The sequence below is a fragment of the Gorilla gorilla genome, chromosome 20 (assembly GCF_029281585.2).
Source record: "Gorilla gorilla gorilla isolate KB3781 chromosome 20, NHGRI_mGorGor1-v2.1_pri, whole genome shotgun sequence".
Taxonomy (NCBI): Eukaryota; Metazoa; Chordata; class Mammalia; order Primates; family Hominidae; genus Gorilla; species Gorilla gorilla.
The window spans coordinates 55828197-56116554 of NC_073244.2; the positions used below are offsets into that span (position 1 = coordinate 55828197).

Consider the following 288358-nt stretch of genomic DNA (forward strand, 5'->3'; position numbering starts at 1 on the left):
TGTAATTTGTAAAAATCAAATCAGTGTACTTGGAATATCCATCACCTGAAATATGTGTCCTTTCTTTATGCTAGCACCATTCTAATTCTTCTCTTCTAGCCATTTTGAAATATACAATAGATTACTGTAAACTATAGTCACCCTACTAATCTGCTGCTAGGTCTTATTTCTTCTATCAAACCATATTTTTGTGCCCATTAATCAACTTCTCTTCATCCCTCCTCCCTAGTACCCTTGTCAGCCTCTGGCAACCAACAATCTACTCTCTATCTTCATGAGATCCACTTTTTTTAGCTTCCATATATAATTGAGAATATGTTATTTGTCTTTCTGTGTTTGGCCTATTTCATTTAATATAATTACTCCTGGTTCCATCCATGTTGCTGCAAATGATGGTATTTCATTCTTTTTTATGGTGGAAGAATATTCCATTGTGCATATATACAATTCATCCATTAATGGGCAGTTAGGTTGATTTCATATTTTGCCTATTGTCCATAGTGCTGCAATAAACATGAGATTGCAGGTGTCTTTTTGATATATTTTCTTTCTTTGAATATATACCCAGTACTGGAACTGCTGGACTGTATGGTAGTTCTATTTTTAGTTTTTAAAGAAACCTCCATACTATTCTCCATAGTGATTGTACCAACTTACATCCCCACCAACAGTGTACAAGCATTCCCCTTTTGCCACACCCTCACCATCATCCATTATTGCCTGTATTTTTGATAAAAGTAATTTTAACTGGAGTGAGATGAGATCTCACTGTGGTTTTGATTTGGATTTCCCTGATGATTAGTGATATTGATCATTTTTTTCCTTATACCTGTTGGTCACTTGTATGTCTTCTTTTGAAAACATCTATTCAGATCTGTTGCCCATTAAAAATCTGATTATTTGGCTTTTTTGCTATTGAGTTGTTTGAGCTCCTTATATATTCTGGGTCTTAATCCCTGGTCAGATGGTCAGTTTGCAAATATTTTCTCCCATTCTGTGGGTTGTCTCTTCACTTTTTAAATTGTTTCCCTTGCTCTGCAGAAGATTCTTAGCTTGATGTAATCCAATTTGTTAATTTTCACTTTGGCTGCCTGTGCTTTTGAGGTCCTACTGAAATCTTTGCCCATATCAATGTTGTGAATCATTTCCCCAATGTTTTCTTCTATTAATAGTAGTTTTATAGTTTTAGGTCTTATATTTAAGTCTTTAATCAATTTTGATCTGATTTTTGTGAAGGTGAGATAAGGGTCTAGCTTCATTCTTTTGCATATATTCAGTTTTCCCTGTACTATTAATTGAAGAGACTGACCTTTCTTCCATTGTATGTTCTTGGTGCCTTTGTCAAAGATGAGTTAACTATAAATGCATGGATTTATACTTGAGCTCTCTATTCTTTTCCATTGGTCTATGTGTCTGTTTTTATGCCAGTACTATGCTGTTTCAGTTGCTATTGTTTTGTAGTATATTTTGAAGTCAGATAGTGTGCTACCTCCAGCTTTCTTACTTTTGCTCAGAGTTGCCTTTGGCTATATGGCATCTTCTGTGCTTCCATATAAATGTTAGAATTGTTTTTGTCTATTTCAGTGAAGAATGTCATTAGTATTTTCTTTTTTAAAATTAAATTAAATTAAATTAAATTTATCATTATTATTTTTCTTGAGACGGAGTCTTGCTCTGTTTCCCAGGCTACAGTGCAGTGGCGCAATCTTGGCTCACTGCAAGCTCTCCCTCCCAGGTTCACGCTATTCTCCTGCCTCAGCCTCCCATGTAGCTGGGACTACAGGTGCCCACCACCATGCCCGGCTAATTTTTTGCATTTTTTAGTAGAGACAGGGTTTCACCATGTTAGCCAGGATGGTCTCGATCTCCTGACCTCATGATTGGTCCGCCTTGGCCTCCCAAAGTGCTGGGATTACAGGCATGAGCCACTATGCCCGGCCTGTCATTAGTATTTTCATAGGAATTTCATTGAATCCATAAATTGCATTGAGTAATATTGTCATTTTGACAATATTAATTATTCCAATCCATGAGCATGGGCTATCTTTCTATTTTTTGTGTCCTTTTCAATTTCTTTCATCAGTGTTTTAGAGTTTTCCTTGGATAGTTCTTTCACTACTTTGGTTAAACTCACTCCTAGGTATTGTATATTCTTTGTAGCTATTGTAAACGGGATTGCTTTCTTGATTTCAGATTGTTCACTGTTGGCATATATAAATAATACTGATTTTTTATGTTTATTTTGTATCCTGCAACATTACTCAATTTTCTTATCAGTTCTAATGGTTTTCTGATAGTCTTTAGTATTTTCCATGTATAATAACATGTCGTCTGTGAACAAGACTAATTTGACTTCTTCCTTTCCAGTTTGGATGCCCTTTAATTTCTCTGGGAACTGGAGTGCTAAAGTTTTCTCAGTGTTCCTCCCACCTAATTGTTCTATGCAGGATTTCCAGTACTATATTGAATAAAGGTGGTGAGATTAGGCATCCTTGTCTTTTTCAAGATCTTAGAGGAAAGGCCTTCAATTCTTCCCTGTCAGCACAATGTTAGCTGTGGGCTTGTCATATACAACTTTTATTATTCTGAGGTATGTTCCTTCTACACCCAGTTTGATGAGGATTTTTATCATAAAGGGATGTTAAATTATATTGAATGTTTATTTTTAGCATCTATCGAAATAATCAGATGGTTTTTCTTCTTGGTTCTGTTAGTGTGACGTATCACACTTATCAGTTTGCATATACTGGATCATCCTTGCATCCTTGGGATGAATCCCATTTGATCATGGTGAATGATCTTTTTAATATGTTGGTGAATGATCTTTTTAATATGTTGCTGAATTCAGTTTGCTAGTATTTTGTTGAGAATTTTTGCATCTATGTTCACCAGTGATAATGTCCTGCAGTTTTTTTTTCCATTGTGTCCTTTTCTGGTTTTGGTATCAGGATACTGTTGGCCCCATAGAATAAATTTGGAATTATTCCCTTCTCTTCAATTTTTGTGAAGAGTTTGAGTAGAATTGGTATTAGTTCTCTAAATGTTTGGTAGAATTTAGCAGTGAAACCATTAGGTCATGAGTTTTTCCTTGATAGGCGACTTTTTATTATGGCTTCAATTTCATTATTTGTTACTGGTTTATTGAGGTTTTCTATTTCTTCATAGTTCAACTGTGGTCGATTGTCCAGAAATTTATTCATTACTTCTAGGTTTTTATTCATTTCTTCTAGGTTTTCCAAAGTGTATCATTGTTCATCACAGTCTCTAATGATTCTTATTTCTAATGATTCTTATTTCTGTGGTCTCAGTTGTTAAGTCTCCTTTTTCATTTCTGATGTTATTTACTTGGATCTTCTTTCTTTCTTGGTTAGTTTAGCCAAAGGTTTGATGATTTCTGTTTATCTTTTTAAAATCCCAACTTTTCTTTCATTTATCTTCTGTATTCTTCTTTCATTCTCAATTTTATTTATTTCTGCTCTGATCTTTATTTATTTTCTTCTACTAATTTTGGATTTGGTTTGTTCTTACTTTTTTAGTTCCTTGAGGTGCATCATTGGGTTGTTATTTGAACTCTTTTTACCTTTTCGATATATGTTTGTTGCTATAAACCTCTAAGTTTTGCTTTGGCTGTATCCCATAGATTTTGGCATGTTGTATTTCTATTTTCATTGTTTCAAAAAATGTTTAAATTTCCTTCTTAATTTCTTCATTGCCCCACTGGTCATTCAGGAGCATGCTGTTTAATTTCCATGTTGTTTGTGAAGCTTCCAATGTCCTTTTTGTTATTGATTTCTAGTTTAATTATACTGTGGTCAGAAAAGATACTGAATATAATCTCTTCTTTTTTTTTTAATTTGTTGAGATTTGTTTTGTGGCCTAAGATATAGTCTATTCTGGACAATGTTCCATGTACTGATGAAAAGAATATCTATTCTGCAGCAATTGGGTGAAATGATCTGTAAATGTCAGTTATGTCTATTAGGTCTAGTGTGTGACCTAACTTCAATGTTTCTTTGTTGATTTTCTGTCTGGATGATCTGTCCATTGCTGACAGTGGGATGTCAAAGTCTCCTACTATTATTATTTTGCCATATATCTCTTCTTTTCGATCTATTAATGTTTGCTTTATAAACTTGGGAGTTCTGGTGTTGAATGCATAGATATTTATAATGGTTATATCATCTTGCTGAATTGACCCATTAATCATTTTATAGTGACCTTATTTGTCTTTTTTACAGTCTTTGATTTGTAGTCTATTGTATCTTATACAAGTATAGCTACTCCTGCTCTTTTTTCATTGCCTGTTGCAAGCTATGTCTTTTTCCACCCCTTCACTTTTAGACTATGTGTATCTTTACAGGTGAAGTGGGTTTCTTGCAGGCAGCATATAGTTGGGTCTTGTTTCCTATCCATTCAGCCACTTTATGTCTTTTAATCAGAGGATGAGTCAATTTACGTTGAGTGTTATTATTGATTAGTAAGGACTTACTACTGCCATTTGTTGCTTGTTTTCTAGTTGTTTTGTAACTCCTCCCTTTCTTTCTTCCTTTCTTACTGTCTTCTTTTTTTGCTTAAATATTTAAGAGTCTTCATTTTTCTGTCTTCCTTTGTGGTTAAGTGACAGTATGTTTTAATTTGTTGCTTTTTACTTTTAGTGAATCTATTATAGGTTTTTGTAATGTGGTTACCATAAAGCTTACAAAATACATTTTATAGACATAACAGGTTATTTTAAAGAGATGACAACTTATCTTAGATTACAAATAATAGAAACAAAGAAAAATGAAAAGAAGAAACACTTCTACACTTAACTCCCATCCGTCCCACCTTTTGATTTTTGGTTGTCTCAATGTACATATTTTTATATTACCTATTTCTTAACAAATTGCTCTTGCTATTATTCTTTTTGATAGATTTCTTTTGGGCTACATACTAGTTATGAGTGGATTGCACATCACAATTACAATACTATTCTTGGTTTGTCTGTGTACTTAACTTTACCACTGGGTTTTACAGTTTCAAAAGCTTTCATTTTGCACATTAGTAGCTTTTTCTTTCACATTGGAAACTCCCTTGAACCTTTCTTAGAAGTCTGTTGTGGTAAATTCTCTCATCTTTTGTTTATCTTGGAAAGACTTTATCTCTCCTTCATATTTGAAGGATAACTTTGCTAGATACAGTATTCTTGGATGATAGTTTTTTTTTTTTTTAATTTCAGCACTTTGAAAATGTCTCTGCACTTCCTCCTGGCCTATATGGCTTCTGTTAAGAAGTCTTTTGCCAGATGAATTGGAGCTCCTTTATATGTCATTTGCTTGTTTTTTTTTTTTTTTTTTGCTGCTTTTATAATTCTTTCTCCTTGACCTATGAGAGTTTATTATACGCTTTGGGGTAGTCTTAGTTGGGTCAAATCTGTTTGCTGTTCTATGATTTCCCTGTACCTGGATATTCATCTCTTTCTTAAATTTTGGAAAGTTTTCTGTTATTTTGTTGAATATACTTTCTACTCCTTGCTCTTGCTCAACTCCCTCCTGAACATCAGTAATTCTTAGTTTTGGTCATTTGAGGTATTTTCTATCTCCTTCAGTCAATATTTGCTCTTTTTCTTTCTCTGTTCTCTTCTGACTGTGTATTCACAAATAGCCTGTCTTGGAGCTCACTGATTCTTTCTTCTGCTTGATACATTCTGCTGTTGAGAGCCTCTAATGGATATTCCAGTGCAGCAAACATATTTCTCAGTTCTAAGATTTCTGTTTGATTTTAAAAAATTATTTTATTCTCTGTTCAGGTTCTCTGATACATTTCTGAATTGCTTTTCTGTGTTATCTTGGAGATCACTGAGTTTCCTTAAAACAGCTCTTATGAAGGCTTGGTCAGAGAGTTCACATATCGTCTTCCTGTTAGGATCAGTCACTGGTTCCTTGCTTTGTCCATTTGTGGGACGCCATGGCTCCCTGTTTGCTGTTGTTGCTTATGGATGTGTGTCTATCTTTGCATCGAGTGATTATACATTCCACTCTTCTCTGTCTGGCTGGTTTTGTTTTTCATTGGATATGGCTCCCTAGAGATTCTTTATATTTTACCTGTTGATTTTCTCCTTTCCTGTTAGGTTACTGACTCCTTTTTGGTACTAGATGGCATATTAACTCCAGGTTTGCCTCAGTTCTAGTAAATAATCATAGTGCCACCCATCCCAAAAGGGGTAGGTCCCATAGGGGATATCCTAGTTGTAAGAAAGCTGGCTAGTGGTTCATGATTGGGGACCTACAGTATAGTGATGCTGAACAGCCACTCTGATTGTTGTCTCCTTTGGCTGAGTTGCAGAGTAGAGTTTCCATGACGGGGACAGTATTCCCACCTCCCTCCTCTGTCTCCGGCTGTCCTCAGGGATATTTCTCTCTTCAGTTACTCCTGATGCTTTCTGTGGGTTGAGTCAGGGACAAGTCTCCTGCCAGAGAACCCAAGATGGTGAGGAGGCTGGTTGTCCACCTTGATTAACTTTTTCCAGTATAGAAACTGTGAGACAGGAAAGTTTTCCACAGTCTTGGCGCCAGGCAGATTAGGGGGAAAGGCACTGTGGATAGGAAAGTCCACTTCTCTTACCATCTGCTCAGTTTTTTTCACTTATTTGTGTCCTCAGGAACTGTCTCCTTCTATTTGAGTTCTGGGATATTGCTGGTGATAATCTTGGTGCTGTATATTTGTCTTTAGTTTTCTACTGAAAGGAGTGAAGTCAGCTTGCTTCCACATTGCTATTTTTGGAACCAGAATTTAATTTCTACTACTGATTTATGAGTTGTACTTTAAAAAATTCTTAAATGGTTACTCTAGGCTTAAAATATATTCCTGTATTTTTTCACAGTCTATCTTCAAATCATATTGTGCCAATTCATGTATAGAGTACAACCATATACCTCTAATTTCTGCTAGTATATTTCTAATTTCTGTCTTCCCTGTTTTGCAGTGTTCTTACGAAACATCTTCCTTTTGTATGTCCTCTAAATTCATAAAACCTCATTCCTAATTTTGCTTTACTGAATTATATTTTGGAGTAATAAAAATAAAAATTATTTTACACTTAAAATGATTGAAATAACTATTTTCATAGTTATGTCTTTTGGTAGATCCAAGTCTATTTCTGGTATGCTAAATATCTCTTACAGTGCAGGTCTGCTAACAGTGAATTCTATCAGCTTCTGTTCATCTGAAAATGTCTTTATTTTGCATACCTTCTGAAAGATTTTTTCCACCAGGCTTAGATTTTTGATTGATCATTTTTTTTATTGTTGTTTCTAAATGTTAAAGATGTAACTCCATTGTCTTTTGCTTGCATGGTTTGTGATGATAAGTCTGATGTTTTTCTCACTCTGCTTCTTATATGTAATGTGTCCCTTTCCTCTGTCTGCCATTAGTATTTTCTTTGCACTGTCCATCCATTTTTAGCTATTGGCCAATAATACCTCTAGTTTTGTTCTTTTTTTAAAAAAATACTGCTTTGGTATTCTGACGTTCTTGAATCTGGGTGAAGTCTTATTATTTTTGGAAAATTCTCAGCCATTATCTCTTTAAATATCTTTTCTTCCCATTCTCTCCTCCGACCCTGGGTTTCCAAGTATGCAAATATTAGATTCTGCAATGTTGTCCTATTTGTATTGTTTTCTTCACACTTTTTGTGTTTTAGTTTGCATGATTTCTATTGACCTACATTCAAGTTCTGACACTTTTCTCAACTATGTTGAGCCTACTCATAAGTCCTTCAAAAGCGTTCTGATAAAAGTAAAAGCAGTAGCATAAATTTTCTTTTCCTAGCACTTCCCATTTGACTATCAAATTTTACTGAAATCCCTATCTGCTCATGCATATTATCTGCCCTTTCACTGGAGTCTTTAGCACATCAATCAGTTATGTAAAATTCCCTAATAGTTCCAAAATATGGTTATCTATAAGTGTGGTTTTATTGATTGGTCTGCTATCTATTGGCAGAAGATTGTTCTCAACTTTTGATCTTGTGTTTTTAAAATAAAATGCCAGATAACATACACAAAACAGCAGAGACTGAAGACAACATTATTTTTTGCCTAAAACTGGGCACACATGTTCTGCTAGGATGTCAGGGTGGAGTGCTGAATTAATCTGGTCAGGAATTAAGCTGGAATTGGGTTTTGTTGTTGCAATATTTATCTTAGTTGTACCATGGCTTCAAATTTCTCTAGTGTTACCTTGTGCTTAGGGTGGGAACTGGAGTGCTAAAGTTTTCTCAATGTTCCTGTTGCCCCATCCTCAGCTTTTGGCCATCCCTTGGCACCAGGGCCACAGAAGGATTCTCCATGTTCTTCCCTTTTCTCACGGTAGCCTGCTGTTGCTTCTCACTAGGAATAGGCTAGGGGACCAGCGGTGTCCTTTGTTGTCTTGGTTAGTCTCAGTTGTTAGTGGGAATTGGAGTGTCAGAGATTCTATGCATTTTGGGGAGCCAGAACCACACAGGACTAAAATGGTACAGAATATCTCTTCCTTCGGCTGTGAATAAGAAAGCAGGTGATGCTGCTATATTGTGAACAACATGAAGACAAGAATTCACAAGAAAAGAGAGGTGAGAGAATTAAAAGAAAGCAATATAAAATCCCCCTACCTTACCCAGACCCTAGTCTTACACTATCTGTATCTTTTCATTTATATGAACTAAGAAACAGTTTTGGTTTAGGCAACTCTAAATTTTCTGTTACTTAGAACTAAAAGCATTCCAATTGATAAAACCACCATGAGCTCTCCCCTGTAAGTGATGATATCAAAGACATGCTTTAGAAGCCCTGGATTTCTGATGATACTGTGCAACTTGAACCAGCACCTCGAAAGCCAAGTTATGCCAGTGCTTTGGTCACCATATTCATCCAGCAAGGGGAAATCTGATGGAAAAGCCGTGAGCATCAATTTATAAAACTGGATTGCACTAGGACATCCTAGGCAACATGGATTTTGAGACCTAAGGAAATTTCACAGAAATATAAAGTTACTGGACACCTAATTTATCTGTATTCTCAAAAATCCAGGAAATTTTAAAAACTAACTTCAGGGGGTTTATTCTTTACTGTTGTTGGTCATAATGTCATACAGTGAAATCAAGCAATCATATCATGAGTTCTTAAGTATAAGAGATAATATATCAATAGCTGTTTACTGCTTTGGTGTAATTGGTAAATGTCCATTATAAATATTTTTAAATAAAGCACAAAAAAACTAAGCCAAAAATTTCTTTCCAGAGAAAACTACTGTGGATATAATAATGAGTAATCTTTCACACATTATCTATAAGCATATATTTGAACATACATGTACACAGGCTTAAATTAGCTGGCTATTATGAACATACAGTCCAGGTTTTTACTAAACAATATGCATGATCCATTCTTGTCATTTTAGAGCTAAATCATACTTTCTGTAGATCCATAGTATAGAACATACAGAAACTTACCCAAATTCATATTGATGGACATTTACTTCCAGCTTAAAACATTACTATCATTTTAAAATCCTTCCTTACTGCTAAAATTGCTTAATTATAAATTACTGTTCTATGATTTCCAGATCGGTATGCACATTTTACATTCCGATATATATGGGGGGCTTGATAAGTATTTTGATACATATAGAACGACAAGCTTGTATTTTTCACTTTCACCAACAAAATGCATCATTCTTGAAGACAGACACTAGCAAGTAAATGGCAACCCTATCCTACTAGTCAATACATTGATAAATATGCTTAGAAAAATTCAAGATTTTCCCCCTTTTTTTGTGTGTGAGTGGGAGAAGTATGGGAATGGAAAACTTGACAAAATTAAAATCTTTCAAACTTGACCCTGCTTAAGGAGGTGTGGATTGGACAAAGGCTACAACATTTAGAAATCAGTCAGATCAAATGGACTTTTAGAGAAATATGGAGAATAAAAAAACCCAAGTATTGTGATTTTGACATTTATTAAAAAGTATTTGTCATCAGTAACCATTTTGGATACTTGCATATATTACAGTAAAACTATGCCTTAATTCACAGGGCAGGAGTAGAAAATCAATTACGTAAAATACAGTGTTCCATTTTTGCAACATTAACCAGAAACATTATCAGTTTGTACTGATATTTAAAGTGCATACATGTGTACATATACACACACACAAAGCTAAACTTCAGCAGATGGTATAATGTATAGAGATCAAACGTTAAGAAATGCAGCACATCTCTGCTCAAGATGGAACAAAGGGTGGGAACTAACCCCAATAGGGTTACAACCAAATTAACGTTATTTCAGATCATCATAATGCTTATCGTTCTACATTTCAAATATTTACTTGAAATGATTTTATTAAGATTACTTGCAGGATTTCTCCTCCAAATACATTTTAAGTTTTAAAAAATGCCTTAAAAATTTCAAACCTTTTACCTTTACATACTTTTAGTTATTTAGCAAAAAGTACTGAGCACCTACATTGCGTTATGAAATGTCCTAGTTTTGTAGACTAGCAATGAACAAAGTCCCTTCTCTTACCAAGCTTACATTCTAGAGAACATGGATTTAGGCATGCTCATCACTGTACTTTTATTAAATTCCTGACCATACTCATATTTTATAAGCCTTAGCTCCTGTGCAATGACTGATGTTAAAGTTCTAACAAAATCCCTCGTGAAATCCCTCTCATTAAATGTCTCTGTTGTGTGGTATCCTGGCCATTATGAATGTTGAAGTTGGGCAGAAACATTACATTTTAATTTTTAAAAATTCTTTTTCTACTGAAAGAACTCTAGTGACTGGAAAATTTCAGCTCCCATTTGAGGACTTCAAAACAAAACAGAATCTTCATTTCTGTGTAGATTCTCTGATGAAGGGTAGTCCTTACCATAGTCTTCGCTTTTATAGAATTTATCACTACTGTGGACTCTTTGATGAATGAGAAGACCTGAGCTCCAACGGAAACCCTTACCACATGCATCACATTTATATGGTTTCTCTCCTGTGTGGACTCTCTGGTGAGCCTGAAGATTTGATCTCTGACTGAAGCCCTTTCCACATACCTCACATTTGTATGGTTTCTCTCCTGTGTGGACTCTGTGATGGGCTTGAAGACTTGAATACCCACTGAAACCCTTACCACACTGTTCACATTTATAGGGTCTCCCTTCCGCATGAACCCTTTGGTGTGCTTGAAGGCGTGAACTCTCACTGAAACCCTTTGTACACACCTCACATTTGTATGGTTTCCCTCCTGTGTGAACCCTCCGATGTGCTTCAAGGCGCGAACTCTGACTAAAGCCCTTCCCACACATCTCACACTTATACGGTTTCACTCTAGTGTGGACTCTCTGATGACCTTGAAGATATGCTCTCTGACTGAAGCCCTTTCCACATACCTCACATATATATGGTCTTTCTCCAGAATGGACACTCTGATGACTCTGAAGGTATGATCTCTGACTGAAACTCTTACCACACTCATCACATTGGTATGGCTTCTCTCCCGTGTGGACCCTCTGATGGGCCAAAAGTGTTGAGGCCTTACTGAAGCCTTTACCACATTCTTCACATTTATAGGGTTTTTCTCCTGTGTGAACCCTCTGATGAATTTGAAGATTAAAGCTCCAACTGAACCCCTTCCCACACTCCTCACATTTGAATGGTTTTTCTCCAGTGTGGACTCTCTGATGGCCTTGAAGGTGTGAACTCCGACTGAAGCCCTTCCCACACTCCTCACACTTGTATGGTTTTTCTCCAGTGTGAACTCTCTGATGGCCTTGAAGGTATGAATTTCGACTGAACCCCTTCCCACATTCCTCACATTTATAAGGTTTTTCTCCAGTGTGGACTCTCTGATGGGCTTGAAGATATGAACTCCGACTGAATCCCTTATCACATTCCTCGCATTTATAAGGTTTCTCTCCTGTGTGGACTCTCTGATGAACATTCAGAACTGATCTATGATTGAAACCTTTGCCACATATATTGCATTTGTATGGCTTCTGTCCAGTGTGGACTCTCTGATGATCTTTAAGTTTTGAGCTCCAGTTGAAGCCATTCCCACACTCCTTATGCGGTTTCTCTCCAATGTGAATTTTTGGATGACCTTGAAGATATAAATTATGGCTGAAGCTGTTACTACACACATAGCGTTTATATGGTTGTTCCTTAGTGTGGACTATCTGAAGGTCCTGAAAATGTGAGGCCAGACTGAAGCCATTACCACACTCCTCAGAATTATATGAATTCTCTTCCATATGAACCCTATGCTGAATGTCAAGATTTGAACTACAAATGAAACTCTTTCCATACTCTATATCTGTGTATAGTTTCTCTTCAGCGTGGATTTTTTGATGGACTTGGAGACATGAACTCTGATTAAAGACATTCTCATTTTCCTCATATTCATGGGGTTCATCCCTAGTATGGACCCTAAAAATACTATTAAGGTCTAAGCTATGACTGAAGGCTTTCTCATAAATGTTGTGCCTATAGGACATCTCACCTGTGTGGATAAGTTCATAAGTGTTAAGAGGGGAACAGTGATTGAAGTTCTCACCATATTCACCACATTTGCATGGTTTCTCCTCTGTATGCCCTCTCTGATAGGATTTCAGATGTGAATTCTCAATATCATCTTCTCTCTCAATATTTTGATGAATATGAAGAAGTGAACTATAACTACAGCCCTTTCCACATGAACTGTATGTATAGGGCTTCCCTTCCAAGTGGAACTGCTGATGAACTTCAGAGCTGGAGTCATTACTGAAGGCTTTTCTATACCCAGTACATGGATAGGGCTTCTCCTCTGTTTGAATTGACTCCTGATTAAGTAATGATACCTTCATGATATCTTCTCCACAGTCATGGCAGCTGTAGTTTTCTTTTCTGTGTACTTCCAGTTTATCATTGTGATGTGAGAGCCAACTGACACTGTCACACTTACAGAAATTATTTTTCATGGAAATTTGCTGACATGTACACTGATAATTATGTGACTCTTTCAGATACATTTTCCTCCAAGAATGATGTGCCCTCCAAGATGGATACTCTTGACTTTTTATATAATTGGAGCCATTCCCTATATGAGTCAATATATAGTTCTCATCTTCAGAAATCTGAACTGGTACTCCTGCCCAAACCTGGCCGAGGGAATTACCTTGTTCTTGCAACTGAGAATTCTTCCCTTGAAAAACTTTCAGGAAATCTTGACACCTGATTAACCCACCTGCACTTTGTTGCCAGGTCTGACGGGAGGAAAGCTCTTTGGGGGAAAGGTAGCTTACTGTTACTTCCTGAATACTCTCCATCTTTTGTTGATTCTTCCTTCCTATAAGGATAAAGAGAATTCAGATGTGCACGAGTGAATGCTTTATTCAAGAGATTTGAAGATTTTACACTTAGGTCATAACATGAAACTTGAAAGAACCAGAGGAAAATTCATGCCACTATTTCTAAGAATACTTAGAAAATATTTCTTCTTTGGCTATACCAGTTACAGGTTGAGTATTCTCAATCCAAAAATCTGAAATGTGAAATGCTCCAAAATCCAAAACTTTTTTAACGTTCTACATGATGTTCAAAGGAAATACTCATTGGAGCATTTCAGATTTCTGATTAGGGATGCTCAACTGGTAAGTATAATGCAAATACTCTAAAATCTGAAAACATTTGAAATACAAAACACTTCTGGTCCCAAGCATTTTGGAGAAGGGATATTCAACCTACATACAAATAGCATCTACATAATTCAGGATATCCGATGCCTCAAAATCAGGACTTTGCAGCGCGACCTGGACATCGAACATGATGGCTGTGTTCAAAAGGCTTAGTAAAACCATAAACATGGCTGGGCATGGTGGCTCATGCCTGTAACCCTAGCACTTTGGGAGGCCAAGTCGGGTGGATCACCTGAAGTCAGGAGTTTGACACCAGCCTGGCCAACATGGTGAAATCCCATCTCTACTAAAAGTACAAAAATTAGCCAGGCGTGGTGGTGCACACCTGTAGTCCCAGTTACTGAGGAGGCTGAGGCAGGAGAATAACTTGAACCCATGAGGCGGAGGTTGCAGTGAGCTAAGATCATGCCACTGCACTCCAGCCTAAGCAACAGAATGAGATCCTGTCTCAAACGAAACAAAACAACACAACTATAAACATGTTATCATGGATTAATCATGGGTTTCCAGGAGATCTGAAGGGGAAAACAGGATGTTCTTAAATCTGAAAAAATATAGTTGCAAATGGACAAACGCCTTTTGTCCTAATAAGTTTTTCTTTTTTGTCTGGCACATAAACATGATAATGTTGTTCATTTGTAAGGGTACTGTGTGTGTTAAATGATATGCTGAAGAAGGTAAACACAGACCTTTATGTTTGAGGCATCACATATCTTGTCACTAATGAGCTATTTATCCTCATGAGAATAATAAGCTCTTCTGAGTCCCTGTAGGCCATTACAGATTTTAACTCTTTTCAAAAGATATTTCACAATTATCAATGGCCATGGTGTAGGTCAAAATGTGAAAGACTGTGACTGAATTCAACTAAAAAAATCAGAAAAAAATTATGGCACCTGTAGGTGTCCTCTGAGGTGCTCATTAGCCATGAACAGAACTCAATGAATACTGACTTTTGCTTGTGCCATTTTACTGGAAAATTATGTTAATGTTTAGGAAATTTGAGGCACCAGAAAGGGTTGAAGACAGGATATTTGGGTAGAAATAGTTACCTAGTTATTAAAGCTCAGATTATAAGCAGACAGCAGATCTTCATATACTAGTGACAAATATCCTCCCTAAGGACAACTGGTTAAACAGGGTTGAATTAATAACATGCATTCTTCTAACACTTAGAAGTAGATTAAGTCTCTATAATATCCAGAAGAAAAGCAGTAAAAGGGATGTTTTTTCATGAATATTACCCTCAAACATAATTCTGCCTTATTTCTTTGTGTTTGTCTGCCTCTCCACACTGGAATGTATTATCCATGAAAACAAACACTGTTTTGTGCACTGCATTCCTTTCACTGCCAAGTGAACAGTAGTTGCTCAATAAACATTGATGAATAAATCATAGTTTGAGTTGCTCTCACTCATAGAACTAAAAGAGCATGTAATGTAGCTTTTTAAATGGGAAAGGAACTGGTGATGGTGGCAACTTTGCTGGAAAGCTGAAAGGCTATAGGAGACGTAGGGTGACAATTCAGAGTGATACTGCTGATGAGAAAAGCAAAGGTCACAAGAATCTTCTGTGGATGAAATAAAAATGTAAGATCAAAAAGACCCATAGGCAGGGCCTGTGGATTGAGTCTTTCTCATTTTTAAAGTAACTTTTTAAATGGTATAACTGTGAGCCAGGCATGGTGACGCAATCCTGTAGACCCAGCTACTCAGAAAGCTGAGGCAGGAGAAATGCTTGAGCCCAGGCATCTGAGGATGCAGTGACCTATTAATATAATCACACCTGTGAATAGCCACTGCAAATCCAGCCTGGGCAGCATGGCAAGACTCTGTCTCAAAAAAACCCAAAATGGTGTAATTTTTCTTGAACAAAATCTTACCCGTAAGCCCTACCCTATCCCAACTTTAAAAAAAGGGAAAAAGAAAAGGCCACACTGATGAATCTGTGTCACTAGGCTCTGGGGCAGCACACTGATTGTGGGATAACACTTCAAGGTATATCAGTAGGTATGCACCTTGGTACTTTAAAAGCACATTTACTGATGTCTTTGCCTTCTCAAAAGTGAAGCTTTCAGTTATTATAATGATATTTTATCATATAATGATGAAATGAAGGGATATATTATAGGAGGCATATCAGATAAAGTATATAGCTTATATGTGAGAAGTTTGAGCTTCCAGCTAGGGTTAATCATAATCCTTGTAGTTTTGTTTTACTATTATAAAAAACACTCAATATACATCCATAAAGATACAGTTTAATATGTCCTGTCTTTTGGGACTGATGTAGTGGCTTGAGAACATGAAAGCAGCTTGTTAGTCAAAACCCAATTTCTTACAAAGCAACTGTTTCAATGCAAATTAGTACATAATTCATGATATAAAAATCTCTCAAATATATGAGATTAAAGTTTCTCTCTGAGCAGTGGGTTTTGCAATGTTAAGGACATAGAGGGAGAAAAAAAATAAAAGGTCATTTCACTTTGTTTCACACTCTTCTAAAAAAGACCACACATGTAACAACATTAATTTCCTTTAGTCAATGGTACAGACCGAAACACCTTGTTACTTTATTTAAATAACTCAACATTTAAGTTCTATTTCAATATCAATTGTAGAATGGTAATAAGAAATTGTGTTAAGTTTATAAATGAACTTTATTTGATGGAGAAAATAAGCATGACAAAAGATGCCGAAGACATCATTTGAGGTAAGAAGGTTGAGAATTTATTACATCTTCATAGCAATCCTGCTTTAGCACTTAGAGGTTGAGAAAGTCAATGATTCAAGCAACCCAAATTGATCAATTCAATAACAAAGGTGCTATATTTGTCATAAAGACAAGTAATTCCTTTGAATTTAATAGTTAGCTATAATGAACTCAGAGAAAAAAAATCTTTGTTTATGTCTTCTTCTTCTTCTTCTTTAATAAAAGCTAAGTGAGAACATCAGCTCAGGTAACCCAGGCTGAGATCACCTTCCATTCTTACTTTGCTTTTAGATAGAGACAACACAAGGTATAGTGGTAACAATGTTTTGATCACAAATATTTAAGCTGCTGTGCTGACTCCTTTCTTAACCACTGATATGGTTTCGCTCTGCATCCCCACCCAAATCTCATGTTGAATTGTAATTCCCAATGTTGGAGTTGAGGCCTGGTGCGAGGTGATTGGATCATGGGGGTGCTTTCTAATGGTTTAGCACCATGCCCCAAGTGCTGTCTCGTGATAGAGTTCTCAAGAGATCTGGTTGTTTGAAAGCATGTAGCACTTCCTGCCCTCTTTCTCTTCCTCTTTCTCTGCCATGTAAACATGCCTCCTTCCCCTTCACCGTCCACCATAATTATAAGTTTCCTGACGCCTCCCCAGCCATGCTTCCTGTATAGCCTATGGAACCGTGAGTCAATTAAACCTCTTTTCTTTATAAATTACCCGGTCTCAGGTAGTTCTTTACAGCAATGGGAGAATGGATGAATAAAGAAAATTGGTACCAGAAAAGTGGGGCATTGCTATAAAGATACCTGAAAATGTGGAAGTGACTTTGGAAACAGGTAATGGGCAGAGGTTGTAATAATTTGGAGGGTTCAGAAGAAGATAGGAAGATGAGGGAAAGTTTGGAACCTCCTACAGAATTGTTACATGGTTTTGAACAAAATACGGATAGTGATATGGACAGTGAAGTCCAGGCTGAGGTGGTCTCAGATGGAGATGAGGAAGTTATTGGGGACTGGAACTGGTGATATATTTAGATATATTTAGGTTTGTAAATGCATTTATACATTTTCCCAACATTGGTGCTATGCTTTAGCAAAGAGACTGGCAGCATTATGCCTCTGCTCCAAAGATCTGTGGAACTTTGAACTTGATAGGGATGATTTAGGTTATCTGGTGGAATAAATTTCTAAGCAGCAAAGCATTCAGGATGTGGTCTGGCTGCTTCTAACAGCATATGCTCATATTTATGGGCAAAGAGATTATCTGAAACTGGAACTTATATTTAAAAAAGAAGCAGAGCATAAAAATTTGAAAAATTTGTAGCCTGATCATGTGGTAGAAAAGAAAAACCAATTTTCTGGGGAGAAATTCAAGGCTGCAGAAATTTGCCTAAGTAAAGAGGAGCTGAATGTTAATAGCCAAGACAATGGGGAAAATGCCTCCAGGGCATTTCAGAGCCAGTGTTGGCAGTCCCTCTGACCATAGGCCTGAAGTCCTAGGAGGGAAAAATAGTTCTGTGGCTCAGGCCCAGGGCCCTGCTGTTTTCTACAGCTGAAGGACACGGCACCCTGCATTGTAGCTGCTCCAGTTCCAGCCATGGCTAAAAGGGGCCAAGGTATAGCTCAGGCCATTGCTTCAGAGGGTGCAAACCCCAAGCCTTGGCAGCTTCCACGTGCTGTTGGGCCTGTGGGTGTGCAGAGGGCAAGAGCTGAGGCTTGGGAACCTCTGCCCAGATTTCAGAGGATTTATAGAAACACCTGGATGTCCAGGCAGAAGTCTGCTGCAGGGGTAGAGCCCTCATGGAGAACCTCTACTAGGTCAATGGAGAAGGGAAATGTGGGGTTGGAGCCCCCAGAGTCCCCACTGAGGCACTGCCTAGTGGAGCTGTGAGAAGAGGGCCACCGTCCTCCAGACCCCAGACCCACCAACAGCTTGCACCATGTGCCTGGAAAAGATGCAGGCACTCAATGCCAGCTCATGAAAATAGCCAAGTGGGCTATACCCTGCAGGGCCACAGAGGCAGAGATGCCCAAGGCCTTGGGAGCTCATCCCTTGCATCAGCATGGCCTGGATGTGAGACATGGAGTCAAAGGAGATTATTTTTTAACTTTGAGATTTAATGACTGCCCTGCTGGGTTTCAGACTGGCATGGGGCCTGTAGCCCCTTTGTTTTGCCTGATTTCTCCCTTTCAGAATGGGGGCATTTACCCAAAGGCTGTAGCCCCATTGTATCTTGGAAGTAACTAGTTTGTTTATTAGAATATTATGCATCCATTAAAAAAACAAGAGTTATAATCTTAGACTGGGAGGGATTTCCCCAAGGTAACGACAAAGAAGAAAAATTAACATATTAAAAATAAGAATGTACATAACAAATTTTTACATTAATATGAGGTATATGATCATGTTAGTATAGCTAAAAAAATTAAGGTATTTTAAAAGGTGACATTATGTTCCAGCTGACAGTATCAGGAAGGTAGACTGGCACAGCATGGCCTCGGCCTGTTTTTGTACAACCCAGGAGCCAAGAACGCTTTCTACATTTTTAAAGTGGTGTAAGAAAAACAAAGACTGTGACAAAGAGCACATGTGGCCAGGAAAATCTAAAGTATTTACTACTGGGACCTTTAGGGAAAAAGTTTAACTCCTACTCTCAAGGGTACCATGTAGGACCCTGAATCTTAACCAAGATGGAAACAAACCATTATAGAAGTGAGTTAATTTGTTTTGAATTTTCTGTTGACTCTTTCTTCTTATCCAGCAGCATCCTTAGCTACACAGTTGCGATGGTGGCTTTTGATGTCAGTCTTGAGGACTCAAGAAACTATCAAAATGTTTGGATTCACATAAATGTCCAACTTGAAAATTCTACTTTAAGACTGTGGCTATGTCAAGAGATTGTTTGGGTGTGAGAGTATGGGACAGAATGGGAGGATAAGAAGCTGGACATATGAATACAAGGGTGTCTCACTTGAAAATGCTGCATGAGGAAGACCAGTTATAATGTTGGCATTGGTCATTTTTGATACTTACTTTAGCTGATTGGCTATTCTTATCTTTTAGGATTAATGGCTACCCATCTATGAATACCCAAGTACAGCTAAGCAGTTAAAACAGGCATCCATCAGATGAGAAACAGTATTCTAGAATACCCTTCAATTACACAGATTTATTCTACACCTATTAGCTGCCTCAGGGTGAATTGAAGAGAGCAAAGATCATGCATCTATTACCCAATTCATTCAGAGAGAAAAGCAAGTCAAGGAAATTGACACAGAAGCATAATTGAGAGGTCTGAGGGGGCAATCATGGGGCAGTGCCTCTGAAACAGACTGAATGAGCAAAAACAAACAATGGTAGGTGAATATGGAAAGTGAGAAGAGGTTGAGGGGACAGATACCTTAGGACCTAATAGACCACTTTAAACTTACTATGTGTGAAATGGGGAGCCACAGGAAAGTTTAAACAGAGAAGTGATGTGTTCTGACTCATGTTCTAGAAGGGGCTCCCTGGCTGCTGTGTTCCTGCAGCACAGTTCTCACCTGAACATCCATCTCTTGGGGTTTCTGTCTCCACCATCAAAAGCTTTTCTTCTCTCTCCAGCTGGGATATTAGGTCTGGCTTGAAGGGCTGATGTGCTGTAAAGAAGGAAAGGAGAGCAAAAGTTTTTAAGTTTGATGACATTCAATTGGTCAAAACTAGACAAAAAGGTATACACAGACAAGTGTGACTCTCTCCCACATCCCTTCCACCCTGTTACCTTCCACTCACTATAAGAAACTAACTTCATGATTTTCTTTTTTTTTGAAATAGGCTCTCACTTTTCTGCCTGTGCCAGCATGCAGTGGCATGATCACGGCTCACTACAACTGCAGCCTCAACCTCCTGGGCTCAAGCAATCCTCCTACCTGGGCCTCCAGAGTAGCTGGGACCATGGGTGTGCATCATTATGCCCAGCTAAATTTTTTGTAGAGACAGGGTCTCCCTGCGTTGCCCAGGCTGGTCTTGAACTCCTGGGTTCAAGCAATCCTCTTGCCTTGGCCTCTCAAAGTGCTGAGATTACAGGTGTGAGCCACCACGCCTGGCCATTATTTTGATTAAACCTTCCTTCTTGTGTTTCTTCTTATAAAAATAAGTATATATATAAAATATATATATTTTATAAGCTAATACCACATGGCTTATATATATATAAAATATATATATTATATATATAATATATATAATATATAAAAAATATATATTTTATATATAATATATATAAAAGATATATAATATATATATAATATATATAAAATATATATTTTATATGTATAATATATAATATATATTATATATAATATATATATTTTATATATGTATAAAAAATATATATTGTATATGTATAAAATATATATATTGTATATGTATAATATATATATATTTTGTATATGTATAAAATATATATACATTTTGTATATGTATAAATATATATACATTTTGTATATGTATAAAATATATATTATTATGTCTGTACCCACACACTGTCTATTTACTTATTTTACCTTATTTCTTACATGAATTGTAGTATACTATTAATATTCTTTTGGACATGGCTATTTTTAGGGAAAATCCCTAGAAATGGGTTGCTGGGGAAGGGTAAATACCTAGCTTTGTTAGATATTGTCAACTTCCCCTCCCTAAGGGTTGTATCATTTTGCATTCTTCCTTTCAATGCATGAATGTTCTTCATTCCCCACAGCTTTGCCAAAAAACGTATAGTGTTACGTTTTTGAATTTTTGCCAATTTCATGGGTGAGAAATGGCATTTCAGTATAATTGTAATGAACATTTCTTTTGAAATAAACTGAACATCTATTCATATGTATACATATTTCTATGTGTATATACATACACATACACACACACACAGACACACACACACACACACACACACACACACACACCCTACACACCCTAGCTCTATCTCCTGAGACAAAGAAACATAGATCATAGATACTACAGTGACCATACCTAGCATCCAGACTTCGGCATTAAATACCATTCCCCAGTAAAAAAAAAAAAAAAAAAAAAAAGGATAATTCCAGAGCCAAGGCAAAGTAAAGATGAGCACAAAATATTGTGCTCTGCCAATAAAGTAAGAAAGTGCTCAAAAAAAAAAAAAATTGGGGACATGTTACAAGGTCACAGGAGCCAGCTTAAAGAGGCCAAACTTGGGACAATTTTATTATCTACAAAATTACAGTACTAAACTATAAACCTTTAAAAAATTTCACAAATCCCTACAAATAACATTGAATTGATGCTTGAGAAGTGGGGGGCTCTTGTTGACTGCAAGTTTATGCCAGGTGCTGACTGCTAAATGTGAAGGAGGTAAAGTTAGAAAAGTCATCATTTTCTAACTGTCATGGTAAGGACCAGATAAGGCAAGATCATCAGCAGGTGCTTAATCTACAGGAAAATACTTGTGTTACCCTACGATTACAAATGGGGAAAAAAAGCAGTAATTATATAGTGGGGAAACCGCATAACATCATGACTGGGTAATCAAAGTTAACACCACCTTTGAGGGACAGATGACTTCATGTGCCTCCAGATGTGATTCCCTCAAAAGTGCACACTCTACCTACATAGTGTTCCTGCTGCATGGATCATCTGAATCTAATTTTGTGGAATCATTAGAATGTTCTATTAAAAATAAGGGAAGAGGTGATAGTGTTCTTCAAAAATGTTACTGTCATAAAAGGAAAAGAAATTCTGTGGAAATGTTCTAAATTAAAGAAGGCTAAAGAGACAGAACAACTATACTAGACTCTAGATCCTGTTTTGGAGGGAGAAAAATATGCTTTAAAGAATAAAATTAGGCTGGTCGCGGTGACTCTTGCCTGTAATCCCAGCACTTTGGGAGGCTGAGGCAGGTGGATCACCTGAGGCCAGGAGTTTGAGACCAGCGTGGCCAACATGGTGAAACCTCATCTCTAATAAAAATATAAAAATTAGCTGGGTGTGGTGGTAGTTGCCTGTAATCTCAGCTACAGGTGGCTGAGGCACGAGAATCACTTGAATCTGGGAGGCAGAGGATTCAGTGAGCTGAGATTGCACCACTGCACTCCAGCCTGGGCAACAGAGTGAGACTCTGTCTCAAAAGAAAAAATATATATATAAAATTGGCTTTATGGATAAAATTACAGCATAAACGATAGATAAGATAAAAACATTATATCTGTCCTGAGAATAGGTAAGAGAATATTCCTCTTTTTATAAAACAGACTGTGCAGTAAAGGAAAGAATTAGTCTTGTTTAAAGAGAGATCTGGATTTTGCCTTTGGCTTCTGGAGAAGGTAATCGCTAAGTCCCTGGAATATCCTGCCCGATTAGAGTGTCTTTCGTTTACCCAGAAGCCTTGGGCCACACACCAGATAGTTAAACAATGTGATTTATAGTGGGGGCTTTGAGCCATGTGGTATTAGCTTAACCTCTGGAGAAACTGGAATCTAAGAGCAGCCACCCAGGTGGTCAATCATATCTAGGTAACTAAGCTCCAGTAAAAACTCTGGACACCAAGGCTCAAATGAGCCTCTCTGGCTGGCAATGCTCCTTATGTACTGTCACACTTCACTGCTGGGAATTCAGTGCTGTCCACAACTCCACGGAAGATGACAAGTGGAAGCTGACATCTGGAACACTCCTGGACTCTGCCTCCTGGGCCTCTTCCCTAGGCTGACTTTAATCTGATTCCTTTCCCCGTAATGAATCATTAACTGTGAAGACAACTGCTTTCAGTGAGTTCTGTGAGTCCTTCTAGTGAATTATTGAGCCTGAGTGTGGGGCTCAGTACTCTTGGGTCTTGGGGACTCCTAATCTTGCAATTGGTATCAGAGGTGAGAGTGAACTTGGGGACTCCTGAACTCTGTATATACACTGAAGTATTTAGAGAAAAACGGCCATGGTATATTAACTTACCCTCAAGTCGTTCAGAAAAAGATATTATGACTATATATATTTTTTCATATACATACATAAGTATGTATGGAGAGGGAAAGAACATGAACATAAATGATAGAGCAAATAGGGTAAAATGTTATTAGAGGTGAATCCAGGTAGAATCTTGGCAAATCTATATGGGTGTTCTTGTCCTTTTGTAAGTTTTCTGTGAGTTTAAAGTTATTTACCAATATATTGTTTTAAAAAAAAAAACCCTCTAAAAAGTCAAGTTCATCAACAGTTACTGGTGCCCTGAAAAATAAACTTACTAACCTGGAACAACTTACTAAACTGTTTGATGGCAAATCAATGAAGTAGGACCATATTTACTATTCCAAGGATAGACTGGACAAAACCATCAGAAACATCTTGTCTGTGTTGCACAGGGATTATTAGGACTCTCGGGCACCTAATCTCAGAGAATAATTTCAGGGGCTTCAGAGTTTCTAACAATTGAGCACACAAAGACACCCCAGGAGGCTGCCATTGAGTAACTAAGGGCACCTATCCTCACCTACTAAGAGCAGGTTCCTGAAGTTCTCCAGCATCACATCTCGGTACAGCTTCCTCTGGACAGAGTCCAGCAGCCCCAGCTCCTCCTCAGTGAAGACCACAGCAACGTCCTTGAATGTCACCATCTCCTACAATGCCAAACACATGCACACTAAGTTTACAGAAGAAGGGCAGTGCTGAGAAGGCGTAAAGGACTGGAAGCTGTTCTGGAGTCTGGGCAACTTGAGTCAAATTTACATAGTTCTCTTCTGTTTGCCTTCTGTAATGCTAATACCATTCACCAAAAGGGCTGCAAGAAAAGAAATCCTTGCACTTTGAAATTACTTCCTTTTGTTAGCACTTGTAAGTAAGCCTCTGGAACTCGGTTGCACCCTAGGTTACCAATATTTTAAGTTGTATTAATAATGTCATTTGCTCCACAAAAGCTTTAGTTCTAACAGTGACTGATGCTACCTGTTTCTCCTCATTTACACACACACACATCACTTATTTAATTTGTCAAATTTACAGGGTATCAGTCATCCTTACTGCTCAAATATGTAGCTCATCCTCTGTGCTCATCTGGAGACTGTTGCAGTCATGGGCACAGCTCTGGAGCCTGACTGCCTGTGTCTGGATCTGGGTGCTCTGCCCAATGCTAGCTCTATGATCTTGGACAAGTTTCCTATCTTCTCATTTGTATGGTGAAACTTATACCATAGAGTCCTAGTAATAAAATGAGTGACCACATGTAAAGCATTGAAAAACAGCACCTGGCACACAGTAAGTACCCAACAAATGTTAGCTACATTATTAATATTTTCATCATATCTTCTATCCCATTTCTGGGCTGCAAAGTAATTCAGAGAACTAATGGTCTAGAATATAATGATTTGATCCAACTAATGCACACTTAGTTTGAGGTTACCTATACGAACAATGTTGCAAAAACAATCTTTTGCATTGATGTTAACCTCTGGAATTCTGCTGATTATCTCCTCAAAATAAATACCAAAAAGTAACAATGGCAATGCTGAAGAATAATGGCCTTTAAAGTTCTGAAATCATAATGGCAGGTGTTTTCCCAAAACAGACTTTTGCCTTCCATCTTAGCCTTCTTCCAAGAAAGTATAAATCCTAGTCAACACTGGATATGAACGCTTTTTTAAAAAATCTTTCATAATCTCACAAGTAAATTTGGGAAGTAAAAACCAGTTATAAAAAAAATTCTCACAAACTTATTGGTAATAAAGTTCATTCTCTTTGCACACGTTTGTTGTTCATCTCTATTTCTTGTTTTGTAATAATAATTCATTTGGGGGACACTGAGGTCTTTTCTTCCATGGACATTGTAAATATTTTTCATTCCACTTTGCTGTCTTGTAACTTTTTGCTGTAGGGTAATTTTAAATTTTTAAATGAACAACTGTTGAGTCCCATATTTCTTCTGGCTGCAGTTCTGAGCATAACAGCTTCAGCTCTGAATGCAGAACTCTGCTTTGGTTTGCTTTGCTTTTTTGTAAGTCTTTCCAAGCAAGTGATATGCCTGAAACTCTTGGCCCAGAAAGCAAAGGCTTTAGAGTTGGCCCAATGCCTATCTTCCTGTATGAACATGAACCTCTTATCTTCAAGGTAACAGTGCAAATGACTCTACAGTTCCCCTCCAACAGTCATCTGGGGCCATGAATAGTGTGACAGATGCAAAGTGCCTATATATCCTATGGTATGACTAAAAACTTTGAACTAAGTACCTGTATTACTCTAATAAAATTAATACATGAATAATGAAACACACACAGACATACAAACATATATAGATAAACACATAGCTATAGGTACTAAGAAGAATCTAGCTCTTCTTATATAAGAATCTAGCTCTTCTTGTACAAAAACATCTATTTTTCCCCCAACCTTAGCTTCAATATAATCTCGTTAGACAAAATCATATTTTATGTATTCCACCTGAGACATCACTTAGGAGAAAATATTTTTAGTTTTGAGTCTCTAGAACATTATGGACAAATAATATCAAAATTCTCTCACACTGGTTTTTGAGTCAAGATTATTTGTAGGAAAACTGATACTGCAATGTAAAACTGCAAGAATCCTCAGGAACGTAAAAGCTTGTGAGTTGGAAATAATTTAAAGAAAAAGGCCGGGCACGGTGGCTCACGCCTGTAATCCCAGCACTTTGGGAGGCTGAGGCGCGTGGATCACGAGGTCAGGAGTTCAAGACCAGCCTGGCCAAGATGGTGAAACCCTGTCTCTACTAAAAATACAAAAAAATAGCTTGGTGTGGTGGCAGGCGCCTGTAATCCCAGCTACTCGGGAGGCTGAGGCAGAGAATTGCTGGAATCCAGGAGGTGGAGGTTGCAGTGAGCCGAGATCATGCCACTGCATTCCAGCCTGGGCAACAGAGTGAGACTCCATCTCACAAAAAAAAGAAAAAGAAAAAGAAAAGGGGGAGAGGGATAACAACAGTTTACGTCAATAATATTAGATGATAAAAATTAACTGCTAAAAATTAAGCAGATAAAAATTCAAAATTGTTATGTATTAATGCAAGAACAGTTATATTTTAAAAAATGACCATGGACAAAAACAGATTTGTAAGCAGGGTAATAAGGTGTAGGATTTTAAAATTTCTATTCTTTTTTGTACTGTTATTTATGAAATAAATAATAAAACACATTTACAACTAAAAGGAAATTTTAGAAAAGGACAAAAACAAAAAGCGAGAGCCTGATACATAAATGATACTAAATGCCTGTTGTCATTCTTTACCCTTGGCAAAGAAGGGGGAAAAAGATATGTCCACTCACTGCAAAATGAGGTCACATGTAAAACGGCATAAATGAAAACCAGCTCACCTGGAATTTGGTCATTTTTCTCTTTCTTTTTCTAGAGAAAGGCAGAGACCTGAGAAGGCAGAACAGGGTAATACGAAAGAAGCCATGATTAAAAGGGAAACGTATCTTTGTGCAAATTAGAAAAAGGTGTCCCTTCCCCCAGCAGATGTGGCCACACACCTGCGTTAAGGAGCAGGTAGCATGGGTTGGATTCTAGCTACCACTTGGCTCTCCTGGCAGGGTGCCCGCATGCACGGAGCAACCTGCACAGCTGTACCCAGTAGCCTCACATGCCTTACAGCTCCCAGCATGCTCATTCTGATTCTGGGAGAGGTGGGAAAGGAGAGGTAGTGGCATGTCATGTACTGGTTAAAAGTGGACTCTGGGGACAAAATGTCTACGTTCAAAACCTGGTGCTACTATATACTTGCTGAGTAACCATGGTTAAATTCATGAACCTTTCTAATGTTTCAGTTCTGTCATCTGCAAAATCCAGACCACACAGTGCCAACAATATATGATTGTTATTAGGATTATCTGTGTGCATAGAGGAAACCTATTATAACTATACCAGGGATCTCTACTTCCTTGCAACTATAGAGATGCAGATAGCATTCTGTATCACAAAATTGCCCTGGCGAATGTATTTTGTAAGACATCTGGACAGCAGAGATTACTGCTCTGTCCCGGGAAAGTCACCCTTAACTTCGGAATGTCTGTAGCTCTGGCTTCTTACTTTTGTTGCCACAGTATATACTATATACATCGAGACCACCCTTATGAAAAATACAGTGGCCAGTAAATATTCTTCCTGAGCTCAGGGGAAGTTCAGTGGTACATCCCTCTTCCCACAGGGTACAACAAAAGACTAATGAAACCTGTGAGACTACTACATTTCTCATCTTAAACAAAAATGTGATCCTCTGCCTAGATATGACAAAATCTCATTGGTGATGAGAACACCTAGCCTGCAGGGTTGTTTGTGGGGCTGCATGTGCTCCTCTGTGAAAAGCAGCTCAGTGCTTGACCCTGGGGAGGACTGGACACCAGGAGTTTAATTTCATGGTTCTTCCTCAGGGTTTGTTACTTTACTTACTATTCTCAGGCAACTTTAAGGCTATCTGTGGAAGAGAAAGAACTGAAAAAAATAAAAAAGGAACTGAACATGAACTGTGGGTAAGGCAGAGCTTTCTAGCACCACCTCAAAGAGAGGTGCACTACTCCAGTAGGCACCTGCTCCCTCCTCCTCCACCTGGCCTCTGCTGTCGAATCCACAGGATGTAAGCACAACTACCAAGGACAAGTATGAACTTGGCTGCGTAATCAGCAGTAAAAGAGCTGAGTTGTCTTTCACTCATCCAATATTTATGGATTGCCTTCTAAAAGGGATACAGTGCCCAGATAGATGCCAGGGTAGAGGGTGCACGGAGTCCTTTGAGAGAGCATGGAAGGGCCCTCAAACCCATACATGATGACGGAGGATGGATGAGGATGGAGAAAATGAGGGCTTATCTTAGTGTTGGAAGGTGACTGACCTATATTTGCCACTCAAAGAGAAAGGAGTCATCAGACTATTGAAACAGAATGAGAGTTAGTGGGTATCTAGGGCAAGAGAGGAGGCAGAAAATGTGGTAAGAAGACCAACTCATATGCTTTAGAGGAACTCCCTCACTTAATCCCACAACCACCCAAGAAGTTGGGACAATTTGTAACTCTTTTGACAGTTGAGAATACTGAGGCATTAATATTTTAAGCTGCTTTGTCATTTTAGCTAGCAGAATGGCCAGGACTATTAGTCCGGGGTCTGTGTTCTCAATTACTAGGACAGTGGCTCTTAAGCTGCCAGCTCACCGGTATCAATAGGGAGCTTTAAAAAAAACCAATGCCCAGACCCAAGTCCAGGCTCTATAAATGAGGATCTGTGGAAGAAGAGTTTTTATGAAATCCCCCAGATGACTACAGTGTGCAGAGAGGATTACAAACCACAGACTAGGACATACGTAGAGGCAGTTTGCAGGATAAGCCCATGCAATTAACCACTAGGCCATTTGGCCTCTCAAGAAAATTGTCAGAGAACACTCAAGCCAGGAACAGAGAAGAGCCTGGGAGCCAGGCCTCTTGATTCCCAGATCCCCATTTCTCTCTTTTAAAAGATGCTCTTGGAGCTGTCACTAAGAGGAAGGAGCAGTAACATGCGCTGTGGGTGTCTGCAGTCACGTACTCCGTGTGAGGACAGCCTTCCAGTTTAGACCTCTCTGATCACCTTTATCAAGCAGGGGGTCACTAATCAGCCAAGGGACTCTGAGAATTCAAAAGAAAAGGGAATTCCTGTTAAATATGAAATCACACAGTGGTCATCCTATAGACTATTGTTGCTTCTTCATGTTTGATAGAATTAAAGCCTGATTATGTTCCTTTCTTGGTTAAAACACGTGCATAGCTGCCTTTGGGATAAAGTCTAGATTCTTAGCAAGCCACACAGGAATCTTTCATGTCTGTCTGCTCATTTTCTCTGCAAATCTTCTCTCCCCTTTGATCTCCAGCCGTGTCAATCACTTGATCTCATAAAAGAGTCTCCAGGCCCTTGCATGTGCCACCCCTCCTGCACTCCTTTCTCTTTTCACTTAGAGCAGGGGTTGGAAAGCTTTCATAAAAAGGAAAGATAGTGAGTATTTCAGGCTTTGTGGGTCACATGCTGTCTCTGTCCAATATTGTTCTTTCTTTTCACAACCCTTCAAATGTAAAAATCATTCTTAGCTGAAGAAGAGACACACAAAAACAAGCCACAGGCAATTTGCCCACTCCCATCACAGATCCTCTTAGCTTTTAACACTGAGCTTGTATGTGCCCCGCTCTATGATACCTTTAAGAAGGTTTCGCTGAAGCCTTATTAGCTCCTAAAATCCATTTTGCCAGCCTAGTGAAAGCAGAGTGCTTTGGCCAAGAGCCCAGGCTACAGAATCAAGCTGCCAAGCTTCAATCCTGACTCTACCACTTACTGGCAGCATAAACTGACACACGTTAATTAACCTCTCAATGCCTCTGTTCTTCATCTGTAAAATGGAGATAAACGTTGGGTTGTTATGTTATGTTATGTGAGTTCAATGCATCATAATATTAGAAAGTCAGTGTGAGTGGTAATAAAATCTGATCAATGTTAGCCATTGTTACTACCATCCTCATTATCACTATGAAATAAATCTAGAAGCTGCTAATTAGCTCTGGTTTGTTTCGAAGTATGTTTATTTTAGGTCAGTAATTAACCATAGGTGTACATCACCCTTTCAACATTCTGAAAAATCTATTGGCTTCAGCATCCCACCAAAACTGATCAGAGATAAGGGACAGGGAATATTCACATCTTTTATTCTCCCACATCTATTTTCAGAAAATTTGAATATACTCTCACTGAGTTGAAGGTCCCCATTCCTGCTGCCTGCTGGAAAGCTGCACCAACCACAGAGAGTTACCAAATAATTCCTCTCTGCCAATCCCTACGTTTGGTAATAAGCAAATGGAGAATTTGACACAGTTCCCGCTGCACAGAAATCTGTAGCCAAATGGGAAAGACAGATCAGAAATAAGCAGCAGAAGCAACTGCGAGCTCAAAGACAGGTCAACAGAAACAATCAAACCTGAAGCACATGAAAACAATGTGCATTCTGTTGTTGATAGAGTGCTCTACAAATGTCAATGAGGTCAAGATGTTAATAGTATTATTCAGCTCTTTTGAATCCTTACTGGTTTTCAGTCTTCTTGTTCTACTGATTACTGATAAAAGAGTGTTGAGATTTCTACATAGAACTGTGGGTTTCTCTATTTTTTATTTTAATTATATCAGTTTTTCTTCATGTAACTGTTGTCTTGTGGGTACACTTTTAGGGTTGTTATGTCTACTCGAGGAACTGACCCTTGGCATGGTGTCCCTCAGCATCCCTGGCCTTGGTCTGAAGTCTACTTTGATATTAATATAGCCACTCCGTAGTACAGCTCCTTTTCTCTTTTTCACTTTCAAACTATTTATGTCCTTGTATTTAAATGGAGTTATTTTAGATCACATATACTTGTTCTTGCTTTTTATCCAATCTTACAATATATTTTAATTGATGTATTCAGGCCATTAGCATTTCCTATAATTATTGATATAGCTGGATTTCTGTCTACCATTTTATTATCTTTTTTCCTGTTTGTCCTCCCTGATTTTGTCCCTCTATTACCCCTTTTTCTGCCTTCTTTTGGGTTGATTTTTTTTTTTTTTTTTTTTTTACCATTCCATTCATTGTATCTATTAGCTTTTGGCTATATGTCCTTTTTTTTTTTTTTTTCCAGTGGTTGCTCTAGGGTTGTAATATACATATCTAATCTTTCACGGTGTATTTAGCATTACTGTTTTACTACTTTTGTAAAATGCAGATGCCTTACCAACAAATAGTTCCCTTTATCTCCCCACTTTGTTTCATTTGTATATACTACTCTATATACACAAAAACCTCTAGCCAAGAAAGTTATAATTTTTATTTAAACAGTCATGCATATTTTAAAGAGTAGAAAAACAGTATTTTATATTTGCCAAAAAACTTACTATTTCTGGTGCTCTTTCATCATTTCTGAAGTTCCTAGTTTCCATTTAATATCATTTCTATTCAGCCTAAAGAACTTCCTTTAGTGCTCCTTTTAGCACAGATGTGGCATTTTTTCATTTCATTCCTGAAGGACATTTTCACTGGATATAGAATTTTGTACCGACAACTCCTTTAAGAATATTAAAGATGTTTTTCCAATGTTTTCTGGCCTCCACGGCTTCCCATGAGAAATCCACATATATCTGAATCATTGTTCTACCAGATATATAATATGTCATTTTCTCTAGCTGTATTCAAGAATTTTTGTTTATTTTTAATTTTCAGAAGTTTGATTATGATGTATCCAGAAGTGATTTTCTCTGAGTTTATCGTATTTGGTATTCAACGAGTTTCTGGAATCTGTAAATTTATGTCTCTCACCAAATTTGGGCAATTTTCAGCTAGTACTTCCAAACAAACATTTCTCTCCTCTCCTCCTGAGACTCCAAAGACAGGAATATTAGACTTCTGATATTGTCCCACAGGTTCCGAAGGCTCTGCTCATTTATTTTTCAATTTTTTTTCTCTCTGTTGCTCAAATTGCATTTTTATACTAACCTATCTTCAAGTTCACTGATTCTTTTTTCTGTCATCTCCAGTCTGCTACTGAGCCCATCGAATAATTTTTTTTACTTCAGATGTTATCTTTTTCATAAAACAAATCTTAATTTCCTAAGAATTCAAATCAAAGTATTTTCCCTAACTATAACAGATTTAAAGTAGAAATGAACAAGAAAAAATATCTGGGCAATCTCCAAATGTTTGGAAATTAAGCAGCATACTTCTAAGCAACCAATGAAATTAGTCACAAAAGAGATTAGATGCAGTGAAGTGGAAATACTTTTTAGAAACTAAATTAGAGCATATTTTAAATGGAATCAAGACTTAAATGCAACATATCAAAATGTAAGAGATGCAGCTAAAGCAGATATTATAGGGAAATGTATAGCAACGATGCATATATTAGAAAAGAGGTCTTAAAGGCAAACAGAGAAAAAGGACGTAGTAAACCTAAGACAGAAATCAATGAAATTAAAAACACAAAAACACTAGACAAAATCAAGCCTATCAAAATATGGCTGGGCCAAATCCAGCCCACTGCTTGTTTCTGTACAGGATGTAAGCTAAGAATGGTTTTTACTTTTTAATGGTTGAAAAAAATCCTGAAAAGATTATTTTGTGATGTGACAATGACATGAAACTCAAATTTCAGTGTCCATAAAGTTTTACTGTAACACAGCCATGCTCATTTGTTTACGTACGGCCTATGGCTGCTTTGGCATTACAGCAGCAGTGCTATGTAGTTATAACAGAGTTCATAGGTGGCACTCTCATTTCTTCATATTGTTGCTAAGCATAATTTAAACCACTGTGACTCAGCATTAGGTTAACTCAATTGGGTTAAATGCTGTTAATTGAACAGCATTTCAAGTAACATATGTATTGCTGTACCGCAACATTTTAATTTTTGTATTACTAATACACACTCTTCAAGCCAAACACAAGAAAAAAAAAACAGAAAAACAGACTTTGTTACACTTTGGAGGCACAATGGAGGTGAAATATTTTGTGAATGAATTAGATGGCAAAGCTTATCATGCTTATTGTGCTTCCTATGCAGTGACAATGTATCTATGCTAAAATAATCAAACCTATGTCAACACTGTCACACTAAGCACTCATCACAATATTCTCAATTCACAACAAATGGTCAGAAAAATTAGAAAATTTTAAATAAAATGTCTCATCAGAGTAGAATTTCTTCACAAAAAAAATAATGAAAATGAGGTAGCAACTACAGTACATTTTGATATTCAGATATTCAGCTTCTATTTCTGCCCCAAGCAAGGAAAGTAATTTACCAGTGATGAGTTAATTAAATCATGTTTGATTGTAGAAGGCAAAGAAATGTGTCCAGATAAAATAAATTTGTTTATGATTAGTAGACTTTGGGCAAGACCAACTGCTCTAAGAGTTGAGGACAATGGGAACAACATTATGGTCCATTAAAATACAAGGGAAATGATTCTGATAAATTTATTTGGCTCTTGATTTCACAGATGTTACTAATGTTGCTCAGATATTGTGTATTCAAGGAATCAATGCCAAGTTTGAGTGGTTGAATAGTTAGCCTCTAGGAACAGTCGATATGGAACAACCACAGGTGAAAATATTACCAAAGAAGGTACAAATACTAATTCAGTAAACCTGAGGCAGTACAATCTGCTAAGAAGTGTTAAAATTGATAGTGGTAAAAGATATGTTGGAGCAGAAAAAGGCAGAGGTTGGATTTATAAAAACATGTATTTAAAGCCTATGGTTACTCATTGTATTATTCATCAGCAGGTACTTTGCAGAGAATATTTTAATCTATCATGTGCTATTGAACCACTAGTGGCAACAGTGAACTTCATTCAAACTCAAAGATTTAACCATCATCAGTTTCATGAATTTCGTGAGAAATAGAAAAATTCTGACTTGCCCTACCACATGAGAGTTCAATGTCTGAGCAGCAATGAAGTTTTATTGTGATTTTTTTTAAATCTCAGGGCTGAGACTGAAATATTTCTGAATAAGAACTTCCCTCAAGCATTACTATTGATATAATACTGAATGACATTGGAAATTAGCTTTAGCTGCAGACTTGATAATGCTTCTTAATGAATTCGACCTAAAATTAAAAGGCAAAACAGTACTTATTTGTGAAGCTTATAGTGTAGGAAAGTTATTTCAAAGACAATTAATGTCTGAATCACAGGTAATGCTAAGCCACTTTACAAATTTCCAGTGCTGTCAAAAGTTAAAACAAGTAATATCTCAATTCCCACATAAATTTGTAGTATATATGTTATCTGAGCCCAAACTTCAGAATCGTAGCAGTGTTTTCAGACCTTGATGCAAGCGCAAAGGACCTTTCTGCATTTCAAAGTCCATTTCATTGTACACTGCATAATTCTCCTAACCTTCCATTGAAAGTGATTATTCTGAAATGTAGTGACATACTAAAAGGTAAATATCAAGAGTCTACAATAATTCTTTAAATGTCTTCTGTATTAGTTTCTATTGCTGCTATAATAAATTACCACAAACTTGGTGGCTTAAAATAATGCAATTTATTCTTTATTAGTTATGGAGATCAGAAGTCTAAAATCAGTTTCCTTGGGTTAAAGTCAAGGTGTCAGCAGGGCTGGTTGCTTCTCATAGGAATCCATTTCCTTGCCTTTTCTAACTTCTAGAGGCTGCTGGAATTCCTTGGCTTATGGCTGCAGCACTCCAATTTCCGCTTCTGTTATCATGTCACTTTCTTCTAACTTTGATCCTTCTGCTTTTCTCTTATAAGAATCCTTGTAATTACACTGGGCCCAACCAGATAATCCAGGATAATCTACACATCTTAAACTCCCTAATTTAATCACACCAGTAAATCTCTCATACCATGTGAAGTAACATTCATAAGCTCTGGGAATTAGGATATGGACATCTTTAGGGAGCCACTATTCAGTTTACCACATCTTTCAACTCATTAATATTCACAATTAAAATCATTTGCTTATGGATTAGTATCAGTATTTCATAGGACCTATTTGTTTAAAAAATTTCTTTTCAAAGATAAAATACACAAAATCTCATTACAAATCAGCATTAACAGATGAACATTTACAGTCAATTTTGATGACAAGGAATAGCAACCTTGAACTTCAATTAAGTTGTACTCAATCATTATATCTTAAATTTTGTCAATTAAAGTTTCCTCTCATTATATAAATACCTAAATAATAGTACTGATATTTCTAGTTAACTGGAAAAACTAAAATATTTACAATCTGGGCCTAAAAAATATAGGTTTGCTGGCTCCTGGACAAAATTAATTCAACCCACAGGCAGTTCTTTGCAAAGATTAGTAAAAATTAAACTCCTGATGAAGAACAAAAGAGAAAAGACACAAATTACCAAAATCAAGAATGAAAGAAGGGATATCACTACAGACTTAACAGGCATTAGAAATATAAATGAATTAACATTAATGAATTCAAAGTGATAGATGAAATGGTTTAATTCCTTCAAAGACACAAAACATAAAATACTGATGTGAGAAATCAAAGAGAAAAATGAAAAAAATCACTCAAAATTCTACATACTGCATTGATTTGTTCATGTGATGTTATGGAAAAGGCAATGGGGTTGGGGAGTGAACCAGGGGTTTCCTGGGGTTAAGAGTTGGGGAAGAGTTTGACTACAAAAAGGTACCACAAGGGGATGTTTCTGGGCGATGGAACTGTTGTGAATCTTGATTGTGGTGGTGAAGTCTACATGACAATGCAATTGTCAAAACTCAGAAATGTACACCAAAAAGAATAAATTTCTACTATAAGTAGATAAGTTAAAAAATAAATGTTAAAAAATTAAATAAGGCTGTTCTACAGGTACTTGTCAAACTTTTAAGTGCACAGCAATCACCAGCTCCAGTAAAAGTAAAGCAGAAAAAGCATTTGACAAAATACAACATCCACTCATGACAGAACTTTTGCAGACTAAAAATATAATGGAACTTATAAAAATGCTTTCCCCTATGATCAGGAACAAGGCAGAGATGTGTACTCTTGACATAACTATTCAACACTGTACTGAAAATCAGCCAGTGTAGTGAGGCAAGGAAAAGAAATAAAAAGCATACAGATTAGAAAGGAAGAAATAAAACTGACCCTATTAATATACAACATGTGTCTCTATGGAAGATCCCAAGGAATCTACCAAAAAACAAAAATTTCTAGTGAGTATAGCAAAGTCAGAGAATACAAGGTCAATGCACAAAAATCAGGTGTATTTCTATACACTAACAATGTACAACTGGAAACCAAAATTTTAAAACAATATGATTTAAAATAGCTCTAGAAGAATAAATTATATATTATACTTGGGCATATGTCTAAACAAAACATGTATAGATCTGTATGCAGAAAATCATGAAACACTAATGCAAGAAATTAAAGAACACTTAAATGAAGGGACATGTTATATCAATGAACTGGAAAACTCAATGTGATAAAGACGGATCTACTGATTTTACATAATGTCAATGAAAATACCAGCTGAATTTTTGGTAGATATAAATAAGCTGATTCTAAAATGCATATGGAAAGGCAAAGGAACCAGAATAGCTAAAAGCAATTTTGGAAAAAAAGAATAAATTTGGAAGAATCAAACTATCCAGTCTCAAGATTCTCCCTCTCCCTCTCCCTCTCCCTCTCCCTCTCCCTCTCCCTCTCCCTCTCCCTCTCCCTCTCCCTCTCCCTCTCCCTCTCCCTCTCCCTCTCCCTCTCCCTCTCCCTCTCCCTCTCCCTCTCCCTCTCCCTCTCCCTCTCCCTCTCCCTCTCCCTCTCCCTCTCCCTCTCCCTCTCCCTCTCCCTCTCCCTCTCCCTCTCCCTCTCCCTCTCCCTCTCCGTCTCCCCTTTCCACGGTCTCCCTCTGATGCCCAGCCGAGGCTGGACGGTACTGCTGCAGTCTCAGCACGCCTGACTGGTTTTCGTATTTTTTTGGTGGAGACGGGGTTTCGCTGTGTTGGCCGGGCTGGTCTCCAGCTCCTAACTGCGAGTGATCTGCCAGCCTCGGCCTCCCGAGGTGCCGGGATTGCAGATGGAGTCTCGTTAACTCAGTGCTCAATGGCGCCCAGGCTGGAGTGCAGTGGCGTGATCCCGGCCCGCTACAACCACCTCCCAGCCGCCTGCCTTGGCCTCCCAAAGTGCCGAGATTGCAGCCTCTGCCCGGCCGCGACCCCGTCTGGGAAGTGAGGAGCGTCTCTGCCTGGCCGCCCATCGTCTGGGATGTGAGGAGCCCCTCTGCCTGGCTGCCCAGTCTGGAAAGTGAGGAGCGTCTCTGCCCGGCCGCCATCCCATCTAGGAAGTGAGGAGCGCCTCTTCCCGGCCGCCATCACATCCTGGAAGTGAGGAGCGTCTCTGCCCGGCCGCCCATCGTCTGAGATGTGGGGAGCACCTCTGCCCTGCCGCCCCCTCCGGGATGTGAGGAGCGTCTCTGCCCGGCCGCCCCGTCTGAGAAGTGAGGAGACCCTCTGCCTGGCAACCGCCCCGTCTGAGAAGTGAGGAGCCCCTCCGCCCGGCAGCCACCCCGTCTGGGAAGTGAGGAGCGTCTCCGCCCGGCAGCCACCTCATCCGGGAGGGAGGTGGGGAGGGTCAGCCCCCCCGCCCGGCCAGCCGCCCCATCCGGGAGGGAGGTGGGGGGGTCAGCGCCCCGCCAGGCCAGCCGCCCCGTCCGGGAGGTGAGGGGCGCCTCTGCCGGCCGCCCCTACTGGGAAGTGAGGAGCCCCTCTGCCCGGCCAGCCGCCCCGTCCGGGAGGGAGGTGGGGGGGTCAGCCCCCCAGCCCGGCCGGCCGCCCCGTCTGGGAGGGAGGTGGGGGGGTCAGCCCCCCACCCGACCAGCCGACCCGTCGGGGAAGTGAGGGGCGCCTCTGCCCGGCCGCCCCCACTGGGAAGTGAGGAGCCCCTCTGCCCGGCCAGCCGCCCCGTCCAGGAGGGAGGTGGGGGGGTCAGCCCCCCGCCTGGCCAGCCGCCCCGTCCGGGAGGTGAGGGGCGCCTCTGCCCGGCCACCACCCCGTCTGGGAGGTGTACCCAACAGCTCATTGAGAACAGGCCATGATGACAATGGCGGTTTTGTGGAGTGGAAAGGGGGGAAAGGTGAGGAAAAGATTGAGAAATCAGATGGTTGCCGTGTCTGTGTAGAAAGAGGTAGACATGGGAGACTTTTCATTTTGTTCTGTACTAAGAAAAATTCTTCTGCCTTGGGATCCTGTTGATGTGTGACCTTACCCCCAACCCTGTGATCTCTGAAACATGTGCTGTATCCACTCAGGGTTGAATGGATTAAGGGCGGTGCAAGATGTGCTTTGTTAAACAGATGCTTGAAGGCAGCATGCTCGTTAAGAGCCATCACCACTCCCTAATCTCAAGTACCCAGGGACACAAACACTGCGGAAGGCCTCAGGGTCCTCTGCCTAGGAAAACCAGAGAACTTTGTTCACTTGTTTATCTGCTGACCTTCCCTCCACTATTGTCCTGTGGCCCTGCCAAATCCCCCTCTGCGAGAAACACCCAAGAATGATCAATAAAAAATAAAAATAAAAATAAAAATAAAAAAGGAATTTGAAAAAAAAAAAAAAAAGATTTACTATCAAGCCACAGTAAATATGATATCTTGGTACTGGTGAAGAGATACACACATAGATCAATTTAGCAGAACATGGTACAGAAATAAACCCAAACAAGTGGTGTTGGGATGGTTGGTCATTCATATGTAAAGAAATAAACCCCAACTTAACCATCACATATTATAAAAAAAGTTAACTCAAAATGGATCACAGATTTAAGTGTAAAACCATAAAACTTCTAGAACAAGAGAAAATCTTCACGACCTGGGGCTAGGCAGACTTCTTAGATATGACATCAAAAGCACAATCCAAAAAAGATAACATTGATAAATTAGATATAATTAAAATTAGAAATTTTGTTCTGCAAAAGACACTATTAAGAGAATGAAAAGACAAGCTACAGTCTGAGAAGGAATATTTGCAAATCACACATCCAACAAAGGACTTATATCCAGAATATATAAATAGCTCTCAAGAATCAACAATAGGAAAAATATAACCCAATGTAAAACTGGGCAAAGCATGCATACAGACACTTCCGCAAAGAAGATATAAGGATGGCAAAGAAACAATAACAAAAACAGAAATATCTGCTGAACACCATTAGCCATTAGGGAAATGTAAATTAAAGTCACAATGCTTAGAATGGCTAAAATAAAAAAAAATAAGGAAAATACTAAGTGCTGATGAAGATGTAAATAAACTGGAACTTTCTACATCATTAATGAGAATGCAAAATGGTACAGATACTACAGTTTGGCATCTTATAAAGTTAAACATACATTTCCCATATGATCCAGTAACCCCACTCCTGGCTTCGTACCCTACAGAAATAAGCACAAAAAAACTGTACATGAATGTTTATATCAGCTCTATTCATAAATGCCAAAAAGTGGAGGAAAAAGTCTATCAACCAGTGAATAGATAAACTGTGATACATCCATAAAGTGGATACTTCTGTTAACCAGAAGTAAACAGAAATGAAGTATTGATACGTATAACAACTTTGATGAATGTCAAGAGCAATTTGCTGAGTAAAAGAATCCGGTCTCAAATGTTAACATATAGCATCAGTTCATTTATATGACATTCTCAAAAAGACAAAACTATAGAGTTTTAGTGGTTATGGTAGTTGCCAGTGGTTACAGGTATGGTGAGGGGTAATTATGAGGGAAGACATGAGGGGAGTTTCTGGGGTGATGGAACTGTTCTTTTTCTGACTACGGTAGTCGTTATACAAACTATGCCTGTGTTGTAATAGAATTGCATACCAAAAATAACAAAATAGTCAATGTCACTGTAGAAACATTTTTTAAAAACCTGTTTTAAAAACCTGGAAACACAACCTCAGTTATAAGGCATGGTCTATAAATGTTTTACCATTTCTAACAATTTGTTTCTTAGGAATTTTTTTTAGATTATCAAAACATAACCAATCATTGCTCTTCAACTCTTCAATACTCTGAAATAGTTGGTGGATTATATAACCTACCAATATTAAGTGAGATTAAGGAATATATCCAGGGGTTATTTCTATTCTATTTTGATACCTAATTCCAATTCTACACTGCAAATCCTTGATGCCAGCTGTCTGTTGAGTAGCTACTCTAACCATAAACCCTTAACAACCTTGTACGATGTGCTGGGCACATGGAGAAAAATATGACATGGTCCCAGAAATAGAAGAACTTTCAGTGTATGGATTTAGATAAAGAGAAATAAGAAACAGAGCTATAAGACTTAGGCAAGGCAAACTCTATACTGGAACACAAAATTCATCACCATCCTTCTCCAAGGTACAACTCTCTTGCGTCCCCTAGCTTCCTCAAGTAAGGACCATTCTGTAAGCTTCAACGAATGAAAACCTTAGAGTAGCTGCTGGCATTTCCCTTTCAAAGTCTTGGATATAAGCAATTTATGATCATCAACGTTTGGCAATTATGACAATCAATCAAACGATATTATACTAAGTCGATGTTAGAGATTTGCTTTAAAATACTGAAACAAAAAAAAGGGACAGGGAGTTGATACAAGACTGGCAAATGTTAACAAAGGTTGAAGCTGGGTGACGCTTCCACAGAATTATTTTAGTCATATTACATTTGGCTATGCTTACAAATTTCCATAGTAAAAACTTAAGGGAAAAATAAAAGCTATGAAGCCTATTTGGTTAAACATGGGTAAAAATCCAAAAAGAAGTCTACTGGAAGAGGAAAACATTGAAATATTAATATTGTTACTGTTATATCTTGTGGTTAGCATAATTAATTTTTTTCTTTTACACTTTCTATACTTTCCTAATCTTTTACAATATGCAATAATTTATATAATCAGAATATGAACCATAAATACTTCAAATAAAATTAAATTACAGATAACTAAAAAAAATCAAAAATTCAAAGCTCATTAACCTCGCTCTCACGGTCCTCTAGAAAAATCCAAATATGTCTTCTGAAGCTGATACTAAACACATCAAGAACTAAGGCAATGGATGGAAACTATTTGAATTCAAATCCCAGCTCAGGCTCTTACCACCTGGGTGACCTAAAGATAAACCACCTATGCTCTATGTCTGTTTGCTTATCTTTAAAATGGGAATGGTGGTACCCAACCCAGCCTCAAAGGGCTCTTGTGAGGATTAAAGATGTTAATTCATATCAAACTCTTAGAATGATCGGCACTGAATGTTTAAATACTATCTTTATTACTCATGCCCAAGTACTCCCTCATCCGTTTCTGCATTTATTGAACAAATATCAGCGCATCTTCAAGCAGAATTTGCCAGTGAATGATGGAAATATCGTCTTCCCTGGAAAGAAAGGATGATAAGTACTACTCAGGTGAGACTCCGCTGCCAAGTGCCAAAGGGTCATTCCCTCCTTCTCCCTGCAGCCTTTTTCAAGAAGTCAAGGCTAAAGAAGGAAAGAAGGATGGGGGAAATCAGAACTCCTGCATGAATTACAATGGACTACCCAGACAGCCCGGAGTGATCCTCTCCTAGAGAAAAATCTCTCAGTGATCAGAAAAGGGCCAGGGATACTCTGCAGCTGGAGCTCTGACCCCATCCTGGGTTCACAGAAGCTTTCAGGGAACTGAGTCCTTCTCAGAAAATTAAAAAGTGCTAATAACAAGAGACCCATCTTCTACCACCTGTCAGGCTCTGTTCCAAGTCTTTTTATTTAACTCTCAAAAGAACTCCATTAGATAGGTACTAGTACCATTTTAAAGAAAAAGAAACATAGGCAGAGAGATTAAGATACTCGCCTGTTATTATACTGCTAGGAAGTGGCAGAGCTGGCTGATGGTCAGGGGAAAGGGCTAGGGGATTACAGAACCCAGGAGATCCCCAGTCCCTGCGATGTAGGATCTTGGACCCCCGGCGCTAAGTGGGGATGCGCCAGCTGCCCCACACTGGAGAAGGCTCATTCAAAGATAACACAAATCCCGCCCTTCGCCGCAAGTGGATTATTCTCCCCTAGAGCTACTGCCCGGTTGCTACTGGACCCCAACAAAACGAACATCAGTATGGACGGAAGGAGCAGGACGCAGGGCAGGGAGCGCTCACCTTTCTGGGAGGAACGAAGGCCGCGGCCTAGCGTACCTGGGGCGGAAGTGGCTCTGCCTACCGAGACCTCCTGGACTACGCTTCCCAGAATTCCCGACGGGATCAGGGAGACGGCCTCAGCCTCCTAGAGCGGAAGTTACCCGACTACACGGGGCTCCCAAACTACATTTCCCAGAATTCCTAGAAAAACTCTCCACTTATCTGCCTGCCTAGGGCGCAAGTGCCGGGTGCCAAGCTGAGAGCCTGGATGATATTTCACATGTGCCGGTCCCAAAGGAATTCCTTAACTCCCGCTTCCTGGAACCGAAATGCTTCCAAAGACAGAGAGCTCATATATATATTTCTCTGTTTTCCCCAGCGGACCGTGCATGAAAGGCGCCTTTCCTGGCGCGTGTGTCTCTGACCCTGTGGATCTTCTGGACAATTCCCGGAATTTCTTGCAGGGTAGCACTTTCCCTTAAATCGTCTCTTTCTCGTTTGGATAGTCAGTATTTGTATAGTCACTATTCTCTTTTGGTTAGCCATCCAATTTTATACTGCTAGTCCAGTTCTACTGCCTTCCCCCTAGAGTTTGAATTTATTTTTCTTCAAACGCGACACAAACCCAAATAAACTCAACCACAGCGGACTTTACCTACCTACCTACCTACCTACTTACCAAGAAAATATCCCATAAAGGAGAGAACAGAGAAGCTTGCAATACAGGAAGAAAAAAAAAAAGAATTACAGAATGGAAGCGATGTGTGCGCTAAAAATGCAGGTACTTAAAAGAAAATTGGGCTGATATGTACTGGACACCGAATTTAAGGAATACAGGATCTCAACCTTTCTTTGACTCGATTACCTTTTTATTCCATTTTGGTGTGGACGCGTCTGAAACTGATAGTGCTGCTGCTACCTACCATAATGTGTTTGTTGCAAGATCCACAAGAACGTGATGCCAAGAATCCACAAAAAACAGATGCAACCGTTGATGAGGCCATAAGCAGAAACAGTAAATGGTTCCCACGTTTCCTCTGCTTTAACTACTGACGATGAAATGCAAGTCATAAGGCAAATAGAAGGGCTGTACTGATACAGACAAAATGTTATTATTATGGGAAGGGATAAGTCCCTTGTAAAACCTCGAAATTTTTTTCTTCTTTGAGAAAAATCTATCACCTATTTTCACCCTGCTCTTGATATAGCAAATATTGTAAGTTGTCTTATGGAGGACAGGATGATTCAGGGAGGATGGTGAATGGGTTAACTCAATCCAGAAAAGGAGGAGAAAAATAAAAAGACATAACGACCAATCTGTGAAAACGCTCACGGAGTCAGGAGATCGAGACCATCCTGGCTAACATGGTGAAACCCCGTCTCTACAAAAAATACAAAAAATTAGCCGGGCGTGGTGGCGGGCACCTGTAGTCCCAGCTACTTGGGAGGCTGAGGCAGGAGAATGGCGTGAACCCGGGAGGCGGAGCTTGCAGTGAGCCGAGATCGCACCACTGCACTCCAGCCTGGGCGACAGAGCGAGACTCCGTCTCAAAAAAAAAAAAAAAAAAAAAAGACACTATTAAGAGATGAGACTATTTGATTCTTTATTTAACAACTCCTTTCCAGGGAAATGTTTCTGAAAATACATACGGTTTACATATTAAAGAGGATCAATCTGATAATAGGTGATTTTTTTTATAAAATGAAAGGAAATTTTAAAAATAAAAGGGACAGAATAATACTTTGTGTACTTCCACTTCCGGTAATAATAAAATGAGTGATTTGGAACCAACATCTGGCAGAGGAAAGGTGAGCAAACTTTTTAAATGTCAAAAGGCATCAAAAGACAAGATAATGGAGAAATGGTGGGCCAAAATTCAGAAACACCTGGGAGAGTCATGCATTTGGGGCTACTTTTCTCCTGGGGATGATGGTCTAGTTTAGGATCTGAAAAGCCTAGAAGCTCTGCAGCACTTTTGACACCTATATGAAGCTGGGGGAACAAAAGATTCTAGCAAAAACTAAAATGCGCATGTTTTCAAGTGCACATAAGATTTGCACAAATTAGTAAAATGATATGGGATTTCAAAATACTGAAATACTAAATATGCTTTTGAATACAATGAAATTTGGCTAGAAATCAATAAAAATACAACTAAATGATTCATGTGTGCATTTAATAAATATTGTCTCATCTCCAAACCCACCATTCTTCACTCTGCTTTACGGGGCTGGAATGGGGGAATCTGCAGCCAATCTTTCCCGACCTCCACACCCCCAATCTGGTTCTGTGTTCGGCAATTATTAGCAGAAGCGTATAGGGGTGGTGGGGGCAGGGAGACATACTATATCCTGTGCCTGCCAGCCAGCAGTACTTTTTCTTGTAGCAACTGCCTAATTTTCAGTTTTTCTAACACTTGAATAACCTATTTCATCATGGCTCTTTGTAAACATTATTAAACAACTTCCCAAAGACTGATCCTTAGATGTCTAAGTCCTAAAACTGCAGGGCCCTGCTTCTGAGCTCAGAGACAGCAGAACCAGCCCAACACTGACCTCTCCTCAGAGGTCTGAGTTTCAGGTGAGCATGACTTTCCTCCAAGCTTCTAAGTTTTAGTAATTCCTGTCTCTTCACTTTGTTTCCTCAGACCTCAGGTGGTTGCTGCTTGCTGCAGTTGCTACTTCCTGCAGTTGCTGCTTCCATCATCTATTAGAGTTCTTTTTTTTTTTTTTTTTGACAGAGTCTCGCTCTGTTCCCCGGGCTGAAGTGCAGTGGTGCCATCTTGGCTCACTGCAACCTCTGCCTCTCGGCTTCAAGCAATTCTCCTGCCTCAGCCTCCCGAGTAGCTGGGATTACAGGCATGTGCCACCACGCCCAGCTAATTTTTGTATTATCAGTACAGACGGGGTTTCACCACATTGGCCAGGCTGGTGTTGAACTCCTGACCTCATGATCCACCCGCCTCAGCCTCCCAAAGTGCTGGCATTACAGGCGTGAGCCACTGCATGTGGCCTACAGTTCTTTTTCTGCTCTTTCAGAAATCTAGCTACCAACTCTACAATATGCTAATTTTTCTTTTCAAATAATTGGTAAGGTTTCTATCTTCTCAGTGGACCCTAAATTATAAACTTGTTTAGAAATTAATCAAACCACTTTTAAGTAATCCATAGATAAAAGAGTGTGGCATTGAAATCTGGTGTCATCAGTGAATTCTACCAAATATTTAAAGAAGAAACCATGTTCATCTCAAAATTATTCCTGAGAATAACAAAATAGGAAACACTTTCCAACTAACTTTATGAGGCCACTATAATAACACTGACAAAATTTGTGAGAGGCTTCATTAGAATGGAAAATGACAGGTCTGGCCGGGCACGGTGGCTCATGCCTGTAATCCCAGCACTTTGGGGGGCTAAGGCAAGCAGATCACGAGATCAGGAGATCCAGACCATTCTGGCTAACACAGTGAAACCCCGTTTCTACTAAAAAAAAAAAAAAAAAAGCCAGGCATGGTGGCACGTGCCTGTATTCCCAGTTATTTGGGAGGCTGAGGTGGGAGAATCGCTTGAACCTGGGAGGTGGAGATTGCAGTGAGCTGAGATCGTGCCACTGCACTCCAGCCTGGGTGACAGAGGAGACTCCATCTCAAGAAAAAAAAAAGAAAAGAAAAAGAAAATGAGAGGTCTATCTCGTCATAAATATACTTTCAAAAATGCTAAACAAAATGTTGCCAATGATATATAAAAGGGCAACCTAGGTATCAGAAAGAGAAAAAAAGTTTGATTAAATTAATCACCCATTTATCATAAGAAAATTTAGGCAACTAAGCAATAGTAAAGATCTACAAAAATGGCAACAAATATCAAAAGGAATAGTGAAATATTGAAAACATTTCCTCTATGATGGGGAACAAAATAATGATGTCCACCCCAACCATTTCTACTAAATACCACATTTGCTCCTTTATCCTGCAATCTTGCCAACTAATCTAATTAATTTTAATATTTTATGTGTAGATCTTTTGAATTTTATATGCATGCTCATGTTGACTTCAGATCTGCAACAAATGTGGCACCGCAGCACCATGGGAACAGGGAACATATTCAATACATGTTGCTGTTAAATTGAGTATTGTGAAATAAAACTGAAATTGACCTATACCTCCCACTATATGCAACAATCTAAGGCTGGTGGATTGTAGAGCCCGATTTGAAAAGCATTTCTTATGACACTTAAATCTACTCAGTGTATAAACCTATAAGAAATGTGTACCAAAATACACATACAAGAATGTTCATAGCAGGATCATTCATCACAATGACATGCCGAGAATACTCCAGATGTCTATCGATGATAGTATGGATAAATATTTTTGTTACTTACACAAGGTAAAAGCAAGGACATTGAACAAACTTTAGCTGTACATGCAATACCATGATGACTCCCATAAATATGTTGAGCAAAATAACTAGACAAACCCAGTAGATGCAGTGTGATTCCACTTGTACGAAGTTCATTAGACATGCAAAATTCATCAGTAGGATGATTTTGGACACTTAAATAGTAAAAATATGAAGAAAAGCAAGGGAATCTTAAAACTTAGGGTAGTGGTTTCTTTTTATGGGGAAGAAAGCATCATGATGCTGTGAGAGTGGGGTGTTTGCAATTCTACCATGCTTCAATTTTTGTTGTGGGTGGTGATTATACAGCTGTTCATTTTATGTTCATACTTTCACATGTATATTTATGATTTGGACACTTTTCTGAATGTGAGTGATATTTCAATCTGTAAAAATCAATGATATATGACCAACAAACTGTGGTGCATCAATACAATAGAGTATTATTCAGCCATAAAAAGAAATGAGATATGAAGTTATGAAAACACATGGAATAACTTTAAATTCATATTGTTAATGGAAAGAAGCCAGTCTGTCAAAGCTACATACTGTAATTCAACTATATGATAATCTGGAAAAGGCAAAACTAAAGGTCAGTAAAGTGATCAGTGGTTGTTAGAGGTTCAGGGAGATTAATTGATAGAGCACAGGGTATTTTTATTTATTTTTTATTTTTATTTTTTATTTTTTTTTTGAGATGGAGTCCCGCCCTGTTGCCAGGCTGGAGTGCAGTGGCACAATCCCGGCTCACTGCAACCTCTGCCTCCCGGGTTCAAGCGATTCTCCTGCCTCAGCCTCCCGAGTAGCTGGGATTACAGGCGTGCGCCACTACGCCCAGCTAATTTTTGTACTTTTAATAGAGACGGGGTTTCATCATGTTGGCCAGGATGGTCTTGATGTCTTGACCTTGTGATCCGCCCGCCTTGGCCTCCCAAAGTGCTGGGATTACAGGCGTTAGCCACCGCGTCCGGCCGGTATTTTTAAGCAGTGACACTATTCTGTGTGATACAGTATGGTTGATATAGGACGTTATGCTTTGTCAAAACCCATGGAATGTACAACACAAAGAGTAAGCCCTAATGTAAACCACAGACTTTATTAATAATGTATCGAAATTGGTTCATTAGTTGTAATAAATATGCCACACACATGGAAGATGCAAACAATAGGAGAAACTGGGCAGGGGAAAGGAGAGTATATGGGAAATATTAATACTTTCTCAGTGATTTTTCTGTAACCCTAAAACTGCTCTTAAAATAAAGTCTATTTTAAAAAATCAATGATATGTTTCAAAGGAAACTGAATATATGGCATAGAACTTTTTCAGAACTTAGAGGGAAGGGCTAAAAATAATGAGAAACTCTATAATGAATATGAACATACTGATCAGGTGTATCTTACAAGCTAATGAGAAAAAATGAGGATTAGAGAAGGAAGCAGATTGTAATAAATAAATCATTAAGAAAGAATAAACAATTTATCCACATGGGCAAAATCACATATTGGAAGGAGGAGAAGAAGATGGAGGAGAAGGGGGAGGAAGGTGAGGGTGTGTAGGACGAGGAGAAGTAGGAGGAGGAAGAGTAAGAGAAAAAGGAGGAAGAGACTCGTAGAGATGCACTTGCAGACATTGAGAAATTTTTTAATGGCAAGGCTGAAGACTAAAGAATTGAGTCAATTTCAAAGGAATGAAAAAATAAGCTTTGCATTTTAATTATTGTCTGCAACATTAAAAGTAGTAATAAAATATAAAAATAATCTATGGGATTTTTGAGATGAAAAGATTGATCCTTCTATGGTCAGAGAATGTTTTGTTCATGTGCACTATTCTTGGCATATAAGATTCAGTTGTGAATCACTTCTAAATTCTTTCCGGAAAATATTCTTCAAGACATATTACAGGCCTTTGACAACAACACAGATAAAGCATCCACAGACCGTCTTCCCAGTTTATTTACATAGAAATGCTGGATAAAATGTGAATGTGAAAATATCATTTATTTGAATAGGAGAATGTTTGAGGGCACACATATTAAAAAGAAAAAGAAAAAAACAAACAGATATTATTTATTTGTTCCATTATATCCCCCACTACCCACTCTCATTTTCTCCCCTGCCGCATCAGTAACCAGGTCGATCTGTTTAATGTGTGCCTGTTGTTGGTATGTCTTTTTGGCAACATGTGTGGAATTTTGGATGCATATATATATATCTTGTGTTATAAAACTCTGTTAAAAATTTTCACTCAAAACTGTTTTTCTCAATATTTTACTAAAAAAATTTTTTTTGAAGACAGGGTCTTACCTTGTCACCTAGGCTAGAGTGCAGTGGTATGATCACAGTTCACTGCAGCCTTGACCAACTGGGCTCAAGCCATCTTCCCACCTCAGCCTCCAAAGTAGCTGGGACTATAGTTGTGCCCAATCACACATGGCTAATTTTTTTTTTTTTGCAAAGATGGGGTCCCACGATGTTGCCCAGGCTGGTCTCAAACTCCTGGCCTCAAGTGATCCTCCCACCTTGGCCTCCTAAAGTGCTGGCATTGTAGGCATGAGCCACCGTGCCTAGCCCTGAAATTTTATAACATAAAGAAGAGTTGGAAGAATTATACAGTAGTCACCGATATATTCTCAGCTTAGATACTAAAATTAGCAACATTTATGTCTTAGCCATCTATCTAGCTATCTTATTACTTATCCATCAGAACATTAACATTACATTACCCCACAAATTCCCTCATGACACTTCCCAGTCAGTCTCTAACCCCTTCCCCCAGTGGCAACCACTGTTCTACTTTTTCACCATAAATTTTACTAATTTTAGAATATGAAATATATGGAACCATACGGTAAGAACTCTTCTGTATTACAATTCTTTGAGTATAGTGTTTTTCAGATCCATCCATGTTGATGCACATATTAGTCATTTGATCCTGAAGTGATGTTCTATTGTATGAATGTAAGTCTTTGGAAACTTGCTTACATTTTAATTGTTTAAATATTTTTATGAATAAAGATCCTGCAGCATACTTATAAAAGTCTTTTTGCGGGCATATGCTTCCTTTTCTCTGGAATAAATATCTATGATTAGAATTGCTTGATGTGTTTAACTGCTTAAGAAACCACCAGATCATCTCCCAAAAGATTAATTTTACACTGTCTCCCAAAATATATGCAATTTCTGATTGTTTTGAATCCTAATAAGCATTTGCTGTTATTAGTATTTTTTTTTTTTGAGATGGAGTTTCACTCTTGTCATGCAGGCTGGAGTGCGGTGGCATGATCTTCGTTCACTGCAACCTCTGCCTCCTGGGTTCAAGCGATCCTCCTGCCTCAGCCTCCCGAGTAGCTGGGATTACAGGCACCTGCCACCATGCCTGGCTAATTTTTGTATTTTTAGTAGAGATGGGGTTTCTCCATGTTGGCCAGGCTGGTCTCGAACTTTTGACCTTGGATGATCTGCCCACCTTGGCCTCCTAAAGTACTGGGATTACAGGTGTGAGCCACCGCGCCTGGCCTGTTATCAGTATTTTTAATATCTGCCATTCTGGTGATCTTGTAGTTGTATCTCTCTGCAGTTTTCAGTTGCTTTTTCGTGATGACCAATAATGTCACACTTCTCCATGGGCTATATTAACAATTTGTATGTCTTCCTTTGTAAAGTAACTGTTCAAATTATAATTGAGATGTTGGGCTCTTTAATATTGTATTGTACAAGTCATTATATATTCTGGGTGTCAGTCAGTCTGAAATTTGGGCAGAGTTTAATGTAGAATAAGGGGCAATTCTTTGCTTGACATCTTTTTCCCTGGATTTCTTCCCTCACTTTCCAGGTCCTGTGGTCACCTCAATCTCTGTCATCTAGATCTTCAAGCTAGTGGATACTACAGAAGCATCCACAGATTCAATGAAACAGGGATCAAAAATATTCAGAAAAAAAACCATACAAATTAGCAACACAATAATAAAAATAACACAAATAAAAAACCCAATACAGTATAACAACTATTTACATGGCATTTTTATTGTACAGGGATGGAAATAATTTGAATTATACAGGGTGATATGAAAAGGTTAGATGAGAATACTATGGCCATTTTACATAACAGACTTGAGCATCCGCGGATTTTGATTTCCATAAGGGTCCCTGAACCAATTCCCCAAGGACACCAAGGGACTACTGTATTCAGGATTTTTTCACCTAGTGCATGAAGGATATTCATCTGTAGTTTTCTTTCCTTATAATTTCTTTGTCTTGTTTGGTATTATCAGATTAATGCTGGCCTCATGAGACAAGCTGGGGGTGGGTGGGTGTTCCCTTCTCTTTTCGTTTCTGGGTTTATTTAAAATTCACATCTTTACTCTTTAAATGTTTAGTAGAATCCACCAATGAATTAATCTCAATATTGGTTTTTTTATTGTTGTTGTTAGAAGGCTTTATCTGTTTAATCAGTTTTGAAATATATATCAGGCCGGGCAGGTGCAGTGTCTCAAGCCTGTAATCCCAGCACTTTGGGAGGCCAAGGTGGGTAGAGCGCTTGAGCCCAGGAGTTCAAGACCAGCCCAGGCAACTTGGTAAAAACCCACCTCTACAAAAGATACAAAAAATTAGCTGCTCATTGTGGTGTGAACCTCTAGTTCCAGCTACTCAGGAGGCTGAGGTGAGGTGGATCAACTGAACCTGGGAGTTCGAGGCTGCGGTGAGCTGTGATCATGCCTCTGCACTCCAGCCTGTGTGACACAGCAAGACCCTCTCTCAAAAAAAAATTATATATATATATATATATGTGTGTGTGTGTGTAAAAATTGTATACACACACACATACATACACTCAACTATCTAGGTTATCCTAGATATTTCTTTTTGAGTGAACTTTGGTAGTTTGTGCCTTTCAAGTAATATTCCATGTCATGTAAATTGATGAATTTATGGACAAAGAGTTGTTTGTAATGTTCCCTTATAATCCTTTTAATATCTGCAAAATCTGTAATAACGTTCCCTCCCTCCTGATTTTTGTTTTCTTCTTTTTCCCCATTGGTGAGTCAGTTGAAAGGTTTATAAACTATATTGATCTTCTCAAAGAATAAGGTTATGATTTTATTGATTTTTAAAGATTGTTTTTCTGTTTCCAATTTCATTGACCTATGTAGCTGCCACAAAACTTCACTCTATCCTCTCCAGGACCCAGTTGGGCTCAAGAATTAAATTAACATAACACAGATTAACAGGAGAAAAGCATGCAAATTTATTTAATACAAGTTTTACATGTGACCAGAGCCTTCATTACAAAATGAAGCTCCAAAGAAACAGTCAGTTATGTATACACTGTAGCGAACAAAGAATAGTAAGTTGTTAAGAAGCAATTAGGCCAGGCCTGGTGGCTCTTGCTTGTAATCCCAGCACTTTGGGAGACAGAAGCAGGAGGATAGCTTGTAGCCAGGAGTTTGAGACCATCCTGGGCAACAGAGTAAGACTGCATCTCTACAAAATAAAAATAAATTTAAATTTTTTTCTTTTTTAAAAAAGAAGCAACTAAATCATGCGGAGAGGCTTGAAAGATGTTATTTTAAGGTGGTCTGTACAGAATTCTTTTGGGCTTGACTTCTCATTTTGAGGAAAAGTATATTGCTCCTTTTTTTCCAGTATAAGGAGGGGATCTTCTTTCCTCCTTCCCACCCTCCCTCCTTCCTTCCTACCTCTTCCCACAGATGTGCTAGCAGAATGTGCTAATTAGTAAATATCTTCTGCCCTGAGAAGAGAGATGACACGGCAAGAAGAAGGATGGTAAGTCACACTCAGTTAAGGTTCTGCTGCTAGGAGCCAAAGAGTCATTCTTTCCTCATTCCTGTGACCATCTGCGAGAAATCAGAACTGTGTCTCCCTCCTGCACGAATCACAGAGGACATCCCCATACAATAGCCTGGAGTGATTCCCGCCCCACTCCCCCCACCCCCACTTTTTAAAAAAGGGAATCCAGGAATCGTCCTGCTTCCTGTAGGGATCAGAAAGAAGGGGCAAAATAGCACTGCAGGTGGAACTCTGATTTCTTCCCAGGCTCATAGAAGTTTTCAGGTAACTGGGGCTTCTCGGGAAATTAAAAAAAAAAATTAATAAAATGAACCACACTTACCACCTTTTACTTGTGACTATCTCATTTAATTCTCCACTCAACTGCATCAGTTTGGTACTAGTATTCCCCTCATGTTACATAAAAGGAATGCTAGGCACATACAGTTTGAATTACTTCCCAATTTCACACCCCTAGAAGGTGGCAGAACTGCCTGGTCAGTGCTGGAGTAGGAACAGAGCGCACAAAATACAAGAGATCCTCAACCCGCCAAGACCAAATGCTGCAAACTTGACAAAGGCTCACTCACCTGGGGCCCAACCCCATCTTCCACTGCTAGCAGCGGATGCTCTTCTTGAAGACAAGGAGGGCAGCCGCCAGGCTAAACGAAACATTGCTGTCTCAGGCCTCACTCAACTTCCTGAAAGGAATGATGACCTCACTTTCATGGAGCGGAAGTGACTGTAGTTACCCACAATTCCTGGATTATAACCCCAGAATTCCCAATGAGATAATCGTCACAGCCACGCCCTCCTGTAGCGGAAGCCCGGCCGCCTACACAGAGCTCCAAGGTTACTGCTTCCAGAATCCTCGCAAAGAATTGGCAATGTCGTTGCCTTTCTCTGGCGGAAGGCTGGCTACTACCCTTTGAATTTGGAATGTATGTCACACAGTTCTAGAGCAGAATGCAAACTCAGCACTGTCCTCTTTGAACCAAAATGTCTCCAAAAACAGGATTCTAATTTATACTTAATATTTCCCCCAGAAGCCCAATCATTAAAGCCACCTTTCCAGGAACAGAAGTGTTTTTGACGCTGTGAATCCTTTGGACCAGTTTCCAGAATCCTCTTCAGGTAGCGCTTCTCACCAGCGTTTCCCTTTTTATTTTAGATAACTAGGTTCAGTCCGAATCATTCTATCTCACTGGTCAAGCTCAGCCTTCTTTTTCCTTATTCTCATTTTTTTTCTTTCACATGTGACAAAACAAATGTATTTGAACGCCCCTCCCACCCTGTCCCCCACCCAAATCCCTTTAGTAGAGAACACAGTTTGAAATGAAAAGGAGGCATAGATTATAAAGGGGAAGATATGTGTAAGCAAAAAATGCAGAACTTAGAAACTGGGCACGAATGTAAGGAATACAAGATCTCAAACCTACTTTGACTGGATTTTCTACTTTATTCCATGTGTGTTGGATGCATCTAGAACTCTTGGCAGTGTTATCTGATATATGCTATTCATTCCGTGATACAAGAACCACAAGAAGGTCATGCAAAGTTTATTAAAGTATAAAGCAGAAGCAGCAGAAGCTTTTGGGTGTTCCTTGACTTTAATTGCTCATGGTAAAACGTGGCTCATGAGGCGAATGAAAGGAGGTGTGTTCGTGTGGAGGAATTATTATAATATGAAAAGAGATAAATATATAAAAATTTGAAATTTCTTTTTGTTCAAGTTCAAGCATCACATCACCCACTTCCACCCTATTCTTATCATAAATACAATAATAACTGAAGAATATGAAAACCAGTGAGACCATATTTCGTTCAAGTGAGTCGATTGACAGTTGGACGCAAATCCAGAAAATCCAACAAATAAAAATACACGAAGGTTCTGCTTACCACTTTTCTTCTGGACAAGAACTAAACATTTTCATACCTTTATGTTATGAAAAATTTCAAACATTGATAGAAATAAAGAGTGAAGTATTCCACTGCCTCATCACCCAGATTCAGCAATTTTCAACATGTGCCACACTTCCTTTATCTATCAATATTGTCTTTCTGCCCTTTTTGTTATTGTAATTTTAAAACAAAATCATGACACTGTATTATTTTCCCCCCTAAACATTCCCATGCATACTTCAAAGAATTACCTTTTCTAATATAACAAAAATACAACTGTCACACTGAAGAAAGTTAATAATTCCTTAATATTATTTTATACCCTAAAAAACAAAACTTCAGAATTTCCAGTCATCTCAAAAATGTCCATCCTTTGCATGGGATCGTTTTGTCTCTTGAGTCTCTTTCAATCTGGAAGAGTATCCCCCCTTTGATCCACTTTAAATTCATGCTTTTGGCCTATACAAGACATCAGGTCAGTTGTCAAGTAAGATGTCCCACATTCTGGATTTTTAAAAATGTTTCATTATGCTGTCAGTTAACATTTTCTTGAATATCTTCTGCGGCTCTGGTAAACTACAATTTAGATTTAGAGAGCAGATGAGATTAAGGTTCATCGTTTTCGGCAAGAATACTTCTCCATAGGTAGGTTTATTTTGGCCTTGTTCAGTAGCATCACCTTCTCCTTAGTGCAGATCACAGCACATTCTTGAATATTACTGTTTCCTACAGCACCTAAGATACTACACCTCAATCATGCACACAAATGTCCATTAGAAGAAGAACAAGGTTAAAAGAGTTTGAGGGAAAGGGTGAAGACTTTAGGAATCAAAATTTTTTCTCTTTCAGTTGCTAATCTCATCCTATTAAGCATCCATAGTCTTGCAAAGTGTGAAAGAAAAATAAATCTTCGGACCCCCAAATCACTAAGCCAGAGGGAAAAGTCAAGCTGGGAACTGTGTCAGGCAAACTTCCCATTTTATTACTTAATAAGATAGCTATAAAGAAGAAAAAGCTACATACCTCCTTCACAATTTGTCCACAGGGGCCTGTTTGTGGGCCTGAACATCTTTATCCAAAAGCATTTCTGTTGAATTTCACCCTGGTAATGTAAATTGATAGCTTATCTTCACAGGTGTGGGATAAAGGACAGACAGAACTCAAAGTCATTCCTCTGTTCACCTGAAACAAATGCATATCTGATTGCTTCCTCTTCCCTATTGTTTATGCAGTAATGCAGATTCACTAAGCAACATTAAGACCTAAGTCACTATTCGTCTACCCACCTCTCACTTGTGAGTTTTGTATTCAGTAAAAGGCTAATCAGAGCCTCAAAATAATGCCACTGTTTGTCTCTTATCTACCTATGATATAGAAGCTCCCACTCCCATTCGAGATTGTCCTGCCTTTCTGGACTTAAGCAATGTATAACTTACACATACTGTTTGATGCCTGATTTCTCCCTAAAATGTATAAAATCAAGCTGTGCCCTGACCACTTTGGGCACATGTTGTCAGGACCTCCTAAGGCTGTGTCACAGGTGTGTACTTAACCTTGGCAAACTAAATGTTCTAAATTCATTGAGACCTGTCTCACATACTTTTGGGTTCACAAAAGTATGCTTTAGTGAACACCCATGTCCGTTTGTTCTTGATCTTTAAATGAGTGTTACCATAATATAAATTCCTTGAATGGAGACCCTTGAATCTAAGAGTATGCACAGGGCATAGAGTCATATTACCAACCCTATCCCAAAACAAGTGATCTGATTGACTGAGCCAATAGTATTTGAGAGCCTTTTCCCCCCAAAATAGATGCCATGAATTGAAATATTCCCTTTCATGGCATGTTTAAAATACTTCTACCATTGCACATACTGACTTATCAAAGTTATCTGGTCTCTGATCTCTGTACCTCTAAAGCAATGCTTCCCAGCCAAGGTCACATACACTGAGAAAGTGTCTCACAAATAACTTTTAAGTGATAACTGATACCAAATCTGATGTTATTTAAAAACAAAAACAGAGGCAAGTCAATATTCCTCACATAATAGCATCACTGGTGCCTGAACTGAAGTTCACTCTCTAGAGTAGGAGACCAAAAGATGATTTTAAAGCTGCTGGGCCAGGTAATATACTTAACCTGTAGCCTTTGGGACATATGCTATTGACTGGCTCACAGAGCATCCATTCATAATCCCTTTGCCCCTGCATGTCTCTTCTATAAAATTATGGGGGGAAATCAAAATACTTTCTTAATGTTCCTTAAGTCTATGGTTGTCATGGGACAATATTTTGAAACAATTAGATGTAAGTGTCAGTCTTCTGTTTATACTAGAAAGAAGAGAAAATATTTGGTTGGTATTGAGGATATGAGATGAACAAGGGATATTGAAAATGCAGTAGGATCAATGAATTGTAGAAATTGATGAAGTCAATATGACAGGAAACCATAGGAAGATCTGGCAAGAGAATATGTAGAGCAGACTGTAATGCCTTAAATGGAGACTATGGAGGGATTGCAGCTATTGCTAATTTAAGGCCTATAGTATGACCATGGAAATGAATACCCCAAGTAGGATAGACAAAAAAGATGACCAGAGGCATGGAAGTCAGTATATATCTCTTAAATTGTAAAACATTTCATATATACATAAAACTATGAGAATAATTTTTAAACACATCCCAGATGCCCAGGTTTAACAAGTGCACATTCACTCAATAGAATACAACACAATCATTAAAGATGAACGTTATGAAGAACGTGGGAAACAGCAAAATTAACTTATGGTATATTACTAACTGAAATACTAATTTAAAATTTACACATTATTTAATAAAAAGCACATCTCTACATAAGTATAAAATAAACCACAATGAAAATGTTACATGAGGGTGGTGCTAGTAGGATTATAGGTAAGTCCTAACTTAGTTCTGAACTTACTTGTAATGAGGTCCTGCCACTTAAAAAAAAAAAAAAGTTCCAGACACTTTTAAAAAGTCATATTTATTGAAGTGCAATGTACATACATTATAAAGTCTACTATTTTTAAGTGTATAGTTCAATGAGTTTTAACAAATATGTACAGACATGTAACTACCAACACAATCAAGTTGCAGAATATTTCCAACGCTTCAAAAACTTCCCAAGGAAGCGGCAATGCTGATTGGTGGGTCCAACAGAAGGGCTACGGGAGTACAGGACCCAAGAAACCGTCAAACCCAATGATGCAAGACCCTGCCTCATTCCCCAACCTGGGACTCGGGAACCTCCCCTAACACTGGAAAGCTCTACTGAGTCGAGGGAAACGCAAACATTTCCAACCCTAATCCTCCACCGGCTGCCACTTTTCCTCCTCAAGACAGAGGGCCTTGACCATCTTTGGTCCCTCACCCAGGCTGAGGAGGCGCAGAAGGGTCTCTAAGGCTCAAGTCTTGCATCCAGCATGATCTCCGCAACTTTCCCTGTAGCGGAAGTTCCTGCGACTCACTTCCCAGAGTCAGGAGTCACACCAGAGGGCCACACCCTGTAGTCCCGAAGAGGAAGTGTTGTCGACTATATGAAACGTCTGACCCACACTTCCCAGAATGTTTAAGCAGAACGACGACAAGGAGTCCACCAGCCTGGGCGAAAATACTTCCGACTACAGTTCCCAGAATACCCAGCACGCTAGTGCTTCCGCCTTCCTACAGCTCATTCTGTTAGTTAAGTGCGTTCAAACTGAAGGTCACTTCTGTGGCGCGATTAGTGCTTGGACTTTTTATTTTTGTAATTTTTTTTTCCTCAAGAAAAAACGAGTATGTGGAAATATAAAGAAAGTATGACTATTTGGGGATAAAAGCAAAGGCTTTAGTATGAAAAGAAACACACTTTAGCGGAAAAGTGATGAGTATGAGAAAAAACAAGATTCTAAAAGGGAGTTGGGCTGTCCACTGGACAGAACCTTAAGGAATATGGAATCTCCAGACGTGGTTTAACTCCGTTGCCTCTTTATATGTGCCTGTAGTCATCTAGACCTCTGCTTATGCTATCTGGCATGGACAATTTATTTCAAGATGACAAGAATCCACAAGGAATTCCAAGGACAAATCAGTCTTGAAATCAAGCACAGAAAGAGCAAGTTGTATCTGAAAAATGAAGGAAGCTGTACTGGCAGGAAATTTAGAAAATATGATATGGAAAATGGCTCCTTTCTTGAAATTTTTTGAGTTCAAATCAGGCTTGGAATTGGCTATTCCTCTGTTGCCCGTTGACCTCATATATTTAACATGAACGTATCTTTTCTACAAATCAGTTTAAGCCATGTGAATTTATGGTTATTCAGGAAGAGGTGGGTAGGTTGAGATGGGAGACGGACTCCAGATAACTATAACAAGTCAAACTACAGGAAGTATGTACTTACCACTTTCCTTCTGGGCAGGAAAAAGTTTTTTTAATGAAACTTTCGATATTAACACAAAAAGGCGGAGCTTGCAGTGAGCTGAGATCGCGCCACTGCACTCCAGCCTGGGCGACAGAGGAGACTCCGTCTCAAAAATAATAATAATAAAAAATTAAAAAAAAGAAAAAAGGAAATGATAACATGAAACACCAAATGCACCTACCCTAAATTCAACACTTCCCAACATTTTGCCACACAGGCAATATCTATGACTATTGAATTTTGTTACTGAAATATTTTAAAGCAGATCTCTGGCCTTATCCCTTCCCAATACTATCTGTATCACTTAAAAATAATGATGTTTTAACAAAACCACAAAACCGTTACCTTATGAGATAAAATTAACAAATCTTAGTATTATCTAATATGCATGCCAATTTGAATCTGTTTTTTGGGGGAAAAAATGCTTTTACAGCTGGTTTATTCCAGTCATTATCCGAACAGTTTGATCCATTGTATTTGATTGTTATCTCACCAGAAAGTCATTTACTCTAAAACTATGCCCCCACCCCGACCCTCCCACACACAGCACCACCACCACCATTTTTTATTTCCTTGAACTGTTGGGGAAATAAAAATGTCAAATTAGGTGTCTAAATTCTGGATTTGTCTAAAGGCTTCCCTATATTTTCTCCTCTGCTCTTTTAAATGTTCTGTAAAGTAGAAATTTGATGTAAAGTCTAGATTAAATGCAAGTTATTGGTTTTTGCAATACTTCATAGAAGAGACTGGAAATATTTGAAACAGGAACCATATTCTCTTCAACTAAAGTCAATGCAAATCCTCAGCAAGTTTCCCTCTGAAGAGAAAGACAAAAATAAATAACAGCAAATATGCAAAAAGAGACAGATTAAAATATGGAAACCATCATAACAAATCAGATTCTAGACTTGAGTACAATGGCTCATACCTGTAATCTCCAGCACTTTGGGAGGCTGAGGTGGGAGGATTGCTTGAGTCAAGGAGTTTGAGACCAGCCTGGGCAATATTGTGAGACCTTGTCTCTGCAAAAAATCCATTAAGGTAAGCTAGGTATTTGAGACCACTTTTATCTCAAAAAAAGTTTGAGGTGGAGTTTGCCAATTCCTTAAGGTAAAAACCTGAGAAGATGATAGTTGGAGTCTAGGACCTGCCAAAGGTGGGGTGGATAACCATGGTTTAAAAAATCACTTGGGCGCAGTGGCTCACGCCTGTAATCCCAGCACTTTGGGAGGCCAAGGTGGGCGGATCATGAGGTCAGGAGATTGAGACCATGCTGGCTAACACAGTGAAACCCTGTCTCTACTAAAAATACAAAAATTAGCCGGGTGTGGTGGCGCACACCTGTAGTCCCAGCTACTCAGGAGGCTGAGGCAGGAGAATCACTTCAACCCGGGAAGCAGAGGTTGCAGTGAGCCGAGATGGTACCATTGCACTCCAGCCTAGGCTACAGAGGGAGACTCTGTCTCAAAAAAAAAAAAAAAAATCACTTGGGTTTTGTGAATGGAACACCAAAGGGCCGCATCCTAGGAATAAAGCTGAATGGGAAGTAGGCCCAACCTGGCAGTTATTCAAACCCAAATCCAAGTCAACTCAATCCCTGACCCTGTATTGCTTGTAAATCCGGCAAAAATAAATAAAATCCTCTGTAGAGATCCTAAGCATCCAATTATTTTTTAAACTTTTTATTTTAAAATAATCACAGATTTATATGAAATTGCAAAGATAGTAGAAAGAGGTCCCATGTACCCTTCACCCAGTTTCACCCAGTGATTATACTGTCCTTAATTAAAATACAACATTGAAACCAGGGAATTATATTGACACCATGAATATGTGTAGTTGTATGTTATCACTGGTAGATTTATATAGCTACTACCACAATCAAGATAAATAAGTATTCCATCACTGCAAAGCCCTCCTTCTTGCTACATCTTGATAGTCACACCCAGTCCCCTCCCTTCCACCATTCCTGATATCTGGAAGCAACTAATCTGCTTTCCATTTCTATAATTTGGTAATTTCAAGAATGTTATACAACTAGAACCATAAAATAGATTCACGTTTTTCACTTAGCATAATTATCTTAAGATCCATCTAAGTTGTGTATCAATAGTCCATTCCTTTTTATTGCTGAGTAGTATTCCACGGTATGGATGTACCACAGTTTGTTTAACATTTACCTATTAAGGAACATTTTAGTTGTTTCCACTTTTTTTCCATTATGAATAAAGCTACTATGAACATTCATGTACAGGTTTGTGTGCATTTGTTTGTGTATGTAAGTTTTCATTTCTCTGGAGAATATGTCCAGGAGTGAAGTTATGGGGTTGTAAGGTAAGGATAGGTTTAATTTTTTAAGGAACTGCCAAACTGTTTTCTGGAGTGGCTCTACTACTTTACATTCCCAACAGAAATTTATGAGACTTCGAGTCTCTTTACATCCTTGCCAGAGTTTGACATTGTTGCTATTTTTTATTTTAGCTGTTCTAATAGATGTGTAGTGATATTTCATTGTGGTCTTGATTTATATTTCCCTAATGACTAATGATGTTGATTATCTTTGCATGTGCTTCTTTGTCATATGTATATCTTTTTCATTGAAGTGTTTGTTTAAATCTTTTAGCTTAAAAAATTGGATTGTTTTCTTATCGAGTTTTGAGAGTTCTTTATATGTTCTCTATACAAGACTTTTGCATATACATGATTTGCAAATAGTCTATCACTCCCTAGCTGGTCTTTTCATATCTGTGTAAGAGTTATGATTTTATTTTTTGAAAATTTTTTTTTTAACAGTTTTGGGGGTCCCACAGAGATGCCAAATAGATTCATGTAACGAATCCAGGTAATGTTTGTCACCAGAAAATTACACCTCAGTGATGGTCTTAAGCCCAGTTGCATTGTTTCTTGGCTTCCAGAGGTAAATACAAAGTGACAATAGAAATTTGTTGATCCTCTGTTTTTCTCATTTTAATTTTCTTCTAATTTTGTGTTTCATTTTTGTTTTGTTTTGTGTTCACTTATAGCTGATAAATTTTCACCATCACTGGCAACAATAATTAGGAATTTTTTATGATCTTGTTTTTAAAGTGACTATCAGTGCTGCTCCCAAGGTTCTCAAGTTTTTAAGAAACTGTCCTTGTCAAAAGGCTTATAGTCTTAGACAAATTTATATGGACACATTTCTTCAGCTGCTGCAAAATATGATTCAACTAACTCATCATCAGTAAATAACTTTTCTTGCTTGACTAACAGATTAGCCACTCTAAAACTTACTTTGGTTATAGCCTCATTTTCATTCGCTGTTTTTTAAAAGTAATTTGGCTTTGATAAGATATTCCATTTTGGCCATAATTATCTGTGATTTGGAAATATTGGGAAAAGTTTCTAATCTGGCAGTATTAATGTTATTATTTTTCTTCTTGTACAGCTATCTGTCACTGCAAAACAAACACAATAGTCAGCCGTCTGATTCTATAACAAAATAATCTACACTTTACTATACCTTAAAAGCATAACATTCAAAATTTGATTTTCTCTTCTTGTTTTGACATGATGGATATGCAAAATAAATGAAATATCAAGTAGAGTGATACATATGGCACTCAAAAATCTGTTAACTTGTAATAACTGTGTTACTGAGGTTTATGATACACTGAGTAGCAGTATGAAGTGATGAGAGCATTATATATGGTCTCTATCATAAGTACTCAACTGTACCGATATAACATGAAAACAGCCATAGACAATATGTAAACAAATAAGCATGACTGTGTTTCAACCAAAATTTATGAATGCTGAAATTTGAATTTTACGTACTTACCATATGTCATAAAATATTCTTCTTTTGATTTTTTTGACTATTTAAAAATGTAGGCTGGGTGCGGTGGCTCACACCTGTAATCCCAGCACTTTGGGAGGCCAAGGAGGGCAGAATGCTTGAGCTCAGGAGTTTGAGACCAGCCTGGGCAACATGGTAAAACCCCATCTCTACAAAAATGCAAAAATTAGCTGGACATGGTGGTGCATGCTTATAGCCCCAGCTACTCAGGAAGTTAAGGTAAGAGGATTCTTTGATCCCAGGAGGTTGATGCTGCAGTGAGCCAAGATAATGCCACTGCACTCCAGCCTGGGCGATGGAGTGAGACCCTGTCTCAATAAAAAATGTAAAAGCCATTATTACTTCATGGGGCATACAAAAAACAGTCAATACACCATATTTAGCCATTAGGCCAGAATTTCCCAGCGACTGGCTTACTCTGTCTTACCCAGAACCAGAATTCCAAATTGATCTATAAAGTCAACACAATATCAATCAAATTTACAGCAGGCTTTTTGCAGAAACTAATATTAAGATTTACGTTGAAATGCAAAAAACAACTAACTAAAAAAACTAGAATAGTCAAAATTGTTTTGAAAAGGAAGAACATCATTAGAGGAATAACAGTATCAGATTTTAAAACTTACTCTAAAGCTCCAGTAGTCAAGACATAGTAATGGCTTAACAATATTTATATAAATCAGTGGAACAGAGTGATTCCAGAAAATAGAGCCAAGTATATACGATCAGTTTATTTTCAGTGCAGCCACAAAGATAATTCAATGGGGGAAAGTTGTTTAAAAAAATAGCACCAGAACAACTGGACATCTATTTGAAAATTATGAACCTCAACACTTACCTCACATCATACACAAAAAGAACTCAAAATAGGTAACAGACCTAAATGAAAACCTAAAATTACAAATGTTATACAAGAAAACATAGGAGAAAATTTTCAAAACCTTGGGATAGGCAAAAAAAGATTTCATAGGTAGGCCAAAAAGAGCACAAAATCTAATTTAAAAAGATAAACCAGAACTTCATCAAATTAACTTACTCTCTTAAAGACATTATTAACAAAATGAAGAGGCAAGCCAAGACTAGGAAAAAATATTCATAATGTATCTATCTGAGACAGGATTGGTATCTAGGCTATATTAAGAAATCTTACAACTCATCATTTTTTATGGCTGCATAGTATTCCATGGTGTATATGTGCCACATTTTCTTAACCCAGTTTATCATTGTTGGACATTTGGGTTGGTTCCAAGTCTTTGCTATTGTGAATAGTGCTGCAATAAACATACGTGTGCATGTGTCTTTATAGCAGCATGATTTATAATCCGTTGGGTATATACCCAGTAGCCATAAAAAATGATGAGTTCATGTCCTTTGTAGGGACATGGATGAAGCTGGAAACCATCATTCTCAGCAAACCATCGCAAGGACAAAAAACCAAACACCGCATGTTCTCACTCATAGGTGGGAATTGAACAATGAGAACACATGGACACAGGAAGGGGAACATCACACACCGGGGCCTGTTGTGGGGTGGGGGGAGGGGGGAGGGGGGAGGGATAGCATTAGGAGATATACCTAATGTTAAATGATGAGTTACTGGGTGCAGCACACCAACGTGGCACATGTATACATATGTAACCAACCTGCACGTTGTGCACATGTACCCTAAAACTTAAAGTATAATTTAAAAAAAGAGAAATCTTACAACTCAACAGTAAGGAACCAAACCAACAAAAAACAAGCAAAACTTTCAAAAGTTCTTTTCCAAAGAAGATATAAAATGACCAATCAGCACATGATAAAATGACTGATAACCACCTCATTACTTATCAGGGAAATGCTAATTAAACCACAATGAGATAACACTACAAATAATCCCAATGACTAAAAATCCCGTGTTGGTTAGCATGTAGAACAAGTGATCTTGCATTCACTGCTAATGGAAGTATAAAGTGGTATAGTCATTTTTAGAAATGGTAAAGTTAAACATACACTTAGCATATTCACTGTTACTTGCCTTGTACCAAAAGTATAATTCTTAAAGCTGTGAGATAGTGGTTTGAGAATAAACAAAAATGGGCCGGGTATGGTGGTGGCTCACGCCTGTAATCCCAGCACTTTGGGAGGCCGAGCTGGGTGGATCATGAGGTCAGGAGACCATCTTGGCCAACATGATGAAACCCGATCTCTGCTAAAAATACAAAAACTAGCTGGGCATGGTGGCAGGTGCCTGTAATCCCAGCTACTCAGGAGGCTGAGGCAGGAGAATCACTTGAACCTGGGAGGCGGAGGTTGCAGTGAGCCAAGATCGTGCCACTGCATTCCAGCCTGATGACAGAACAAGACTCTATCTCAAAAAAAAAAAATGGTCAGAGATTTCAGTAATAAACATAAAAGATAGGAGACTCCAGGAATGGATATACCTAGTGTAGTATAAATGTGACCTTTAAGATCAGTAAATAAAAAAAGGGACTCATCAATAAATGTTGAAAGCCTTGACTATCCAATTGGAAAAAATTAAAATTAGATTTGTGCCTGACACCATTTAAAACATAGTCTTCATGTTTTGAAAATAATTAGTGCCTGGGAGTATGGGAAAGTTTTCTTTTAAAAAATCATTATACAAAAATTTCATAAACACATTGAAATTTTAACCACATAAATTTTTTTAGCTAAGTTGCCCAGTCTAGAGTGCAGTGGCTATTCACAGGCATGATTGTAGCACCCAATAGCCTCAAACTCCTGCCCTCAAGAGATCCTTCTGCCTCCCCAGTAGCTGGGACTACAGGTATGTGACAGGTATGTGCCACCACACACAGCCCAACCACATAAAGATTTTAAGTGAACAATAAAGTACCTCATTCTTTATGCTAATAGACAAGGACAGGCAATTCTTCATAAAGATAACATACACTTAGCCTATGACAGCAATTCCACTCCTAGGTACTTACCCAAGAGAAATCAAAGCATATGTCTGCAAAAGGCTAATACAAGAATATTCTTAGTAGCTTTATTCAAAATTTCCGAAACCTGGAAACAAATGTTCACCAGCATAAGAATGAGCAAACTGTGGTAATTTCCTGATTACTCTGAACATAAAAAGAAGACTGATAAGTATAATAATATAAATGAACTTAAAAACATTATGTTAAATGGTGGCAGCTTCTATAGAAAACAGAATGGCAGATCGTGAAAAAATTGAAAATACAATTACCATATGATCCAGCAATTCCACTTCTGGGTATGTGTCCAAAAGAATTGAAAGCAAGGTCTTGAAGAGATATTTGTACTCCTATGTTCATAACAGCATTATTCACAATAGCCAAAAAGTGGAAGAAACCCAAGTGTACAAAGGAAGAAAATTCTGACACATTCGACAACACAAATAAACCTTAAGGATATTATGGTAAGTTAAATAAGCCAGTCACAAAAAGACAAATACTGGGCTGGTCATGGTGGCTCACGCCTGTAATCCCAGCACTTTTGGGGGGTCGAGGCGGGCGGATCACAAGGTCAGGAGATCGAGACCATCCTGGCTAACATGGTGAAACCCTGTCTCTACTAAAAATACAAAAAATTAGCCGGGCGTGGCGGCGTGCGCCTGTAGTCCCAGCTACTCGGGAGGCTGAGGCAGGAGGATGGCATAAACCCTGGAGGCAGAGCTTGCAGTGAGCCGAGATCTCACCACTGCACTCCAGCCTGGGTGACAGAGCGAGACTCTGTCTCAAAAAAAAAAAAAAAAGAAAAAAGAAAAAAAAAAGACAAATAGTGTATGATTCCATTTACGTGACTCAGAGAAGTCAAATGCATAGAGACACAAAGTATAGTGGTTGCCAGTGGCTGGGAGGAGGGGAAAATTGAGAGTTGCTGTTGAATGGGATAGAGTTGAATGGGATAGAGTTTTAGTTTTGCAAGATAAAATGAGTTTTGGAGACTGGTTTTACAACAATGTAAATGTACTTAACACTACTGAGCTATACACTTAAAAATGGTTAAGATGGTAAATTTCACGTTATGTATATTTCACCAGAAAAAAATTGTAAAAAGCCAAAAGCATTCCAGGTAGCTCTAGTTTGCATCTAAGATTAAGAGACATTTATTTCCATCAAAAACCAAGGATCTGAAAGTAACCAATTTACAAGCTCACAAGTTAGCCTGACAGTCTCACAGATGCTGGCACAAGACAAGAGACTCCTGGCTCTGAGACAAAGGACTTTATTAGTCACAACCACAGCAGTAGCCAGAGTGTCATCCTTTGCAATGGTTTTTGCCACTCTAATCCCATAGAGTGATGTGAAAGGCCAGGTGCTGCTTGCATACCTAGCGGGCTGCGTTGTAGGAATAGAACCCTAAGCTTAGGAAACCTGAATCTTTTATGATAGGCAGTGGGAACAAAACCGCTGCTCTTCACCCCAGAGGGAGACACTGTCTTCACTGGAGTGGTCCATAAACAAATTTGCTGCTCCAGAGGAAGACACTATATTTTTGTTCCCTAACACACACCTTTGAAAAGACAGTGGGGAACAAAGGTGACCAGTGTCTCTACTCAAAGACATGCAGGAAAAGAGAAGTAGATACTTAAGTAACCATAGTGTCTGCAGAAAAATAAAAGAAAAAAAATAAGAGAAGTAGATACAGAGAATGAGTGGGGAATGAGGAATAATAACTAATGTTACATTCTACTTCAAAGCCAGTTGACTTCAGAAGAAAAAGGCCAATTCTGGGGTTACATCTCCTTTGTGAGTGGTATGCTAATAAATGTTTAATAAAGGCTCTCCAGAAAGAAACATATGTACATTATATAAATTTACTATAAATTTTACTAATATAGAATGTTTTTAGAACACAATTTATAAACAATAATAAAATATGCAATACTCTATTTATTATAAATTACAAATTTGGAAAACCATGTTGAATGAAAAAAAAGCCAAATGCAAGAGTATATTACAGTATGATTTCATTTATATAAAGTTCAAGAATAGGCAAAACCAACATACGGTGATAGAAACCAAAGCAGTGATTATATCCTTTTTTGGAAAGAAATGAAGGGAAAGGGGCACAAGGGAACTTTTTGGGGTAAAGAAAATGTTTAACATGTTGAATGGGCATTATTTACAAGGATATGTACATTTGTTAAAACTTAAATGTAGTTAGAGTCTGCACTTTATGTAAATTATACCTGAAAAAAAAGACAAGACAGATCAGACATCTTCGGTAGCTGTTATTATGCTTCTATGGGCAGTCTAGTGGAGGCATAGCCACTGGTCACAGTCTGCCAGCTGCATGCTATTTGTATTTATTGCCTGTAGTTGTATGAAGAACTAGTGTTAAGTAGTGTTAAGTAGTAGTTATCAGTATAACTGATAACCCAGCATCAGTTATTAAAATGACTATTATTTCTCCAACATATTTCAAGGCTAATAAACTAACTCACTGTATACATGTGGATCTGTTTCTGGACTCCCAGTTCTTTTCCATTGATCTATTTTTTCTCTCCTGAGCGAATACTACACTGCATTAATTATAGAAAATTTATAATAAATGTTGATCTCTGGTAGTGTAAGTCCACCAGTGTTGCTCTTCATCAAATTTTATCATCACACATAAGGGACTTTTTTTTTTTTTGAGACAGAGTCTTGCACTGTCGCCTGGGCTGGAGTGCAGTGGTGCGATCTTGGCTCATTACAACAACCACCTCCTGTGCTCAAGCGATTCTCCTGCCTCAGCCTCCTGAGTAGCTGGGATTACAGGTGCCTGCCACTATGCCCAGCTAATTTTTTGTATTTTTAGTAGAGACGGGGTTTCACTATGTTGGCCAGGCTGGTCTCAAACTCCTGATCTTGTGATTCACCCACCTTGGCCTCCCAAAGTGCTGGGATTAGGACTAAGTTTTATAGGGAAAACATGTAAGCTAAGGGTCTGGAAGAGAAGGCACAGGACCACAATTTCTCACACCACTTGAAGAAGCACCAGGGCCTGGGTGAAGCAGGAAATAGACCACACCTCACCGCTATGTTTTTATCCTTCTTAAAAAGCAGTTGTGAAGGCATCCATGTTGGTGAGGGAACAAATTGACTATGCAGGTAATCTGGACTACTTAACTAAAGCAGACAATCTGGCTTTAGCTGTCAGATCAAATGACTAATTGATCTGACAAATTGACTAAAGCAGACAATCTGGCTTTAGTTGTCAGAGCTTCACAGAAGTTGCATGAGAAAGCCAGGTTCTAACACCTCCCATCAGAAAGAGAAACCACTGGGAAGTTGAGCTCGTGTAAAGCCCTTCCCACTGAAGAATGTGGGAGTCTGAGGCCCCAGATAGCTCCTCACCTAGGCATCCCAAAGGGAACTCCCAGAATTACCTTTGGACAATTCTGGTCATTGCACACAATTGTTATTGTGAATGAAACATGTTGGCTACATTTTATAAAAGACTCTTACATAGTAATGCTATGAATTTTCACGTGCCAATTTCGTGTGAAACCAATTTGTTGACCCGATAATTTTAAAACAGCCTTCAATTGGTCAAATTTTACAGGCGGATTTGAATTTTATAAGTAAATAACATTATTCTCTAGCATAAAAATAGTACCTTCCTTTTCCTTCCAATGATTATGTCTCGACATTTTTTATCTTGTCTTAATCCCACCCCATGAATCTGGGCCAGTGTTGTGACTTGCTTTAATCATTAGAATGTGGTGAAAGTATCATTGAGCCTGTTCCCTGATGAGGCCTTAAGAGATCACAGCTTTTGCCCTTGAAACCCTGGCACTATGGGATCAACCCTCGATTGGTCTTCCGGAGGGTGAGAGACCATGATGACAGAGAGAACTTCGTTGTCTCATCTATGACCATCATATAACAGCCAGGCCCAGATGAGCCATCAGCTGACTGCAGATGCATGTACAAAGCCCAGTTAAGATAATCTAGCATGTCCCACACCAGAACTGCCCAGCTGAGCCCAACTGAACTTGCCAGCTCACATGTCATGAGCTAAATAAATTTGTATTTAGAGCTACTCAGTTCTTGTGTGTGTTATGAGGCAGAAGCTGATAAGCATATTTAGGATAAATTATACATGAGCAGAGTCTGTTACACTTTTATCAAATCATTGGATTTGACATGCTCATATTTATTCAGGATCTCTGCATCTTCATTTGTAAATGAGATTGGCTCCCACTGACTGGGAGCTAGACTAATTTCTGCTTTTTCCATGCTACTTTGCTACAAGAGGAAAAGCAAACAATTTTATGAAGTAGGGAGACATTCCTGTTAGCATCATATATTTAAAAAGCTTAATGTGATATGCAAGGGCCACGCCCGGCCAACCTGGAGGATTGCCTGGGACACCTCCACCAAGGCTGAGCGCTGATTCTGTCATGAGGGAATGTTGCACCCATTCTAAACCCCAAAAGCTTCCTGGGATAATGTGTATCCTGGATTTTTTTCCTCTAACCTACTGTTTGCAAGTAGGAGGACTGGACTATGTGGTGGACATGGACAATAATATGTGGACATTTTTATAGGTCTAGATCATTGTTGATGGAGCCATGTTATTCCATTATATGGGATGCCCTAATTTACTCAATCTCTTACACATGAACCTTCAGGTTGTTTACAGTCTTCTCATTGCAAAATTCTTAGAACATATTTCTTTCTGAAACCATATTTTCCCACTCATGTAATTACATCCTAAAAATACATTCTGAGAAGCAGGATCATTGGCTCAAAGACAATGCACATTGTACATCTGATACATATGGACAAGATCCTCTCCAGCAACTTTGTACCTGTTTTTCTTTCCCCCACCAACTTATGTAAGAACACTCATTTCCTCATTTCTACTGACACAGAATTTTTAAAATATTTCACTATTATCCACCTGATCAGTAAGAAAATGACACTTCAGGGATGGTTTTATTTGCACTTGAATGGCTGTTCTGTTTACAAACTATAACTAGCAGGAAACTGTAATGCAAGAAAAACTAGGAATAAACCATGATCCAAATGAAGAAACCTATAAGTCAATTAAAACAAAAAAGGACATTGTTTTTGAAGAAAAAAAAAGACGTTGTGGGATGAGTGCAGTGGCCCAAACCTGTAATCCCTGCACTTTGGGAAGCTGAAGTAGGAGGATCGCTTGAAACCAGAAGTTTGAGACTAACCTGGGCAACAAAGCAAGACCCCATCTCTAAAAGTAAAATTTTTAAAGAAAACATTAGCTGAACATGGTGATGTATGTCTGTAGTCCCAGCTACTCAGGAGGCTGAGGCAGGAGGATCACTTGAGCCCAGGAGTTCAAGGCTTCAGCGAGCAATGATCAGGCCACTGCACTCCAGCCACCTGGGTGACACAGCAAGACCCTGTTTCCAAAAAAAAAAAAAAAAAAAAAAAGCAAAGAGATCTCCTCTCGAATTCATCTATTATCCCCAATTAAATGACAAATTTGGGGGGAAACTGACAGAAAGAGCATCCTTTAAAAACCCATTATTATACAGGTCTGCTGAGAAGAAGACTGCATCAGTCTGCAATGAACACTGTTGGTTTTTTACATGTTGTTGCTCACTTTAGTAAATGTTGGTTTTATTCAATTAATTTTATTAAGACTAACCACAGAACACCTATTCTAGTTAATTTTTAATCACATTTAAGGTGTGAGCTGACAAACCTATTCAGCATCCCACATTATAGAGTTTCTCTATTATATGAGATTTCTTACGTCTGTGGGTTATACTTTTCAGTAAAGTTTTACCACAGCTATATCATCTGGAACATTTCTCTTTGGTGTACACACCAATGAATGAAGGTTATCACTGAAGAAGTCCCATCCATACCATTTTAGATGGTTGCACTGCCACATCAAGCCTTAAGATTTAAAAGTTTTGAACTCTGAATTATAATGTTACTTCTGTATGTGGACTCCAATGACAGTGAAACATATTGCTATAAAATCCCTCCATGCTAGTCAGGATAGCCTAGGCAATGCTGCAGTAACAAATAAACCACCAAAAATCTCAGTGGTGAGACACAATGAATTTGTATTTCTTACTCTAAAAAGAAATCCAACACAGATGAAATAGTGACCTTCTATCAACCCAGTCTGGAATAAGCAGCCTCCAAGGTCACCTTGGCAGGGATAGAGAAACCTGAGGATGTTTGTAAAGGCTAGACCTGAAAGTGGCTTATATCACTTTTGTTCACACTCCATTGGCTAGAACTCAATCACATGAGCACACTCTTAACTGCAAGGGTTACTGGGAAATATACTTCTTATTTGCAAGGAAATGGAACCAGTGTGATAAACACAGCACTGCCTCCGCCACACCCTTCAAATGCCACTTCTATGAAGCTTCTTGCCTGTGTAGAGAATCTCATGGAAAACCTGGGTACTAACGTTCTTTCATAGTAAGAGCATGGGTTTCATTTTTGAGCACACTTTTGAATGTTCTTCATACAGAGAGTATTTTTCTGCGGGGGACTAAAAAAAAATCTAAAGATGTTGGCTGAACTGAAGACCTTACCATAATCATCCCAATTAGAATCTCCTTCCTGGACACACCCTTTAATGGAAATTTGACCACTAACTACAACCACTACCACAAACCACCCATTTGTCAAGAGTAACCTCTTTGCCATTGTAGCATACAGCAGTTGATGGGAGCTTCACAGAAGTTCTTGAAATCCACAGTCCTTGCCTGGCACACTCCACTGCTGCAGGCTGACATTATCGATGGCAGCGTCCCTGTCTTTTGCTCCCCCAGCCCTCCCAAAGGCTGAGTTAGTCTCTATCATCTGGAATACAGTGTGGCTTCTGTTTTACTAATTGAACCCTGACTTACTAAGTTTATAATGTTTCCCTCTGCTCATGTAGTCTTTGATGAGTCAGAAGGTCCTTTCCACGCTCACAATGTGTGTACTTTGTCTCATCTATATGCACTGTCTGATGGGCAAGGAGGTATGAATTACGACTGAAGCCCTTACCACATGCCTTACACTTATAGGGCCTCTCTCCTGTGTGGACTCTGAGATGAACATGAAGATCTGAATTCCGACTGAAGCCTTTACCACACTCATCACATTTATGTGGTTTCTCTCTGGTGTGATCTCTTTGATGTAAGTGAAAATATGAACTGTAACTGAAGCACTTTCCACACACTTCACATTTATATGGTTTTTCTCCAGTGTGAACTCTCTGATGAGTGTGAAGAACAGAGCTATACGCAAAATCCTTTCCACACACATTGCATTTGTATGGTTTCTCCCCTGTGTGGACTCTCTGGTGAATGTGAAGGTGTGTACTTTGGCTGAAGCCCTTTCCACACTCACCACACCTATATGGTTTCTCCCCTGTGTGAAACCTCCAGTGGACTTGAAGAACGGAGCTTGAACTAAAGCACTTGCCACACTCACTGCATTTGTAGGGCTTCTCTCCAGTGTGGACTCTCTGATGGACAAGAAGGTTGGAGCTCTGATCAAAGCCCTTCCCACACTCTTCACATTTATAGGGCTTTTCCCCTGTGTGTACTCCCTGATGAATACAAAGAAGTGACCTAAATCCAAACCCTTTCCCACATGCATCACATTTGTAGGGCATCTTCCCTGTGTGGACTCGATGATGGTTGTAAAGGGAAGAGCTGCGCCTGAAGCCCTTGCCACATTCTTTACATTTGTAGGGTTTGTCTCCCGAGGGGACTTTCTGATATCTGGGAAGGTCTGAGCTCTGTTTGCAGCCCATAGGCCATTCGTGGAATCCATAGGGAGTCTCACCTGAGTGGATTTTACAGTGAACAATAAGATCTTGGCTCTGACTAAAGTTCTTTCCATACTGGTCACATTTATAAGATTTTTCTCCTAGGTGAGTGCTGTGATGGACATGAGGATCTGTATCATCTGCAAAGGACACCCCACAGTTATTACATGGGAAAGGCTGTGGTAATACATGGGCCGCATTACGTTGTTCAACCGTTGATTTCATACCCAAGTTTTTCCCACAGTTGGGATGTCTACCAGGGTCCTCTCCTTTATATTCTTGGGACTCATGATGATCACATGAGGTCCAACTGAGGCTGTCATCATGCTGAGCACGTCTGTACAATTTCTCTTCCATGTAAATTCCCTTATATCTTCCCTGAGACTTCTGGGGCTCGGTCATTATGTTGGCTTTCCTCCACGATTCTGGGGTAAGAACCTGTGTCAGGCTTTGCCATGCTGTGATATCTTGATTTTTGATAATGGCATTTACTACATAGTTTTCATTTTCAGAAATCTGAAGAGAAATGCCTGCCCACTCTTCACTGAGGGAAACATCTTCTAAATGTGGGGAACACTCTTCTTGAAGGTTCATGATATAATCCTGACTCACAGTTAAATCCCGGATCCTTTGTTTCCAAATCTGCCAGCAATGAAGCACTTCTTGCGAAAGGTAACTTAACCCCTTTGCCTGAAGATTCAAAATGTTGTTTTTAATCCCGTCTCCTAGGAGAAGAAAGAGAATTTGGCTAAGAGAACAAGTCAATCATCCGTCCAGAGGTTTTGAGAAAATGAAATATGATGGGGTGGGAAGTTGTCCCTGGGTTCTATTGACATGTGAAACAATTAGAGCCACATAATTCTAACCTGTAAGCTGCCAATTAGAAATCAAGTGTTGTAGGGAAATTAAAATAAATCTTGGCCAGGTGCAGTGGCTCATGCCTGTAATAGCAACACTTTGAGAGGCTGAGGTGGGAGGATCACTCAAGCCCAGGAGATCAAGACCAGGCTGGGCAATATAATGAGATTCCCATCTCTACAAAAAAATTAAAAGTTGGCTCAGTTTTGCCTATGATCCCAGCTACTTGGAAATCTGAGGTTGGAGGATTGCTTAATCCTGGGAGGCACAGGTTGCAGTGAGCCAAGACTGTGCCACTGCATTCCAGCCTGGGTGACACAGCAAGACCTTTCCACCCCCACACCGCAAAAACGAATAAAAGGAAATCTTAGGAAAATTTTATGAAGGAAGAAATTCACCTCCTTGCTATAAGAGTAGTTGATAAAAAGCCTTTAATAATCTTACTACAAAAGGTATGGGAAAGGCTCCCATTTTATGTAGTGTGTCTGTATATAAATAATACATATTGATGGAGTGTTTTTTATATGTTGGGCAGAGTAAGGGACACAAAGGGTCACAAGAGGTTTCAGAAACAAGCAAGTTCTATCTCCTGATAGCTTCCCTTCCTTCACATCACTGTCATATGGAGGACTATCATGTATGTTTGTGTACAACCTGCACAACTGTACATGATGAGCCTTAAGGGGATGGGGATAAAAAGGCAATGGGGATTGAAATGGGGTAAACATTGTGAAATATGGTCCTGGCATTGTGTGGGGATGCGTATGTAAACCTCTGAGACAAGCTTTAAGAGACATCCTTTTTATTTTCCCCGAGGTTCTTTGTCTTCATGAAAAGATAGGGACCACTCAGATCCCACAATCCATTTCCTTAAGTTCTGCCCTTTTAAGTTATTGCAGAATCTCAAACAGCCATGACTATAAGAATGGGGAACAGATACTGTGGCACTGTCAATGGCCTGGCACCCAGGGAAGCAAGACTGTAGTATATAAAAAACAGGGGGCTGAGGCAGAAGAGGATGATCATATTCTTGGGATCCTAAGATGGGTTTCAAAATGGCATGAATATCATGGTCAAGTCCCACTGGATACTGCTTCTGGTTCAAGGTCCTTTCTGCATTGTTTTATTGAAAGTGACTTTAGTTTATAAGATAGTATCAGGGAAAGGGAGACCATGAGCTGCCCCGAATGGGCTTTAAGCAGTGGTTTCCCAATTGTTTTGATTGTAACCCACAGTAAAATCAGCATTATGACTCAGTAGGAATAGGCACGAACATCAACAGAGACTGCTCACTAAAACAAGTTTTATCAGCTGATACTTACATACAATGTGCAATACACTTTGATAAATTCTTTTGTTTTCTGTTCTATTAATCTATTTTTTTTCTTTCTTTCTTTCTTTATTATTATTATACTTTAAGATTTAGGGTACATGTGCACAATGTGCAGGTTAGTTACATATGTAAACATGTGCCATGCTGGTGTGCTGCACCCACTAACACGTCATCTGGCATTGCTAGTTATGACACAGTAATTTGATTTCAGGACTCACCAAGAGGGTTTTATCCTGCAGTTTGAGAAACAACTGCAGGGATATGCAGATTTATGCAAAAGGTCCTGTGTCTACAGTTTACACTTTGGTTTCAAGAGGTTATTTATTAAAAACACAGGACCTACGGCCAAATTAGGATGGCTCAAATCCTAGTTCTTCTTATAAGCTGTGTGATCGTGGGCAAGTTATTAATTCTGTGACTCAGTTGTTTCATCCATTGATATGGTTTGGCTGTGTCCCTACACAAGTCTCTTCTTGAATTGTAACTCCCATAATTCCCACGTGTCGTGTCCCATAATTCCCACATGTCAGAGCCCCCACACAGAGTCCCTACTAGGGACTGCCTATTGGAGCTGTGAGAAGAGGGCCACTGTCCTTCAGACCCCAGAATGCTAGATTCACTGACAGCTTGCACTGGGTGCCCAGAAAAGCCACAAACACTCAACACCAGCCCATGAAAGCAGCCAGAAGGGAGGCTATACTCTGCAGAGCCACAGGGGTGGAGCTGCCCAAGACCATGGAAACCCACCTCTTACATCAGTGTGATCAGCATGCAAGACATAGAGTCAAAGGAGATCACTTTTGACTTTTAAGATTTGACTGCCCTGTTGGATTTCAGACTTGCATGGGGCCTGTAGCCCCTTTGTTTCGGCCAATTTCTCCCATTTGGAACAGCTGTATTTACACAATGCCTGTACCTGCACTGTATCTAGGAAGTAAATAACTTGTTTTTGATTTTACAGGCTCATAGATGGAAGAGACTTGGCTTGTCTCCGATGAGACAATGGACTGTGGACTTTTGAATTAATGCTGAAATGAGTTAAGACTTTGTGGGACTGTTGGGAGGCATCATTGGCTTTGAAATGTAAGGACATATGATTTGGGAGGGGCCAGTGGTGGGATAATATGGTCTGGCTGTGTCCCCACCCAAATCTCATCTTTAATTGTAACTCCCAAAATTCCCATGTGTCATGGGAGGAACCTGGTAGGGGGTGACTGAATTATGGGGGCGGGTCTTTCCTGTGTTTTCTCATGATAGTGAATGAGTCTCATGAGATCTGATGGTTTTAAAAAGGGGAGTTTCCAGCTGGGCACGGTGGCTTGCACCTGTAATCCCAGCACTTTGGGAGGCTGAGGCGGGTGGATCACGAGGTCAAGAGATTGAGACCATCTTGGCCGACATGGTGAAATCCCGTCTCTACTAATAATACAAAGATTAGCTGGGTGTGGTGGTGCATGCCTGTAGTCCCAGCAACTTGGGAGGCTGAGGCAGGAGAATTGCTTGAACTTGGGAGGTGGAGGTTGCAGTGAGCCAAGATAGCACCACTGCACTCCAGCCTGGCTACAGAGCCAGACTCCATCTCAAAAAAAAAAAAAAAAAAAAAGATTTCCCTGCACAAGCTCTCTTCTCTTGTCTGCCACCATGTGAGACATGGCTTTCACCTTCCACCATGATTGTGAGGCCTCCCCAGGCACGTGGAACTGTAAGTCCAGTACACCTCTATCTTTTGTAAATTGCCCAGTCTTGGGTATGTCTTTATCAGCAGTGTGAAAACAGAGTAATACATCCATAAAAGGGGGATAATAACAGTAACTATCTGTATTAGTCCATTCTCACGTTGCTAATGAAGATATACCCAAGACTGGGTAATTTATAAAGGAAAGAGGTTTAATTGACTCATAGTTCCATGTGGCTGGGGAGGCCTCACAATCATGGCAGAAGGTGAAGAAAGAGCAAAGGGACATCCTACATGGTGGCAGGCAAAGAGAAAGCCTGTGCAGGAGAACACCCATTTATAAAACCATCAGATCTCATGAGACTTATTCACTCTCATGAGAACAGCATGAGAAAGACCCCTGCCCCATGATTCAGTTACCTCCTACCAGGCCCCTCCCACAACATGTGGGAATTATAGGAGCTACAATTCAAGATGAGACTTGGGTAGGGACATAGCCAAACCAAATCTGTATCTCATAAACTAAACTTAGGTAACGTATAACTGTATATGAACCTCTGAGAAATGAAAAGGAGGTTAGATATTTATCAAAAAGTAATCAAATAAGCCAACACTTAGATTACACTTACTACATACCAGTAAGTGTTGGCTATTGTAACTGCCAACCAAACCACAGTTCTCCCTTGGTTCCTTTAACACCGGTTTATCCAAAACATTGGATAAACATTGGTTTTTTTCTCCAGAAGCAACCAATAGATCAAGGTCCTTGGTGATGTGTGAATTTTATCAGTCTCATTCTGAGAAATATGAGGAAAGAATGAGAGCCTAAATGTGTGAGTAGGGGAGGGAGGGCTTACTTCCTGCACTGAATGCCCACAGGCCAGGGGTATGAGATTTGGGGAGAGCTCCCTCACAAACCCATCACAAGGGGCCAGATCTGTAAAAGCTCATTAACTGTAGGTTTCTAACCTGCACATGCATCTCTTAGGAGTTTTCTTTCCAGTGGCCAAAGTTTCTCTTTGTGGTCTAACTGGAATATTCTATCTGGTTTGAAATGATGATTTGAGGAAACAGGTCCAGTGGTCTGATGCTTAGTTACTCACTCACTGACATGAGGTTCCTGAAGTTTTCCAGCATCACATCTTGGTACAGGTTTATCTGGGCTTTATCCAATAGTGCCAGCTCTTCCTTGGTGAAGACAACAGCCACGTCCTTGAATATCACCCTTTCCTAAAACATCAACCACATGCCACGTCAATCATCCACACAAATGACTGGTCTTAGTCTGTTTGGGCTGCCTTCATAAAACACCACAGTCTGATTAGATTAAACAAAATAAACTTATTTCTTCCTGTCCTGGAGGTTGGAAAGTCTAAGATCAAGTACCACCAAGATAGGTTTCATTCAGGTTTCTTCTCTTGGCTTGCAGACAGCTCTGCTCTCACTGTGTCCTTACATGGCAGAGGGAGAATGAGAGCAAGCTCTGTTGAGGCTCTCATAAGGACACTAATCCTATTGGATCAGGGATTCCCAAAGGACACTATTAATCAAATTATAAAATATGGCCCAGGAAATAGGCACAGATAAATCTATACTAAGGTGTTGTGCTGATACACAAGTCTAGTAGCATTTCATGAGTTCATTTCTCATCACACACCAAGATTTAGTATGTTCACTTTTTCATGGCAGATTAATCTATTTGTATTATGTTAAAAGGAACTAAGAAGACAGGGGAACTAAAAGCATTGGCTCCTAGATTCAAAAAACACAAAAGAGAAAAGGGAGATTATTAGGATAATTAAGAACACTTGGATATCAACTAGGTATTAAAAAATAGTGGTATCAATGTGAAATTTCTTGAGTATGTTAGCAGTAATGTGGAAATGTAGGAAAATGCTCTTATTCTTAGGAGATACAAGCTGAAATATTTAGGGATGAATTATAGTAATGCCTGTAATTTATCCCCAACTGGGTCAATCAAATAAAATATAGATATGTGTGTGTATATACGTATATTATACATATGTTTGTGGGTGATTGTTAACAATTGGTGAATCTAGGTGAAGATTACACATTATGCTATTCTTTCGTTTTCCTGATAAATTGAAATTTCTCAAAATAAAAGGATGCAGGTAATCATCTGGTATTAATAATCATCTCCTCATGTGTCTTTTGGCTGCACAAATGTCTTCTTTTGAGAAGTGTCTGTTCATATCCTTCAACTACTTTTTGATGGGGTTGTTTGTTTTTTTCTTGTAAATTTGTTTGAGTTCATTGTAGATTCTGGATATTAGCCCTTTGTCAGATGAGTAGATTGCAAACATTTTCTCCCATTCTGTAGGTTGCCTGTTCACTCTGATGGTAGTTTCTTTTGCTGTGCAGAAGCTCTTTAGTTTAATTAGATCCCATTTGTCAATTTTGGCTTTTGTTGCATCATCACTGGCCATCAGAGAAATGCAAATCAAAACCACAATGAGACACCATCTCACACCAGTTAGAATGGCAATCATTAAAAAGTCAGGAAACAACAGGTGCTGGAGAGGATGTGGAGAAATAGGGACACTTTTACACTGTTGGTGGGACTGTAAACTAGTTCAACCATTGTGGAAGTCAGTGTGGCGATTCCTCAGGGATCTAGAACTAGAAATACCATTTGACCCAGCCATCCCATTACTGGGTATATACCCAAAGAATTATAAATCATGCTGCTATAAATACACATGCACACATATGTTTATTGCGGCACTATTCACAATAGCAAAGACTTGGAACCAAGCCAAATGTCCAACAATGATAGACTGGATTAAGAAAATGTGGCATATACACACCATGGAATACTATGCAGCCATAAAAAATGATGAGTTCATGTCCTTTGTAGGGACATAGATGAAACTGGAAACCATCATTCTCAGCAAACTATCGCAAGGATAAAAAACCAAACACCACATGTTCTCACTCATAGGTGGGAAGTGAACAATGAGAACATATGGACACAGGAAGGGGAACATCACACACCAGGGCCTGTTGTGGGGTGGGGGGAGGGGGGAGGGATAGCATTATGAGATATACCTAATGTTAAATGACGAGTTAATGGGTGCAGCACACCAACATGGCACATGTATACATACGTAATTAACCTGCAGGTTGTGCACATGTACCCTAAAACTTAAAATATAATTAAAAAAAAAAGAAGTACTGAAATAACCTATTGGGTATTATGCTGATTACCTGGGGGACAAAATTTTACACCAAACCCCCGCAACACACAATTTACCCACGTAACAAACCTGCACATGTAACCCTTGAATCTAAAATAAAAGTTGGAAAGAAGAAAAGAAAATTTAAAAAAATTTAAAAAACCATCTCCTCATCAAGAAACCAATTTTTACATAAAATATTTCTATGGCTGCATATATCACACTGCTCAGAGTTAAGTATTTATAGATATGTTCTCTCAATAGACTCTGCATCTCTAAATAAAGCAGAGGTTTCAAACAAAAATTGTAAGCAGTTACAAAGGACTTCACAAGAATATGTTACTAACAATTGTCCAATTACCAAATTCCGACAATGATTAAAAACAAAATCTAGGGAGTCAGCACGGTTGTCCTAATAGCACCACTCTCTCAGTAACACTACTGTATGCCTTCTTCTGTGGGAGGCAACAAAATTGAATTGGAGATAATCATTCAGGAAATACAGATACACTGAAGCCTACTTGGGGTGTTCCAGTGTAGGCAGAAGGGGTTAGAAATAGAGGTTCACCCAGCCTACTCCCCATTCTCCCTTCTCTGCCTCAGCTATAGAGCCTGGGAAAACAAAACACTCATTTCTCCACCACCCTTGTAGCTGGATGGATCCCTTGTAGGAATCCTAGGCAGCAATTGTCATAGGATGCAGATACAAGGACAGCCCCAAAATATTAAGAAACCAAATTTATAAAAGAATAAACACATGCAAAAATCTTTAAATCTTTTCCTCTATGAAGTATTCTTGTATAACCATCTATGAAGTATTCTTGTAAAACCTTGAACCTGAATCTATTCAAGCATCTGGTGCTTCCACTTACAAGAAATACTGTGGATGGAGTAACACATTGAAAGACACCAAAGGAAGCAAACAAATGCATTCCAAATGTAGGAAAGAACACAGGACACCAAACTTGGTTTCTGCAACAAGTCAATAGCAGGAGAGAATAAAGTAGAGGGGCAGATTTCTCTAGATTAAAAGAGATTATGAGATACAACAACTAACTGTATGATAGTATAGACCTTGTTAAGATCCCATTTGAACAAACCAACTGTTAAAAAATTTTTTGAGATAATCAGGGAAATTTGATTATTGTCTGGGTATTAGATAATACCAAATAATTATTGATTATCTCATTAGTCCATTTTTAAGGAAATATATACTGAAATACACAGAGAGTGTGGTAAATTAGATTGCTGTTTAGAAATATCCTCTTCCATGCTCTCCAATCCCACTAAAGGCCCAGAGTGTGTTTCCTTACCCCTTTAGTTTTGACTCGGCAGTGTAACTTGTTCTGGCTACCAAAATGAAGCAGAAGTGATAATGTACCAGTTCTAAACCTGGGCCTTGACAGATCTCAAGTGTCCACTTGCTCTCTTGTCCCTCTGTCTTCACTATGAGGACGCACCCAAGCTAACCAAAACCAGCAGAGTGCTACCAAATATCCATGGCATTGGCTTTAGGTCCAGGCCAAAACCATTGAGGACACTGTTACAGGAGGCTGGAAAAATGGTGACCTGGGTGATGCAGTGGTGAACATTTGGTGAACTGTTGCTGTAATTTAGAAGATAGAAAATGTACCTAATGAATCTTGGACTTGGGCGAGATGGTTTCCAGGCAGCAGGATAAAAGTGTGAGCTCATTCATTTTAGTTGCATATATAATAAGGTACTATACAAAAGTGATATGCTCAGATAAAAACCAATACCATGTGAAATAACATGCCCTTTCAAATACTTTGGGAAAGAAAAAAACTGAAAAAGAGATTAAGCAAATCTCTTTGGCAAAAAGTTAATTGTTGAAACTGCATGATGGGTACTGCAAATGGAGGATCATAATACCATTTGCTCTTTTTGTGTATTTTCATAATTAATTTTTTTCATGATTAAAAGAAAATCCTTCCTCCACACTGTGATGGTCTTTCTAATGTGTCAACTTGGCTAAGCCACAGTCCTCAGTTATTGAATCAAACACTAATCTAGGTATTGCTATGAAGATAATTTGTAGATGTGATTAAAGTCCATAATCAGTTGACTTTAAGGGAGATTATTCTAACTAATCTGAGTATGTCTGATTCAATAAACTGAAAGGTCTTATGAGCAGAACTGAGGCTTCCCTGGGAGGGGGAGAAATTCCACCCACAGACAGTAGCTTCAGTCTGTGTCCAAGAGTTCCAGCCCACCCTTCCTGAGGGGCTGCCCTGTGGATTTTGGACTTGCCTAGTTAGCCCCCATAATCATATAAGTCAATTCCTTACAATAAATCTCTTAATATATATCTCTTACTGGTTCTGCCTTGCTGGTTGAACTCTGACCAATACATATCCATTCAAATCTTGCTACTTATTGAATGAGACCAGTCACATTTAGAGTATGGTCATGTATATGCTGCCCATGCACTCGGATGCTGCGGCAACGCCAAATTTCTATAAAAGTTTCTGAACGTACTCTTGATTCTTTTTCCCTCACTGGGCAGTGATAAGCAGTTCATGGACTGGTACTGATACATGAACTACACTTAGAGTAGCACCAAAGTAGACATCTTGAAATCTGTGAGTTTGTTTCTTCACTTCTATAAAGGGAGTCAAACCACCTGCCTCACAAAGTCATTATGAGCAGATAAAGTACCTAATACATAGTAGTCACTCAAAAAATGCTGACCTCCTTTCAGAAAACGGAAGTGTCTGGTTCCTCAGAATGAACAGTATATTTAAAGAGAAAGAAACCCTTAACTTACCTGGAACTTAATCATACCGTCTTCCTTTTGGAAAGGGCAGGATTCTGGAAAAGCAGAACTGCAAAGAAGAAATAATCCATGAGATCATGGGTTCAACAAGTTGTGAATGAACATTGGTTCCTTCCTTATCTGTACAAGTTTCTCACAATTTCTCCTCTCCCTAGATATCGTCTCTTCTTGCTCTGAACAGACTGAACTCCCACCTCCTCAAGACTTCCCTAGATTTGACCCCAGTCCCTCAATCTCAGACCACTGTGTAACTCCTATCTCTCTCCTCAAGCTTTTGGGTCAAAACCTGCACATTCTTTTCCTTTTCTGAGACTTGTGAATGAACTGACATAGTCTACATCTCAATTATGCTAGAAAAGAGGCTCCAGAATTGCTGAGTAAGGGAGCAATCTCAGGGCTGGGCACAGCGGCTCACGCCTGTAATCCCAGCACTTTGGGAACCTGAGACGGGTGGATCACTTGAGGCCAGGAGTTCGAGACCAGCCTGGACAACATGGTGAAACCCTGTCTCTACTAAAAATACAAAATTAGCTGGGTGTGGTGGCGGATGCCTGTTATCCCAGCTACTCAGGAGGCTGAGGCAGGACAATCACTTGGGAGGCAGAGGCTGCAGTGAGCTGTGATTGCACCACTGCACTCCAGTCTGGGCAACAGAGACAGACTTTGTCTCAAAACAGAAAAAAAAAAAAAAAACAGAGGGAAAAAAAAGAGAGAGCAATCTCAGGATGACAGGGACCTTCTGCTATTTCCACTTTCGCATGCAAGACTTGATCTTGTATGGCCAAGCCTGTGGTCTAAAGAACTTGCGGTTAGCCAAGATATACAAATTAAATCCCAATTTTTATTATTATGTTAATCAATATTACAAATTTTTAAACATCTACACCTTGACTCTTGGCTTCCTAAACTATCTCTCCAGCACCCATTCTATCCCCTGCTTTTGCAAGTATTGATGACACACCTATGACATATAAGACACATTCTCTGCTCTGGAAATGCTCATGGTATACTGAACTACACATGTTCTCAGACTGCAGGTAGACCAAAGTAGGTAGACAGAGGCCTTCTAAGCTTGCCACTTCATATACACTAAAGCCCCTTCCTGTTCTGCTTATATCAGTGGATTCCCTTGCCAGTTAGCTTCCAGTTGGGTTCAGCCAATGGGGAAAGCCAGCAAGAGATCCAGGGAAAGGACAAGAGTGAAGTCAGAATATTTATTACCCCAGGTTTTTCCCTAGAGGTTGCTGTGGAATGGCTATGTTCCATATCCATTAACCAAAGGTCATGGCCTCCATCAGGCAGCTGTCATCCCATAAATCTTTCTTCAGGTTTTAGCGACTGCCTCCTCCCTTAGCCCTTCAGTCCTAAAGTCAGTAAGTTACCCTGCTATCACTAGCTCTGAAATATTGCAGTATCCTTTGTTGATTACCACAGCCTGCCTACAACTTTATAGACTGTCCCTTTATTAAGCTCTTCTCAAAGTACCCAATTCGAGTGTTCTGTTTATTTTTTATTGGGATTCCATCTGATAAACCCTGTAAACACAACTGCCTCTGGCCTTCGTGGAGAAACTTACTGTATCAAATTGCCACTGTAGGCACTGTGGAAACTCTGAAGATTAAAAAACAAAAGCCCAAAGCCGCGTTTCTGCCTTCTCAGATAGTGCTTCTCACACCATCTGTGATAAAGGACTAGTTTTTAAATTATTATTACTGTTACTTTCAGTCTGTCACAGACTGATATTTTGGTAAGCTACAGTAACAAGAAATTACCGGAAAAAGGAAATTAAGAAGGTATGCAAATTAAAGCCCAATTGTTATTATTATGTTAATCAATAAGACAAAATTTTAAACATCTACACTCAAGTTCTCAAATTATCTGGTCACAGACCAATATCATTTATTGGCACTGGTCTGTGGGCTACCCTTTGAATTGCAGCTCACAGGGTTATAGAATCAGGTTAATAGAATATGAAATGTCTTTTTGGTAAATCCTTGGACTCTTTTTCTCTCCTTTCCTACCTTTAGGAGACATCATTAATCACTTCTTATTTTGGGCTCCAACAAAGGCCAAGATAAGGAGTGTTCAACTCATTAGTACAGCATGAATTACATCGTTTTACAATAGTTAAAACCTACCAAGAAAACACTCCTCCTTTCCCCTGTCAAAAAACTACAAATCCTAAAAAAAAAAAAAAAAAAAAAATAACCAAGCTGTAGTCTTTTATCCACTGTACCTGGTAAGGATCTTATCATTTAACAAGCACTCAATCAATGTTTCTCAATATTAACAAATGCACAAATAGAATTGGCTTGGATATTATACATTAGATGCACGTGCAAAGACATAAACTCACCCTCTACTTCCAGTACCTGTTCTCACTGAAGAGCCAATAATGGGACAGGTTTATTTTGAAGCACACATCTACACACATGCACTCACACATATATGGTTGGGGGTTTGGTTTCCTGAATTTCTGGCTTCAGACACTACCTGCCTGTATCAAGTCAGGGCCGTGGCACGAACCAGATGGCACATTGAAATTTGAGGGGAGTTTAATAAACAGACAGCTTACAATGGTGTTGGCTCGGGGTAAGGAAATCACACTGGATAAGGCTCTATCCTGGGAAGTGACAGGGAGGTGCCATTATAACACCTGGGCCTTAAGAGGTAAGGGGAGGGAGCAGTCCCTGGAGCCTGGAACTAAGAGGACTGTGTGGCCAGGGCCACCCAAACAATGACCTGTTGTTTAGAAGGGCAGCTAATCTGTGACAATCCTGCAGAGAGAGAACTGGAGGACAAGATACTCCAACTCACACTTCTTCCTCTCTCCAAACTTTCCTGTTGAGACTTCCCACTGGCCAAAGACAAGCAAGGCCAGAAGGCAATGGCGGCCTTTCAGGGCAGACAGCAGGGTGGAAAAGGTGGGGAGCCAAAGATATGGGACACATGACACCTCAAGACTCTCGTTTTTTCCCTATCTGCCAAAGTCCACACAGCTCTCTCACACAAATGCCTTTCTCATCCCTCACCCTGACAACTACTCTGATATGAGGAATGCATCAGGAATGAGACCAGATGCCAATATCAACCTCTTCAGGGAATGAAGACCTAGAGGAAAAGTGCAGCTGAATCTGGAACTGCAATTGCCCAGAAACACGATCAGAAATGTAATAAATGCTGCTATTACACCTAAAATAATTAACACTAAATCTCTAACTTTATCAAATATACAGAGTGTTCAAACTTCAAATTTGTTGAGTGTAATTTAACAACTTATATTTGCTAATGTGCTTTATAATACTCAAAGTCCCTACTCCCTGGCTCACAGCATGTGAGGTGAGAATGGAGTTAATAATCTGGGGCAGTTCTTTTCTTTTCTTTTTTCTTTGAGACAGAGTCTGGCTCTGTCGCCCAGGCTGGAGTGCAGTGGCGTGATCTCAGCTCACTGCAAGCTCCGCCTCCCGGGTTCACGCCATTCTCCTGCCTCAGCCTCCCGAGTAGCTGGGACTACAGGCGCCTGCCACCGCGCTCGGCTAATTTTTTGTAATTGTTTTTTGTAGTAGAGACGGGGTTTCACCGTGTTAGCCAGGATGGTCTCGATCTCCTGACCTCGTGATCCGCCCACTTTGGCCTCCCAAAGTGCTGGGATTACAGGCGTGAGGCACCGCGCCAGGCCTGGGACAGTTCTTTTCAAAATGTATTCGGTGACATTAAACTCCAGAGTTATTACAGTATTACAGTCTGAGTTGTTTCTTTATTGCCAAAAGCCAGAACCTCTGCCTTGAAGTCATAAATGCCCCAATGGAGTCAGAGCTGCCAAAATCCAGAGTTCAGACCCAAGACAACTCCCCATCCAAGAACCTAGGGGTGCTGAGCCAGAATCGCCCCCACCAAACTGAGCGAGAACAGCCCAAGCCATCCTCTATATCCAGAGACAAGCTGCTTAAGCAAATCCCTCATCCCATTCAGGGACGCACAGTCCAGCCATTACTCCAAAACCCTGAGCCAGCGCCCCTCTGCCCTCATCCAGAGATGCACATCCCAAGACTGACCCTAAGCTTCGACCCGAGGAGGCACAGCGCAAGTCGCTGTCACGAAACGTGAAGATGCACTGTTTTGTCAAACCCAGGGCTGCTCCCCAAACCGAGCCCACGCTCTTCCCACCCTATCCCGGGTAGGTCGGGCCGCTGAACTTCCCTAGTCTACCCCACCTACGAGGGCTTATCATTGGTTACCAGTCCCCTCTTCCACTCCTCCTACTTCAGTCCACAGGGACGGGTCACAGCTGCACATCCTACACCCCTACTCCTGGCTACGCCTCCAAGAAGGGCGCGGTCCAGATGGGACTCACCCCAGCGTCCCAAACAATGTCGCCCGCAGCGTGCGTCCGGTACCACGGCGCATGCGCAAGGAGGCCTATGGCCTACAATCCCCAGAAAGCCCCGCGCGCAGCAGTGGCCATTCGCAAGGCTACCCTGGTGAAGGTAGCCTTTGACTTCCGTGCATTTGGAAATCCTTTGACTTCCGTGCATTCGTCTAAAATAACGACAATCATAATAACGATAAAATAACGAAATGTTAAATAAATCACTATCAACGATGAAAAGAAGTTTCAATATTTTACTACTTGGAAATGGGCACTTTACCATTTTAGTGAAGACTTTTATAGGTTCTTATTTTATAGGCATGCCTTTTAACGTTAAAACCACGAAACTTTTCAATTAAAATTCACTTAAATATTTCCCTCCCCGCCCCCCACCATGTTTTATTTCTGTTGATGAAGACTCTGGATAATCTACACTTGCGATATAACATAGCCCTGTAATTTATTTCCTAGTCTCAGAAGAAGCAGAAGGAATTAACAACTATTGTCTGAATCCTTAACAGGGGAATTGCAGGAGTACTGAGAGTGTCCTAAAAGAGACACATTACAACATAACAAGAAAACGCGGGAAGTTTTCAGATTCTTTTTGAAAATTTGCCCTTGTTGAGATTTAGGCTTTATTTTACTTCATGTTATTGCATTTAAGATTTAAGATTTCTATTAAAGAAAAATTTGGGTACCCTAAATGGGGTAAGAAAATTGAATAAGAATTCCATTAGAAGCCCACAGTTTTAGCCTGGAGGAAAGCCCTGATAACGTGTGAGAACAATCTGTCTCCTAGGAAAGGTCACCTGGTCCTGCTGGCAGAGGCTCTGTTTGGAATATCTGGCTGGCATTCCCTTTTCCACGCACCCTCAAGCTGTAGGGGTGGTGAGGCGGTTCCAGTCCTAGACTAGATAGAGAAGTGAAGACCCCCACCTCTACGCAATGGGCAGGAAATGGTTGAATAATATCCAACTATAGCTTGACATCGCAGCTTAGGGCACATAAAGGGACAGTGCAATTCTTTTGGCTAATCTCTGTCTTTTGATGTTTACATGTTTGATGTTCTTATATATTGCTCTAAGTTGAAGGATTACTTGATTTAATTTGACATACTTGAATTTTAAAAAACGAGTTCAGGAACATTTTTATTTTTGACCTAATACAAGGTTAATTTTTGTGACATCTGTGTCTGTTGGAAAACAATGTGTCTTCTCTATCAGATGGATATGCATACATTTATATTTTCCCCAGACTTGCTAACTGTGCTATTTAAATTTCCTACATGCTTGTTTGTGCTTACTTAGATTTTTTCATTATGCATCTGTCAATGATTGAAAAGTGCATGTCAAAAAGGTTCCCAGCCTGGGCGTGGTGGCTCAAGCCTGTAATCCCAGTACTTTGGGAGGCCGAGGTGGGCAGATCACGCGGTGAGGAGTTCAAGACCAGCCTGGCCAAGGTGGTGAAACCCCATCGCTACTAAAAATACAAAACTTAGCCAGGCATGGTGGCAAGCACATGTAGTCCCAGCTACTTGGGAGGCTGAGGCAAGAGAATCACTTGAACCCAGGAGGTGGAGGTTGCAGTGAGCCAAGATCATGCCACTGCACTCCAGCCTGGGCGACAGGGCAAGACTCTGTCTCCAAAAAAAAAAAAAAAAAAGAAAAAAGTGAAAGAAAAAAAAGCCTATAATGGTAAATTTGTCATTTTCCTCTCTATAGCATTTACTTTATTTATTTATTTATTTATTTATTTCCTTTATTTTTTTTTTTTTGAGACTGAGTCTTGCTCTGTTGCCCAGGCTGGAGTGCAGTGGCGCCATCTCAACTCACTGCAAGCTCTGCCTCCCAGGTTCACGCCATTCTCCTGCTTCAGCCTCCCGAGTAGCTGGGACTACAGGTGCCCGCCACCAGGCCCGGCTAATGTTTTTGTATTTTTAGTAGAGACAGGGTTTCACCGTGTTAGCCAGGATGGTCTCCATCTCCTGACCTTGTGATCTGCCCGCCTCGGCTTCCCAAGTGCTGGGATTACAGGCGTGAGCCACCATGCCCAGCCTGCTTCGTTTTTCAAAAGTCATGTTACTGGGTATACAAATGGCTTTACTTTTTAAAAGTCGTGTTGTTAGGTATGGAAGTGTTGTATTCCTTATCTGAAATACTTGGGACCAGAAGTGTTTCAGATATTTTATTTTTTTCAGATTTTGCAATATTTGCATATACGTAATGAGATATCTTGAGGATGAGACCCAAGTCTAAATGCAAAATTCATTTGTGTTTCATATAAACCTTATACACGTAGCCTGAAATTAATTTTATAGAATTATTTTGAATAATTTTGTTCACAAGGTTTGTATACAATGTTTGTGTGCATTGAACCATCAGAAGCAAAGATTGCCTTCGTCAGATGACCAAAGAAAAATCAATTAATGAAAAGAACAGAAAGAAAGCAAATATTTCAGGTGTGGAATTTTCCACTTGTGGTGTCATGTTCACATTCCAAAAGTTTTAGATTGTGAAATATTTTGGATTTTAAAATTTAGTGATGCTGACCCTGTGTAAGTTTCATAATGGTCATATCTTCTTGATGGGCCAAAAATTTCATTAACATTTTAAGTATTTTGTATTTTCACCTTGAGTTTACTTTTCAGTGAAGACTGTACCTGCTTTCTTTTCATTAGATTTCATCTAGTATTTATTCTTTCACTTTGTCTTAAAATTAGTATATTTCTTTACCTTATTATTTATATACTCTTTATTATTATAGTTATTTTTAAATGTTACTTTTACCTAATCTAAGAGCTTGTCTTTAGTCTGAAAATACACACTTAAATAGGTGTGTTAGGAACAAAAGAGAAAGCTCTTGTATAATTGATCTAGGAGCTGCTCATACTTCCCAACTATAGAACAGTGAATCTGGCCTGTAATCCTAGTTGCTCAAGCAGCTGAGGTGGGAGGATGGCTTGAGCCTGGAAGGTTCAGGGTGCAGTGGGCTATGATGGTGCTACTGTACTCCAGCTTGGGTGACAGCATGAGATCTTATGTCTGAAAAAATAGAACAGTGACCCTCAAACAGGAATGAAATAGCCTCCCTAAGACTTTTTGAATTGTGTGAGTGATCTTTGCTTGCTCCAGTGACTGGGGTATGTGTTTAGTATGCAGAGGTAAGGAATGCTAAACATATTGCACTTGTAAATTAATTCTCTCAACAAAGAAGTCATCCATTCAAAATACCCAACAGTAACCCCTTGAAAATCACTGCTCTAAAGGAAAGAAAATGAACAACAATAACCTCAATCAAATAAAAGGAGGGAAAGGAACAATCAAATCAGTAAAGACAAAGTCAAACTGCTGCTGTTTGCTGATGATATGATCATATACCTAGAAAACCCTAAAGACTCCTTCAAAAAGCTTCTAGAACTCATAAATGAATTCAGCAAAGTTTCAGGATACAAAATTAATGTACACAAATCATAGCTCTGTTGTACACCAACAGCAACCAAGCTAAGAATGAAATCAAGAACTCAACCCCTTTTACAACAGCTGCAATAAAAAATACATAGGAATATTTCTAACCAAGGAGGTGAAAGACCTCTACAAGGAAAACTACAAAACACTGTTGAAAGAAATCATAGATGACACAAACAAATGGAAACACATCCCATGTTTATGAATGGGTAAATCAATATTGTAAAAATGACCATACTGCCAAAAGCTGTTTACAAATTCAATGCAAGTTCCATCAAAATACCACCATCATTCTTTCCAGAACTAGAAAAGACAATTCTAAAATTCATATGGAACCAAAGAAGAGCCCGCAGAGCCAAAGCAAGACTAAGTAAAAAGAACAAGTCTGGAGGCATCACATTACCTGACTTCAAACTATACTATAAGGTTGTAGCCACCCAAACAGCATGGTACTGGTATAAAAATAGGTACAAAGACCAATGGAACAGAATAGAGAACCCAGAAATAAATCCAAATACTTACAGCCAACTGATATTTGAAAAAACAAACAAAAACATAAAGTGAGGAAAAGACCTCCTATTCAGGCTGGGCGCGGTGGCTCACGCCTGTAATCCCAGCACTTTGGGAGGCCAAGGCGGGCGGATCACAAGATCAGGAGAGCGAGACCATCCTGGCTAAGGCGGTGAAACCCCGTCTCCACTAAAAATACAAAAAATTAGCCTGGCGCTGTGGCGGGGGCCTGTAGTCCTGGCTACTCAGGAGGCTGAGGCAGGAGAATGGTGTGAACCTGGGAGGCGGAGCCTGCAGTGAGCCGAGATCGCACCACTGCCCTCCAGCCTGGGTGACCCAGCGAGACTCTGTCTCAAAAAACAACAACAACAACAACAACAACAACAACAAAAACCGTATTCAACAAATGGTGCTGGGATAATTGGCAAGCCACATGTAGAAGAATGTGACTGGATCCTCATCTCTCACCTTATGCAAAAGTCAACTCAAGATGGATCAAAAACTTAAAACTTGAAACCATAAAAATTCCAGAAAATAACATCAGAAAAACCCTTCAAAACATTAGCTTAGGCAAAGACTTGATGACCAAGAACCTAAAAGCAAATTCAATAGAAAAAATGATAAATAGGTGGGACTTAATTTAACTAAAAAGTTTCTGCACAGCAAAAGAAACACTGAGCAGAATAAACAGACAACCCACAAAGGGGGAGAAAATCTTCACAATCTATACATCTGAAAATGGATGAATATTCAGAATCTTCAAGGAACTCAAACAAATTAGCAAGAAAAATACAAAGAATCCCAACAAAAAATGGGCTAAGGACATGAATAGACAATCCTTAAAAGAAGATATACAAATAGCCAACAAACATATGAAAAAATGCTCAACATCACGAATGATCAGGGAAGTGCAAATCAGAAACACAATGCAATACCACCTTACAGCTGCAAGAATGGCCATAATAAAAGATTTAAAAAATAATAGATGTTGGTGGGGCTGTGGTGAAAAGGGAACACTTTTACACTGCTGGTGGGAATGTAAACTAGTGCACCCACTATGGAAAACAGTGTGGCAATTCCTTAAAGAACTAAAAGTAGAACTACCATTTGATTCAACAATTCCACTACTGGGTATCTACCCAGAGGAAAAGAAGTCATTATATGAAAAAGATAGTTGCACACACATGTTTATAGCAACATAATAAGATGCTTTATAAATATAAGTGATGAAATTCCTCTATTAAAAGTTTATTAGAGTTCATCAGCATTGATATCATCTCTCCAAATTAAAAAAAAAGTTTTCTTTTGTTGTTTGTTTTGTTTTTTGTTTGTTTGTTTTGATGCATGGTCTTGCTCTGTTGCATATATATATATGTATATATGAATGCTATTCCGCAATAAAGAGGAACAAATTAATGCCATTCATAGCAACTTGGATGGAATTGGAGACCATTATTCTTAGTGAAATATCTCAGGAATAGAAAACCAAATATTGTTTGTTCTCACTCATAAGTGGGAGCTAAGCTATGAGGATGCAAAGGCATAAGAATGACACAATGGACTTCAGGGATGGAGGGGAGGGAAGGATGCGAGAGGGGTGAAGGACGAAAGACTACAAATTGGGTGCAGTGTATACTGCTCAGGTGATGGGTGCACCAAAATCTCACACATCACCGCCAAAGAACTTACTCGTGTAACCAAATGCGACCTGTTTCTCAAAATCCTATTAAAATAAAAATAAATCAAAAAATTAAAAGCCATTGCAAATAAAGACAAAATCAGATGTTTTATAAATATAAGTGATAAAATTCCTCTATTAAAAGTTTATTAGAGTTCATCAGTGTTGATATTATCTTTCCAAATTAAAAAATGTTTTGTTTGTTGTTTGTTTTGGTTTTTGTTTGTTTGTATTGATGCATGGTCTTGCTCTGTTGCTTACTGCAGCCTCAACTTCCTGGGCATGAGTAATCCTCCCACCTCAGTGTCCCAAGTAAGTGGAACTACAGGTGTGCACCATCATGCCTAACTGATTTTTTAAAATTTTCTTATAGAGATAGAGTCTCACTGTGCTGCCTAGGCTGGTCTGAAACATGTGTGTTCAAACAATCCTCCCAGCTTGGACAGAAAAAATGTTGGAATTACAGGCACAAGCCATCATGTCTGGACAGAATTTTTTTTTTTTTTTTTTTTTCTTTGAGACGGAGCCTCTTGCTCTTTTGCCCAGGCTGGAGTGCAATGGTGCGATCTTGGCTCACTGCAAGCTCTGCCTCCCGGGTTCACGCCATTCTCCTGCCTCAGCCTCCCCAGTAGCTGGGACTACATGTGCCCACCTCCACGCCCGGCTAATTTTTTTGTATTTTTAGTAGAGACGGGTTTTCACCATGTTAGCCAGGATGGTCTCAATCTCCCAACCTCGTGATCCAACCGCCTTGGCCTCCCAAAGTGCTGGGATTACAGGCGTGAGCCACTGTGCGCGGTGTAACAATTTTTTTAATTAAAAATTAAATAATTAAAAAGTGGGTGAAAGACATAACAAGGCAGTGAAATGAAAAATGACGAAAAGGCATCAACTATGACCACCTTGTTATCACAAAAATGAAAACCAACATCATTTTTACGTATCAAGTTCACAAAGATTAAACATAAATCCCTTGATCCTCAATAGTGTGAAAAAATGGACACGTTTACATTTTAGGCTGACAGAAAAAAACAAAAACAGTTTTTCCTCTGCTCTCACATCACAACAATCAACACAGAAGATTTCTGTGACGACATGTCTAGGGATTTCTCTTGGTCAGTCAAGCACACAATCCATTCTGCTGTGGACAGCAGCTGGGTGTCTTCTAATTCATTTATGACACTATCTACCTGGACATAGCATTAGATTCCACAAGGCTCAGTTCCGCAAGACTGGCCTCCTACTCTAATAACAATGGCAAGCCATACGTTGTTTTACCTGTGCTTTCACCAACTAGCTATAAATCAGGTTTCCACCGCTCCCTATTTTAGTTGCATTAATTTCCTTGAACAGCTCACAGCACGCAGGGAAACACTTACATTTACAACTTTACTAGAGCGGATATTGCAAAAAATCCAGAAAAAAAGATTCATGGGTTCTGGCAGGGGGAAGGGGCGCACTACTTTCCAGGAAGTTTTACCCAGAAGCTCTCGAAACCCAGTCCTTTTGAGTTTCTATGAAGGCTTCACTCTATAGGCATGATAGGTTAAGCCATACGCTATTGGTGATCAACTCAACCTTCAGGCACTCAACCCTCCTGGAAACTGGGGTTCAGGCACTGCCATTCTCAGTCTGAGTAATAGAATTTACATAAACAGAATTTTACAACAGATTAGCATAACTGAAAACTGAATTAGATGATTGAATTATCTGGAGCCACACCTTGATATTCCTAATCCAATCACCCTCATCCAATGAATGCTCCACCCTACTGGCCCCGAAGTATCTAGCTGGTTCCAGAGCAGAAGAATGTTTATACGACGCATATCTCCCCTTTTTCTCAAAAGTCGTTTCGCTTACACGGGTAATTCTTAAACTGCCATGCATCAGGGTCAGGGGGAGGGCTTGTTACAACACAGATCTGTGGATCTCCGGGGTTTGAGGGTTGCAAGGATGCTGCTGGTGTCAAAACCACAATGTGAGAACCACAGAACCACTAGATGGTTTTCAGTGTTTCAGTGCATTTAATTCATAATATATTTCACCAAGAAAACTTGTAAGTTCTTAGATTGTCCCAAATGTGGCGCATGAAATCAAATCAGGAGAACAGTTTCCTACGCGGTATAGCCTGGGAAAGTTGGGGGTGACTGACGGAAAGGAGAAGTGAAGCTCCGCCCTTTCCGCTGCTAGGCTGCGGCCGCCCGAGGCTATTTAAACCCACCCTGGCGGGCCTGTACTCAGATCTTCGCAGAGCGGAGCAGCGGCCGGAGCGTTTTGCGGGCTCTGCGTGGACTTGGAGCTTACAGCGTCTTGCGACTTGGAAGAGGATTCAGAGGACAGGACTGAACACTTGGGTAAGTGAATCTCTGTCTGTCTGTCTGTCTGTCTGTCTCATTGGTTGGTTTATTTCCATTTTCTTAAGGAGCACATACCTCACACCACACACACACACACACACACAGACACAGACACACACACACACACACACACACACACACACACACACACACTCCTTCATTCTGCGGGTTAGGAAATTGGTAGGGGTCCCTGGGAGCTGCAGGTTTCCTAATCATGTCTGCACCTAAGAACAGTAGGGTCTTGTCTGGCTCTTCTTATGAACGGTCCCCCAGCCCGGACTCCCCAAGATCCATGCTAGCCTCACCCAGCTTCTCCCTCTCCCCTCTCAGAAACTCAGACTTAAGAGGAAGCTCCTCACCAGGGATCCGGGGCTACCATTCACCATCCCCTAGGGCTTCACCACACTCACCTCTGTCATCACCAGAATCCCACAAGCTCCCATTTCCCTTTCCTCACCGTGATGGGCAATCAATGAAGCCATTGGGCTCTCCCGTGTCCTCCTCTGGGGATCCTTTAGAATCACCACGTTCACCAATAATATACCACATGTTCTTACTGCCATCACCCAGCAGCTCACCCCCGGCTCTCTGGGAATCTCCTGTGCCTCCCAGCTACTCTCCAAACAACCCCGGATTTCAGCTGGAGTCAGCCCCTGACACCCAGGAATCACCACAAACTCACGAGCCTCACGGTGCTCCTCCCCTGTGTCTTTCATCTCTTCACCCCCAGGCCTCAGGGACTCTCCTGTGTCTCCCAGTTACTCTCCAGCCATCCCCAGGTTTCTGCGGGGGTCAGCCTCATGCACCCAGGAGTCCCCCAGAGACTCACAGGTCTCGGGAGATTATGAGCGGTCCCCCAGCCCTGACTCCTCAAGATTCATGCCTGCCTCACACAGCTTCTCCCTCTCCCCTCCCAGAAACTCAGACCCAAAGGGCAGCTCCTCACCAGGGATGTGGAAGTACTCTACATCATCCCGCAGGGCTTCACCACTCTCACATCCACCATCAACAGAATTTCACAACTTTACATTTCCCTTTCCTGACCAAGCAGGACAATCACTGATGTCATTGTGCTCTCCCGTGTCCTCCTCTGGAGATTCTTCACAGTCACCTCGTTCATCAGTAATATACCATATGTTCTTACTGCCATCATCCAGCAGCTCACCCCCAGCCATCCATGACTCTCCTGTCTGTCCCAGCTACTCTCCAACTACGCCCAGATTTCAGCGGGAGTCGGTCTCCCACACCCCAGAAACACCTACAAACTCACAGGCCTCAGTGAGATCCTCGCCAGTCTCTCTCATGTCTTCACCCCCAGCCCTTACGGACCCTCCTGTCTGTCCCAGCTACTCTCCAACCACGCCCACGTTTCAGCGGGGGTCATTTTCAGGAACCCAGGGATCACCACCAAGCTCACCACTTTCACTGAGTTGCTCCCCAGTCTCTAGCACGTCTTTATCCCCAAGCCTCAGGGACTCTCCTGTGTGTCCCAGCTACTCTCCAACCACGCCCACATTTCAGCGGGAGTCAGTTCCAGGCACCCAGAAATCACCACCAAACTCACCAGTTTCACTCACTCTCCAGTCTCTCTCATGTCTTCACCAGCCCTCAGGGACTCTCCTGTCTGTCCCAGCTACTCTCCAACCATGCCCAGATTTCAGCTGGAGTCAGTTCCAGGCACCCCGGAGTCACCACCAAACTCACCAATTTCATTCAATTACTCCCCAGTCTCCCTCATGTCTTCACCAGCCCTCAGGGAATCTCCTGTGTGCCCCAGCTACTCTCCAACCACGCCCACATTTCAGCGGGAGTCAGTTCCAGGCACCCAGAAATCAACACCAAACTCACCAGTTTCCCTCAATTACTCTCCAGTCTCTCTCACGTCTTCACCAGCCCTCAGGGACTCTCCTGTGTGTCCCAGCTACTCTCCAACCACGCCCAGATTTCAGCTGGAGTCAGTTCCAGGCACCCCGGAGTCACCACCAAACTCACCAATTTCATTCAATTACTCCCCAGTCTCCCTCATGTCTTCACCAGCCCTCAGGGAATCTCCTGTGTGCCCCAGCTACTCTCCAACCACGCCCACATTTCAGTGGGAGTCAGTTCCAGGCACCCCGGAGTCACCACCAAACTCACCAGTTTCACTGAGTTACTCCCCGATCTCTCTCATGTCTTCACCCCCAGCCCTCAGGGACTCTTCTGTGTGTCCCAGCTACTCTCCAGCCACGCCCAGATTTCAGCGGGAGTCAGCCTCCTACACTCAGGAATCACCTACAGACCCACAGACCTCACTGAGATCCTCCCTGGTCTCTCTCAGCTCTTTGCCCTCAGCCCACAGGGACTGGTGTCTCTTTCAGCTACTCTCAAAACTTCTCTAGATTCCAGCTGGAGTCAGTTCCAGGCACCCAGGACACACCAGCAAACTCACCAGTTTCACTCAGTTACTCCCCAGTCTCGCTCATGTTTTCACCCCCAGCCCTCAGGGACTCTTCTGTCTCTCTCAGCTACTCTCCAACCATCTCCAGATTTCAGCTGGAGTCAGCTTCCCACACCCAGAAATCACCTACAAACTCACGGACCTTACTGCAACCCTCCCCCATTTCTTTCACCTCTTCACCCCCAGCCTTCAGGGACTCTCCTGTGTCTCCCAGCTTCTCTCCGGCCTTCCCCGGATTTCTGCCGCGGTCAGCCCCAGGCACCAAGGAGAACCCTAGACACTCACAGGCCTCATGAGACTATTTCCCTATGACCTGTATCTATACAGGGATGGCTCCCACGTATCCCTCAGTGACCCCAAACCCATCTCCACTTACACTCAGACACTCCCAGGGCCTGACCGCTACTCCCCGTTACTGTCCTTCAGTTCGAAGCCCTGGCCAATCTACTCGCCAACATGACGCAGTTACCTGGCCATTTCTCCACATTTCTGGTGAGGGCCCCACACCCAGCCGCAGAAAAGCCCCTCCTGCATTCCGTCCTCACACACAGGCCTGTCCATCTGCTTGCTACTGTCACACTCTTGCCAGCAGAAGAGGCCCCTCTAATGGCCGATATCACCACCCAGGCTATCCTCACCCCACCGCTGTGCAGCGGGACCCTCCTGCTGGCCCACGTGGCTACCAGAGCCCATGCTGACACGAACCTCCAGCATGTCGGCGTCCCTGCGGGCGACACTACCGGTGACATGGCCAGCATGACCCTCCTCCCTGGCAGTGACACTGTTGATGTGAGCCCCAGTTTCAGATCTGTCATTTGTAAATAGGACCATTTTCCCTTTTCTCTCTTTCTTCCATTCACAGGGCTTTTCATTCTCTCTGTTTCTGCCTCCGTTTCAGATATTTACTCACCTTTTTCTCTTTCACTATGTCTGCCGTGGTGTCGATGAGAGTGCGCCACATAAGATTCCCCCATTAAAAGTCATGAATTGAGTGGCTTTTAGTATACTTGTGGTTGTGCACGTTCAATTTTAATTCGCAATCCATTTGAGAGCATTTTATCACCCCCAACCAGAGAAAAACCCTGTAAACGTGAGTCACTCCTCATTCTGTCTGAAACCCTCTCCCTGACCCTCAACCCTAGGTAACAACTACATAGAGCGCTCAACCCTATCTCCTTAGATTTCCATATTGTGGACATTTCCTATCAACAGAATTATACCATATGTGAGCTTTTATGACTGACTTTACACTTAGAACAATATTTTCAAGGTTCATCCACATTGTAGCATTACCCACAGTGGGAAACCATTTTTTTTTGTTGTTGTTTTAGTAACACCAGGTGTTTTCTCCTTCCTTCTTTCCTTCCTTCCTTCCTTCCTTCCTCCCTTCCTCCTACTTCTCTCTTACTCTTTCTGCCGTCTCTCTTTCATATGCCTTGGGTGCATCCTACATTCTGTGTTTTTTTGGGAAATCCTCGACAGTTGCAGGAAAATTGTGTGATTGTTATTATTTACTGGTATCTCTCTTTCATGGTTCTCGATCAATTGTAAACATCTACTGGTTTCTCCCAAGTCACTAAGTATATTTTAATGAGGTACACCTGTTTTTCTTTATACAGCTATTTCTGGAGTATAGGGTCACATACTGATAAACCCAGTGTAACCCAAAAACGCATCTAATACCCCAATAAACCCATCATAAAGTTGAAAAATCATAAATCAAACCATCATAAGTCACGGTTTGTCCGTGGATATGGGCTTCATCAATTCCATTGTATTCAATAATGCTCTGCACCATTAACAATGGCAGACTGATAGGGAGTGGATACTGATAGCATTTTAAAAATCAGTTATTAGAGGGATACTTTAGCCTGACTGAATAACTGATCTAATTGTATTAGTACGGTGAATAATTATATGAAATGTTTTGAGACAGTGTAGTACATTTGTGAATGAAATTTTGTGGCTTTTTTCCACTTAGTAGGAACCTTTGTGTGTAGAAAACTTAGAAGATTGCTTTCTGCTGTAGAGTCTGGCATTCATTGTAGATTAAAGCTTATTTTTCTGTGAATCAACCATATTCAATAAAATACTATTCTTTAAAAAAATAAAAAAACACTGGTGATGTGAAGTCATTATCCTCAGCAAACTAATCCAGGAACAGAAAACCAAACACCACATTCTCACCTATAATGGGAGCTGAAAAATGAGAACACATGGACACAGGAAGGGGAACAACACACACTGGGGCCTTTCGGGAAGCAGAGCGTTAAGAAAAACAGCTAATGCATGCTGGGCTTAATCCCTAGGTGATGGGTTGACAGGTGCAGCAAACCACCACGGCACACATTTACCTTTGTAACAAATCTGCACATCTTGCACATATACCCCAGAACTTAGAAACAAAACGAAACAAATCAAAAGGAAAAAACAACAACAAAACGCTAGTGGCAAAATAAAGTTTCAAACTGAGAAAGTGACAGACCACTTTTTGGTTCAAATCATGTTTCTCAACCCAGGTGCCATAAGGTCAGGATAAAGAATTTGATTACGTATTGTAAATAAGACATACAGCAAATGACTAGAAAAATTATTCTCAACATATATGTCCCCTCTAATTCAATGATGACGCTATCTACCGGGACATAGCATTAGATTCCACAGGGCTCAGTCCCGCAAGACTGGCCTCCCCCTCTAATAACAATGGGAAGCACTATGTTTTTTTTTACCTGGGCTTCTCACCAAATAGCTATAAATCAGGTTTCCACCACTCCCTGTTGTAGTTGCATTAATTTGCTGGAAGAGCTCACAGACCGCAGGGAAACACTTACATTTACCGTATGTAAATGTAAGTATGATAGCGTAAATGTAAGTATGATAGCGTAAATGTAAGTATGATAGCGTATGATAGCGGATATTGCAAAAAATTTAGAAAACAGATTTTGGGCCTGGCATGTGGGGAGGGGCGCGCTGCCTTCCAGGAAGTGTTATCCAGAAGCTCTCTAAACCCAGTCCTTTTGGGTTTTTACGGTGACCTCATGCTATAGGCATGATGGGTGAAACCATAGGCTATTGGTGATCAACTCAACCTGAGGCTCTCAACCCTCCCTGGAAATTGGGGTTGAGGCATTGCCATTCTCAGTCTGAGTAAAAGAATTTACACAAACGGAATTTTAAAACAGATTAGCATAACTGAAAACCTAATTAGACGATTGAATTATCTGGAGCCACATCTTGATATTCCTAAGCCAAGCACCCTCATCCAACGAATGCTCCACCCAACTGGCTCCCAAGTCTCTACGTGGTTACACAGCAAAAGAATGTTTCTACGACGCATATCTCCCCTTTTTCTTCAAAGTCTTTTCGCTTACACGGGTAATTCTTAAACTGCCATGCATCAGGGTCAGGGGGAGGGCTTGTTACAACACAGATCTGTGGATCTCCGGGGTTTGAGGGTTGCAAGGATGCTGCTGGTGTCAAAACCACAATGTGAGAACCACAAAACCACTAGATGGTTTTCAGTGTTTCAGTGCATTTAATTCATCATATATTTGGCCAAAAAAACTCGTAAGTTCTTAGATTGTCCCAAATGTGGCGCATGAAATCAAATCAGGAGAACAGTTTCCTACGCGGTGTAACCTGGGAAAGTTGGGGGTGACTGATGGAAAGGAGGAGTGAAGCTCTGCCCTTTCCGCTGCTAGGCTGAGCCCGCCCGAGGCTATTTAAACCCACCCTGGCTGGCCTGTACTCAGATCTTCGTAGAGCGGAGCAGCGGCCGGAGCGTTTTGCGGGCTCTGCGTGGACTTGGAGCTTACAGCGTCTTGCGACTTGGAAGCGGATTCAGAGGACAGGACGGAACACTTGGGTAAGTGAATCTCTGTCTGTCTGTCTTTCTGTCTCATTGGTTGGTTTATTTCCATTTTCTTAAGGAACCCATACCTCACACCACACACACACACACACACACACACACAAACACACACCCACTCCTTCTTTCTGCAAGTTAGAAAATTGGTAGGCGTCCCTGGGAGCTACAGTTTTCCTAATCATGTGTGCACTTAAGAACAGTAGGGTCTTGTCTGGCTCTTCTTATGAACCGTCCCCCAGCCCGGACTCCCCAAGATCCATGCTAGCCTCACCCAGCTTCTCCCTCTCCCTTCTCAAAAACTCAGACTTAAGAGGAAGCTCCTCACCAGGGATCCGGGGCTACCATTCACCATCCCCTAGGGCTTCACCACACTCACCTCTGTCATCACCAGAATCCCATAAGCTCCCATTTCCCTTTCCTCACCGTGATGGGCAATCAATGAAGCCATTGGGCTCTCCCGTGTCCTCCTCTGGGCATTCTTTAGAATCACCATGTTCATCAATAATATACCACATGTTCTTACTGCCATCACCCAGCAGCTCACCCCCAGCTCTCGGGGACTCTTCTGTGTCTCCCAGCTCCTCCCCAGACAAACCAGATTTCTGACCCAGTCAGCCTGCCGCACCCACGAAGCCAGGAGACACTTACAGACCTCACAGGCATCCTCCCCTATGTCTCCCATCTCATCACCCCCAGCCCCATGCTCTTAACACTGAACTATCTATGTCTCATATATACAGCAGCAAAACAAAACCAGAGAAAGTGGAAAGCAGATAATACAGAAAAAACAGAGGTGAATGAAATGAAAAATATAATTTTCTGGGAATATATAGAGAATGCAAATATATTTAACAAGCAGTATAAATGCTAAATAAAACTACAACCTCAGAAGAAACCTTAGGTTAATCCCCAAATAGGGAATCTATTCTGAATGCTCTAAGAGGGAAATAACACCAACCTTCAATGAGGTGATTATTACAATAAACTTTTCCAGAGAGCAGAACGTGCTAGGAGCTTCTTATTATATTACTACCACAAATCCTAGTATAATTTTGATAACCAAATTATACCATAATAGAACAACAACAACTACAACAACAACAACAACAAATAAAGCCAGAAAACTAAAGGAAAATGTTTCAACGAATAGAACTGCAAAATTTTATGAAAAGCAGCAAACAAAATCCAGCAATATATTAAAATTTTTACAGTACAACAGTAATGCATGGAAATTAATCATTACTATATTTAGCAATATAAATCATCATATTAAGAAATATTACTTTCTAAAACATATCACCATGAAAATAAATGTCAATCAACAGTTTGAAAGTAATTTTCTTGTTAATATATATAACAGGAAAAAAGATCAAAACCTAGAAAAAATACACAAAAAGAGTTCATAGATAAGATGAATACCTAAACAGAAAGAAACAAGGAGTAAATAGCAAGGGAAATACAAAGGAATAAGCTTATAAGAGAATGAAGAGTCAGGGAGATGTGGCTCACACCCGTGATCCCATCACTTTGGTAGGCCAAGGCAGGAGAATCGCTTGAGCCCAGGATTTTGAGACAAGCCTGGGCAACATAGTGAGACCTCGACTCCACAAAAAAATTAAAAGAAAATTATCAGGTGCAGTGGTGCACACCTGTAGTTGCAGCTACTCAAGAGGCTGAGGATCTCTTGAGGCTCTGATCCAACCATAGCACTAAAGCCTGGGTGACAGGCTGAGATCCTTTCTCAAAAAAAAAAAAGAAAAAAAAAAAAAGAGGATGGCCAATATCTCCTACCTGGAAAAATTCACATAATGTAATGCCATAATTGTTCACCTGATGGAAAAAAATAAAAGGATTAATAAGAGCCAGGTTTTTTTGTTTGTTTTTCTTTTCACATGGAGTCTTGCTCTTTCACCCAGGCTGGAGTGCAGTGGCTTCCGCCTCAGCCTCCTGAGTAGCTGGGACTACAGGCGCCCACGACCACGCCCGGCTAATTTTTCTACTTTCAGTAGAGACGGGGCTTCACAATGTTGGCCAGGATGGTCTCGATCTCTTGATCTCGTGATTCACCCGCCTCAGCCTCCCAAAGTGCTGGGATTACAGGTGTGAGCCATTGCGCCTGGCCTAAAAATTTTTTTTAATTAAAAATTAAATAACTAAAAAATGGGTGAAAGACATTACAAGGCAGTGAAAAGAAAAATGACAAAAACACATCAACTATGACCACCTTGACTGTTAGCAATAAAATGAAAACCAACATCCTTTTTATATATCAAGTTGACAAAGATTAAACATTTTTATTATAAATCATGTGATCCTAAATAGTGTGAGAAAATAGACCCTTTTACATTTTAGGCTCAGCGAAAAAAACAAAAACTGTTTTTCCTCTGCTCTCACATCACAACAATCAACACAGAAGATTCCTGTGACAACATGTCTGGGGATTTCTCTCGGTCAGTCAAGCACACAATCCATTCTGCTGTGGACACCAGCTGGGTGTCTTCTAATTCAATGATGACACTATCTACCTGGCCATAGCATTAGATTCCACAGGGCTCAGTTCTGCAAGACTCGCCTCCCACTGTAATAACAATGGCAAGTCCTGTGTTGTTTTACCTGTGCTTCTGACCAACTGGGTATAAATCAGGTTTCCACCACTCCCTGTTTCAGTTGAATTAATTTGCTAGAACAGCTCACACCACACAGGGAAACACTTACATTTACCATTTTATTATAGAGGATATTGCAAAAAATTCAGAAAAAAAGATTCATGGGGCCTGGCATGGGGGGAGGGGTGCACAACCTTCCAGGAAGTTTTATCCAGAAGCCCTATAAACCCAGTCCTTTTTTGTTTTTATGGAGGCTTCATTACATAGGCATGATGGGTTAAACCATTGGCTATTGGTGATCAACTCAACCTCAGGCTCTCAACCCTCCCTGGAAATTGGGGTTGAGGCATTGCCATTCTTGGTCTGAGTAACAGAATTTACATAAACGGAATTTTAAAACAGATTAGCATAACTGAAAACTTAATTAGATGGTCTAATTATCTGGAGCCACACTTTGATATTCCTAACCTCACCACCCTCATCCTATGAATGCTCCACCCACCTGGCCCCAAAGTCTCTACATGGTTCCAGAGCAGAAGAATGTTTATACAATGCATATCTCCACTTTTTCTTAAAAGTCTTTTTGCTTACATGGGTAATTCTTAAACTGCCATACATCAGGGTCAGGGGGAAGGCTTGATAGAACCTAGATTTGTGGATCTCCGGGGCTTGAGGGTTGCAAGGATGCTGCTGGTCTCAAAACCACAACGTGAGAACCACAGCACTAGATAGTTTTCAGTGCATTTAATTAATAATATATTTGGCCAACAAAATTTCTAATTTCTTAGATTGTCCCAAATGCGTCACATGACATCAAATCAGAAGAGCAGTTTCCTAGGAGATGGAGCCTGGAAAAGTTGGGGGAGACACATGAAAGGAGGAGTGAAGCTCCGCCCTTTCTGCTGCCAGGCTGCACCTGAGGCTATTTAAACCCACCCTGGCGGGCCTGTGCCCAGATCTTCCCAGAGCAGAGCAGTGGCTGCAGTGTCACTGCAATGGCCACCACTGCCAGAATGGTGTTACATCAATCTATTCAAAAGGCTCATTTTGTTAATGATTGGCAAGCTAATTCCACCCAAATGTGGAATTCTCAACAAGGCATTGATCAAAAATTGGCTAATCAAATTAATTATTTAAGACAGTCTGTCATTTGGCTTGGAGATTGGGTAGTGAGTCTCAAACATCGAATGCAAATGCAGTGTGATTTGAACACTTCAGATTTCCGTATCACTCCATGTTCCTATAATGAGACTGATCATTCATGGTAAATGGTCAAAGGACACCTTCTGGGTAGGGAAGATAATTTATCATTTAATTTAAGATAAATTAAAGAAACAAATTTTTGAAGCTTCTCAAGCTCACATATCCATTGTGCCTGGAGCTGAGGTGTTAGATCAGGTGGCAGAAAATCTTTATGGATTAAACCCCATGACTTGGATTAAGTCTATTGGGGGCTCCTCTGCAGTAAATTTTGGAAATGTTTCTCTGTTTCATCAGCTTGTCTTTAGTGTGTGGAACCAGTCAAAGAATCCTGAGTCAAAATTGAGAGAACGAACAAGCCTTCATCGCGATGGCACATTTATATATTAAAAAAAATGGGAGAGATGTTGCGGGAAGTCAGGGACTCCGAACGTTGGGACAGGCTGAAGCCATGGCGGAAGAACGTAAATTGTGAATATTTCATGGACGTTTACCACTTCCCCAATCAATACTCCTGTTTTTTCCTATGCCTGTCTTTAATCTCTTAATCCTGTCATCTTCGTAAACTGAGGATGAATGTCGCCTCTGGACCCTGTGATGATTGCATTATCTGCACAAATGGTTTAAACAATATGAAATCTGGGCACCTTGAAAAAAGAACAGGATAACAGTGATGTTCAGGGGATAAGGGAGATAACCATTAGATCTGGCTGCCTGAGAGCCAGGCAGAACACAGCCATATTTCTCCTCTTTCAAAAGCAAATAGGAGAAATATTGCTGAATTCTTTTTCTCAGCAAGGAACAGCCCTGAGAAAGGGAATGCATTCCTAGGGGTAGGCCTCTGAAATGGCCGCTCTGGGGACGTCTGTCTTTTATGGTTGCAGATAAGGGATGAAATAAGCCCTGGTCTCCCGTAGCACTCCCAGGCCTATTAGGATGAGGAAATTCCCACCTAATAAATTTTGGTCAGACCGGTTGTCTGCTCTCAAACCATGTCTCCTGATAAATGTTATCAATGACAGTGCATGCCCAAAACTTCATTAGCAATTTTAATTTTGCCCCAGTCCTGTGATCTCGCCCTGCCTCCATTTGCATTGTGATATTTTATTACCTTGTGAAGTATGTGATCTCTGCGACCCACACCCTATTCGTACACTACCTCCACTTTTGAAAATCACTAATAAAAACTTGCTGGTTTTGCGGCTTGGAGGTGCATCACGGAACCTGCCAACATGTGATGTCTCCCCCAGACACCCAGCTTTAAAAATTTCTCTCTTTGTACTCTTTCCCTTTATTTCTCAGACCGGCCAACACTTAGGGAAAATAGAAAAGGACTCTTGTTGAATCATCGTGGGCGGGTTCCCCCAGTGCATAGGTATACATGTGCCATGGTGATTTGCTGTATGCATCAACCCATCATCTACATGTGCCATGGTGATTTGCTGTATGCATCAACCCATCATCTACATGTGCCATGGTGATTTGCTGTACACATCAACCCATCATCTACATTAGGTATTTCTCCTAATGCTATCCCTCCCCTTGCCCTCTACCCACCAACAGGCCCCGGTGTGTGATGTTCCCTTCCCAGTGCCCATATGTTCTCATTGTTCAACTCCCACTTATGAGTGAGAATATGCGGTGTTTGGTTTTCTGTTCCTGTGTTAGTTTTCTGAGATTGATGGTTTCCAGCTTCATCCATGTCCCTGCAAAGGACATGAACTCATTCTTTTTTATGGCGGCATAGTATTCCATGGTGTATATGTGCCATATTTTCTTTATCCAGTCTAGGATTAATGGGCATCTGGGTTGGTTCCAAGTCTTTGCTATTATGAATAGTGCTGCAATAAACATACACGTGCATTCATCTTTATAGTAGAATGATTTATAATCCTTTGGGTATGTACCCAGTAATGGGATTGCTGGGTCAAATGGTATTTCTGGTTCTAGATCCTTGAGGAATTGCCACACTGTCTTCCACAATGGTTCAACTAATTGACACTCCCACCAACAGTGTAAAAGCATTACTATTTTTCCACATTCTCTCCAGCATCTGTTGTTTCCTGACTTTTTAATGATCACCATTCTAACTGGCATCAGAATGTATCTCATCGTGGTTTTGATTTACATTTCTCTAATGACCCAGGATGATGGGCTTTCTTTCATATGTTTGTTGGCTGCATAAATGTCTTCTTTTGAGAAGTGTTTGTTCATATCCTTTGCCCACTTTTTGATGGGGTTGTTTTTTGCCTGTAAGTTTGTTTAAGTTCCTTGTCGATTCTGGATATTAGACCCTTGTCAGATGGGTAGCTTGCAAAAATTTTCTTCCATTCTGTAGGTTGCCAGATCACTCTGATGATAGTTTCTTCTGCTGTGCAGAAGCTCTTTAATTTGATTAGATCCCACTTGTTAATTTTGGCTTTTGTTGCAATTGCTATTGGTGTTTTAGTCATGAAGTCTTTGCCCATGCCTATGTCCTGAATGGCATGGCCTAGGTTTATTTCTAGGGTTTTTATGGTTTTGGGTTTTACATTTAAGTCTTTAATCAATCTTGAGTTAATTTTTGTATAAGGTGTAATGAAGGGGTTCAGTTTCTATTTTCTGCACATGTCTAGCCAGTTTTCCCAGCACCATTAAATAGGGAATCCTTTCCCCATTGCTTTTTTTGTCAGGTTTATCAAGATCAGATGGTGTAGATGTGTGGTGTTATTTCTGAGGTCTCTGTTCTGTATCATTGGTCTATATATCTGTTTTGGTACCAGTACCATGCTGTTTTGGTTACTGTAGCCTTGTAGTATAGTTTGAAGTCAGGTAGCCTGATGCCTCCTCTAGCTTTGTTCTTTTTGCTTAGGATTGTCTTGGCTACACAGGCTCTTTTTTGATTCTATATGAAATTTAAAGTAGTTTTTTCTAATTCTGCAAAGAAAGTCAGTGGTACCTTGATGGGAATAGCATTGAATCTATAAATTACTGTGGGCAGTATGGTGGCCATTCTCTTGATATTGATTCTTCCTATCCATGAGCATGGAGTGTTTTTCCATTTGTTTGTGTGCTCTCTTATTTCCTTGGGCAGTTGTTTGTAGTTCTCCTTGAAGAAGTCCTTCACATCCCTTGTAAGTTGTATTCCTAGGTATTTTATTCTCTTTCTAGCAATTGTGAATGGGAGTTCACTCATGATTTGGCTGTTTGTCTATTGTTGGTGGATAGGAATGCTTGTGAATTTTGCATGTTGATTTTGTATCCTGAGACTTTGCTGAAGTTGCTTATCAGCTTAAGGAGTTTTTGGGCTGAGATGATGGGGTTTCCTACATATACAATTATGTCATATGCAAACAGAAACAATTAGACTTCCTCTCTTCCTATTTGAATATGCTTTATTTCTTTCTCTTGCCTGATTGCCCCAGCCAGAACTTCCAATACTATGTTGAATAGGAGTGGTGAGAGAGAACATCCTTGTCTTGTGCTGGTTTTCAAAGGGAATGCTTCCAGATTTTGCCCATTTCATATGATATTGGCTATGGGTTTGTCATAAATATCTCATTATTTTCAGATATGTTCCATCAATACCTGGTTTATTGAGATTTTTTTTAGCATGAAGGGATATTGAATTTTATCTAAGGCCTTTCTGCATCTATTGAGATAATCATGTGGTTTTTGTCATTGGTTCTGTTTATGTTATGGATTATGATTATTGATTTGCGTATGTTGAACCAGCCTTGCATCCCAGGGATGAAGCCAACTTGATCGTGGTTGATAAGCTTTTTGATGTGCTGCTGAATTTGGTTTGCCAGTATTTTATGGAGAATTTCCACATTGATGTTCATCAGGGATATTGGCCTGAAATTTTCTTTTTTTGTTGTATCTCTGCCAGGTTTTGGTTTGAGGGTGATGCTGGCCTCATAACATGGGTTATGGAGGAATCCCTCTTTTTCTATTGTTTATAATAGTTTCAGAAGGAATGGTACCAGCTCCTCTTTGTAGAATTCGGTAGAATTCGGCTGTAAATCCATCTGGTCCTGGGCTATTTTGGTGGGAGACTATTAATTACTGCCTTAATTTCAGAAATTGTTATTGGTCTACTCAGGGATTCGACTTCTTCCTGGTTTAGTCTTGGGAGGATTTATGTGTCCAGGAATTTTTCCATTTCTTCTAGATTTTCTATTTATTTGTGTAGAGGTATTTATAGTATTCTCTGATGGTAATTTGTATTTCTGTGGGATCAGTGGTGATATCCTGTTTATAATTTTTCATTGTGTCTATTTGATTCTTCTCTCTTTTCTTCTTCATTAGTGTAGCTAGTTGTCCATGTAATTTTGTTAATCTTTTGAAAAAACCAGGTCCTGGATTCATCGATTTTTTTGAAGGATATTTCATGTCTCTATCTCCTTCAGTTCTGCTCTGATCTTAGTTATTTCTTGCCTTCTGCTAGCTTTTGAATTTGTTTGCTGTTGCTTCTCTAGTTCTTTTAATTGTGATGTTAAGGTGTTGATAGGAAGGCTGGGCACCTTCCTATCAGGTAGATGGTCTAGAGCTCCAGACAGCACCAACTCCTCCTCATGGCCTCTTTCTCCTCCTACAACTCTTCATTCTCAAGCCTCGGCCCTTTCCCAAGATAGGAAGGACAAGACCATGTTTCAGGTTGGTTGTTTTCTCTTGTGAAATACCACCTCAGGCATCAGAAAGCAAACATACCTCCCCCGTTGGTAAAAGGAAAAAGAGTGAAAAATGTATTGGGTGAATACATTACATTTCTATGTGAGGCAGAGTGTGTGATTCTGTTTTAGAGATGAAGAAAGGAATGGTGGATCTCAGACTTAAACCCAGGTCAGTACGACTTCATGATCTGCCTTTCTGCTCTGCTTGCTGCCTGCCTATGATAGCTTCATGCAAGGGCCCATGCCCAGATTATGCAGAGAGATGACTCTTAATGGTTGCACTCTTAGTGGTTAAAATAGGGTCTGACATAGTATCTATTGACTGGCCAAATGTCAGTAGTAGCCATTCGAGAGGCTGAATGTGATATGTAGTCACTCCTGATGGCCAAATTGCACAATCCCATGTTACGCTGTGACTCTGGGTTTCAGTGCAACAGGCTTAGGTGTTTTCAGTATTCTTAGCAACGCATCTGGATGCAAGAGATTGCTCAAGTCATTTTAAAGGCATAGTGTTACTTCACAAAGCCCTTATAATACTTGAGATATGTGCATTCAGGCTGACGACTGTCCTGAAGTACAGTTGCAACTTGTTTAGATCCACAAATGCTTCCGGGATATTGGTATCCTTTATATCTGAACCCACCTTACCAAACGGCCACATCAACTTGTTGGTAGGATACAATGTTACTATCAGCATGAAGCTTATATTCTGACCAGACCCATCTCCCCTACCAACCCACTCCAGTTAGAGACAACTTGCTTAATATCTGTCTCTATGTACTACCAGATTTTATTTCCAATGTTGTCCCCACAGACGGGCTGCTTTTACAACTCTGCAAATCCCCTTAAACTTGTATTAACCTTTCTACCATATAGCACTAAAAAAAATGACACCAGAGAGTAACACCTCATTTTATCTCATAGAAAGCACTGAATTCCTACCCCTACAGTAACCCATTGCACAACAGTTGCAGCTTTCTCTCCTTAACTGTCTGTATACCTTACTGGCACTGAAATCCTAGCAGCTGGTTGGCACCTGAGTAAACTTTAGGCAACCCAGTGAGACCTCAAGGACTGCAGACCCCAAAGTAGAAAAGAGACAGCACAAGTGCACAAGGCAGACCCACTGTTGGCATGTCCACCCCATCCACATTAGTCTCCCATGATTACATAGGTGGTGTGGTTTTAAGATGTGACCCCTCCCCTTAAGTGTAGCCTAGACTTAGTACTCATGAATATAGCAGAAGTGATGGTGACTTAAGAGACTGGGTCATAAAAGGCACCCTGGCTTCTGGCTTGCTCTCTCCTTTCTGATTACTTACTTGGGGGGATGTCAGTTGCTACATGATGAAGGCCTTTAGCCCTGGGAGGCCCACGAGGTGAGAAACTGAGACCTCTATTAACAGCCAGCAAGGAACTGAAGGCTCCTGCCTGAAGTGATCTTGGGAGCAGACCTTGTAGGCCCCAGTCCAGCATTCAGATGACTGCAGCCCCTGCCAACATTTGACAGCTGCCTCCAGAACATTGGGGGAGATACTGCCCAGAATTTGAGGAGTCTGCTGACAACCTCTGGGAATACAGAATGAGTTAAACTTTTCAGCCACAAACTTTGAGGTCTGAGGGGTGTCTGCATTTGTTCTGTTGGCCATAAAACCCTACATCCCGAGTGACCCTGCTGCAGTTCCATAAATTACTTTTCATCCCTACCCCTTGCCCCCTTCTGAAACCTTATTTCCCATGGTAAATACTTTGGTTATCTAGATATAAAGTGCCTGTTCCCCACCTCTTGACATGTCTTCTCTCTTTGGCAGCTCCAGGCAGCAGAAGGCTCAGACCAGAGCAGACCCAGGTCTCCTGAGTCACCAAGACAGAGAGGTTATCCTGGAGGAACACGTGATGGTGTGCTGCCCTCTACAAAACCAGGCTTGTGGGCTCACTAGTCCAAGAAGGTAGGACTGAAAAATGGAAACACCATGGCTCCTAATTATCTAGACTGCCTCATCTCCTACCAGCCAGCAAAAATGATGTAGTCTCTGAGAGTATTTACATCACTCATTTGTATGCCTTATCTTTGGTACAGGGAATTGGGTGAACAGGAGAAAAAGCCAAAAAAGTTATAGAGGTTACAACATGAATCTTTAATCATAAGGGATTGTTCCATCAGGCTAATTTGTAAAAAATAGCTCTACTGTTATTATAAAACTGAAAGATACTTTGTTACAAAGTAAAATACATAAAAGTACAACATGTGTATTATACATTCAGAATCCCACCACTAGAGATAAGTAGTTATATGTCCTCTCCCACATCTTTTTTTCTCTGTTGCTCTAAACATACACACAGAAAAACATACTAACAAAATGGGGTCATGCTATAATTGTTGTTCTAAAACTCTCCTGGTTCACTAAATACTTCGTGAGCAACCTTCATTGTCATTATCTGCGTGCCTGAAGATTTCTAGTGGCTTTCCATTGCATACATATGGCTGAACTTATCTAAAAAATTTCCTACCAATGGAAACTGGAATATTAACATTTGCTATTTTAAAAATGTTTTTAAAAAACTCCACCTTCTGCATGCGTTTTTGCCCAAGTGGGCAACTATCTCCCAAGTATCAATTACTACATATCTACTGCCACTTCAAAGGTTATAGAAATTGAATTGATACGTTAACGAATTCTTTTGAAAACAACGCACGGATTTTCTCTCTCACCAATAAGTACATAAGACTTATTACGTACATTTTTGCACTGCTATAAAGAACTACCTGAGACTAGGTAATTTGCAAAGGAAAGAGGTTTAACTCACTCACGGTTCCACATGGCTGGGGAGGCCTCCGAAAACTTAGTCATGGCAGAACGCAAAAGAGAAATAAGGACCATCTTCACAAGGGGACAGGAGAGAGACAGCGAGGAAGGGCTACACCTTAAAACCATCAGCTCTCATGAGAACTCACTATCATGAGAACAGCAAGGGAGATATCTGCCCTCGTGATCCAATCATCTCCCACCAAGGCCCTCCTCTGACACATGGGGATTAAAATTGAGATGAGATTTGGGTGAGGAACAGAGCCAAACCATATCAGACTGTTTCTACAACCCCCCCCCCCCACCCACCCACTGATGGGGGATTTGATGACTCTATTTTAATACTGCTAACCTGCAGGGTGAAATGGCATTTGTGATTTTTAAGATACCTAATATTTGATATGTTAAACTATGAAATGAACTCGAGCAAAACCATTATATTCATGAGAGCAATAAAACAAATTCCTAGAAATATGTTTAAGATGACTCAGAACCTATTTTTAACCATCTCTAAGAAATATTACTGAGGGACCATATGAAATACTATCAGTGGTAAAAAAAAAAAAAAGTCATTTTTTTTAAAGTGAAAAAATCAGCATTTCAAAGATGCCACATTCTTTCAAAATTAACCTATAAATTCAATGCAATGCCAATTAATAAATTTATTTAATTAATAATTCAATGCAATGCCAATCAGATTTTGCTTTTTGAACCTGGAAAGACGACATATTTCTGTAGTGTACTACAACTCCTCTGAGAGCTGTAAAGCTTACCTGCAAGATAAAACAGTCATAAAAACATGATAAAAATGTGAGACACACACATCACCCAGATCTGCCAAGAGAACTTTGTTCCTGGTCTTCTCAGAGTGACTTGTTTCAATAAATGTTAATGTTATCTTTTTGTTTTTATAAAGCAATCTTTAAAAAGGTATGTACCAAACTGGTTTTAGAAAGGTGGAAACTTGTTTCTACACTGTCCCATTGGTAGCTATCAACCCACACAAAGAATCTATGTCCATAATTAGCACCTTGGAAACATTCTCACCACTTGTACATTGTAAAAGCTCCCTCCCAGGCAGATTCTCATGAAAGTGAGGATTATTACTGAAACCACGGCTGCACTGTTTCTTTAAAGCCTACTCCACTGCACAACAGACTCTTAAAGACTGAAGTTTGTAACTGAAGTGCTAACCTATTTATCACACGTCCAGGTGTTCCCTTCCTATGCAGAATAGGAAATGTAAAATCATCAGTTTCTCCTATAGCCCTCCTACATGTCACTTTCCTATGGTTTTTCTCCTGTGTTGGCTCTCAGATGGATAGAAAGCTCTGAGTCCCAGATGGAATCCTCTATGTACATCTACTTATAAGGGTAATGCACTAATGCACTCTTTGGTGGTTCCGCAGACCTGAGGTATAACTGAAGCCTTTCCCACACACACCACACGTATACGGCTTCTCTCCAGTGTGGACTCTCTGATGAACATGAAGACAGGAGCTGCGGCCAAAGCCCTTCCCACACTCCTCACATTTATAGGGTTTCTCACCAGTGTGGACCCTCTGATGACCTTGAAGATGTGAGCTCTGACTATAGCCCTTCCCACACACGTGGCATCTGTATGGCTTCTCGCCAGTATGCACTCTCTTATGACTAAGGAGACCTGAGCCATATCTGAAACCCTTCCCACATTCATAACAAGTGTAGGGTTTCTCTCCTGTGTGCAGCCTCTGGTGGGTGCGAAGATTAGAGCCATAACTGAATCCCTTGCCACACTGATCACACGTATAGGGCTTTTTTCCCGTGTGGACTCGCTGATGTTTGTGAAGGCTTGATATGCACCTAAAGCCCTTTCCACACTCTTGGCATCTGTAAGGTTTCTCGCCTGTGTGGACTCTCTGGTGAATGAGAAGCCCTGAGCTGTAACTGAAGCCTTTGCCACACTCAGCACATTTATAGGGTTTCTCTCCAGTGTGGACCCTCTGATGGATAAGGAGGTCAGAGCTGTAGATGAAACCCTTCCCACACACATCACACACATAGGGCCTCTCTCCCGTGTGGACCCTCTGGTGGCTGTGGAGGTCCGAATTCCGCCGGAAGCCCTTCCCACACTCATTGCATTTATAGGGTTTCTCTCCTGTGTGGACCCTCTGATGGATGTGGAGGTCGGAGCTCCGGCCAAAGCTCTTCCCGCACTCACATTTGTAGGGTTTCTCTCCCGTGTGCAGTCTCTGATGCATGAGAAGCCCTGAGCTGTAACTGAAACTCTTACCACACACATTGCATTTGTACAGATGCTGCCCCATGTGAACTCTCTGGTGAGCTTGAAGGTACGAGTTGTGACTGAAACCTTTGCCACACTTGTCACACTGGTAGGGCCTCTCACCGGTGTGTGTCTTCTGATGACTGCTGAGGTGGGAGCTGCAGCTGAATCCCTTTCCACACTCGCCACAGCTGTAGGGCTTTTCTCCAGGGTGAATGTGCTGGTGTTTGTGCAGTGCAGACTTGGCACAGAAGCCTTTGCCACACTCGCTGCAGGTGTAGGGCTTCTCCCCTGTGTGCAGCCTCTGATGGACTTGAAGCACTGAGCTGTAACTGAAGCCCTTCCCACACTCGCTGCATTTATATGGTTTCTCTCCAGTGTGGACCCTCTGATGGACAAGCAGGTTTGAACTTCGACCAAATGCCTTCCCACACTCCTCACATTTATAGGGTCTCCTTCCTGTGTGCACCCCTTGATGAATAAGAAGAACCGATTTATACCTGAACCCCTTTCCACAGACATCACATCTATAGGGCATGTCTCCCACAGGCGCTCTGGGGTGGCTGTGTATGTGCGTGTTCTGTCCGACGCCCCGACCACGCTCAAGACTCTTAACAGATTTCTCTCCTGTGGGAATTCTTTGATGTCTGTTAAGATAGGCACTGTGCCTCAAGCCCTTACGAAACTCATGATATTGATAGGGTTTCTCTTTCAAAGGTACTCTTGGATGGGGGGGAAGGTCTGAATCGTCCCTGAAGCCATTTCCATATTCGTTACTTTTCAAGCCATTCTCTCCAGGGTTAATGTGATGAAGTACAGAGTTTTTAATGCAGTCTTTTCTGCATTTATTGCAACCACACAGCTTGTCTATTTCAGGGAATCTGTGATCAACACGACAAGATATCCAGCAAAAGCTGTAATCATCCCAGTTACATTTATATACTGTGTCTTCTGTGTCGAGATTTTTACATCTTTCTTGAACATCCCCTAAATGGTTCACAAACGCTTTTGCCCAAGATCCTTGAATGGGGATTGGTCTTATAGCTCTCCAGGCTGGAAACTGTTGATTTTCTAGACCGATAAGCCCATCCCCTTGTAGACTGTCCAGGAAATTCTCAATTGGAAAACACGGCGTAGATGCTCCTTCCCACCCTTGATGGGGAGCAGCATCTTCTGAGAACTGGAAGTCTTTTCCTTGCAGATTTACTCTACAGTCTTGGCTCCCAGGTAATTCACCTGCCACCTCTTCCCAGATTTTGCACGAGGAGAGCTCTTTGTGTGAAAAGAACCTTAATTCTTCATCTTGAATATACTCCATATCCTTTCCATTCTTGTCTCCTATGAGGTTAAAGACAATTCAGAGATGAGAACTAGTAAAAGACTGGCTCAGGGACATCAGACTTTCAGACTTGAACTAATAATAGCCTAGAGAAAAATTAAGCTTTATGTATCATAACTATGAGAGCACTTATGTTTATGACAAGAGGAGGCTCCTATTAATAAGTTTTGAAGCTAAATACTAGTATGATCCTATTAGTACCAAACTATGTCTCATCATAGAATTGCCAGGCAAAAAAAGAATTTCGGAACAGATTTTTATAGAGAAAGTTCACTTCTTTGCTTAATAATGCTGTTATAACTAATAATATCTGACACTATTGTAACACTTCCTATCTGCCAATGATGTACACATATTAACTGACTTAAACCTCAGAATAATACTGAAGTAGAAACCATTATATTACCTTCATTTTCCAATGATGAAACCAAGTCAGAGAGAGAGTAGGTAACCTAGCACACTATTCCACCATACTGTGAGGCAGTGGTGGAGCTGGCATTTAAATGCAGGAGGCCCACATGGCCTTCTCCCTGCACTGTGTCTCAGGGGTGACTGTACTTCTGGGTATTTGTGAGCCATACTTCAGGAGGGTGCCAAATTTTCCAAAGTGCACCACCTGTGTCATCTTGTGTGAGCAGACTCAATAGGAATCCAGAAAATACTGTTAAGGCAGGAAGACACACAAATATTTGACTTATGACTATTATTATGCCTTGAGAACCTTTGGATCCCAGGCTGCAAAGGATCAAACTGTCATATTTACCATAGTTCTGGATGATTTTAAAAATTTGTCCATGTTTTCTGATATTCTTTATTGCCTATTTTTATCTTTCAAGGCTTGGGTCACAAGAACCTGTTTATAACCAGGGACTAGTACAATACTAGAAGAAAGTGAGAAATTCATCTGAGGACTCTCAATATTCTGGGACAGTCTCTGCCACTGGCTTGCCTTCTACTGCCTGGCTGTTTCTATTAGAGGGACGGAAGTCCAGAGGTCCCTTGCTCATTCTGGGTATGATATTCTGTGAAAGGCATAGAGAAACCATGAGAAGGTAGGAACTGAACGGAAGAAATGAAGTTGCAGAATAATCATCTACAATGCTGCCAACAGTACCCACAGGCAAGACAAGGGGTGAGGAATGGGACCTCCTGTGGGCAAGCTCACTCCTCTCTGCCCAGCAAGGCTCTTGTCTCCAAGACCTCTAGGCCTCATGGTTCTCACCTGGAGATGCTTTTCTTGGAGTTTCTCCATCTGTTACCCCAGTCTTCAAAAATTCCTATGTTGAAATCCTAAATCCCAACGTGATACCATTAGGAGGTGGTGGGTCTTCCGGAGGTAATTAAGTCATGGAGGTGGAACCCCCAGGAAAGAAATTAGTGTCCTTAGAAAACAGACGCCCAGAGAGCTCTTCTCTGCTACGTGAGGACACAAAAGGAAGTCAGCTATCTGCACCCTGACAGAGGGCCCTCACCAGAACCCAACCATGCTGGCACCCTGATCTCGGACTGTGCCTTCCAGAAATAAACTTCTGTTGTTTATATGCCACTCAGTCTGGCTATTTTTTACAGCAGCTGAAACTAAGAGTTCTATAAAAATAGGATTTAACCTGTGTAAAAAAGCCAAAAATATCTTCTCTCCAGGAACAAGAACACTCCAAGAAGTTCAGTTCCAATTACCCAGAGGATTCCTCTCACCCACTGAGAGCAGGTTCCTGAAATTCTCCTGCATCACATCTTGGTACAGCTGCCTCTGGGTAGAGTCCAGCAGCTCTAGCTCCTCCTCAGTGAAGACCACAGCCACGTCCTTGAAGCTCAATGGCTCCTAAAATGAAAAACCATTAACACAAACATCTACTAGATGAAGACAAACTGGTGTCCACAGAGCAGGTTTATAGAAATAAAAAAATTTAAAAATCTGATTAAGAAAATGTGGCACATATACACCATGGAATACTATGCAGCCATAAAAAATGATGAGTTCATGTCCTGTGTAGAGACATGGATGAAGCTGGAAACCATCATTCTCAGCAAACTATCACAAGGACAAAAAACCAAACTCCGCATGTTCTCACTCATAGGTGGGAATTGAACAATGAGAACACATGGACACAGGAAGGGGAACATCACACACCAGGGACTGTTGTGGGGTGGGGAGAGGGGGGAGGGATAGCATTAGGAGATATACCTAATGCTAAATGACGAGGTAATGGGTGCAGCACACCAACACGGCACATGTATACATATGTAACTAACCTGCACGTTGTGCACATGTACCCTAAAACTTAAAGTATAATAATAATAAAATTAAATAAATAAATAAAAATCTAAACAATAAAGATAAACTGCATATCTCTAAAAAAGAAGACAAGATAGCAGGAAGTTGTTCAGCCTGGTGTGTCAACTCCAGTTTATTAATGTTTGGTGCCAGTAATTTCAATTCTAACCAACTGAACTACCCCAGATATGCAGCATCAAGCAAGAAACACATCATATCCTGTGCTCACTTGGGGCACTTTTTTTTTTTTGGACACAGGGTCTCTTACTTTGTGACTCAGGATGGCATGCACTGGTGCAATCATAGCTCACTGCAGCCTCAGTCTCCAGGGTTCAAGCAATCCCCATGCCTCACTCAGCCTCCCAAGTAGCTAGGACTACAGGCACGCACCACCACATCCAGCTAATTTTTATTATTTTGTAGGGATGGGACCTTGCTATGCTGCTCTGGCTGGTCTCAAATTCATGGCTTCAAGTGATTCTACCATCTTAGCCTCACAAAGTGTTGGGATTAACAGGGGTGAGCCACTGATATTTGGATATTTGCCCACTGATATAGTTTGGGTATTTGTCCCTGACCAAATCTCATGTTGAACTGTAATCCCCAGTACTAGGAAGTGGGGGTGGGAGGTGTTTGGATCATGGGGTCAGATCCCTCATGACTTGGTGCTGTCTTCATGATAGTGAGTTCTTGTCATTTAAAATTGTATGGCACCTCTACCCCCGCCCCCCAACTCTCCCGCCACACTTCTTGATTTAGGCACATAAAGTTCCTGCTCTCCCTTCACCTTCCATTATGACTGTAAGCTTTCTGAGGCCTCCTTAGAAGCCCAGCAAATGCCAGCGCAATGCTTCCTGTTTAGCCTGCAGAACTGTCAGCCAATTAAACCTCTTTTCTTTATAAATCACCCAGTCTCGGGTTTTTGTTTTGGTTTTTTTGTTTGTTTGTTTGCTTGTTTTTGAGACAGAGTCTTGCTCTGTTGCCCAGGCTGGAGTGCAGTGGTGCAACCTTGACTCACTGCAACCTTTGCTTCCAGGGTTCAAGTGATTCTTCTGTCTCAGCCTCCTGAGTAGCTGGGACTACAGGCATGTGCCACCACGCCCAGCTAATTTTTTGTATTTTTAATAGAGACAGGGTTTCACTATGTTAGCCAGGATGGTCTCGATCTCCTGAACACGCGAACTGCCTGGGTATTTCTTTGTAGCAATGCCAGAATGGCCTAACACATCCAGCCCACTGTGAGCACTTCTTCGGGAAATTTCTCTGAACTGGATCAGGTGAATCACCTGTCTGCACATTTTATAATCTGACTCTGAGTTGTAGATTGCCAAATTTTTCTCCAAGAAGGCTGTTACAATTTACAGTTCCAACAGTGCCTAGTTTACTGTGTCCATGCCTGCATGTACCCTGAAATCATTCTCTCTGCCAGAATGATGGTTCTTTCCCAATCATTCACTACCCTTCCATCACCAGGTGGGCAAATCCTGCTCTTTGCTACCACAGCCCCTCTTCCCTTCCACACTCTTTTTAAGGGACTTCCATGTCAACAACTGACAGAAATCAGCTAATTTATGTCATGCAACCATCTCCTCAACCAGGTGAGACCTCAAAAGTAGCATTTTGAACCAAGGAATTTCAAACTATGCTGTGTCCCCTTCAGCTACGAATGGTGGCCTGTGTTTTTAAAGCTAATTGTTCCAGTTCAGTGAGAATAAATGGCAGTCATGTATTCTGCAATACAGTGATCATCAAAATATTACTGTAATATCATTGCTGTCTTCACTTGGACAGTGGCAAGCTTTCTTGAGAACTGCATATGAGGGCTCTCAGAATTATACTTTGCCTTCAGCATGTCCCTGGAGTACCTGCGACAAGGTATTGCAAGTTAAGAATGAGATGACTGCTTTCACTTGACTTTTTTATTTAAGTCATGCATATATTTTTGATACGAAGGAATGGTAGCTATAGAAAGTTTTGTGCATATTACATGGTTTGTCTCTGTCCCCACCCAAATATCATCTTAAATTGTAGCTCCCATAATTCCCATGTGTTATGGGAGGGACCTGATGGGAGGAAATTGAATCATGTGGGGTGGGTCTTTCCCATGCTGTTCTCATGATGGTGAGTAAGTCTCACGAGATCTGATGGCTTTATAAACAGGAATTCCCCTCCACAGCCTCTCTTGCCTGCCGCCATGTAAGACATCCCTTGCTCTTCCACCATGAGTGTGAGGCCTCCCCAACCATGCGGAACTGTGACTCAAGCCTCTTTCCTTTATAAATTACCCAGTCTCGAGTATGTCTTTATTAGTAGCATGAGAACAGACTAATACAGAATGCATACCATATTACTTTTTCAAGAAATATTCAGTACCTATAAAATAATGTTAGGCACCAGGAATTAGAGAGATGAGCCAAAAAGCTAGAGTTTCATGGCGCTAGTATTGGCAGTTCCTAAAACCAGATCCAGGTCGTATGATTGGCCATGAGGACTCACAGGACCTGATATACAGTGACACTCATGGCTAAGACTTACTACGGTGAAAGAAAATAAAACACAATCATCAAGGGGAAAAGACGCATGGGGTGAACTTGGAAAGAAACCAGGTGCAAGCTTCCAAGAGTCCTTTCCTACTGAAGTCACACAGATATGCTTAATTCCTCCAAAAATAAATTGCAACAAGGCCTGTGAAATGCTGTCTATCAGAGAAGCTCAGCGGAGACTCGCTGCCCAGGGTTTTCATTGGGGGCTGGACACATAGGTACCTCCTGACTTCCTGACTAGCACATACCGAAGTTTCAGACTTCCAGAAAAGCAGGTTTTCAGTAGAAACCATATTGTTTGCAGACAGTCCAGGTACTGTATGCCATTCTTATCAGAAGCAATGTTTACAGAGGCAAATGCTTTGTTTGAGAAAGTAAAACTGGATCTAAATTCTGAGGCATAAATAGAAATTAACTGAGGGAAAACAGAGGGAGAAAATTCCACACAGTGGGAACAGTTGGTGAAAACCCTTAAGTGGTAAGAAGCACAGCACATGTATCTTAGCCTCAGGCAATGCCGCTGTGAAGTAGGCGGCAGCCAGATCACTCAGGGCCTCTTAGGCTACATTGATGATTTTGGTCTTTCCCAAAAGCAGGAAACAAATAAACACTGAAGGGTAGTTTACAGTGGGTAGTGATAAGATTAGGTGAGCTGTCTTAAAATTATGAACCCGACACAGCATGGAAAAACATAGGAATGGATCAAGTATAGATACAAGGAGACCACATTGGAGGCCACTGCAATATTTACAGGGAGACATGTTAGCCCGGACTCGGACATGGGAGGATTACTTCAGCCTAGGAGTTTTAGATCAGCCTGGGCAACATGGCAAGACCCCATATCTACAAAAAATAGAAAAATTAGTGGGATGTGGTAGTGTGCACCTGTAGTCCCAGCTGTTCGGGAGGCTGAGGTGGAAGCCTGGGGGTTCAAGGCTGCAGTGAGCTGAGAACGTACCACTGCATTCCAGCCTGGGTGACAGAGAGAACCCTGTCTCAAACAACAACAACTACAAAAACCAATACCAACCCAAAAACTACCATTAAAAAAGGGCACCATTACTAAGTTCTAGCCAAACTTTAATTCCAACACCATTTTTAAATCAAATTTCTAAATTTCAAAAGTAGGTGTTTAAGCCAGGCACAGTGGCTCCTGCCTGTCATCCCAGCACTTTGTGAGGCCAAGATGGGAGGATCACTTGATTCCAGGAGTTTGAGACCAGCCTTGGCAACATAGGGAGAACTACATCTCTAAAAAAAATAAAATAAGCTAGGTGTGATGGCGCACCTGTAGTCCCAGCTACTTGAGGTGAAAGAATCACTTGAGCCTGGGAGGTCAATGCTGCAGTGAGCTGTGGTTGCACCACTGCACTCCAGCCTGGGTGACACAGCGAGACTGTGTCTTAAAAAAAAAAAGTTGGTATTCAATGCAGATGTACAAGTAACTCGGTGAACCAGAGTACAGAATGCAGGAGCAGTCAGGTCCATGTGAAATATCAATCAATTGCTGTATTTCCTTCTGTCTTTGTATTTGATATGTATACATACATATATGTGTGTGTATATAAATATATTTTATATGTTTACATGTACAAACATAAATATATATATATTTACACACACACAAATGAGGGTGGTATTTTGGTTGACTCAAAAAAGAATGACTGATGTAAAAATAACATTTTCATAACTGGCTATCCATCTTGAAGAAATGAACTTAAATGTCAACCTTATGTCATTTATGAAAATAAATTACAGTTATACTAGAGATAAAACATTTTTTCAGACCTTGCTGATGAGAAAAACATTTTTAATATAAATATTAAAGAGCCATTTAGGTGACTTTTTGATTAATCTGAGAATGGATAAGGTCTTTTGAAACTACATGAAACCAAATTTTCAAAAAGGAACTAATAAATCATTTAACTATATAAGAACCTTAAACTTCTTTAGAGTCACCATTAAGAAAGTAAAAATTAAGAAGACATACATGCAGCCAACAAGCATATTTAAAAATGTTCAACATGACTACAGAAATGAAAATCAAAACCACGAGATACCACCTCACCCCAGTCAGAATGGCTATTATTAAGAAGTCAAAAAGCAACAAACACCGGCAAGGTTGTGGAGAAAAAAGAACACTTATACACTGCTGGTGGAAATATAAATTAGTTTAGACATTATACAAAGCAGTGTGGTGATTCCTAAAAGAACTTAAAACAGAACTACTATTCAACCCAGCAATCCCATTATTGGGTATATACCCAAAGGAATATAAATTATTCTACCATAAAGACACATGCACACACATGTTCACTGCAGCACTACTGACAATAGAAAAGACATGAAATCAAACTAAATGCCGATCAACAGTAAACTAGATAAATAAAATGTGGAACATATACACCGTGGAATACTATACAGCCATAAAATTGAATGAGATCATATCCTCTGCAGCAACATGGAAGGAGCTGGAGGCCATTATCCTAAGCAAAGTAATGCAGGAACAGAAAATCAAATACTGCATGTTCTCACTTATAAGTGGGAGGTAAATGATGAGAACGCTTAGACACACAGGGGGAACAACAGACACAGAGGCCTACTTGAGAGTGGATAGTGGGAGGAGGGAGAGGATCAGGAAAAATAAATAATGGGCATTAGGCTTATTACCTGGGTGACAAAATAATCTGTACAACAAACCCCCATGCCATGCAATTCACCTATATAACAAACCTGCCTATGTACCCGGAACCTAAAATTTTTTAAAAAGTAAAGATTGAGAGAAAATAATTATAACACTTTTGATAAGTGTTTAGAAGGGCTTCTAAAAACATGGTAAAAATGAATTAATGAGAAAATAGGCAAAAGTATTTCCTAAGCAATTTACTGATGAGAAAATACAAATATAGCCAATATACATATGAAAAAGTGCTTATCATGTTTACAATGTAGGAAACTGCAAAATAAAATGGGGCATCTTTGCCACATATCCTCCATCAGATGAGCAAAAATATTTAGTACTAATCATTCTTGGGATTGAATGTGTGCAGAACAGCAAAAACTGCTATGATTTCTTCTCAAATACTGTGGCAATAATATATTAACAGTTTACAACGAAGTGTGTGACGCTGTGAAATAGATATTTGGTCTCTGTGGCATACAACTCCAAAAGCCCTTAGAAACTCCACCGTGATGTCTTTTTCTATGCTAATGGGTTGACTAGTAGCTGGCAGCTGGCAGGTAGCTTCAGGATGGGGCTGCTTACTGGAAAGAACAAGGAAGGATTAGAGGATTAGACTTATAGTACTTCCCCCTCCCCCAGCCTCCAGTGAGGGGAGAGGAGCTGAGGGTGAAGTTGATCACTGGTGCCTACCTAATGAAACTTTCATAAAAACCTAAGAGGACCAGGTTCAGAGAAATTCTGGGAAGGTGACATGCCCAGAGAGGGCATAGAAGCTCCAAGCCCCTTCCCCCATACCTTTGCCCCATGCATCTCTTCATCTGTATCCTTTTGTGATATCCTTTATAATAAACCAGTAAACATAAGTGTTTCCCTGAGTTCTGTGAGCTGCTCTAGCAAATTAATCAAACCCAAAGAGTGGGTTGTGGGAACCCCAACTTGCAGCTGGTTGGTCACAAGTTCTGGAAGCCTAAACTTGCAACTGGTGGGAGGGAGGAGCAGTCTCTTGTGGGACAGAACCCTCAACCTGTGGGATCTGACACTACCTCCGGGCAGACAGTGTCAGAATTGAACTGAAGGGCACCCAGCAAAACTGCCACAAAACTGATTGCTTACTTGAGGAGAAACCCACACACATTTGGTCACAGAAGTCTTCTGCCTGTGATTATTGTTGCTGAGTGTCAGAATACAAAAAGCACTTAGAGTTTCAGTAGCTTTTTCCACACTAAGTATACCCCTTTGGGCCAGCAATATTCAGACATTTACATCATAGAATTTAAAGATTAAAGAACAGGATGCAAAAATCACATGTGTTTGTACTGTTTGTCGTGCTAAAACTGGTAGTAATCAGAACTGAATATCTTATGGTAGTAAAATACACACTACATGGAAAGCATACATGTTTCCATTTCCTTTTTTTTGAGATGGAGTCTCACTCTGTCACCCAGGCTGGAGTGCAGTGGCATGATCTCAGCTCACTGCAACCTCCGCCTCCCGGGTTCAAGCGATTCTTCTGCCTTAGCCTCCCGAGTATCTGAGATTACAGGTGTGCGCCACCATGCCTGGCTAATTTTTTTTATTTTTGGTAGAGACAGGGTTTCACCATGTTGGCCAGGGTGGTCTTGAACTTCTGGCCTCAGGTGATCTGCCCGCCTTGGCCTCCCAAAGTGCTGGGATTAGAGGTGTGAGCCACCATGCCCAGCCCCATTTCCTTTTTAAAAAGAAGGTAACATATATTTTCACATGACAAAGGTATTGATGGATTCACACCTCTTTGTTAATGTTGGGCATATTAGCGAGGACAGAATTTCAATTGGGGGAACCTAATTTATTTCATTATAGACCTTGGTATGGTCTGCCTTCTACTAAATCTTTATTTTAAAAGTTATAATGAAATATATATAAACTAGTATTATTAACATGGCTGAGCTACAGAGGTTTAATACTATGAGTGAGTATGGCAGACAACCCAAAAACATCTCCATGGGAGTTCCACAGAGTCTCACAGTTGTAAACTGCACAGACCATCTTAACACACAGGACTCAAAAAGCTACACCCACTCAATTTTTGTGTAGGGGGGAACTTGCTAGAAAAAGAATTAATCAGAAATTTTTTAAGTGTAAAAAAAATCGCTGCTAGGATTGGAAGAAAAAAACAACTTAGAGATTAGCTAAACAGATGAATGAACATCCAAGAAGAAAGAACTGTAAAACAGGACAGGATTCTGGAACGCAGTGGAAAATGGCAAAAAGAAAGAAGAAAGAAAAGAAAAAGAAAAAGAAAAGGAAGAAGGAAGGAGAGAAAGAGAAAGAGAAAATAAAGTGAAAGAATAGGAAGGACAGATCCAGAAGTTACACCATTTATCCAGTAGGCATTCCAGGAAGACCAACTGGATTAAATAATAGTAATAATTGACATCAGGCACAAACAGAATTAATGCCCGAGAGAACAGAGCAAGGAAAATAAAGTGTGATCCATGAAAATGCCACACACCCAAGCATAAACACAACAGATGCTTCTGGAAAAAAATGACAAGAATGAATTTAGCTCACCAGAAGGTGAATGGAGAAGCCACAATACAAAGTCCTACACAAGACTTAATGCAAGAAGAAAATGACACAACCTGTACTGAGTCCAGAAAGTGTGAATGAAGAATTTTAAGCCCTGGCAACTTGCAATTTGAACATAAAACCAACATTCTTTTTTTTTTTTTTTTTGAGACAGGGTCTCGCTTTTTCACCCAGGCTGGAGTAGAGTGGCATGATCTTGGTTCACTGCAGCCTTGATTTCCCTGGGCTCAAGCAGTCCTCCCACTTTAACCCCCAAGTAGCTGGGACTATAGGAATGCACCACCACACCCAGCTAATTTTTTAGTATTTTTGTAGAGACAAGATTTTACCATGTTGCCCAGGCTGGTCTCGAACTCCTGAGCTCAAGTGATCCGCATGCCTCAGCCTCCCAAAGTGCTAAGATTACGAGCCACTGCACCTGGCCCACAACATTCTTAAACTTGGAAAAATGCAGAGGATACTACAGCCAAGTCTTTGGCGTGGGGGAACAAAAAGACTGCATCCAAAGTCTTTGTAGATGAAATTGAGGCAACCAACAAATAAATTCAAGTAAGAAAGTTGTGGTAAAAGGAGAGGCGGTGAACAATGACTTAAATACACAGAAGTGAGTCTCAACTGGGGGAACTGATGGTGACGAATCAGAAGATAACAATGACAATAACAATATAATAACAATCAGAAGATGGTAGGAAGTAAAAACTTGCTAATTGCTTCAACTTTCACAGCAGGAAGTAATCAATAATATGTAAAATTAAGGTACACAGTAAAAGAAGTGAATCAAATCTTCAAAATTCTTTCACAATCTCTTTTCATAAAAAGAAAGGTTTAGAAAATAATGTTTCATGTGTTGAAAAAACATATTTAAAATTCTGCAATGGCTATGATTTTTTTCAGTTTAAAAGAAAATTAAGAAATATGTATATACTAAAGGATAGCCTATTTCCATATCCCTATATTTTCATTTACTTTATATCACTTGATAGCAGCTTAGAATCTAGATAAAAGAACGAATGAAACTACAATTCACTAATTCAGTAGATGAACATGGAATCCTTATCACTATATGTATTTGTATGTATATATATGTGTGTGTGTGTGCATATATATGTATATATATTTGTATATATGTGTGTGTATATATATGTGTATATACACATTTGGCTGTTATGAATGATGCTGCAATTATCATTCTTTGCACATTTATTCTGACTTAGAAAAAATTCTTAGAGTGGGAAATGCTCGACCAGAATAAGGAGAACTTCTAGAAAGGCTGAAATACTCCTGCAGCTGTGTGGATGTACCCATTTCTCCACATCCCAGCTAACAGTGGATGTTGACCTTTCAAATCTTTGGCTGTCTGCTAGAATAATAATCATAAATCTTATTTCAATGTGTATCATTTTGATTAATAGAGGCTTATAGTCTTTTCATATGATTAGTGGGCATTAGTTTTTCTCTGCTCCCTTCCTGAACAAGAATGCTCAGGTCTTTATGCATAACCCTCTTCTGAAAATAAGGATATTAAAATTTTGTCATAGATGAAACTTTTCTAATATGTTTTTTTTTTTTTAACTTTGTGCATGGTATACTTTTTGGTAGGGTCTACTACATGGAGAACATTACATCTATAAATGAATAACGTTCCACAGAGGAGAACAACCCAGGCAGCGATGATTCAGTATTTGGAGAGTCAGCTCTCTGCTAATCTAGGCTTGGGCCTCTGCATGAAGCTACTGCGGTGGCAGGAAGGCATAGCGGAAAGGTAGATTATTGAATCCGATTGACCTGAGTTCAAATCCTGGATGCCCCATTTATTTCTTCATCTCTAAAACAGAATCATACTATCTGTCTCACATCACTATTTTGTGGATAAATGCAACGAGAAATGTATTCACCCAATACATTTTTCGCTCTTTTTCCTTTTACCGAGAAGGGACGCATGTTTTCTCTCTGATGCCTAAGGTGGTATTTCAGGAGAGAAAAGAAAACAACCCACCTGAGACATGATCTTCTCCTCCCTATCTTGGGAAATGGCTGAGGCTTGAGAATGAAGAGCTGTAGGAGGAGAAAGAGGCCATGAGGAGGAGTTGGTGCTGCCTGGAGCTCTAGATCATCTACCTGGTAGGAAGGTGTCCAGCTTTACAGACTGGTTTCTTCTCACTTGAGGAAATTCCTCAACACCCAACTTTTTCTCCTCCACACTCAGTTTGGATTCTCCCTCCACCCACCCCCTCTATTAACTGTCACCTCTTTTCTCATGCCTTGAGGTCAAAGTCTCCATGGTCTCTTCTGCTAGGTTTTCTGCGAGCAGCAGCAATTGTATTTATTCTCTGGTTTTCCTAAGCTGGAGACGCAGAAGATCCAGGCCTTCTTCATTCCGGAGACTCTCCAAGCTCTGACAAGTTCCTTTCTCCACCTTTACTGTCCAGAGCGTGACTGCTTCCCATGGTCAGCGGACCTGTAGGTTCAGGAGGGAACTTTACTTAGTCCTTTCTTCTGGGCCCCAAGGCTGTGGTTCACATCCTCTGGATACTACTCATTCAGTAGTTTACAGGACATTTACTGAGTACTTGTTAGGTTTAGTCCCCTACTCTGAAGGGGCTCATAGTCCACAAAGCCAAGAGTGTTGCAGATGGGTAAGGACAGTCACAGAAGAGTCTGTGAGGAGGGTCCTGCAGCTAAATTCTCAGTAAGGCACAGGGCCCCTCAGAAGGGCAGAGAGACCCCACAAATATATGGGACCTGTGACCTGTGAAGAAACACCTGGAGAGGAAAAGCTTTATTAACGCAACACTGTTTGACTTGCAAAAAATAAAATACAATAAATCCCCATACTTACGGATTATAGAAATCAGGATAAAGATTAGAGCCATCTTTAAGTCAGCGTTTTTAACTTTTTTTGTGCCATGGCCCCCCTTCACTAATCTGATGATACCTAAAGACCCCTACCGAGAATAAAGTTTTAAATGCATAAAATGAAATGCAAAGAATTATACAGAAATACAACCTTCAAAACTATTAAAACTCTGCATGGCTCACTGTGCAAGTATAGTGCCACTTTATTAATACATTCAATATAAACAATAAATTTAACTACAATTTCAAAAGAGTAATGAGCATAAACAATACTCTGAAATATTTGCACAAACCAGAATATGACATAAAAATATCTATGATGTATATGGATCACAAAGTCACAAGTACTGCTAATAATATTGTGGCTTAGCACCTATGTTCACAATGAAATGCTACTTGTGACTTAGACTAGTATGATTTTTTTCCCATTCAAATTCATGGAACTCCTGAGTTATGCTCATGGAGCCCAGGGCAAGAATTCCTTTTCAAAATTAAGCCTCTTCTGCCCCGCCCCACCCCCCAGACTGAATTAATTACTCTGGGATCCAGCAACACATGGTATAAATTGCTGGTTACCACCTTTCACACGGCCTCCATGGTCAGATCTCTAAGTCATCAAAATAATTGAGTCTTCTTTTTCTTTATTTACCTTTCATGGCTCTGGCACATGGGAAGCACTTAAGCAATTCTATCAGCAGGAGGTGATGGCACACAGATTGAACAAAACTCTTACAATCTGCTCAGAGCTACTCAGGAGGTAGTGCAAAGACAGTGGGCATGAGTTTCCACCCTTCCCCACCTTGCCTGGCCTCTTTCCTCTTGAAATTCAAGTCTCAAGGTCAAGTTCAGACAAACAGATACACATACTTGGGCTGTCTACTCTAGGACACTCACTGGATTTTACTGCTTCAGGAACTCAAATCTCCTTCTTTCCTCTAACCATCTGTACCAGCCCTCTGCATGGCCCACAGTGACAAGCATCTTTCTCTCTCCCTCCCTTCATGCACTGCCCTGAACTGGGGATTGCCCTTTGACCCAGGTGTGGACAACCAGGCAACACGCTACCCTCCTACACAAAGGACAAAGGGGAAGAGTAGAGGCCAGATCTGAAACAAGGCCTCCACCACAATGCCACTTAAACTCAAACTTCAGGATCCTCTAGGACTGCGCTTTGCAAACTTCAGTATGTTTAAAAATCACCATGAGCAATGATGAAAACAGACTGCTAGAGTCCAGCTCCAAATATTCTAACTCTGTATCTCTGCAGTAGAGCCCAGGAGTCTGTGTTTTAAACAAGTTTCCAGGGGATGCTGACAAAGTGGGTCCAGGGGCCACACCTGAAGCAAACTTGCTAAGTTACCCTCACTTCCTCTGACTGGCTGATTTTCAGGGTTTCCAGAGACTTCCGGCAGGTAAAAATTTTCCTTGTGCTTCCTCCTCCTATCCCTGAACTCTTCAGGTCAGGAAGCCTCAAGAGTCAGCACATAAAGTTATCTATCTTCTTTCACTCCCTTGGTGAACATATCCAGCCTCAGGCCTTCAACACAATCTACACACTGATGACTCCATGGCAACCTGCCTTCTCCACTCTTATGTCTAAAAAGCAACTCAAAAAACATGTTCAAAAGAAAAGTCCCGATTTGCCCCTAGAGGTACTTCTCTCCTTTGAAATGAAGAGGAAATATTCTAGTCATCCTTGATTTCTTCCTCGTACTCTACATCCAATCCATCAGCAAATACCTACAAATCAGAACCAGAATCAGATTATTCTTGCTGCCACCATCCACACCATCATGTCTCACCTGCATTAACGTGACAGCCCCCTAAATGGCCTCTGCATTCCTACTCCTGTTCGTTTCAGTCTACTTCCTACACAGCAGCTGGAGTGATCTTTTAAAAATATAAACTCATATTCTTCTCTGGCCAAAACCATCATTTTACTCAAAACCTTGCACCAAGGTCCTTTCAATGGCCCAAAGACCTTACACTATCTTCCTTCCCAATATTCAGTTTCCCACTTATCCTCCCTCTTTCTCATTCTGCTCAGCTCTGGCCTCCTTGCTGTTCTTCACATGCCCTCATCACCGGGCCTTCGTGTTGTTCTCTTTGCCCGGAACTGCTTTTCCTCAGATGCCTGCAGGCCCCTCACCTGCTTTGGGTCCCTATTCAAGCACCATTTTCTCAGTGAAATTCATCCCTCATTATCCTTCTCAAATTGGCAAACCAGCACTTCCTACACCCTCCTCTGCTTCATTTTTCTCCATGAAACTGACACCCTACCTACAGTCTATTTTTCTTGTTGACCATCTTTCTCCACCCACAAGAATGTGAACTCTATGAGGGCCAGTATTTCAGTTGGCACCTGGCACACAGCAGGTGCTCAATAAATATTTAAATGGGAGAACAGGAGTAACCTGAACTCAGCTTGCTGATATGGATCCTTGGGTCCTCTTGATGTCATCTTCACAGCAGAAGTGATTTTCTTCTCCAGTTCATGGACTTAGTAATTTGGGTGCTAAAACCTCACAGCAGAACTGATTTTGTTCTCCAGTTCATGGACTTAGTAATTTGGGTGCTAAGGACTATAGTGGCTGTGTTGGGACCCAAGAGTGAACAGGGCAGACAACGACTCTGTGCTCATGCAGCTGCTAACATTCTAGGTGGAAATCAGCAGCCATAATGAATATCTACTGTGTTCCATGTGCTTAGGATACATTTCTGGACTGCATGGAGCTCACATTGGGGGAGAAAGAGGGTGACAGAAAGAGTTGGTACAAAGGCAGTGGGACAAAGAAGTAATGGGAATAAGAGATAATTGCAGAGGTAGAAATAACAAAACTAAAAGAATAATTCCATGTAGGGATGAAGAGGAGGAAAAATAAATATGATTCTGAGGTTGAAGTCTGAGGAAAACAGGTAAATTATGAAGTTATGATAAAATAATAAGATAGCAAAAGGGAAAGCAGGGTTTTGAAAATTGCAGCTCTAGTTTCTCAAAACTGGAGTTGTCAAAAGGTTTAGGTTCGAATTCTGGTTCAGCCACTTTGTAGTTATATTAACACCACAGGAGAGACTTAACCTTTTGAATGAGTCTGTACTTCTGTCAAATAAAGATAATCCTTACTTGCAAAACTAAAATCATTTAAGTTTTTCTCTCTTTCACATACACATGCCTATGTGAATAAACTTCAAAGCCCAGTACGTGGTACACAGAAAATCATCAATATACTATTACCATTGACCCAACCCAGCATTAACCTAGGAATACAGGAACTCATGCATTTAGTAAATGTACATTCAGTGTCTAACAACATCTTAGGAGAATAAACACTAGACATACAACAGTAAATTAAGATGGAAAAGGTAATTGTTCTCATGGTGCTTACTTTCGGGTGGGTTAATCTCTCTACAAATTAGGTGGCCTTTGGTTGCAAAAAGGGTTATGAAGAAAATAAAGCAAACATGATAGATTCCTGTTTTCCAACAAGAATGTAGGTGCTATCAGGTGAAACACACGTGGCAGCTGTGGAAAGAGCAACATTAAATCAGGTGGTCAGGGACAGTCTCTAAGAGCTGCCTGACAAATAAATCAGCTGTGAAAAAAGCTGGGATGAGACAAGTCCAGAAGGAAGCATAAGCGCAAAGACCTGGTTTCTGTTTAGAAGGTCTCCTGGCCAGGTCTTACTTGTCAAGTTTTTTTAACTTTTTAAACCTTAGCAACTCATCTGTGACATGGGGATAATAGCTAACATACAAACTTGCTCAGAAAATTCAATAGAAATACATTCATTTATTCAAATATTTATTGGCAAGCCTGGCACTGTCCTGGACACCACGGATAAAGCATAATACCTGGCATATAGTAAGCACTCAGTTAATATACACCATCACAGTTACTCTAATTATTTCTACCCTGCGTTTCTTCCCTAGCATGGCGCTGAAACGGTGTAAGCCTTTACTGACCCAGTGACCCACTACTAGGAGCCAAGAAAAGAATACACTAAATAAAGACACTGGGAAATTCCTCAAACCTTCCCCATTTCTAGGGGAAGGCAGGTGTGGCTAAGGGGTCTGAATGAACATTTGTGAAATCAGTGGGATGAAGAATGAGGTCACCAAGAGACCTGGCACTGCCACAAAAGAAAGCCAAAGTTCACTCACCTGGAGCTCTAGTGTCAAGAGATGTGGGGTTATTTCTCCCTCTTTTATACAATTATCTCCGAGAAACGAACAATTCCAAGAAGGAAGCCTGTGAAAGAAAAATGAACAGCAGGATAACATGATTTAATCCCAATTCCCACCACGCCACAGGGGGAATCTCTCAGTGCCAGCTGGATGTAATCTACCCCTTCCTGTGATCTACCCTTGCTACTTGCTTCAGGAGCCGAGGAAAAGAACCTCTCTTCCTACAGGACTCAGAGTACAAGGGACACGCCATTCCTGATGCCCAAAGAAACCGTCTACAAGCCTACTTTCACTGCCCCTTTCAGGAGACAAGGAGAATCAAGACAAAATCTCAAGATTTGAATCCAGAGCTGACTGTCACATGCTGTAGGACACTTACAAGTGAAATTCTGCCTGTGTGTGCTTAGGCGGCTACAAAAAGCAGAGCCAGCAACGATACAGCAAACCAACTCCTAGGACTTGCACAGCGCTTAATACATTTCAAAGGATAAAATTAGAACACAGGGAATCAACTTCCTGTTTACAGAAATGACTTCGCAGAAAACTCTGAAATTACTCCACAAGTGGGTGGGCGGCTACCCTGAGAAAATTCATGTCATCGATCCGCGACTGACACAGTGGATTCTCCCGCACTGCAGATCTCATCTCAAAGCCAGAGCTGGCCTCAAACTGCTTTTCCAAGCCTGGACTGCGAGGGCTGCCGACCCGGGCCCACCCCGCACAGGCGCTCAGAATGTTCGATACGTGCGCCTCCTTACACCCCTGCCTCACCAGGCCGAGCTCATGGAAATCCGTGGGCTTCTACCCTCCGCCGCACGTTGTCCCTTCACACTGGTCCTATAGAGCCGATCCTAATTCCCGTGGCCTGACAGTACAACCGCATGGAGAAGCATGTCTCTAAGACGCCTCACCACTGCCTAAGAAGCAACCAAGGTGACGCGCCCACCGGAAACGGAAGTAGTCGACTCGAGGTGTGGGACTACCTTTCCCAGAACCCTCCGCAGCGCAGTCCGATCCTAGGGGCTATGGTGTCGTAAATGCGCGTCCACCTCGAGTCCCGCCCACTGCGAGGCGGCGGGAGGCGGCATGCAAGGTGTTTCTGAGTTGAAAAGAATGTCTTTACTCAGTACTAACATATTCGCGTTGTAGCAAACCTGACTATATTCTCAAACAAGCCCATCATCCCATCACCAGGGATATAAAGCATTATTGATTTTCTGGTGTAAAAGCCAACTAAATATTTATTTCAAAAGTAGTTCATATTACATGTAAAGAATGGTAAAAAAAAAAAAATTCTGACTTAATCCCAGGTTTATGTGAGTAAATATGAATTCTTAAGAATCCTATTTCCCAAATGGCATCATAATATTTTGTAATCATTTCTTGCCACAGGTCATATATCGTGGATAGTTCTGTATGTCACAAAAGTCGTAGAGATACGTAGAGATAATAAAAAAACACAAATTATTTGCAATACTTGCCTAGCATTCTTTAGTTTTTAGGGAAGTTACCCCTTTGTCCTCCACTGAACTTACACTTCTAATTTTATGATATCAAAACTAGACACAATCAGTTTCTTTAATATTTTCCCAATTTGATGGACTAAATATCCTGTCTTATTTTCCCAATTTGACAGAGTAAATATGCTGTCTTATTACCGATTGCATTTCATTGTCATCTTTTATTGTCATACACTCTCTGTGTATGAATGACATCGCTTCTGTTATAAGTGATGAATTGCTCCCCCAGTTTCAACATTTATAAAGTAGTTTAGAAAAAAAAAAAACCTTCATCTGACAAGGTATATCAGTCTTTTCATTTGTGGCTTCTTTTTTTTCTCCAGTATGACCAAAAAGACATTCCTTAGCCTGATTCCCAATAAGTGCATATCTATATTCATTTCAGGCGCTTTCATTTTTCTTTTGAATCACCGCGTGATTCATTTAAGTGTATGATATGAAAGGAAGATGGAGTTTCCTGTTTCACCAAAGGATTGTCTACTTTTCTTAACAAAATTTACATAAATATTAATTCTTTCCTTTCTGATTTAAATGGCATCCTAATCACTTACTACATTACTATATATATAATGAAATATTTTCTGGGATACAAGTGTGTTCCAAAGATAGAGATTGCTTTTTCTGTGCCATGATGAAAGGTTTCAGTTACAGTGATAACTCATTTCCTTATCTCTCCCTCCTTGTTGTGTTTCAAAAATTTCATCCTAGAAGTTCTAGAACTCTCCCTTATAAACAGATTATCGAATTGTTTTGATAAATTCTAAAAAATTGCCAATTGACTCCAAAGCATCCAAGCCCTTCAGATATTTGGTTCCAAACCCACCCCTCTTTGCTTGGGTAGACACAGTCCTACTTCCCAGCCTGTGTCCTCCAGTTTTACAAATGTCTGAATTTGCTCCTATTGTTCTTCCCTCTGTAAGTCCATCCTTTCCTGTACTATTAAAATCTTACTCCATATTTAAGACACAACTTGAATATCATTTCCTCTATCGAGTGTTTTTGAACTCTATATCATAATTCAATGAACAGATCTGTCTGTGATTGGGAGAATTTCATGTGAGTGTAGTGGATGTTAAATACCACTCTCAGAACATTCTCATTTCCCCGAGAAATCAATAAATTATATTACTCTGGGATCCAGCAACACATGGTTTAAATTGCTGGTTACCACCTTTCACATGGCCTCCATGGTCAGATCTCTAAGTCATCAAAATAATTGACTCTTCTTTTTCTTTATTTTCTTTATTTACCTTTCATGGCTCTGGCACATGGGAAGCACTTAAGCAATTCAATCAAGTGTCTTGGCCGGGCACGGTGGCTCATGCCTCTAATCCCAGCACTTTGGGAGGCTGGGGCAGGCAGATCACGAGGTCAGGAGATCGAGACCATCCTGGCTAACACGGTGAAACCCCATCTCTACTAAAAATACAAAAAAGAAAACAAAAAAAAATTAGCCGGGCGTGGTGGGGGGTGCCTGTAGTCACAGCTAGTCAGGAGGCTGAGGCAGGAGAATAGTATGAACCCGGGAGAAGGAGCTTGCAGTGAGCCGAGATCAAACCACTGCACTCTAGCCTGGGCGACAGAGCAAGACTCCGTCTCAAAAAATAATAATAATAAAATAAACATAAAAATAATTATTTTAAAAAGGTGTCTTGACCTGGAATCTAAGAGCCAACCTGCACAAAGTGTGGGTAGATGAATCCATTCCAAGGCCCAAGGTAAATATTCAGCCTTCATCCTACCTCATACAAACTGCAAAACACTGTAGAAACTGTGTGTCAACTGAATTTGAAACTGCTGTAATTTCCGATTCCCTAACAGTTTTGTTATTGTTAAGAAAAAATAACCCAATTTTAAGTGGGCAAGGTACTTCAGTAGACATATCTTAAACGAAAATAAACAAATAGGCAAGAGACACATGAAATGACTCTCCACATCCTCAGTCATTAGGGAAATGGAAGTCAAAACAATGGTGCCATTTCACACTCATTAGAATGGTCAGGATTGAAAAGCAGAAAATAGGCTGGGCACAGTGGCTCACGCCTGCATCCCAGAACTTTGGGAGGCTCAGGTGGGCGGATCACCTGAGGTCTGGAGTTCGAGACCAGCCTGGCTAACATGGTAAAGCCCCTTTTCTACTAAAAATACAAAAAATTAGCTGGGTGTGGTAGCATGCATCCGTAATCCCAGCTATTCAGGAGGCAGAGGTTGCAGTGAGCCGAGATCGCACCACTGCACTCCAGCTTGGGCAACAAGAGTGAAACTAAATCACACACACACACACACAAAAGCAGAAAATAAAAAATGCTGATGATCATGTAAAGAAGCTGTAACATTCCTGCACTGCTGGTAGGAATTTCAAAATCTACAGCCATATTGGAAAATAATCTGGAAGATCCTCAACATGTTAAACATCATAGAAGTCTCCAAATGACGCAGCAATTCCACACCTAGGTATGCACCAAGAGAAAACATTTGTCCAAACTAAATATTGTACAGGAGTGTTCATAGCAGCATTATTCAAAGAAGTAGACATTCATCACCTTAAACGGGTGAATCTTATCCAGGGCATCCACGTGGAGACAGGGGCAGACACAGGGAAAGAGAATGAGGAAATGTCTGAAATGGAGGCCGAAAGAGAGACAATGAGAAGGCCTGTGAATGGAAGAAACAGAGCGCAGGGAAAACGGTCATACGTATACATCAGAGATCTGAGAACGGGGGATCACACCGACAGTGTCACTGCCAGGAAAGGGGGTCAAGCTAGGGATGTCCCTGGTGGCGTCGCCCGCAGAAACACAGACAGGTTGGGGGTTCACGCTGGCACGGGCACCAGCAGCCACGTCAGCAGGCAGGTGGGTCCCACTGCACAGCTGAGGGGTGATGATAGCCCGGGTGGTGATATCGGCCATCAGAGGGGACTCTCCTGCCAGCAAGTGTGTGACAGTAGCAAGTCGAAGAACAGGTCTTTGTGTGAGGCCGGAATGCGGGAAGGGCTCTTCTGTGGCTGAGTGTGGGGTCCTCAGCAGGAATGTGGATAAATGGCCAGGTAACTGCATCACGTTGGCTAGGAGGATGGCAAGGACTTCGAGCTGAATGATGATAACGGGGAGTGACTGTGAGACCCTGTGAGGGTCTGAGTGTAAAAGAAGATGGGTGCGGAGCCCCAGGGGAGTTATGTGGGAGCCACTGCTGTGTAGATGGAGGTCGTTGGGGAAGGATCTGGTGAGCTCTGTGAATCTCCAGGGGTCTCCTGTGTGCTGGGGGCTGACTCTTGCAGAAAACTGGGGATGGTTGGAGAGTAGCTGGGAGACATGAAAGAGACCCTAAGGAATGGCGGTACAAAGGTCAGAGAGGAGCGGGAGGAGCACAGTGAGGTCTGTGAGTTTCCAGGTGAGTCCTGTGTGTTAGGGGCTGGCCCCAGGAGAAATCTGGGGATTGTTGGAGAGGAGCAGGGGGAGGCTGGAGAGTCTCTGAGGGATAGGGATGCAGAGATGGGAGACAGAGGTGAGGAGCACAGGGAGGTCTGTGGGTTGCTAGGTGATGCCCTGAGCATGAGATGCTGACTCCAAGAGAAATCTGCGGATGGCTGCAGGGGAGCTGAGAGACACAGGAGAGCATCTGAGGGCTGCAGATGAGGAAATGGGAGACATGATTAAGGAGGGCACCGACATTTGTGAGATTCTCGGTGACCCCCGGGTGTGGGGGGCTGTGTGTTGCAGAAAACTTGGGATAATGGGAGAGTAGCTGGGACACACACACGAGTAGCCAAGGGCCTGGAGTAAAGAGCTGGGAGACATGGGGACGGAGCCCCGTGAGGACGCTGAGTTTCCAGGTGTTTCTGTGGTATGGGAGGCTAACTGGCTGAGAAAGGTGGGGAGGTCTGAAGAGTAACTGGGAAACGTGGGAGTGTCCCTAGGGGGTGGGGGTGAAGAGATGGGACACATAGGGGAGGAGTGCAGTAGGAACTGTGAATTTCTGAGTGTTGCCTCGGGGTGTCGGTTTGACTGTTGTAGAAACCTGGGGCTGGTTGAAGTGGAGTTGGGGGAAACCAGAGAGTCTCTGGGGGATGGGTATGAAGAGATGGAACACATTGGGGAGGAGCACAGGGAGGTCACTGAGTTTCTAAGTGATTGCTGCGGGAGAGAGGCAGACCCCGATAGATATCTGGCAATGCTGGGAGAGTAGCTGGGACAGACAGGAGAGACGCTGAGGGCTGGTGAGGACATGAGACAGACTGGGGAGTAACTCAGTGAAAGTGGTGAGTTTGGTGCAGATTTATGGGTGCCTGGAACTGATTCCCGCTGAAATCTGGGCGTGGTTGAAGAGTAGCTGTCACAGACAGAAGATCCCCTGAGGGTTTAAGAATTACCCGTGTAAGTGAAAAGACTTTTAAGAAAGAGTGGAGACATGCGTTGCATAAATATTCTTTTGCTCTAGAACCACGTAGAGACATGGGAGCCAGTTGGGTGGAGCATTCATTGGATGAGGGTGCTTGGCTTAAGAATATCAAGGAATATAAAGGTGTGGCTCCAGATAATTCAATCATCTAATTAAGTTTTCAGTTATGCTGATCTGTTGTAAAATTCCGTTTGTGTAAATTCTTTTACTCAGACTGAGAATGGCAATGCCTTAACCCCAATTTCCAGGGAGGGTTGAGAGCCTCAGGTTGAGTTGATCACCAATCGCCTATGGTTTCACCCATCATGCCTATAGCATGAAGTCTCCATAAAAACCCAAAAGGACTGGGTTTAGAGAGCTTCCGGATAAAACTTCCCGGAAGATAGCGCGCCCCTCCCCACATGCCGGGCCCAAAATCTGTTTTCTGAATTGTTTGCAATATCCGCTATCATACAATGGTAAATGGAAGTGTTTCCCTGCGTGCTGTGAGCACTTCCAGCAAATTAATGCAACTGAAACAGGGAGTGGTGGAAACCTGATTTATAGCCAGCTGCTAGGAAGCGCAGGTAAAACAACGTAGGGCTTCCCACTGTTCTTAGAGCGGGAGGCCAGTCTTGCCGGACTGAGCCCTGTGGAATCTAATGCTATGTCCCGGTAGATAGCGTCATCATTGAATTAGAAGACACATGTATGTTGAGAATAATTTTTCTAGTCATTTGCTGTATGTCTTATTTACAATATGTAATCAAATTCTTTGTCCTGACTTTATGGCACCTGGGTTGGGAACCATGATTTGAACCAAAAGGTGGTCTGTCACTTTCTCAGTTTGAAACTTTATTTTGCTGCTAGCGTTTTGCTATTCTTTTTTCGTTTTGTTTTGTTTCGTTTTGTTTTTAAGTTCTGGGATATATGTGCAGGATGCGCAGATTTGTTACAAAGGTAAACGTGTGCCGTGGTGGTTTGCTGCACCTGTCGACACGTCACCTAGGTATTAAGCCCAGCCATGCAAAAGCTATTTCCCTTAATGCTCTCCCTCCCCCAACCCCACCCCATGACAGGCCCCAATGTGTGTTGTTCCCCTTCCTGTGTCCATGTGTTCTCATTTTTCAGCTCCCATTACAAGTGAGAATGTGCTGGTTGGTGTTCTGTTCCTGGATTAGTTTGCTGAGGACAATGACTTCACATCACTAGTGTTTTGTTTCTATTTTAAAGACTAGTATTTTATTGAATAAGATTTATTCACGGAAAAATAAGCTTTAATCTACAATGAATGCCAGAGTGTACAGCAGAAAGCAATTTTCTCAGTTTTCCACACACAAGCGTTCCTACTAAGTGAAAAAAGCCATAAAATCTCATTCGCAAATGTACTACTCTCTTAAAACATTTCACATAATTATGCACAACACTAATACAATTACATCTGTTACTCAGTCAGGTTAAAGTATCCCTCTAATAACTGATTTTTAAAATGCTCTCAGTATCCACTCCCTATCAGTCTGCCATTGTTAATGGTGTACAGCGTTATTGAATACAATGGAATCCATGAAGCCCATATCCACGGACAAACCGTGACTCATGATGGTTTGATTTATGATTTTCCAACTTTGTGATGGGTTTATTGGGACATTAGATGCATTTCTGAGTTACACTGGCTTTATCAGTATGTGACCCTATACTCCAGAAATAGCTGTATAAAGAAAAACAGGTGTACCTAATTAAAATATACTCAGTGACTTGAGAGAAACCAATAGATGTTTACAATTGATGGAGAACCGTGAAAGAGAGATACCAGTAAATAAAAACAATAACACAATTTTCCTGCAACTGTCGAGGATTTCCCAAAAAAACACAGAAAGTAGGATGCACCGAAGGCATATGAAAGAGAGAGGGCAGAAGGAGTAAGAGAGAAATAGGAGGAAGGAAGGAAGGAAGGAAGGAGAAAACACCTGGTGTTACTAAAACCAAAAAAAAAAAAAAATGGTTTCCCACTGTGGGTAATGCTACAATGTGGATGAACCTTGAAAATATTGTGCTAAGTGTAAAGTCAGTCATAAAAGCTCCCATATTGTATAATTCTGTTGATAGGAAAAGTCCAGAATATGCAAATCTATGGATATAGGGTTGAGCGCTCTATGTAGTTGTTACCTAGGGTTGAGGGTCGGCGAGATGGTTTGAGACAGAATGAGGAGTGACTCACGTTTAGAGGGTTTTTCTCTGGTCGGGGGTGATAAAATGTTCTCAAATGGATTGCGAATTAAAATTGAATGTGCACAACCACAAATATACTAAAAGCCACTCAATTCATGACTTTTAATGGGGGAATCTTATGTGGCACACTCTCGTCGAGACCACGGCAGACATAGTGAAAGAGAAAAAGGTGAGTAAATATCTCAAATGGAGGCAGAAACAGAGAGAATGAAAAGCCCTGTGAATGGAAGAAAGAGAGAAAAGGGAAAATGGTCCTATTTACAAATGACAGATCTGAAACTGGGGCTCACATCAACAGTGTCACTGCCAGGGAGGAGGGTCATGCTGGCCATGTCACCGGTAGTGTCGCCCGCAGGGACGCCGACATGCTGGAGGTTCGTGTCAGCATGGGCTCTGGCAGCCACGTGGGCCAGCAGGAGGGTCCCGCTGCACAGCGGTGGGGTGAGGATAGCCTGGGTGGTGATATCGGCCATTAGAGGGGCCTCTTCTGCTGGCAAGAGTGTGACAGTAGCAAGTAGATGGACAGGCCTGTGTGTGAGGACGGAATGCAAGAGGGGCTCTTCTGCGGCTGGGTGTGGGGCCCTCACCAGGAATGTGGAGAAATGGCCAGGTAACTGCGTCATGTTGGCGAGTAGATTGGCCAGGGCTTCGAACTGAAGGACAATAACAGGGAGTATGGGTCAGGCCCTGGGAGTGTCTGAGTGTAAGTGGAGATGGGTTTGGGGTCACTGAGGGATACGTGCGAGCCATCCCTGTATAGATACAGGTCATAGGGAAATAGTCTCATGAGGCCTGTGAGTGTCTAGGGTTCTCCTTGGTGCCTGGGGCTGACCGCGGCAGAAATCCGGGGAAGGCCGGAGAGAAGCTGGGAGACACAGGAGAGTCCCTGAAGGCTGGGGGTGAAGAGGCGAAAGAAACGGGGGAGGGTTGCAGTAAGGTCCGTGAGTTTGTAGGTGATTTCTGGGTGTGGGAAGCTGACTCCAGCTGAAATCTGGAGATGGTTGGAGAGTAGCTGAGAGAGACAGAAGAGTCCCTGAGGGCTGGGGGTGAAAACATGAGCGAGACTGGGGAGTAACTGAGTGAAATTGGTGAGTTTGCTGGTGTGTCCTGGGTGCCTGGAACTGACTCCAGCTGGAATCTAGAGAAGTTTTGAGAGTAGCTGAAAGAGACACAAGAGTCCCTGTGGGCTGAGGGCAAAGATCTGAGAGGGACCGCGGAGGATCTCAGGGAGGTCCGTGGGTCTGTAGGTGATTCCTGAGTGTAGGAGGCTGACTCCCGCTGAAATCTGGGCGTGGCTGGAGAGTAGCGGGGACAGATGGGAGAGTCCCAGGGGGCTGGGGGTGAAGACATGAGAGAGACTGGGGAGTAACTCAGTGAAACTGGTGAGTTTATAGGTGATTCCTGGGTGCCTGCAACTGAGTCCCGATGAAATCTGGGCGTGGTTGGAGAGTAGCTGGGACACACAGGAGAGTCCCTGAGGGCTGGGGGTGAAGACATGAGAGAGACTGGGGAGTAACTCAGTGAAACTGGTGAGTTTGGTGGTGATTCCGGGGTGCCTGGAACTGACTCCAGCTGAAATCTGGGCGTGGTTGGAGAGTAGCTGGGACAGACAGGAGAGTCCCTGAGGGCTGGGGGTGAAGACATAAAAGAGACTGGGGAGTAACTCAGTGAAACTGGTGAGTTTGGTGGTGATTCCGGGGTGCCTGGAACTGACTCCAGCTGAAATCTGGGCGTGGTTGGAGAGTAGCTGGGACACACAGGAGAGTCCCTGAGGGCTGGTGAAGACGTGAGAGAGACTGGAGAGTAATTGAGGGAAACTGGTGAGTTTGGTGGTGATTTCTGGGTGCCTGGAACTGACTCCCGCTGAAATGTGGGCGTGGTTGGAGAGTAGCTGGGGCACACAGGAGATTCCCTGAGGGCTGGTGAAGACATGAGGGAGACTGGGGAGTAATTGAATGAAATTGGTGAGTTTGGTGGTGATTCCGGGGTGCCTGGAACTGACTCCAGCTGAAATCTGGGCGTACTTGGAGAGTAGCTGGGACAGACAGGAGAGTCCCTGAGGGCTGGTGAAGACATGAGAGAGACTGGGGAGTAACGCAGTGAAATTGGTGAGTTTGGTGGTGATTTCTGGGTGCCTGGAACCGACTCCTGCTGAAATGTGGGCGTGGTTGGAGAGTAGCTGGGACAGACAGGAGAGTCCCTGAGGCTTGGGGATAAAGACGTGCTAGAGACTGGGGAGTAACTCAGTGAAAGTGGTGAGCTTGGTGGTGATCCCTGGGTTCCTGGAAGTGACCCCCGCTGAAACGTGGGCGTGGTTGGAGAGTAGCTGGGACAGACAGGAGGGTCCGTAAGGGCTGGGGGTGAAGACATGAGAGAGACTGGCGAGGATCTCACTGAGGCCTGTGAGTTTGTAGGTGTTTCTGGGGTGCGGGAGACCAACTCCCGCTGAAATCTGGGCGTAGTTGGAGAGTAGCTGGGACAGACAGGAGAGTCATTGATGGCTGGGGGTGAGCTGCTGGATGATGGCAGTAAGAACATATGGTATATTATTGATGAATGAGGTGACTGTGAAGAATCTCCAGAGGAGGACACGGGAGAGCACAATGACATCAGTGATTGTCCTGCTTGGTCAGGAAAGGGAAATGTAAAGTTGTGAAATTCTGTTGATGGTGGATGTGAGAGTGGTGAAGCCCTGCGGGATGATGTAGAGTACTTCCACATCCCTGGTGAGGAGCTGCCCCTTGGGTCTGAGTTTCTGGGAGGGGACAGGGAGAAGAAGCTGGGTGAGGCAGGCATGAATTTTGAGGAGTCAGGGCTGGGGGACCGCTCATATTCTCCCGAGACCTGTGAGTTTCTGGGGGACTCCTGGGTGCATGGGGCAGACTCTCGCAGAAACCTGGGGATGGTTGGAGAGTAACTGGGAGACACAGGAGAGTCCCTGAGGCCTGGGGGTGAAGAGATGAAAGACACAGGGGAGGAGCACCGTGAGGCTCGTGAGTTTGTAGGTGATTCCTGGGTGTGGGGGGCTGACTTCAGCTGAAATCTGGGGTTGTTTGGGGAGTAGCTGGGAGACACGGGAGACTCCCTGAGAGCCGGGGGTGAGCTGCTGGGTGATGGCAGTAAGAACATGTGGTATATTATTGATGAACGTGGTGATTCTAAAGAATCCCCAGAGGAGGACACGGGAGAGCCCAATGGCTTCATTGATTGCCCATGATGGTGAGGAAAGGGAAATGGGAGCTTGTGGGATTCTGTGATGACAGAGGTGAGTGTGGTGAAGCCCTAGGGGATGGTGAATGGTAGCTCCGGATCCCTGGTGAGGAGCTTCCTCTTAAGTCTGAGTTTCTGAGAGGGGAGAGGGAGAAGCTGGGTGAGGCTAGCATGGATCTTGGGGAGTCTGGGCTGGAGGACCGTTCATAAGAAGAGCCAGACAAGACCCTACTGTTCTTAGGTGCAGACATGATTAGGAAACCTGCAGCTCCCAGGGACCCCTACCAATTTCCTAACCCGCAGAATGAAGGAGTGTGTGTGTGTGTGTGTGTGTGTGTGTGTGTGTGTGGTGTGAGGTATGTGCTCCTTAAGAAAATGGAAATAAACTAACCAATGAGACAGACAGACAGACAGACAGACAGACAGACAGACAGACAGACAGAGATTCACTTACCCAAGTGTTCTGTCCTGTCCTCTGAATCCGCTTCCAAGTCGCAAGACGCTGTAAGCTCCAAGTCCACGCAGAGCCCGCAAAACGCTCCGGCCGCTGCTCCGCTCTGCGAAAATCTGAGTACAGGCCCGCCAGGGTGGGTTTAAATAGCCTCGGGCGGCTGCAGCCTAGCAGCGGAAAGGGCGGAGCTTCACTTCTCCTTTCCGTCAGTCACCCCCAACTTTCCCAGGTTACACCTCGTAGGAAACTGTTCTCCTGATTTGATTTCATGCGCCACATTTGGGACAATCTAAGAACTTACGAGTTTTCTTGGCCAAATATATTACGAATTAAATGCACTGAAACACTGAAAACCATCTAGTGGTTCTGTGGTTCTCACACTGTGGTTTTGACACCAGCAGCATCCTTGCAACCCTCAAACCCCGGAGATCCACAGATCTGTGTTGTAACAAGCCCTCCCCCTGACCCTGATGCATGGCAGTTTAAGAATTACCCGTGTAAGCGAAAAGACTTTGAAGAAAAAGGGGAGATATGCGTTGTAGAAACATTCTTTTGCTCTGGAACCACGTAGAGACTTGGGAGCCAGTTGGGTGGAGCATTCGTTGGATGAGGGTGCTTGGCTTAGGAATATCAAGGTGTGGCTCCAGATAATTCAATCGTCTAATTAAGTTTTCAGTTATGCTAATCTGTTGTAAAATTCCGTTTGTGTAAATTCTTTTACTCAGACTGAGAATGGCAATGCCTCAACCCCAATTTCCAGGGAGGGTTGACAGCCTCAGGTTGAGTTGATCACCAATCGCCTATGGTTTCACCCATCATGCCTATAGCATGAAGTCTCCATAAAAACCCAAAAGGACTGGGTTTAGAGAGCTTCCGGATAAAACTTCCCGGAAGATAGTGCGCCCCTCCCCACATGCCGGGCCCAAAATCTGTTTTCTGAATTTTTTGCAATATCCGCTATCATACAATGGTAAATGGAAGTGTTTCCTTGCGTGCTGTGAGCTCTTCCAGCAAATTCATGCAACTAAATCAGGGAGTGGTGGAAACCTGATTTATAGCTATTTGGTGAAAAGCCCAGGTAAAAAAAACATAGGGCTTCCCATTGTTATTAGAGGGGGAGGCCAGTCTGCGGAACTGAGCCCTGTGGAATCTAATGCTATGTCCAGGTAGATAGTGACATAATGGAATTAGAAGACACCCAGCTGGTGTCCACAGCAGAATGGATTGTGTGCTTGACTGACTGAAAGAAATCCCCAGACATGTCCTCACAGAAATCTTCTGTGCTGATTGTTGTGATGTGAGAGTGGAGGAAAAACAGTTTTTGTTTTTTTCACTCAGCCTAAAATGTAAACGTGTCCAGTTTCTCACGCTATTGAGGATCACGTGATTTATAATAAAAATGTTTAATCTTTGTCAAATTTATATATAAAAAGGATGTTGGTTTTCATTTTATTGCTAACGATCAAGGTGGTCATCATTGATGCCTTTTCATCATTTTTCTTTTCACTGCGTTGTTATGTCTTTCACCCCCTTTTTAATTTTTTAATTTTTCATTTACAAAATTTCTTACACCAGGTGCGGTGGCTCACGCCTGTAATCCCAGCACTTTGGGAGGCCGAGGTGGGCGGATCACGAGGTCAGGAGATCGAGACCATCCTGGCTAACGCGGTGAAACCCCATCTCTACTAAAAAAAAAAAAAATTACAAAAAATTAGCTGGGCGTGGTGGCAGGCGCCTGTAGTCCCAGCTACTGGGGAGGCTGAGGCAGGAGAATGGTGTGAACCTGGAAGACGGAGGTTGCAGTGAGCCGAGATCGCGTCACTGCACTCCAGCCTGGGCCACAGAGCGATACTCCATCTCAAAAAAAAAAAAGAAAAGAAAAGAAAAGAAAAGAACTGCCCCAAATTATTAACTCCATTCTCACCTCACATGCTGTGAGCCAGGGAGTACGGACTTTGAGGATTATAAAGCATATGAGCTTTATAATATGTTGAGTGTAAGTTGTTAAATTACACTCAACAAATTTGAAGTTTGAACGCTCTCTGTATATTTGATAAAATTAGAGATTTAGTGTTAATTATTTTAGGTGTAATAGCAGCATTTATTACATTTCTGATCGTGTTTCTGGGCAATTGCACTTCCAGATTCAGCTGCACTTTTCCTCTAGGTCTTCATTCCCTGAAGAGGTTGATATGGGCATCTGGTCTCATTCCTGATGCGTTCCTCAGATCAGAGTAGCTGTCAGGGTGAGGGATGAGAAAGGCATTTGTGTGAGAGAGCTGTGTGGACTTTGGCAGATAGGGAAAAAACAAGAGTCTTGAGGTGTCATGTGTCCCATGCCTTTGGCTCCCCGCCTTTTCCACCCTGCTGTCTGCCCTGAAAGGCCACCATTGCCTTCTGGCCTTGCTTGTCTTTGGCCAATGGGAAGTCTCAACAGGAAAGTTTGGAGAGAGGAAGAAGTGTGAGTTGGAGTATCTTGTCCTCCAGTTCTCTCTCTGCAGGATTGTCACAGATTAGCTGCCCTTCTAAACAACAGGTCATAGTTTGGGTGGCCCTGGCCATGCAGTCCTCTTAGTTCCAGGCTCCAGGGACTGCTCCCTCCCCTTACCTCTTAAGGCCCAGGTATTATAATGGCACCTCCCTGTCACTTCCCAGGATAGAGCCTTATCCACTGTGACTTCCTTACCCCCAGCCAACACCATTATAAGCCGTCTGTTTATTAAACTCCCCTCAAATTTGAATGTGCCATCTGGTTCGTGCCACGGCCCTGACTTGATACAGGCAGGTAGTGTCTGAAGCCAGAAATTCAGGAAACCAAACCCCCAACCATATATGTGTGAGTGCATGTGTGTAGATGTGTGCTTCAAAATAAACCTGTCCCATTATTGGCTCTTCAGTGAGAACAGGTACTGGAAGTAGAGGGTGAGTTTATGTCTTTGCACGTGCATCTAATGTATAATATCCAAGCCAATTCTATTTGTGCATTTGTTAATATTGAGAAACATTGATTGAGTGCTTGTTAAATGATAAGATCCTTACCAAGTACAGTGGATAAAAGACTACAGCTTGGTTTTTTTTTTTTTTTTAGGATTTGTAGTTTTTTGACAGGGGAAAGGAGGAGTGTTTTCTTGGTTAGGTTTTAACTATTGTAAAACGATGTAATTCATGCTGTACTAATGAGTTGAACCCTCCTTATTTTGGCCTTTGTTGGAGCTCAAAATAAGAAGTGATTAATGATGTCTCTTAAAGGTAGGAAAGGAGAGAAAAAGAGTCCAAGGATTTACCAAAAAGACATTTCATTTTCTATTAACCTGATTCTATAACCCTGTGAGCTGCAATTCAAAGGGTAGCCAACAGACCAGTGCCAATAAATGATATTGGTCTGTGACCAGATAATTTGAGAACTTGAGTGTAGATGTTTAAAATTTTGTCTTATTGATTAACATAATAATAACAATCGGGCTTTAATTTGCTTACTTTCTTAATTTCCTTTTTCCAGTAATTTCTTGTTACTGTATCTTACCAAAATATCAGTCTGTGACAGACTGAAAGTAACAGTAATAATAATTTAAAAACTAGTCCTTTATCACAGTTAGTGTGAGAAGCACTATCTGAGAAGACAGAAACTGGTTTTGGCCTTTTATTTTTTAATCTTCAGAGTTTCCACAGTGCCTAAAGTGGCAATTTTATACAATAAGTTTCTCCACGAAGGCCAGAGGCAATTGTGTTTACAGAGTTTATCAGATGGAATCCCAATAAAAAATAAACAGAACACTCGAATTGGGTAATTTGAGAAGAGCTTAGTAAAGGGACAGTCTATAAAGTTGTAGGCAGGCTGTGGTAATCAACAAAGGATACTGCAATATTTCAGAGCTAGTGATAGCAGGGTAAATTACTGGCTTTAGGACTGAAGGGCTAAGGGAGAAGGCAGTCACTAAAACCTGAAGAAAGATTTATGGGATGACAGCTGCCTGATGGAGGCCATGACCTTTGGTTAATGGATATGGAACATAGCCATTCCACAGCAACCTCTAGGGAAAAACCTGGGGTAATAAATATTCTGACTTCACTCTTGTCCCTTCCCTGGATCTCTTGCTGGCTTTCCCCATTGGCTGAACCCAACTGGAAGCTAATTGGCAAGGGAATCCACTGATATAAGCAGAACAGGAAGGGGCTTTAGTGTATATGAAGTGGCAAGCTTAGAAGGTCTCTGCCTACCCACTTTGGTCTACCTGCAGTCTGAGGATATTTATAGCTCAGTATACTGTGAGCATTTGCAGAGCAGAGAATGTGTCTTATATGTCATAGGTGTGTCATCAATACTTGCAAAAGCAGGGGATAGAATGGGTGCTGGAGAGATAGTTTAGGAAGCCAAGAGTCAAGGTGTAGATGTTTAAAAATTTGTATTATTGATTAACATAATAATAAAAATTGGGATTTAATTTGTATGTCTTGGCTAACTACAAGTCCTTCAGACCACAGTCCTGGCCATACAAGATCAAGTCTTGCAAGTGAAAGTGGAAATAGCAGAAGGTCCCTGTCATCCTGAGATTGCTCTTTTTTTTTTTTTGAGACAAAGTGTCTCTCTGTTGCCCAGGCTGGAGTGTAGTGATGCAATCACGGCTCACTGCAGCCTCTGCCTCCCAGGTTCAAGTGATTGTCCTGTCTCAGCCTCCTGTGTAGCTGGGATTACAGGTGCCCGCCACCATGCCCAGCTAATTTTGTATTTTTAGTAGAGACAGGGTTTCACCATGTTGTCCAGGCTGGTCTCAAACTCCTGGCCTCAAGTGATCCACCTGTCTGGGGTTCCCAAAGTGCTGGGATCACAGGCGTGAGCCACTGTGCCTAGCCCTGAGATTGCTCTCTTAATCGGCAATTCCAGAGCCTCTTTTCCAGCAGAATTCAGATGTAGACTATGTCAGTTCATTCACAAGTCTGAGAAATGGAAAACAATGTGCAGGTTTTGATCCAAAAGCTTGAGGAGAGAGACAGGAGTTACACAGTGGTCTGAGATTGAGGGACTGGGGACAAATCTAGGGAAGTCTTGAGGAGGTGGGAGTTCAGTCTGTTCAGAGTGAGAAGACATGATATCTAGGGAGAGGAGAAATTGTGAGAAACTTGTACAGATAAGGAAGGAACCAATGTTCATTCACAACTTGTTGGATCCATGATCTCATGGATTATTTCTTCTTTGCAGTTCTGCTTTTCCAGAATTCTGCCCTTTCCAAAAGGAAGACGGTATGATTAAGTTCCAGGTAAGTTAAGGGTTTCTTTCACTTTAAATATACTGTTCATTCTGAGGAACCAGACACTTCTGTTTTCTGAAAGGAGGTCAGCATTTTTTGAGTGACTACTATGTATTAGGTACTTTATCTGCTCATAATGACTTTGTGAGGCAGGTGATATGACTCCCTTTATAGAAGTGAAGAAACAAACTCACAGATTTCAAGATGCCTACTTTGGTGCTACTCTAAGTGTGGTTCATGTACCAGTACCACTCCATGACCTCCTTGTCACTGCCCCATGAGGGAAAAAGAATCAAAAGTAAGTTCAGAAACTTTTATAGCAATTTGGTGTCGCTGCAGCATCCGAGTGCATGGGCAGCATATACATGACCATACTCTAAATGTCACTGGTCTACTTCGATAAGTAGCAAGATTTGAATGGGTATGTATTGGTCAGAGTTCAACCAGCAAGACAGACCAATAGGAGATATATTTTAAAAGATTTATTGTAAGGAATTGGCTTATATGATTATGGGGGCTAACTAGGCAAGTCCAAAATCCATAGGGCAGCCCCTCAGGGAGGGTGGGCTGGAACTCCTGGACACAGACTGAAGCTACTGTCTGTGGGTGGAATTTCTCCCCCTCCCAGGGAAGCCTCAGTTCTGCTCATAAGACCTTTCAGTTTATTGAATCAGACATACTCAGATTAGTTAGAATAATCTCCCTTAAAGTCAACTGATTATGGACTTTAATCACATCTACAAATTATCTTCATAGCAATACCTAGATTAGTGTTTGATTCAATAACTGAGGACTGTAGCTTAGCCAAGTTGACACATTAAAAAGACCATCACAGTGTGGCAGAAGGATTTTCTTTTAATTGAAAAATTTAATGATGAAAATACACAAAAAAGGGCAAAGGGTATTATGATCCTCCATTTGCAGTACCCATCATGCAGTTTCAACAATTAACTTTTTGCCAAAGAGATTTGCTTAATCTCTTTTTCAGTTTTTTTCTTTCCCAAAGTATTTGAAAGAGGCATGGTATTTTACACTGTATTGGTTTTTCTCTGAGCATATCACTTTTGTATAGTACCTTATTATATATGCAACTAAAATGAATGAGCTCACACGTTTATCCTTCTGCCTGGAAACCATCTTGCCCAAGTCCAAGATTCATTAGGTACATTTTCTATCTTCTAAATTACAGCAACAGTTCACCAAATGTTCACCACTGCATCACCCAGGTCACCATTTTTCCAGCCTCTGTAACAGTGTCCTCAGTGGTTTTGGCCTGGACCTAAAGCCAATGCCATGGATATTTGGTAGCACTTTGCTGGTTTTGGTTAGCTTGGGTATGTCCTCATAGCAAAGACAGAGGGACAAGAGAGCAAGTGGGCATGTGAGATTTCTCAAGGCCCAGGCTTAGAACTGGCACATTATCACTTTTGCTTCATTTTGGTAGCCAGAGGAGGTACATTGCCAAGTCAAAACTAAAGAGGTAAGGAAACACACTCTGGGCCTTTAGTGGGATTGGAGAGCATGGAAGAGGATATTTCTAAACAGCAATCTAATTTAACACACTCTATGTATTTCAGTATATATTTCCTTAAAAATGGACTAATGAGATAATCAATAATTATTTGGTATTATCTAATACCCAGATAATAATCAAATTTCCCTGATTATCTCAAAAAAATTTTGACAGTTGCTTTGTTCAAATGGGATCTTAACAAGGTCTATACTATCATATAGTTGGTTGTTGTATCTCATAATCTCTTTTAATCTAGAGAAATCTGCCCCTCTACTTTATTCTCTCCTGCTGTTGACTTGTTGTAGAAACCAAGTTTGGTGTCCTGTGTTTTTTCCTACATTTGGAATGCATTTGTTTGCTTCCTTTTGGTGTCTTTCAGTGTGTTACTCTATCCACAGTATTTCTTGTAAGTGGAAGCACCAGATGCTTGAATAGATTCAGGTTCAAGGTTTTACAAGAATATTTCATAGATGGTTTTACAAGAATACTTCACAAAGGAAAAGATTTAAAGATTTTTTGCATGTATTTATTGGTTTATAAATTTGGTTTCTTAATATTTTGGGGCTGTCCTTGTACCTGCATCCTATGGCAGTCCCTGCCTAGGATTCCTACCACCCCAAGTAGGCTTCAGGGTATCTGTATTTCCTGAATGATTAATTCCAATTCAATTTTGTTGCCTCTCACAGAAGAAGGCATACAGTAGTGTTACTGGGAGAGCAGTGCTATTAGGACAACTGTGCTGACTCCCCTAGATTTTGTTTTTAATCATTGTCAGATTTTGGTAATTGGACAATTGTTAGTAACATATTCTTTTTGAAGTCCTTTATAACTGCTTACAACTTTCATTTGAAAGCTCTGCTTTATTTAGAGATGCAGAATCTATTGAGAGAACATATCTGTAAATACTCGACTCTGAGCAGTGTGACATATGCAGTGATAGAAATATTTTATGTAAAAATTGGTTTCTTGATTAGAAGATGGTTATTAATATCAGATTATTCCCCACATCCTTTTATTTTAAGAAATTTCAATTTATCAAGAAAATGAAAGAATAGCATAATGTGTAATCTTCACCTAGATTCACCAATTGTTAACAATCACCACAAACATATGCATAATATATGTATATACACACACATATCTATATTTTATTTTGATGACCCAGTTGGGATAAATTGCAGACATCATTATAATTCATCCCTAAATATGTCAGCTTATATCTCCTAAGAATAAGAGCATTTTCCTACATTTCCACATTACTGCTAACATACTCAGGAAATTTCACATTGATACCATTATTTTTTAATAGTTGATATCCAAATGTTCTAAATTATCCTAATAATCTCCCTCTTCCCTTTTCTGTTTTTTGAATCTAGGAGCCAATGCTTTAAGTTACCCTGTCTTCTTACTTTCTTTTAACATGATAAAAATAGATTAATCTGCCATGAAAAAGTGAAAATACCAAACCTTGATGTGTGATGGGAAATGAACTCATGAAACACTACTGGACTTGTGTATCAGCACAACACCTTAGTATAGATTTATCTGTGCCTGTGTCCTGGGCCATATTTTATAATTTGATTAATATTGTCCTTTTGGAATCCCTGATTCAATAGGATTAGTATCCTTATGAAAAGAGACTCAACAGAGCTTGCTCTCATTCTCCCTCTGCCATGTAAGGACACAGTGAGAGGACAGCTGTCTACAAGCCAAGAGAAGAAACCTGAATGAAACCTATCTTGGTGGTACTTGATCTTAGACTTTCCAATCTCCAGAACTGTGAGAAATAAGTTTTTTTGTTTGTTTAATCTAACCCAGACTATGGTATTTTATTAAGGCAGCCCAAACAGACTAAGACCAGTCATTTGTGTGGATGATTGATGCGGCATGTGGTTGATGTTTTAGGAAAGGGTGATATTCAAGGACGTGGCTGTTGTCTTCACCAAGGAAGAGCTGGCACTATTGGATAAAGCCCAGATAAACCTGTACCAAGATGTGATGTTGGAAAACTTCAGGAACCTCATGTCAGTGAGTGAGTAACTAAGCATCAGACCACTGGACCTGTTTCCTCAAATCATCATTTCAAACCAGATAGAATATTCCAGTTAGACCACAAAGAGAAACTTTGACCACTGGAGAGAAAACTCCTAAGAGCTGCATGCACAAGTTAGGACCCTGCAGTTAATGAGCTTTTACAGATCATTGTGAAGATGTGGCTCCTTGTGATGGGTTTGTGAGGGAGCTCTCCCCAAATCTTCCACCCCTGGCCTGTGGGCATTCATTGCAGGAAGTAAGCCCTTCCTCCCCTACTCACATATTTAGGCTCTCATTCTTTCCTCATATTTCTCAGAATGAGACTGATAAAATTCACACACCAACAAGGACCTTGATCTATTTGTTGCTTCTGGAGAAAAGTCAATGTTTATCCAATGTTTTGGATAAACCAGTGTTAATGGAATCATGGGAGAACTTTGATTTTGTTGGAAGTTACAACAGCCAACACTTATGGGTATATAGTAAGTGTAATCTAAGTGTTGGCTTATTTGATTACTTTTTGATAAATATCCGACCTCATTTTCATTTCTCAAAGTTTCATGTACAGTTAGGTATTACCTAAGTTTAGTTTATAAGATAGTGATATGGTTTGGCTGTGTCCCTACCCAAGTCTCATCTTGAACTGTAGTTCCCATAATTCCCATAGGTTGTGGGAGGGGCCTGGTAGGAGGTAACTGAATCATGGAGGGGGGTCTTTCTCGTGCTGTTCTCATGATAGTGAATAAGTCTCATGAGATCTGATGGTTTTATAAATGGGTGTTCTGCACAAGACTTCTCTTTGCCTGCCACCATGTAAAACGTCCCTTTGCTCTTCCTTTGCTGTCCACCATGATTATGAGGCCTCCCCAGCTATATGGAACTGTAAGTCAATTAAACCTCTTTCATTTATAAATTACCCAATCTCAGGTATGTCTTTATTAGCAACGTGAGAACAGACTAATACAGATAGTTGATGTTATTATCCCCCTTTTATGGATGTATTACTCCACTTTCACACTGCTGATAAAGACATATCTGAGACTGGGCAATTTACAAAATATGAAGGTTTAATGGACTTACAGTTCCACGTGGCTGGAGATGCCTCACAATGATAGCAGAGGTAAAAGGCACGTCTCACATGGTGGCAGACAAGAGAAGAGAGCTTGTGCAGGGAAACTTCCCTTTTTAAAACCATCAGATCTCATGAGACTCATTCACTGTCATGAGAACAACACAGGAAAGACCCACCCCCATAATTCAGTCACCTCCCACTGGGTTCCACCCATGACACGTGGGAATTGTGGGAGTTACAATTCAAGATGAGATTTGGGTGGAGACACAGCCAAACCATATCATCCGCCCCAGACCCTCCCAAATCTCATGCCCTCACATTTCAAAACCAATCATGCCTCCCAACAGTCCCCCAAAGTTTTAACTCAGTTCAGCATTAACTCAAAAGTCCACAGTCCAGTGTCTCATCTGAGACAAGCCAAGTCTCTTCCACCTATGAACCTGTAAAATCAAAAGCAAGGTAGTTACTTCCTAGCTACGGTGCAGGTACAGGCATTGTGTAAATACAGCTGTTCCAAATGGGAGAAATTGGCCAAAACAAATGGGCTACAGGCCCCATGCAACTCTGAAATCCAGCAGGGCAGTCAAATCTTAAAGCTCAAAAATGATCTCCTTTGACTCCATGTCTTGCATCCTGATCACGCAGTTGTTGGGTTTGCATGGTCTTGGGCAGCTCCGCCCCTGTGGCTCTGCAGAGTATAGCCTCCCTTCTGGCTGCTTTCATGAGCTGCTGTTGAGTGTCTGTGGCTTTTCCAGGCACACGGTGCAAGCTGTCGGTGGATCTAGCATTCTGGGGTCTGAAGGACAGTGGCCCTCTTCTCACAGCTCCACTAGGCAGTGCCCTGGTAGGCACTGTGTGTGGGGGCTCTGACATGTGGGAATTATGGGACACAACACATAGGAATTATGGGAGTTACAATTTAAGAAGAGATTTGGGTAGGGACACAGCCAAGCCATATCAATGGATGAAACAACTGAGTCACAGAATTAATAACTTGCCCACAATCACACAGCTTATAAGAAGAACTAGGATTTGAACCCTCCTAATCTGGTCCTAGGTCCTGTGATTTTAATAAATAACCTCGTGAAACCAAAGCATAAACTGTAGACACAGGACCTTTTGCATAAGTCTGCATATCTCTGCAGTTGTTTCTCAAACTGCAGGATAAAACCCTCTTGGTGAGTCCTGAAATCAAATTACTATGTCATAACTAGCAATTTTTAAAAAGCAAAATAGATTAATAGAACAGAAAACAAAAGAATTTATCAAAGTACATTGCACACAGTATGTAACTATCAGCTGAGCAAGTTTTAGTGAGCAGTCTGTGTTGATGTTTGTGCCTATTCCTACTGAGTCATAATGCTGATTTTACTGTGGGTTACAATCAAAACAATTGGGAAACCACTGCTTAAACCCTATTCAGGGCAGCTCATGGTCTCCTTTTCCCTGATACTATCTTATAAACGAAAGTCACTTTCAATAAAACAACCCAGAAAGGACCTTGAACCAGAAGCAGTATCCAGTGGGACTTGACCATGATATTCATGCCATTTTGAAACCCATCTTAGGATCCCAAGAATATGATCGTCCTCTTCTGCCTCAGCCCCCTTTTTGTTATATACCACAGTCTTGTTTCCCTGGGTGCCAGGCCTTTGACAGTGCCACAGTATCTGTTCCCCATTTTCATAGTCATGGTTGTCTGAGATTCTGCAATAACTTAAAAGGGCAGAACTTAAGGAAATGGATTGTAGGATCTGAGTGGTATCTATCTTTTCATGAAGACAAAGAACCTTGGGGAAAGTAAAAAGGATGTCTCTTAAAGCTTGTCTCAGAGGTTAACATATGCATCCCCACACAATGCCAGGACCATATTTCACAATGTTTACCCCATTTCAATCCCCATTGCCTTTTTATCCCCATCCCCTTTAGGCTCACCATGTACAATTGCACAGGTTATACACAAACATATGTGATAGTCCTCCATATGACAGTGATGTGAAGGAAGGGAAGCTATCAGGAGATAGAACTTGTTGCTTGTTTCTGAAACCTCTTGTGACCCTTTGTGTCCCTTACTCTGCCCAACATATAAAAAACACTCCACCAATATGTATTATTTATATACACACACACACTACACAAAATGGGAGCCTTTCCCATACCTTTTGTAGCAAGATTATTAAAGGCTTTTTATCGACTACTCTTATAGCAGGGAGGTGAATTTCTTCCTTCAAAAATTTTTCCTAAGATTTCCTTTTTTTTCTTTTTTGCAGAGTGGGGGTGGAAAGGTCTTGCTGTGTCACCCAGGCTGGAGTGCAGTGGCACAATCTTGGCTCACTGCAACCTCTGCCTCCCAGGATTAAGCAATCCTCCAACCTCAGATTTCCAAGTAGCTGGGATCATAGGCAAAACTGAGCCAATTTTTAATTTTTTTGTAGAGATGGGATCTCATCATATGGCCCAGCCTGGTCTTGATCTCCTGGGCTTGAGTGATCCTCCCACCTCAGCCTCTCAAAGTGTTGCTATTACAGGCATGAGCCACTGCACCTGGCCAAGATTTCTTTTAATTTCCCTACAACACTTGATTTCCAATTGGCAGCTCACAGGTTAGAACTACCATGGCTCTAATTGTTTCATATGTCAATAGCAGCCAGGGACAGCTTCCCACCCCACCATATTTCATTTTCTCAAAACCTCTGGACAGATGATTGACTTGTTCTCTTAGCCAAGTTCTCTTTCTTCTCATAAGAGATGGGATTAAAAACAACATTTTGAATCTTCAGGAAAAGGGGTTGAGTTACCTTTTACAAGAAGTGCTTCATTGCTGGCAGATTTGGAAACAAAGGATCCAGGATTTAACTGGGAGTCAGGATTATATCATGAACCTTCAAGAAGAGTGTTCTCCACATTTAAAAATGTTTCCCTCTGTGAAGAGTGCGCAGGCAAGTCTCTTCAGATTTCTGAAAATGAAAACTACATAGTAAATGCCATTATCAAAAATCAGGATATCACAGCATGGCAAAGCCTGACACAGGTTCTTACCCCAGAATCGTGGAGGAAAGCCAACATAATGACCGAGCCCCAGAACTCGCAGGGAAGATATAAGGGAATTTACATGGAAGAGAAATTGTACAGACATGCTCAGCATGATGACAGCCTCAACTGGACCTCACATGATCATCATGAGTCCCAAGAATGTAAAGGAGAGGACCCTGGTAGACATCCCAACTGCAGGAAAAACTTTGGTATGAAATCAACAGTTGAACAACATAATGCTGTCCATGTATTACCACAGCCTTTCCCATGTAATAACTGTGGGGTGTCCTTTGCAGATGATACAGATCCTCATGTCCATCACAGCACTCACCTAGGAGAAAAATCTTATAAATGTGACCAGTATGGAAAGAACTTTAGTCAGAGCCAAGATCTTATCGTTCATTGTAAAACTCACTCTGGCGAGACTCCCTATGAATTCCACGAATGGCCTATGGGCTGCAAACAGAGCTCAGACCTTCCCAGATATCAGAAAGTCCCCTTGGGAGACAAACCCTACAAATGTAAAGAATGTGGCAAGGGCTTCAGGTGCAACTCCTTCCTTTATAACCATCATGGAGTCCACACAAGGGAGATGCCCTACAAATGTGATGCATGTGGGAAAGGGTTTGGATTTAGGTTACTTCTTTGTATTCATAAGGGAGTACACACAGGGGAAAAGCCCTATAAAAGTGAAGAGTGTGGGAAGGGCTTTGATCAGAGCTTGAAACTTCTTGTCCATCAGAGAGTCCACGCTGGAGAGAAGCCCTACAAATGCAGTGAGTGTGGCAAGTGCTTTAGTTCAAGCTCCGTTCTTCAAGTCCACTGGAGGTTTCACACAGGGGAGAAACCTTATAGGTGTGGTGAGTGTGGAAAGGGCTTCAGCCAAAGTACACACCTTCACATTCACCAGAGAGTCCACACAGGGGAGAAACCATACAAATGCAATGTGTGTGGAAAGGATTTTGTGTATAGCTCTGTTCTTCACACTCATCAGAGAGTTCACACTCGAGAAAAACCATATAAATGCGAAGTGTGTGGAAAGTGCTTCAGTTACAGTTCATATTTTCACTTACATCAAGGAGATCACACCAGAGAGAGACCATATAAATGTGATGAGTGTGGTAAAGGCTTCAGTCGGAATTCAGATCTTCGTGTTGATCTCAGAGTCCACACAGGAGAGAGGCCCTATAAGTGTAAGGCATGTGGTAAGGGCTTCAGTCATAATTCATACCTCCTTGCCCATCAGAGAGTGCATATAGATGAGACAAAGTACACACATTGTGAGCGTGGCAAGGACCTTCCGACTCATCAAAAACTACATAAGCAGAGAGAAACATTATAAACTTAGTAAGTCAGGGTTCAATTAGTAAAACAGAAGCCACACTGTATTCCAGATGATAGAGACTAACTCAGCCTTTGGGAGGGCTGGGGGAGCAAAAGACAGGGACACTGCCATCGATGATGTCAGCATGACAGGCTGGGGGTTCGCGCTGGCACAGGCGCCGGCAGCCACATCGGCAGGCAGGAGGGTCCCGCTGCACAGCTGAGGGGTGATGATTGCCTGGGTGGTGATGTCGGCCATTAGACGCGCCTCTTTTGCCGGCAAGTGTGTGGCAGTATCAAATAGAATGACAAGCCTGTATTTGATGCTGGAATGTGGAAGGGGCTCTTCTGCAGCTAGGTGTGGGACCCTGAGCAGGAATGTGGAGAAATGGGCAGGTAAATGCATCATGTTGGCCAGGAGATTTGCAAGGACTTACAGCTGAATGATGATAATGGGGAGTGACTGAGGCCCTGGGAGTCTCTGAGTGTAAAGGAAGATAGGTGTGGGGCCCACGGGGAGTATGTGGGAGCCATTGCTGTGTAGATGGAGGTAGTTGGGGAATAATCTGGTGAGCTCTGTGAATTTCTAGGGTTCTCCTGAATGCTGAGGGGTGACTCTTGCAGAAAACTGAGGATGCTTGGAGAATAGCTGGGAGACACAGATGAGGCCCTAAGGAATGGTGATATAGAGGTGACAGAGATAAGGGAGGAGCACAGTGAGGTCTATGAGTTTCTGGGTAACTCCTGTGTGTTAGGGGCTGACCCAAGGAAAAATCTGGGGATGGTTGGAGAGGAGCTGGGAGACACAGGAGAGTCCCTGAGGGTTGCAGGTGAAGAGATGGGAGACGTGATAGAAGAGGGCCCTGAGATTTTTGTCTATAGGTGATACTTGGGTTTGGGAAGCTGAATGTTGCAGTAAGCTGGGGATTGAGAGAGAGAATCTGGGAGACACAGGAGAGTACCTGAGGGCCTGGAGTAAAGAGTTGGGAGACATGGGGCCAGAGCCCTGTGAGGTCCCTGAGTTTCTGGTTGTTACATGGGTGTCAGGGTCTGACTGTTACAGAAATCTAGGGATGATTGGAGAGTAATTGGGAGACATGAGACTCCCTGAGGGCTGGTGGTGAAGAGATGGGAGACATAGGGGAGGATCCCGTGAGGTCTGTGAGTGTCTCCGTAATTCCTGGGTGTGGCAGGCAGACTGTCACTGAATATGAAGAATGTTCATGGCTTATATATTTTTTATTTTTACTTTATTTTCTAGGTCTCATCATAGCTCATATATAACACTCAAAACATCATTAAACCATCTAATCTAATATTCAACCATATCATTTCTTTCTTTACACGACTTGTGAGATAAGTAAGATATCAGTTAAAATTTTCATTTCAGCATTTGTTTTTCTCATATCCCCTTTGTGCTTCTTAAAGATGGTTAAAATAGGACAGACAGATTTGGAACTTTGTTCAACTGTCTTAGGAAAAGACCATTGCAGGGGCACAGTCTTTCAACCCCACTGGCCATGTAAGACTAGGCCTGGAGCCTGGAACACATCCTTCCCAAGAGATACTGAACTTCTTTCAGACTCATTCAGGGTTTTCAAAGTGTGGGTCAGTGGTCCCCAAGGGATGCCTGCAGCTTTCAGTATTTCACACTCCATGAAAACATCAGCAACTGTTTTCCCAGACCTGACACTGCCAGGTGTGCAACAATCTCTGGATTAATTCTCATAGAGATGGCTCCACTTAGGGTCATCTCATAGGGATAGAATTTTGCTAAGGATAACCCCATCAGTTACCCTTTAAGTTTTCTTTCCTATCCCAAGGGTATCAACCTCTATTATCTGGTCTCTCAGTTCAACTTTCAGCTTATTACCTTTCTGGGATCAGAGGCTTCAATATATGGTGATCCACAGGATTCAAATTCATGATTCAAGGGAAAGGTCAGAAAGACATGTTAATCAAATCTTAAATATCAAAGAGTAACTAAAACCTTGCCTCATGAAAGCATTTTTGCAAGCATAATTTAGATAGTCAGCACTGAGCCAGGGAAGCACCCTTCTATTCAGAGGACTCTCACATCACGGAACATATCCCAGAGGAAAGAGACAATACTACATGAGGGGAAGAACTAAAACATGAAAATAGAGTTCCTTAATATTGCTTTGCATATATGAAAATAAGCCCACTTGCCCTCTATACTTCCCACGCATTCTCAGTTCTTCATATGAAACCATTTCTGGCCAACATTTCTAGTTACCTATTTCCAGGAATCTATTTTATTTTCAATGAGCAATGTTCCTAGGAATCTATGTCCTAAGTAGTAATCTGCTCATGCTATTCCAAACATAAACCTCATTATCCTGAGGGATCTTTGCTATTTGGTTGCTTAGTCTTTCCTAAATAGTCAAAGAAGGAAATCTTTGTATTTCATTTTTGGTTTTGAATAATTTTTACTCATTATATCATTTATCATAGCATAACAGCGTACATTGCAAAAAGGAAGGCCCAACATAAACTGAGAAATTGAATAGATACATCCATAATCCCTTTCTATTCTAATCCATACAAAAATATTTTATCATAATGGTTTTAGAAGTGAATATTATTTCTATATTCTTTTCCCACATTTTTCACTATATATCATAGACACTTTCCTAAAATTTATAAAATCTTCACATGTAACAACAGCAAGTGCTGTAAGGAACAGATTACAAGCTATCTAATTGGAAGATCATGTAGTAAAATGATGCACTAAAATATGGTTTTCCAGCCTAAGTTCTAAACACTACAGCAACCTTTCAATTTTCTCAATAAGCCCACTAGTGTTAGCATTCCATTTACTCTTTGTGGAAAAAGAGGTCTAACACTGGCAGTTGGCTTTGGCATATGATTTTCTCTGATTCAGGTCTGAGTGCTTTCTGCAAGGAAAAGTGCCAGTATTTATTATTTTCATAGGAATATGTCACAAGAATCAAGTTTAACGTTGTATATGGAATTGCCAGGTTGAAAAGTCATTCATAGACTTTCCCCCTTTCTTTTCCAGAACAAATTTGAGACACACAATTAACAGAGGGCTGGAAGTTTTCCCACATATATTGTTTTTATAGTAGTTCTTCCAACTACATGTACTACCTTAAAATAAATTTTTTAAAAGAATGAAATAAAAAGGAATAAATCCCAGCTGATTTACAAACTAGTTACATTCATAGAGTTTCTCTTCAGTATGAGTTGCCTGATGCCTAATAAGTTTATAGCTATTAATGAAAGCTTTTCCACACTGAATACATGTAAAGGGTTTCTCTCCAGTATGAGTTCTTTGATGCACAATAAGTCGAGCGCTCAAGCTAAATGTTTTTCCACACTGATTACATTCAAATGGTTTCTCCCCAGTATGAGTTCTCTGATGTTGAGTAAGGCATGAACTCTGTCTGAAGGACTTCCCACATTGACTGCATTCATAGGGCTTTTCTCCAGTATGAGTTCTCTGATGTACAACAAGAACATAACTCTGGCTGAAGGATTTCCCACACTGATTACATTCATACGGTTTTTCCCCAGTGTGAATTCTCTGATGCATAACAAGGTGAGAACTGCGGTTAAAAGATTTTCCACATTCACTACATTCATATGGTTTCTCTCCAGTGTGAGTTCTTTGATGTGCAACAAGCTGAGAGCTCCAGCTGAAGGATTTCCCACACTGATTACATTCAAAGGGTTTTTCTCCTGTGTGAGTTCTCTGATGAGCAACAAGTTTATAACTTTGACTAAAGGATTTCCCACACTGATTGCATTCATAGGGTTTTTCCCCAGTATGAATTCTTTGATGTGCAATAAGTTTATAGCTCTGGATAAATGATTTCCCACATTGATTACATTCATAGGGCTTCTCTCCGGTATGTGTTCTTTGATGTGCAATAAGTTTATAGCTCTGCCTGAATGACTTTCCACATTGATTGCATTCATAAGGCTTCTCTCCAGTATGAGTTCTTTGATGCACAACAAGGACATAACTCTGGCTAAAGGATTTCCCACATTGATTACACCTGTAAGGTTTCTCTCCAGTATGAGTTCTCTGATGGGAAACAAGGTGCGAGCTCCGGCTGAAGGATTTTCCACATTCACTACATTCATAAGGTTTCTCCCCTGTGTGAGTTCTCTGATGTGCAACAAGATGAGAGCTCCAGCTGAAGGATTTCCCACACTGATTACATTCAAAAGGTTTCTCTTCAGAATTATTTCTCATGTTTTGAGTAAGGGAGGAACTATGAGAGGTTTCACTACATTTATATTGACTCTCTTCAAAAGGAATTCTCTGTTGTTCATTATGGGATATTTTGGGGTTCAAAACTTGCCCACGTTCTTTAAAATCAAAGGTTTTTCCTCCTCCATGAATTTTTTCATGTATATGTAGGGGTGTACCATGGCAAAAAGATTGAATACGGTCACTAAACCCATAGGATTTATCTTTTGTTTGAGTTCTTGTAAACTGAATAAGGTGAATGCTCTGAGGGGGTTTTCCACATTCATTATTTTCATACAGTGTCTCATTCTCATTAATCTTCTGATGACTGTTTACAGCAGAATTAAGATGCCATTTTTTAGCATGTGATACATGTTTATGAAAATGGTTTCTTATGGGTATAATTGGGGATGAAAATAGACTGGAATTCAGACCACTCTTCTCCCGAGGTTCATCACTTTTGTAGACTCTCTCATGAATAACTGCTTTCCTTTGAGTGAATGCCACTTCCTGCAAAAGTATCTCTTGTTTTTCCTGTTGCTTCTCCAACTGGTCTTTATAATCACCAACTTCTTCACATGAAGATAACCAAGGATCATCCCTTGTAAACCTTTCTGTCTTCACTCCATTAGCTGGTTCTTCATCAAAAATCCTCTGCTTTGAAGCTGAATCTTTTTTTCCAACTGCAGTTGCCAAGTCTGAAAGAAAGCAATATAAGACATCTTAGCCAAAAAATATTAGAGATGGAAAAATGAAATAAAGCTAACAAGAAAGTATGAAAAATATATATGAATTTGTTTTCAAATACTGACCGATAACCTAGGTTGAAAAAGCAAAAGGGTGAGATAAAGTATTAAGTACAGAACTACCACAGCCCAGTATTACAACAGAGCATTAAAATGGAACTATTGTAATCTTGGTTTAATCTTAGTCTGAATAAATAAGACTCTGGATGTCAAATACCTGCATATTCCAAAATAAGATCATCTACGTAGAACCTACAGAATTGCAACCCAATTTTGCAATATGTATAGTCTTTTCCACTCTTTAGTGCTACACAGATGTTCACTAAGAGATTAGTGTCCACATATCCAGGAATTTCTGAAGGCATAAAACTTGCTAAATACTCTACTCTGTGTCAGTGAGGCATGAGGAAACTGTTTGTGAACAAAAGAAAAGGAATGGGGCATTATTATCCAGTTCCCTAACTACCTTAGGAACCAATATAGCCCCACAAATTTCTGTGATTCCAACTGAGAGAGGCTAGAAGTTTGCTCCTAGTAGCCTGGGTGGCTACTAGGTCAAGCAATAGAGAGTATATATGGAAAAAGTGGTCATATATACAGTCCACCAGGAGGTGGGAAATGAAGAAAAATGTGGCGTCTTCTATGCGGATTTTTTCAAATGGACCTTCTACACCTGTAATGACCCCTATGTGTCTGGTTCTCACTTGAACACATGTATTGGAAAATTCTTTTTATATTCTTTCCCTTGCTCCAACTAGGAGATTGTATCTGCTTCAAAAAGCTGACAAGGAAAGATATAGGAATTTGAGTTTTCAAAGCTGGGGACAAAAGAAAATTACTGCAGAATCTGGTCCTGGCCTTTGGTCTTTAGGAACATGAAGACTGAAAATCTCAAGCCCAAGAATCTGCACTATTTCTACCCTACAAACTAAAATTAATCTTCACTGGGGAATAAAGAGCACAAACACAATCTAGATGCAGCCAAAATCATTCTGCTGCTGAATTTCACAGTTCTTAATCAATCAGAATGTGAAATCATTTCAGTAGATGGATCTTCATTAAAGAGGAGTGTATTCTTACCCCAAGAGACTAGATCCCTGTGGTTCTCCAGGATGACATCTCTGTCCAGGGTCCTCTGAGCAGGGTTCCAAGTACCCTGTTCCTCCTGTGTGAAGTCCACAGTCACAATTTTGAAGTTCACTCCTTCCTAAAAAAGGACACACATTCCTGCTCAGCTGGGCATCATTTCCTTCCAAAGTTCATGGAGGAGGAAAAGTCTGACAGATGGAAAAAGGAAAATTGGTGACCTGGGAGTTGTCCTGAAATTGTCAGTGCCCAAAAGATTCCAGTCAAGATGTACAGGTGCCTTCTGGGTGAGCTCTTTGGGTTTTGGATGCTGGACCTGTTTTTACAACTCCAAAGAGGAATACCAGATAAGAACTGATATAAACTATTTTATCTTGTCTGCCTTAAAAAGGATGCTTATTCTGACTTTTGCACTGGTGAATATAGAATTCCCACTTAGGAATTCCCTCTAAATTCCCAAGAAACTAATGAAACAGGGGTGGTTGATTTTTTTCTGTCAAAGGCCAGATAGTAAATATTTTACACTTTGCCAGCCATACAGTCTCTATCACACTACTCAACTCTGCTGCTATAGCAAGAAATTAGCCACAGAAAATATATAAACAAATGGGCGTGGCTACATTACAATAGATCTTTATTTACAAAAACAGCCACAGGCTGTACTTTGCTAATGCATGAGACAGAAAATGAAATGTGGACCTCGATGAAAAGCAGTATGTATAGGTGAAGAACACTGGATGTAGAAGATAAAAAGACTTGGCTTTCTCACCTATAAAGGGCATATATCTGCTTAAGAAATACATCTAATCTGAAATCTGTCCTTTTTTTTTCTTTTGAGACAAGACCTCACTCTGTTGCCCAGGCTGGAGTACAGTGGCACAATCATGGCTCACTGCAGCCTCCATCTTCTGGGCTCAAGTGATCCTCCCACCTAGTCTCCCAAGTAGCTGGGACTACAGGTGTGCATCACTGTGCTTGGCTAATTTTTAAAATTTTGTAGAGACAGACCCTCATTATATTGCTTAGGCTGGTCTCAGACTCCTGTGTTCAAGGAATCTTGCCATCTCAGACTCCCACAGTGCTGGAATTACAGGGATGAGCCACCACACTTGACCCAATTGTCTTTCCGTGGCGAGTTTATTCCATTTCTATTTATTAGGCCTAATAATACCTAAATCATTGGGTTGAATGAATAATTACGATGATCTATGAAAAGCCACTAGCAGAGTTTACTGATGAAACAACAAAGGCCAGCAATTATGGGCTGAGTATCCCATAGCCAAAATACTTAGGACTGGAAGAATTTTGGATTTCAGATTTTGAAATATTTGCATTTACATGATGAGATGCCTTGAAGATGGGATCCAAGTCTAAACCCAAAATCATTTATGTTTCATATACACCTTAAACATATAGCCTAATGGTAATTTTATGCAATTTAAAAAAAAATTTTGTGTATGAAACAGTTTTGACTGTTTTGACTGTGAGTGGTCGCATGACGTCAAGTGTAGAATTTTCCACTTGTGGCATTATGCTGGGGCTCCAAAACCTTCCAATTTTGGACAATTTCAGATTTTTGGATTAGGGGTGCTTAGCCTGTACTGTTATGATTAGTAGGTCTCAGGATCCTGAAAGATTAACTGAGAGCCAAAGTGACCTTTATTCTGAACGCTCAGTCTTCAAATAACAGTTCTGTTTCTATCCATATCCAGCTGCATGGCAGAGCCTTTTAGGAGACGTTTGCTGTTATTACTGCCATATAAATGGGGTCTCTTGGGCTGCCTCCTCTAAGCAGGAAAGGGCCTGTTCTTAAGATAACTGGGCAGCAATTTTAATCCAAAAGAGAAGTGCTAAGGGTGATCTGTCCTTACCCAGGCACAGCAAAGGCAAGGGGAAGTTGAATGCCTCTTGCCACTAAAGGCTCTTTAAATAGACCAGGCATTCTTGAGCTGCAGCTCATGAATAGGATACAGGGTCCTGAATGCCATGAAAACACATGCAAAATACTGCTGTATATGCCTCTAAGTTTGAGCCTAAAAATTTCACTGAAACCTCAAATGTTTTCATGATTAGCCCAACGTGAAATTCAAAAAATAACTCGCCAACTGCTGCCTGTATTTAACATTAATCTTTAAGGTATTGTCTTTCAATCTGTAATGCATGCTTCTTTTTAATAAACACTCCCCCTTTCTGTGTAATATAGGTCTCTTTAGTATAAAGCTTGTTCAAACGTCAAACAGATAATACTAAACTAGATTAGCACCGCCACTCCACTCCCAACTATATATTCTCAAAGTTCCATGGACTTCTATAATCACACTTTCTTATTTGCAGAATGGTCATCTCTGTCACTAGGCCATGATCCATGAAGGCAGGGACAAGGTATTTACAGTTTGCAAATGTAACTCCAATGCTTAGCATAGTGTTTATATATAGTAGATATTACATTTATATTTCACAAATTATTTCAGTAAGTGAATGAACACTATCAATAAACCTTCTAAGATATCAAAATAACTGTCACCCAAATTGATTTAAGTCATCCCCCCTCACCTGAATCTCACAAGCTGTACCACATACCCATTTGAAAAGGCCCCTCAATGTGCAGATACTAGCTTTTCTGGACTTCCATCCCACTTATTCTATTCTTCTCACTTGTTCCAAATTCCTCATGCCTGAAAACTCCTTCCCAAAATCTTCAACTGCCCTTGAAACTCTCTTTTGTAACAATAAAATAGGATGGGTATGGCGGCTCATGCCTATAATCCCAGCACTTTGGGAGACTGAGGTGGGTGGATCATTTCAGCCCAGGAGTTCAAGACCAGCCTGGGCAACATGGTGAAACCCTGTCTCTACTAAAAACACAAAAAATTAGCCAGGCGTGCTGGTGCATGCCTATAGTCCCAGCTACTCAGGAGGCTGAGGTTTGGAAAATCACCTGAGCCTGGGAATTCAAGGCTGCAGTGAGCCATGATCACACCACTGCACTCCAGCCTGGGTGACTGGAGTGAGACCCTGTCTCAAAATCATAATAACAATAAAATATTGCAGTTTCAGTATCCTTCACCAAACATTCCCTATACATCCCTGTGTTAATGGAGACTTATACTTCCTGCTGATGACTTCCCTCCTCCTCAGTCCTCAGAGGCTAAGAATGCTCATACTCTCCCATCCTAGATCTCAGCATCAAAGAAGGAGTGCATGTCCTCCCAGTTACTCTGAAACTCATGCCATTTACTTCACTTCTTGGAGCTCTGTCCTACCCACCTCCTGAACACCACCCCCACCCCATTCACTGAAGATTCATACTTGGGATTTATCCTCTAATATAAGAACTTGTACTGTCTTATCTCATATTGTCTATAGCATCCACTTGTATAGTCAGCTGATGAGAATATAAAAATAACTGACTTTAATGAAGCACTTATGAGTTTGCATGAAGCACCACCATGGTGCCAGGCATTGTGCTAACATGTCACATGGATTATTCATTTAATTCTCACAGGGCTCCTGTGAGAAAACACTATTAGCAGTACTATTTTTTTCTTATGAAGACCAAGGGAGTCAGAGAAATTAAGACATATGCCTAAGGTTAGTAGTAGAGGGATACAACCTCAAGCTTGCACATTGATGACTGTCTTCTCAGTCATCAGTTCATATGGCTAACCCAAGTCTCATATTCTGAAGCTGCTCTTCATCAGCTCATTCTTCGGGGGACACCCCAGACCTTGAAATTGTCATAAAACACTCCACCTTTTGAATCACAAATATAAAACTGCCCACGTTTCACTACAATGTCAGATTGCTCCACTGTATTGGCTCAGTTTTTTCCCTTTACTCTTGTTCCTTGAAAGTTTAGGGTCATTATGCTACCGAAATGTCTACTATTACCACTACCAGCCTATATTCTTTTTCATTTCTACTTAGCGGGCTCTTTATCACTTCCATATTAATTACTCAATTTAAGGTTCATGGATCATTCTTTTTAATCTTTCTACTCGACATATTTTTAAATTCTCTTTCCAGTATTCCCTTGACCTTTGGAGTGTCCACTCCATAGGAAGTGGACCTGGCAAATTACAAAAACTAAATGAATCTGAATGTCAGTCTGCTATCTGTGGAAAGTGGGCTACAAATTGCCACTGCAGGGAAAAATCCACAAAAGCAGCAGGATAGAGTATTATAAATTAATGGCCACTATCTCTGAATGAAACTTTCAGATTGACCAGCAATCCTATTACATTTACTGGAGCAGCCTGTTTCCTCTCATAATCCAAAATTGCTATTTTAAGCCTTCTCTACCCTTGTCATACATCTCTCCATTCCAATTCCCACCATCATGCTCATCTGATTTTTCGCAGTGAAAGATCAAGCTTTCAAATAATTCCCTCAACCTCACTGTTCCTATATAAATCCTTCTCCTCATATAGAGCTAATTTATTCAAGATGTTCTGAATTAATTTCTCTGGTGCTAACCAAGGACTGTGCTTTATAGTTTCTCTCTTGTTGCCTGATGAATAACTTTTTTTCCTCTACTAACTCCTTCCTGTAATCATTTAAACTGAATTGAATCTTTTCAATCCCTTTAAAAAAAACCCTCAATCTCAAAAGTCCTTGAAGTTTTCACTTTCTTCTACCTTTCACACAATAACCAAACTTCTTGAAAAAGTTGTCCACTTTTGTCTCCATTTCCCCACTTTCTTTCTTTTTTTTTTGAGATGGAGTCTCACTCTGTCGCCCAGGCTGGAGTGCAGTGGCGTGATGTCGGCTCACTGCAAGCTCTGCCTCCCAGGTTCGCACCATTCTCCTGCCTCAGCCTCCCGAGTAGCTGAGACTACAGGCACCCGCCACCACACCTGGCTAATTTTTTTTTGTACTTTTTTAGTAGAGACGGGGTTTCACCATGTTAGCCAGGATGGTCTCAATCTCCTGACCTCATGATCTGCCCACCTCAGCCTCCCAAAGTGCTGGCAGCCACCGCGCCCGGCCTATTTCCTCACTTTCTACTCACTTCCCAGCCATGCACATTTCTCAGTGTAAAGACAGAGGCCTTGCCCAACCTACCTGAGATGGGATGGTCAGAGACCCAGTGTCTTCTCCCTCGACTTTGATGATAATCTCTTGAGGAAGGAAAGAATCCTGAAAAGGCAAAACAGATGAGAAAAAGGAAAATAATCAGGGAGCTAAGTGGCAGCTCAAATCTCCTCCGGTCAGTGGGCTGAGATTTGACATACCACCTATTTTAACGCATCCCTCCCACCATATTTCTCCTCCCTCCTCCTAGTGGTAAGCTCCGCTAACCATGTGGAGAGAGAGAGGAGATACCTGGAGGAGCACCAAGGCCCACAGATACCTGGGCATGAGGTCTTTGTGGGTCTTCTGGGCCAGCCCAGTTGCAGCTAAATGCAGCTCACTGAGTGATCCAAGACACTAAGGAGCACTAAGACGCTAAGAACTGTCCAGCGGGACCTGCCAAAATTCCTGGGTCACAAAATTATAAGCAAATAAAATGGAATACAGCATGACCAATGCCAGAATCATAAAGATCAACAAATTAATTTCATAAGATGTTTAGCAGGCCGGGTGCGGTGGCTTACACCTGTAATCTCAATACTTTGGAAGGCTGAGGCAGGCAGTTCACTTGAGGTCAGGAGTTTGAGACCAGCCTGGCCAACATGGTGAAACCCCGTCTCTACTAAATATACAAAAACTGGCCGGGCATGGTGACACGCACCTATAGTCCCAGCTACTTGGGAGGCTAAGGCAGGAGAATCACTTGAACAGAGGAGGTGGAGGTTGCAGTGATCCAAGATCATGCCACTGTACTCCAGCCTAGGCAACACAGCAAGACTCCATCTCAAAAAGAAAAGAAAAAAAAAAAAAAGTTTAGCAAAAGGTGCCACATGATCAATAAGAATCTATACTATTAAGACTTCTTCCAAATCAGTAAAAGGTAGCCTCAACAGACAAAGAAAAATGCACATGCAACTATGAAGAAACTGCTGTGAATATACAAACAGATGCTCGCCTCTTTACGTCAAAATCAAACATCTATTTCTTTATCTGTATATATTAGAGACCATAAGTTCACATGGATACCTCCAATTACAATTCAATAACACATTTTATTCTGTCTAGCTTTTCTCCTTTCTTTATGTATACTTTCTTTCTCTGGCTCCCATTTTCCTCTTTATATTTACTTATTTGCTCAAGCCCTGTACATAACCAACATCCTGACCACATCGGGTGTTTTTGTGACAGTCACAGTCATTAGTCTGTTGCTAATGACTCCAGCTCTGGCAGCCCACTGGCCAAGAGCTTCATATATTCTTAGAAGAAGTATAAATTGATACAACCCTCCTGTATTGGCTATATATTAAATATCTGTATTTACAAATACTGCTTTATTTTGAAATCCTTAAAGATTCACAAGAAGTAGCAAAAACAGAGCCACACTCAGCTTTCCCTGGTAATATCATATATAACGACAGTACATTGTCAAAACCAGGAAATTGAAATTTTGGTACAATATTATTAATTCATGTACAGAGTTTATTCCATTTTTATGTACATTCTTTTATTTTTGTTTTTTTAAAGGCAATATTTTTTAAAGTGTAATGTAACATCCATTAAGTCTACTTGTAAGTACTTATCCTTAGGAAGTAACATAAAGTACATCAGGATGCATATACAAGAAACCTCATTAGCAAGTTACATTATCATAGCAAGATGGGAAGGGAGATTACATGTCCACTAGGAAGTGCCTGGTTAAATAAATTATGCTTTATTCAGATGACTGACTATTATATAGCAGCCAAGAGAAGAAATAAATTTGCATGTACTGATACATATAAATAATAGAAAGATGTCTATAATATATTGCTGAGTGAAAAAATGAAGAACATTATACAGAAGATGAATAGATTTCTATAAAATATAAATATGCACGGAAAAATCTGGAAAGGTTCTCAAAAGCATTAAAAGGAGTTATTCTTTGACGGGGGAGAACTGAGGAGCAGGTTCACTGTCTCTCTTTTAATGCTGCATCCATGTTTTTCAAAACCACTTATTTTAATTAAATATTTGGAAACCAGGAAAGGTGCTTCCCTCTTTAAAAATCACCTTGAAACAACGCAATTCCTTTGTAGTGTCCTCAGGTTTTTTCCTACAGGATACAATAATTCAGTCTGTTAAATGATAGCCCATTCGAGGATACTTTGCTCCTCCTCAAATCAAACACTGAAAAGCAACTACTGCTAATTTTTGATAACTCATTTCTTTAGAAGCCATTGGATCAAAAACTAAAAGAAAATAAAAGTGGCTAGGTGCAGCAGTTCATACCTGTAATCACAGTGCTTTGGGAGGCTGAGGTGGAAGGATCACTTGAGCCCAGGAGTTCGAGACCAGCCTCAGCAACACAGTGAGGCTCCCCTGTTTATACAAAATATATAAAATAGGCCGGGCATGATGGCTCACACCTGTAATTCTAGCACTTTGGGAGGCCGAGGTGGGCAGATTGCCTGAGCTCAGGAGTTCGAGACCAGCCTGGTCAACATGGCAAAACCCCATCTCTACTAAAAATACAAAAAAACCAAATTAGCTAAGTGTGGTATACCTGTAGTCCCAGCTACTTGGGAGGCTAAGGCATGAGAATCACCTGAACCGGGAGTTGGAGCTTGCAGCAAGCTGAGACCATGCCGCTTCACTCCAGCCTGGGCGACAGAGTGAGACTCCATCTCAAAAAATAATAAATAAATAAATAAACAAGCCAGGCACAGTGGTACGTGCCTACAGTCCCAGCTACTTGGGAGGCAAAGGTGGGAGGATCACTTGATGTGGAGAGGTCAAGGTATAAGTGTGTCAATTTTTTCTCCTTATCTATCTAGAAAATATTTTATTATTACAGTAGGAATGGTTATTAAAAATGGCTAGCATTAATGTATTTAAAAGTAGGAAAGGATTCTCCAAACCTAAAAACACCACTGTATATTTACTGGGTAGGTTGTGAGGTTCACAATAAGTATCAAAGAGCCAGAGCTGCTGCAATGTAAAGAAGGCCCAATGTGAAAGCCAAGAGGTTGTGTTGCTTGCATTACTACCACACATACTACAACAGTTAAACTGCCTTTTTATTTTTTGTAGAAGACAGGGTCTCGTCATGTTGCCCAGACTGGTCTCAAACTGCTGGTCTCAGCGCCATGACAGTTTTGTCAGGAAGTTACCCTCTATGGTCTAAAAAGGAGAGGAACCCTCAGTTCTGGGAATTGCCCACCCCAGTCCTGGAAAACTCATGAATAATCCACCCCTTGTTTAGCAGAAAATCAAGAAATAACCATAAAAATGGGCAAGCAGAAGTCCCTGGGGCTGCTCTGCTTATGGAGTAGCCATTCCTTATTCCTTTACTTTTTTGTTTGTTTGTTTGTTTTGGTTTTGGTTTTGAGACGGAGTCTCACGCTGTCCCCAGGCTGGAGTGTAGTGGCGTGATCTCATCTCACTGCAACCTCCGCCTCCGGGTTCAAGTGATTCTCCTACCTCAGCCTCCTGAGTAGCTGGGACTACAGGCGCACATCACCAAGCCCAGCTAATTTTTGTATTTTTTGTAGATGGGGTTTCACCATGTTGGCCAGGATGGTCTTGATCTCTTGACCTTGTGATCTGCCCACATTGGCCTCCCAAAGTGCTGGGATTACAGGCATGAGCCACTGTGCCCAGACTACTTTTAAAAATAAACTTGACTGAAAGAAAAGAAAGAAAAGAAGAGAAGAGATGAGGTGAGAAGAACAAGAAAGAAAGAGAGAGAAAGAGAGAGAGAGAAAGAAAAAGAAAAGAAAAAGAAAGAAAGAGAGAGAAAGACAGGAAAGAAAGAGGGAAAAGAAAGAAAGAAAGAAAGAAAGAAAGAAAGAAAGAAAGAAAGAAAGAAAGAAAGAAAAGAAAAAGACAAAGACAGGAAAGAAAGAGGGAAGGGAAGGGAAAGAGGGAAAGGAAGGGAAAGAAAGAGGGAAGGGAAGGGAAGGGAAAGAAAGGAAGGAAAGGAAAAGGAAGGGAAAAAGGAAAGAAATAGGAGAAGGAAGGAAGGGAGGGAGGGAGGATGGAAGGGAGGGAGGGAGGGAGGAAGGAAGGAAGGAAAAAGAGAAAACAAAGAGAAAAGAAAAGACAATACAAAAAAAACTACTGTTCTTAAGCAGTCCTCTTGCCTCAGCCTCCCAAATTGGCATTACAGGCATGAGTCACCACAACTGGCCTAAACTGCCTTGAAATTGCTGCATGAACATTACAAAATAGCCCAAAATGCCAGAAAACAAAAATAAAACTCACAATGCCAAAAAATAGCCACAACCAAACTACAGATGGTACAAGGGAGCCACAAGTTTTGACCCCAAACTGTTAATGGATTCAATCTTATCTGGCCTGAAAGAAAAATTACATTCCTGATATACACCCGTGACAAATACATCTTTTCTGAAAAAAATGCCTGGGAAATGAGAAAAGTTACTCAAGAAAGGAAAATTTGTAAATGCTAACCTGTATTTTAAGTTATTACAAACTCCTTCAGATAATATCACACTCTATCAGTTAATTAAAAAAAAAGCTAATATCAGTTAAGAAATAATACCAAGAATTGGACAACTTAATGTTTTTCTCAGCAGGTACTTGGCAGAAACAAAATTCCAAAATGTCACTATCTGCCATAACTGCTAAAACTATTATACTTGGAGAATATGGTTGCACCTCCTCTTGAATGGAAACTGTTTTTAGCACCTTTTTGTTTAAAAGTTTTCACAAGAAAACAAAAGAAAGCTCATCTTTCCTCAAGGTAGATGCTGGATGAAATGTCCTTCCTTGCCCTGACCCCAGCAGTCAACTCTATCACTTTACCCTGCTTTCATATCTTCACATCACATATATTCTTCTACCTTTGGCTTTTTATTTAACTCTTCCACTAGAGTGAGTTTCATAAGAGCTGAGATCTTGTCTGTCATGTTTACTATGGCTCCACCGTGCTTAGATCACTACTGACACATAGTAGGCTCTTCATAAATGTATGCTGACTATAAACAGCCACTAGGAGAAGGGACATGGAATGTGCTACCTGTAACTTTGCATTTGTCCCTGGGGTCCCTGGAGGCACTAAAGCAAAGCTGAGCTCAAGCCCCTCCCTTGGTTAGAGGAAACCTTTGTTGGGTGCCTTTTCTTTGCAGAAAATTCAAAGTGTCAGTATCCAGAACCTGCTCCCAACTTACTCTTACAAACTAAATGCTCAGAAACAAGCTTGCAACAAATGCATGTGAGCCCGTGCATGCATGCACACCCACACACCCTGAATTTTTCCCTAGGTTCTACTCACTTTGGATTACTGACCATTTTAGGAATATCTCCTGAATTTACATCTTAGCTTCCTCAGTTTCCTTCAGATAATGTCAATGTAATCTATCATTTGCCTAGTATTTTTAGTAATACATAGAGTACTTCAACACAGAATTTCCATCTCACAAAATCATCTAAACTTTTTTTTTAAGAGCTAGGGTCTCATTTTGTTGCCTAAGCTGGAGCGCAGTGGCACCATCATAGCCTACTATAGTCTTGAACTCCTGGGCTCAAGCTATCCTACTGTCTCAGCCTCCCAAGAAGCTGGGACTACAGAGGCACGCCACCACAGCTGGCTAATTTTTTTGTTTTTATTTTTTGTAGAGGTGGGAGTTTCACTATGTTGCTCAGGCTGGTCTTGAACTCCTGGCCTCAAGTGATCCTCCCATGCTGGTCCCCCAAAGTGCTGGGATTACAGGTGTGAGCCACTTTACCTGGCCTAAACTTTTTTTTGAAGAAAAGAGTAATATGTCTATTCTATTTCGCCAATGCAGAAATTAATGGTAATAAGGTTTAGTAAGCTCATTTAAGTCCACTGATTGCCTGACACAAACTCTTCTGCTTTCCATTGTCTTACCAAAGTCTGTCTAATCACCCAAGGCCCAGATCAAATGCCACCTCCTCCATGAAGCGTTCCCAGATAGCAGAAAGCTTCATCTCTTCTTCTCTCAGGACTTCTTAGCTTTGCTGGCCCTTTACTATACCAGTAAAATTATTCTCTTCATATTACTACCATTTCTATATACCTCTCCCCTGGGTCCTGGGTTCTATATTAGAAAGCACTGTATATTTTTTATCTCTGTATTCTCCTCAGTATTGAGTAGGAGCACAATAAAAGTTCTCTGCATTTGACAAGACTGGCGACATGTGCAGAGTTCGGGACATAGGAACAGAATTAAAAACCTTTACTCTACTTTCTGTATGCTCTGGAGCATCTTTAAATTGCCCTCTTGTTCAACAGTCACCTCTCTAGGTCAGAAAGGAGCATTTCCCTTTTTCTTTGCAGACTTTACAAAATGGGAACAGGAATTAGACTGTTGACTTGCACGGAGAAAAGGGTTGTGGGCAGGAGATAATAATTGTTCCTTCTGTAACGCAGGTGGGACCCCATGGGACCCAAAGCAGGGGGAAAGAGACAAGCAGAGCTATCATGGAGTGACCTGTCCGCTTCATAGTGAGACGGTGGTCAAATCAGACCTAGGGCTAGGGCTATTTGCTCACCTATAGAGATGACCAAATATTCCTTTCGCAATCTGAGGCATTCTTGGGGCAATAAAATGAAGTTTCTAATCAAATCACAGAAGTATTACTGGACTCAATTCTCAGAGCTTTGCTTTGGGGGTCTACTGGCAGGAAACCCTCTATATCTGTGAGGACATTTAGAAAACACAGGCGTCACACAGGCAGACTTCTTGGTGTGTTTCCATCTCTTCCTGCCCTGGGAGCTGGAAGGTGGAGCTCACATTTCAGCTCAAGGGATATGGCGTCCACAGGGCCCATGTGGGAGGCCCTGAGGTTTCTTAATCACCAAATCTAGAAGGCGTAAAACCAATCTTCACAAACTACAGCACTGGAAAGAAGGTTCCCTTCCCTCATTTTCTCAGAAATCATCCTGACAAGAGGATCCCTTTAGTCCTCATGCACAAGAAAATTCCCTCTCCGGCCCCACCTTATCATCCATGAATAATTCTCACTGTCCTGAAATATACAGAATAGACCATCCACATAGGGCCACCAACAACCTGCACAACTTCGAATGTTGAGAATGACAGTGGATGGGTGAGATTCTACCACCTACTTGGCAGCAGTTTTGGTCTCAGTCCCTGAAGGCAGGTAGGGCTCAGAGTTGGCTCAAGGCCTTCGCTGGACCAGCTGCTACTTCCCTGTGTATGAGCCACTAAAATCTCTTAAGGTGATGCCCCAATACCCAGATGGTTTCTTCCTAGATCAGCTCACTGGACTCATGGCCTTCGTTCAAAGCAAAGACTTTGGCTCCCTTGATTTATCTCTCCCTTCCAGGGTTCTAATATCCTTCAGGTCCAAATCAAGTACTTGTTCATCTTCTGATAATAATTAAAATTAACTAGAGGACATTCAGAGTTGAGAAGTATGGTAGCCAGACTCTCAGATGGCTCCCAAAGACCCTTACTACCTAGTATTCATGCCTTTGTGTAGTCCTTGCCCAATGGTACCAAGGTGGGTCTGTGTGACCAACAGAATATGGAAGAAGTGATGGTGTGTCACTTCTGAAATCAGATGATAAAAGACATTGTGGCTTCATCTTGATTGTGTGCAACTAAGTGCTCTTGCTCTCTCTTGCTCTCTCTCTCTCTCTCTCACTGGGATCACCTGCTCTGGCAGAAATCCACTGCTATGCTGTGAACGCCCTGGAAAGAGGCCTCTCTGGTGTACAGCACCTCTTGCCAACAGCCATCTGAGTGAGTTTGCAACAATATCCTCCCACCTAGTCAAGCCTTCAGAAGTCAGCAGCCCAGACAACAACTTGCCTGCAACCTCATCAGGGACCCTGAGCACCAGAAACAACCAGTTAAGCTGACCTGGATTCCTGACCCTCAGAAATTGTGTGACAAAATAAACATTGGCTATTTTAAGCTGCAAAATTTTGGGATATGTAATAACAGATAACTAATACAACAAAGAGGATGTTTTTGCTTTCCCTATGTAGCCTTGGAAAGTATAAGAAGCGCGTTTCTGGTTGTGAGAACTAAGTCGTGCAGGGCAGTGCTGTCTGCCTCATCTTTCCCCACAGTGCTTTGCACAGGGCCTTACACTGGTTAGGCAGTCAATAAATATGTGACGAAAGTCATATAATGAACAGACTTCTAATTCAGCTCACAAAAAAGAAAATGGTAAAAGGACCATGAAGAGTCCCAGAAAACACCTAGTGCCTCGCTTAAATTAGAACACCAATGACCACATCAAAACACATTCTACCAGCCAGGCACTGCAGCTCACCCTGTAATCCCAGCACTTTGGGAGGCCAAGGTGGGAGGATGGCATGATCCCAGCAGTTCGAGACCAGCCTGAGCAACACAGCGAGACCCTGTCTCTACAAAAAATAAAAAATAAAAAAATTAGCTGGGCATGGTGGTGTGCACCTGTAGTCCCAAATACTCAGGAGGTTGAGGTGGGAGGATCACTTGAGCGCAGAAATTCCAGGCTGCAGTGATCTATGCTGGTGTGCCATGTACTCCAGACTGGGTGACAGAGTGAGACCCTGTCTCTTAAGAAACAACAAAATAACAAAAACCCACACATTTTACCTGTAGTTTTGATAAAGATATAAATGTAAACTTATATTTGCTTAACTCTTTCTAAAACAATTGCACATGTATACATGGAATCCCATACAAAACATTTATATCAATGCTATTTGTAACAGCAAAAAAATATAACACTAAAAAGCCATTAACAATAAACCCATAAAACCTGTAACATATTTAGAAGGTGAAATCTGGGCACTAGGTATGCGTAGTGGTATTAGGATGTCACTGCTCCCAGTCCTTCACGGACAGACAGGGAATCTGTGTGCACACATACACACACCGATAGAAGCACACATCTCTATATATTTCTAGATTAATGTGTACTGAAAACCATGAGCCCACAATAAAACCTCCAATTCCCACTGCACACCAGAGTCCACTCAAATGTTCTTTCTTGCCATATCTGTACCTCCCTCATTTGATGGCAAGGCGCCTGGCTCCAGTCCCTTATATATACACTTACTTATCTGATCTAGCCCCCTGTAGGTAGCTCCTCTCCCATTTCCACAATGACGCCCTCTCCCTGTGGATGCTTTCCCAGACTCCCTGGGCTCTGCCACCCCATACTCGGCCACCCTCTGCCCAGGGGAGCTCCTCACCCTGCTTAGGCTTTGACTCCCCAGGCTAGGCTGCCCCATCTCTCAGACTCACTCCTCTGCCACTTGGACTTGGACAGTCCACGTCAGGCCACCCCACTGTGTCAGTACCCTCCACATGCTGCTGGGCTCTGACACCCCTGCAGGCCACCCTCATGCATGATGCCCTCAACATGCTCATGCTCTGACATGCCACACCAGGCTGCACCTGACCCCCAACACAGGTGCACATCTCACCCCACTCTGGCTCCAACACCCCATCTACCATGGACACCTGCTCACTGCACTTGGGCTCCAACTACCCACAATGAAGCACCCCCTCTCTGGATGCCTTGCTCACCTGCTCTGACCCCGTCACCCCACACCAGATCTCCATATATGGACACTGGCCTCAGCCACTTGGGCTCTGACACCCACATTGGGCTGCACCACGTGCACAAGCGACTTCTTCATTCCACTTGGGCTCTGACTATGCTGGGATGTCATCCTGTGCAGATGCACTCCTCACCCTGCTTGGTCACTGACACCCTGCACATGGACACTCTCTTCACAGCAGGCAGTCCTGACAACTGTAGGTGCCCCCTAACACTGCCCCACCTCACGGCTTCAAGGCTGACTTGTTCAGGAAGAGAAAGGAGAAGCTCTAATTTAACAGTTTTAAGAAATTAAGAGTTTTCAAAGAATATTTGCAGTGGGAAATGTTCTAAATTGTTAACTTGTTTTTTAGAGACAGAGTCTCACTCTGTTGTCCAGGCTGGAGTGCAGTGACACAATCATAGCTTACTACATCCTAGACCTCCTGGGCTCAGGTGATCCTCCCACCTCACCCACTCAAGTATCTGGGACTATAGGTGGACACCACTATCCTGGCTAATTTTTAAAATTTTTTATAGAGACAGGGTCTCACTATGTTGCCCAGGCTGGTCCTGTACTCCTGGCCTCAAGCAATCCTCCCACCTCGGCCTCCCAAAGTACTGGGATTATAGGTGTGAACCACTGTGCTTGGCCAATTGTTAATATTTTTACCTTAAAGTGTACTGTACAAAAATATGAAAATACAAGCCAGGTGTGGTAGCTTATATCTGTAATCCTAGCACTTTGGGAAGTTGAGGTGGGAGGATGGCTTGAAGCCAGAAGTTCGAGACCAGCCTGGAAAACATAGTGAGATATCGTTTCTACAAAAAATTTTTAAAATACACACACACAAAAAATACTAGCCAGGCTTGGTGGTGCCCACCTGTAGTCCCACCTATTCAGGCGGCTGAGGCAGGAGGATGGCTTGAGCCCAGAAGTTTGAGGCGGCAGTGAGCTAGGATTGTGTCACTGCACTCCAACCTGGATGACAGAGCAAGACTCTGTCTCAAAAAAAAAGAAAGAAAAGAAAAAGAAAATACAGATAAATAAATGATAAAACAACTACAGATAATGTTTGTTAACTGATTGCTATATTTATAGTCTTCTAACATATTTTCTATATACCCAAAAACTATATCCCTTTTTAAAAAGTGATGATTTCTAAGTGCAATTTACTTAACATAGGTAATAAATAACTTTTTCTGTCATTAAATCTGCATTATCATCAGTTTCAATGGCTACAGTGTATTCTATTTCATGGTCTTATCGTAATTCATTCAGCTATCCTCTTACATTGCACATTTAGGATATTTCCAATTGTTCATTCTCAAAGCTGTGAATTGCTGGCCAAAAGGGAATCAGCATTTTAAGGGCTTTTGATTCAGGATGCCAAATTCCTTCCAGAAAGAGTTATCTGGGCTAAAAAGGTGAGGCAACTAGCAGGGAGATTCATAAAATATATAGTAAGTGTTAGAAGCCTGATGGCCATGAGGGCCCCAAACCCCCTAAAAGGCTGCAAAGAGAGTCAGGGAGGAGCCACAGCCTCCCAAGCTGAGAGGGTCAGGCTGCAGACAGACCCAAGCTCTGGGTCTCCACTCACCTGTGCACAGGCCTTCAGGGGCTCTGGGGGCTTCTCATCCTGCTCTTCCATGCTCTCCTCCAGGCACGGCAGGGTGCTGAGGTCCTGAGCTGCACTGAGAGAAGCCCCAAGTACAGCATGAAGATGTAGGTCTGCCGGAACCGCTGGGCCCCCCACCCCCATTAGCCCCTGCTCCCAGGATGCAGGATGCATTCCCATAGCAAATGCACTTCTGGAGGTTCCTGCCAGCTTCCTGCCCAAATACCTGTGTATGTACTGAGAGTCCCTCAGTCCCTCTCCCAGGCCAAGTTTCTGCAGCTCCAACCTGGTTCCTCCACCATCTTGGGCCCCTGGACCATCTACCTGTAAGCCCAGCTTGTGCCCAACATGGCCTTCTGCCCACCACCAAAGTCTGCAGCACCAGTCCATCCCTCTCCTATTCACTGGGCCCTGGGATCCCCACAAATATCAGGCATATCGAGGACCCCCTGGTGTTCACCCCATCCTACCCCTACCAACCTCAATCTACAGCCCCAAACCAGCACTTCTTCCTAGGGCCAGAATCACACTCACTGCCTAACTGCATGAAGCTGGTGACACAGCTCCACTGCTCCCAGGAACTGATTCAACAACTAAGACTGATCCTACCATTCCATCAGCCAGACCTGTCCCTCCAGCAACTCAGCACAGAGGGCCACCCACATCCTGCTCAAATAGCCAAGCATTTATGCACAGAGCTCAGCTATACCCACATCCTGTTCCCTCCACACTTCTGGGGTCCACTGGCTCCTACTCGAACAGCACCAGCCAGATTCCCACCCTAACACCCTCCCAGGCCCTGAATTTGTAGCTCTAAACCAGTCCCTCCACCAACTTGGGTATACTCAGGCCTGAAACTACAACAAGGCCTGCATAGGGCTGGGGGCCTCCAACAGACACCAGCACAAGCCAGACAAAAGCAGCCCTACCCAGGCTCTAAATACATGTCTCAGAAGCTCAGGTGCCTCTGTACCAACTAAGTGTTTTGGGATCCAAGACTAGAGCAGCCCCTGGCAAATCCTACCCTAGGCACCCCACCCCCTGCACCCCATCTCTCCCACTTACTCTCTCCCCTGCTCCCACCATATTCTCACGCAGCATAGCGTAGGTTCACAATGCAGCTGTTTCCTGAAATTGCACCCAAACTGTTTCCTCCACCTTACTCCACAGCCCCCTGCTTGAGCCACACCTGCCCAGATTCTGACCAAACATCTTTCGGGGCACCTGTGGCTCAGGAAGATCCTGTCTTTCCACCAAACTGGGCACCATCAGGCTGTGATCAGGGTTCCAATCACACAAAGACCCCAGCACCCTCTGTCTAAAACTCATCTCCGGCCTCCTGTTTCCCAACCAAACACCGGTGTGTGTGCACAAGGGGTGCCTGACACAGTCCCGCCCCTCTGCAGCTGCTCCCCCCACACACCTGGGCATCCTCAGGCAGAATCAGGATCCTAGGACTGCCCATGCCTCCCCAATCTGCCCAAATGCCAGCACACATGCAGAGTGCTGCTGGAGCAGCCCCGTGCCTCCTAAGACCAGATCCAAACTGGAGCCCCGAGGCCTCTATTCCACAGCCACTGCACATGGGCCACCCACCTAGACTCCCTCCTACTGATACAGCCACAGAGCAGGTTCGTGCTCACAATCTGCATCCAGGACCTAGCTCCTCTGCCCGTCTGGGGGCACACCCTGCTCCTGAGTCAAGAATCTACATCCCTCACCCTGTGTCTCAACCTGCCTGGGACATCTCAGGTACCCACAGCCTCTGTGTAGGTTCTGGGGTCAACTGCCCCACTATTTGCCTGCAGCCAGGACACTACAACAACTAAACAGTAGCTTGAGCATACAGCTCCATAATCAGCCCCAGGACTTGGGCACTCGCCAGCGTGGGAGTTCTCGAGCCTACGATACAGCAGCTCAATGGGAACTGGGCCCTTTGTCCTTCTCTTGCCCAATCATGACGGCCTGGGTGTTGTGCAGTCAGCTCTTCCCGGGACCAAATCTGCAGCACAGACTCTGTCCCTCTACTAACCTGCACATTCTCACGCCTGCAAATAGCGTACCCAAGTAAAGGTCTCAGCAACACCTGCTTCATAACGATGCTGGCAACATACTGCTTCCTCCCCAGCTACCAATTTGATGGCAGCTGTTGCAGCTCTGTCCTTCCTGGACTTAAATTCTGTATCTCCAACCCGGAGTCTCTGCCCATCTTGAATACTCTAGAGCTCTGCACTATCCTACCTAGGTCCCTACTATCAGTTCAAGTTTCTGTTTTCCATTCAGACACCCCCAGGACGTGCAGGGGGTCCTCTGCCCAGAGCCTGTTTCTAGGCCCTGATACCCTCCTTCAGCCTGGGAGTTTGCTGCCCATGGCTAATTCCCACCAAGGGTTCACTAGCAACACTGCCTCTTCTGGCACAAGAATCTGCAACTCCAATCTGGTCTCTCCACCAACCACAGCGCCCCCAGACCTTGGAGAAGCGCGTTGTCTGCTCCAGGGGCCCAGAGCCACCTGCTCGGAATCTTACCTACAACCTTTTGCTTCCTACCCAAATACCTGATCAAGAGTAAAGGGACAGTGGCACAGCCCCTCCTCTCCAGAAACCACAATCTGCAATGGAGCACTCCATCAACCCGGACATCCTCAGGCCTCCACTAAATAAGCCCGGCATTGGAGGAGGGGAGTTCTCAAGATGTCCCCTTACATCAATGCATGTGCCCTGTGTTCCAGCAACCTGGGCATCCTCAGGCCCCAGACAAGAGCACCACCTGACCAAGCACCCGCGCATGCACGCAGAGGACAGTCGCGGAATATACAGCTGTATCAGTAACTCCATCAACCCCGGCGACCCGAGGCTAAAGCGCCACCCGCACAGATACCAAGTCTCCCCGCTACACTCACCACCGCTTCCAGCTTCCCGCGTAGACCCTGCGCACGCGCGCATCGGACACCAAGCGCTGCCCCACGCCCCTACCAACCTGGGCGTCCGCTGGCCCGCAGCCCAGGCTGGGCCTGTCACCGCCTCAGTGCCTAGCACGGCTCTGCGGCAGGACGAACTCGGGTTAGGCAACCCCCTGCCCCGATTCTGCAACACGGCCGACTCGGGTTAAGCTAGTTCGGTCCCCTCTCCTAGTCAGCATCCGCAAGGCCGCTGGGGGTTAAGTCTGAAGGGCCGAGCTGCTCGGCGACAGCAAGCGTCCGCGCGCGGGACAATGGCTGCTCTTGTGGCCGAACCCGGAAGTGCACTTGGGCTCGGAGAGCCAGAACTACAATTCCCAGAAGCCTCCGCGGCGCGGGCGAACAGTGGGCGGGGTTCCGGCTTCTCCAAGGAAGTGGGGCGGGGGACCCGGCCAGAGGCTAAGCGGGCGTCCGCGTCCGGGGCCTGGCGGGGCGCCACACGTGTGCATATGCAGGTCTAGGGGGAGCACTAAGACCAGCCGCGGCGCCCGGAGGCCGAGGCCAGTGCAGCGACGCGTGGGGAGTCGCTCTGGCGTGACGTCAGAATCCAATAGAAATGGCGGGGACCCTTTCTGGGTGCCCCCGCCTGTCAGACGCTGCGTGCGACCCCTTGTCTCCTCTAGTCCTAGGGGAAACCTGTGAGACAGTTGCGACATCCCCATTTTACAGTGGAGGGAGCGTCTACCGAACCCTTCAGGAATCTATGTTTTTACATTTAATAATACTAAAATATAAATAATCATTTTATTTTTAAATTTTGAGTTCTTTCTCTGCCTATAAGGCCTGAAGGATCTGTTCCCCCCACCTCTCCCCTTTTCTCTGTTTTTGTTTTGTTTTGTTTTGCTGTTTTGAGACGGAATTTCGCTCTTGTCGCCCAGGCTGGAGGGCAATAGCGCGATCTCGACTCACTGCAACCTCCACCTCCCGGATTCAAGCGATTCTCCTGCCTCAGCCTCCTGAATAGCTGGGATTACAGGCGCCAGCCACCACGCCCGGCTAATTTTTGTATTTTTAGTAGAGACGGGGTTTCACCACGTTGGCCAGGTTAGTCTCCAACTCCTGACCTCAGGTGATCCGCCCTCGGCCTCCCAAAGTGCTGGGATTACAGGCGTAGTCCCCTTTTCTCTTTGCCCTCATTTCTTGCCCATTTGCTTGGCACATTTTCCCCATTCTCCAACAGATCCAGCAGACTCCAGCCCCTGGTCGTTTGCATGTGCTCTTTGCACTCCCTAGCAGCCTCTCCTGAGGGATTCATTTGGCTCTCACCGTCTGGTAATTAGGGGAATATCATCTTCTCATGAGGCATTGCCCCACCACCCGTTGTGAACTTTCAAGCAAACGCTTCCCTCCCCACATGCTCTGTGCCTCCCCCTTCATCTTTTATTTTTTTCTCTAAAGAACTTTTCACTATCTAGCACACTATATATTTTAATTATTTATTTGGTCTACTGTCTGACCTACCACTACGATGTCAATTCCATAAGGAAAAGCATTTGTATCGATGTTGATCACTGCTGCATCCCCAACACCTAAAAAAAAAAAAAAAAAAAAGAGAGACCTGGCACATAATAGATGCTCAATAAATATTCGTTGACTAAATAAAGGTTCCTGTCTCTGTATTAAACACTTTAATATTTCATTACCAAGCCCAATCAGCCTATGAGGTAGTTGTGTTAATTTTCATCCTACCAGGGAGGTAGCTGAAAATTGGAGCTCTGCTGTATGAAAATACATAATTTTTTAGTTTTTAAAATGCTTGTCAAAGCACTCCTGTAGTTTTCTTCACGTAAATTCTGACCTTTAAAAACAATGAATTATTACTATTTGAAATGTAATCTCTATCCCCAAAGCTCCTTATTATTGGTTATTGTGGTTGATCTTTTAAAAAATACTTATTTTGTATCTGGTTAACCTACTGCAATGTTACTAATTCTTACAATACTCCAGTTGACTCTCTCGGCTTTTCTATTGAGACAGTTATCTACAATTTCATCTTTTCTTTACCAGTATTTTAAATTAGACGTTCTCTTTCATCTTGGATTATATTGGCTACCATTTCCAAAAAAGTATTACTGAAAGAGGCATTCTTGTTGGTGTTCTTTTAATGGACATATCTCTGAAGTTTGAGGGTTAAATGTGACATCGGTTTCTACATTGAAGTAAGTAGCTTTTTTTTTAACCTTTTATTTTGTAAATTTCAAAACAAAAGTAGGGATTCAATTAATGACTCCCCATGACCTATGTCATCCAACTTAAATATTTTCACTCAGTCTTGTTTCATCTGTATTTCCACCTATGTTGTGCATTTGAGACCAAGATGTTGAACTCTAGAGTCCATGCTCTTAACTTTTACATTATGTTGCCCCTTGTCTACACATCAATATCTTTCCTCTACGTGCAAGCAATACTAAGTTTGCAAACAAAACAGAAAAAGTTTGTATGTATTCACAAAAAAGCAAAAAAAAAAAAGCCTTATACGTAAATTTAGTAAGATAAATATGTCATCTGAAGAAACCCTCAAAACCTTACTGAGAGAGAAAAATGGACAAATAGAAATGCCGTGTTGCTAGCTGTGTGTTGTAAAGATGTAAAGTCTTGCAGATTGATCTGCAAATACAAATATGACAAAATCAGAATGGGATGCTTTGAGTGTTAGGTCGTCTTCCTTTTTTCACTTCATTTATTTTTCTGCTAATTGTTTAAGATATTCAGAAAATAGGCCAGGCGCAGTGGCTCACACCTGTAATCCTAGTACTTTGGGAGGCTAAGGCAGGCCAATCATGAGGTCAAGAGTTCAAGACCAGTCTGGCCAACATGGCAAAACTCTGTGTCTACTTAAAAAATACAAAAATTAGACAGGCATGGTGATGCACGCCTGTAATCCCAGCTACTCAGGAGTCTGAGGCAGAAGAACCGCTTGAACCTGGGAGGCAGAGGCTGCAATGAGCCAAGATCACGTTGCTACACTCCATCCTGGGCAACAGAGCAAGACTCCATCTCAAAAAAAAAAAAAAAACAATTTTCAGAAAATAAAGCGTTAGTACTATGTAATGTAAAACTGACTTTATCTGTCTTTTGTTTAGTCTTTTTTATTTTCTTTCACAATGAACAAGGTGGTAATGTTTACTTCCAGGAACCTATAAATCCTGACTTAACCTGAATATTACAGGGACTTTAGAAGAGTTACCACTGCTGGGCGCAGTGGCTCACGCCTGTAATCCCCGCACTTTGGGAAGCCGGAGCAGGAGGATCACTTGAGCCCAGGAGTTTGAGACCACCCTGGGCAACATGGCGAAACCCCGTCTCTACAAAAAATACAAAAATTAGCTGGGCCTGGTGGCACAAGCTGTAGTCCCAGCTACTCAGGAGGCTGAGGCAGGAAGGATTGCTTGAGCCCAGGAGGTGGAGGTTGCAGTGAACCAAGATTACGTTACTACACTCCAGCCTCAGTGACAGAGCCAGACCCTGTCTCAAAATAAATAAATGAATAAATAAAAATTTTAAAAAAGAGTTACCACTCAGGAACATTCTAGAAAGATGCCCATCTAATCTAGAGATTTATCTGTCAACTGTCGGGAAGAGCTGAGACCAAAGTTTATATTAAGATTCTGTTTATTGGCCATGAATTGGGTAAGGGCTCAAGATACAGTGAAGAGCAAGAAGATTATGAATCCATTTACTATAAATACTAGAAAACAAAGTAAGAGTCACGAGAGGGTAGAAGGGCATGATCTGTCTCTAGGATGTCAGGGGGAGGGGGACATTTCTTGGCAGGGAAGAGGAAAGTTCCCAGGGTTCAAATAGGGTGGTGTTTCTGGTACTACTGAGTGCAACCCTTAAGATCCTAATTCCGGTCTCTTGTATCACACCTAATGATTAATTTTTAAAATCTGAATTAATGTTATCATCATCATGATAGCCATTCAGCTCCAAGGATAGCAACAACCCATTCTGAAAACTCTTCATTTCCAGGAGTTTTCAGTGTTGGTTTCCCCCTGTGTTAACAGTCCTTTTTTGTCTCCTATGCTTGATCTCTCCTGTAAACATCAGAGGAACCTAGGAATCAGCTGTCAGCCTGTCCCTTGCCTTGTCTTCATCCACTCTGCTTGGGGTTGACATAACAGGCCTATTGCTCAAACTCTGTAAGTTCCCCAGAAGGTCCTGTTTTCCTGACTAGCCTTTGGGCAGCTCTGGGAACTGAGCTCTCATAATGTTCTATCTGGTAAGAATGCTTTTGTTTGCCTGAGGCCTTGAGCCATGCTGTACCACTTTGTCCAGATGGTTTATACTAACAATGTAATTTATGGAGGAACATCTGCTTTCCTTCTAGGAGTCTGGAGCTTCAGTGACTGACCCTTTATAAAAACCATGGACACCCAGGTTTAGGTGAGCTTCCCTCGATGGCAATGCTTCACACACGTTGTCACACATCATTGCTGGGGGATTTCCCATGTGCTGTGGTTTGGATATTTGTCTCCTCCAAAACTCATGTTGAAACTTAATCCCCAGTGTGGCAATATTGAGAGGTGGGCGTTTTTAAGAGGTGATTGGCTCATGAGGGTTTTGCCTTCATGAATGGATTAATCCATTCATGGACTAACGGATTAATGGGTTATCATGGGAGTGGAACTGGTAGCTTCATAAGAAAAGAAAGAGAAACGTGAGCTAACATGTTACCACACTCAGTCCCCTTGGCATGTGATTCCCTGCACCACTTCAGGACTCTACAGAGAGTCCCCACCAGCAAGAAGGGCTCTCACCAGATGCAACCCCTAGACCTTAGACTTCTAAGCCTCCATAACTGTAAGAAATAAATTTCCTTTTTAAAACAAATTACCCAGATTTAGATATTCTGTTATAGGCCAAAGAAAGCAGACTAATACACCATGTGACTCCACTGAAAGAGAACACTTGGAAGCTGGTGCAGGGTATCCTCCAGACTTCACCCCATGCACCTTTTCCCTTTGCTAATTTTATTCTCCATCCTTTTGCTGTAATAAACTATAACCATGAGTATAACAATTGGGTCCTATGAATTCCTCTAGAAAATCTTTGAGCATGAGGTGGTCTTGGGGACCCCCCTGGCAGAGGAGCTCATCCAGCCCCATAACTTTAAGTCCCACTGACAACTCTCAAATGTGTATCTCCAGCCATGATCTGTCTAGATTTTTATGAACAATTGCCTACTTGATTCTGCAACTGATTCTTGACATGTCTAAATTCTTGACATGAAGCAAATTCTTTATTTCTCTCCTTATCCCAAAGTTTCTCAGAAAGTGACCTGCCAATCATCCAGTTGCCCTGGCAAGAAACCATGGAGATATCCTTGTCTCCTAACTCTCTTTACCTTCAGCAAATCTCATTCTGACTCTCTCCGCCCCTGCAATTCTCAGGATTCTAAGCATTTCATGCCTACCTCTCCTCAGGAGCCTCAATCCCTCACTTCACTACGTGTTTTCTCCTTTTATTAAGAGCTCTTAATTTCTTAAGAGCTCCTTGTTCCTTATCTTCTATCATGATTTGAAAAGCCACTTCTTCTCTGACACCTGTCTTTGTCCCCTACTCCTCTCTGGCTGACTCAGACTCACTCTTCTCTCTGGAGTCCACCAACAGTGTTTGCTCATCCTCAGCCTGCAACTGTGATATCCTAAGCTGTTCAGTCTCAAACCTTGGTCCTCTAACTCTAGATCCATGGGCTGTCATTTTTACCCTTACTATTGCTTTGAAAAAAAATATGAGTCAAAATCTAAGATTCTATGGGAGCCAGGGCCTGACCAACCCATTGCAGTAGAACATCACAAGGTCTACAGAGATGACAGAGAATGACTGGCTTATAATATGCACTTAATAAATGTCATTAAATATATGATCAAGCATGGTTTCTCTAGGACTCCTGGAGAAAAGATCTCTGCTTCCGTTAGACCGAGGGGTTGATTTGGATGTAAGTGTTGGGCTCTGGATTCACAAGCTCCTGTTAAACAAAGAGAAAATGTGAGCTCCATTTGCTAGGTGGAGCCTCCCAGTCTACTCACTGTAGTCTGGGGCCCAAACAGCCTGAAGCTTTCCTTTCTTTGGAAACTCCAAAAATCTTCCTCCATTCTCATCACACTTTAGTAACCCTGGCACATCTCTGTTCCTGGAATGGCCCATGTACTTCCCCACTGTGGTAAACAGACTCTAAAGTGGTCCCCATAATCCCTGCCTCCTGGTATTCATTCCTTTATGTAATCTCCTCCCCTTGAGGGCAAGACCTGTGACTTGCATCTAACCAATAGAATATGGCAAAGGTGGCAGGATATACATGATTGCATGTATGTGATTCTGTTACATAAGATTATGACTTCTGTCTTGGCTTGAAGAAGCAAGATGCAATGTTGTGAGCTGCCTGTGGAGAGGGCCACATGGCAAAGAACTGAGGATGACCTCCAGCTGACAGTAAGAAACTGAGGCCCTCATTATGACAGCCTGCAAGGAACTGAATGCTGCTAATGACCACATGAGCTTGGAAGTGGATCCATCCCCAGCTGAGCCTCAGATGAGACCTGGGCTTTGACTGGCACCTTGATTATACAGCCTTGCAGAAGAGCTAACTAAGCAATGCCTGAACTCCTGACCCACAGAAACTGTGAGATAATGAATTCATGTTGTTTTAAGCTGCAAAGTCTGTGGTAATTCATTATACAGCAACTGATAACTCTACACCCTCTTCAGGGCCTTTTTTACTGATGCCTCTCAAGTTGGAATGTTTCCTTTCATACTGTTTGCATGGTTTGCTCCTTCTAATCCCTCCAGAATGTAGCAGACACTGAGTTGACTGACCTAACCTTCTTCCCCACACCACCTCCCTTGCTTGCTTCTATTGAAGAGACTGGGAATGTTAATGTACCACTTTCTCAGCCTCTGTTGCTACAAGGAGCACCATATGACCTTATTCTGGCTAATGAGATATAAGAGGAAGCTTACTAGGTGGTATTTCTGGGAAGACCTTTTGCCCGACTAATAATAGGAAACAAACATGGCTCCCCTACGCAGACACTGGTGAAGAGAGGGACTTAGGTGGCTAAGTTTTTACCAGTTCAAAGCTGATTAGAGAGCTGACAAACCTAAACATGATCCATACCATGGCCTGAATCAATCTGATTCTTCTATGGAGAATTTGAACCTAGAAATGCTTAAAGGGCAGCAGAAGATGTTGTTATATATACTCTGAAGTTATAGAGAAGCAATGACCAGGAGACTTACATAGAAATTCAATCTGGATTGAGAAGAATGAGATGAATTCATAGATTAGTGAAAATGAGAAACTGTATAATAAGAGAGAAACAGCTTCTTGATAGCATTCAAGTTGCCAAGAGGCCCAGGAGTAATTTCTGAAATTGAGTTATCTGATATTTCTCAGTGTTCTCTCAATTAATCCCCATTCGAACTACATTCAAACGGTTTAACTTTCTTAACATTAAAAATTATTGACTAAGATATTAATATATGAAACATTCAGCCAGGTGCAGTGGCTTGCGTCTGTAATCCCAACACTCTGGGAGGCCAAGGTGGGATGATCGCTTGAGCCCAGGAATCTGAGGCTGCAATTGGCCATGATCGCACTACTGCACACAACCTGGGTGAAAGAGCAATACGTTGTCTCAAAAAACTAAAAAGGTGTATAGGATATTCACATTTTTCAAGAATAGTTATCTGTCTGTTAGGCTAAAATCTACCCTTCTTTTACCTATCCTCCATGGTAATTTATGTGCCCTCTGGAACAACAAGGAACACATTTATCCCTCTACTTGAAGCCTGTCAGACACTAAAATATTGGAGTTCTCTGTCCCTAAACTTTCTCTTTTCCAAACCCAATAAAACCCTGTCAGTAGGACATGGATTTGAGCCCCTGTTCTGGCCTCTGTCTTATTCCTCCTCTGGATAAATTCTGACTGGTCACTGGCTTGTTCAGAATATAGAATCTGAAGTCCATTCTTGGAATTGGAGTAATCTGGCTGTCCTGATGACAGGGTTGAGATCACTTGCATTCTCTAAAATAATTCTACTAGTCCTTAGAACTATGGAGCCATCACTTGACTGCTCTAAACTTGTTACTGGAATTTTGCTTATGCCTGGATGAACTAATAGTTTTCTTCTTTTTTATTTTTTTCTTTCTGAGACAAGGTCTTGTTCTGTTGCCCAGGCTGGAGTGCAGTAGCTCGACCTCAGCTCACTGCAACCTCCGCCTCCCAGGTTCAAGTGATTCTTCTGCCTCAGCCTCCCAAGTAGCTGGGATTACAGGTGCCTGCCACCATGCCCGGATAATTTTTGTATTTTCAGTAGAGACAGGGTTTCACCATGATGGCCAGGCTGGTCTCTAACTCCTGACCTCAAGTGATCTGCTCGCCTCCACCTCCCAAAGTGCTGGGATTACAGGCGTGAGCCACCGCGCCTGGCCCAGTTTTCTTCTTTTTGAATGATGTAACTAATCATGCTTCTCTGTTTTATTGTTACCAGGAAGCTTAGAGACACATAAGAGATATAGTGGCAGATATCACGTAGGCCCAGTATATATTTTTACTTTTTACCCATATATTGACTTCTTGCTATTGTTAAAAATATTTTTTCTGATTGTAATTTCTATTTCTAATTTAACACCATTTTGTAGTGTTGTATATAAACTGCTTCAAATCTTCCATGGGAAAAACTGCTTCAAATCTCCCATGAGAAAAATGTGGGGAAGTAAATATCATGAATGAAATGAAAGATTGGAAAGGAAAGGAAATGAATGAAAAGGAATAGACTATTTAGGAATGTAACTGAAAGAGATGGCAAAGGCATAAATGAAATGGAGGGAAATTGAATAGGACAGAAAGGAATACAATAAAAATTAAAGGCAGAGAATGGAGTGAAATAAAATGGCATGATGTCCAAAGAAGTGCAAATGAAAGAAATTAAATGAAAAGGAAAATTGTAACGGAAAGAAAGAAATAAAGTAAAATAAAATGGAGCAGAAAAGAGAGTAATAAAATAAGGTAATGAGGGGAGAGAAATGGAGAGGAAATTAGAGAAAAGTAATATAGTAGAAGGAAAGTATAACATTAAAGAATAAAAATAAAGCAATGAAATTAAAAAAACAGAAAAGGGGGGAAATGGAATGCCATGGAATATAAAATAATGAAATGAAATGAAACTGAAATCAATGGTATAAAGAGTAGGAAATGCAAAGGACTGGAGAGAAATGGAAAGAACTTAAATGAAATGAAAAGGAGTGGAATGGAATGACTTGAAAAGAAGAAATTAAATGGAAAGCTTGAAAAGGAAAGTAATAAAGACAAGGGAATGAAGTGCCATAAAGGGCATGAAGGGAGAGGATGAAGTGAGAAAACATGGAGTAGAATGGAATGGAATAGAATAGAGTGGGGTGGATTGGAAAGAAATGAAAAGGGAAAGGAATTGAAGAGAACAGAGGGAGAGGAATGGAAAACAGTGAAATAGAATTGAATGAAAGGGAAGGGTATGGAGAAGAGAAAGTGAATGGAAAAGAAATAAGGGAATGGGAAAAAAGAAAAATTGAATGGAAAAGAAATATAAAGAATAAGAACTGGAATGCAGTGGAATGAAATGAAAACCGATCAAATGGAAATGAATGTAAATAGGGACATTGCCTAGGAAGGAATGGAGAGGTAGGAAATAGAACGGATGAAATGGATTAAATATATGGATGGAAATAAGAAGACTGAAATGGGATGGGAAGAATAAGAATGGAAATGAAATAAAGTCGTGGGATGGGAATTGAGTGGGCTGGAATAAAACAGAGTGTAATGGAATGTAAAATAAATGAATTGAAAGGAATTAAAAGAAAAAATAAAAATGGATAAAATGCAATAGAAAGAAAGGAAAAGAATGAAAAGGAATGAAATAAGAAAGAGATGGAAAGGAGTGTAAAGGGATCAAACAAAGCTGAGTGGAATGGAATGAAAAGGCATGGAATGAGCCAGGCAGGGTGGCTCATTCCTGTAATCTCAGCACTTTGGGAGGCCAAGGCGGGCAGATCAATTGAGGTCAGGAATTCAAGACCAGCCTGGCCAACATGGTGAAATCCCGTCTCTACCAAAAAATACAAAAATTAGCTGGGTGTGATGGCTCGTGCCTGCAGTCCTAGCTACTCGGGAAGCTGAAGTGGGAGAATCCCTTGAACCTGGGAGGCAGAGGTTGCAGTCACCAGAGATTGAGTCACTGCACTCCAGTCTGGGTGATGGAGCAAGATCCTGTCTCAAAAAAAAAGAAAGATGAAAGGAAGGAAGGAAAGAAAGAAAGAAAGAAAGAAAGAAAGAGAAGAAAGAAAATAAAAGGCATGGAATAGAGTAGAGTGAATGGGAAGAGCTGGGATGGGGGGAAATAGAGTGGAAGGAAATAAAACCCAATGGGATGGAAAGAAAATGGCAGAGTGAAGTGATATAGAAATACAGAAAATGAATAAAACTAAATGGATAGAAAGGAAATGGGTGGAGTGAAACATGGAATGCAATAAAACGGAGTGCGTTGGAAAGGAATGAAGTAAAACTAACTAGAAAATGACATGATGGAAATGGATAGGATGGAATTGAGAAGATTTTTAAAGGGAAATTTTTCTTCATAGTTCATCCTACAGACTCTTTACTAGGGAAGAAAAAGCAGATTGGTGACAGATTTCCACCTGTCCAAAGACTCAGTGTGGCATAAACATACCTCATAGATTGACTCCATGTTTTTTGGCACAGTGGAGACCAATCTGAGTGGGGGCACCAGAGGTTTGGGTGGTGGCTTCCAGGGGCTGAAAGAATTGCCTCCACGCCTTGCTGAAGGCAGCCTTGTCTGCAAATAAGCAGAGAAATTAGGCAGGGCCCACAGACACAGATTGCCAGGAATGTACCAACTTACACTCTTCAGGGACCGAGAGAGTGGAAGGAATCTGTTCAGGTTCTTGCAGAGAATCAGAGGTGGAAGCAGGGTTAGAACCCAGGCCCTTGCCCTGGCCCAGAACTCTCCTTTTTCCTGCTGGATCTGCAACCTCTACTCCCAGCCTCCTTTTCACCCCAGCATGTGCTGGTCCAGTACCACCTCATTGGCAATCCAATTCCAAGCCCTGGAGGTGGAAGGAACGAAAGAGGATCCAGGGTCATGGCATCTGACCCAGCTCTCTGTGAGGCCTTAGGCTACTCTCTTCCCATCCCTGGCCCTGTGATGTGCCATGAAAGGTTTAGACAAGATGATCTCTCAGGCTTATCACATATAAAATTTTCAGATTGTCTTTCCTTCATAGATTTTTTAACCAAACCCAGCAGGGCCAATGTACCTCATAGGTCTCCTCTGGAAGGTCTGGTGGTCGCATCTGGGGAAAAACAAAGTTGCAGAGAGGTCATAGGGCTTGGAATAGGGGCTACCCCAAGAGATGCTCAGAAATAGCTTTGGCCTCAGAGGCAGTTATAGCACTTCTGATTCCCAGAGGGCTCAAAGCTAGGAATTGTCATGTCAAAGAATAAGAAGACGAGGAGAAGAGATGAAAAAACCCGGGAGGGTCTTGAGATCCTCAGAGAAGTCAGAGGAGGAGATGCAGAGAGACTTAACCTGGCACTGGGTTTTCTCAAAAGATCATGCCAGCCCCCACTCTAAGAAGTAAGACTATAGCAGCCTGGTCAGGGGATCAAGGAGGGTTCCCTCTGCAGCATCACTCACCAGTTCGACTCTGATCCGTCCCTGAAGCTGGGATATATTGCAATACTCAGGACTCAGGCTTTCTAGAAAAAGTGAATCTCAGTCAGGAGCTGGAGTTCGAAAGAGATATGGGGCAAGGGGCTGTTTTTCCAGGACCCCTGACCCCAGGAAGGAAGTGCAGAAATCCTTCCCAGGACTCCCTGTCATATTTCCAGTGAGCTTGACCAGGAATGTCCTGGAAATCAAGTTCTGGGTTAGGTAAGGCTGTTTGGTGACACAGATGAGGGGAGAAATCTAAATTCTAGCCCAGTTTTGACACTGGGTTCTCTGTAGCCTGGATTTAGCCCTTTATCCCTAATGGCCTTGGTTTTCGTCTCTGTAAAATGGGGCTGGATTGGACAATTTCTAGAAAGCCTTCCATATCAAAAGGCCTATCCTTCCAGAATCCCAGACCCAGAGATGGCAAATACGTTACATTTTGTCTTTGGTTAACTCTAACCCATCGGTAGAGGGCACTGGAGGCTCTCTATTGAGATATGTTATGAGGCTGGATTTGGATTCAGCAGGAAGGAGTGTTGTGGTTGATTCATTCTGTCTACAACAATCAGTTAAAAAAGTCTTCTGAGATTGAGAAAGGAGAGAATTCCAGCCTGTTGTCCTGCTTTTGCCGGGACTGTTGGAACAGGCAGAGCCCATCAGAGGGCTTGACTCCAATCTCATCCAAATTCCAGATGGGAACACAGAGGCTCAGAGTGGACAGGGCTTGCCCTGATCATACAGTGACCTGGTGGCAAAGCTGGGAGCCCCCAGCACCAGCCTCTTCCCCAGCCCTCACCCCTGCCCCAGGCATCAGCCACCATAGAGTCACTTACCGGAACTGGGCTCTGTGGGGTGCTCCTCCTTCGGGATGGGTTGTGAGGTCTCATGACTGGGGTCCTCTGTTGTTTTCCTTGAGGGCCTGAAACCCCAAAGCCCTCATTATTCTGTGCCTCTAGTCCTTGCCCATCTCCACAGGTTCTGCCCATATCCCATGTCCATTCCTGAACAATGCCCACAACCCTCTGAATTCCCCAGGTGCCAGACAAGACTCAGCACCATGGTCAGCAACATGCCCGGCAAGCGCCCCCTGCTGGCCACATTCCCATCCCCATCCCCCTCCCTGTATCCCTGTGTTACCGTCTGGCATTTCTGATGTAGAGAAAATAGCCCAGTTCTGAGGCCACAGCAATGACAGCCAGGATCCCGATGACAATACCAGCGATGGCCCCTGAGGACAGGGAGGAGGACTGGGGACCTGGACAAGGAGACAGAATCAAGACCCAGGCTTGACACACCCTCATCCCTGCTCCCAGCCCGTTCCCAAGCTTGCAGCTTTTTCTCTACTGACATTTTGTGAGCACTTGTTTTCCAGTCGTTGGGAGGTATCAGATTGTGGTTTTTGGTTTTTGGTTTTGGTTTTGCTTTTTTTTTTTTTTTTCAGACAGGGTCTTGCTCTGTCACCCAGACTGGAGTGGAGTGGCGTGACCTCAGCTCACTGCAACCTCCAGGTTCAAGTGATCCTCCCACCTCAGCCTCCCCTAGTAGCTGGGACTACAAGTACCTGCCACCATGCAGGCTGATTTTTTGTATTCTTTGGTAGAGAGGGGGTGTTTCACCATGTTGGCCAGGCTGGTCTGGACCTCCTGACCTCAAGTGATCTGCCCACCTCAGCCTCCCAAAGTGCTGGGATTATAGGTGTAAGCCACTGCACCTGACCTCAGTCTGTGGTATTAACAGCATCATTTCTAAACTAAAACATCCAGTTTCTGCATCCAAATTTCAGCAGTGTGACTTTGGGCATGCTACTTAACCTCTCTAGGCTTCAGTTGTCTCTTTTGTAAAATGGGAACAATAGGGTTTATAGGGCTTCTGGAAAGATTAAACATACATGTATTCATTTTCTATATATATAGTGTTTGTTTGGAACCATGGAAAGTGATCAGCAAATGTTGGCCATGATGACAATGTCAGTTAGGATAATGGATCAAATATGGCTTTGTGTTTCTTTCCTCCCAGAATGGAGGCACAGACCAGAGAAAAGAGCTTTGGCAACCAGAAACCCGGCTTTCACTTAGAGCCCCTTGACTCACTGCGGCCATGTGACCCTGGACAAGTGAATTCATTTCTGAGTCTCATTTCTTCATCTGTAAATAGCACAGGATGTTTGCAAAGATGAGATGAAATCATGAATGTTAACACCTGGCACATACTAGGTGATTAATAAATGGCAATTGTTTTCATTAATATTGGCCTGCCGATTGCCCATCTCACTTCTGCCTGAACCTCTCTCAAAAGGGTGGAATCGAGCCACTGAGTTAAGAACACAGCTACAAGGATCAGGAGGGTGAGGAAGGAGCTCTGCTTTGGAGGGGCAGGAGGGAACTTCCCGGGGTGCTTCAGGGATTCTTAGGTTCATTTCTGCATCTCCACTTTTTTTTTTTTTTTTTTGAGATGGAGTCTCACTCTGTTGCCCAGGCTGGAGTGCAATAGTGTGATCTCAGCTCACTGCAACCTCCACCTCCCTGGTTCAAGCAATTCTTCTGCTTCACCCTCCCAAGTAGCTGGAATTACAGGTGTGCACTGCCATGCCTGGCTAATTTGTGTGTGTGTGTGTATTTTTAGTAGAGATGGGGTTTCGCCATGTTGGCCAGGCTGGTCTCAAACTCCTGACCTCAGGTGATCCACCCACCTCGACCTCCTAAACTGCTCAGATTACAGGCATGAGCCACCATGCCTGGCCGCATCTCCATTTCTTTATATGCCAAGCAAGGATAAGAATTCCAAACTCTATAGACTTTTTAAAAATTTTTTTAAATTTTTAAATTTTAAAATTTAAGGCCAGGCTGGAGTGCAGTGGCACGATCTTGGCTCACTGCAACCTCTCCCTCCTCTGCAACCACTGAAACCTCGCTGCCTCCCAAGTGATTCTCCTGTCTCAGCCTCCCGAGTAGTGTGATTACAGGTACCCACCACCACGCCCGGCTAATTTTTGTATTTTTAGTAGAGATTCGGTTTCACCATGTTGCCCCGGCTGGTCTTCAACTCCTGACCATATGTGATCCACCTGCCTCAACCTCCCAAAGTGCTGGGATTACAGACTTGAGCCACAGTGCCCGGCCTCTATAGACTTTTGAAGGGATTAATGAGATCTTGTATAAAACTACCAGCACAGTGCCTGATACATACCAGATGCTTGACAAATGGTGATGATGATGATGATGATGATGATGATGATGATGATAGCAGCTGCTATCTAGCAAGCTCTAAGCACCAAGAGACCTTCATACATGATCTCATTCAAATCCTACAATATCCCCTTGAGCATCAACTGAACTCACTGCCGCCTTCCCTGAGCCTGTTGCTCCATCCATCAAATGGTCTTAATAAGACCACAACATTGTTCTGAAGATTAAATGAGGTAATTTGGAAGTTGATATAAATGGTGTCCTAGGCTTAGTGAACAACTTGAGGAGGCCAGCCTGGTTTCAAACCCCAATGACAGGATTTGAGTCTATAGGTCTCAGTTTCCCTTCCTGTACAATGAAGAAACCAACAGGCTCACCTCAAAACTGGCTGACAGAGAGTACCCAAGAAGTGTTTGCTGATATTATATATGGGAAAGTTGGATTCAGACATGTGGCACAGGCTCAATAAATAATAATTTTAGGCTGAGCTTGGTGGCTCAAGTCTGTAATCTCAGCACTTTGGGAGGCTGAAGCGGGACGATCACTTGAGCCCAGGAGTTTGAGACCAGCCTATGCAACATAGGGAGGCCCCGTCTCTACAAAAAAATATAAATAAAAAATTAGCTAGCTGTGGTGGTGCACACCTGTAGTCCCAGCTTCTCAGGACGCTGAGGTAGGAGGATAGCTTGAGTGTGGGAGGTTGAGGCTTCAGTGACCCATGATCATGCCACACACACACAAAAAGGAATAATTTTATTTGCTTAACAAACACAATATGCCAAGCACTGCCCTAAGAACTTTACAAATGTTAACAACCTTCAACAACCCTGAGAAATAGGCAGAATTATTATGTTTTACAGATAATAAATCAGAGGCCCAGAGAGGGTAAGTAACTTGTCCAAGGTCACACAGCTAACAAGCATTGGAGAAGGATGTGAATCCCGGTGAACAGTGACACTGTTGCTTTCTCAAGAACTAAAGACAGAGATACAGAGACTCCCTGCCAGTCATGTCCAGTTGTTATTAACATCATTTCCGATTCCCCATATAGCTCACTCCTTCCCTCACTGGGTATATCTCTGACTCATTGTCCTTCTAAGCAACTCTGAAAGATAGGCATCACGATATGATTTGGCTGTGTCCCCACCCAAATCTCATCTTGAATTGTAGCTCCCATAATTCCCAAGTGTTGTGGGAGGGACCTGGTGGGAGATAATTGAATCATGGGGGTGGTTTCCCCCATACTGTTCTCATGGTAGTGAATAAGTCTCACGAGATCTGATGGTTTTATAAAGGGTTTCCCCTTTTGCTTGGTTCTCATTCTCTCTTGTCTGCCACCATGTAAGACATGCCTTTCGCCTTCCACCATGATTGTGACACCTCCCTGGCCACGTGGAACTGTGAGTCCATTAAACCTCTTTTTCTTTATAAATTACCCAGTCTTCAGCATGTCTTTATCAGCAGCATGAAAATGGACTAATACACATCACAAACCCAATTTACAGGCAAACAAACTGAGGCTCAGAACAGCTTGGAGAGTTTTCCAGGGAACACAGCAGGAAGTACAGGTTCTACATTTCCCTGAGCATTAGGGGTTGGGATTCAACAGCTGTGGACTGAGAACCTGCTCAGGCAGTGTGGAGACTGCCACACTCCAGCCCTTGGTAGGGGTAGACTAGGTAGCTGGGACCAGCATCAGGAAAGGCCCCTCGGGTCCTGGGAGAAGGCGACCCTGAGAGACTCACCTACCACCTTGACCAGGACTGAGGCGGAGCGGGCCAGGCCAGTGAGAGAGTTGGAGGCTGTGCAGTTGTAGATCCCGTCGTGTTCCCAGGTCAGAGCCCTGATGATCAGCTGCTCACCCAGGTGCTCCCCGGTGGAGTGTTCAAGAGTCCAGCGATATTCAGCGCCTGGCTTGGACTCGGCCCAACACTGCAGGGTCAGGCTGGAGTTGAGCTCTGCCTCTATGGTGCTGATCATCTCAGATGCCGACTCCCTGGTGATGTGCACTTGGTCAGGACCATCTGTGTGTAAAGCCAAACGTGATGCACCCTGGCCCCCATCAGCGAGTCATCCCATTCTGCCCCACTCACTTTCACCTTGGAATTTCAGTAAAATAAACAGAACATGCTCCCTTTTCCTCCTTAGCTCTCTGACAAGCAGAGTGTGGTCCCCAACACTGGGGGTGGGGCAGATCAAAACAAAAACAAGGGCCAGGCACGGTGGCTCATGCCTGTAATTAATCCCAGCACTTTGGAAGGCCGAGGCAGGCAGATCACAAGGTCAGGAGATCGAGACCATTCTGGCTAACATGGTGAAACCCCGTATCTACTAAAAATACAAAAAATTAGCCGGGCGTAGTGGCACGCACCTGTAGTCCCAGCTACTCGGGAGGCCGAGGGTACAGAATTGCTTGAACCTGGGTGGTGGAGGTTGCAGTGAGCCAAGCTCATGCCACTGCACTCCAGCCTGGGCGACAGAGCAAGATTCCATCTCAAAAAAAAAAAAAAGAAAAAAAGAAAAAAAAACTGCCTTTGTAAAAGTTAATTCAAAGAAGTGTTTTAGGTCACCCAGGCATCAGAAATTGTTGCTAGGCCAAGTGCAGTGGCTCACACCTGTAATCTTAGCACTCTGGGAAGCCGAGGTAGGTGGATGTGAGTGGAACTCCTGACACCAGGAGTTCAAAACCAGCCTGACCAGTGTGGTGAATCACGTCTCTACTGAAAAATAAAAATAAAAACTAGCTGGATGTGGTAGCACATGCCTGTAATTGCAGCTACTCGAGTGGCTAAGAATCACTTGAACCTGGGAGGCCGAAGTTGCAGTGAGGCAAGATTGCGCCACTGCACTCCGTCCTAGGTGATAGAGTGAGACTCAAAAGGAAAGAAGAAAGAAAGAAAGAAAAAGAAAGAAAGAAAGAAAGAAAGAAAGAAAGAAAGAAAGAAAGAAAGAAAGAAAGAAAGAAAGAAAGGCAGGCAGGCAAGAAGGAAGGAAGGAGAGAGAGAGAGAGAAAGGAAGGAAGGAAGGAAGGAAAGGAGGGAAATTGTGGCTGTGTCCTGTGTATATAATCCCTAACTTCTAGTACTGTGTATTCTCAATGGTATAAACACGTGCAAATTTTCTTTGTAATGTCAGAGGGGATCATTGTCACTTTTCTCTTCCACCACATATAAGAAGGAAACAAATGAAAGTAGTTGTTGGATTTCTCATATAAATTAAAAGAGTTTAGGCCTGGGGTCGAGGCTCATGCCTGTAATCCCAGCACTTTGGGAGGCTGAGGCAGGGAGATCACTTGAGTTCAGGGATTCAAGACCAGCCTAGGCAACATAGTAAGACCCTGTCTCTATTTAAAAAAAAAACTAAAAGAGTTTAAGAGTCATACTTTACTTAAATTAATGTAAAATACTGGAAAGGATGCAAAAGGTTGCTAATCGAGACATTCTAGGAGGGGAGGAATACCCTGACTCTGCTCCCTCCTAAACATCATTTGAACCTGCTCATTTCTCCCCATCCTGACCCCATTGCCACTTGGATCCTTCACCTGCATCCCAGCTCCTCCTGGTCTCCCCATCCCAGTCTCATCCTCCACACAGCAGCCAGAGAAGTCTTCCTAAGTACTAAAGTGTCACTGTCCCTCCTGTGTTCAGAACCCTCTGTGGCTCCCCAGTGCCCTTGGGACAAAGCCTATGTCTGATGAGGCCATTTACAATTTGATTCTTACAGACTCCTCCAGCCCCACCTTTCCACACCTCTTGCTCTCATTCAGGAATTAAATCCCACTCGGAGATTCCATCCTTGTTACACTCTCTCTTGCCTCAAGGCCATCGCACACTCTCTTCCCTCTGTCTGGAATGCTCTTCCCTGACTCTTCTCTAAGCAGCCTACTCCTACTCATCCTTCAGCTCTTATGGTGGACATCCCCATTCATGATGACCCTTTGCAACATCCCCCAGATGGAGGCTTCCTTTGGGCTCCCCATACCCTCCCTTTGTCCCCCGGGGTCCCATTTATCATGCTGTGTTTTATCTGCCTGCTTAGTGACCTCCCCATCCCCAGCAGGCTGTGAAAGCTGAAAATCATGTCAAGTATCAAATGCCCAGCATGTTGCTTAGCACAGAGAGAGCACAAAACATATATTTTTGGTTTAATGACTGAATTGAAAAGGAAAGAGGAGTGAGCAACAGAGAAGTGTAAAGAGGAGCAAAGACGTGTACTTAACCCCTACCTCTGTGTTCCCTACTGCTTCGCATATATGAAAGTGCACCCCTCCTTTCTCTCCCTGCAGAAACCTCTTCTCCCCCAATCTTCTCCATCTTGGTTCGTGACTCCTACATCCTTTCGGTGGCTCAGGCAATAAACCTTAGAGTCATTCTTGACTCCTTTCTTTCTCTTTCACCTAATATCAGTCAGCAGCATATTCAAAATACATCCACAGTGCAACCATTTCTCAAAACCCGACAGTTGCCATTCTGGTCCAGCCCTATCATCTCTTGCTGCGCAACTCTGGCCACCAGGAGAAGCTCTTCAAAGACCTCCAACGGCAGAAATGTAATTGACCAAGGGCCCAATTGCTGTGCCCCCAAATCTACTCCCAGCCCTTCCACAGGCTGCACCCTGCCAGTACCTGAGTGCATCCAGGAAACTAAGGCAGGCCCCTTCCTGGGAGATATGGAAGGTCCCAACAGCCATGATGGGTGTTCCTTCAAGTGCATGGTTATCCAGGTGCTTCCATTCAAGTCTCTGTCCCTCACCCTGTCACTCGGGGTCACACTTGCATCTCAGTCTCTCAGTCTGATGGCTCTCCCAGCCTCCCTGCAGCTGCCTCCCTAGTTATCCTTACAGGAGTATTTCCCCTAATAAAACCCTTGCATGAATAATCCCATTAATCCCACCTTGGGGTCTGCTTCTCCAAGAATCTGGACAAATACAACTCCTTCTCTCACTCCCCTTCTCCCCCACTTCTATGTTTGCCTCCCTGTAGACAAAGGCCAGTGAGACCCTGTGAAAGCCTAAATCTGGTGGTGTCCCTAAGCCTTATCACCTGCTTCTCTGTTTATGGTCTGGCTTCTCCACTAGAACATAAGCCCCCTGAGGGCAGGCACTTGGCCCTGTCCAGTGCCCAGATTCATGCCTGACACAGAGCAGGAGCTCAATAATCATAGCATGAATGACTAGAAGGAAGAACTTAAAGAGAAGGAGGGAAGCAGGGAGATGGGGAAGGTCCAGGCCCTGGGTGACTCACAGTTGATGGTCAGCTCAAGGGGCTCACTCCGGGCCCGGCTGCCCCAGTTCCAGACCTCACAGGCATAGGGCCCCGTGTCATTCCGCTGGAGGCCATGGATGATTAGGGTCCTGTTGTCAGCTGACAGCTGCAGGTGCTCACTGGGCAGGAGGGGCTGGCCACTTAGGAACCACTGGACATTCACACTCTGATTGACGGTTTGGCAGGTCAGGTCCACAGACCTAGCATTCTCCACAAGATTCAGGCTTGAAGGCACGACTTGAGGCATGGTCAGTGTTTCTGGAAACACGTGGAGATACACAGTCAGGTTCAGGGAGATTTCCCTCATCTCCTGCCCTTGTGGGGCCCACAAGTTTTTCCAGGAGTGTGTGCGTGTGTGTGTGTGTGTGTGTGTGTGTTATAGGTGGTGTATATGATTTGCATAATGCTGGTGTGTGGGGTATGTGTATGTCTTTTGTGGATGAATGTGTGTCGTGTGATTATTATGTGAATATGCAATGAGTTTTGTGTGTATGGAGAGTGTGGGTGTGTAAGTGTTTTGCGTCTCTTGTGTGTGTTGGGTGTATGCGTTGAATATGAAGTATGTGTGTGGTACACATATGCACTTTGCATGTGAGTATATGCTATGTGTATATATTTGTTGTATATGAATGTGTGTTCTGTGTCTGTGGTGTTGTTTGTGTTATGTGTTTGAGTTGTGTGATGTGTGCATATGCTCTATGTGCTGCATGTGGTGTGTGTATGCATTTTGTGTGTGCATTGTGTGTCTGTTGTATATATGTGTTGAGGGTGTTGACTGTATGGTATATGGTGTGTTTTCCATGTTGTCCATCTTGAGTGTCTGTGATGTTGAATGGTTGTAATGTTTAGTAGGTGCTGAATGTCAATGATATGTGTTGTGTGTGTCCATTAGTGCATATTAGGTGTATATATATTTTATGTGAGTGCGTCATGTATATGTGATCTTGTTTGTTGTGCAGATGTATGTGAGATATGTATGTCTGCGTTTTGTATGTCATGTGTGTTGTATATGTGTTGTGTGTTGAGCATTTTGTGTGTGTGTTGTGAGTTTGTGTATATGTGTTGTGGGTTTGTACGTATATGCTGTGTGTATATGTGTATGTGCTGTGGGTTTGTGTGTATGTGCTATGGGTTTGTATGTGTTGTGGGTTTGTGTGTATGTGTTGTATGTCTGATGTGTTATGTACTTTGTGATGAGTGAGTTGTACACCTCTGTTGTGTGCATGCTATATGTGTGTATGTTTTGTGTGAGTGTGTGTTGTATGTCTGTGGTATTGCACACTTGTGTACGTATTATATATGAGTTGTGTTTACTGTGTGTATTGTACATGCACGTGAGTGTGCTGTTCATGTGGGGATATTATGTGTGTGTGTACGGAGTGTGTGAATGTTGTGTTAGTGTTTTTAAATGTAGACAGTTAAACCCCCCACCTCCAGAGAGTCAAATTATGGGCAACCCCTAGGGAGCCACCAGGGTCTCGTGCAGGATGTGCCAAGCCAGGCAAAGGAGCCAGTGTGCCCAGCCTTTCCTGTAGTCGGAGCCCTGCTGCATTGGAAATCCCCCTGGGTCCTCCTCAAACTCTGGGGTATTGGTGTAGCTCACTGGCTCTTAAGATTTTTTTTTTTTTTAGACAGAGTCTTGCTCTGTCGCCCAGGCTGGAGTGCAGTGGCGTGATCTCAGCTCCTGCAAGCTCCGCCTCCCAGGTTCACGCCATTCTCCTGCCTCAGCCTCCTGAGTAGCTGGGACTACAGGCGCCCACCACCACACCTGGTTAATTTTTTGTATTTTTAGTAGAGACAGGGTTTCACCGTGGTAGCCAGAGTGGTCTCAATCTCCTAACCTCGTGATCTGCCCACCTCGGCCTCCCAAAGTACTGTGATTACAGGCGTGAGCCACTGCGCCCAGCCTCTTAAGGTTTTTTTTTCAGAGTTCAAGATCCCTTCAAAAATCTGATGACAATCCTAGATCCTTCCTCTAGAATACAGCACAAACATTTTGCATGCAACTCAATGTCATGCAGGGATTTCTCCCTCACACAGTATCCAAAGGCCCTGGATTAAGAACTCCTGGTTCCTTCTGACATGGCCAGCATCTGACGCTCAGAAGAATGAAGGAGAGGAACCGGGAAAGGAGACTCACCAAGTACTCGGACCTTCAGAGTACCCAGGCTGGACAGGTGGGTGGCACTGTTGGACACCAAGCACCTGTACAGGCCCTCATGTTCTCTGGACACAGCATGGATGGTGAATGTTCTCGTGGTGTGAGACAGAATGGAGTCAAGGAGAAACCAAGTATAGGCAGAGGGTGGGTGAGACTTTGTTTCCGCCAAGAAGGTCACGCTGGAGCCCTCCATCACCTCAACCACCTCCCCACTGGCAACACCAGACTCCAGTTTGATTTCGACAGGATCAGGACCATCTGAGAGGACAGGAACAATTACAGCAGTAACAACAGCATCAGCAACAGGTCTCTTACAGAGGTCTTTAACGGATCAATAAATACTTTATTTCCCTCCTCCCCACTCAAAGGCTAGATCAATTGCAAACGAGGTACAGCAGTCAGATGGAGATGAAATGTCAGCCTTATCCCTGGGTAAAGCAAGATTGAAAGACACGTCTAAAGTATGCCAGCTGAATGGTTATTGTAGCTCACACCTGTAATCCCAGCATTTTGGGAGGCTGAGGCAAGAGAATTGCTTGGAGCAAGGAGTTTAAAACCAGTCAGGGCAACATACCAAGATCCCATCTCTACAAAAAATTTAAAAATTATCCCGGTGCAATGGCTCATGCCTGTAGTCTCAGCTACTCGGGAGGCTGAGGCAGGAGGATCGCTTGAGCCCAGGAGGTCGAGGCTGCATTGAGCTATGATTGCACCACTGCACTCCAGCCTGGACAGCAGAGTGAAATCTTGTCTCAAATGAATGAATGAATGAATGAATGAATGAATGAATGAATGAATAAAGTGAGCCAGCTAATGCTCTTTGCTCACCCCTATCCAGGCAAGGTTTTGGATCAAACGTCTGAGGTTTGGGAGCTCAATTTTAGTTGAGCTTCAGATTAAGGCATACAGGCATGAGCCATTGCACCGGGCTAATTTTTAAATTTTTTGTAGAGATGGGATCTTGGTATGTTGCCCTGACTGGTTTTAAACTCCTTGCTCCAAGCAATCCTCTTGCCTCAGCCTCCCAAAATGCTGGGATTACAGGTGTGAGCTACAATAACCATTCAGCTGGCATACTTTAGGCATGTCTTTCAATCTTACTTTACCCAGGGATGAAGCTGACATTTCATCTCCATCTGACTGCTGTACCTCGTTTGCTTCACATTAAGTTGGAGGTTTCCAGTAGAATCCAAGTAGAGATGTCAAACAGTTATATGTCTGAAGTTCAAAGGTAGACAAGTCCGCATCTGGATGGTATTTCAAGCTGTGAGACTGAACAAGGCACTAAGCAAGTGAGTGTCAGTGAGGGGTTGGAGAGAATGGAAAGGGACTCACACTTTACATCCAGGAAGATGGGGTCGCTCCTCTGGCTCAGAAGGGCATCTCGAGCTTCACATTGGTAAGTCCCTGAGTCCTCCCGCTGGACAATGAGAATGGTGAGGATCTTGCCATCCTTGGACAGCTGCATGCGCTCATGGAACACAACGGAGAGGTTGTTGGAAACCCAGTGGATGGTAATGTTGACGTCCTTGGTGGTGCAGTAGAAGGTCACCATGTCCGTCTGCTCTATGGCAGTGCCTGGGCTGACTGCAATGGAGGGTTTGGCCAGCTCTGAAAGCAAGCAAGGGAGACAGAGGCAGAGACATAGGTAGAGGAAGAACAAACAAGATATAGTCACAGAGGGACCCAGAGAAACAGGACTAGATTGGAATTGCCAGAAGACTCTCTGGAGTTGGATGCCTGGGCTTGAATGCTGGATCTACTGCTCATTCTTGGTGTCATCTTCGGCAAGTTACTTCCCCTCTCCAAGCCCCATTGAAAGTGATTGTGCAAGTGAAGCAGAGGGTCTGGGACCTGACAAGGAGTCAATCAATGTCAGCTGCAATGACAATCAAGCTTATGACATGGGTGCCAGCAAGGGCCCCCTACCCACTCTTTTTCTTTATTGAAACAGGGTTTCATTCTGTCACCCAGCCTGGAGTGCGGTGGTTCAATCACGGCTCACTGCAACCTTGACCTCATGGGCTCAAGCGATCCTCCCACCTCAGCTTCCCAAATAGCTGGGACTACAGGCGTGCACCACCAAACCTGGAGGATTTTGTGTTTTTTTTTTTTGTACACATGGGGTCCCCCTATGTTGCCCAGGTGGGTCTCAAACTCCTGGGCTCAAGTAATCCACCCACCTCAACCTCCCAAAGTGCTGGAATGACAGGTGTAAGGAACTGCACCCAGCCCCCCTACCCACTTTTTAGCCAACTTTGCCCACCCCAGCCATGACAGCCACAGCCCTCCCTCTTTACCCCGACCCCTGGCACAGCTGACTGAACCAGTTGTTGCTGGACCCTGGCTGAGCCAATCAGATTCGTCCTCTGGGGACTTTGGGCGTGAGGTTCGGATGAGGGATCTCCATGGAGGCAGAGATCAGAATGACCGTCTTGGTTTCTGGCCCCCACCTCTGGATCTGCCATGAATCTGGGGTGTCCTGGGGGTCCCAAACACAGGCAGAACAACATCCTCACTTTGGGTGGCATCAAGTGGGTTGGCATTGAGGGTGAGCTGGGCTGCAGCTGGAGGACTCCATACAGTACAAAGCGAGGCTAGAAGGGGAGAGAGGAGGCATTCAGGGAGGGAGAGGTGTGTTGGGGGTTGCCTGGCTAAGGTCTTCAGAAGCACAGGGAGCTCTGAGGCCATAGGACTGGCATTCCACCCACAGAGACCTGAGTCCTACTTGTTACTTACAGCTATGTGACCTGCAGCATGTTTTCTTGTTTGTTTGGTTTTTGTTTGTGTATGTGTTTTTGTTTTTGTTTTTTGAGGCAGAGTCTGGCTCTGTCACCCAGGCTGGCATGCAGTGGTGCAATCTCAGCTCACTGCAATCACTGCCTCCCAGGTTCAAGGGATTCTCCAGCCTCAGCCTCCCAAGTAGCCGGGATTACAGGCACAGGCCACCATGCCCGGCTAATTTTTGTATTTTTAGTAGAGACGGGGTTTCGCCATGTTGGCCAGGCTGGTCTCGAGCTCCTGACCTCAAATGATCTGCCCACCTCGGCCTCCCAAAGTGCTGGAATTACAGGCATGAGCCACTGTGCCAGCTGCAGCATGTTTTTGTCCTCTCTGAGCCTCAATCTCCTCAACTGTAAAATGGGCATACTATCACCTGCTTCCTAGGGTTGTTGTGGGGGTGGTAATGAATATTGGCAAACTTTGACTGGGCCCCCTGACAGTCACTGTGTTCTCTCCAATGATGTGCCCTCTACTGGAGACACATGATGGTCCCTGTATTCCACATAGAGGAAAAACCGATGCTCAGAGAGGTGATGTCACTCACCAAGATGGTATTGTCAATGGCAGAAGCTAAACTTGAACCTGGCCTGCCAGGCCCTGAAGACTGTGCTCTCAACACTGTAATTCCTCCTGTCAGCCCAGAGATGGCCACACAGCCAACCCTTGATTAACAGGTACTTCTACTGTGATCTTGGTGAAAAATATTGACTTTTGTTACTTCCTCTGATGTGCCCCAGGCAAGATTTCACTTGCATGGGGAGGAAAGGAGAACAAGATAGCAGAAGTTTCCAGTTTTCAGCGGGATGTGGTGGCTCATGCCTGTAATCTCAGGACTTTGGGGGGCTGAAGTGGGAGGATCACTTGAGCTAAGGAATTTGAGACCAGCCTGGGCAACATAGTGAAGCTCTGTCTCTACTAAAAATTTTTAGAATTAGCTGGGGGTGTTGGCCCACATCTGTAGTCCCAGCTACAGTCTGAAATGGGAGGATCACTTGAGCCTGGGAGTTTGAGGCTGCAGTGAGCTATGATTGCACCATTGCACTCCAGCCTGGGTGACAGCAAAATCCTGTCTTAAAAAAAAAAAATAGAAACACACAAAAAAATGAGTTCCCAGTTTTCCATTTGATCATTCTGCACACCACTACAGGGGCTTCAAGAGACTATGGGACCTGGCGCGGTGGCTCATGCTTGCAATCCCAGCACTTTGGAAGGCGGAGGTGGGTGGATCACTTGAGGCCAAGAGTTCGAGACCTGGTCAACATGGTGAAACCCCGTCTCTACAAAAAAATACAAAAATTAGCCAGGTATGGTGATGTGCACCTGTAACCTCAGCTACTTGGGAGGCTGAGGCACAAGAATCTCTTGAACCCAGGAGGAAGAGGTTGTCGTGAGCCGAGATTGTGCCACTGCACTCCAGCATGGTTGACAGAGCTAGACCTTGTCTCAAAACAAACAAACAAACAAACAAACAAACAAAAACACGAGACTTTGCTGGGGCCCAACCCCAGCAGCTGTGCTCACACGCAACTGATCTCATCTCTCCCATGAGCTCAATTAACACAGACCCTCTGCACTTCTCAAAAGGGCCCCAATGTGGCCCAAACACTGCCCCATTCCCTGCCCAGTGAGTGAATAAGGGCACGAGCTCTTAGGAACAAATATGAACTCTGTCACTTACTAGCCCTACTATCATGGGTAAGACTTTCTCTTTGTGAGCCTCAGTTTCTTCCACTGAAAAATGGAGATAATAGTAGAACTCAGCTCATCTGGTGGTTGTGAAGGCTGAGTGAGATATCAAATGTGGCATGCTTAACACAGTTCATAGCAAATATTCAGCCACCATGATGACAACGATGATGATGGTGGTGGTGGTCTTGATGATGAGTTCTTGTGTCTGTGGTTTCTCTGCCTCAAATGCTATTAGAGGTTAGGCTCACAGCCTCAGAGCCTGACCACCTGAGTTTGAATCTCATCTTTGCCATTTATTTGGGCAAGTGATGTTCCCTATCTGAGCCTCAGTTTCCCCATTTGAAAAATGGCGGTAGTAACAGTTCCAGCCTCACTTAACTGTCATAAGGATGAGTGAAATGATGTGAGCAAAAGCATTGATGGGGCCTCATCATACCCACCCGAGACAGGAAGCCTCTCTGTGGAAAGCCTGCCACGGCCCCTTCCCTCTGGCTTTCTTCTCACAGGGTCCTGCCGTTGTCCCACCAGGAAGAGGCAACACTTACAGACTCACTGTGGATGCGGCTGACAACTCTCAGCCTCCCAGGACTACAGAGCCCCTGCACCCTTCCAGGGTTAGCCAGGAAGCGCCGGCCCAGAGAAGGAGAAGCTGGTCTCAGGGACACACAGCGAGGCTGGGCTGAGCCCTCACCTCTGCACATGACCTGTTGTAAAATCATGTCTTCACTTCCAAAATACTTTTTTCATCAAAATATTCTAGTTTCTGCCTTTTGTCTCAGATGCCTTCTAGGCAGAAATTTCACATCCATCCCCATCCTGATCCGTGGACCTGGCCACTCGGGGCTGGCACAGCCTCCCTCCACCTGTCTCTCATCTGCTTGTCTGAATCTCTGTGATACTCCAACTCTCTCCCCGCGTTTCTGAATCTATTTCTGGCTGTGTCTTTACCCAGTTCTTTCCCTGTCTCTTTGTCCTCTGTCTCCCTCTCTTTCTGCCCCTTCCTGTTTTTCCCACTGGTATCTTTTCTTTCTTTATTTCTTTTCTTTCTTTCTTTCCTTTCTTTCTCTCTCTCTCTCTTTCTTTTTTCTTTTTCTTTTTTTTTGACAGAGTCTTACTCTGTCACACAGGCTGGAGTGTAATGGCACAATCTCGGTTCACTGCAACTTCTGCCTCCCAGGTTCAAGCAATTATCTGCCTCAGCCTCCCGAGTAGCTGGGATTACAGGTGCCTGCCACCACACCCAGCTAATTTTCGTATTTTTAGTAGAGACGGTTTCACCATCTTGGCTAGGCTGGTCTTGAACTCCTGACTGTGTGATCCACCCGCCTTGGCCCCCCAAAGTGCTGGGATTACAGGCGTGAGCCACTGTGCCTGGGCCCCACTGGTATCATTTCTAAGGTTATTTTTTCACCCTTTGTCTCTGTCTCTCTGCGTATCTTTTCTCCCTGTATTTCTCTCTCTCTCTTTCTCCCTGGGTCTCTGGTTCTGTGGCTGTGACTCCATCTTTCTCTGTCTCTCTCTCTTTCTCTGTGTACACAGACACACAAACACACATCTTTGTCTTTCTCTCTTGTCTCTGGTCTCTGTTTATGTCTCCTGTCAGTCTCTTGCATCTGTATTTTTTTCTATCTCTGTCTCTCTGTGTCTGTTTCTCTCTGCCTCTGTCTCTCTTTCCTCAAGTGTACACACACACACACACACACACACACATACATACACACACCACTGACAAATATACATATATCTTTGTCTCTCTCTTTGTCTCTGGTCTCTGTTTATGTCTCCTTCTGTCTATCTCTTTCGTATCTATCTTTATTTCTGTATTTCTCTTTCTTTCTTTCTTTCTTTTTTTTTTTTTTGAGACAGGGTCTTGCTGTGTCACTCAAACTAGACTGCTATGGTGTGAGCTCAGCTCACTGCAGCTTCCGTCTCCGAGTTCAAGGTTCAAGTGATTCTCCTACCTCAGCCTCCCAAAAAGCTGGGACTATAGGAGTGTACCACCACACCCAGCTAATTTTTGTATTTTTAGTAGAGACGGGGGTTTGCCATGTTGGCCAGGCTGGTCTCGAACTCCTGGCCTCAAGTGATCCACCCACCTCGGCCTCCCAAAGTGCTGGGATTACAGATGTGAGCCACCACGCCCGGCCCTAGCTTTATATCTGTATCTGTCTTTATTTCTGTCTCTGTCTCTGTGTCTCTATTTTTTTTCTCTGCCTCCCTTTTTCCTCGAGTGCACACACACACACACACACAAACACACACACACCGCTGACAAATAGATGCATACAACCTCCCTCCTCCCCCATCTGAAGGAAGCAGGGCACTCACCTGAGAGCAGGATTCCCATCCAGTGGTGTCCCCATGAGTCAGCAGGCCCCATGGGTCCCGGCACCTGACTTCAGTGTGCCAGGCCGTCTGTCGCCCCGGCTTGCACACACAGATACAGTCCTCACTCCAGCTGCAGCCCCTCCACCTCCCTTCTCTCCTCTCCCACCCTGCTACAAACTCACACACACTGCAGTAACTGCAGCTTCCAGGACAGACAGGGGTGGTGGCAGGAAAGTAACTTTGACCCCACCTCTGCCCTCCACCCCCAGGGCTCACTTTCCTTCCCTGCCCAGCACAGAGAGCGGGAAGTCCAGGAACCCTGGAGACTGGGAACTGCGATTATGATAGTCAATAGCAATGATAATAAAAAACAACAATGACCAGCTCCTTGTCCCCGAGAGCTTAATAACCAGGCCCAGCTTAATAATGCCAAGTTCATTATAAGCAGCCAATAAATATTAAATGAGCCGGAATCATGCTTGTGATCCTGGTCATAAACAAAAGCTCTGGAGTCAGACCGGCAGGAATCTCAGACTGAGCAGGACTGGGGGACCTCCAGGAGGAGCCTGACGTGGTCTTGGGAGAAGGGGCAGGGAGGGCCTCCTGGAGGAGTGGACATCTGAGCTGAAACTTCGAGAACATAGTAAAGGTTCCATATATAAAAGTTACTTAAAAAAAAACTCTATGAGCAAGACAAGCTGGTGGTCTTTGACAGTGTATAGACCCAGACCCAGAAGATTTAACAGAACCAACCAGCTGAGGGAACTATCATTAATCCATGTATCCATCCATTAATTTATTTAACAAATACTTCCTGGATTCTCTTCCTTTTTTTTTTTTTTGAGATGGAGTCTTGCTCTGTTGCCCAGGCTGGAGTGCAGTGGCGTGATTTCCCCTCCCTGCAACCTCCACCTCCCAGGCTCAAGTAATTCTCCTGCCTCAGCCTGCCTAGTAGCTGCAACTACAGGCGTGCGCCTCCACACCCAGCTAATTTTTGTATTTTTAGTAGAGACGGAATTTCACCATGTAGCCCAGGCTGGTCTTCAACTCATGAGCTCAAGCAATCCACCCGCCTCAGCCTCCCGAAGTGCTGGGATTACAGACATGAGCCGTCTCGCCCAGTCCTGAATTCTCTTCTGTGCTGACCCCTGCTCCTGGTGGTAATGGGGACACAGCTCTGACTAAGACAGCCCCAACCCTGTTCTCACAGAGGCTCACAGTCCAGTGGGGGAGACAGAACTGTCCCCAGACAGTGACAACCCAGAGTGGGCAGGGCTGGGATGGAGGAATTCAAAGGGGGCGCCTGGCTCAGCTTCAGGATCAGGGAGAGCTTCCTGGAAGAGGGGACATGGTAGCTGAGACCTGAACAGCATAGGGGTGAGCCAGGGGGAGCAGCATGTGAAAAGTTTTTGAAATTGGGGCACAGAAGGAAGCTCAGGTGGGTCTAGAATAGAGGAAGTGAGAGAAGTTGGGTGATTCAACAGGAGGCTTAGAAAACTCTGGAACTGTTACTTAGGGTATGAGGGGCAGCTTGGCATTGCAAGAAAGAGATCGTGACTCACTCAGCTGCCTCGTTTTGCTGCCCTGCTTGTGTCTTGCTCCTGCTACAGGCAGTCACAAAGTATCTGCCCTGATAAAGCATAAGGCTGAGCCAGCTGGCTCTGGAGCCAGAGTGCATGGGTTCAAATCCTGACTCCCCGACTTGCTAACTGGGTGGCCTCAGCAGGTCAGCTCCCCTCTCTAGGGACTACTTTTCTCAGCTCTAAAATGGAGATGATGCCCAGGCACACTGGCTCACATCTGTAATCCCAGCACTTTGGGAGGCTAAGGTGGGAGGATCACTTGAGCCCAGGAGTTCAAGACCAGCCTGGGCAACATAGTGAGACCCCATCTCAATTAAAATAAAATAATAAAGCAGAGTAGATGATGATGCTTTTGTCTCCTAGGAAGCTCTGTGGTTATGAGCACTTGACCTCAGTGTGCCAGGCCATCTGTCACCCTGGCTTGTGGCACCATTTACAAGCACTAGGCTAGCTGGCTGCCTGGCTGGCAAGACAGTCCTTTACATCCCAGCCATGGTTCATTGGGAAAAATTTGTCACCCTTGCATGCTTCCGTGTGCTCCATCTGCAGACTGGGAGAAATCACAGACTCCCCGCACAAGACGGTTGTGAGGATCGAATGAGTCAGTGCCAGGAAAGTGCTCAGAGCAATGCCTGGCACAGCGTAAGCCATCAACAAATGCGAATTCCCACTGGATGTCGTGACTGCCCTGCATCATAATCTCACTGCAGCCCTGTGAGGGGGTACGCATTCACTCACTCTGTCACTGCTGTGGACTGAATGCTTGTCTCTCTGTCATTCAGATGTTGAAGAAATCCTGATCCTGCATGTGATGGTTTTAGGAGGCAGAAACTTTGGGAGGTAATCAGGTCCCTCCCAATGGGATTAGTGCTCTTATAAAAGGGACCTCAGAGAGCTCTCTTGTTCACTTTCCACCACGTGGGGAATGCAACAAGAAGACGGCAGTCTGCCACCCAAGAAGAGAGCCCCCACCAGAACCTGACAAAGCTAGCACCCTCATATAGGCCTTCCAGCCTCCAGAACTGCATGAAATAGCTTTCTGTTCTTTACAAATCACCCACTCTGTGGTCTGTTCTAGCAGCCCGAACTGACCGAGAGCCACTCAACATATATTTTGTGAGTGCCTACTGTGCCTGTTCTAGGTGCTAGGGACATAGCAGGTAATGAGACCATCAGACGAGGCCAGGTGCAGTGGCTTATGCCCATAAATCCAACACTTTGGGAGGCCAAGGTGGGATGATTGCTTGAGCCCAGGAGTTTGAGACCAGCCTGGGCACCCCTCTCTACAAAAAAATTAAAATAAAAAAAAATAGGCATAGTGGTGCGTATCTGTGGTTGCAGCTACTCAGGAGGCTGAAGAGGGAGGATTGCTTGGGTCTGGGAGTTCGAGGCTGCAGTGAGCCATGATCGCACCACTGCACTCCAGCCTGGGTGATGGAGCAAGACTCTGAAAAAAAAAAGAAAGAAAAAGAAAGAAAGAAAGAAAGAAAGAAAGAAAGAAAAAGAAAGAAAGAAAGAAAGAAAGAAAGAAAGAAAGAAAGAAAGAAAGAAAAGAAAGAAAGGAGGGAGGGAGGGAAGGAAGGAAGGAAGAAAGGAAGGAGAAAAAAAAAAGAGTGGGGTAAGGAATATGATTATTCCATCCCATAGTTAAAAACACTGAAGCTCACAGAGGTGAGATGACTTGGATAAAGTCACAGGGCATCTCAGGCCCTGGCCCTCAACCTCCATGTGCGTGTGCCTTTTTCCAAGGGCCCTTCGCTGCCCCCAGCCCCACCTTTCTGTACACCCAGATCAATGAACACCAATGTGGCTACATCACCCCGCCACGCCTTCAGACTCTATGGGTCCCTGTACTGAAGGCGCCTGACCCAGATCAGCCCAGCATTCAAGGCCTCTGCCACCCACCTCGTTCTTCCCAGAATGTCTGAACCTTCTGACCACCCACCTTCTCCTAAGCCAGCTTCCCTCCCCACCACCTCTGCCCTGAGGCACTCTCCCCTCTTCCCCTCCTCCCCATCCAAGACAACAGAGCTGCTGCTGGAATGGACTTCCCAAATCTGCCCCTTCATGCAAAGGCAGGGTTTTCCTCTCCTGAAATTCCCACCAACTCACCCACTCAGCCCCCAGGGCAGATTCTGTTTTTTGCTGCCCCAAGGAAAGAAAGGGACTTTCTGGGCCCCTCCCTGTAGCACAACTTCCAATTATTTCCAACAGGTGAAAATAAACCAGGTCCTCTCCACTTCCCACCCTTACCTACCAGGTCTCAGCCATGCAGGCTGGCTCAAAATTGTGTCTTCCCACGGGACTGACCTCCCAGCCCAGGATGCTGCCCTATGACTGTGCCCTCACTGAGGCCATTCACTCAGCAAAGATTTGTATGGCCCTACTATGTGCCAGGCACTGTTTCAGGTATCAGGGCATGCCAGCAAATGAAACAAATAGAGATCTCTGCCTTTATAGAAATGACATGTAATGAGTGCCGGGAGGGGAGGAGGGAGACATAATAATTGAGGTATGTGGAAAATAACTGGCTGGGCACGGTGGCTCATGCCTGTAATCTCGACATTTCGGGAAGCTGAGGCAGGAGGATCACTTGAACCCAGGAGTTTAAGACCAGCCTGGGCAATGTAGCAAGATCCCATCTCAAAGTAAATAAATAAATAAATGTGCTTTTTTAAACATTTAAAAACGTGAAAATATTAAAATTAATTTTTTTTAAAAAAATTAGAAAACGTAGCCAGCCACAGTGGCTCATGCCTGTAATCCCAGCACTTTGGGAAGCTGAGGTGGAAGAATCACTTGAGCCCAGGAGTTCAAGACCAGCCTGGACAACATAGGGAGATGCCCATCTCTACATAAGATCAAAAAGTTAGCTGGGTATGGTGGTGTGTGCCTGTACTCCCAGCTACTCAGAAGGCTGAGGCAGGAGGATCACTGCCTGGAGTTTAAGACCAGCCTGGGCAACATAGCAGGATCTCACCTCAAAGTAAATAAATAAATGCTTTAAAAAAATTTAAGAATGCAAAAACATTAAAAATAAAAAAATAATAATCAGGAAATGTGGCCAGGCACAGTGGCTCATGACTGTAATCCCAGCACTTTGGGAGGTTGAGGTGGGAGAATTGCTTGAACCCAGGAGTTCAAGACCAGCCTGGGCAACATAAGGAGAACCCATTTCAACACAAGATCAAAAAGTTAGCTGGGTATGGTGATGTGTGCCTGTACTCCCAGCTACTAGGGAGGATGAGGCAGGAGGATCACTTGAGCCCAGGAGTTTGAGGCTGCAGTGAGCTATAATCATGCCACTGCACTCCAGCCTGGGTGACAGAGTAGCTGGGATTTTGTCTCTAATATAAATAAATGAATAAATAAGTGGAAAATTACTATCTATGATGTTGGAAAGTGATGTGTGCCATGGGGGATGAGGGCAGGCAGCGTCAGAGTGCCAGAGTGGGCACGCAGGATTCAATGCTAAAGCAGGCAGTCTGGGTAGCCCCATGGAGTTTTAAGCAACGACTTGAAGGGGGTGAGAGGGCAAAATATACATACATTTGGAGGTTTCTAAGAATTAATTCACTTCTGAAAAAAAAAAATGCAGGCAGAGTCCCAAGGAGCCATTCCCTGCTTCCTGCATTTAAATAACTGAGTTTTCTATTTGCTGCCACAATAAATTCCTCCAGACTTGGCAGCTTAAAACATAAGTTTATCCTTTTGCAGTTCTGTAGATAGAAGTCCAGGATGGCTAAATGACTTCTCTGCTCTGGGCTTTATGGAGCTAAAATAAAGGTGTTGGCAGCTGAGCTCTTAATGGGGGAGCTTTGGGAAGAATCTGCTTCCAAGCTGTCATTCAGGCTGTGGTTGGCAGAATCCAACTCCTTGGTATTATAAAGCTGGAACCTGTTTCTGCGATGGTTGCCAGCTGAGGGCTGCCCTTAGCTCTGGAGGCCTCTCTCCTGTCCTTGCCTTTGAGCCTGTACATCTCAGAGCCAGCAACGCCACAACAAATCCTTCTCGGGCTTGGGATCTCTCTGGATTCCCTGTCTGCTGCATCTCTTCACAATTTTTTTTTTCTTTTTAGAGACAGGGTCTCCCTCTGTCGCCCAAGCAGTGGTGCAATCATAGCTCACTGCAGCCTTGAACTCCTGGGCTGAAGAAATCCTCCTGCCTTGGCCTCCAAAAGCACTGGGATTACAGGCATGAGCCACTGCACCAGGCCCTCTGTCTGCCGCGTCTCTCTTCTGCTTCCAGCTGGGGAAAGTTATCTGCTTTGAAGGGCTTGGGTGATTAGGTTGGACCCACCTGGATAATCCAGGATAATCTCCTTATTTTGAAGTTTGTAACTGTATTAGTCCGTTTTCACACTGCTGATAAACTGGGCAGCTTACAAAAGAAAGAGATTTAATGGACTTACAGTTCCACATGACGGGGGAGGCCTCACAATCATGGCAGAAGGCAAGGAGGAGCAAGTCACATCTTACATGGGTGGCAGCAGGCAAAGAGAGAGCTTGTACAGGGAAACTCCCCCCTTATAAAACCATCAGATCTCATGAGACTTATTCACTCTCAGGAGAACAGCACAGGAAAGACCTGCCCCCCTGATTCAATTACCTCCCACCAGGTCCCTCCCACAATACACAGGAATTCAGATGAGATTTGGGTGGGGACCACAAAACCTAACCACATCAGTAACCTTAATTACATCTGCAAAGTCATTTTGCTTTTGTAATGTAACATATTCACAGGTTTGTTCATTTTTTATGGCTGAGTAGTATTCCATGGTGAATATGTATCACAGGTTCCAGGAACTAGGATGTGGGCACCTTTGGTGCGGGGTCACTATTCTGCCTACCATAATGACATGATGTGAAAGCAGGAATGTCTAGAGTTCAGGCAGCCATTCTGAGACCATGAAGTAGCAAGTTCAGCAGGATATGCAATGCACTGAGGGTGGAGGGATGGATGAGAGGATATCACTGAGCCATGGAATAAACCTAGGGCATCTTGCAAAATGACAATTATGATTTTTGCCGCTGTGATCCAGGTTGTCTTTTGTTTGCAGCTGAATGCATTCTACCTGGCTCCTTTCCAGATCACCATTGGAAGTGTTTATTGGAAGACCTTGCATCAAAGCCCTGATCTTTCAGAAACGTAGAGTTTGTAGTAGTGTTCTTTTTCTTAAAGGGTGCTAAAACTTGTAAAATCGACTTTGAGAAAGAGCCTACTCAAAATTACTCTTCTGTTTAAACAGAGATTCCAGTCTAAGCTCCCTTTTATCCCATATGGGGAAACTAGGGCCCAGAGGGTACAGTGAAGTTTTTCTCCAGGGTCATAGAACTGAGTCTTCTTGGAACATCTGGGAAACTCAGTTTTGTACCGTTGACTTTTTGTGCTTTTCCTGTGTACAAGAAGAAAGATCAGTATAAATGGGAAAATAAATAATGCAGATCCAGGTAATAGAATCCCAATATCTCATACCCAAGAACCCCTACACACACACACACACACACATGCACACACAACACATCATCATCATCGTTGTCGTCATCATCCTCATCATCACCATCATCATTATCCTGCCCCCTGCAGCCTCTACACCATACTTGTTTCCATGACTCCTTAAATTCCTAGAATGGCACAGAAAACAGACAAAAGATTAGCTCACAGATGCTATTTTATTAAACTCATGATGCCCACTGACATAGAAAGGGACATATCTTTTCTCAGTCATGGTTCAAAGGAGTAAACTTTCCCAGAAGCTTCTCCAGCTGAGATATTCTCCCCTCACCAATATAACAATTTCACTAACACTCTCCCACTTCTACCCACTCTGTCATCATAAGCATCCACATCCCACTCTACCCAGTCAGAGCTATGACTTCTTCTTCTAGAACTTGGGACACCACCAATTAGAGAGTAAAATACTTTGGATCTTCCAAGTAACCTGCAGGATACTTTTTTTTTTTTTTTTTTTTTTTGAGACAGTAACCTGCAGGATACTTTTTTTTTTTTTTGAGACGGAGTTTCACTCTGTTACCCAGGCTGGAGTGCAGTGGCACGATCTCAAGTCACTGCAACCTCCACCTCCCAGGTTCGAGTAATTCTCCTGCCTCAGCCTCCTCAGTAGCTGGAATTACAGGCACCCACGACCACACCTGACTAATGTTTTGTATTTTTAGTAGAGATGGGGTTTCACCATGTTGGCCAGGCTGGTCTCGAACTCCTGACCTCAGGTGATTCACCCCTTGGCCTCCCAAAGTGCTGGGATTATAGGCGTGAGCCACCGTGCCCAGCCACCTGCAGGATACTTTTAAGTTCACCTCAAGATCGTGCATTAACAATTTTGTAAGGTGCTTAGCTCTTGTCTCACTACTAGGAAGAAAAGAGTGTCCAATCTTGCATTATCAAGCCAGCCATGAAAATTCCATTTAAGGGAGATGGTGGGGACAAAGAAGCATGGATGAGGGTCAGACAGAGTTCTGTGGTAGGAAAGTGAGAGGCTCCCAGGAGCTGAAGGATGTTAGAGATCAACTGATGACATGAGGATATTAGCTAATGCTGCCAAGGACTCTGTACAGACTCCTCAGCCTCCCAAGTAGCTGGGACTACAGACACATGCCACGGCACCCAGCTAATTTTTTTTGTAGCGTTTCAGAGGGGAGTCTCTCTATGTTGCCCATGCTGGTCTCGAACTTGTGGCCTCAAGCAATCCTCCCATCTCAGCCTCCTAAAGCACTGGGATTATAGGTGTGAGCAACCGTGCCTAGTCTGAACTGTGAATTTTTGAATGCAAAAGCTGACTGAGCTACTTGAGCCACAGCCCTTAGAGAGTTACACATAATATGCAAAGAAGGAATGCAACATAAGAAAGGGTATTCTACATCATAACACTTCTTTTTTTCTTTTTATTTTTTGAGACAGAGTTTCGCTCTTGCTGCCCAGGCCAGAGTGCAGTGGTGCCATCTTGGCTCACCGCAACCTCCACCTCCGGGGTTCAAGCAATTCCCCTGCCTCAGCCTCCTGAGTAGCTGGGATTACAGGCATGCGCCACCACACCCAGCTAATTTTGTATTTTTAGTAGAGACGGGATTTCTCCATGTTGATCAGGCTGGTCTCAAACTCCCAACCTCAGGTGATCTGCCCGCCTCAGCCTCCCAAAGTGCTGGGATTACAGGCGTGAGCCACCGCGCACAGCCAACACTTCTTAACTGGTGGAGTAAACGTGTGGAGGTTGTCTGTGAAGCTACAAGGTAAGTCCTGATCATCATGCAATCCCGTCTAAAGCATTTTTGTTTCAAAAAAGGAAAGAGATTGGGGAGTGATTACAAACTTCTACCTTTCAATGAAGGTCACCTCAAATCTGTTAAAATAGCTGGCTCAGTGTCTCTTTTTGGCCTTGGGAGGAGTTGACATCTCTGGTCAGGGTGTTGAAGACTGGTCACAATGCAGTTGACATCTCCATGCCTCTGGAAAACATGACACCTTGCTCAACCCTACCCAAGAAAGGGACTTTCTGTTCTGGCCTCCATAGCCAGAAACGCCTCTGCCTCCCCCAGCTGTGGAAGGAATACTTGATTCCCAACTCAGGGTCAGCTGCCCTTACTCTCTGCTCAATTCCTCTTTTTTCTCTGAAACAAAATATTTGGGCATCTTTCTCGATACCCTCCTCTCCCTAAATCACCTCCAACATCTAATCAATCACCAACTCCTAAGGGTTCCATCTTCGAAACTCATTAACCTTCTTTTCTGCCCCCTTTTCTCCATCCGCATGACCTTACCCTAGGCAATACCTCCATCTTCTCTCGCCTGTAAAACTGCTCTGAGTTCCCCAACCCTGACCCCCAGCCTCCCTGTCAGTATACTTAACCCCTCCAACATGCCCACCACAATTCTGGCCACCTTTCCAAATCCCAGCTCTGAATTAGAGTCTCTCTCTCTCCCCTCTAAACAGAGAGGCTCAAAGACCCCCAGCTGACCCTACAAGAAGTCTGGGATGCTGCCATCCTTTCCTGGTAAATCCCCTCCCATGATCCCTTACTGTCCACAGGGTGAACATGTAATTCTTCAGTCTGGCATCTGAAGCTTCTGAAGCATCTGGAGGTAAGTATTTCATCCTTACCTTGCTGAGCTGAACTCCACAGGATTCCTGGGCTGGAGAGAAGGAAAGAAGAGTTAAGTCCCGAGAGGCGAGTGGCAAAGGTGTCTTCCTCTGCAGCTAAGCCAAAAGCAGGCTGTCTTCATCCCACCTTCTGAAGGAGGGAAAGGGGGCAAAAAGTTGAGATCTCTGCTTCCTAGGCGAGCCCGAGGTCCCAGAGAACCCTGAAGGTAGAGCAAACCTCGTGTTATCATGGTGAATAATATTGGCGTCCATCCCAGGAAACTGAGCTGATGCTCTCTGCCCAGATGTGCACAGGGATGACACACCACGAGCAATCTTGGTCCCATCCCACCCCTATTCTGCTCCAGGCTTCAGGTAGCACAGTGGTTAAGGACCCAGACTCTACAGTGAGAGAGAAATGGGTTCAAAGCTCCCCCAGCTCCTCTGCTCACCGTCTATGTGACCTCGAGCATGAGACAGAGCCTCTTTAAGCCCCAGTTTCTTCTTCTGCGTAATAGGTGTAACCTAGCTCCTCCCTCCTCGGTGAAATGAGGAGACGCTGAATGCAATGGCTCAGCAGAGGGTGAAATACAGCAAGCCCACAGGAAATGGGGCTGCAGTCATTTGTCTTTGCACAACTGGTAGTAGGATGGAGAGTGGCCACTCAAAGATACCAGGTCCTAACCCTTGCAACCTGTAAATGTTACGTCATAAGGAAACAAGGTTTTTGCAGATACGATTAAGGATCATGAGATGAGGAGGTCATCTAGATGATGCGAGTGGACAGTAAATGCCATCACGAGTTTCCTCATGAAAGAGTAGAGGGAGATTGGACACCCACAGAGGAGAAGGCAATGTGAAGAGGAGCAGAAGGTGACCCGGACACAAGTCACAGAATGCCACCAGCCAGCAGAAACATGACTGCAGCAGACCCAGGGTCCCACACCCAGAAACCTCCAGAACACCTCAAGGGAATTGTAAACCAGCAAGAGATAGCTTTACATTTTTTTTTTTTTTTTGAGACAGGGTCTCACTCTGTTGCCCAGGCTGGAATACTGTGGCATGATCATGGCTCACAGCAGCCTCAAACTCCTGGGCCCAGGCGATTCTCCCATCTCAGCCTCTTGAGTAGCTGGGACCACAGGCACGTGCCACCACATCCAACTAATTTTTTGTATTTTTGGTAGAGACAGTTTCACCGTGTTGCCCAGGCTGGTCTCGAACTCGTGAGCTCAAGTGATCCACTTGCCTCAGCTTCCCAAAATGCTGGGATTACAGTAGTGAGCCTCTGTGCCCAACCTAGGTAGTGATATTTATGATTAGCCATGCCATAATTATAATATGATATTATACCTAGGCTTTAGCGGACACTATATAAATGTTAGTTGTAATTAATAATGGTCATTTTAACAATATTATTAATAGACAAATTTAGTTACCATTTACCATGTACAGACATTAGCTAAGTCCTGATGATGCCGGTGAATTGTCTCCACAACTATAAGGTAATGGCTACCTTTATCCCCATTTCACAGGTGAGGAAACTAAGGCAATAGTGGTTAGGACACCCTTCCAAGATTGCCACTGCAAGGAGCTGGTGACAGAGGGGTTTGAATTCACTTCCATCTGACTCAAGAGCCCAGGATCGAACTCAGGACAAATGGGTGGTGCCCCAGCGCCAGTGCTGACTGCCAGTTCCTGAGCAGGTTCTTCCCCTGCAGGCCCACCCACTGGTCCTCAGTGCCCCTGGTCCCTGCCAGTGAAGTTTGCAGCTCCCAGATAAGTAGCCCCCTCTGGGATCCCCACTCAGTCCTGGCTACGTGACCTCTGAGGGGCCCAGAGCTGGTACCTGGGACCTTATGACCCCAACACAGTAGCCAGCAGTCCCTGTGAGCACCACGCTGATCAGGACACTCGAGGCAATCCCTGCGATGCCTCCAGCAGGAATAGTGGTCCTGAGTAAGGCCGGCTGCAGTTCATCCCCAGGAACCTCTGCAGGAAAGAGAGAGAGAAGGAGAAAGAGAGAGATAGAAAGAGAGAGAGAGAGGGAGGGAGAGGAAGAGAGAGAGGGAGGGAGAGGAAGAGAGAGAGGGAGGGAGAGGAAGAGAGAGGTGTCAGTGCTGGGGCTCTGGGTTTCAGGTCCTCAGAGCTGTTCCCTCCATGTGCTCAATTCAAACCCTCCTCTACCCCCATTTTACAGATTGGGAAACTGAGGCCCAGGGAAAGGAAGCGTCTGTACCAGATAATAAATATAACACTCACAGATGACAGGAATAAATGTCTGGTAAACTATATTATCTCATTTATTCCTCAAGACAACCCTATGAGGAAGGCATTGTTAATATTCCCATTAAAGAAACAGGCACTGAGAAGTTAAACTACCCATCCACCATCACACATGGGGTAGAGTTAGAATTTGAAACATGTTGATGCCAGAGCTTACACTCTGAACCTCTGCACTATGTGGCCTCTGAGGATCACATTCATCCATTCCTCATTCAACGAACATTTATTTAGCACATACTGTGTGTGCCAGACACCTTTTTAGGCACTCGAGGGATATTGCAGAAAACAGAACACACAAAATTCCTGATGTCCTAGAGCTTACACTTTAGGAGGGAACTGAGACATAAAACACACAATGAGGGCCAGGTGTGGTGGCTCACGCCTGTAATCCCAACACTTTGGGAGTCCGAGGCAGGCGGATCACGAGGTCAGGAGATCGAGACCACCCTGGCTAACACAGTGAAACCCTGTCTTTACTAAAAATACAAAAAATTAGCCGGGCATGGTGACACGTGCCTGTAGTCCTAGCTACTCAAGAGACTGAGGCAAGAGAATCATTTGAACCCAAGAGGCAGAGGTTGCAGTGGGCCAAGACTGTGCCACCGCACTCCAGCCTGGGCGACAGAGTGAGACTCTGTCAAAACACACACACACATACACACACACACAGTGGAGCAAATATATAAAGTGATGAGAATAAGATGCTATTCGAGGATCTCACAGGAGGACCAGACTTAGTCTGGGGAAATCAGGGAACGCATCCTGGAGGAAGTGACATTTAAGCTGAGATCCAAAAGACAAGTCCAAGATCAGCTGGTAGAGGGGTGAGTCTCCTGAGCAAAGTGGCCAGCATTCATTCATTCATTCATTTATTCATTCAGCAAGCTGTTCTAGGCACTGATGATACAGCAGTCAACACAACAGACAAGGTCTCAACTGTCATAGATCTGGCCACCTGGATGGAGAGATTGACGATAAGTAATCAATGTAATAATTAGGGCCTGGCATGGTGGCTCACACCTGTAATCCCAGCACTTTGGGTGGCCAAGGCCAGTGGATCACCTGAGGTCAGGAGTTCAAGACCAGCCTGGCCAATATGACAAAACCCCGTCTCTACTAAAAAACATACAGCCAAGTTCAGAAGGACCACCCAACTGACCTGCAGACTTACAAGCTGTAAGAAATTCTTATTGTCTTGAGCCACTGGGTCTTGGGGGGGGGCATTTTATGCAGCTTTGTTGAGGTACTATATGATTGACCCAAGCCCCAGAACCCACTTATATCAGGCAAGAGACTCTGAGCCATTATCACCATGGCATCTCAACACCCACCTGAGATCCGGATGACTTCCCGTTGACTGAGCTGCAGAGGTGAGTGACGCTGTTGGAGGCCTCACAGGTGTACCTGCCCTACTGGTCCAGAGTGACCTCAGAAATGACCAGGTGCTGGGTGGCAGGGCCTGGCCTTCTGTCCATCTCCCAGTGGTACTGGGCAGGGGGGTTTGAGTCAGCAAAGCAGGACAGGGTGAGGGCTGCCCCAGCTGTGACCTCTGGGTCTGGAGGGTTGACCACAGGAGGGTCTGGGCCATCTGCAGAGAATTGAGAAGATCAGGCCAGAGGGAAGAGGAAAGGCCTTTGTCCATATCACAATGCATTGGCCATTGTCTCAGATGACACTCTTCCATCCCCCTCCAGTGCACAACTGCATTTGACACTGTTGGCCATCTCCCTTCTAGTTGCTTTCTTGTCCCCTACCACCTCCACCACCTCCCCATACCATATTCTCTACTTCTACTGTGCAGCTAGAGGTATCCTTTTCAAAGCTTGTTCAAACCTGCGTCACATCATGTCCCTTCTCTGCACAAACCCTTCTTTGGCTGCTGTCTCATGCAGGGTAAAAGCCAAAGCCCTCATCATGGCCCACAGGCCCTGCACAGTCTGTCCCATTACCTCTCTTGGGGCAAGACAGTCCTCTTCTTCTTCACTGTCCTTCTTCCCTTTACTTCAGCCACTATGACCTCCTCTCTCAAAACCACACTCCCACCCCAGGCTTGGCATCTGCAGTCTCCCTTCCACAAAATCTCCCCTTGGTGCCCTCTCTCACTTTGTCCAGGACAGACACTTCCAGCTTTGCCAACAGAACCAGCTAAACTTCAGCCGCTCCTTCACCCCTCAGCCACACTCCTATGCACATCTCCACCCATCCTTTATCAGGCCCTGGACTCACATGTAACTTTGATGAGATGGGGTTGCTGATGCTGCTGGTGGCTGAGTTCCAGCTCTCACACTGGTAGACCCCCGTGTCATTCCTGGTGATGTTCCGCAGAGTCAGTGTTCTGCAGTCCAGGGACAGCTCCCTGTGGCCACCAATGAAGAGCTTCTGGCCATTGACATACCAGCAGATGGCCACAGTGCTCCTTGGAGGAAGGCAATGCAGACTGATGGAATCCACATGCTCCACTGGGGCTAAGTTACTGGCTGTGACATTGGGCTGAGGAAGTGTCTCTGCAGGAAAATTAGAAAGAGGTAGAAATGCTGAGTCATGCCCAGATCATGGGCTTAGAGAAGAACACCCTTAGGGAATACCCTTAGGGCTGAAGGAATTCAGCACACTTGCCAATCATCCATCCATGCACCTGTCCATAAGTCCATCTACTCTCCACCAACTCAGCCTTTCCTACATTTATTCACCCAATTGTTCACTCTTCCAGTCACCCTTCTATTTATGCATCCACCAATTTGTCCCTCAGTCCACCCATGTATCCATCCGTCATCCATCCATCCATCCATCCATCCATCCATCCATCAATCTACCTTCCCATCTACCTACCCACCCAGGGATGCATACATGCACCCATCTTCTCAATCATTCACCATTTTTTTCACCCATTCATCCACCCAATGATCTTTTCCAATCACTTACCACCCACCTAAATTCGCTCATCCATCTATCCCTTCATTTACCCAATCACCTATTCATTCATCACCCAATCACCTATTCATTCATCCACCAATCCATCCATTGATCTTCCCTTCTGTCTGTTTACTTAATAAATTAACACTTCTGGAGCACCAAATATGCCCCAGGCTTTGTGCTAAATGCTTTACAGACACAATCTTATATCCTCATGCTTATATTTCAAGAGAAGGGTGGATTTTAACCCATTTCACATGTGATAAAACTGAGCAAACAACAAGAAGAACCTTCATCAGTTGAGTACTTAATTTGTAGTAGATGTTTTATGTGTGTGATTCATTAGACTTTACAACAACCCTGTAAATCCCCATTTGGAAAATGAAGAACCTGAGGCTCAGGGATGATCCATGACTAACCCAAGATGAGGACATTGATCAATGGGGACAAATGGGATTCACACTGCCCATCTGCCTGCCTCTTTCCTTTCTCGCTGACCTGCATTACACCCAGGGTGGTCTCCCACACAGCTGAGTTGTACCCTCTGTAGCTTCTATGAGTCACCTTGATGTTGAGAGGCACTGTGCTATAACATCCTTTTATTCTCCTAAGTCACAATCACACCATATAAATAAGAAAAGGATCTCAGAAGGGTAACCATTGAAAGCAAAAATTTTCATCCCTAAATAACTTCTATACCAATATTTTTAAAAATTTGGAGCAAGATAGCACAACTCTTCTTTATAAAGGAAAATACGTATGCAGTAATTTATAAGAAACAGATACTGGAGGCCAGGCACAGTGGCTCGTACCTGCGATCCCAGCACTTTGGGAAGCCAAGGCAGGCGGATCACCTGAGGTCAGGAGTTCGAGACCAGCCTGGCCAACATGGCAAAACCCCGTCTCTACTAAAAACACAAAAATTAGCCAGATGTGCTGGTGCACAGCTGTTATCCCAGGCGGCTGAGGCAGAAGAATCACTTGAACCCAGGAGGCAGAGGTTGCAGTGAGCTAAGATCGTGCCATTGCACTCCAGCCTGGGTGACAGAGTGAGACTTGTCTTAAAAAAAAAAAAAAAAAAAAAGAGAGAGAGAAGAAAAAAAAAAGAAATAGGTACTGGGAATGAACCTGTAAGAGGGTATAATAAAATATTAGCCGTGGTCATTTCTGATAATGTAGAGTTTTTACCCTTTTCCTTTTTAAAAATATTTGTATTGGTAATTTCTCTTACACTGGGTATACAGTATGTGTTCAATAAAGAAATAATCAGAATGTAGGATGTAATGTGGCTCTATATTAATTAACAGAAATATATTAAAGATTAAAAGATGAAATTTAAAAACAGTTTAAACAATAATAAGTATAGTCTAATACTATTTGTTGTTTAAAAATACATATATTTGGCCAGCCACAATGGCTCACACCTGTAATCCTAGCACTTTTGGAGGCCAAAGTGGATGGATCACTTAAGCCCAAGAGTTTGAGACCAGACTGGGCAGCACAGCAAGACCCTGTCTCTACAAAAAGGACAAAAATTAGCCCAGCGTGGTGGCATGTGCCTGTAGTGCCAGCTACTTGGGAGGCTGAGGTGGGAGGATCAATTGATCCCAGGAGGTTGAGGCTACAGTGAGCAAAGATCAAACCACTGCACTCCAGCCTGGCAGACAGAGTAAGACCCTGTCTCAAAAAAAAAAAAAAAAAAAAAAAAGACCACACACATATATTTGAATGTATATACAAAAACAGAGGAATTATAGAAGCCCTGTGGCTTTTTCTGGGAGGCTTACTGTGGACAACATTTTTTGCCTTCTTGCCCATCTATATGATTTACTTTTTCTACAATTATTGTGAAATTTATTTAAAATGTGAAAAAGGTGGCATATAATATTTTTAAAGCAATCCTATCAATGAAAAGTCATTTTGTTGGTTAAAGAATGTAAAAATTTATTCTGCATAACACAGGTTAGAAAAATCTTGCTGAATATATGAAGTGAAACAGCAAAGAAAAGAATTCTAAAAAACAAAACCAAACCCAAATTCACCAATGAAGTCCTGGGGCAGAGAAGAATTTTTCTCTTATTTTTTTCTTTTTCTTTTTTTTTTCTTTGATTTTGAGGATTTCACCATTAACCAATAACCCTCAACCCTGGCTTCATACCTGAGACAGTGATGATGGTGTCCATACTGCTGTGCAAGCCGGAAAGGGAGTTGGAGGCCTTGCAGGTGTAGACCCCTGAGTGTGCCCTGGAGAGACTGGGCAGGAAGAGGGTCTGGCCCTCCCATGTGGTGACCCCACTGAAGCTCCATGTGTACTGGGCAAGGGGGTGGGAGTAGGCTAAGCAGACCAGAGTGAGGTTGGAACCAATCACAAAATCTGGGTCCAGTGCGGTCACGATGGGGGTATCCGGGCCATCTGAACAAGGAGAAAGACTTCCTAATTAGGAAGAGTATGAGAAGTAAGGACCACCCCCCTAGATTGTGCATTTCAGCTCAGTGTTGGAAGCCTGACATGTTGAGGGAGGCACACAGCACCACAACGTAAAAGTTTGTCAAAGGAAGGAAGAGAGGGAGGGGAGGAAGGGAGGGAGGGAGGGAGGGAGGAAGGAAGGAAGGAAGGAAGGAAGGAAAGAAGGAAGGAAAGAAGGAACGAACGAACAAACGAACCATGGCTGGCGGTAGCCTCCCTCTTGTGTCTATTACCCTCCTTGATCTTTGAAGACTGTCAGCTCCATGAGGACAGGGATATGCTTGTCAGTTATGTTAACTGCTTTGACTAGAAATAACACCCAATACACACAGCACACAGTGGATGCTCAGTAGATGCTTTCCCAAAAGTAGAGAGACAGAGGGGCAGAGAGAGAAAAACACATGGGTTCAAGTTCTTATCTTTCTTCTTGACCATGGTGAGATCTTGGGTGAGCCCTTCCCCTTTCTTAATCTCAGTTTTCTTGTTTGTAAAATGTGGTGTCTCTGAAAGTCCTTCCAGTTCTGCAAATATTTATGTTGTCGAGTCTGGAATTTCTGGGATCTTGGCTTCCTACAATCTCCATCTACCTTTGTACCTGAGATTGAATGGGTCTGAAAGTCCTTAATTGGGTACATAGTAGAAACTCAATACATGCCCCTTAAATAAATAAATGATGATAAACTTCTGAGAGAATAGTCATTGTAAACGTCTATTAAGCACTTAGTGTGCAGAGTAGTGGAAAAGAATAAAGAAAAAAGAGAAAAAAAAGAAGCACTTGCTATGTTCCAGGCACTATTCTAAGTTCCTTAAATGAACTAACTCACTTAATCCTCATAATCACCCAATGAGATAGATATTATCATTCTCACTTTGCAGATGAGAAAACTGAGGATGTAGAAAAGTGAAGTGACTTGCCCAAGGACACCTAGCTAAGAAATAGCAGGGACGGCTGGGCGCAGAGGCTCACACCTGTAATTCTAGCACTTTGGGAGGCTGAGGCAGGAGGATTGCTTGAGCTTAGGAGTTCGAGACTAGGCTGGGCAACATAGTGAGACTTTGTCTCTACCACAACTTGTAAAAATTAGCCAGGCATAGAGGCATGTGCCTGCGATCCCAGCTACTCTGGTGGCTGAGGCAGGAGGATTGCTTGAGCCCAGAAGGGCAAGGCTGCAGTGAGCTATGATCCAGCCACTGCACTCCAGCCTGGACAACAGAGTGAGACCATGACTCAATAAATAAATAAATAAAAGAAACAGAAGCGCTAGGATTTGAACCAAGGCAGTCTGTAGAGTCTCTGATTTAAACGCTAAGCTATAAATCATGGATGAACCAGTAGATAGTTGGGCTGGAGGTTCTGTGTGGATCAGAGGTGAGTCAGAGCAAAGAAACCCAGACTTACAAGCCACGCCAACCACGAGGGCTTCACTGAGCCTGGATCCCAGGTGGTTCCTGGCCTCACAGTGGTAGGTGCTGGAGTCATTGCATGTGACTGTGGGGATGGTGAGGACCCTGCCATCTCTGGAGATTACTGGTCCATCCCCTTCCTGAATCACCTCAAGGTTCAGAAACCACTGGAATGTCCCGTCATTGTTTGGAGAAATGCATGTCAAATTCAAGGAGTCTGTGTGCTCCAGAGGGGCCAAGTTCTGGGCTTCCACCGGGGGCTGGTGCAGCTTCTCTGGGGAGAAGGAAAGAGAAAGAATGGCGTTATAGGACATGGGAGGATCTGGAACCCTAGGAATGATCGGCAGCACGAATAGGCTGGGGACCTTGGAAACACCAATGTTGGCTTTGCTGTTTCCAAGATGACCAATAAGCGCACACACACACACACACACACACACACACACAGCCAACAGCTCTACTTCCGGAAGTTCTTAAGTGTCTAGAGATCCCAGATCCTCTCCCCAGAAATACACCCAATAACACACACACCACACAAATACCTACACATTTGTATATAATTTCAAGGGGTTATGGGGCACTCTAAAGACCAACTTTAGATTTCAAGTGAGGAATCTTATACCTAGATTACAAATTAGTAAATATTTTTCTTTTTTGAGACAGGGTCTTGCTCTGTTGCCCAGGCTTCAGTGCAGTGGCACTAACACGGCTCACCGTAGTCTCAAACTCCCAAGCACAAGCGATCCTCCCGCCTCAGCCTCCTGAGTAGCTGAGATCCATGCATGTCACCATCCTCAGCTACTTTTGAAAAACTTTTGTAGAGTGGGGTCTTGCTGTGCTGCCCAGGCTGGTCTCAAACTCCTGGGCTCAAGTGATCCTCCTGTCTTGACCTCCCAAAGTGCTGGGATGACAGGAAGTAAATATCTTTCTTGAAGTCAACTTAGAAATACAAGTTGAAAGTTACACATGTTTATATAACTTTTGACCCAATGGTTACACTTTTTAAAACAGTTTTATCGAGGTATAATAAGCAAATAAAAATGTTGTATGTTCAAAGTGTACAACTTGATGTTTTGATAGTTGATCTCTACAATCAAGCTAATTAATATATCCATCACCGGCTGGGTGTGGTGGCTCAGGCCTGTAATCCCAGCTCTTTGGGAGGGTGAGGAAGGTGGATCACCTGAGGTCAGGAGTTTGAGACCAGCCTGGCCAACATGGTGAAACCCCGTCTCTACTAAAAAATACAAAAATTAGCCAGGTGTGATGGCACGCACTTGTTATTCCAGCTACTTGGGAGTCTGAGGTGGGAGGATCTCTTGAACCTGGATGGTGGGGGTTGCAGTGAGCCGAGATCATACCACGACACTCCAGCATGGACAACAAGAGTGAGACTCCATCTCAAAAAAATGAAAAAAAAAAAGGAAGAAAGGAAAAAAAACTGCCGGATGCTTGCTTGCATTGCTTCCATTGCTTGCACTGCAAGCATTATCTCATGTACTACTGGTACCACCCTGTGCTGTAAAGACTATTAATATCCCATTTTACAACAGGTAAACTGAGGTTTATGTTGGGTAAGTGAGTTGTGAAAAACCAAGTTGTAAGTGGGTGAATCATTTTTAAACTCAGGGCTATGTGACTCCAAACTTCATAACCACTGTGAAATAAATACTATGTAGAAAAATCTATTTTTAAAAAATCTCAGAAAATGAAGCAGGCACAGTTTTCCCTATTCCATCCCCTGAGCACAGTTAAAAACCTTGGATATTATCACTTCTACACTGCTGGTGGGAATGTAAACTAGTACAGCCGTTATGAAAAACAGTGTGGAGATTCCTTAAACAACTGAAAGTAGAACTACCATTTGATCCAGCAGTCCCACTACTGGGTATCTACCCAGAGGAAAAGAAGTCATTACACAAAAAGGATACTCGCACACGCATGTTTATAGCAGCACAATTCACAATTGCAAAATCGTGGCACCAACCCAAATGCCCATCAATCAACAAGTGGATAAAGAAACTGTGATATATATATATATGTTCACATATATATTCATATATATATGTTCACATATATGTTCATATATACACGTTCACATATACGTTCATATATGCCTTCATATATATACGTTCATATATGCCTTCATATATATACGTTCATATATATACGTTCATATATACGTTCATATATATGTTCATATATACGTTCATATATATGTTCATATATACGTTCATATATATACGTTCATATACACGTTCATATATATGCGTTCATATACGCGTTCATATATATGCGTTCATATACGCGTTCATATATATGCGTTCATATATATGCGTTCATATATATGTGTTCATATATATACGTTCATATATACGTTCATATATATACGTTCACATATATGTTCATATATACACGTTCATATATACACGTTCATATATACACGTTCATATATATACGTTCATATATACGTTCGTATATGCCTTCATATATATACGTTCATATATGCCTTCATATATATACGTTCATATATGCGTTCATATATATGCCTTCATATATGCGTTCATATATATGCGTTCATATATATGCGTTCATATATGCGTTCATATATGCGTTCATATATATACGTTCATATATATACGTTCATATATACGTTCATATATACGTTCATATATATGTTCATATATACGTTCATATATATACATATATATGAATGATGGAATACTAATCGGTCATAAAAAGGAATGAATTAACAACATTTGCAATGACCTGGATGAGACTGGGGACTATTATTCTAAGTGAAGTAACTCAGGAATGGAAAACCAAACATCATATGTTCTCGCTGATATGTGGGAGCTAAGCTATGAGGACACAAAAGCGTAAGAATGATACAATGGACTTTGGGGACTTGGGGTGAAGAGTGGGAGGGGAGTGAGGGATGAAAGACTACAAATAGGGTGGAGTGTATACCGCTCAGGTGATGGGTGCACCAAAATCTCACAAATCACCCCCAAAGAACTTACTCATGTAACCAAACACGACCTGTACCCCAATAACCTATGGAAAAATAAATAAAATAAAATAAAGCAATAGAGAAAAAGCCTCAAAAATATGAACAGAACATCATTGTTCTATGGGAATAATATCAAGCAGTCTATCACAGGTGCAGCTAAAGAATAAATAAATAAATAAAATAAATAAAAATAGATGACTCGGAAAGGAGGAGAGAATATGGCAGACTGGCTGCGGATCTCAAGACCGGAGAAAGGACATGGTGGTGAGTTTTCTGGACTTTCTTTGCGCCTCACAGATCCCAGACTGGGAGCTGGAGAGCCTGGCAATCTAGAAATGCCAATGAGTGTAGATCCAAAAGAGGCTCAAGCAAAGCCTGCTCTAGCCAAAGGACAAGAAGGAGCAGCCTGACAAGATTTGCTAAAGACAGCAAATCTTTACAAGATAATCACTTTGCTGCTGTGATATCCCACAGAAAAGCCTGGACATTTACCCTTGCCAGCTGTACAGAGACACCCATCCCCTCCACCAGGCTGAATAAGCAGCTGGGACTGTCATCCTTGCCCAGCAGTAATGAGCACCGACCCTGCAGTGTCCATTGAGGCCACTAGGGAGCGGTAACGAGGCGTCTCTGCCCCTTCTGGGCAAGATGGTATCAGAGGATGTCTCAGTGGGAAGCCTGAACTCTCCTAACTGCCCGGAGTAACAGTTGCCCCGCCCACCTGGAATGTCAACAGAGGCCAAATGGGGAACCTGGACCTCCATCCCCACTGGCTGTAACAAGATGGTGCCCTTTTTGCCCCACCAGCAAGATGTCAGAGGAGACCTGCTATAACAGAAGATTTAAATGAGATCCAGCGTCTCATAATTTCCAAAATGTCCAGGGTGTTGTTGAAAATCACTTGTCATATACCTACATGTAATCCCAATACTTTGGGAGGCCGAGGTGGGAGGATTGCTTGAGCTCAGAAGTTCGAGACCAGCGTGGGCAACATAGTGAGACTCCATCTCTACAAAAAAAAAAAAAAAAAAAAAATTGACTGAGAAAGACATTCCTGAAATTAAATGAGGAAAGACAATTAATAGAGATGACACGGATTGTTGTTGATGTTTTCTAACTTGGTCTTGAGTTTTCTAGGAGATTTAGTTGTAGATGTTTAAAGTGTAATTTTCACTGGTTACTTCTTTATCTTGGTGGTCGGCCTAATGCCTACATGTCTGACCTGTGTGACCAGGTGTCCCTCTCACAGTACAATTGTTTATTTTTTGTGTGTTTGTTTTTGAGACAGAGTCTCACTCTGTCACCCAGGTCGGAGTGCAGTGGTATAGTCTTGGCTCACTGCAACCTCCACCTCCCAGGTTCAAGCAATTCTCATGCCTCAGCCTCCTGAGTAGCTGGGATTACAGACATATGCCACTACACCCAACTAATTTTTTTTTTTTTTTTTTAAGTACAGACGGGGTTTCACCATGTTGGCCAGGCTGATCTTGAACTCCTAGCCTCATGGGATCCTCCCACCCCAACCTCCCATAGGGCTGGGATTACAGGCATGAGCCATCACGCCTGGCCCACAGTACACTTGTTTATAATGGCAGACATTCTTAAGGCTTTTGTCTGACCTGTGTCCAGTTTATTTCTACAAAGAGAGCCATGCTTTAGGACAGCTCTGACCAGGAAAGACTTTAGGTTTGGATGTGTCAGTCAGGTGAGACACAGAGGAGGCAGCACAACAAAACACATGAAATAACAGGGGCAGTTTATTACTCACAGATTCCGGAGAAGACAGAGCAGCACATCTCACAGAGCCAACAGGAAGAAGAGAGTTGTCTGGGACACGCACACTCAACCAGCGGGTGGGGAGCAAGAAAGAGAAAGTGAGAGACCTGTGGGCTGATGCTTTTATTGGAGTCTAAGGAAACTGCTCAGGCAGATTTCCACAGAGAATTCTAACTGGGTTTAGAGCCAGCAGGCACAACTTGCATGGAGTCACACTGACTGGGAGGTGATCACTGTGGCATATCTGCACAGCCTATGCAGGGTCTGGGGGTCAGGGGGACAGTCAGGTGAGTTATCTCTAGCTGTTGCGTAAGGAGGTGGTTAACAGGAAGTGGTAGTGTAAGGCAGGTATCTGGATCTGCCACATAAGGATCTGGGGGGAGGTGGAGACCTGGAAACTGTGTCAAGGGTGACTAAGCTTTTCTTATGGTATGAGAAAGTCCAACTTACATTCAAAATAGATACTGAGCCAGGCACAGTGGCTCACATCTGTAATCCCAACACTTTGGGAGGCTGAGGCAAGAGGATTGCTTGAGCTCAGGAGTTTGAGACCAGCCTGGGCAACATAGTGAGACCTCCGTCTCTACAGATAAAATTTCAAAAAATTAGCTGGGTATGGTGGCATATGCCTATAGTCCCAGCTACTCGGGGGACTGAGATGAGAGGTTCACTTGAGCCCAGGAGCTCGAGGCTGCAGTGAGCCGTGATTGCACCACTGCACTCCAGCCTGGGTGACAGAGTGCGACCCTGTCTCAAAACAATAAAATTTCAAAAATTGATACTGAGTTTCTATAAAATTATAAGCATTCACTACACTGATGTTAGAATTGTCTTAAAAGAATCTTAGAGCAGCCAACATAAAAATGCTTCAATGAACAATTACAAACACTTGAAATAAGTGAAAAACCAGAAAGTCTCAGCAAAGAAATAGAAGATATGAAAAAGAACCAGATGGAAATTTTAGAATGGAAAAGCACAATAACAGAAATTTTTAAAAAACTTAATGTTTGAGCCCAGCTGCAGAATGGAGATGACAGAGATAAAAATCAGTGCAGATAAAAGTTATCACCTGAACAACAGAAAGAAAACAGACTGATAAGAAATGAAGAACAGAACTTTGGGACCTGTGGGACTTTAACAAAAGAGCCAACATTCATGTCGTTGGAGACCCAGAAGGAAAGGAGGAAGTGGGTATAATGCCTGATTTCCCAAATCCGGTAAAAGACATACATCTATGGAATCAAGAAACTGAGTAAACCCCAATGCCAGCGTGGTAATCAGGATTCTAAATATAGTCCTTCCAGATTTCTGTTCCTGATTGTTCAATCAAATGCTAATCTAGGTATTGCTTTGAAGGGATTTTGTAAAGCCCAAAGTCAGCCGATCTTAAAATACAGATCATCTGGGTGGGCCTGACCCGATCAGGTGAGTCTTTTAAAAGCCGAGCAGATGAGAAAGTCAGAGAATCAAAACACAAGGAGGATTCAAGGCATCCTTGCTGTCTTTGAAGATGCAGGGGTCAATGTGTGAGCAGGGTAGAGTGGCCTGCAAGAGCTTAGAGCACCCGCAGATGACAGCCAGCAAGGAAACAGACCTCAGTCCTACAACTGTAAGAACCTGGATTCTGGCCAGGCACAGTGGCTCATTCCTGTAATCCCAGCACTTTGGGAGGCCGAGGCAGATGGATCACGAGGTCAGTAGATCGAGACCATCCCGGCTAACATGGTGAAACCCCGTCTCTACTAAAAATACAAAAAATTAGCCAGGCATGCTGGTGGGTGCCGGAGCTTGCAGTGAGCCGAGATCGCCCCACTGCACTCCAGCCTGGGCGACAAAGCGAGACTCCGTCTCAAAAAAAAAAAAAAAAAAAAGAACCAGGATTCTGCCACCATCTGAATGAGCTTGGATGTGGGTTCTTTCCCAAAGCCTACAGGTAAACCCCAGCCAACTCACATTACACCTTGATTTTGGCCTGGTGAGAGAACCCAGTTGAGGACACTTGGACATCTGAGGTACAGAAACTGAAATAGTAAATGTTATTCACTGTCTTAGTTCACCCAGAATCAGACCCTGCACTAGAATATAAGTGCAATTAGTTTATTATTTATTTATTTATTTATTTATTTACTTTTTTGGAGATGGAGTCTCGCTCTGTCGCCCGCCACCACGCCAGGCTAATTTTTTGTATTTTTAGTAGAGACAGGGTTTCACCATGTTAGCCAGGATGGTCTCGATCTACTGACCTCGTGATCCACCTGCCTCAGCCTCCCAAAGTGCTGGGATTACAGGCGTGAGCCACCACACCTTAGTGCAATTAGTTTATTTTGGAGAAAGCATTGGCAGAGGTGTGGGAAACTAAGTAAGGGTAAAGAAGGAAGCCATATAGAAAAATTAGCTCTATAGAAAACTGGAGCTCACCTCTGAAAACTGGTACAAAACACACCTCTGAGGGCCGGGCGCAGTGGCTCACGCCTGTAATCTCAGCACTTTAGGAGGCCGAGGCAGGCAGATCACCTGAGGTCGGGAGTTTGAGACCAGCCTGACCAACATGGAGAAACCCCCTCTCTACTAAAAATACAAAATTAGCCCGGCGTGGTGTCACATGCCTGTAATCCCAGCTACTCAGGAGGCTGAGGCGGGAGAATCACTTGAACCTGGGAAGCGGAGGTTGCAGTGAGCCAAGATTGTGCCATTGCATTCCAACTTGGGCAACAAGAGCGAAACTCCATCTCAAAACAAAACAACAACAACAAAAAATAAAACCACCTCTGAGTTGTTCCCCCTAAGTTCAGGGGAATATATCTACCAATTCCTTCTTGGTGTTAATTAATGGTCACTCCCAGGATGTTAATTTCTCTGACATTTTCAGCCTGCCCTCAGTTGGGGCTTGCATCCTCTTGTACTCAGAGAAATCAGAGAGGCACAGACACTCATGGAAGGGGTTGCAGAAGTACTCACCGCTCTCTTTCAGTCATTTCGAGAATTTCTCTTCTTTCATCATTCAGTTGTCCTAAAAGTCCTGTGTGTCAATAATAAATTACACCCACTGAAAGGAAGACGTATATTTCCATTTCATGGCCTTTCATTTTCTATTAGTGTCCCATTCATTCCACTCCATCTTATTATTAGAATGATTCTACCAGTGTCTTTCTGGAAAATAGGTGTAGGAATAAATTTATTCTAAAAACTAAAACATCTACGCAAAGAGGTCTTAAAACCTTAATATTAGTTCTATAAAACAATTAACTCCAAGAAGTAATGCTGAACGCTTTCCAAATGCATACTGACAGTAAAAAAACATTATCAAATACCCACATTTGCATTTTTTCTAGACATGGTTACAGACCTAAATCCCTCAGTTGATCAGCTTCAGGGCCAAATAAATCTGTTATCGGTATAGCAACAGCACTTACTTGTTTTGTAGCAGTCAGGGCATACCAAAGTAAGATCAAAGAAAAAATAGAATCTCAAGAAATATATTTTCTCAAGGTAAACCCTCACCAAATTATAATTGAATGATTAGTCTGGTATAATTTTAGTAGAAAAATTATAGGGAAAAAAAAGACAGGACAAAATATGATAATTGAGTTGGCAAAGATCAACTCCTAAGCAGCTAATTTAGTGTTCAATAAAACCCAAAAATGCAGAAGCATGATTTTCCCATTTATAGTATGTTCACATACTATAAATGAGTTATTTTAACCAATTTAGAAGTAAGACCTGGCCAGGCACGGTGGCTTACACCTGTAATCCCATCACTTTGGGCGGCAAGACAGGTGGATTGCTTGAGGCCAGGAGTTCGAGACCAGCCTGGCCGACATGGCCAAACCCCGTCTCTTACTAAAAATACCAAAATTAGCTGGGCGGGGTGGTGCATGCCTGTAATTTCAGCTCCTCAGAAGGCTGAAGCATGAAAATCATTTGAGCCTGGAGGCGGAGGTTGCAGTGAGCTGAGATTGCACCACTGCACTCCAGCCTAGGCAACAGAGGGAGACTCTGTCTCAAAAAAAAAAAAAAAAAAAAAAAAAGGCTGGGCACGGTGGCTCACGCCTGTAATCCCAGCACTTTGAGAGGTCAAGGCGGGTAAGGTGGGTGGATCACAAGGTCAGGAGTTTGAGACCAGCCTGGCCAATATGGTGAAACCCGTCTCTACCAAAAATAAAAAAATCAGTCAGGCATGGTGGCGTGTGCCTGTAATCCCAGCTACTCAGTAGGCTGAGGCAAGAAAATTGCTTGAACCCGGGAGGCGGAGGTTGTAGTGAGCCGAGATCCTGCCACTGCACTCCAGCCTGAGCGACAGAGCAAGACTCTATCTCAAAAAAAAAAAGGAAGTGAGACATAAGTATTGTATTGTATCATGATAAAACAATTATTTGGCATTACACTTTAATGAATTTTATCCAATCAATTTGCCTTTGTAGACACAGAGTGATTCATGTAATATGACATGTAGCATAATCAAGTTTAATCTCTATAATAGTGGTTGTTTATCTGTAGGCTATAGTTGTAAAAGAAGAATAAATAATAAAGCAATCTATCAATCTTGATCAAACAATGTAGCCCACAGTTGATTCAGATGTTACAATAATGTAGTTGGTACAACTCACTGGGCAGCATATACCATGAGCACTAACGAAAAATAAAAATCATGGCAAGGCGCGATGGCTCATGCCTGTAATCCCAGCACATTGAGAGGCAGAGGTGGGTGGATCACCTAAGGTCAGGAGTTCGAGACCAAGCTGGCCAACATGGCGAAATCCCATCTCTACTAAAAAATACAAAAATTAGCCAGGCACAGTGGCGCATGCCTGTAATCCCAGCTACAGGGGAGGCTGAGGCAGAAGAGTCGCTTGAACCCAGGAGGCAAAGGCTGCAGTGAGCCGAGATCATGCCACTGCACTCCAGCCTGGGCAGCAGATTCAGACTCTGTCTCAAAAAAAAAAATGAAAAATGAAAAATGAAAATCAACTGCATGAAAGTCAATTCAGTTTATGCCTAGCCTTCATTAAAGACCAACAAGAAAAAATAACAAAAAAAAACAAAAAATAAATGTTTCAGTGAAAATCTCATTTGGGCTCTCATCTACAGGACAGAGTATAGATGGAAAATACATGTTTGATGTAATAACTGATCTTGTGATATACCTTTATGATTGTAAATAGTTGATATATTAAGAAATAATAGTAAAATAAATGTTATTTTAAGCCTCCAAATTTGTGATACTTTTGTTAGGCAGCAATTAAAAAAAAAAAAAAAAACTAATACACCCAAACAGAATAAACCCAAATGAATCTATGCCAGGGCATATCATAATCAAACTGTTGAAAGCTAAAGATGAATTTAAAATCTTGAAAGCAGTGAAAGACAAATGATACCTTACCCATAGGAAGAAAACAATTTCAATGAAAGTAGATTTCTCATCAGAAACTACGAAAGCCAGAAGAAAGAAGCATAACATTTTATAAGTTCTAAAGAACTGTCAACCCAGGATTCTATAACCAGCGAATGAAAAAGATGTACATTTATATGTACACATATAAAACACGTATATATGTATATGAATGTATATACATTTATAGGTATACATATAAAATATGTATATATGTATATAAATGTATATAAAATTATATGTATATATTATGTATATAACCATTCAAGAATGAGAGAGATGTACATTTTAAAATAATTAAAAGAGGCCGGGTGGGGTGACTCACTCCTATAATCCCAGCACTTTGAGAGGCTGAGGCGGACACATCACTTGCGGTCAGGAGTTCGAGACCAGCCTGGCCAACATGGCAAAACCCCATCTCTACTAAAAACACAAAAATTAGGCAGGCTTGGAGGCTGAGGCAGGAGAATTGCCTGAACCCAGGAGGCGGAAGTGCAGTGAGCCAAGATTGTGCCACTGCACTCCAGCCTGGGTAACAGAGCAAGACTCCATCTCAAAAAATAAATAAAATAAAATAACTAAAAGAGTTATTGAATTGTAATTGCATTTGGATTGGAAATTGGATCTAATTGTAAATTGGATCCAAGAGTAACTGGATTGTTTGTAATACAAATGATAAATGCTTAAGGGAATGGGCACCCCGTTCTCTATGATGTGATTATTCCACATTGCACACCTGTATCAAAACATCTCATGTACCCCATAAGTATATACACCTACTATGTACCCATAAAAATTAAAATAAATTTTTAAAAATAAAATAAAGAATTCAGGAAAAACCAACACATTCTCAGATGAAGGAAAACTAAGAGAATTTGTTGCCAGCAGACCTACCCTAAAAGAATAGAGAAAGGGAGTTATTAAAACAGAAAAGAATGGTAAAAGAAGGGAATCTGGAACATCAGGAGAAAAGAAAGATAGAGAAGGAAGAAAAGAAGAAAAGGAGAAAGGGGGAGGGAGGAGAGCACAGAAAAAGGGGAGAGGAGAGAGGAAGGGGTTTTCTTTTTCTTCTTGAGTTTTCTTTCCCTTTTTTTCCAAGAGGATTTTCACACCTCTAACTGAATTTTCTAAATTACATTTAATAGTTAAAGGAAAAATTGTAACACTGTCTGATGTGATTCTCAATGTATGTAAAGAAAATATTAAGACAATAGTATTATAAATGACTATAAATGGGAGAAAATAATAGTATTAAAGGGAGGTAAGGTTTCTTTCTTTTTTTTTTTTTTTTTTTTTAAACTGTGTCTTGTTCTGTTGCCCAGGCTGGAGTGCAGTGGCACGATCTCGGCTCACTACAACCTCTGCTTCCCGGGTTCAAGAGATTCTCGTGCTTCAGCCTCCTAAGTAGCTGGGACTACAGGCACGCGCCACCATGCCCGGCTAATTTTTGTATTTTTAGTAGAGATGGGGTTTCACCATGTTGGCCAGGCTGGTCTGGAACTGCTGGCCTCAAGTGGTCCGCCTGCCTCGATCTCCCAGTGTGCTGGGATTACACGTGTGAGCCACTGTGCTGGGCCTGGCCCTGAGGTAAGGCTTCTATATTTTGTTTGAACTGGTAAAATGTCAAAACCAATAGGCTGTGATAAACTCTATACGTAATACCTACAGCCATTGCTAAGAAGTCTATACAAAGAGACACACTCAAAAACATTACAGATAAATAAAGTGAGATTCTAAAAAAATATTGATGTGACCCATAAGTAGGCAGGAAAAAGGAAACAGAAAAACAAAAAACCAAAAAACAAACAGAAGACAAAAAAATGAATTGGCAGACCTAAGTCCTAACATAATAATTACATTAAATTCAATAGCCTAAATATACCAATTAAAGGATTTATATTTACAGACTATTTTTAAATGAGCCAGTTAAATGATAGCCACAACAAAATTACTTCAAATATAATCATACACACAGGTTGAAAAGGATTAAAAAAGATATACTATGTCAATATTAATAAAAGGAAAGCAAGAGTGGTTATAGTAGCATCAGATAAAGAACAGAGCAAAGATAATTAGCAGGGACGGAAAGGAACATAATGATAGAAGAGTCGCTCCACCAAAAAGATGTGGCAATCCCCAATGTGTACACACCAAACAACCGAACTACAGAATATGTGAAGGAAAAATGGACAGAACTGAAATGAGAAACGCATAAATTGACAATTACAGTTTGGGACATCAGCGCTACTCTCAACTATTGATAGAACAACTAGACAAAAAGAAAAAAATCAGCAAGGATAGAAGAACTCAACACCACCAGCAATCAAGGTCTAATTGACATTGACAGGACATTTCACCCAACAACAGCGAAATACACATTCTTTCCAAACATTCACAGAACATATACTAAAATAAGCCATGTCCTGGGCTAGAGAACCTCAACAAACTTAAAAGAATTGAAACCATACAGGGTGTTCTCTGACCACAGTGGAATCCAACTAGAAATAACTAACAGGAGGATAAGAACAAAATCTCCAAATACTTGGAAGCTGAACACTACACTTTTAACTAAGCCACGGGTCAAAGAAAAAGTCTTGGGGGAAAACAAAAATACACTGAACTGAAGGAAAAAGAAAACACAACACATCAAATTTTGTAGGATGGAACTAAAGCGGTGCTTAGAGAGAAGTTTATGGCACAAAAATGCTTACAGTAGACAAGAGGGAAAGTATCAAATTTATCATCTAAGCTCCCAACTCAAGATATTAAGAACAAAAAAAAAAACAAAAGAAACCCAAATCAAACAGAAGAAATAAAATAGCAAATGGCAAAAATCAATAAAATTGAATAGAGAAAACCAACAAAGCAAAAAATTGGTTCTGGCCAGTCACGGTGGCTCACACCTGTAGTCTCAGCTAGTCGGGAGGCCGAGGCAGGAGGATCACTTAAGCCTGGGAAACTGAGGCACCACTGCACTCCAGCCTGGGAAACAGAGTAAGATCCCCTCCCCCTAAAAAAGATGGTTCTTACAAACAATCAAAATTGATGAACCTCTAGCATTATTGAGAAAGAAAATAATGAAATTACTTATCACCAATTTATCAGAAAATTAATCAGTCACCAATGTCACGAAAGAAACAGTGGATATCATTACAAGCCTTGCTGACAACAAAATGATAATAAAGGATTGAAACAAACAGCTCTACACACAAAAATTTGATAATTTACATAAAAAGAACTAATTCCTCAAAAAAGCAAACACTACTGTGTCCGGAATTGGTGGGTTCTTGGTCTCACTGACTTCAAGAATGAAGCCGTGGACCCTCGAGGTGAGTGTTACAGCTCTTAAGGTGGCGTGTCTGGAGTCTGTCCCTTCTGACGTTCAGATGTGTTCGGAGTTTCTTCCTTCTGGCGGGCTCGTGGTCTCGCTGGGCTCAGGAGTGAAGCTGCAGAACTTCGCAGTGAGTGTTACAGCTCTTAAAGCAGCGCGTCTGGAGTTGTTCGTTCCTCCCAGTGGGCTCGTAGTCTCGCTGGGCTCAGGAGTGAAGCTGCAGATCTTTGCGGTGAGTGTTACAGCTCATAAAAGCAGCATGGACCCAAAGAGTGAGCAGTAGCAACATTTATCGCAAAGAGCACGAAAGAACAAAGCCTCCAAAGTGTGGAAACGGACCCGAGCCGGTTGCCAATGCTAGCTCAGGCAGCCGGTTTTTATTCTCTTATCTGGCCCCACCCACATCCTGCTGATTGGTAGAGCCGAGTGGCCTGTTTTGTCAGGGCGCTGATTGGTGCGTTTACAATCCCTGAGCTAGATACAAAGGTTCTCCACGTCCCCATCAGATTAGTTAGATACCGAGTTTCCACACACAGGTTCTCTAAGGCCCCACCAGAGCAGCTAGATACAGAGTGTCGATTGGTGCACTCACAAACCTTGAGCTAAACACAGGGTGCTGATTGGTGTATTTACAATCCCTGAGCTAGATATAAAGACTCTCCACATCCCAACCAGACTCTGGAGCCCAGCTGCCTTCACCTAGTGCATCTCGCACCGGGGCTGCAGGTGGAGCTGCCTGCCAGTCCTGCGCCGTGCGCTCGCATTCCTCAGCCCCTGGGTGGTCGATGGGACTGGGCGCCGTGGAGCAGGGGGTGGCGCTCGTCGGGGAGGCTCAGGCATGGTGGGCTGCAGGTCCCGAGCCCTGCCCCGTGGGAAGGCAGCCAAGGCCCGGCGAGAAATCGAGCACAGCGCCGGTGGGCCAGCACTGCTGGGGGACTCAGTTCACCCTCCGCAGCCACTGGCCCGGGTGCTAAGTCCCCCATTGCCCGGGGCCAGCAGGTCTGGCTGGCTGCTCCGAGTGCGGGGCCCACCAAGCCCACGCCCACCCGCAACTCCAGCTGGCCCGCAAGTGCCGCACACAGCCCCGGTTCCCGCTCGTGTCTCTCCCTCCACACCTCCCTGCAAGCTGAGGGAGTGGGCTCCGGCCTTGGCCAGCCCAGAAAGGGGCTCCCACAGTGCAGTGGGGGACTGAAGGGCTCCTCAAATGCCACCAAAGTGGGAGCCCAGGCAGGGGAGGTGCCGAGAGCAAGCGAGGGCTCTGAGGACTGCCAGCACGCTGTCACCTCTCACTACCACCACTAACCCAATATGAAATAGAGAATTTGAATAACCCTACAACTATTAAGGAAACTGGTTTTTAAATTTTAAAACTCCTGAAAAGGAAATCTCCAGGCCTCAATAGTTTCACATGAGAACTACCACTTGATCCAGCAATCCCACTACTGAGTATCTACCAAGAGGAAAAGAAGTCATTATACAAAGAAGACACTTGCACACACATGTTTATAGCAGCACAATTCCCAATTGCAAAAATGTGGAACCAACCCAAATACTCATCAATCAACGAGTAGATAAGGAAACTGTGGTGTATATATATATATATATGATATTATATATATATTATGTATATATCATATATATCATATATATCATATATATCATATATATATCATATATATCATATATATATCATATATATCATATATATCATATATATCATATATATCATATATATATCATATATATCATATATATATCATATATATATCATATATATCATATATATCATATATATATCATATATATCATATATATCATATATATATCATATATATATCATATATATCATATATATATCATATATATATCATATATATCATATATATATCATATATATATGATATATATCATATATATATCATATATATATCATATATATCATATATATATCATATATATATCATATATATCATATATATATCATATATATCATATATATCATATATATATCATATATATCATATATATCATATATATATCATATATATATCATATATATATCATATATATATCATATATATATCATATATATGATGCAATACTACAGAGTCATAAAAAATGAATTAATGGCATTCACAGCAACCTGGGTGGGATTGAAGACTATTATTCTAAGTGAAATAAGTCAGGAATGGAAAACCAAACATCGTATGTCCTCATTGATATGTGGGAACTAAGCTATGAGGATGCAAAGGCATAAGAATGATACAATGGACTTTGGGGACTCAGGTGGGGGAAAGGTAGGAAGCGGATGAGGGATAAAATACTACAAAGTGGGTTCAGTATATACTGCTCCGGTAATGAGTCCACCAAAATCTCACAAATCACCACTAAAGAACTTATACTACCTATTCCCCAAAAACCTATGGAAATAAAAAAAGATAAGAAAAGAAAAAAAAGTAAATGTGAAAATATAAGCTACAGACTAGGAGAAAATATTTGCAAATCATAAATCTAATAAAGGACACCTATCTAGAATATGCAAATAACTCTCAAAACTCAACAGTAAAAACAAAACCAAACAACAACAATCTATATTTTTCAGTGAAATCTGTCTTCACGGTACCGCACAGTCATGATTACTGTAGCTATATAATAAATTTGGAAATCAGGGAGAGTGCTACCTCCTACTTTATTCTTTTTTTTTCAGAATTGTTTTAGTTATTCAGTTCTTTTCCTTTGCACACAATCTTCTCTTCATCGAAGAGCGATTTCACTGAAAAAGATACACAAATGGCAAATAGGCACAGGAAAAGATATTTAATCAACATCATTAGCCATTAGGGAAAAGCAAAGTAAGACCACGATAAAACATTAACTACATACCTATTACAACGACTAAACTTGAAAACAATCACAGCGACGATATGAAACACTGCCAAGGATGCAGGGACCCTGCATCTCCCACACCTTGCTGATGGAGATGTAAAATGGTGCAGCCACTTGGGAAAATAGTTTGGCAATTTCTTTAAAACACTAAACAGATACTTAGCATATGACTCAGCCATTTCACCCCTGAGCATTATCCCAAAGAAATAGAAACTCAAGCCAGGCACGGTGGCTCACGCCTGAAATCCCAGCACTTTGGGAGGCCAAGGCAGCAGATCACCTGAGGTCAGGAGTTCAAGACCAGCCTGGCCAACATGACAAAACCCTGTCTCTACTAAAAATACAAAAAATTAGCCAGGCATAGTGGCAGTTGCCTGTAATGTCAGCTACTCAGGAGACTGAGGCAGGAGAATCAGTTGAATCCGGGAGGCGGAGGTTGCAGTGAGTAGAGATCGCACCACTGCACTCCAGCTTGGGTGACTGAATGAGACTCTGTTTCAAAAAAAAAAAAAAAACAAAAACAAAAACAGATCCACACAAAATCCTATAGGTGAATGTTTATAGTAGCTTTATTTGTAATACCCAAAAAACAAAAACAGCCAAGTTGTCTTTCAATAACTGAATGATTAAACAAACTATAGTACATGGAAAAGTGTTCAGTAATAAAAAGGAACGAACTATTGATACATAACTACATTTGACCCTTGAACAACATGGGCTTTAACTGTGCGAGTCCACTTATAAGCAGATTTTCTTCTGTCTCTACCACCCGTGAAACAACAAAACTAACCCCTCCTCTTCCTCCTTTTCCTCTGCATGAAAACAACGGGGATGAAGACCTTCATAATGATCCACTTCCACCTAATGAATAGTAAACATATTTTCTCTTTCTTATGATTTTAATACATTTTTCTAGCTTACTTTATTGTAAGAATACAGTATATAATACACAGAACATGCAAAATATGGCTTTCATTCAACAATAAGCTATTAGTAATTAAATTTTGGGGGACTCAAAAATTAATTTCAACTGGGTGTAGTTCAGCACCCCTAATCCTCACGTTGTGCAAGTGCCAACTGTATTTGAATGGATTTCAAGGGCATTATGCATGAGTAAAATATTGAAGTCACTCGCAAAAGGTCACATACTGTACAATCCCATTTATATAACATCCTTGAAATGACAAAATTATAGAGATGGAAAACAAATTGGTGGCTGACAGGGGTTAAGGATGGGGGAAAAGAGGGAAGTGGGTGTGACTATGAAAAGGTGGCACCAGGGAGAACTTTGTGGCGATAAAATCGTTTTGTAACTTGATTGCAGTGGCGTTTACATGATCATGTGATCAATTGGAACTACACACACACACATTGCACCAGTATCATTCCTGATTGTGATGTTGAACTATAGTTATATAAGATGTATTCATTGGGGGAAACTGGATGAAAGGCACATGGGATCTCTCCATGATACAATTTCTTTGCAACTTCCTGTGAATCTATAATTATTTCAAATTTTAAAAAGAAAAGCAAAATTAAAGATTTTACAAATTAAATCTGAAAGGAAATTAAGTGTTAATAATTGCCTTTTTGGGAGGTGGAAGTACATGAAATTTTTCTGTTTTGCATGCAAGTATTTTCTATAATGAACATATATGTTACTTTGTTTTTATCACAGTAATTTAAAAAAAAAATCTTCCTCAAACCATGGTCATGAGAGGTTCTATTCAGCTGCTTACATGTTCCCCTCCAGTGATGGCACAGGGGATGGCCTCTCCTAAGACAGCCCTAGGAGGATGGCCTCACAGATGAGGGAAGTGGGGAGAGCAGAGCATCTCCTGGCTAGGGACCTCTGAGTCATGCAGCAAGCATCAACCATTTGCAACAAAAAAAACCATGAGAAACATACACTTATTCACAATGCTGGTAGGAATGCAAAATTGTATCATTGCAATGCAGTGGGGATGGGGAATATCTAACAATTTATGTATGGATCTGCTTTTCAAACCAGTTACCCTATTTCTAGGGAGTTCACCTGAAGAAGCACCTCTGGCAATATGAAAACACATGTCCACGAAGTTATTCATGACAACACTGTTTATCACTGCAGAATATTGGAAACCACCTACATGCCCAAGCATAGGAGAGTAGCTGAATGAATTATGGTACCTCTACACAATGGAATGCTGCTATAACAAAAGAATGAGGAAGATCTCCATGGCCTGATAAGAAGTGCTTTGCAGGACATTCTGTCAAGCGAAAAAACCAAATTGCAGAAGAGCATATAGAGTATGCTATCGGTTGTGTAAGAAGGAACGATGAAACATACACATAGCTATTCATCTTTACACACACACACGAAGGATAAACCAGGAAGAAATGAAGTTGGTTACCCATAAGAGGTGAGAGGAAAATAAGGTGGAAGGAATATAGGAGGGAGTGACCCTTCTCTGAAATGTCTTTATAATGAGGTTTGACTTTTGAAAGCACGTTAATAGTCTAAATGTTCAAAAAATAAAATTAAACAGGAAAACAAACTAAAGCAAATTAACTTAACTGTATTTCAAATGAATATTATAATTATACTGAAGGGGAAGGAAGGAAGGAAGGAAGGAAATGTGAGAGGGAGGGAAACAGGGAAGGAGGGGGTAATAAATAAAAGGACTAACTCTAGTAATTTGCGTATATTTTACTATATACCCATAGTCTTTAACAAGGTTGGAGGATGCGAACTGCAAACAAATCCTGAATTCATTTTAGTAGAACTGTTTTTTGTAGCGGTATGGGTGATGCAATTGTAAGACCATGTTAAATATATTATATTGTTATAACGTATATAAATATATCAAATTATTATATTAAGCAAATGAGTAAATGTGTTAATGTTGGGAGCCAGGATTCTCACTGTGGAAGAAGGGACATGCAAATATGAAATGGGAAAAGCAAAAAAGAACCTGGAATTAGGAGTGGTGGTGTAAATGCATGATTTCTAAAATATGCATAATTATGTGCATATATGGGCATATGTGTATGTCTGTGTGTACACATGCACACATTTTTCTAGTTCTATCCACTGAAAGAGCCTAAAAGCAAAGACACGCAAGTAGCACCTAGCTCCTAGATCTTTGGTCTCTAATACCATTCCATGCTAAAAGGAAGCAGTGCTCTCCAGAGAAATGACTTATTCCAGGAGAGGAGCAGAATATGTACAACATGAGCCCTGAATATCTTATTATGCCAGACACAGAGTGCTTTAAAAAAATCAGCATGTCCCAAGGGAGATGAAAAGGGCTCCCACTAGTCAACTTCAGAATAATTTAAGCACCCAAATATTAAGTACAGTAACAAGTTATAAACCATTAGAAAATAGAAATTAATGAGTCCTTACTGATAATAGATAATAGGTAGATGATAGATAGATAATAGGTAGATGATGATAGATAGTTTTAATTTTTAAATGGGGAAGTATATTCTTTAAAAATGGCAACACAATTAAAGATAAAGAAAGGCTGTAGAGGCCAGGCATGGTGGCTCACGCCTGTAATCCCAGCACTTTGGGAGGCTGAGGCAGGAGGATCACTTGAGGCCAGTAGATTGAAACCAACCTGGGAAATATAGCGAGACCACATGTCAATGAAAAATAAAATTTTGGCTGGGCATGGTGGCTCATGCCTGTAATCCCAACACTTTGGGAGGCTGAGGCAGGTGGATCACCTGAGGTCGGGAGTTCAAGACCGGCCTGGCCAATGTGGCAAAAACCCCGTCTCTACTAAAACTACAAAAATTAGCTGGACATGGTGGTGGGCACCCGCAATCCCAGCTACTCAGGAGGCTTAGGCAGGAGAATCTCTTGAACCCAGGAGGTGGAGGTTGCAGTGAGCCAAGATAGCACCACTACACTCCAGCCTGGGTGACAGAGCGAGACTCCATCTCAAAAAAAAAAAAATTATTTGAAAAAAGAAAACTTTTACAAATTAGATGAGTGTGGTGGTGCATGCCTGTGGTCCCAGCTACTCAGGAGGCTGAGGCAGGAGGATCTCTTGAGCTCAGAAGTTGGAGGCTGCAATGTGCTTTGATCGCACCACTGCACTCCAGCCCAGCTGACAGAGCAAGACCCTATCTCTAAATTAAAAAAAAAAATTAAAAAGATGAATTTTAAATAAGAAAGACTGTGGGAAAGTTTCAGATTAAAAGAGAGTAAAGAGGACACAAAATCCAGTATCTGACTAGAGACTGGATCCTGTACTGGATGGGGGAATAGGCTATAAAGGATTTTATTGTGCCAATTGACAAAGTTGGAATATGGATGATAGAGTACATAAAAGTATTTTATCCCTGGACATTTATGAAGGTGATAACTGTGGGTATGTAAGAGAATATCTCTGTTCTTAGGAAATACATACTGATGTATTTAGGGGTAAAGAGCCATGAAGTTTGTAATTTACTATCAAATGGAGGGAAGGAAGGAGAGAGGGAGGGGGAGACAGAAGGGGGAGAGAGAGCACAAATGATAAAGTAAATGAGAACACTAGGTGAATCTGAATAAAGGGCATATGGGTGCTCTTTGTACTCTATTTTTGCAACTTTTTTAAATTTGAAATTATTTCCAAATAAACTGTTTCAAAATGTTATTATAGAAAAAAACAAGTAGCCCTCAGAAAATGTTTTTCCCCTAAACTCCCATCAACCACTTGGGAGTGCTCACTTCCCACACCCTTGGCAACATTGATTAGAATCACACTTGAAAAGTTTTAACAGGCTTATGAGTAAGGGACTGCCTTTATTACTAGTGAGATTGAACATCTTTTCATATCATGATTGACCATTTATATTTCTTCCTCTGCAAACTGATTATCCAAATCTTTCTCCTGTTTTTTTCTATTGAAGTATTTTTTCTTATTGATTTGTAGAAACTCTTTATATATTGTATATATTATACAAGGATTTTATGTGATAATTACTTAAAAGGATTAGCACACGGAAGGATACAGAATAATTACTCAGAAGAAGGGTGCTTTGAGCATTGTTACTTTAATAATGAGGTGGGGGTGGTAATATTTAAATACTTAAATGTAAATAACACTGTAACGTAGTACTCAAGAACATGGGCTTTAGGGTTAAGCAGAGACTGGGTTCAAATCCCAGCTCCATGGGTGCCACTGGCCATGTTGTTATGCTCCCTGAGCCTCAGCTCCCCTACTCATAAATCTTATCTAAAAGTTGTAGTGAAGAGCCCATGACATTCTATCTGCAAAGGATATACAATACTTAGTACACAGAAAGCACTTTCTAAATGCTATTATTAATTTTGCTACCAGAGAGCCTCCCTGCTTCTTCCCAAGGGTAATCCTTACCAGAGACAAGTAGCATAGCATGATGGCAACTGTTTTCACCAGAAGAGATGAGATGCAGGGTGTAGATGCCATTGTCAGATGCACGCACATCAATAATGGTCAGGGAACCATCAGCACTGCCTGTTTCCCTGCCATTGTGGTCTGGTCCTGGGGTGTAGCCATGGCTGAAGAAGTTAAAATTGAGGATCTGGGTAACCTGATTGGTAGTTGCTCCTCGGAGCCAATTGTAGGAGATGAGATTCTGAGGGATCCCCTGGACAGACAGGGTGACGTTGCCCCCTCAACGGCCCAGGGAGGGATGGATGTGATCGTCAGCTGAGCAGACACCTGCTTCTTGCAGAGGCTCAGGAAGAAGGCAAAGGGAGGAAGCAAAGAGCACTATCACAGAGGCCACTTAGCAGCATTCGACAGTAGACTCAGCCACTGCTAGAGTCTCACTCATCGGAGTTAAACTGTGGGAGTGGGAAGAGCATGTGCAAAGGCCCTGAGGCAGGAGGAAGATCATTGTTTTTGAGGGAAAACCAGGGAAGCCAGTGTGGTTGGAGTTGAGTAAGTGAAAATGAAAGAGGTAAGAGATAAAGTCAGAGAGGTAAGAGAGACAGATCACACTTACAACTGGCATTGACATTTTTGGCAAGACAATTATTCATCTTGTGGATCCGTCCTGTGCATTGCAAGGAGTTTAACACCACTTGCTCTCCCTACTACAACAGCAGCAGCTCCTTCCAGGCATTGAGACAACCAGAGAACATTCCCACGCATTGTCAAATACCCGCTAGGGGGCAGTATTAGCTCTGGTTTGGAACATCATGCAGGCTCTTGCAGATGATTATACAAGTTTTTTTGTTTTTGTTTTCGTTTTTGTTTTTGTTTTTGTTTTTGTTTTTTTGCCACAGAGTCTCGCTCTGTCACTCAGGCTGGAGTGTGCCAGCATGATCATGGTTTACTGCAACCTCCGCCTCCCGGGTTCAAGTGATTGTCGTGCCTCAGCCTCCCGAGTAGCTGGGACCACAGGCATGCGCCACCATGCCCAGCTAATGTTTATATTTTTTTGTAGAGTCAGGGTTTCGCCATGTTGACCAGACTGGTCTTGAACTCCTGGGCTCAAGTGATCCTTCTGCCTCGGCTTCCCAAAGTGCTGGGATTATAGGCATGAGCCACCGCACCAGCCTGTAAGGACTTTTCATTGTATTCTGAGGGAGTCGGAGAACCACTGGAGAGTTTTGGGTTAAAGATTAACACGATGTACCTCGTATTCTGATCATTCTGGCTGCAGATTGCATTGATTTTGGAGCTCAAGGGTAGAGTTGGAACATTGCTCAGCTCCACGAAGTGAGCTGCCATTCACATTGTAGTTAATGCAAATGCTACTTCCAGCAACTGTGCAGTGCACAACCCATACAGCTATATGTGGTGACCCCAGGCAAGGCAGAAGCAGGAGACACCATTTAGGAGGTGACTGCAACAATCCAGGTGAGAGATATCAGTGGGGAAGAAAATCAGAAATTATGATCCGTAACTGTTACCTGCAAGACAGAGCCATGTCCAAAGCCCACCATCTCTGCAGGGACCTTCCAAGGGGCCAGCCATGTTTCTTTGATGCCTCACCAGTCTAGCTGTCCTTCTGCCTCCTCCCAGCTGGAGGCCAGGCCTAGAGGAAGTTCAACAGTGTCTGAAAAGCCCCGCCCTCTATAGGGTCTTTGGTTTTACCTCCTCTCAGAAGACAGCCCATCAGTACTGCTCCCTGGATCCCACTCCCATTCACCCCAGATTCCACACTGAGAGTTTGGGGCAGGGTCCACTGGCACCAGTTTGGGTCTTAACCAATTCTACAGATTCCTCCAGGCTCTGCAATCACAGGATGTCCAGCCCCAGTGCTGCTTTGGCCAGAAAGAATGCTTGGCACTGCATTTGCTGACAAGGAGCGTGGCCTGTGTTTATCCCAGAGGTGGGTGAGGCAGCCTCCGCTGGATCCAGAGGTCCCCTCTGCCACCTGAGGTGCCAGGCATGCAGTGCTGGTCCTAGGTGGGGTTACAGAGGTATTGACACCAGCCTGGTCTCTGGGTTAATTTTTGTTAAGGGCCTGCAGCCCAGTGTGGAGGGGTTGATATTGCGCAGCCTTGAAGGACATGGACATGAGCTTATCAGAACAAGCGATAGCAAGATAAAAGATCAAAGTAGCCTCTTTGCCCCAGATTCTGCATGGCAGCAATTTCCACCAGCAGGGTCCAAAGACCCAAAATGAACAAGGAAAGCAACCTCCTGAAGGGACACTTGGTAATCACCTTGATCTTTGATTTTCAAAGTCTGCAGTCCACTTGGAAAGCAAGGTACAGGGGCAAAGAGAGTTGACAAATATGTACTGCTTGATGAATATGGAAGAAACAAAGAAAACAGAAGTTTGAAAACCACCGACCTAGAATTTTTAAATGATGACACCCAGTGCTAGCAATCTCTGGAGAACAGTTTTGCAAGATGCATCCAAAAACATACACATGTACACTCTCTTTGACCCCACCGTTCCTCTTACATTTATCTTAAGATAATCATTATAGATATGTGAACATATTTACTTCTGGGATAATCATGACAGCATTGTTTATAGCAGGAAATAAAGTGGAAACAACATATATTCTGTCTGCAGAGAAACAGAAGCAATCTATTCTCTCTCTCTGTGTGTATATATACGTGTGTGTGTGTATGTGTGTGTGTGTGTGTGTGTGTGTGTATATACATAAAATACAACAACAAAACTGTTCACCAATGACCAGGTGCTGTCCTGTTACATGGTGAATGCATTTTATCTTTCCCACAGTCCTAGAAGTTAGATACAACTATCATCATCTCCATTTATCATATGGAGAAGTTGAGACACAGAATCACTGGCCCAAAGTCACATGGATGGTAAGAGGCAGAACCAGGATTTGAACCTTTGCAGGCTGGATCCACTGTTCATGCTCCTTCCCATTCCACTGTTTTACCTCTCAAATTTGGAAACGTTATTCTACCTGCCAGTTGTTTAGCAGTTACTATCGCCAGGCATACACTGAATTATCTCAGTTAATTCTCACTCCATGAAGCAGGATCTCTTGCTGTCCCCATTTTATAGATAGAAAAACTGACGCTCAGAGAAGAAGAGTCATTTGTTCAAGTCATACAGTTAGTAAATGACAGAGCCAGTTACGCCGCAAGTTACCCTGGTTTCAAGGATAAGCGGTATGTAGTAAAAATACATCATGGTATGAGAATTAGAGATGTTCTTCTGAAGATCTGATGTTTCATCTGTGATCTAAAGGATGGGTCAGAATTAAGTAGACAAAGACAGTGAGGAAGAGTGTAATGACTTGAGCTCCAGCAGCCATTCTGAATGACGAACTGACTTAAGGAAGGAAGCTATGTCTGATACAATGGAACAGAAACATAGAAGGAGCTTGGGTGGAACAGGAATCAAAAGAAATTAAAGACTGTGTAAGCAAAAACTCAGCTGTATGTAAGAAAACCCAATTCCCCTTGAGGAAGAGAAACAGCTGGAGTCCTTTAAAATTAACTGCCTGTTTTTCTGTCTGTGGCTAGTGAGCCTTATCGCTCCCTTTCCCAGGCATTGTGAAGACTCTTTCTCTAGCTGTGCAGCTGCAAGGTCATTAGACAGATAATCTCAAGTCATAAAACACGTTATTCCTTGAAAAGTAAGAAATAATGTAATGCATGTCTTAACTGAATAACTGTTTTTACTTCTTGCTTCCGTAATATGCTTCCCCTTGCACAGAACTCCCCCCACCCCACGAAATGCTTAAAAGGTAGCTTGACTCTTTGTTCGGGGCTCAGTCCTTTGGATGTTAATCCGACTGGGTCGGTGCACCTAAATAATTAAATAATTCCTCCTCAACCCCTTGGTCTCTCTGATTCCTTAATTATCCCATAGCATGGGTACCCAGTGACCATGAAGTCACCAGACCACACTGAGATGTCTGTATCAGTTACCTATCACCATGTAACAAACCTCTCTAAAACCTAGGAACTTCAAGAGACAGACAAAAACGCACAAGACTTGTTGAGGCCTGGGCTCAGGACTGCCACTTTATTATTTCTACCTCATTGTTTCGGTCAAAGCAAGTCATGAGGTCAACCAAGATTCAAGGGTACAGGAAAACAGGCTCCACCTGTTTGTGGGAGAAGCTGTAAAGTCACATTACAAGGTGCTCGGATACAGAGAGTAGAGAATCAGAGCCATGTCTGTGATCAACCAATCACAACTTATTTTACATGGGAGAGAACTGCACTCCTTTATTAACTAAACCACTATTATTTGAGTTTCTATTTTATGCAGCTGAACCAAATCCCCACCTGACATGAAGAGTGTTGCAAATGGAGAGAAGAGTGTAAGCAAAGGCCTGGTGGTGGGAGGCTCATGACACTTCAAATCACTGAAATAAGTGAGGGGGTGGATTTCGGGGTGAGAAGATAAAGTCAGGCAACCGCTGCCCACCAGCGCGGTGTTTCCTGCTCTTCCCAAGAGAGACTCACACATTTGACAACAGTTGTTACCCACGCATCAGGTGGGTTCAGTCACTTGGCAGGTATCAACCCAATGACCGCAACAAAAGAGGATTTAGCATGGGGATTTTATTATTTGCAACAAGTAAAGAGCACACTAGGGATAGTTCCCAAAGCAGTAACCTCTCTGAGCTGGGGTGCCGTGGACCTATTGGACTGAACAAAGGAGGGCAAACATGGGAATAAAAGACAAGAGACAAAGGAGTATATTTGGAGGAAGGGGTCAGGGGGCACCTTGCCTCTAGTGGGCAAGCGCCCTGAGCTTTACACAGCCCTCCGTATTTATTAGGCAAAAGAGATAGCGAGAAAGTGGGGGTGATTGTCGAGTAATTGTCAGTCGGGCGTTTGGTTCACTGCAGGCTTTTGAGACTGCATCCGTTGAGCAATAGGCGCTAATATTCTCAGTAGATAACTTCAAGGAGCCCGGCGCCAGGGAGTGATGTCCCTCAGCAAACCTTTTGGTGGCAGGGCAGTGTGAATTTGCCCACATCCTGCATTCATGATAAACAGTTTGCTATTTGATCATATAGCCTCCAGCGGAATGCTGAGTTGATCACGATCCCTTTGGCCTTTTCGGCTCCCAACACTGGGGGCAGGGTGAGGATTTTTATAAGCATAGGGTAAGGAGGCATGATGTGATTGGATCTTGCAATGAGGTGATGCCAGGAGGCATGATCTGACTGGATCCTGCCATGATGGTGTGATACCATGGCTTGATCTGACTGGCTCCTGGATCCTGCCATGTTATGTCTGCTTCTTAATTCTGTCCCTGCTCCTTGGTCCAAATGCTTAGGTTCCCCTGTGGTTGCATACTTGGTTCACCTGGGCATGCTCAGTTTATGTGACCTGAGGGTCCATGGCAACCTAAAAACAACTTACAACTTTGTTACATAAAAGTTGAACCAGATTGTGCTGCTACATAATCACACTGTAACTCCTGGAGCAGGATCTGGTTCAGCCTGCATTTATTAAACACATGATGGCTGGTGGATCTAATGCTGCAGGAGTTAGGGACGAAGGCGGGGTTCCAAGTGTTAAGAATTTCCTGGCTGGGCGCAGTGGCTCACGCCTGTAATTCCAGCACTTTGGGAGGTGGAGGCAGGCAGATCATGAGGTCAGGAGATCAAGACCATCCTGGCTAACACGGTGAAACCCTGTCTCTACTAAAAATACAAAAAATTCGCCGGGTGTGGTGGCACGGCACGCGCCTGTAGTCCCAGCTACTCAGGAGGCTGAGGCAGGAGAGTTACTTGAACCCAGGAGGTGGAGGTTGCAGTGAGCTGAGATTGTGCCACTGCACTCCAGCCTGGGCAACAGAGCAAGACTCCGTCTCAAAAGAAAAAAAGAGTTTCCGGCTGGTCGTGGTGGCTCATGCCTGTAATCCCAGCACTTTGGGAGGCCGAGGTGGGCGGATCACGAGGTCAGGAGTTCGGAACAAATCTGACCAACATGGTGAAACCCGTCTCTGCTAAAAATACAAAAATTAGCCAGGCATGGTGGTGCATGCCTGTAATCCCAGCTACTCAGGAGGCTAAGGCAGGAGAATTGCTTGAATCCAGGAGGCGTAGGTTGCGGTGAGCCAAGATCGCACCACTGCACTCCAGCCTGGGTGACAGAGCGAGACTCTGTCTCAAAAGAAGAAGAAGAAAAAAAAGATGATCATGATGGTTTAGGGGGTTGAATGGTGGCCCCCTAAAAAAAATATGTCCATCCAGGACCTGAGAATATGGCCTTATTTGGAAAGGGATCCTTGTGATGTAATTAAGTTAAAGATCTTGAGATGAAGTCATGCTGGATTGTCCAGCTATGCCCTAAATCCAATGAGAAAGTGTTGTTATAAGAGAGAGAAGAGGAAGGCCGGCAAGGTGGCTTATGCTTGTAATCCCAGCACTTTGGAAGGCAGAGATGGGCAGATCACCTGAGGTCAGGAGTTTGAGATAATCCTGGCCAACATGGCAAAACCCTGTCTCTACTAAAAATACAAAAATTAGCCAGGCATGGTGGCAGGTGCCTGTAATCCCAGCTACTCGGGAGGCTGAGGCAGGAGAATCGCTTGAACCCAGGAGACGGAGGTTGCAGTGAACCAAGATTGCGCCACTGCACTCCAGCCTTGCAACAGAGTGAGACTCTGTCTCAAAAAAAAAAAAAAAAAAAGACAGAGAGAGAAGAGGAGAAGACACGGATACACAGAGGAGAAGGCCATGTGAACACTGGGGCAGGGACTGGACTGATGCAGCCATCAGCTGGATAACGCCTGGGGCCACCGGAAGCTGGAAGTGTCAAGGGAGGTTCCTCCTAGAGCCTGCAGAGGGAGCTCGGCCTATGCACACCTTGATTTCAACTTCTGCCCTCTGGAGCAGTGAGAGAATAAAATGCTGTTGTTTTAGGTCAACAAGTTTGTAGTATGAGGCTGGTACAAAAGTAATTGCGGATTTTGCCATTACTTTTGCACCAACCTAAATAATTTGTCAAAGCCACCGCTGGAAACTAGTATGGATGGTAACAGAAACGTGTCTGTGGGACCAGATAGTGTAATAGGCTGTTGAGGAGGGGAGGTGATGAGCTTCCTGTCACTAGAGGGTTAAGGATGGGGACCTTCTCAGGAAGTCTTGTTTTCTAATTGAGATTTCTTCCCCATCAGAAGCATCTCAAACCTAAAAGACATTAGCAGTTGCCTCTGTTACATGTTGAATCCACAAACCAGTCTCCTCCCTTCTTACCTCCCCTCCTTCCCAACTGGTATCTTCCCTGCACACCCCTCCAGGCTCCTCTTCCTCAAACACCATTGTCCCCAGGACTTCAATGTCTACCCTCCCCTTGGAAACCTTTAGTAATATAAAATCACCAAAGCATCTTAAAACAATAATGCCCAGTGTGGGCAAGGATGTTCAGAAATGGGCACTCTCATGTACATTTCATGGCAGGCTACATTGCCACAATAATTTCGAAGGGCAATTTTATGCCATGTATCAAGAATTAAAATCTGACTTAGCTATTTTATTTTCAGGAATTCAGCCTGAGAAAATAACCTGTGATGTGCAAAATAAATTTATACACATGACCCTTCCTGATCTATCCATTGGCCCTGTCCCCAGTCCTGTCTTTTGCTGATCACTTGCTTGAACAGCACATGCCATTCAGATTAAACCCACATCATGGAGAATGTGCACTGTTTTTCTTTCCTCTGGGCTTTTTACATTTGTAAATTCCTGCCCTCCCCTTGCCAGTTAACTCCTGCTCTTCCTTCCAGGATAAATTCAGATGTCACCTCCTCCAAGAAGCTTCTTGGCCTCCTGGGAGCAGATTGGGTACCTCCTCGGGGTCCCTAAGTGCCCTCCCTTATTGCTCAAAAGGCAATGCTATGGGGTGATTAACAGGGAAGATTCCAGAGCCAGTCTCTGATTCTAACACCTGCTTTACGTGGCTATGTGACTCTGTGACTCTGGGCAATTTACCCACATCTCTGGCTATTCTCTCTCTCTCTCTCTCTCTCTCTTTCTCTCTCTCTCTCTCTGTCTTTTGAGACAGAGTCTCACTCTGTTGCCCAGGCTGGAGTGCAGTGCTGTGATCTCGGCTCACTGCAGCCTCCACCCCCCAGGTTCAAGTGATTCTCGTGCCTCAGCCTACCAAGTTGCTGGAACTATGGGTGCACACCACCACACTCGGCTAATTTTTTGTATTTTTAGTAGAGACAAGGTTCACCATGTTGGCCAGACTAGTCTCAAACTCCTGACCTGAGGTGATCTGCCCACCTCGGCCTCCCAAAGTGCTGGGATTACAGGCTCGAGCCACCATACCTGGCCTGTTTTCTCTTAAACACTTATTAATCGTTTGCTGTGTGCTGGGAACTGTTCTGTGTGCTTTACAAATGGCAATTCATTGAACCTCCCAACAACCCTGTGAGGCAGGGGTTAGAGCTACCCATTTTGCAGATGAGGAGACTGAGGCCTTGAGAGTTTAAATGGCTTGTTGAAGTTCACACAGTGCAAATTGCAGAGCCAAATCTGAATCCATGGCATCAGCGCCTATACTGTGCTGCCTCTGGGCCTCCATCCTCATCTGGAAAATGGGGCCCATAGTAACAGTGTCATATCATTTGGATGTTTGTCCCCTCCAAATCTCATGTTGAAATGTGATCCCCAGTGGTGGATGTGGGCCTAGTGGGAGGTTTTTGGGTCATGGGGCAGATCCCTCACGAGGCTTTGGCGCCATCTTTGCGGTAATGAAGGCATTCACGCTCTGTTCATTCATGCAAAAACTGGTTGTTTAAAAGAAACTGGCAGGCCGGGTGCAGTGACTTATGCCTGCAATCCCAGCACTTTGGGAGGCTGGAGCAGGAGAATCACTTGAGCCCAGGAGTTCGAGACCAGCCTGAGCAACATGGTGAAACCCTGTCTCTACAAAAATTAGGCAGGCGTGGTGGCATACACATGTAGTCCTAGCTACTTGGGAGGCTGAGGCAGGAGGATCACCTGAACCTGGGAGGCAGAGGTTGCAGTGAGCCAAGCCTGCACCACTGCACTCCAGCCTGGGTGACAGAGTGAGACCCTATCTCAAAAAAATAATAATAAAAAATAAAAAAATAAAGGCTGGGCACAGTGGCTCATGCCTATAATCCCAGCACTTTGGGAGGCCAAGGTGGGCAGATCACCTGAGGTGATCAAGACCAGCCTAGCCAACATGGTGAAACCCCATCTCTACTAAAAATACAAAAAATTAGTTTGGCCTGGTGGTGGGCACCTGTAATCCTGGCTACTTGGGAGGCTGAGGCAGAAGAATCACTTGAACCCAGGAGGCAGAGGTTGCAGCGAGCCGAGATTGTGCCATCACACTCCACCCTAGGCAACAAGAGTGAAATTCCATCTTAAAAAAAAAAAAGAGCCTGGTATCTCTCTTGCCTCTCTTTCACTAGGTGATACTCAGCTTCCCCTTCACCTTCTGCCATGATGATAGGCTTCCTGAAGCCTCATTATGAGCTGAGCAGATGCTACCATGCTTGTACAGTCTGCAGAACCATGAGCCTAATAAACCTCTTTTCTTTGTAAATTACCCAGCCTTAGGTTTTCCTTTATAGCAATGCAAAGCAGATTAATTCACAGTGCCCCCTTGTAGAGGAGCTGAGAGGACTAGACTGTTTATGTCAAGCTCCTGGATCAGGGCCTGGCCCATCCTCAGTGCTCGGTAAGTATCAGAGAGTATCATCAGTTACGGGACTATCCTACTTTCCTACCTTCTTTATCGTTTCATCATTTCTGTTCATCATCGCCTAAAGCCTCCTGCCTACTATTTTCCAGGCTCTCAAAATGGGGTTTCTTTGATTTTCATAGCAGCCCGAAGGGGAAGTACAATCATTGCCCCATTTTGCAAATAAGGAAATTAATCAGAGAGGTCAAGTGACTTACCTCAGATCACACAGATGACAGAGGTGGAGCAAGAAATTAATTTGGCTGGTCCTATTCAAAGATTCCCTGCCCTGCAACTTCCCCTTTAAGACATGATTATTTAAGAGAGTGAGTCTGGGACAATGCACATTTGTCAGGTACGCAGGCTCTGGGAAGCTGGAAATGGGACCAGCCAAGCCTTGAGCTCTGATATAACCTCTGAGAAATGCCCTCCCCAACCCCAGTTCTCAGCCACACCCTCACCTACGAGCAACGCTCCCATCCAGGGCTCACCCCAGCCGTGGGGAGCAACCAGGAACTGGGCCATGGGTCCTTTAGGAGTGCTTCCTCCTAGAAGGACATTGGTTTGAGGAGAACAGACTGCGAGAACCCCAGAGTGAGCCGATTTGTGTGTCCTGCCCGGAGCCCTAGCCCAGAGAGGAGATGGCCCAGCCTTCTGTCCCCATGATGAGGGCCGTGCCCATGGGGCATTGGTGGCCAGCCAGGGGGGGACTGGCACAGCCCTCTTCGGTTTACAACTGTTCAATGTCTCATTAACTTCTCCTCTTTGGTCATGTCTCTGGCCCAGCATTCGTGCCCTTTGCTCTTCCCAATCATCCCCATGGTAGGCAAACGTGGGAGAGCAGGGGACTGCATGCTCCCCTCCTGGCTTCCTGCTGTATAAATGGGGAAACAGAGGCCCCAGGAGAGCAAGTGATCCCCCCAGGACCATACAAGGAGTCTGAAATCTGGCCCTGACTGGATTCCAGTCTTTGGCTCAAGCCTCAGCCAGAAGTCTCATCCTGCATATCTGGCCCAGTCTGAAGACTCAGGTGGGAGACAGGAAATGAAAATCTTCAGGAGCTTCGGGGAGGCTCATTGGAAAGAAAAGGAAACTTGTATTTACTGAGAAACCAGCTTTGCCGATGCAACAGCAAATCCTGAGCTCAGCGTTCAAATTTCTCCAGAATCCAACCACTTCTCACCAGCTCCACCCGCACCAGCACCATCTCCCACATGGACCATTGCAAGTATCCTCCTCATTGGGCTCCCTGCTCCTGCCCTCCTGCTAACACCTAAGTTGTCTCATGTCCCTTGCCCGCTCAGAGGCTTCCTGTGGCTTCTGTCTCACTCAGGAAAATGCCTAAGTCCCAACACTGGCCTGCAAGGTCCATGGTCTGGCCCCATCCCTGCCCCACCCTTATCTCCCACTTCCTCCCTTACTCCCCGCTCTCCAGCCACACTGGCCTCTCCACTGTTCATCAACACTCGGGGCACAGTCCTGCCCCAGGGCCTTTGCATTTGCTTTACTTTCTGCCCCAGACACTCTTCCCAAGATAGCCACATGGCTTTCTCCTTCACCACAGTCAGGACCCTGTTCAGATGTCACCTCTTCAGAGAGGCCTTCCCTGACTGTCCTGTGTACAGCCTAGCACTTCCTGTCCCACCTGTCTGGTTTATTTCTTTCCAACACACTCATCGCCGTGTGACACTCTCCACTGATTTGTGTTTGTTGATTGCTCTCCCTAATATCAGCCCCTTAAAGGCAGGGATTTCTACCTGGTTTTTTTAATTCTATTTTATTTTTTTAGAGATGAGGTCTTGCTATATTGCCCAAGCTGGTCCTAAACTCCTGGGCTCAAGCGATCCTCCCACGTTAGCCTCCCAAGTAGGTGATTCTACAGGTGCAAGTGACTGTACCTGGCCCCTCTGCCTGTTTTGTTCACTCTTGTAAATGCCCAAAGCCTAGCGCAGTGCCTGGCACATGGTAGGTGTTCAATAAATATTTTGTGAATGAATGTGTGAGACCCTGCACTGAGCAGTTTAATCCAAATTAAGTGCAAGTTTCCATCCCCATGGCCATCAGGCTAGAACAGAGAGACTCAAAAAGCCTCGCAGCCACACACCCTATAAGGGGAAGAGTTGGAATTTGGACCCACATCTGATGCCAAAGCCTGCATTCTTAACCACTGCATTACACTGCTCCTGGATTTAGGGATTTTACTGATGAGACCCACAGAAAGTGTAATAGCCATCCCCACTGATGCCCCTCCCTTAGTTAACGAAGAAATCTCAAAGATAAGAATCAAAGGGCCAGGCGGGGTGGCTCATGTCTGTAATCCCAGCACTATGGGAGGCTGAGGTGGGTGGATCACCTGAGGTCAGGAGTTTGAGACCCAGCCTGGCCAATATGGTGAAATTCTGTCTCTACTAAAAATACAAAAATTAGTATGGCATGCCTGTAATCCCAGCTACTTGGGAGGCTGAGGCAGGAGAATTGCTTGACGTGGAGGTTGCAATGAGCCAAGATCGCACCACTGCACTCCAGCCTGAGTGACAAGAGCAAAGCTCCATCTCAAAAAGAAGAAGGAGAAGGAGGAGGAGAAGGAGAAGGGGAAAGGGAAGGGGAAGAGGAGGAGGAGGGGGAAGAGGAGGAGGAGGAGGAGGAAGAAGGAGAAGGAGGGGAAGGGGAAGAAGAAGGGGAAGGGGAAGAAGAAGGGGAAGGGGAAGAAGAAGGGGAAGGGGAAGAAGAAGGGGAAGGGGAAGAAGAAGAGGAAGAGGAAGAAGAAGAGGAGGAGGAGGACGGAAAAGAAGAAGAAAAAAGAAGAAGAAGGAGGAGGAGGAGGAGGAGGAAGAAAGAAGAAAGAAGAAAGAAGAAAGAAGAAAGAAGAAAAGAAGATGATATAGGAAGGATATAAGGACCCAGAGCAAGCCCAGGCACAAGCAGATGCCTTGAATATTCCTCCCAACTCTGAGCTGAGAAGTCGTCCCTGCTTGGCCGAGGGCAGCTCTGCCCCCTGTTGGTCACTCATGGCAATGGCCCCATTGGTGTCCCAGGACAACAGCGTTGACAAGGATAACCCAACTGGCAAGTGCTCAAAATCCCTAATATATACAGAGTTTCTGAAAAGCAACAGGAAAAAAAGAGACAATGCATTTTTTCTTTTAGATATAGGGTCTTGCTTTGTCACCCAGGCTGGAGTGCAATGGCATGATCATGTCTCACCACAGCCTAGATCTCCTGGGCTCGAGTGATCCTCCAGCTACAGCCTCCCAGGTAGCTGGGACTACAGGCCTGTGCCACCACGCTGGGCTAATTTTTAAAACTTTTTGTAGAAATGAGATCTCACTATGTTGTCCAGATTGGTCTCAAACTCCTAGGCTCAAGCAATTCTCCTGCCTCAGCATCCCAAAGTGCTGGGATTCAACACAATTTTTTAATTGGCAAAGTACATGAATAGGCAACTCACAGAGGACATCATCTTCAAATGACTATCAAACTTAAGAAGAGATAGGCAGCTTCACTAGCAATGGAAATGTATTTTAAAACCACCTTGGGATACGAATGTTTATATGTACATGGGGCAAAAAAAAGTGAAATATTAATTATATCCAGCAATGGGAAAGAGAACTGTTGTAAACACTGTTCAAGTATTTGGTGGCCATTCACTGGCACTGGCTTGTACCCCTGCTGAGCTTGGGGGACAAGGAGCCACAGTGCGGAGCTTTGGGCGTCCCAGTCCACACTTCTGCCTCTGCACTCTCTTTTATTCCCGTGTGTGTGTATCCCTCTGTTGTAACACCCTAGCTCTCAGCAAGTGACAGGAAAGAGTGTAAAAGGCAAAGTTAGGGACAGGACAGGACCCTGCACCTGTGTTAATCACACCCCTTCACCCTCCAACAGGGCAGAAGCAACTCTCAATGCTATACTGCCTCTCCTAGCTTTGGCTGCCGTTTTTTTTGTTTTGTTTTGTTTTGTTTTGTTTTTGTTTTTGTTTTTGTTTTTTGAACCGGAGTCTTGCTCTGTTGCCCAGGCTGGAGTGCAATGGCTCGATCTTGGCTCACTGCAACCTCTGCCTCCTGGGGTCAAGCAGTTCTCCTACCTCAGCCTCCCGAGTAGCTGGGACTACAGGCGCCTGCCACCATGCCCAGCTAATTTTTGTATTTTTAGTAGAGATGGGGTTTCACCATGCTGGCCAGGCTGATCCCAAACTCCTGACCTCATGATCTGCCCATCTCGGCCTCCCAAAGTGCTGGGATTACAGGCATGAGCCACAGCGCCCAGCCTGACTGCTGTTTTTTAGGCTCCCTGCGGTGGTGGGGAGTGTAGGGGGTGGTCAGGTAATGCTAATGGAAGAGAAGGGCAGACCCCAAATCTCTCCCCACCCGTGGCACCAGTCTTTCTACAATGGGAATGCTCCCACCCACAACTTCACCCTCATCCAGAACCCAACCACCTTCTGTTGCCTCATTAGTCCTGCTTCCAGCTTCTGAGGCATCTCCAGGGCTAGTGCAGGGGAAAGAGCCAGCAGAAAGGCCTGGACTGCCGTGATGCATTTTACCTTGTTTGTAGACATGGACTGAAAAGCTGCAAGACAAGCAATTATAAATGAGAATACCAGCTAACCTGTGAGTGGTTACTCTGTACCAGGCACTTTGCTAGGCATGCCACATACATGATCTCCTTTAATAACATAACCCATGATAACCCATGATAGGCCAGGTGCGGTGGCTCATGGCTGTAATCCTAGCACTTTGGGAGGCCGAGGTGGGTGGATCACCTGAGGTCGGGAGTTCAAGACCAGCCTGGCCAATATGGCGAAACCCCATCTCTACTAAAAATACAAAAAATTAGCCAGGTGTGGTGGCAGGCACCTGTAATCCCAGCTACTCTGGAGGCTGAGGCAGGAGAATTGCTTGAACCCAGGAGGCGGAGGTTGCAGTGAGCCAAGGTCGCACCAATGCACTCCAGCCTGGGTGACAGAGCAAGACTCTGTCTCAAAAAAAATAAAATAAAGTGAAGTAACATAACCCATGAAAAACCTATATCGTAATGTCCATTTTACAAAAGAAGAAACAGATGCTCAGCAAGGTATAGTAATTTGCCAAATGTCACTCTGCTAGAAAATAGCTGAGCCAGAATTCAAACCCAGAGCTTTGAAGCATTTCCAATTTGCTCTTTGAGCCAATTTGGAGGCTTTCATTTCTGGAAGCCAGGCTGTTGACAGCTTTCACTTCTTATACTTTTTCCCACCTAGAAAGGTCTGGCCGGGTGCAGACCAAATATGATTCTGGTGTCAATTTGAACAGACTGACCTCAAGTCCACATAGACCCTTCAGGATGGTCCAACTGGGAGAAGCCCTGAGGGTCACACAGAAGGGCCTCTCCACCTTCAACAAGTCTCCTGAGGATGAGGGCAGTGCACTTACCACTCAGCAAAGCCACACATGCATCCTCATTAGAGGTGCACCCTCTCTGCTGGAGAACAGGCAAGTCTCAAAATTGGGGCTTAGTCCAGGAGGGTTCTTGCCTTTGCCCAGGAAAGAATTCAAGGGTGAGCTGGTGGCGTTAGACAGCAATCTTTTATTGCACAGTACTGCTCCTTGCAGAGCAGGGCTAACTCATAGGTAATGTGCTCAGAGCAGGCAAAGTAGGGACTGTTGCCAACTGTATTTATACCCACTTATACCAACTTTCACTTACATGCAAATTAAGGGGTAGGTAAATGCAAATCGAGAGGTGGGTCATTTAGAATTTTCTAGGAAAATGGTGGTAAATTCCGGGTGATTTCCACACATTTGTAAACTATCATTGCTCTGGTGAGAATGTCTTATGCTAATGCACAATGAGGGCAGCTAAGGATTTCTTTTGTTGCCATCCGCTGGTTCCTGCCAGTTTTTTCATTCTGTCCCTTCAGGACTGAGAAATAAGTCCTGCCAACCTATCTCCTACCTCATCTTTTCCTCAGCCCAATCGGGGATGGTGGGTGACTAAGAACCAGACTGGTTGGAAAAACATGCTGTGATTTAAACCTGTAATCTCATTCTGGATTTTTAAAGCAGACAAGCCAGTTGTACATGCCCAGTCTTTTTGCCATAAAACCCCAATGTGCAAGGGAGACCAGACCGACTCCATTCTAGCTGAGGAGCCCCTGGCTGGGCTGCCTCTGGTCCATATTATGCATCTCCTTATATCAAGTCTGAGCATTGTCTTCCAACCCACGGAGTTATTGAATGATGGAGCCCAGCCTCTTGATGGGTATTGGCACTCAAGCTGGGCTCCTGGGAACCCCACATGCCCGCACCCCTCTCCCATGATGGGGGAGAATCTCCTCGCTGGACCCTCCCTGTGGGGGCATCAGAATCTCTGGGGCAGCAACAGGGCTGGAAGAGAAGCCTGGATTTCTCCGGAAACTGTGTCTGCATGGCCAGCACATGTTTTCACTTCCCATGGGTATTTATATGAGTGAAGGGCAGATGTAGAGTATTAAGAGAATAAGGATCCTAAAAGCCTTCTTGGAGTCACCAATGTCCTCCACAGTCCCTATGACCTTTAACTCCTCAGCTCCCCTCACCCAGGGAAATTCCAGTCAAATAGACTGAACCACACAAGTGGCCAAATAATTTCAGGGAAGTTTAAACCCCTTTCAGATGCGCTAGTGGATCATATCTTGCCAGTTATCCTCAAGGTCCCCAAGCCTTCCAGCCACCTCCAATAACTTCATAGAAACCATTGGTTGCTAATGATCACGGAGTCCTGGACTCCTTTGAAAATGCATTGAAAGTTGTGTGATCCTGGACTGAAGCTTCAGGCCCTTCCTCAGAATATGCAGATGTATGCACAATGCTTCACATAATGTCAGGGATCCTTTCCAAGGAAATTTACACCCAGACATATCATCATCCAACTGTGGAAAATCAAACACAAAGAAAAATCTTGAGAGCATCCAGAGAAAACTAAACACATCACTTATACCAAAACAACAATTCAGATGATGGCAGATTTCTCATCAGGAACCATAGTGGCCAGAAGAAAGTGGCACTTTTTTTTTAAGTGAAAGCAAATTTATTAAGAAAGAAAAGGAATAGGCCAGGTGCAGTGGCTTATGCCTGTAATCCCAGCACTTTGGGAGGCCAAGGCAGTGGCTCACGCTTGTAATCCCAGCACTTTGGGAGGCCAAGGCTTGAGGCCAGGAGTTCAAGAGCAGCCTGGGTAACATGGGGAAACCTTGTCTCTATAAAAAATACAAAAATTAGCTGAGCATGGTGGTGCATGCCTGTAATCCCAGACACTTGGGAGGCTAAGGCATGAGAATCAGGAGGCAGAGGTTGCAGTGAGTCAAGATTTGCCACTGTACTCCAGCCTGGGCCACAGAGCAAGACTGTCTCAAAAAAGAAAGAAGAAAGAAAGAGAGGAAGAAAGGAAAAAAGAAAAGAAAGAAAGAGAGAAAGGAAGAAAGAGAGAGAAAGGGAAAGAGAGAAAGAAAGAAAGAGAAAGAAAGAAAGAAAGAAAGAAAGGAAGGAGAGAAAGAAAGAAAAGAGAAAGAGAAAGAAGAAAGAAAGAAAGAGAAAGAAGAGAGAAAGAAGAAAGAAAGAAAGAAGAAAGAAAGAGAGAAAGAAAGAGAAAAGGAATAAAAGAATGGCTACTCTATAGGCAGAGCAATGGCATGGGCTGCTCAACTGAGTACACTTACAGTTACTTCTTGATTATATGCCAAACAAAGGGTGGATTATTCATGAATTTTCCTGGAAAGGGGTGGGCAATTCCTGGAACTGAGGGTTCCTCCCCTTTTTAGACCATATAAGGTAAGTGCTAGATGTTGCCATGGCATTTCTAAACTGTCATGGTGCTTGTGGGCATATCTTTTAGCGTGCTAATGTATTATAATTAGCGCATAATGAGCAATGAGCATGACCAGAGGTCACTTTTGTCGCCATCTTGGTTTTGGTGGGGTTTGGCTGGCTTCTTTACCACATCCTGTTTCATCAGCAAAGTCTTTATGACCTGTATCTTGGTGGCACATTTTTTAAGTGCTGAAAGGAAACAACTGTCAACCCAGAATTCTGAATCAAGTGAAAGCATTCTTTATGTTTAGGAGTGAAGGTGAACATTGCGGTTAGCTCAGTTTCTCCTTGAATATCTCTTAAATCCCCTATGCATGCAGTGAATGTGGTTTTATACATAAAATGTTGTACAGCAGTAGCTGTATGCATACTTACAGTGTGTACAGAGATGCTCAGTACCCAACAGGACAAATCTGCAAAATACAGCTTCACCATTGAGCCATAGATGGAGCTGCTGCCTCAAATTAGAGCTCTATTTCCACCTGTTTCTATAGTTAAAATTTCATAAATTAAACGTATGATGCAAGTCTACTGCAATTCCTTTACTAGAGAGAAGTTGCAAGAACCAATGATCCCTGCTTCTTTGTATTCATGCCCTCATCTAATTCCTTCCCCCTGAGTGTGGGCTGTACCTAGTGACTCATTTCTAATGAATGAAGTACAGCAGAAAGTGATGGCTGTCACTTCTCAGATTGGGTTACAAAATGGCTGTTGCTTCTATTTTCAACTTCTCTCTCACTCTGTCTTGAATCACTTTCTGAGGTGAAAGCTACCTGCCAGTAGCAAACACCATCTGAGTGAGCTTGGGAGCAGAACAATCACCCCATACCCTCATCCCAAGTTGAGTTTTTGAATGACACTGCAGCCCCCGTCCAGTAGCTTGATCGCATCAGAGGGAAAAGACCTGGCTAAGCTGAGCCCAGATTCTTGACTCAAAGAGACTATGAGATAACAAATGTTTTATTGTCTTAAGCCACTACATTTTGGAGTAATTAGTCATACATCAATAAATAACTAATGCAGGTGGCCTTCTGGGACACAGAGGAGGATGGAGAAGGTTGAATATCAGAGAGCAGATCTTGGGGACAAAAACACAGAGTCCTCATCACAGGTTATCATGCGAGCCCAGAAAACAAGCATCTAACATCTCATCAATAATATGTTCCCACACACCACCAATACTTTTACCAAAAAAAGTACTAATAGCTAATATTTCAGTTTGTATTTTCTAAAATTGACTCCATATGGCTCTCGTTTGGTGGAAAAGGAAAAAGAAAATTTGTCTCTGTCATTAACTTAATGTGATGTGTCAAACTTTATTTTATTTTATTTTATTTATTTTTTGGAGCAGGGTCTCACTCTGTCACCCAGGCTGGTGTGCAGTGGTGCAATCTCAGCTCACTGCAACTTCTGCCTCCTGGGTTCAAGCAATTCTCATGCCTCACCCTCCTGAGTAGCTGAGATTATAGGCACACACCACCATGCCCAGGTCATTTTTTTGTATTTTCAGTAGAGACAGGGTTTTACCATGTTGGCCAGGCTCGTCTCAAACTCCTGACCTCAAATGATCCACCTGCCTCAGCCTCCCAAAGTGCTGGGATTACAGGCATGAGCCACCATGCCTGGCCGATGTGTCAAATTTTAGATGAGGACACAGAGAACAGGGCAGAGGACCTGAACTTTAATAATCATTCTCATATCAAATATAGAAACCACATTGTTACGGTTTAAATGCTTGTCTCCTTCAAAATTCATGTTGAAACTTAATAGGCAATGTGGCAGTATAGAAAGGTGGGACCTTTAGGGGGCGACTGGGTCATGCAGGTTCTGCTCTGATGAATGGATTAATCCATTCATGGGTTAATGGGTTAATGAATTAATAGGTTATTATGAGAGTGGCATTAGTAGCCTATAAGAAGAGGAAAAGAGACCTGAGCTAGCATGGCCCCTTGTCATGTGATGCCCTGCGCTCTATAGACTGCAGAGAGTCCACACCAGCAAGAAGGCTCTCACGAGATATGGCCCCTTAACCTTGGACTTCTCAGCTTCCATGACTGTAAGAAATAAGTTCCTTTTCTTTATAAATTACACAGTTTCAGATATTATGTTATAAGCAACAATTAGAAAATCTTTAAATCCACCTGGGACCTGGAAGTCCCCTCTGTGGCTTCAAGATGTCCTGCCTTTCTGAGCTAAACCAATGTATACCTTACATGTATCAATTTATGTCTTTGCCTATAATTTCTGTCTCCCTAAAATGTATAAAACTAAGCTGTAACCCAACCACTTGGGCATGTGTTCTCAAGACTTCCTGAGGCTGTGTCATGGATCATGATCCTTAACCATGGCAAAATAAAATTCTAAATTGATTGAGACCTGTCTTAGATACTTTTTGGTTTGCAGCTGCAACCAAATGTCAGCCAGAGTTGCTGTCTCATCTGAGGCTCAACTGGGGAAGGATCTGCTTGGAAACCAGGGCGTTGGTAAGGGAGTAGACCACCCTTCATATTGTCTTATGTCCAATTTCTCCCTCCAAAGAAAGAAGAAGTAAAAACTAAAAGGCAGAAATGAAATCCACAGGCAGACAGCCCGGCGCCACACCCTGGGCCTGGTAGTTAAAGATCGACCCCTGACCTAACCAGTTATGTTATCTATAGATTCCAGACATTGTATGGAAAAACATCGTGAAAATCCCTGTCCTGTTCTGTTCTGTTCTGTTCTGATTACCGGTACATGCAGCCCCCAGTCACGTACCCCCTGCTTACTCAATCTATCACAACCCTCTCACATGGACCTCCTTGGAGTTGTAAGCCCTTAAAAGGGACAGGAATTGCTCATTAGGGGAGCTCGGTTTTTGGAGACGTGAGTCTTGCCAAAGCTACTGGCTGAATAAAGCCCTTCCTTCTTTAAGTCGGTGTCTGAGGGGTTTTGTCTGTGGCTTGTTCTGCTACATTGGCACCATTCAATTCCTAACTGGTTGTAGGACTGAGGACCTCCATTTCTTGCTGGATTTTGCCCACATGGGCCTCCCAACACGACCACTTGTTTCCTCAAAGCCAGCAAGGGAGAGAGTCTCCTGGAAAGATGACTCTATGTTACAGAATTGCCAGGGGTGTTCAGACCAGAGCAACTAATACAGGAGACAGAAATTATTTAGGCAGATAGTGAGGGCAAAAGAGCTCTCAGCAGAACTTCCCTTCTAACAAAAAGTAGCCCAAGAAATCATTTTTCCTAACAAAGAGCAGCCTGAAAAATCGGGCTGCAAACATAAATAAGGAAACTAGAAGCTTGCATGGGGGAGTGCCAGCAGCTGCACCAATAGAAAAGGGCTACCTGGGAGGGGAACATCACACACTCGGACCTGTCAGGAGGTGGGGGGAAGGCGGGGAGAGCATTAGGACAAATACCTAATGTATGCGGGGCTTAAAACCTAGATGATGGGTTGATAGGTACAGCAAATCACCATGACACATGTATACCTCTGTAACAAACCTGCATGTTCTGCACTGTCACGCACATCCATGTGAAATGACCACCAAACAGGCTTTGTGTGAGCAATAAAGCTTTTTAATCACCTGGGTGCAGGCGGACTGAATCCAAAAAAGGAGTCAGTAAAGGGAGATGGGGTGGGGCACGTTTATAGGATTTGGGTACATAGTGGAAACTTATAGTTAAAGGGGATTGTTCTCTTGCGGGCAGGGGTGGGGGTCACAAGGTGCTCGGTGGGGAGCTCCAGAGACTAATTGTCCAGGAGAAGGAATATCACAAGGTAATGTCATCAGTTAAGGCAGGAACCGGCCATTTTCACTTATTTTGTGGTTCTTCAGTTGCCTTAGGCCATCTGGATGTATACATGCAGGCTTGGGCTCAGAGGCCTGACGTGCACATGTATCCCAGAACTTAAAGTAAAATAAAAATAAAAATAGATTCTAACAAAGAAAGAAAAGGGCTACCTGGGGGGCAGGCATGTCCACCATGAAAGCTCCATCTTCCCTTTTTTGTTAGCAAGTATACAGTAAGAAAGAAATGGATAACATGGTGCAGCTCAGGCTGAAAACCCACCTGCATAATAAGACTGGGGTGGGGGCTGCCAGAAATTCATGCCCTGTGCAAATGGAACACCTGGTCCTAACCAGTTTCTTACACCCTATGTAGAGCAGGTACTGCCTCCCCACCAGCTCATCTATAAAAACCCCTGCATTTCACCATGGACCAGCAACCTATTTTTCTGGGACCCCCTCTCTGTAATAGACAGCTATTCTCTCTCTTTTGCCTATTAAACTTCTGCTCTCAACCTCACTCTTTTCTTTCCCCCCAGGGGAAAGTGTAAACGCAGTCACCCACTACCACAAATTATGCAGTCACCTCACTCTTTGTGTGTCCGTGTCCCAGTTCTCCATGGCCGTGAGACAACAAACCTCAGGTGTCACCTCAGAAATGAGGCCATTTCACAACTTCATCTTGTACAGGAGCTGGGTAAAATAGGGCTGAGACTTCCTGGGCTGCATTCCCAAGAGGTTAGGCATTCGTAGTCACAGGATGAGATAGGAGGCCAGCAAGCACAGGTCACAAACACCTTGCTGATAAAATGAAATGTGGTAAAGAAGCCAGCCAAAACCGAGACGGTGACACGACTGACCTCTGGTAGTCCTCACTACTCTAATTATAACACATTATTAGCATGCTAAAAGACACTCCCACCAGCATCATTACAGTTTACAAATGCCATGACAATGTCCACAAGTTATCCTATGTGGTCTAAAAAGGGGAAGAACCCTCAGTTCCAGGAAATCCCTGCCCCTTTCCTGAAATACTCATGAATAACCCACCCGTTGCTTAGCATATAATCAAAGAGTAACTGTGAATGTACTCAGCTGAGTAGCCCATGCCACTGCTGTGCCTATGGAGTAGCTACTCTTTATTCCTTTACGTTCTTAAAAAACTTGTTTTCACTTTACTCTATGAAAAAAATAGGCTGGGCACGGTGGCTCATGCCTGTAATCCCAGGACTTTGGGAGGCTAAAGCAGGTGAATCACTTGAGGTCAGAAGTTTGAGACCAGACTGGCCAACATAGTGAAACCCCATCTCCACTAAAAATACAATAAATTAGCCAGGCGTGGTGGTGCGCTCCTGTTGTCCCAGCTACTCGGGAGGCTGAGGCAGGAGAATTGCTTGAACCCGGGAGGCGGCGGTTGCAATGAGCCGAGATCGTGCCACTGCACTCCAGCCTGGGCGATAGAGTGAGACTCTGTCACACACAAAAAAATAAAAATAAAAATAAAAATAAATGTATGGACTGCTTTGATGAGTGGAAGAAGTTGGGAGTAATGCCCTCAACTACCCTAGTGAGGTCATAAGACAAAAATAAAATAAATAAAAATATAAAATAATAAAATAAAAATAAATGTAAAATAAAATAAATACAAATATAAAATAAATGTATAATAAAATAAATACAAATATAAAATAAATGTAAAATAAAATAAATACAAATATAAAATAAATGTAAAATAAAATAAAAATGAATAAAGTAAATTAAAATAAAAATAAATTATTTTATTTTATATGTTGAAATAAAAAGGTTTTATATGTTGAAATCCTAATGCCCAAGGTGATGGTATTAGGAGATGAGGCTTGGGTCAGTGATGAGATCATGAGGGAGGAGCTCTCATAATGGGATTGGTACCTTCTTATAAAAGAGACCCCGGGGAGACCCTCATCCCTTCTGCCATGTAAGATCCATCCAGTGCACCGAGAACTGGGGTGCTTCAAAATGAGCAAGGATCGTGTTGGTTCTCAGAGCCAGATTTGGCTCCAGCCCGTTTAGCATTGGCCCTTTGCCTGCTGAGTTCCCTCAACCAGGCTTGCCTTTCCTTCTGTTCTGTACTCCCCACCCACTCCTGCTGGCTGGAACTCAGCTGAGCCTTCATAGCTGAACAAGGAGTGAATGAATGAATGAACAATTGAAGACCCAGCTTCCTGCTTCAAGCAGGAAGTCGCCCCCCAGAACACTGGGCTTTCCCATCTTCTGGCCCAGATAGCATCAGTCTTATCTCCTTTACTGACCATAAATTTCCCAAGCACAAACACGAGGCCTGACACATGTGGACGTCCCCCTCTGGGTCCCCCTCTTATTGAATTTATTTTCTGTGCCAGGGACTTTACACGCCATGTGTCACTGAGTGCTCACAATGACACAGTGAGGTAGAAGTTATCATCATCCTTCCACAGAGGAAGAAAGAGGATCGTGTGCACAAAGTCACCTGCCCAAGACAGTTGGAAGGACAATGCAGGTGTAAGCCTAGGACATTGATGTGGAGCCCCAGAAGAACATGTATTCTGGCCGGGCACGGTGGCTCATGCCTCTAATCCCAGCGCTTTGGGAGGCTGAGGCGGGTGGATCACCTGAGGTCAGGAGTTCAAGACCAGCCTGGCCAACATGATGAAACCCCGTCTCTACTGAAAATACAAAAAAATTAGCTGGCCATGGTGGTGGGCACCTATAATCCTAGCTACTCAGGAGGCTGAGGCAGGAGAATTGCTTGAACCCGGGAGACAGATGTTGCAGTGAGCCGAGATCTCGCCACTGCACTCCAGCCTGGGCAACAAGAGCGAAATTCCACCTCAAAAAAAATATTCTATAGGCTTATATATAAGCCTACAGAATAGGGCAGCTTCACTGTGTGCTTTTTTTGCAGTGTGAAAAACATGCTTTCATGAAGGGATTGACTAAGGGATGTGGAGCAGAGGAAGGAGCAATGAGGTGCGCCTGGGGGTAGGGGCACTTTTAGAAGAGGTCATAGTTAGGGACCAGGGATAGGAGAGTGATCACCAGGAAAGAAAGGAAAGGGAGCTGCCTTTGGGAGCAGCCAGGAGGACTTGAGTGGGGCTTAGGAGGAAGGCAGCAATGGGATATTTGTTTGGCCGACCCATTCAACAGCTATTCCCAGACCCGATGGCTCAGGCTTGTAATCCCAGCAATCAGGGAGGCTGAGGCAGGAGGATCGCTTCAGGCCAAGACTTCCGGACCAGCCTGAACAACAAAACAAGATGGTGTCTTGTTCTGTCACCCAAGCTGGAGTGTACTGGCATGATCTCTGCTCACTGCAACCTCCACCTCCCAGGTTCAAGAGATTCTCCTGCCTCAGCCTCTGAGTAGCTGGGATTACAGGCACACGCCACCAAGCCTGGCTAATTTTTGTATTTTTAGTAGAGACAGTGTTTCACCATTTTGGCCAGGCTGGTCTCGAACTCCTGGCTTCAAGTGATCTGCCTGCCTCAGCCTCCCAAAGTCCTGGGATAACAAGCGTGAGCCACTGTGCCCCGCCTCAAAAATTCTTTTAAAATAGGCTAAGTGTGGTGGCGCACACCTGTGGTCTTGGGAGGCTGAGGTAGGAGTATCTCTTGAGCCCAGGAGTTTGAGGTTACAATGAAGTGATTGCTCCACTGCACTCCAACCTGGGTGACAGAGCAAGACTATGTCTCAAAAAAAAAAAAAAAAAAAAATTAACGAGCACTCCTGCCAGTTGGAACTCAGCTGAGCCTTTATAGTTGAATGTTGAATGAAAGAATTAATGAATTAATGAAGCCAGGCACTGTGCTGGGTGCTGGAGATGTGGCAGGGTACAGGACCAAGTCCCTGCCCTTGAGGAACTGACGTCCAGCTGGGAGACAGCCAATGAACAAGGCAAATGGGTAAATTACAGGGTCTGTCTGAGGATGGTCAACGCCATGGAGAAGGCAGGAACGGGGAAGGGAGATGAGAAATGTTACAATGCTAGGAGGTTGGAGGAGGAGATGCTTGAGCAAACCTGGAGGAGGTGAGGGAAGAAGCCAGGGCAGACCCAGGAGAGGACCGTCTAGACGGGAGGGCGTCCCAGGGCAGAGGTCCGCTTGGAGCTGGAGGGTAGCCTGGCTGTGTGAGGAACAGGGATAGAGGGTGTGGCTGGAGGAAAGTGAGTGAGGGGAGAGGGTAAAAAGAGAGGGCGGAGAACTGCAGGGCGGGAGGGGGTGGGTGTGGATTAGACAGTCACTGTGGACTTCGGCTTTGACTCAGCCTGAGACTGGAGCCTTTGAGCAGAGAAGCGGCGAGATATGATTTAGGCTGTTTGTTTGTTTGCCTGTTTTTGAGATAGTGTCTCACTCTGTCACCCAGGCTGGAGTGTAGTGGCAGGATCACAGTATCGGCTCAAGCAGCTTCAACTTCCCAGACTCAGGTGATCCTCCCACCTCAGCCTGCCAGGTGTGCGCCTGTAGAAAATATTTGCAAATCATATTTTTTTCCTTCTTTCTTTCTTTCTTTCTTTCTTTCTTTCTTTCTTTCTTTCTTTCTTTCTTTCTTTCTTTCTTTCTTTTCTTTCTTTCTTTTTCTTTCTCTTTCTTTCTTCCTTTCTCTCTCTTTTTCCTTCTTTCTTTCTCTCTCTCTCTTTCTTTTTCTTCCTATCTATCTCTCTCTTTCTTTCCTTCTTTCCTTCTTTCTTTTTCTTTTGAGAAAGGGTCTTGCTCTGTCACCCAGGCTGGAGGGCAGTGGTGCAATCACAGCTCACTACAGCCTTAAACTCCTGGGCTCAAACAATCCTCCCACCTCAGCCTCCCGAGTAGCTGGGACCACAGGTGTGTGCTGCCCCATGCCTGGTTAATTTTTTAGATTTTTGTGAAGATGAGTTCTCACTACGTTGCTTAGGCTGGTCTCAAACTCCTGGGCTCATGAAATTCTCCCAACTCAGCCCCACAAAGTGCTGGGATTACAGATGTGAGTCACCATGCCCAGCTGCACATCATATTTCTGATAAGAGATTGATATCCAGAATATATAGAAAACTTCCAGAATGCAACAATTTAAAAAAAAACCCAATTTTTTTAATGGGCAAAAAGAACTTGAATAGACATTTCTCCAAAGAACATAATAAATGGCCAATAAGTACATGATAAGATACTCAACTATCACTAATCATTAGCGGAAGACACATCTAAACTACAATGAGATATTGCCTCGCAGCTATTAGAATGGCTACCATCACAAAAACGAAAATAACAAGGATTGGCGAGGATGTGGAGCAGCAAACAAGGAAACCTGGTGTGCTGTTGGTGGGAACGCAACCTAGTATGGCTGTTGTGGAAGACAGTATGATGGCTCCTCAAAAAATTAAAAATAGAGGTTGGGTGTGGTGGCTCATGCCTGTAATCCCAGCACTTTGGGAGGCACTTTGAGAGAGAGAGGGACAATGAGAGAGAGAGGTCCCTGAGGGGATTTGAGCCTCTGGTTCTGGGTGTCTCTGTGCTCTCCTATCTTGGAACTCATTTATAACAAATTTCCCTTTGTGTGTAAACTGCCTCAAGTTGGACTCCTGCCATATAGACCCAAAAGAACCTTAAGAGCTACACCTGCCCTGACAGGATGCATCCTGCATTCCTCCTCCCAGAGAGAGCATTTTGTCAAGACTAGCTTCAGCTGCAAGTAACAGAAAACCCCAAAATCAAATGGCCTCAACAAGATGGAAGTTTCTCTTTGACATAAATGGAGTCTGGAGGTAGAGTTCAGGGCAAATGTGGCAGTTTCGTAATCCTGGGGACACAAGTCTCCTTCAATTATTATTGGCCTGTCATCTTCAGTACATAACTTGGGGTCCAAGATGGCTGCCAGAGCTCCAGCCATCATATCCACATTCTGTTCAGTAGTGAAAGGTTTAGGAACAAAAGCTATCTTTAAGGCCAGCTCCTGGTAGCCTCATATAACACTTCTACTTCTATCTATTGGCCAAAAGTCAGCCACATGGCCACACTTAGCTCCAGGGAACCTAGAGAATATATTTTTTGCTGGACTCCCATGCATCCATTTAAAAACCAGGGTATGTATTACCAAGGACATAGAGGACATGGACATCAGAAGCATCTCTTCCAAAACCTTCTTCCTTCTGTAGAGATGGTGGGCATCCTAAACCTTCAGCCCCTGAGGGTCTCTAAACTGAAAAGTTTCCTGACAGACATTTGGAGAACTGATTCCACCAAAGACTATCCACAGTGGGCCAGTGGATGTCACTAACCTGGAGCAGATGGCAACCTGGGGAACAGGCCCAAGGCCAAGCAGCCATTAATCGCCTTTTGGAGCCCAGCCAGAAGAAACTCTTGATAATAATCCTAGCCCCAGCCAGGACAAGGTCCCTGCCCTGCCCAGCTGGGAGCCAATGTGAATCAACAATCCACTCTTCCTGTGTGGCAGCCAGAGGGAGTGTTTACCTGGTGATCTTCAGGAACTGTAAATGGGGTGAGTTCCGATCTTCTTCACCTCCCCAACCCAGAGATGAAAGATCCAGTCTTGCACCCCCATCTAGACGAGCCCTTATCCTACCATTGTCCTCACCCAAAATACACACCTCCACGACCAGGGGACACCATTCACACAGAGCACAATAAATGGCTCCCACCAAGGTGGGCAAGGCACTGGTCCTGATTCTGGTCCACAGCCACCTGGGATGAGAAGGGGATGTTAGAACTAGATTGAGTGGGGTATCCCCCTCTGTATCCACTTCCAGAGAAGGGCAGGGCAAGGTGGAGCAGGATGAGATAGAACAATAACAATAACTTCTATATATCATTCACACAAGACAGATTACTCTTGTTACAGCCCAAATGACAGGGTCATTGTAGACAAGCAACAGGAAGAATTTGGTGGCAAATGGAGGACAGTCTAGGAGAAGAGCACAGGGCAACCTGGCCTAGGTAGCACATAACTATTCTCTCAGGCATACCTGTTAGTGTCCTGACCAGCTCTCTAGATGAGTGAGAATTGGGAGTTGGGAGCAGAAACCGTTGGGTATTCTTTGGACAGTTGGAGAAAAGGGAAAGAAGAATGGGCATGGGACCTTGTTCTGGCCAATGCCTAGTGAGAAGAAGTCTGCTGGGGGCTGATGAGAGAGATTTTATTGGATCTTGAAGAGAACTAGGAGCAGCAATTCCCCTTTTGTGTCTCTGGATGCGGCTGGCCACCATCTTGGACTGGGAGGGAAGTCACCATGAGAGGACAACCTGCTGAGGCTGGGGTAGGAAGATGAAGAACCTGGATCTTTGGTGTTATTACTGAGCCATTGTATTAACCAACCGAGGAACTGCCCTTTCATTGGAATCCCTGCTACATAGGATAATACACGTCAGTGTTTTAAACCACTTTGAATTGAGTTATCCATTTTGTATGGCCAAAAGCACCCAAAGTCATGTTTGAGGGGCTGGTTTTCTCGTTTAAACACAGCCCCAGCTCAGTTAAGCATAGGATGGGATGAGGAACAGGAACACAGGAGGCAAGGAGGAGTGTCCCTGAAAATGTTTGTAAATGTGGGGTCGACACCAAGAGGCAGAGGGGAAACTCAATTAAAACTTAAAGACTGCAAGTTGTCACCATTGTAGACGTCTCAGCTTTGCAAGAAGTCAAGAATTTTCCAAATGCCACTCTTCAAGAGACAATTGGGCAGATGTGGATATTATTCCAAGATATGGGAAAACCTAATGTCACCATTAACCTTTGAATGAGATACAGCTGAAAGTGACAGATTCTTGAGTCCAAATGACTGGCCCAGATTCTCAGGCATCCTAGCACAGCACAACCGAAGTTGGCACTTTTCTTTCCTACTTTGTTTATTTATCTTGGGGATGCAAAACGCTGCACGCATCATCTTCTATTTATTAGTAATCCTGTTACTCCTATTTCTTTCCCATGTTTACATTTTTACCGTATTAGAGCTGCTGCTTTGTTCTCCTCTCAATACCAAAAAATGTGATTGCAAGATTTTGCCTTGAAACTCTGGGCTGTTGTAACTCCTGGAAATAAAAATCTCAGCAGCATAAAAAGGAGAAAATCATTCTCTCTTCTGCAACTATAGAAAAGCAGACACTCTTTCCCTCATAAAACCTGCCTTGGAAATGTGGTTCTCACAAAGGAGTCCTATAAGACACCCAGACTTCAGAGACTGCTCTTGCTGCATCCTGCAACAGCCACCTCTCACTTCCCAAAGCTGGGCTGATTGTCTTCATTTCTAATTTGTTATTCCTGGTAATGACACTCCTTTTTCCTAAAAAGTACAAAGAATTATGAGTTTTCATTGGCCATTCTCCCTTCCCCTACCCTCATAGAGCTAAAAAGACCACCCAGGACTCTGCTAGAAATTTTTATTAAAACATATAGATAATGTAACAGTCTTGTCTCATTTAAATGAATATTTTCCTTCATGCTGATATATGGATGGTGGCTGAAAACAGCAAGATGAGAAAATTGCTTTCGTTTGGAATACTATTGCGCTTGTGTTTCCTAAGATATTTCAGGGGTCGGTCTGGTGTTAGGACATTCATGTGCTTCTGATTTGATTGAAGATTGAATTAACTTAAATTCTTTTTTTTGTTGTTTTTTACTTTTTTTATTTTTTTAAAGACGGTCTCACTCTGTCTCCTGGGAATGGCTGGGACTGGAGTGCAGTGACAGGAACCGTAACTCACGGCAGCCTGGAACTCATGGGCTCAAGCAATCCTCCCACCTCAGCCTCCTGAGTAGCTGGAACTACAGGCACTAGCTAACTGTCTAGCTAACTTTTTAAAAAATAGATGGAGTCTCATTATGTTGCCCAGGCTGGTCAGGAACTCCTGGCCTCAAGCAATCCTCCCACCTTGGCCTCCCAAAGCACTAGGATTACAGGTGTGAGCCCCTGCACCTGGCCTAATTCAATTTCTCAGAAGGCGAAGGGGACAGATCCATCCCTGGGAAAGACATCTGACTGTTCTATGATGGAAAAGAGAAAGGACTCTGACTCCATTAGTACCCCACGATGATCTGAAGCTGCGAAAGTGACCCATCAGAGGAGCTGTTGTCTCCACCATCACAGGCTGGTGGGGAATCAAAAAGCTGCTGCTGTTGCTGCTAACTGGAATTGTCGGCTCCAGACCTCTGCAGGGCTTGCTGAATTTACACAGGCAAGAGCCTCTCAAAACACACTGGTGATGATACAGAAGATAGAAAGAAATTATTTAGGCAGATAGTAAGGGCAACAGAGTCCGTGGTGGAATTCCTCTTTAACAAAAAGCAGCCCCAAAATCATTTCTTTTCTAAACAAAGAGCAGCCTGAAAAATTGAGCTGCAGACATAGATAAGCAAGCTGGAAGCTTGCATGGGTGAATGCTGGCAGCTGTGCCAATAGAAAAGGGCTACCTGGAAGCCAGGTATGTTCAACCTGGAGGCTCCATCTTCCTTTTTCTTTGTTACCACATGTGCGGTTAAAAAAAAAAAAGCAGGCAACATGGCACTGGCCAGGTAGACAACCCATCTGCATAATGAAGCTGGGTGGGGCAGCCAGCTTCTTTGCACACTATGCAAACGGCACACTTAGTCCTAACCAGTTCATCATGTGCTATGCAAATGACACACCTGGTCCGACCAATCTTTCATGTCCTATGTAAATCAGACACAGCCTCCTCAATCTCATCTATAAAACCTTCTGCATTTCACTGCCAAAGTGGCAACCTATTTTCTCCAGGACCCCTCTCTGTGCAGAGAGCTCTTCTCTTTCTTTCACCTATTAAACTTCCCCTCTTAATCTTACTCTGGTGGTCCATGTCCTAGTTTTCTGTGGCTGTGAGACAACGAATCTCGGGTATTTACCCCAGACAATGACACTGTTTCAGTGGTATCTCAAAAAAAATCTAAACGGGTGCGGTGGCTTACGCTTGTAATCCCAACACTTTTGGAGGCCAAGGCAGGCAGATCACTTGAGGTCAGGAGTTCAAGACCAGCCTGGCCAAAATGGCAAAACCCCGTCTCTACTAAAAATATAAAAAATTAGCCAGACATGGTGGCGGGTGCCTGTAATCCCAGCTACTCAGGAGGCTGAGGCAGGAGAATTGCTTGAACCTGGGAGGCAGAGGTTGCAGTGAGCCGAGATCGCAATCACGCCACTGCACTCCAGCCTGGGCAACAGAGCAAGACTCTGTCTCAAAAAAAAAAAAAAAAAAAAAAAGAACCTTAGTCTCCACAACAACTTATCTTATCCCAGACACTCCTTTCTATTGATTCCAGGTCTTGAGATGATAACTTAACTCTTTCAACCAATTGCCAATCAGAAAATCTTTGAATCCGTTTATGACCTGTAACCCCTCTGCCCCACTTCAAGTTGTCCCACCTTTCCGGGCTGAATCAGCGTATACCTTACGTGTACTGACTGATGTCTGCCTGTAACTTCTGTCCCCCTAAAATGTACAAAATCAAGCTGTAATCCAACCATCTGGGGCACACATTCTCAGGATTTCCTGAAGCTGTGTCATAGGTCATGGTCCTCACATTTGGCTAAGAATAAATATTTTCAAATATTTTAGAGTTTAGCTTTTTTCATCAACAAATGACATCCTTAGTCCTGGCCAGAAGTCAGAACCAACTGAGAGAGAGAGACAGATCAGCATGTCACCAGTATTTCCTAAGCAATATGCAATATCAGGGAATGTGGCCAAGCTGTGTAGCCCAATGGGTTTGTCATCACCTCCTTTGCTTCCTGTCACCTCCAATCTAAATATCAACATAGGATGTAAGTTTGGATGCTGGTGATAGATTAAAAATAACAATGGCTTAAATTCCATAGAAATGCATTTCTCTCTCCTGTAACAGTCCTAGCTGGTATGCAGTTCTGCTTTGTGAGGGTATCATGAGTCTGTGCTCTTCCATCTTGTTCTCTGCTATCCCTATGATGCTGAGCTTGTAAACCAAAAATACAACTCAAAGCCACCACCTACCACACACCTAAACCATCTGAATGGACTCCCTCCTTGGCCAGGCCACTCCAAATTTAACCTGAAAGACTGGTTCAGCCCATGACGGGTGGGATGGGGGTTGGGGTTGGATGTGCTGAAGCAGGGTTGTTCGTCTTGGGTAATACCCGAGATTCATTGCCTCAAGCCAATGAAATCAAGGATGTGGACACACAAGGAGTGAGGTTAGGAGCAGAGGTTTAATAGGTGAAATAAAGAGAAAATTTTGCTGTCTCCTGCAGAGAGAGGGGTTCCCAAGAGGGTTTTCCGGTCCATGGTGAAGTGCAGGAGGTTTTATAGATGAGTTTGAAAAGGCAGTGTCTGATTTACATAGGGCACAAAATATTGGTCGAACCAGGTGTGCCATTTGTATAGCATGCAAAGAGCTGGTTAGGGTTAGGTGTGCCTTTTGCATAGCTCCTGAAAAAGCTGGCCACCCCACCCCAATCTTTTATTATGCAGATGGGCTGTCTACCTGGCCTATGCCACGTTGCCTGCTTTTTTTTACTGTACATGTGGTGACAAAGAAAAGGGAGGATAAAGCCTCCATGTTGAACATACCTGGCCTCCAGGTAGCCCTATTCTATTGGCACAGCTGCCGGCATTCACCCAAGCGAGGCTCTAGTTTGCTTATCTATGTTTACAGCTCAGTTTTTCAGGATGCTCTTTGTATAAAAGACATGACTTTGGGGCAGCTTTTTGTTAAAAGGGAAATTCCACCACAGACTCTGTTGCCCTTACTATCTGCCTAAATAATTTCTTTCTAGCTCCTGTATGAGTGCTTCATTATGGCCTCGTCCCTTTTGGAGTTCAGGAAAAACAGACCAGCATTTAACATCGACACAGACCTGAAGTCTGATAAGAAACATTTGCAATCTATTCTCTCTGAAGGCTGCTACCTGGAGGCTTCGTTTGCATCATGAAACTCTGGTCTCCACAACCTCTTATCATAACTCAGACATTCCTTTCTATTGATAATAACTCTTTCAACCAATTGCCAATAGAAAAATTTTTCAATCGACCTATATGGAAGCCCCTCCCCCACCACTTTCAGTTATCCCACCTTTCTGGACTGAACCGATATATATCTTAAATGTTTTGATTGATGTCTCATGTCTCCCTAAAATGTATAAAACAAAGCTACACCCCAAACATCTTGGCCATATGTTTTCAGGGTCACCTGAGGGCTGTGTCATGGGCTATGGTCACTCATATTTAGCTCAGAATAAATCTCTTAAAATATTTTACAGGGCCAGGCACAGTGGCTCATGCCTGTAATCCCAGCACTTTGGGAGGCCAAGGTGGGCAGATCACCTGAGGTCAGGAGTTCGAGACCAGACTGGCCAACATGGTGAAACCCTGTCTCTACTAAAAATACAAAAAACTTAGCTGGGCGTTGTGGTACACCCCTGCAATCCCAGCTACTCGGGAAGCTGAGGCACGAGAATTGCTTGAACCTA

The 288358-nt window shown here is 42.5% G+C and overlaps 7 protein-coding genes across 25 annotated transcripts; 1 reads left to right on the forward strand and 6 right to left on the reverse strand.

The window, feature by feature from the left end:
• Window positions 1-9958: 9958 nt before the first annotated feature.
• Window positions 9959-42145, reverse strand: ZNF112 (zinc finger protein 112). 2 transcript variants are annotated; one of them, XM_055369665.2, is made up of 5 exons: window positions 42073-42145; window positions 26748-26796; window positions 23900-24026; window positions 19944-20039; window positions 9959-13335 (listed from the first exon to the last, which is right to left on the reverse strand). In XM_055369665.2, exons 2-5 carry the CDS (start codon window positions 26760-26762, stop codon window positions 10832-10834), a joined length of 2742 nt encoding a protein of 913 aa, XP_055225640.1. In that variant the 5' UTR covers window positions 26763-26796; window positions 42073-42145; the 3' UTR covers window positions 9959-10831. The 2 variants fall into 2 exon arrangements, with proteins under 2 accessions (XP_055225640.1, XP_004060968.2); XM_004060920.5 differs by lacking the exon at window positions 26748-26796 and having other exon boundaries at window positions 42073-42130.
• A 24863-nt stretch (window positions 42146-67008) lies between these two features.
• Window positions 67009-87419, reverse strand: ZNF285 (zinc finger protein 285). 3 transcript variants are annotated; one of them, XR_010131982.1, is made up of 5 exons: window positions 87369-87419; window positions 83006-83063; window positions 78124-78250; window positions 70748-73879; window positions 67009-68135 (listed from the first exon to the last, which is right to left on the reverse strand). XR_010131982.1 is itself a non-coding variant. In XM_031004484.3 (4 exons), the coding sequence occupies exons 2-4, from the start codon at window positions 83018-83020 to the stop codon at window positions 72249-72251; spliced, it is 1773 nt and encodes a 590-aa protein (XP_030860344.2). In that variant the 5' UTR covers window positions 83021-83063; window positions 87369-87413; the 3' UTR covers window positions 67009-72248. The 3 variants fall into 3 exon arrangements, 1 of the variants encoding a protein (XP_030860344.2); XR_010131983.1 differs by having other exon boundaries at window positions 67009-68058; window positions 87369-87413; XM_031004484.3 differs by having other exon boundaries at window positions 67009-73879; window positions 87369-87413.
• A 24853-nt stretch (window positions 87420-112272) lies between these two features.
• Window positions 112273-134648, reverse strand: ZNF229 (zinc finger protein 229). Of its 10 annotated transcripts, none has more exons than XM_055369684.2 (7): window positions 134449-134640; window positions 133654-133741; window positions 132879-133015; window positions 128884-129094; window positions 128633-128691; window positions 118263-118389; window positions 112273-116566 (listed from the first exon to the last, which is right to left on the reverse strand). In XM_055369684.2, exons 4-7 carry the CDS (start codon window positions 128915-128917, stop codon window positions 114348-114350), a joined length of 2439 nt encoding a protein of 812 aa, XP_055225659.1. In that variant the 5' UTR covers window positions 128918-129094; window positions 132879-133015; window positions 133654-133741; window positions 134449-134640; the 3' UTR covers window positions 112273-114347. The 10 variants fall into 10 exon arrangements, with proteins under 10 accessions (XP_055225659.1, XP_055225660.1, XP_055225656.1 ...); XM_055369685.2 differs by having other exon boundaries at window positions 128884-129399; XM_055369681.2 differs by having other exon boundaries at window positions 118245-118389; window positions 134449-134639.
• Window positions 134649-142171: 7523 nt separating this feature from the next.
• On the forward strand, window positions 142172-159707 carry LOC101145215 (zinc finger protein 285-like). The gene is given in 4 exon segments (XM_055370963.1): window positions 142172-142210; window positions 154132-154258; window positions 158060-158239; window positions 158242-159707. Coding segments are annotated over 4 exon segments (1812 nt in total).
• Window positions 159708-160916: 1209 nt separating this feature from the next.
• ZNF180 (zinc finger protein 180) lies at window positions 160917-185235 on the reverse strand. Of its 4 annotated transcripts, none has more exons than XM_004060927.5 (5): window positions 184883-185235; window positions 181963-182051; window positions 170825-170899; window positions 165755-165881; window positions 160917-164626 (listed from the first exon to the last, which is right to left on the reverse strand). In XM_004060927.5, exons 1-5 carry the CDS (start codon window positions 184923-184925, stop codon window positions 162882-162884), a joined length of 2079 nt encoding a protein of 692 aa, XP_004060975.3. In that variant the 5' UTR covers window positions 184926-185235; the 3' UTR covers window positions 160917-162881. The 4 variants fall into 4 exon arrangements, with proteins under 4 accessions (XP_004060975.3, XP_055225665.1, XP_018872189.2 ...); XM_055369690.2 differs by having other exon boundaries at window positions 181963-182056; window positions 184960-185087; XM_019016644.4 differs by having other exon boundaries at window positions 181963-182056; window positions 184883-184997.
• Window positions 185236-188663: 3428 nt separating this feature from the next.
• CEACAM20 (CEA cell adhesion molecule 20) lies at window positions 188664-214280 on the reverse strand. Of its 4 annotated transcripts, XM_019014938.4 has the most exons (12): window positions 214065-214280; window positions 209717-209860; window positions 208599-208874; window positions 207243-207521; window positions 205082-205360; window positions 201585-201863; window positions 197792-197909; window positions 197488-197573; window positions 196637-196698; window positions 196257-196292; window positions 195650-195775; window positions 188664-190910 (listed from the first exon to the last, which is right to left on the reverse strand). In XM_019014938.4, exons 1-12 carry the CDS (start codon window positions 214114-214116, stop codon window positions 190857-190859), a joined length of 1791 nt encoding a protein of 596 aa, XP_018870483.3. In that variant the 5' UTR covers window positions 214117-214280; the 3' UTR covers window positions 188664-190856. The 4 variants fall into 4 exon arrangements, with proteins under 4 accessions (XP_018870483.3, XP_063558032.1, XP_063558031.1 ...); XM_063701962.1 differs by lacking the exon at window positions 201585-201863; XM_063701961.1 differs by lacking the exon at window positions 196257-196292 and having other exon boundaries at window positions 190857-190910.
• Window positions 214281-222665: 8385 nt separating this feature from the next.
• Window positions 222666-255905, reverse strand: LOC101147353 (carcinoembryonic antigen-related cell adhesion molecule 5-like). The gene is given in 10 exon segments (XM_055370964.2): window positions 222666-223110; window positions 223764-223795; window positions 225592-225734; window positions 227360-227616; window positions 228255-228272; window positions 228275-228532; window positions 231100-231354; window positions 232808-233086; window positions 254562-254840; window positions 255728-255905. Coding segments are annotated over 7 exon segments (1446 nt in total). The 3' UTR covers window positions 222666-223110; window positions 223764-223795; window positions 225592-225734; window positions 227360-227437.
• Window positions 255906-288358: the final 32453 nt, after the last annotated feature.

Bases quoted from the DNA above. Each gene is read 5' to 3' on its own strand.
- CEACAM20 (XM_019014938.4), bottom strand. From the start codon at position 214,116: ATGGGGCCTGCTGACTCATGGGGACACCACTGGATGGGAATCCTGCTC. The intron at 201,864-205,081 runs GTGAGTCACCCA...CTTTACACACAG, and splicing joins CCTTGAGCTGACCATCAACT to ATGGTCCTGACCAAGTGCAC. The intron at 197,574-197,791 runs GTAACACAGGGA...TTGGGGTTTCAG, and splicing joins TACATCAGAAATGCCAGACG to GCCCTCAAGGAAAACAACAG.
- ZNF285 (XM_031004484.3), bottom strand. The intron at 73,880-78,123 runs GTGAGTAACTAA...TTCTTCTCCTAG, and splicing joins CAGGAACCTCATGTCAGTGA to GAGACGGGATTAAAAACAAC.
- ZNF180 (XM_004060927.5), bottom strand. From the start codon at position 184,925: ATGCGCGCGTGCGCAGGGTCTACGCGGGAAGCTGGAAGCGGTG. The intron at 165,882-170,824 runs GTAGGTTGGGCA...GTCCTTTTTTAG, and splicing joins CTCTGACCATCCCATCTCAG to GAAGGAGTGAACTTCAAAAT. The intron at 164,627-165,754 runs GTAAGAATACAC...GCTTTCTTTCAG, and splicing joins CAGGGATCTAGTCTCTTGGG to ACTTGGCAACTGCAGTTGGA.
- ZNF112 (XM_055369665.2), bottom strand. The intron at 20,040-23,899 runs GTGAGGATAGGT...CCTTCTTTACAG, and splicing joins CAGGAACCTGCTCTTAGTAG to CACATCAGCCCTTCAAGCCA. The intron at 13,336-19,943 runs GTGAGAACTGTG...TTATCCTTATAG, and splicing joins CCCAAGAGATGGATGTTCAG to GAAGGAAGAATCAACAAAAG.
- ZNF229 (XM_004060925.4), bottom strand. From the start codon at position 128,917: ATGGAGACTTTGACCTCAAGGCATGAGAAAAGAG. The intron at 128,692-128,883 runs GTGACAGTTAAT...CTCCTCCTACAG, and splicing joins CTCAAGGCATGAGAAAAGAG to CTCTTCATTCTCAAGCCTCA. The intron at 118,390-128,632 runs GTGGGTTGTTTT...TTTTCATTTTAG, and splicing joins AGGAGAAGATCATGTCTCAG to GAGCCATTGAGCTTCAAGGA.